Source organism: Bicyclus anynana, chromosome 21 (assembly GCF_947172395.1).
Source record: "Bicyclus anynana chromosome 21, ilBicAnyn1.1, whole genome shotgun sequence".
NCBI lineage: Eukaryota > Metazoa > Arthropoda > Insecta > Lepidoptera > Nymphalidae > Bicyclus > Bicyclus anynana.
In genome coordinates this window covers 7246831-7529335 of record NC_069103.1, presented here as the reverse complement: position 1 = coordinate 7529335, position 282505 = coordinate 7246831, and the positions used below count along the sequence as shown (strand labels likewise).

The 282505-nt window shown below is 36.7% G+C and overlaps 4 protein-coding genes across 5 annotated transcripts; 2 read left to right on the top strand and 2 right to left on the bottom strand.

Moving 5' to 3' along the window:
• The first annotated feature begins 30316 nt into the window (after nucleotides 1-30316).
• On the top strand, nucleotides 30317-33359 carry LOC112058384 (protein UXT homolog). The gene is made up of 2 exons (XM_024099177.2): nucleotides 30317-30838; nucleotides 31517-33359. The coding sequence occupies exons 1-2, from the start codon at nucleotides 30644-30646 to the stop codon at nucleotides 31769-31771; spliced, it is 450 nt and encodes a 149-aa protein (XP_023954945.1). The 5' UTR covers nucleotides 30317-30643; the 3' UTR covers nucleotides 31772-33359.
• A 7334-nt stretch (nucleotides 33360-40693) lies between these two features.
• LOC112058346 (homeobox protein prospero) lies at nucleotides 40694-198995 on the bottom strand. 2 transcript variants are annotated; one of them, XM_052888050.1, is made up of 8 exons: nucleotides 198800-198995; nucleotides 169724-169777; nucleotides 132311-132370; nucleotides 74636-76425; nucleotides 73881-74464; nucleotides 72000-72154; nucleotides 47959-48103; nucleotides 40694-47045 (listed from the first exon to the last, which is right to left on the bottom strand). In XM_052888050.1, the coding sequence occupies exons 4-8, from the start codon at nucleotides 76347-76349 to the stop codon at nucleotides 46866-46868; spliced, it is 2778 nt and encodes a 925-aa protein (XP_052744010.1). In that variant the 5' UTR covers nucleotides 76350-76425; nucleotides 132311-132370; nucleotides 169724-169777; nucleotides 198800-198995; the 3' UTR covers nucleotides 40694-46865. The 2 variants fall into 2 exon arrangements, with proteins under 2 accessions (XP_052744010.1, XP_052744009.1); XM_052888049.1 differs by having other exon boundaries at nucleotides 73881-76425.
• LOC128199286 (uncharacterized) lies at nucleotides 182356-184371 on the bottom strand. The gene has a single exon (XM_052888186.1). It carries the CDS (start codon nucleotides 184369-184371, stop codon nucleotides 182356-182358), a length of 2016 nt encoding a protein of 671 aa, XP_052744146.1.
• A 25869-nt stretch (nucleotides 198996-224864) lies between the features above and the next one.
• On the top strand, nucleotides 224865-229936 carry LOC112057519 (pneumococcal serine-rich repeat protein-like). Its single transcript, XM_052888185.1, has 10 exons — nucleotides 224865-225103; nucleotides 225196-225274; nucleotides 225333-225413; nucleotides 225816-225896; nucleotides 226299-226379; nucleotides 226776-226856; nucleotides 227016-227096; nucleotides 227490-227570; nucleotides 227997-228115; nucleotides 228304-229936. The coding sequence occupies exons 1-10, from the start codon at nucleotides 224865-224867 to the stop codon at nucleotides 229856-229858; spliced, it is 2478 nt and encodes an 825-aa protein (XP_052744145.1). The 3' UTR covers nucleotides 229859-229936.
• The last annotated feature ends 52569 nt before the right edge of the window (nucleotides 229937-282505 follow it).

The following is a 282505-nucleotide window of genomic DNA, read 5'->3' as shown; positions in this document are numbered from 1 at the left end:
ATATATCATTAGCACCCTATTTTAATCAGGCCCAACGAAGGGCAGGACATTTCTTGTAGGAAAGCCGATTTGGATTTGGACTCCTCTACACAAAAGCGGGATGGCAAGCTTGTCAATGGCTGGATTGATCGATCACTGACAGAATAATAATTAATATATTAATTATAATGATTGGGAGTGATTGCTCAATTTAATTTCTGAGATAAGGAGGTGAGGGTGTAACTAAAAACTTCCCAGCTATGGGCTGTGATTGTTAATTTATTGGAAGAAAGAAATGTTGAGTATTTCATAGTTGAGGATTCGTAAACAGGAACTCATGATCCAAAGCCACAATGGCTAACTGACCTAAGCCAAAATGTATTCATTTAAGTGGCGTGCACACAGTTTTTAACCAGAGTAGGGACTGCACCATAAATGTACAAAATGGAAAATTCCTTCTTCAAAACAGCTTCGTAATGTAGCTTCAGAGGGTAGGCAATGAATATTCGCGTCTATGAAGTGCACGACAATGTTTATAGTTTGCAAGCACTTTCGAAACGTCAGGTTCGGTGAGGTCGATTATTAGGTTTTTTTTTCTTTAAAAAAATATTATTATTAAATTGTATTAGGAATGGGTACGACAGTAGATCAATGGGGCGAGAATCGAACCTGTTGAGCTGTTGAGGCAATTAGTGATGATTAATTAGTCGAAAACTTAAAATTATAGTGACGATTATAGCGCCTTGGTCTTGCTCACTGGCTGAGTTCAGCCAGGTTTTTTCTTTTTTAGTTTATCATTGACTTACAATATTATAAGTAGCCAGTCATATCATTACGAATACAAAGCATAACTGAAACTAAAAAAAATTAAAGTGCATGATACTTTTTTACTCATAATTAATTTGGGTCTCTACATTTTTAAAAGTCAAGGATATTTGGCGACACTGTTCTGTATCTATGTTTGGCTAGGCTATAAAAAGCTGATATGTATAATAGTGGACCCTTCTACTAAAGGCCTGTGCACACCACGTTTTTTAAACGCTCCGTTGACGCGCGTTTTAGAAACGTGCGTCGATGGCACGCTTTTATTCTATACTAGCGGACGCCCGCGACTTCGTCCGCGTGAAACACTACTACTACTACTACTACCCTACCCTACTCCCACTCTAAAGCTACTCTACCAGGGGATGAGTAGGGACCCAACCCCACCCCTACCTTACCCCTAATTTTACTCCTACCCTAACCCTACCAAAGCCCTGCCCTACCCTACTCCTACCATACCCCTACCCTACCCCTACCCTAATCCTACCATACCCCTACCCTACCACGCGACGGAAGCTTAAAAAATGGAGTAACTTCTCCCGTTTTCCCAACATTTCCCTTCACTACTCTGCTCCTAGATTGTAGCGTGATGAAAAGTATACTAAAACCTGCCCAGGAGTATAAAGAATAATTGTACCTACTAAGTTTCGTTAAAATCCGTCGAGTAGTTTTTGTTTCTATAAAGAACATACAGTCAGACAGACAGACAGACAAAAGTTTTACTGATTCCATTTTTGGCATCAGTATCGATCACTAATCACCCCCTGATAGTTATTTTGGAAATATATTGCATATACAGAATTGACCACTCTACAGATTTATTATAAATATAGATAGAGTAGATTGTTGTCGTTTGTATTAATACACACGCGCTTTAGCTTCGCGTTTGTATCGCTACAAAAAGGCCTTAAGTGTTGTCTTTGACCAACTTTAAAAGTGGCAACATTTTCCGCGCGCTGTTGGCTCGCGACCGGATCGCAACATTGTTGCGGGTTGCAGTTTTTATACGGCCGGCCGGTATGATCCTGCCTCGATACATTGGCACATTGACCGACATTTTTAACCGGCTTTGCGAAAGAAAGTTATTTATTCCTATGACGTTTTATTGCATTTGTTTATTTTATATTTGTTATATTGTTGGTTGTCACCATAATCATCATCATATCAGCCGATGGACGTCCACTGCAGGTCATAGGCGTTTTGCAGGGACTTCCAAACATCACGATCCTAAGCCGCCTGTATCCAGCGAATTCTAGTGCAACCGCCGCTTTCTAGTGCGGGGTCGCCATTCCTTGGGACCGTGGGACCCCAACGTCCATCGGCTCTTCGAACTATGTACCCCGCCCATTGCCACTTCAGCATTTTTTAGGACATTTTTATTAAATCGGGTAATCTTAATGAAAGAATAAATAATTAACGTATGTAAAACCTTCGTCTACAAAACAAATAAAACATTATTTATAAAAATAGTATCATAATACAATGGTAATTTAATTCGCAATATTTTACAAAAATCAGGTCCTCAAAATATTAATTACAGCAGCATTGAAAATAAAAATAATAAAAAAATAAAAAAATATAACTAACCTAATTAAGTAGGATGTTCCTTTGTAACTTTAAGCAGATAAAATCTATTCTAATATTATATATATATATAAAGCTGAAGAGTTTTTTTGTTTGATTGAACGCGCTAATCTCAGGAACTACTGCTCCGATTTGAAAAATTCTTTCTGTATTAGATAGCCCATTTATTGAGGAAGGCTATAGGCTATCTTTTATCCCCGTATTCCTACGGGAAAGGAAACCACGCGGGTAAAACCGCGCGGCGTCAGCTAGTGTCTCATAAAGAGCTGGGGCGTAAGATTTGCACAATATTAGTCAAGTTCCTAGAGACTTAGGATGTATGTTGTTCAAGTTTTGTTTTTGTTACAATACGGTTTGACATGTCAACATGTTATATGAGTTGAGCTGAGTTTGTTGTGGTCTGTTCTCGGTCCAAGGCGATTTTGGAACCTTCGTAACTTTAATTTTAAGTTTTCGACTATTATTACCACCATTAGATTAATGCACATTTGAAAAAAGTTGACGTCGTGCGTCGTTCCCTCGCTCTAAGGTTGCCAACTTTTTTTTACAAGAAATAAAGTATATTCTGGTCTGAAGATTATTAAACAGTATTTTAGAAAAACGAACATTTTCTTTTCAAAAATGTAACCATTCCATCAGTATTTTCTTATGACGTTGTCACGCTCAACTATCGTCAGTAAACCGACTTTACAGACAACCTATTTTTTATAAAACATCAAACACCAATACACTGTGAGCGTAGTATATTGTTGTTTCGCGTGCAGCCATACCTGTTGCTATCCGTGTGTAACTGAACCACGGACGTATAGAAAACTAGAAATAATATATATTTGTTGCAACTCTACCGGCACTATTAGGAATGCTACATTATAAACGAAACGGGTCAATTAAGGATTTATCATCATCATCATCATTATCAACCCACATTCGGCTCACTGCTGAGCTCGAGTCTCCTCTCAGAATGAGAGCGGTTAGGCCGATAGTCTACCACGTTGGCCCAATGCGGATTGGCTGACTACACACACGCAGAAAATTAAGAAAATTCTCTGGTATGTAGGTTTCCTCACGATGTTTTTCCTTTACCGTTTGAGACACGTGATATTTAATTTCTTAAAATGCACACTACTAAAAAGTTGAAGGTGCATGCCCCGGACCGGATTCGAACCCACACCATCCGGAATCGGAGGCAGAGGTCATATCCACTGGGCTATCACGGCTCAAGGATTTATATTATCTATGAATTAATCGACTTGACCTTATTGAGCTGCTGAGAATCGCTTGAAGCAAACGACTTCAGGACTTGTTTGGAAGAATTCATCAAGAAAATCGGCCTCCATGGCGCAGTGGTATTGGTATAAAGTGGTGGATTTACAAGCCGAAGGTCCTGGTTTCGATCCCCGGCTAGGCCGATTGAAGTTTTCTTAATTGGTCCAGTTGTGGGTGGTGGGAGGCTACCGCGTACCACCAAGCTTTTTAGCGTACTATGTTGTGTAGAAACTTAAAGGTTCATCCTATTCTTAACAAATTAGCCCGCTTCTATCTTAAACTGCATCATCAATATTCATCGGATGTAATTGTAGTCAAAGGCTAACTTGGAAAGTAAACGTAAATCTTGATAATTTACTTTCTTAGCTAACAATTTAGAAGTTCATCAACATAATTATAAGGTCTACTTTAGTAATATTTCGACCGTGGCTTAGTAAATACGCGCCAGTAAGCAATTAGGTAATCTGTTATGATACGACTAGTCAGTCGAAAACGAAGATTTAGTTGTCTATAACAAAAAAATACAAGTAGAACTACCTAGACAGAAAATATAATAGTACAGCAAGTACTTCTGTTTAGCTAGAGCTCATGAAGTCTTAGGTTCAAGAACAGAGTCGGAGTATGAAAATAAGATTGTGTAGGTATTTGATATTGGGATCCTTTGCATATATAGGCAAGATAGTTGGAAAAAGGACACCAGGGCGACAGTGACGTAAATGGATGGACTATAAGGAGTGGACCAAGAGTAATTACAGCCAGCTGATCGCCAAAGGGAAATGCCCATTCTCGGTCCAGCCTACCCTTACCGTCCAGCAACTTGCTTATATTCAAAAAAATCTAGATAATTCTACGTTAATAATGAAATTATTACTTTATCAAAAAAGATTGCAACAATGTTTTACGACATTTCTTATAATTCTGCTTTAATTTGTCCACAACGGGGACAAGCCTGGATATTATGATATTTATTTTGAGACTTAGTATTACTTTGTTTGTTCGTTTTCTTACTTATCATAAACTTGTACCTTTTCCAAGTAAGCCCGAATTCATTTTAGATTGCATTACCATTACCATTAGATAAAATCGCAGTCAAGCGCTTATAAAAGAATGAAAAAAAAAGACAGCCCCGTAACCATGAAAAATGATAAATGATGATAAAAATCCGACACGGACATAGTGTGAAATAGATCCAGACCCTACTTTTCCATATCAGAATTCAGACTAGTCAATGATTCGGATCTTATTCCGATCAGATACAGTGCAAAAAATTCCAACTTAACAGAAACGAGAAAGAACATGCCATCAAGCCTTTACATTTTAAGATTTATTACTATTACCCCCTTTTGTAGTAATTAAGTTATGTTTTAAATATGGATGTGTCCCTTTTTTGTTTTTAGTATAAACTGTTGAAGTTTTAAACTTGTTCTAATTCATAAGTTTGTCGCGCAATGCAGGGAGAGCCGCAAGATTTATAAGAAAGACTAGCCTCTACCCAAAACTATTTTCTTAGTCTTGGTGACACTTGTTGTTCTTTATGTAAGTACTTGTATCACGAAATGAAGATTTTTTAATTGTCAAGGTACACTTGTTATAAGTATTTTCAAATTTAAAAACGACAATAAATGTGTTATTTAACATTGAGTCGTTTACGCCCAAAACAGTTAAGACATTCATTTCTCAGCTTCCGTCAATTAAAGATATTTTTAAATAACATATTTTTGGAGTTTAACTTACGAGAGTTATACAAGTAAATACCGCGTGTACACGTATGTATTGCGCAATTTTAGAAGTAGAATAAGAAATACTTTACTGCACACAAAAACACAATAATAAATAAAACATTAAAAATGATCAACTTAAATTAAACATGCAAAGGCGTCCTTATGACCAGGCAACCCTTTACGAGAGAACTTGTGAAGAGCGATACTGAAATAATTAAATTAATTGCAAAGCGAACAAGCTTCAACTCCATACTAATAATTATAATAAGGTAAAGTTTATGGTATAGTAGGTGGTAATCTTTGGATCTAATGAACCGATCTAGAAAATCACTAGTGAGCCATGTTATTTCTGAGTGTCATGGGCTATATATTATCCTCATATACGTATGTGAACGGAACTACACGGGTGAAACCGCGGTGCGTCGACTAGTTTAAATATCATCATCATCATCATCTCCTTACCCTTATCCCACTTCGGAAAAATATGTCAATCTTTTCCATTCGTGTCTGTATTACTCGTCAACTCATCATCCACTCCTTTTACACACATGTCCTCTTTCACACAATGCAACCATCTCTTCTTTGGCCTTCCTCTCCTCTTATGTCCTTCCACTATAACATTCAACATTTTTCTAGTAAAATGACTTTCCTCCCTACGCATTACATGTCCATATTACCAAGCTAACCTTCTACTCCTCAATTTTTCTGTCACTGGCGCCACCTTCAGACAGCGATTAGTTTAAATAATTTTTTAAAAGAATAATATGAAGAACAAAATCCTGTGAGTCTGCCACCAGCGGATCTTGCGGTAGTTTGCAATAAATTTTTACAGGAAGATGCTAATAGGACCGTGTAAAAACTGCTAATACCATTGTAGGATGCCCGACTATACTGGGACCTGTCGGGGTATTTACTAACTCGTTAAAAAACATTTTTTTACAGCAAATTAAATATGTTAAACACGTCTGAAAGTGACCTCATGTTGCAAAGTTATTTTGTTATAATTTTTTTTCTGTAATAAAGTACCTATATGGTATTCAATAAAATTACGATCTAGCTTACTAAATGAGTCTAATAAATTATTTAGTAATTTGACTTTTACCTGAACTTATTTTTATTGGTATTTATTAATGAAGATAATACTTAAATTAGCTAAACTTATTATAAAAATAAAATATAAGGAAATATAACTACAACTACAAAATTAAAATAAATTAAAATTAAAACTAATACCTAGAAATAATTATCGAAATTTGCCGCCCTTGGTAGGGTGCCCATCACGCAGGCAGCATTCCCGCGCTGAATTGCGATAGAAATTCTTTGCGCGAGAAAGCTGCCCGTCCAAGGGTCGCCTGTTGCCTCTCTGAGGCGTTTGCTGATCTCCTTGTGGAGAGTCTGAGCGCTCCTGCCCCACGGTCCTAGTGTCTCGACGCCAAACGGGACGAATTCAAAGCAATGTATTGAACTTATAATGTATTGAAGATATAGTAAAATAACTGAATATTACTAATTAGTTTGTCACTTTATTCATATAATCTTTTTATAAGCACCTTAACTTTTTACAGAGAGATCCAATTTCGATAACTTTTTTTTATTATTGAAAAGGGTACTTCATATTTGGTCTCACATAAATTTGGAAAAGAACGTCCAATTAAGAAAATCTCAATTGGCCCAGCCGGGGATCGAACCCAGGACCTCCGTCTTGTAAATCCACTGCGCAAATCACTGCGCCACGGAGGCCGTCAAAAACTGTTGTACTGACTCCAAACATGTTTTATATACATTTATTTTTAAGGAGGGGAAAGGGGTATGTTAGTAATCTATACTAATATTATAAAGAGGTAAAGATTGTGGTTTTTAGGAGGTAATCTACTGAACCGATTTAAAACGTTATTTTTTATATTAACCGATCTTTATTTAACCGATTTCCAACTTATGGTAAATTCGAGGTACCTAATCATAAGCGTTAGTTGAATGTTTTCTTTCGTATTTCAGATGGCGCAGTATGCAGAAACCCCATCGACCTCCACATCGAGGGACGCGGACAGTTAAGTGCGGCTTCGATTCCCGGCTCGAGTAGGAAAGTGAACTATGAACTACCAAACTAGTGTTTAGATCTGTATAGACGTCATGTATATAACGTGTTGGTAAAGCTAAAGAATACCTAATTGTTATTTTAAGACCGTGTTGGGGCTTCCAATCTTGTTACACTTACCATATACATTTTACTTGAAAAGTAAAAAAATGGCTTTCGTATGATTTGCGGGATAATTACTAAGTATCATTGGTTGATAAGTCAGAAGATTATTAAATCCTACCTACCTACTTACATCATCAAAATATATTTTTATTCAATCGCATCATCAAGTCATTCATTTCCACAAACTATGTTGATTAATGTTAAATAATGTTTAATTATTTTAATATTTTCGAAATTTATTTAATTTATGACACTAAAACTTAAACAATAACTTAGTGGAACTTAATGCCTTTCACACCAATAGCAGATTATGTCCTAAACCGCGCGTTTCTTTTCGATGTACCTCTTATATATTACTCGCATATATAGTTATCACACTTTAAAAGAGTTGAAAATGTTATTGCTCTTACATCTTCCATTAGACTTAAGTTATGATTTCCAACGACATTATCAAGCTCTAGGTACATTGTATATATGTGTATCGTCATCTGTCAAACTTTTTTTGATGTCGTTCAACCGCTTGATTTTCCTTCTTCCTTTCAATCCTTTCAGGATTGCTTGTCTTCCGATTTACGGCCGATAGTGTAGAAGCGAATAAATTCAAGATTATTAGACTTATCCCGCAAGTTTTATGGTAGCACATGCTGTACGATTGGAAGTACTGGTCCGTAAGTTAAATTTAGTTCTTAGATAAATACAATTGAGAATATTGCACCTGTAGGCTTGGGCATAGTGCGGTTCCACTCCGGCGATGTTTTATGGCAGATAAATATTTCAAGTGTCATGTATGCATACTCTATGATATGACGCGTAGTAGATTATGACGCTTTTTGTATTAAAAAAATCATTACCCTTCCTGTTGACTTCGCCGTAGTCGGGTAAAAAGGGGCAAGTTAAGTTAAGATCTGTGGTATTATTAAGAGAGGACATTATTAGACTCTCTTCCACGTTAGCATTTTGTTCAGTAGACAGTCTTGCGATTGGTTCCACAAGTGGCACTTTCGTTCGAGTATTTTAAAAAGGGAACCGTAATCCATAACCGCAGTGGAACCGTGCTTCGTGTGACCGAACCTTAATATTTCTTGCGTCCATTTGATTTTGTCCAGTGATAAATAAAATTTTATTGTATTTTCTTTTTTAATGTTACGAAAAGAAATGTTTACCGTTTCATAATGTTTGGGATATTTCGAAATATATGATATTCTAGAATAAATAAGGCATATTTGTACATCTTCGTGCTCATATTAATTAAAATTAGAAGTAGGTAACGTGTCGCAACGCTATTTTCATGTAAATTACTTATTCAGTAACGCGTCATGCCTGGTGTAACGCAATGAGGAAAGCTAACTTGCCTTGAATACGCCTATTCAATTAAAAGTGCTCATATTAAAAGTGGTAGGAAACACGGACGTCGGAAGGGCATTCCACACCTTATCTATTCAATAACTAGGCCATGCTTTTCCGTAAAAAATAAAGGCGTATATGCTCTGCTACCCATGCGGAGCTAATATTACTAATAGTAGAAATATTTCGAAGAATTCTTACCGACCTATGGGATTTGCTTATGCCGCCTGCCTTTATAAAATGTATGCAGTATATTGCTTAGCGACTTAAATAACGGAACAGTCCATTCTCTAAAGTTGCGCTGTGACAACGTTCGTTTCCATGGCAACACCGTTGTTAGGGACATTTTGATTTTGTCACCCTGTAAACATAAAGTTCAAATTCGAAGACGTGTTATAGGCGAAAAGTTCGTCGACGTCGAATCAGCGGAATTGCACCCGATACGTACCTACGTTTTATATTGCAACTTCTTAGGATGTTACAAACAATCTTTAAGTACTAATTTTATAGAGAAAAAATTTTTTGATTGTTTGATTGTTTATTTGTTGTTGTTAATTGTTTGATTGTTTATTTGTTGGCATTGAATAGACTAGGCTTTTCAAATCTTTTTTTTATATTGGTATATATTTTGTGATTAAATTCTAAAATTGGAGCATATCCTTTATGTAATACTATTAAATGTAAACGACATTGATGTCTTCCATTTACTCGTACTGAAAGCGATTTTGTTCGAGTATGGCGTCTGCCGTGAATGTGACGTCACTGCATTGAGTGGCGGAGCGGTTATAAGTTGAATATTATACAGAATAACTCTGAAAGGATGGGCTAGCACTGGCTATGGATGAGAGGTAGGTGAATGTACATTTTCACGCAAGCGCTCGGCGGGCGGGGCCTTCTCGGCGCCGCCCTGTTTCGAATCGAATTACTAACGCGGACTGTAGGCTTTACAATCAGGGCTGTCGAGTTTGTAAGAAATAGCAGACGCCGCGCGGTATCACCCGCATGGTTCCCGTTTTCTTGAGAATACGGGGATAAAATATAGACTATGACACTCGCAAATAACGTGGCTTTCTAGTGGTGGTAGAATTTTCAAAATCGTTTCAGAGATTACCCCTGCAATACCATAAACTAACTCTTTGTAATATTTTAGGCCGACGCCCCGCGTTTTCCCCGATTAGTTCCCGTTCCCGTGAGAATACAGGGATAAAATGTGCCTATGACATTCACAAATAACGTGGCTTTCTGCTGGTAAAAGAATTTTCAAAATCGGTTGAGTAGATCCAGAGATTACCCCATACGTGTATGATGGAACTGCTAGCTTTAAATTAAACCAGCAGACGTCCCGCGGTTTTATTCGCATTTTACCTCCGTTCCCGTGGGAATAAAAAAAATTGTAAGAAACAAATAGATATTTTATTCCGTTATACTCACTAGAACGGGAACTACGTGGGTGAAACCGCTGGCCATCGGCTAGTTGCTTATAAACATACGTATCTATACTAATATTATAAAGCTGAAGACTTTGTTTGCTTGAACGAACAAATCAGAAACTATTGCTCCTATTTGAAAAATTCTTTTACTGTTAGATAGCCCATTTATCAAGGAAGGCTATAGGCTATATTTTATCCCCGTATTCCTACGGGAACGGGAACCGCGCGGCGTCAACTAGTATAAACATAAATAAGAAATGTGCGTAGTTTTTGTTTTCTTTTTTATGATAGATAATTGTACTGTAGTTTGCCGTACCGATAGCCCTCTACGTAATGCAACATTGCACTTTGATTACCGATGATAAGTAGGTTGTATATTGTACGCTCGAAGAATAACACGAATGTACCCGCCTTGATTACTGGTAATTTTCTATACCCTTTCATGTACCAGTAAAGGAATATGTATGCTACATAACATCTCATTGGTTGTGTTCTGTTACGTGAAAGATTGAGGGATCGCACATGTAATTTGTGTTTGCCGACTAACATTATTTATGATTGCGTGTGCCTACATTTGTATTTTACCTTTTGCATCGTGCTTATGCCTAATTGTAGTTGCATTAAAATCATTAAAATACGGTATATGGCGGCTTCAATTTGACTTCAATGTATACCTGGTATACATGTTATGTACCTATGTCTCATGATCAACATTAACAACCCATATTCACCTCACCGTCGAGCACAAGTCTATTCTCAGCATGAGAAGATAGGCCTTAGTCCTCCACGCTGGCCCAATCCGGATTTTCAGACTTCACACACCTAGAGAATTAAGATTTCCTTCATCGTTTGAGACACGTGATATTTAATTTCTTAAAATGCACATAACTGAAAAGTTTGAGGTGCATGCCCCGGACCGGATTACCCGGACCGGATTACCGGATACATATTCCGGAATCGGATGCAGAGGTTATATCCACTGGGCTATCACGGCACCTATGTCTAGCCTAGCCTAAAATTAACCTAGTTTACAAGATTTAACTTGGAGATTGTGATAGTTCATAGTAGGTACTACTAGACGTAGTAGTAGTAGTAGACACATAGTAGCAGCAGAAAGTTTTTTTTACACATTTTTCTTTATTAGAGGCCATAGTGACGCCTCGAATGCCTCTTAGACTTAAGGGTAAAATATACAAAACGGTTTTAAGACAAGTCGTGCTGTATAGATCAGAATGTTGCGCGGTGAAAGGGACTGATAAACGAATGCATGTGAACGAAATGCGTATGTTGTGATGGATGTGTGGTGTGACAAGAATAATTAAAATAAGGAATGAATATATAAAAGGAAGTCTGAAAGTGGCGCCAGTGACAGAAAAATTAAGGAGTAGAAGGTTAGCTCGGTATGGACATGTAATGCGTAGGGAGGAATGTCATATTACTAGAAAAATGTTGAATGTGCAAGTGGAAGGACATAAGAGGAGAGGAAGCTAAAAGAAGAGATGGTTGGATTGTGTGAAAGAGGACATGTGTGTAAAAGAAGCGGATGATGAGTTGACGAGTAATAGAGGCGAATGGAAAAGATTGACATATTTATCCGACCCAACTTAAGTGGGATAAGGGTAATTAGATGATCATAGAGACCATAGTGACTGCGGGGCCCTGGGCAGAAGAATGACGCTCCGAAGTCTTTGTCTTGTAAATTATTTCAAGGGAGTAAATTTTGAGGTGGACCACCCATAAACTTAGGGGTATGAAAAATAAATGTTGGCTGATTCTCAGACCTACCCGATATCCATACAATTTTTTTTAAGTTTGGTCAGTCGAAGGGGATTGGTAACATATACAGGGTGCTTGGGACTAATTCCCATAACTTCAAGGCGTTGACAAGTCCATTTATAGGAGCCGAATTGCATAACTAATATTTTTTTAACTAAAAAATAAAAACTTTTTATGTTTTGCATACAAATTCAAATAATTCCAACTTTCCATGTAATACACGCCTTTATCTATCCTTGCATTTTAAAATACGTAAAACTTGACTTGTTATAAAAAAAATGATGCGTGTAAGGGACACATTTTAAGATCTATTTACATAAGAAATATTATTTACCCCGAAAATATTAATTTTAGAACACATGTTCCTTGAACATTTTTAATTATATTTCGGTAAAGAATATAACCCCAGAGTTTTGGGAAATACTCCCCAGCACCCTGTATATCGTATTCTCAAATAAATATTTAAAAATTTAGATTTTCATGATGATAATAAAACGATAATGATCAATTTAAGACCATTAAAAAAAGTGTCAACTAGCCTATTGTTGGAACGAAGAAAGTTCAATATTCTCGAGTGGAGATACATAATTTATTACAATAGCGTATGTTCTAATTAATTACCTTTAAGTATCTGCTAATGAGTTGGAAGATACTAAGTTTCGCTTTTATTTTTAGTTATACTTGCATGCGGGCAAGATAATGGCTCTGTTCGGTATAATTTTTCAATTTAAACGCAAAGCTTAATGGCATATGAAAAAATCCGACGAAGTTATTGCGGAACGCACTCTATAAACGCACTTTGCTGCTTTAATTTTCATATGATAATCAATTATGTTTTATAATGGCTGACGTTGATCGAATTCCAGGGCACTTTGTGCACACATTAAAGATAGGCAGCCTTAGTCCTCGTATAGATAAAAATATGAACTTTATTTTATAAAATTCAGAGCAATAACGATATTAAGCATCTAACGAGTTTTTATATCTTAAACAGAGTGAGTCTCCAATTTGTCTCTATCTAACTCCATACTATAGATAGAGATACCCAGATGTGGACTTTTTAACTCACGATCTCGGGGGCTCGGGGGCGGATTGATACACTCAGGACAAAACACTCAAAGGAGATATCTTTAGAGGGTCGTTACCTACTAGGCTTCTGCCTTCGGGCCCCATCAGGCGATGCTTCTGCGCTCGCCCAAACCCCCCGGTGAAGCTATTATAAACCCATTAAGGAGGCACTTACAAAATTGGAAAATAAAGATACAAAGATAGACGAATTCGAGAAATAAAAACATCATTACAGAATAGCGATACTGTGCGGTTATTTTGGCATACAGGTTTGTAACTACTGTATCTACCTATCCCAAAATATATAATATTGTAAGATATTTTTAATAGATCTACTGCTGAGTTTCTTGTCGGCTCTCCTCAGCAGAAACCTGCCTTCCGAACTGGTAGTGTAGTCTTTACAAATAGTCAATCTTGATGTTTCAAAAATGCTTGTTAACTACTTCAAATAAATTAAGTTTAATACGTTACAGACACTGACCATACGTAAAGCCGTCGCAAACGCATATGAGTAGCAACAGTACTCTATGAGCACGCTTTCTACCCCCTTGACATTACAGGTTCATACCAAGCTAACATTGTACTTCGCAACTTGTAGGTCACTGACGCCAGTTTCAGGCTTCTTCCTTAAATTGTAAATCGGTTAGGAGAGAGCATACGTCCGGATGCTATCCCTGGAACGTGATAGTCACGCACAAAAGCAGCTAAAAAAACGACCTGTCGTATCTTAGTAAAAGGATTGGCTAGACAACATTTTAAATTTTTTGAAGCCATGATAGCCCAGTGGATACGACCTCTGTCTCCGATTCCAGAGGGTGTGGGTTCGAATCCAGTCCGGGACATGCACCTCCAACTTTTCAGTTGTGTGCATTTTAAGAAATTAAATATCACGTGTTTCTAACGGTGAAGGAAAAACATCGTGAGTTAACCTGCATACAAAAGAATTTTCGTAATTCTTTGTGTATGTGAAGTCTGCCAATCCGCATTGGGCCAGCGTGGTGGACTATTGGCCTAACCCCTCTCATTCTGAGAGGAGACTCGAGCTCAGCAGTGACCCGATTATGGGTTGATCAAATATAAAAATAAAAATAATAGACAACATTTTTGGGCTTTCTTATTAGACCCTTACACAGAGTACTTATAATGGATAGTCATATGGGCACACTTTAATGTATAGTTGTAACAACTTTTGATTTGGATAGAAGCAGGCGTTACTTTGCGGAAGTTCATCATGAATATATAATAATTTATTTTGCTATCATCCGCGAAAAGCCGACGATCCCATGCGACAACGGCACCCAGTCACGTTACAAACAAAGCGCGTGCCTTTAATAGCTGGGTCATTCCCTTACTCATATACACTTTTGGCATTCTAAAGTGGACTCAAACCGAACTGGATTCCCTGGACTGTAAAGTCCGCAAACTGCTGACATCATACCGGATGCATCACCCCCGTTCATCTGTAATAAGGTTGTACCTGCCACGAAAGTGTGGAGGAAGTGGCTTTTTGGACGCCAAGAACCTCCATAATCGTGAGGTGTGCAAACTTAGAGATCATTTTCTCAAGATGAATGTGAGTATGTATCAGGATGTCGTTACAGTGGACAAGGGACTTACCCCGCTATCCTTAGGCAAAGAGAACTGGCGCAAGCCTATAGTAATTAGTAACTCAAATCGAGTGCAATATGGAGGAGCAAGAAGTTGCATGGACGATTCTACAAGGCCCTTACTGGGCCGGATGTAGATCGAATGATGATAGCAAAATAAATAAAGTATTAGGTTAACTTTTGATTTAGCGCTGCGACTAGTTCCTACTTAAAATACAGAAAAATTAAATGTTTTTACCCAATGATTTTATACTATAAAATAACTGTTATTACCCCTGTACGTATAATATCGACGACTCTGCCATAATTAAACGGCAAGTGTACAAAATTGGTACCTGCTAGGTACGCAAAAAAATACTAAAACTAAGTACGTTTTTTTTTCATCCATATAATGGTATAAGAATTGAAGTTTTAATCATTTACCTTTAGGCTTAGATGTAAATTGAGAATGAATCCTAATAAACTTAAGATATTCTACTAATTAAGCTAATAAAACCTTAGGATATACGCTGTCTTAATTTATGATCCCATTTTTAACGTATTAAGATATAGTTTTAAGATTTCCGCCCATCGAAACACATCACAATTTTATTTTTCAATACATTTGTTGGTAATATTTGGAATGTAAATATATACATGCTCAACAAATCATGTAAACTTTACTATCTGTATAACACACTAATTAATTATACAGGGTATAATTTACATAGAATTTGTAGGTATTAATTTGGATGGAACTTCAGTGGTAACCAGACCCTATTGTAAATAACGTGAATAGTTCAAAAAACTACAAAACACGCTTGATACCCATATCGCGGGGGTGCATTTCACATTGCCTGTCCGCCATCTTGGACGTCCGCCATATTGGATTTAAGTCACGTGACTATGTTTTCGTACTCCTGACTGCAAACACTTTCATTTCATATCCGTATCGTGGGGGTGGATTTCAAACAGCCAATCCGCCATCTTGGGGAGGCCGCCATATTGGATTTGTAACGACGTTTCTTAGCTAGTCATGTAATGTCATCTGAACTCAGAGCGTGTGCAAAATTTCATCCTAATCGAAGACCGGGAAGTGGGTCAAATTAAGATTTTCTTACTTCCATAGTTAGTCAAGTGAAACTAATATATGCGTGTTAAAAAGGCAATGGGGTATTTTCGTGCAAGCTGAAAATGCAATAATTTCTTTCATTTTTGAATTAAGAAATCGCAATACAACTATAGTCTTGACATTACATTTTAAAGTAATTCTTTTTTGATTGCCAGATTATTCGCAAAGTCGGTTTCTTTCTGATTGTATAATCAACCTAGCTTTTACGTTTTACATAGTAACTTTATTGAGAGATACTCAATATGTCCTACAGTGATTTTAAAAGATTTACGATATCTAGTATCTAGCTACGCCATTCCCTCAACGCTAAACAAAAAATACACAAAAGTACGTACTCTTTTCAATTAATTACATATAAATGTATTGAAAAATGCAGAATGATTACACCTGTGCAAATTCGGCGCAAGATTACTTATTGACCAAGTTTCTATGAGCCACGTTATATATTTATAACAGTGCACAATTGTAATCAAATATAAATATTGTGATATTCATTATATTATACGTCCTTATGTAACATTTTGTCCATTTTCAAACTAATCGTAATCAATCTTTATCTATTGTATAAAGTGAATCTGCCGTCTCTTTTATTCTAATATATGAAAAAGGGATGGCGTTATAATGTTATTTGATATACTAAATATAGCGTACGCAAAAAAGAAACCTTAACGTTCTTTAATTAAAAATAAAGGCGTCCTTATTCCCTAAGACTTTGAAGTTAGGTTCTCGGCCGAAATATCTATATACAGGGTGCTCGGGAGAACTTCCAGGTGTTGATGAGTCCATTTATAGAAGCCGAATTGCTTAGCTAATATTTTTTTTAACTAAAAAATAAAAACTTTTTATGTTTTCATACATTGTAATTCAAATAATTCTGACTTCCCATGTAAAATACACCTTTATCTATCCTTGAATTTTAAAATAAGTAAAACTTGGCTTCGTCATAACTGTAAGGATGCGTATGTGGGACATATTTCAGATCTATTTACAAAAGAAATGTTATTTACTCCGAATATTAATTTTAAAACACATGTTCCTTGAACCTTTTTAATTAATTTTCGGTAAAGAATATAACCCCAGAGTTATGGGAAATACTCCCGAGCACCCTGTATTTGGCTGTAGGTATATATAATTTGACACTAGTTCAAAAGAGTAACTGTCCATTTTAACATTACAAATACAGTTACGGTTGTCCCAGTGAATAGCGGTCCCGATTTAAATCGATTTTCAAAATTTTCGTCCAAAATTTCAGGTCTCAAAATTAGATACCATCCATTAAAAGATTAATATATTTTCATTCGAAGTACATCTCAAATTATATAGATAGGACATGTCTAGAAAACTTACTCTGTGTGAAATGTGCGAATTGTAATCTTTAAAGACTTTTTGTCATGTTATATCAATAATATTTAAGTCGTCCATGCGCTAAGGAAAATTGGGTAATCATTCACGCATGCATATTGTAAAGCTGATCGCACACTTACACGAAGGCAGTAGGTATAGTTATTCCATCTCAGGAAGACAGTTTGACATTGGATGTAGTTGTAACTTAATAGACGAAGATGTACTTAAATCGTGTGCTTAAACTAAGGAAAGTCAGCATCATAGCCTAGAATCCATTCACGAACTAATGATAATGTTAGTACAGTGTAAACTCTATATAGTAACATTAAATAAATTTTATGACGTTATAGTGAGTTGTCGTAAAATGGAAAGAAGTAAAATGTATGGTATGTTTACAGTTTGAAAGTTTGTAAGCAACTAAGAATATGATAACTTGTTAATTCCATGACTACTACTTGTTACCTGTCATGGTTAACAACTACACATGCAATCTCAATTTGTAAACAAAAAGTTTTTTTTGCATGATGCCGATAGTCGAGTCCATTACTGGCTAGGATAATAAAGCGATATAAGAACGTACACAGCTGCACGTTTTTTCACTAATTTTCGCAACTTAGAAGGAACTTTTTATTACTTAATTGTTGTCGTTATTGAGAGTGGGTGTAATGCTGTAGTGTATCATTGTATGGAAAATAAGCAAAACCAATCAAAGCCATGTAATGTCGACGCTTTAGAGAGTTTGTCGTTATATCGAGTGATGTTAAATGGAGTTTACAGTGTAATTTAAAAAATCTTTTTGCTTTACTGATGCTCCTTCAGTTTCACATACAAACGCGCATATCTACGAGTACATCCAGTGGCGTAACTAGTATGAGGCACGTGGCGACTCATTCAATAGATTACCCACTTTAATAGTCACGTATAGAACCACAAAGTTATCTGGCCCAGTGAGGGTGCCGCTGTTATCGCGCCTTTGCAAAATGGCGACCAAGAGTGTTATTTCCAGTTTTGGCCATTTGGTCAGAAAAGTTTGTGGCACTGTCATTTTTTTATATGAGAAGGTCCTTCCACTGTATATAACTATATTGTATAAACTTAGGATGAATTTCAAATATTTTGAAAATATTAAAAGTATAATTTACATAAGAAAAGTTGTGTACTGGTATTATACTGGTACTGGTACTGGTATAAGACGCAACGTTTATTACGTATTTAAATAAATAAATACGTAATAAACGTTGCGTCTTTTGACGTCAAGATTGACTGTTCTCGTATGATGACCATGTCAAATTTGACATCAACAGAACGGTTATTATATTATAAGTTATCGGATGTCAGATTGTCAATTGTGGATCGCTTAACAGGAAACGAAAAGTTTGATGATAAGATAATATTAACTGCTCGCTGTTATAAAATAACTTTTCTCTAGACATGTAAATATAACGTAATCTATAAGAAATAACGGATTATTTTAATAAGTTACACCTAAGCATAGTCCATCACAATACTTAGTTGAGCTGATATGTAGTTTTAAAAGATACTGTAAATAATTCAAAACATTTCGGTTTAAAACTGATATACCTACAATACGATTTTTAATTTTAAATGTGGTGTTATTATGCTTATTTTTTTAAACGTCCTGAAATTTTGATCTCTTTTACTTTCCGAAATACCTACTTAAAGTTACTTCAACTTGCCTTTTTATATATAAAGTTTTTGGATCGTGTTTCTAGTTTGTACTTACGTGGTGTATGCTTTTTTGAATACGTAAGTAGTACCTTATAAAATAAGTTTTAAGTAGGCCTGATTAAATAAAATGGGATCTAACGAGAGAGCAGCACACATAATTTTTATGATTTTTAAGTAAAAATATAAATCTTACTAATACTTCATAATATCTCCTCCATTCATTTTTTGTACAAAGAACAGATTAATATGAATGTGCCAGATTTCTTTATATTAAACTTATTAATATTTCTTATGTATGTATAAAAATTTAAATCTTTAATGACAATATCCTGGTCAAATTAGATACTTTTCGCGTTTTTTTATAATTTTTATAATATGTGTTACCGTTAAATTGTAAAATACGTTGTTTTATAATCTCAATCGCGATATTGTAATCTCTCGATCTAAGTGAACTGAACATACTGGTTACAATTTAACGTGTTATTTTTCGGTATATTATATATAATCTATCGAAGTGAAACCGTTAAATTGCAATCTTAAAACGTCTATTCTCCAAACTTGCCCCTGATTGGTCGGCCTTACAGCAGACTGTTCGGTGTCCGTAGAGTTAGGAATGAAACATATATGTCAGTCAAATAAAATACTTCAAGAATTGTGATTTCACGAAATTTTATATTCTGACCTAACCTACCTAACTTTAGATTTGACAAAATTATACTTATAATTAACAATAACAACATTTTACTAATGGAAGAACAGTGTTTAAAATTAAGTGTTTAAAAAAATGGAAAAACACTCTCTCCATTTGTCCATTGTAATTATTTACTATTTTTATTATGCCCGCTGTAATATTTTGTAACTCTATGGTAAATTCATCCTGATTGACAATTTAAAGGCTTAATATCCATATATTATAATATACCAAAAAATAACACGTTAAATTGTAATCAGTATGTTCAATTCACAACATATCGACAGATTACAATATCGCGAGTGAGATTGTGAACTAACCTTACTTACAATTTAACGGTGACATATGCATTGCTCTTTGCGTAACTTGAGCTTTTGCGATTTTAAGCGCTGAACCATAGTTACGTTGCTAATTATTCGATAAAAAAAAACAAGTGTAATGGCACCAAAACATTACCAGTAACCAGGAGCATAATGACAATGGAAAGGCAGAATTAACCAATCGACAACTTGGGCCAAATTCAAATATAAATAAATTAGATACCTACATCGAGACTTGTACAAAAATAAAATTACACAATTTTCATTAGTCTCATTGTCTTTGAATAACTTACAAAAAGTAAACTTGAAGTCGCTTGGTTGGTTTTCTTTTCCGCTGTCAAAGGTACAATGTTGTCTAAGACTACATTATTTTTGTTTTGTATTTATTTTGTTACAGTTGTTGTATCTATCATTTATTATATAAAATAAAGAGGCAATACGATGGATTTTTCTTTTTTTGTTAATTTGTTTTTTTTTTCATGTGTAACTATTTTAAGAATAAAAAATATAATACCTACCTGTATTATTATTAAATGTGTTTTAATTATTTTTAAATGCATGTACTTATTTCAACTGTTTAGATAGTGTCTGGTTTTTGTAGTAATGACTTTTTGTTCAAACATTGACAATTAAAGTAGGTTACAAATTGAAATGTTATTATTTCCCATTTTATATTTATCCAATTATTAAGTAAAAATGAAAGGTAAAATTAATTTATTTATTACTAGCCGACGTCCCGCGGTTTCACCCGCGTAGTTCCCGTTCCCGTGAAAATACGGGGTAAAATATGACACTCACCAAAAACGTGGCTTTCTAGAGGTCAAATAAGTTTTAAAATCGATTCAGTAGATTCAGAGATTACCTCTTCATAATACTAATACTAAGAAGATGAGTCAGTGGCGTAGCAAGTAGTTGGCCGAGGGTTGGGGGGGGGATTGCTCTGGGTAGCAGCCCGAGGCGTAGGCAAGCGCCATTTTGTCAATTGAAAAAAACAATGCATTACCAAGCGGTAATGCCAACTCGAGGCTGAGGCAAGACTATTAAGATGTAAGAAATCGAATGACACATCAGGAGATCTGCAGACGAACCAAAGTTACTGACATAGCTCAGCGAGTCGCGAACAAAGATTTCAGTGTATTATTGGTCGCGAAGCTCAAGTGACAATTGGCAGGCCACATAGTTCGAAGAGCCGATGGACGTTGGGGTCCCAAGGTGTTGGAATGACAACCCCGCACTGGAAAGCGCAATGTTGGTCGACCCGCCACTAAGTGGACCGAGGACATCGTTGCAGGGAGCCGCTGGATGCTGACGGCTCGAGACCTTTGTGCTAGTCTATGCAAGAGGCCTATGTCCAGCAGTGGACGTCTGACCAGCTAACCACGGGATACGATGGATGGATGGTGGAGGCAGCGTTGGAGTTTGATGGAAATGTATCGAGACTTCGCACCGTTACATTATATTATGTTGGGTGACCTTCCTGTGTGACTGACGACATCACAGAACTATAAAAAGTTGTAGGTACAACATCGCAGGTTGCAGGCAGAAGCGCGATCTATATAATATGATTAAAATGATTTAAATAAAACAATCTATTGAGCTTCTCTAAAACAAGCTTTAAAATCAACCGTTTGAAAATCACATGAAAAAGTGTTCAGAATGACTAGTGGAAGTTTTCAATGTTTTCATACTGTGACGATTGCGTTAAAACAGTTGTGAAGTAGTGCCAATAGATGGCGCTGTTTCAATTCTTTAGAAATTTGCGTTAACGTTTACTCGATCGTCACAGTATGAAAACATTGAAAACTCCCACTAGGCAATCAATACTTAATTTTGAAAATTTGGAAGACTTTCTCTATCTACCTTTTAAGAGTATTATGACAATTGTTATCATCATACAAACATTTTCCACTCGTGGGAATCGAACCCAAGACCTAGGAAGCAGAAACAACTACTACCCAATGCGCCATGCCGTCACATCATTTTAAACTCGGAAGATTCAAGACAAAGATATCTATTTGTACGTACCTACCCTTAATGTACCCTCCGATTCCAGAGGGTGTGGGTTCGAATCCGGTCCGGGGCATGCACCTCCAACTTTTCAGTTGTGTGCATTTTAAGAAATTAAATATCACGTGTCTCAATTGGTGAAGGAAAACATCGTGAGGAAACCTGCATACCAGAGAATTATCTCAATTCTCTGCGTGTGTGAAGTCTGCCAATCCGCATTGGGCCAGCGTGGTGGACTATTGGCCTCAGCAGTGAGCCGAATATGGGTTGATGACGACGACGATCCTTAATGTGATAATTAGCTAGGTACCAACTATAAAACGGTAAACATTATGTATACCACCAGCAGGCTTAATCACTATCTTTGACGTATGCCAGTTGACATAGGTAGCCTGTGTTATGGGTTTTAAAAGAGCGGATTTTAATAAACCCCCCCCCCCTTCTTCATTAAAAAAAAGTCGATATAGGTACATAGATACTGTAGATAATTTCAACTTCATACACACAAACATTGATATTAATTATAGATAATAATAATAGTTAGACTGGGTACAAAGTACATCGCTACATACCTTATTTCCTTCGTTAGCAGAGTTACACGTGGTTTAAAACTATAATTAATGTAATTATTCCTACTCGTATGATAATTAAATGTTAGTCATACTAAGTAACATTTTTTTCTAACAATAGACAATTCATTATTGAAGATGCCTATATATTTCATTTAAAAAATCGGTGGTCTGTAAAGTCGGTTTACTGACGATAGTTGAACGAGACAACGTCCGAAAATACTGATGGATTGATTGCATTTTTCAATAGAAAATGTTAATTAACGTATTTAAAACAATGAATAAAAAAAACTTGAGAGGTGTCAAGGGACACCCGGATGGAATGAAGTTCCTTTAGATTAATTAGTGATGGAATTGTAATATATTTTTTTAAGTGATAATATATTTTTTAAGTTGGCAACCCTAGAGCGACATATACTTTATTTCTTGTAAAAAAGTTGGCAACCCTAGAGCGAGGGAACGGCGTATGACGTCATCTTTTTTCGAGGTTGCATATTCTGGCTTCATCGAATTATAAGACGTTGTCACGTCAAAAAAACGGGCTTGGAAGAGGTAAAAGTTTATTCTACCCAACGCCCATAACTAAGGCTCTTGTCGGTTTCTACGTGACATCGTACCGAAACGCTTAGAGCACATGATGCGTTGCGGCGCCGCATCGCAAAGATTTTACCGTATCAGCGGGCACACGAGCGGAGCAGCAGCGTTGGACCACTGTAATTTTTGCGTTGGTCTGTTAAATAAAGTAGGTACCTAATGATATGACGCATAGACAACTGAGCGGTGCCACTCCGACGTCGCAACGCATTCACCCTTTCCCGCCTCGTCGCGGTGGTTGCAAGTCCGTTGCGGCGCTGGAGCACATCGTGTGATATTTCACACAGATATTTCTATGTAAGACGGCGCAGCAACACCGCTCCGGCAACGCACCGGACTTGCAACTTTGATACGGTGATTTGCCATTGGGGTGGTAACTAGCCACGTCCGGTGCCTATCACTGAAACAAACCAGTAGGTTTATTATGTATCTCAGTTTACCATTCAAATAGTGAGTAATTATAGTTGTGGTTTTTCATTTTTGCAATCATCTAATACCAGCGGACTAGGTCCGCGTGGGTAGGTAGGTATTTCACAAATCTCGCGGGAACCATAATCCGGGATGAAAGTATTAAAAGTACTAAAGCGCCATCTATAATCCTATTCAAATATTAGGTTTAAGAAGATTGTTGTCTGTCTAATGATGAACCATAAAGACAAATTTAGTACGTAGTACTAGTATGAAAATATAGGTGGCGCTAAAGATACAGAGAGAGAGAGAAAGAATCGTAGACAGAGAAAGCAAAAGTATCCTATTTGTCTGTTTTGTACGATGTATTCTGTGCTAATGTCGTTTTTTATTCACTGTCTCTGGATTTATAGCAGTATTCTGTGCTGTGGCCTGTGATTATCTTCATTTGTCGTCTGTGGTGAATTGGTGATTACACGTATTATCTATCTGTATCTTTCTTTTTAGCCGTTTGTGGTACTGGTAATGGACTACATCAGGGTGTAATCAGTCTGTACATTACGACGTCAGTACAAATTGCATATGCCTCTTTAATTCCCTATTTGCTCAATAGATGGCGCTTTAAGGCACTTTGACCAGCAGGATTCTGAGGTAATCTTAAGCCAGGTATTAAAAAAAAATTATAACCTTGTGCGGCTTGTGACATTTTGTTTAATTTTGTAGACGAAACGGTTTTATTTCTTCTGCTTTCTTCATGGTGTTTTTTTGCGTTGATCTTTCCCGACGACCTGACTTTTTTTATGGATTTTGGTGACTGTTATAAATCGTTTTGACCTGTGCTTTACTTTGGATTCCGAGAACTGTGATATATGTCTTGTCTTGAGATTTAGTAGAGTTCTTTTTTTATTTTTTCGTGCAGATTTTTTACATTTAATTGGTGTAAGTCAACAAATATATTGTTAAGGGGTACCACTAGAGGTTTTGACAAAGATGACTCTATTCAAAGAGACGGAGTTGTTTATGTTCACAAAAGGAGAAACAATAAATAATTATATGTATCCCATTTGTGTTTTTATTATTGTATCCGAATCCCTAAATAAAATAATAGAATTAAAGAACAATTAATACTAGTAGGTAAACATTATATTTATGTCTCTATAGATATAGGTTTATATACGTAATTCGACGCTCATTTTATACTTATGGGTATATATTATAATTGGTGTAGTTCTCTATCTGCTCACATGATGGCGCTAAGCGGAGATGGCATCTGAGGACTCTATACCCTATATTCAATGTACTCTATGGACTACATGAATATTGACCGTAGGTTGGATTGGAAGAATGAACATCTGCTGGGGCTTAATCTATACTTAATATTATAAAGAGGTAAAGTTTGTAAGTTTGTCACATTTTTTAAATGGGGTAATCTTCGGAACTACTGGTCCGATTTCAAAAATTCTTTCACCAGTAGAATGCTACATTATCGGGGAGTGCTATAGGCTATATTTTATATTGATATCATATATATTAGCCGAGTTAACACAAATTTTGTCATACAGGTCGGACTGAAAATCCTCTTAAGCAGACTTATTCGCATGCGCTGCCTTAACTATTGTGTAAAATTGAAATTAATGTAAAGAGACTTTATGTATCTTTGAAAGTTCTACAAAAAAGTCCGCGACGCCATATATCTATCTTCTATATATTAGCAGATATAGTACCTTTTGTGTTAAAATTATTAATTTTATATACTTAGGTTTGCGTCATTATTTATGCTACTTAACTTAAATCCTTATCAAAATAAATTATTTAATAATCACAAGGATATTATGGAGATAAGATTTGCCCTTTATAGTATGTTAATTAGTTAAAGAGTTTCGGAGATAATACAAAATTTCTAAAAGACGCAGAAATTTCGCTACGTGACGCCCCGCGATTTCAATTACGTAGTTCCCGTTCCCGTGTGAATATGGGGATCAAACATAGCCTATGACACTCGCAAATAACGTAGCTTACTACTGGTAAAAGAATTTTCTAAATCGGTCCAGTAGATCCAGAGATTACCCCACTTTAGTTTCTTGGGAAATAGTCCTTTGGTCATCGCACCACGCTCAAAGGGCAGGACCGATTTTGCTAAAGGTAGGGGAAGGGTAGGGGTAAGGTAGGGAAGGTGTAGGGTACGAGTAGGTTAGGGTAGGGTAGGGGTAGTGTAGGGGTAGGGTAAAGGTAGGGGTACGATAGGGAAGGGTAGGATAGAGATAGGGTAGGGAAGGGTTAGGGTACGAGTAGGGTATGGTACGGGTAGGGTAGAGTACGGGTAGGGAACGGGTAAGGTAGGGGTAGCGTAAGGGTAGGGTAGAATTAGGGTTAGCGGTAGGGTAAGGAAAAAGTAGGGGCAGAGTAGGGTTGGGTAGGTTTAGGTAGGGAGTAGGGTAAGGTAGGGGTAGGGAAGATGTGTACATAAGTAAAAGCGAAAGCGAAAGCATGACCGCTATCACACTAATATTTTAAAGACGAAAGTTTGTGTGTGTATGTTTGTTCCTCCTTTACGCTGCGGCTGCTAAAGCGATTTGGATGAAATTTGGAATGGAAATAGATTTTATTCTGGATTAACACATAGGCTACTTTTCATCCCGGAAAAATCCATGGTTCCCGAGGGATTTCTAAAAAAACTAATTTTACGCGGACGAAGTCGCTGGCGTCCGCTAGTAAATAGTATAAAGAAATCAGAGACGAAGATTATCACTCACATTTTTTTTAATTATCCGACTTTACGGCTCTAATACAATAATATTCAAAATAAATATAAATATAGTTTACAAATACAAAATAGGTCTCGGGAAAGTATCTATATTTTTTGTACTCATGATAAAACTGTAACAGGTAAATTGATATTTTGAAAATTTCAATTGGAGGGCGTTACCTATATAACTTGGCACGATTAGAGACCACAATAAGGAGAAGGTTATAGGATACTTTTTATTGCGAAAATAAAATAAGAAGAGGGTGAAATAGGGGTTGAAAGTTTGTATGGAAGCCCTTCATTTTTAAAGTTACAGTTTTAAAAATTTGTATATAAATCATGAAAAAAATATAATGTGATTTAAGAATTATTAAATATTAACCCCTAAAGTGGTGATATATGGGGTTAAAAGTTTCTATTCATATCCACGCGGTACGTAGTCACGGGCGTCCGCTTGTTTCAAATAAAGTCACAACTCCAGGGCAGATCCTATCCTTGCTCTTTCCAAAAATGGTTTAAGATGGTGAAGATATTTGTTGGATAAGTAATAAAATAGTAATAATGCTATTTCTTAGCTTCGACCAACATCTTAAGAAGCTTTCACTTATCTGCTGGATTAAGGGTCTGATACAGAAGGCAGTGATTCTTGAGACGGCGTGTATTGTGAGGAGGTTCCTCACTCTGGAGCCCTGACTACCGGTTGCTTGGGCACTCAAATGTCCCGCAGCGGGAGGGTTAATGTTTTTTATAAATTTTTAATAGTGTTTTATATTATATTTTTAGATTAACATTGTTGAAAATTTAAATAAAAAAGATAAATAAATAAATGAGTGAATAAAAAAAATGCTATTTCTTTACAAATAATTGGTTTTATTCTTAAAATTAATTTCTTCCATTCCTTTTCAGTGGTTACCTGTGCAAAAAGAACAGTATTAATAGGTATCCAGCTTCAAGACAGACCAAAATTTGGCTAGCCACTACCTAATTATTTGTTACACACAAATTAAATTGATAGTAATCAGTTATAAAAAATATTCTACAGTTCCCGGACCTTAAATTAAAAAAAAATCATTACACATATAAACTAATTCATTCAGTTTCGTTGCAATTCACAGTGCATCCATAGAAATAGAACAACACACAGTAAAAGCTGTGCGAGTCACTAAAAACCAGACTACATTAGGTTTTATTATTCTTTTTTACAATTTAGGGTGCGTCTTTTTGGTACTTGCTTCACTTGCTTAAGTAGGTACATATTTTGTCAAACAATCCTATAGCGCAATTAATAAAGGGTACCTAATCTTTAAAAATGAGCTAGTAAAAGTAAGCAACTGCGGTATTGAATTTTTCAAAAATTGTTAATTATTATCGATCCTTAAATATATGTACTTACTTTAAAGTTTTATATTTTAGTATTTTAAAGTTTTATATGTAAGTACTTCTCTGATTTTATTGTATCTGGTAATTAAGTACATATCTACAAGACCTTTTATTTTTGTTACCATTCATAGATACAATTAAGTATATTTTGGACACCTATTCTATACCTATATTATATCTAAGTATTTTTATTTGTTATAAAATAAATAGGTACACATTTTCTATTAAAATATCCCAAAACAACTGGTGTAAAAATATTACTTAATAGAATTTACCTACTTGTTGCCAGCAGCCATAGATGCAGCAGTCATCAAGGAAATAATGCTGCCAGCAGCTAAGTTCCCGTAGTAAGCCTGGGCAGATGCAGCCAGTGAACCAGCCAATATTCCAACGCCTTGGAAGCCAAGCCAAGGTCCCACTATACCCAACGCCAGTCCACCGGTGCCATAAATCAATGTAGCCCCAATTGCGTTCACGATCAAGGCGCTCATAAAATTACCCATGATTCTGTAAAAAAATATATTATTTACATTAATAAATAGGCGACAAAAAATACTTTAAGATTTATTTTTGAGATTGATCTTAGTAGGTAGGTAATGTTAGTTGCATACGAAAGTTACCTACTTATATAAACAAATAATATATAAATATAAATATTGTCTAAAATGTCGAGTTGTGTATTCAGTGTGTGTGCGCTCAGTGGAATATCTAAATTAGAATCACTTTTGCAGTGATTTTGTTGACAGTAACATATCTAATAGTAAAATATCGTCGAGTAAGAGTATAATAATTAAAGTCGCTGTTAAAAAAACGTAAAATTAAAATTTATATTTAGAAAAATGCTAGGCGTTCAAACATCTAATTTCCTATAGGTACCTACTTATCTAATCACTTAGTTACCTTACTTACTTACCCGGTTTGCCTAACTGGTGGTCACTTGTCTTTTTGTTAATAATGTTTGTGATTATAGTCTAAGCAAGCAGTCAGGCATCAGTGCGTCAACATCTGCAAGCACTCACAATAAAAATATATAAGGATACAAATTGGTTTCAAATTCAATAGACAATAGTGTTTAACTAGTGATGGTACAGTGATTGCTAAACTCAACTATTATAATAATATAATTATTATTAGTCGATCAATAAGATAAGATAAGATAAAGTTTATTAGATAAATTATAACACCAGAAGTGCATAAAACAAAAGAAAATCAGTTTATCATATAAGAAATTGTGTATAAGTACCATTAAATCGATAGTAATGCTATAGTGTGACACTGTGTTGCAGTTATTATCGCTTTAGGCATACAGCATACAGAATATGTAAATAAAATTAAAATAAAGATTGGATTTAGCAAAATTAAAAATATATAAATTAATAAGTAAACAACAGCATTTTTAAGCCGAAGCATTAAGGATTTACCAGCGCCTCCCCAAACTATGATGAAATAACATAGTACAGACTGCACAAAAGCAAAGTATATGAATCTGCTTCTAAGGAAGCAGAATCTTTGAGATTTCTAAAAACATACAAAACCTTTCGTACTGAAATACGGACATTTTTTTTATTTTTTAGTTAAGAATAAAAAATAAATAATTAGCTAAATAGTTATTATATATTTAATCATACGTTATGTATTACCGAATAAAAAAATAGTATTTTAGATATTTTTCCTAACATATACCCCCATCCCACACCTACCTTACCCTACTCTACACCTACCCTACCCTACTCCCACCCTACACCTACCCTACCCTACCCCTACCTTCCAACCCTAAGCCTATCCTACACCTACATGCAACAAGCATTCCCTGAACTCTACCTAACTGATGTAGTTACTGTTACTAGTGTTCCTTTATACACAAAAACTTTGCTGATCTGATTGGTATTAGCCTTCCTCTTTTACCCCTAATTCTAACATAAACATGATTAAATTAATAACATATTAAATTACATGATATTAAACAGTACAACAGAAAGAACAAAATATCATAAATTCAAATTAACTTTATTCGATTACATACTTTCAAAAAGATATGTCGATTATTAATATGTAATTAGGTACAACTCTACAATATACCTATCGGTAATCGATATGTCGGTTGGTTATTTACCAGCCAGAGACAATAGATGTAGTGTTGCTCGCCAACAAGTCCAGTTCGTACTCGTCATAGAGGAATTGTTCTAAGGTTCTCGTTAATCATAAGCATTATTTTATTCCTCTATGGCACTCATTCATCACATACGCATACGCTCCTAATTATACTAATATATTTTATTAGTAAAGTGTTATACAAAAGCTTGCAACGTGTTAACATTAATTTACAAAACTGTTTATAAATCTTTGTGAGTAATTGTTGAGATTTGGCAATCGCTTATCTTCAATAACTTTCATTCAAGTATGCTTTTTACTCTGTTCTGTTGATGATTTTTAAAAGAAAGAAGGTTAAGGTTATTTTATCTGTGAGCTTCGTAGAAAAAAGAAAATTATTACATAAAAATTAAAACAAAGAAAATTAGCTCCATCTACTGGTAGGTATATAAACTAAAGAGCCATCTATAAATTCTAGCTGTCATTGAGAGCACAGACCACAATGATTGAGAGGAGCGCCATCTTACAACCATGTTCATAGATGACGCTGCCTGGTGTCCGAGATCATGTCCAAAGATTACAATGTAGTATTGGATCATGTCTAAGAATCTGTGTTTGTGATGAATTAGTTGTCGAAACTCGAATTGAATTTTTCTTTTAAATTTAAAGTATATAATAGGCAATAGGCCAATACAATAATCTTATTACGTAGCTCAGACTTAATGTTGACTATTTACTACTTTCATTTAAATTATTATCATATAGACTCTTTAGGTTATGATTGCGACAAAAGGCAAAACTTTATCAACGGACTTTTAATGTTGTCCAATTTACTTTTATAATTTAACATAATTTACTATGTTACACGTGTTATTTAATATGCTTTTACATAAATAATGGCTGAAACAAAAATCGATGTAACTATTGGAAAGTATCAACTATTTATCGAAAATGTACTCAAAGAGGATCTACGAATATTACATTTAAAGTTGCAGCAGGTGAACGCCGAACTAACAGACTTGATACAACAGAAGCATACACTTAAAGTAATCACGAATAAATCAGTACATCCAAATGGCATCAAAACACAGGTACCTACATTCTTGCAAGTAACTTAGATTTCTATATTCTACAATCAGTGAATAATCATACATGTTTTCAAAAACTTCCCTCTCTTAGGAGAGGCTATTTTTAATTTTATAGAAAGTATGTTATTAATGAAATATCTAATTGCACTTTACATACAATAATAAAATTTAAAAGAAAATTATTCGCAAAACATTATACTCCATCTAATTGTTCACCCATGAGCAGGGTACCCAATAAGCTAGCGCAATTACTCCTCTGCATTGCAATGATTATGCTTTGGGCTAAATAAATTCTAGCTTACAAATATTAACGGTTGCCTGGAAGATATCACTTTAGAGATAAGGCCGCCGTTACACCATTGTTTGTATTTTACTTGGTTTGTTTTTGTAAAATTTTGTTATTTTGTTTTTGGTGTAATAAAGTGTTTTATTATTATTATTATTGAATATCTTAGCATCCAATTACATTCATATGTAGGATGGGTCCATATTGTGGCAGAGATAAAAATTCCAACCAGTGTCTTGGACTTATGACTATGGGTGAAGGGTTAACTTTAATACTTCTTTAAAACCAGTTCTTCCCTTTTGTGAATCTCTCTCTCACTCGTGTTGTCCTGATTGCCCATTATTAAATAGTATGGTGTCCGAGTTTTTTAATTATTTATTTTTCATTTATTACAGGTAAATATTGGTTGTAACTTCTTTATGGAAGCCTCTGTTCCAGACACTTCAGTGTTATTGATGAATATTGGCCTGAATCACTATTTAGAGTTCTCAACTGAAGAGGCGCACAAGTATTTGGATGCCAGAATAAAGGTATATGAACAGAAATCTGAAGAAATATGCAACAAAGCTGCTGAGACTAAGGCACATATAAAATTGTTGTTAATTGGTATTGGTGAATTAGAAAACCAAAATAATAGTAAAAAGAGTTAACTAGCTTAGTAAAGGTGGACAGAGTTATTGTAGAGATTGTTAATTACTCGCTCATTGGTATTTGCTGAAATAATACATTTGAAAGTGTTAACAGGCTTCCAGGATCTGAAATGTTAACATTATACATATACAATACAATTTAATTTTGATTAGACCATAGTTTCTTATTAACCTTTTTTGTTTAGTACCTTCCTTATTAGTTTATCAGGATTCACTATTTTATGACAAAAAATATGAGTTAGGAATGGGTGATGCTTCATGAATAATATTGTCTTTAGTTTACAACACTTTACTTAATTTTACATTATTTTGCAAAGTAATGCTACATAAAATATGATTAGGCAGAACGGAATGTAAATGACAAAAGGTTCCATGGAATTATTATTAACCTCCTTCGTATTGCTAGTTGTATGTTGTGTGTAGAGGACTGATGACCAATTGTTATAATTATATATTATGTGCCATATTATCTGATTTTTTTATTATAAAATACATAACTACAGTTTAAAACCTTATTTTGCTGTGCCATGACATTACACTGTATCCCCAGATTCAGAGTTTTGTGGTAACACCTATAAAAGAGTTCTCACATGGTTACATTCAGTGACATATACTTCATTTATGTTTCATAAAAACAGCTCACATAAGTTGTTTCCAATGCTAAGCGGGGAGCACGAATTTGACAAATTTTCATATAATCTGCTGTCAGTCGAGAGACTCTTCTATCTTGCATCAGTTTTTTCAATGCTGTAGCTTCTGTAATTAAAATTTTAATGATTCTGATTTTTGTTAAACATTACAGATAAATTACCAACCTACTACTATGCTATTTTTATAAATTATGTTTTATTTGTTTTGTTGAAGAAGTTTTGACTGCAATAATTATTTTTCTTTCACTAAGATGATCTGTTTTTAAAAAATCCTCTAAAAGAATGTATGGAACTATAAATCATTGCTTTGTTGGTGCTTTGTATTGAGCTAGACTGTCAATGCTGTCTGTGGATGGCCATAGGAACTTTTATACTGAACATGAACATTTGTGTAAACTGTTGGAAGTGTCAAACAAAGTCAAGCCAGGAGCTTTCATAGAAAACGTCACCTTTGCTGAAATTATAAAAAAAACCGTGCGTGATAAGGAGGTCAGTGTGAGGGCGAAGGGGAGTCTGCTAATCTTAATATATAAGCGAATGGTCATCATGCATACAAACTAAAACCGTTTGACTTACAAAGATGTGGCAGGGAGGTAGTCTATAGTTAGTAGGGGTTCTCTAAGAACAGATTTTGCGATAGGGCTGGAAATAGGGAAGTGTAAGGGCGGACGAAGTCGCAGGCGTCAGTGAAATGAAAATGAATTTTATTCGTTTTATAAACATTACATTACATAGTAGGGCTGAGACCTTTTAAGTGAAAACCTGTGTCAGAAGGTCTCGCTCTCGCTAGTAATTAATATATATTAAGGAGTGTCAGTCTCATATAAACAAGTGATAATGTAATAAGATCATGTGATTGTTTGAAATAAGATATTGTATTTGTTTGTAGGTATAAGCAAAATAAAAACAATAAATTTTACTGTTCAAATATTGTATAATATAGTTTTCTTTTTTTTAGTTTAGTTTAGTTTGACAGCCTCCGTGGCGCAGTGGTTTGCGCGGTGGATTTAATGACGGAGGTCTTGGGTTCGATCTCCGGCTGGTCCGATTGAGGTTTTCCTTAATTGGTCCAGATCTAGCTGGTGGGAGACTTCAGCCGTGGCTAGTTACCACCCTACCAACATAGACGTACCGCCAAGCAATATAGCGTTCCGGTACGATGTCGTGTAGAAACCGTAAGGAATGTGGATTTTCATCCTCCTCCTAACAAGTTAGCCCGCTTCCATCTTAGATTACATCGTCACCATCAGGTGAGTTTGTAGTCAAGGGCAAACAAACTTTCACCTTTAAAATATAAGTGTAGTGTTTTCACCGCGATGATAGAATAAATATTAGAAAAGAAACAATTACTTTACTAGTTTTGGGTCCAAGGTGTTTGTTTTACTACCCTACACTAAAAATGCAGTGTTGGTCCACCCACCACTAGGTGGTCCAACGACATTAAACGGGTTAGGCATCCTCTGTATGCTGGTGGCTCGAGACTGTGTTTAGAACTACAAACAAGAGGCCCATGTCCAACAGTAGACATTCATCGGCTGATAATGATGACTTTTCTTGGTTTTTGTGTTAAGGGGGTTTTTTTTTTATTCTGTACAAGTTAGCCCTCGACTACAATCTCACCTGATGGTAAGTGATGTAAGATGGAAGCGGGCTAACTTGTTAGGAGTAAGATGATCCACACCCCTTTCGGTTTCTACACGACATCGTACCGGAACGCTAAATCGCTTGGCGGTACGTCTTTGTCGGTAGGGTGGTAACTAGCCACGGAACATCAATCAGCCCAGCCGGGGATCGAACCCAGGACTTCGACTTAAAATTCATTTATATCAAGTAGGTTCAGTTTACAAGCACTTGGGGTCTACATTAGCTACCTACCTATAGTATTCGGTATAGCCCAAGTCTACTTTATGTAAGTATATTAGGTAATTAAGTATAATACCTACCTACCTACTTTTATGTAGGTACATTTTCTTTTGAAAACAAACCAAGAAAAAATCAAAAATGTAGGTATTACCTACTTAAGTAGGTAGGTATACCTACTCACGAAGTTCGTAAAGCAGCAAAAATTGTGCGAAAGTTTTGTAGCACCACTTTAATTTTCACTGTGAAGGGGATGCTTATATTTATGCGATCTTGTGATTATTGAGATGCACCTTTCGATTAGGTAGTTCTTAAAGATCAGCAAATGTAGGGGGAAACCTGCTGCTCTAAGCGTTGGGGACAAATTAGGGTCAATTTGCATAATTTTATTGTACACGGACTAATACTTTTAGTAAGTACCTACCTAGTATATAACTAGATACCGCCAGCTATGCGTTTCAGTAAGATGCTATGCCATTGGATCTAACCTTCCTTGAAAAATACTATACTAGCGGACGCCCGCGACCTCGTCTGTGTGAAAATCGATGTTAACTTTCAACTACCCCTACACTATCCCTACCCTACCCTACCTTTATTTTTGTAGGTACTTTTAGTTATTCTTCATTGCCGTTACACTCTTGACAGAGTGGTCGTGGTCGTCATTTGGGTGTGGTGGCAAGCCTCACTATCCGCCGCCATTCCTCTTGATCCATGGAGAGCGTTTTTTACTTGGTCAGTCCAGCGCATTGGTGACCTGCCACGCGCTCTTGTGCCCTCCATCTTTCTTTGCACCAGAAGTCTCTCTTACCTTACCTTACCTTATCAGCCGATAGACGTCCACTGCTGGACATAGGCCTCTTGCATGGACCTCCAAGCACAACGATCTCGAGCCGCCAGCATCCAGCGGCTCCCTGCAACCCGCTTGATATCCTCGGTCCACCTAGTGCCCTCGCCCTACACTGCGCTTTCCGGTGCGGGGTTGCCATTCCAGCACCTTGGGACCCCAACGTCCATCGGCTCTTCGAACTGTGTGGCCCGCCCATTGCCACTTCAGCTTCGCGACTCGCTGAGCTATGTCAGTGACTTTGGTTCGTCTGCGGATCTCCTCATTCCTGAGTTCAGTCAAGTCTCTCTATGGACATGTAATCTCTTCGTGTAATATGACCAAAGAAAGTCAGTATTCGACATTGGACTATGGAAGAAAGACGCTGTTTGATGCTCAGTTCTTGGAGGTAACTTTTAGTTACTTAATAAAAAATACCATTAGGTCATTCATTGTAAGCATAGAAAAAAGAATACAGTTTAATTCCATAATCGAATCAGCGGTATCTAGATAAATATAAGTCCGTGGGTCCTTACGTCTCAAGAAGTCAAGATACGAGAACACGGTAAGCACTTGAGTGACGAGACAACTTGAATACAATTAGCATCATAATTGATTTAGGGTTGTGGGTGCGTGATTGCTGAGTGACTAACCTGAGTGTTAAATATTGGAACGCTGTTAGATAGGTGGATATTCATTTTATGCGTATTAATTAACTATTATTAGGTATTAAGAGTCGTGGTAGCCTAGTGGTAATGACCTCTGCCTTCGATTCGGAGGCCGTGGTTTCGAATCCGGAAAAGGGCATGCACTTTTAAATTTTCAGTTAAGTAAGTATATGCATTTTAAGAAATTAATCACGTGTCTCAAACGGTGAAGGAAAAACATCGTGAGGAAACCTGCATACCTGATATTTTTCTCAATTCTCTACGTATGTGAAGTCTGGTGGTGGACTAGAGCCTAACCCCTCTCATTCTGAGAGGAGACTCGTGTTCAACAATGAGGCGAATATGGGTTGTGAATGAATGAATGAAATAATTAACAAAACAAAAAACATACAGACGAATTGAGAACCTCCTACTTTTTTGAAGTCGGTTAAAAAAGGAAGCCTGTTTGAGATATAGACGTACGAGTATCGCCGTGTTTGTGGAAGAATCTCTATCTATCTATTTATTTATCTTTGTAGTAAGTAAAAAAAAAATAAACATAAAGGCTTAGGTTTCTTTATAGTGGTCGTACGTATCTAAGTAAGGGATTGCACCCAGACAAAAAAGTTCTTTTTTTATGTATCTATTTCTATCTATACCTACTTATAATAAATGTAGCAGGTCCAATTGTGTATGTAGTTAGGTACATAGAAGATAATTTGTTTTTTTTTATAGGAGAGAACTACTACGGTGTTCATTAAGTACCTAGTGAGAATGACTAACATGCAGTTATCTTTTATTGAATGATATTTTATATTTCAACGTCACCTTTAAGGCTGCCTATCCATCAAAGCGGAGCGAGGGAGCGTAGCGGAGAAACGGACTAATGCAGAGCGGAGTTACAAATTGTGTATGTCCATCGAAGCGGAGCGAGGATGCGGAGCGGAGTTGCAGACTTAAAATAAATAAATAAATGTTAAATTTAATTTATTTAACCCCGTTCCATTTCCCCGCTCCGCATGCCGGTTTTATATGAATTTTAAACTAGCTCGCAAGTCCCTGTCCCTTAAAAATTTCTCCGTTTCTCAGCTCTCAGTGGACTGGTAGCCTTAGGAGTAGGTACCTATACAATTGGCATATCTTTTTCCTAAATATAAAATTCTTTTTCGAAAAAAGTCTTTGTCCAGATCAAACCGTGAAGGTACAGTAAGGTGACGATTTCTCAAGCTGGTCGTCACGATGAATCGATCCTGCCTTTCAGTTGTGACCCGAGATCGTGGCCTTCCTTGGCGACGAACAAAGCATTCTAGGCACCCAGCGCGTTGATACTTTTTTCATACCTAAATAATTCAATTCAATTCGTGTTATTATGGACACTCCCTGTCGAAATCTTTACTTTATCAGCTATAAAACAAACAGTAATAGGTACGACGATTTGATAACATGTTGTCTACGACCGAAACGCCTGTTTTAAATAATGGAGCAATCACGCAGTTGCACGTCAGCGTAAAGTCTCTGGACAGGGGTTATTGGTATTTTTTGCAAGTCATAAATTGATAATTTCATTCTGGCCTATTAACTGGACACTGTTAGACGCGTCTCTGTTTGTTATTTACCACCAATACAGTTGAGTCCAAGATATCGGATTTTATTTGACCATCTCGTCCTATACACATGTATTTCTTATCTATTTCTTTTGGTACCTACTGCTGGCATAGGGCGTCCCGAGCGTGGATCGACATTGGTGGAAGATCTTCCTCGCTTAAACTCATCACACCAACGTGCAATTGTAGAAAATGTAGCAGCATTAACACCTAATGTTTCCCGCTAGTCTTGATTTATCTGCTCCGTACTGAAAATTTTCATGCACAGGTACCTACGAGTATCTATTCATCGCGCGAACTTCTATTAGGTACGTAGCTACAATAGCAAACTGTATCCCCCGACTTTCGTACATTAATTTTTTTGGAATGACACCCCACTATGGAAGCAATTTTAAAGCTATACGTATAGTATTCAAGTCAAAATTTTCTTTGCAGTAGGTAAGTACAAAAAATTTAACTTTCATTATGTGGAACAACTATTCAAAAATAATTACCTATCTATTTTCTAAATTGCACCGAAGGTGAAGAAGGAAGGTAGTGATTTTTGTATTTTGTCAAACATTCAATATACTTAACATATAAACCATAAAATTTTAGCTAACATATGCATTATTTTAATGGGCCTTTAATCTCAATACGACGCCCTATACAATAAGTCGTAATAAGTATTTACGATTTTCACACATTTATGATTTTATGATTTTTACACCGTTGTGTCCCCTAACGGAGAGTATTTAAACTTCTGAGAGGTCTCTATGCAAACCCTTGAGAAAATTTATTCTGTTGATATTCATCTACGAGCTAGTTTAACTCGCTAACAAAAGATGGCGCTTTTACTACACTCGCGGAATGAGCAATTTCTTTATAAGTTTTTAAAAAATCCGCTAGGGGCAGCACCAGGGGAAAATACAAGAATGTGTTGACTTTTACATTGAAATCACCATCAATACTAATGAATTTTATCTTAACCGTTTGCAATGTATTCTTAATAATTTAATTTATTTTTGTACCTACATCATGTTTCGTTAATTCTGTTATAATTATGTACTTACGTTTGATGTTGTTGTCAATAGAGAAATGAAAATACGAGGGGCTCCATTATTATCTTATTTTAATTTGACGTTTTTACTTAATTCATTTTTAATTGGTCTATCTTAGCTATTTATAATTATATTAATGAAAATATAAAGCCAGGCATGCACCATTAACTTTGCAGTTGTGTGCATTTTAATAAATTCACGTGTCTCAAACGGTGAAGGAAAAACATCGTGAGGAAACCTGCAATTCTCTGCGAATGTGAAGTCTGCCAATCCGCGTTGGGTCAGCGTGGTGGACTATTGGCCTAACCCCTCTCATTCTGAGAGGGGACTCGAGCTCAGCAGTGAGCCGAATATGGGTTGATAATGATGACTATCATGACATTGACCAGAACTTTTGTCAGACACTTCAATGCTTCACTAAAAATACTCTCACACTTAAAGTAGGTACTCGATGACGCCTAAACCGATTTGGATATTTCTTTTTTTGTTTGAAAGGGACTCCTGAGGTGGTCCCAATATCATCATGTCAGAGTCTGATGCTGGGATATTGGAAAAATCGGGGGAAACTTTAAAAAACCGTAGATTTTTGTTTGTTCATCTTTTGTGTGGAAATCGATGTAAACTTTCAACCCCTATTTCACCACTTTAGAGGTTAAATTTTAAAAATTCTTGAATCACATTATATTTCGTATTTCATTTATGATCATATTTTTTAAACTGTAACTCTTAAAATGAAGGACTTTCTATACAAACTTTCAACCCGTATTTCACCCCCTTCTATTATTATTTCAGGGTCCAAAAGTAAACTATGTTTTGCTCCAAGGTCCCATTTACTATTATACATAAATATATATATAAAATTCATCTTGATCAGTTCAGTCGTTTAGTCGTGAAAAGGTAACAGACAGACAGACAGAGTTACTTTCGCATTTATAATATTAGTAGGGATTTTAAAGCACTATATTGTAATGAAGGTCTGTAGTCGATTCCTTACCCGAAAGAGCTAAAACACAGATAAGGAAACTCCTTTTAACTTTTCCCATAGAACAGGACGCACTGGGACCTTGCTCTATAACGAAACAAGGTCTTTTTCCTGATACCATTTCCTATCACAAGTGTTGGAGCTCGTATTCATGTTAACTAGTCACTCGAGAGAGTTATCCATATATGTATTTAGTCAGAAAGGATGACAATGATGAGGTAAAATTACAAATTGTTATAATAACTTGCTTAGTAATATAATTAAAATATGTCCTTAATTTCCCCTTACTTTTGTATTAGGTAATTGATAAGTGAATTATAATTGTAAGGAAAATTTAACATTAAACTGGTTTTATTTATACGTAGGTATTACAGGAAAATTATTGCTTTCAAAAGAGACTAGGTATATTTTCTACTGATTTAAGTCTGAGCTCTTGATTCATGAGTTGCGTTTTATTTTGAGAATATCAATAATAGGTAGATATTATATAATTTTCTAAAGTTTTCGTTCGATAAGAAACTTTTTAAGAGCCGTGATAGCCCAGTGGATATGACTTCTGCCTCCGATTCCGGAGGGTGTGAGTTCGAATCCGGTCCGAGGCATGCACCTCCAACTTTTCAGTTATGTGAATTTTAAGAAATTAAATATCACGTGTCTCAAACGGTGAATAAAAAACATCGTAAATGTACAGGAAACCCGCATACTAGAGGATTTTCTTAATTCTCTGCGTGTGTGAAGTCTGCAAATCCACGTTGGCCTAACCCTTTTCATTCTGAGAGAAGACTCGAACTCAGCAGTGAGCCGAATATGGGTTGATTATCATGATAGCTACATATATAGCTTGACAAGTTCGTTGATGACATGCCCTGATATGCGGGCGACGGGGGGTTAATAACTGAGCGGGTGTGAAGTTGTGCGCGCGGGCCATCGCGACCCCCTCCCGCGCAGACCATTGGGAGTGTTATGAACGAATTTGCAAAGCTAATTTTGTTATTATGTAAAAAGATAATCGGTAGGTATCTACTATTTATGACAAAGAGATCATTTCTGGACATTCTGATGCAGACTTTCATACAATTTTTGATTATCTATATTAATATATAAAGCTTAAGAGTTATTCGCTAATATCAGGAAATATTGGTCCGATTTGAAAAATTCTTTAAGTGTTAGATAGCCCATTTATCGAGGAAGGCTATGTATTATCCCCGTTTTCCTACGGGAACGGGAACCACGTGGGTAAAACCGCGCGGAGTCTGCATTAAATAATACATATAGTTAGAGGAATATAGGATAAGGGTATGAAATAAAAGACCTAGTTCAAATAAAAGCTTAGCTTTATTACTCGTTATATTCACGAAGAAACATCCCTCAGTGGTACCAACAAGTCTCCATGCTGATGTATGTCTACTTAACTTTTTCTTTTCATTTTCAATTTTGTATCAACATATTTTAGAACCGCCAATTTGTTTTAAATTCACTAACAGGTGTGTGAACGCAATTTGCAAGACTCTAGGGTCAGGGACCGCTAGACTCAATTTAGATTTGATTTAGATTACATTTTTTTTATCATTAAATTTTTCTTCCACAATATTCGTACTTCCACTTAATGTCTAAAACATTAATCAGTGGTTAGATCCTAAACATTCACGGACAAAGACACACGCTCGAAAATATAAGCATTATGACAATGTGATACATTATATTAGTGTTGTATTATTAAGAATCGTAATAATTAATGTAGGTTAGGTTAGTTTTGTGACATTGGGTATGATTTGTCTGAGGCCCACAGATTACAATAGTGACCCGCTAGCAGCCATTCTAAGACAAATACCAAGGAATCGTTTACATTTTAATCATTTTTTGTTTCCACTTTTTTTTTCACCTTAAAAATGCATTTTAAAGTTATCTTTTTACACCCAGAACCATATAAACATCTTTTAGTTATTTATATATTTTTTTATCTATATAACTGGTAGCCCGACCGCCGCCGCGCGCTGCGCCTCTCAACTTTTTATTTACAAATGTTTAATGTTCCTAAACGTTTAAGTATATCCGATACTATTCTTAAAATTAAATACAAAAAACGCATGACATTCTAATTTACCTAATGTCCATTTTTGTCATCGCTATAATTTATGAAATTTTGATCTTTACACCAACTTTAGAAATATTCAATACAAAAATACTCTTTTGAATAAAATTTTATACACGACTCATTATATCGCCGACGCGGCGCGAGGCGGCGGCGCTGGCGCCTCCAAAAGAAAAGCTTTGAGCCTCGTAACCTTAACATTTGAAATTTGTACTAAATATATCGAATACAAGCGGACGCGGGCCCAAGTTACTTAGCCGAAATGCGAGGATATCGAAAACAATGCCTAAACACTAGTCGAATTTTTAATTTTTTCTTAACGAACGCTTGCCCGTTTCCCGCCTACATCGCACTCAAATCGAAATTTCAGAGAAACGGCGCGGGGAACAGACAACGCGTCGCTATATAGTTAATTAATTTTGATTTTTTTTTTTTTTAATTTTGATTCTAATTTTATCACCGGCACCGCGTCCGCTCGCAGTAATTTACAAATATATTATACGAAACGGCGTCACATGGACTGCGACTCGTCAAAAAGATGATAACAACATAACACATATTTATTCGTACGTACATGTAAACACATAAGAATACGAAATGAACGTGTATCGCTGTTAAGAATGAAGACCACAAGGATATTGAAATTATCGTTTATTTTACTACTACATATATAATAATATATACTCTCATATACAAAAACGAACGCTCAGACACGGATCTTACTTGACTATATACTTTCTCAGAGATGTAAGTTTATTTGAATTTAAAATGCAACATTTTTTATTTTATTTCAACATTAATAAATGTATTATTTTATTTACTATTTAATAATGCCAAATACTATATTTTTTTTAATTTCTCCAATATCAGTGGCAATGTTGTAATTTCCAGTTATTAATATGGAAACAAATGGCCCATTGCATAGTAGGTACACGCCTTACTGTACAAACTCGGTTGGTCAGGGTTTACTCTAATCAAATTGTATTGTGCTTTATTACATTATAAAGCCTATTTAAAGCCTATTTAAGGTCAAATTTATGACGAATAAATAACTTAAAAGTTATTATTAAAGCATTACTTTCATCGGTTTTGAAAGAAAATATTTTGTATTTAATAGAGAGAAAGTATTTTGCATTTGCATTTGAAATGAAAGTTATCAAAGTGTTTGCTTTTTGTATTGGAATACTTTTATTTCATTGGTATACATCTCTGGTAGTTTTTTTACAAACCTCAATTTTCTCACACCATTGTCGAGCGTTCGAGACTTATACTTTAATACTTACTGATAAGCATCGGCAGTATTTGTTTTTGAGATCCTAATAGTACATCCGTGCTCAATTTTGTGTTTTTTTTTTTCATATAAGATAATATATAAACGAATGATACTTATTTTATAACTAACTAATTTTCAGCTTTTTTGTTACTTATTGAATTTCTTTCGTATAGAAAAGTTGATACAGCTATTTGGTACATCTAATGTTTCCTAATTCGACAAAATCAAACGCTACACAATAGAGTCTACTACAATTTCCAAAATTTAGGAACCATAATACCCAAACGCGAAACCAAATATATTATACATATATATTGTTTTTTTTTTGTCTTATAATCAATTTTGAAAATAATTAGATAATTTCATTTTATATCGATATACCAAACATTTCGTAGACGGATTCAAAAATACTACTAAAAATGTAAAGGAAAAACATTAGATACATTTTTTATGAAACTTAAATAAACTATTATCTAGATACGAACTGTCGAAACAATCGAGATGACATCGCCAAAAGGACAATTTTTTTTAAATCTACAATACATATATATATAGTTACAAACATGAGTTTTTTTTTTAAAGTCACACCGAATTTTGTACTTTTTTCTGCGGGTAGCCCCATGATCACTGTGGACTTAATATTTCGATGTTCATACGTGAGTCTTTACATTAAATAAGAACAAATTGTCAACCGATAACTTACAAGTGACACGAACACGAAAATCGGTTAAAAATCGGCTCGATCGAACAATAATATATCCATTGTGGTCTTATTACTGTTGCAGTGAATCACTCAAGTATAAAATCCGGACAAAACAATTCTTAGTTCGAGAACAAATAAGATTATTATTACTATGTCCTCTTGTGTACTCTTACCTTGCCAGAAAATATATCTATCAAAAAAACGGCTCCAAGTATCTGCAAATTACGGCATTTCGGTTGAATATTGTTGATGGGAAATCAATACATTTCTATTGTAATATGTGTGTGTAGCCTGCTTTAATCGTTAACTTGTTTAATATAGATTATTATTGAAAAATCTATGGAGAGATTGGAATAACGGATTCATTACTTACTATACAAGGAATTACATAGGTATACCGAAATTGGTAGGAGTTTCAGAGCTAAAAAATGTTTATGCTACGTTTCACTTTACGAGTGTGCTCCTAAAGGTGGCTTTACACGGTCGTATTCAATTCCATTTTCAATTCAGCGTCAATTGTGCGTTGGTGATTCGTTAGCTCTGAAACGCCACGGTTATGGCAAGAACAAAACAGGTAACATTAACAAAATACAATTTTCAACGTAACATGGAACGATTTTCGTTCACGAATAAGCCCTGCGGCGACTGCGTTTGCGTACCGTATACGATCCGACGTGAATCGAGAAAATTAACCCGGGCTATTGCTGTGAGAGATTGGCTGTGGAGATACACTTCGCGGGAAGTGTTGGGGGACGAATTTCGAACTAAAAACCGGTGCATCAAAGAGGGGGGAATCTGCGTGGTTATTCTATGTGTCGATGTCTTAAAGGTATCGTGTCATTCACACCTAACCTGAACACTACTCTAAGCATACCAGTCGACGCCTGGTCCATCCTAAACTGAGGTACTCTTATATTATTGTAATAGTTCAAACGGTTACAAATGAAACGTTAACAAAGTGTAATACCAAATGAAAAAATGCTTACACTTGCTTAGCTAGGGCCGGCCGCCCGCCCTGCGCGGGTCCATACCATAAACTGAGGATGTCTTAAGATTCTGTACAATTCCGCAAATCAATTCACAATTGCCGTTCGTCTATTGAGCCTTAATTAAATATCGTAAGCTAAGATAGTTTTACTCGTAACTCCTCTGTATTAAAATTACTGTATTTATGTACAAGTCGCTATACATCTCTGTACAACTATCTATCTTATTGTGTATTATCTATTTGAAGAAGCGTTAAATTATATACTGTTTGTTTGCCTGTCGAACTGAGGATGTGAACTGAAATTGTCTCCGCGTCGCGGGGTAGGTGGCCGGCTTCTACACGTTATAACAAATACATCAAGTTTTAGCGGCGGACTCGAGCCTGCGTCTGAACTGCCGGCGTAGAGAATCTAAAATTTCGAAATTTGCCGTCAGTTCGGCATCGTCCTTTGTGACGTCGGTCGTTCAGATTCACGCGTCGCCTCCGCCACACTACATATATCTACGAATCAAACTAAGTATTCTTCTATAGTATAATAGTAATGTGTGTATGTATATTGTTTGTTCGATACGGCGAACTGCGTGCGTGTGCGTGGACGCGCCGCGCGACGGCTTCTGGGCTAGAGGTTCTATTGAGGGCCCTTTTGTATTAATTTCTTATTTTTTCGTAAAAAATCAACATTTTTGAAGGCACTTCTGATCGGACGAGGTGGCCCAGTGCGTTTGATCTGTCGGTCTGTGAACTGTGGGTCGGTGAGTCGGTCTATTGCTGTGCTGCCTTCAACTATTGTGCCGATCTTTAGGTTATTATGTATCTCAGTGTACCATTCAAGTAATCAGTCACTACATCGTATTTCATTGTATTTTTGTTTTTTCAGGTTTTCAATGAAATGACAAAACTGTCGTCATTTTACGTAAAGTGACATTAGTATAGTAGTTGTAGTAGCAGGTAGTAATGTTATTTTAACGAAAAACTAGTATTACGTAATTTTATTGAAATAATCATTTGTTCTGGTCTAATGTCCAGGTCTCTGCTAGGAGTTTTTCTCTTTATCTGCACGGTGAATCTCATTGGATGATCGTAGAAACAAAAAATCATTAGGTACCACTTCATGTAAAATGGTGAATAAACTATTTTAGATGATCATAAAACCGAAAATAAAATGAAAAACGATGTAATGGTTAATTTTTGAATGGTACACCAAGATACATACTCGTATAAGACCGGCTGGTCGTGTATGAGAGGTTGGTAGCCGCCGCGAGACGCGCGCCTGCGAAGCGACCGCGCCGCAAATCCCTTTCAAATATTTCAACGGTTCGAAAAGGAATGCCAGTATAATACGCTGTGGTTATATGTATAGGATTATAGATATAGTTTAAAAGTTTTACGGTCGCTAAAGTCATGAGTATTGTATATTTTTAAAAATTAAATATCAAAACAGTGCGGCGGGGTCGACCGCTTCGCATTCGCACATTGGGTGTTCGCACGCATTTTTCGGAATATAATATTTTTATCTAACGAATAAACTTAACCCTATGTCCGGTGCGAGACTCGCCGATGGTCCGGACCAACTGAACGCTGCCGAAATATGCCGAAATGTGTAAAAATACAACAAAGGATGTTTACATTAATCGAAACACAAGATGCTTACTGCTGTTTTTGAATTTGGTGTCTGTTTTATCTTTATTCTATTTAAAAACCTGCACGAACTTATAACCGGCTATCAGTATAAAAATAATGTTTAAATTCTTTGTCTGTGGATCGAAAAATAACCCTGCTCTATTGTACTAATGTCTATGGTTAACGTTAATTATTCCTAAAATAATTATGACGAGGTAAAGGTTGACAATTTACGGCGGCGCTACGTGCGCCGGAAACCAAGCGGTAAGGAAGTCCAACAAATAAACTGTTCCAATGGGTCGGGAAGGGGTAAGGTAAAGGACGGTTCAAATAATAAAAAAAAACAACCAAAACATTTAAAACTTAAGCAGTTAATATATTAATCGTTTTTTTCCTTAAATAATAAATCAATAAATGATTTTAAGATATACATAACTATAAAAACCATTTACGATAATACTTAATAATAATATAATAATAATTATATATAGCGAAATATATTATGTGCAGAAATAAAATTCTAGGTGACTTAAATTTTCTCTTACTCGTTATAACCTAATGAATTTCCTAGTAGAGCGCGGGCGTGGCGTCGCCACGCCGCTCCATCGCTCGATGTCCAACGTACAAATTAAATTTTTTTTTTTTAATAATTTAATTAAACTTTTTTTATCAATAATTTTGAATCTGAAGGCCTAAATGCGAGTGTCGTAAAATTTTGGTGTGCGAAACAATCGTCCAATAGATTTCTTTTTCTTTTTTTTTTTAATTTAGTTAGCCGAAAGTTTGTGTGCGATGCCGATGCGATGTGGCGCTCACTCCAGCTGCTCGAGGAAGTTCGGTGACTTGAAGTACTCTGGCACGGGGTCGTCGAGCCGGGAGATCACCTTGTATATGGATTTCTTCCAGCTCTGCTCGTTATCCTTGCCGCCCTGGATGGCGCGGAAGAATTCTCTCAGCGTCTGTTCGACCACGTATCTGAAGTTCGGTGGAACCTAGAAATTGAAACAATACTCTGTTTAGATTATTGAATGTTTGGTAGGTATAAATTAAATTTTAAACTCATGAATTTAGTTTTTGTTTTCTTTATCGCTTATAAAGAGCTGGCAAGAACCTCTACATTAGCTCTTTTGAAAAATCTTTAAACCAAAGATTTTTATTATTAGCGTGTATGCCACAGATTGTTTATTAAGTATCGGTGTACCATTCAAATAATGAATCACTACATGGTTTTTCATCGTATTTTCGTAATCTAACAATGATATTTTCAACGAAATAACGTAAATAATAGTTTTTCGGTAAAATAATTACTACTACCACTACTGTAGGTACGGATGCCACTATAAGTAAAATGACGATAATTTTGTCAGTTCGTTGAAAACATAGTGTTGTGTTAGATCGCGAAAACAAATTAGAACGAATAGAATTGAACTATTTTCTTATTAAAAAATATGGAAATCCCAAATTAGACGACTTTGTATATAGGAATTACTATATCCGATTATGATACGTTTGAATAGATGTTTGCTACATAACCACACTACAAGAAGATTAGATCAAGATGACAAAAAACCAATGGACTGATTTAAAAAATTCTTCCACTAATAGTAAGCTACATTATCAGGGAGTAATATAGGCTATATTTTATCCCAATATTTCCACGGAAATAGTATTTACGCGGGTGAAACTGCGAGTCTCTGCTAATACTATAAAGAAATAAAGTCTACGATATTGTAGGGGTAATCTTCGGATCTAATAAAACGATTTTGAAAATTCTTTCACCAATAGAATGTCACGTTATTTGTGAGTGTGATAGGCTATATTTAATCCCAGTAATCCCACGTGAATGGGAAATAAGTGACATAAACCGCAAGGTTCTACTAGTATAGTATAAATGATCGTACTCACTTCAATGTGGTTGTTTCTGTTGTAGTGCAAGTTGAGCACTCGGTACAACTCGGAGTCGCCCGCCACGTGCAGGTCATCGGGCGTCTTCATGCCCTCGCTGATGGCCTGCCGCGCGTACTTCTCCATCTGGATGTAGTAGAACTCTCTGCAACAAAGATAGCATATACGTTAGAATATTAAATTAAAAAAAAGACATGATTGCGTAAAGGAATAGATCCTTATTTTGCCATTAAAAATAAATTAGCTAAGGAAAGAATCGAATGAATAAGGTTGGAGGAGGCTTTTGCTGATTGGCGAACAGAACTGCAGAAAAGCAAGAAACAAATATTTGACTAAATTAGGTAATTTTCTCGTTTATGTATTAATTGTTCATGATCTGAATATAGGCATTTATTTTACTACTTTGCCATTTTATTATTATTTTGCCATTAGTTGTTACAATTGTGTGAAATGTAATACAAAATCGGGTATACTTTAGACCACACGAATTAAGTAAAACTTCTTTAGGATTTCACTTTTCGTAATGCTTCACCAGCTAACTCTCCTCTATCTAGTATGCAATAAAAATCAAGAAATAATTGTCCTAAATCACTCCTACAACTGAGAAGAATCAAATGTCACCTCATGTTGTATTGGGCTTTATTGCGTACCCAAAAATATATTCATATGATCAAAGAATATGATCTTTTGTTTGTAAAGTATCCGTGAAACACAAGTAAAAACTTCAAGTGTTTGAATTTGAGTGAGACTTTGTGCTGAATAGCTGACAGAAGTAAAAACTTTGAATATTTGAGTTTGAGTCTTTGAGACTGTCAATGTTTCCCAGGCGTCTAAGACAGGTCAGGTTTCTATGGTGATTTTCGATCTTTTGTCTGTAAAGTATCTATCAAACGGAAGTAATAACTTGGAGTGTTTGAATTTGAGTGAGACTTTGTGCTGACAGAAGTAAAAACTTTGGATATTTGAGTTTGAGTCTTTGAGACTGTCAATGTTTCTCAGGCGCCTCTGACAGGTCAGGGTTCACTGTGGGGTTTCAGTTGATAGAAGTCGAACAAACCTTTCTTGCTACCCCGTGCAAAAGTATCTATGAGGACTTCCCAACGTAATAAAAAGGACTTGATGTTAACCGGTCTCAATGCGGGATAATAACTGGCAATATGTCAAGCTGTGTTTGTTAGAGTTGTCTGTGCGTCTATCGGCAGCGGATCGAGCACCTACGTTACGTGTACGCGAGCTCACCTACCGTGTGACACTTGAGGCACAATGAAAATATAAAAAGCTCTCGAAAGCCGCGGAGGGCGTAGAGGATTTGATTAGTCATTTTCGCTCAGTTCGCTTGTCGCGCCGCATCGCTTCGCTATCTTCGCTTCGCTTCGCTTACGAGGGCGGATCGAGAGTCTCGCGAGGCTAATTACTTACGAGTTTGCATTCAGACGGGCTAATTCAGTTTTTCGCGTCTCGTCGAGTGACGCGTTACTTTTGGAAAAATTGTTACCGGTTTATGGAGGGTTTTAAGTCGGGTTTTTTATTTCGACATGCAAATTTCAATTACGTGCGCGGATTGCTCTCTTTTTGAATGCACTTTGTACTTATTATTTTATTTCGCTATGCATGTTAAAAAGCAAACAAAAGGCCGCTAAAGTATATTTTTTTATGACGGTCATTTGTGAAATTTTAAATGTTTTAAAGTTTTTTTTTCTGTTAAAAAGCAACGGCTAACGTTTATAAAGAGTGACACGGTAGTAGATGAACGAAAACAAAAAAGGAAACAGTCGAGAACTGCGAGATCTGAATCACTCAATAGTGAGCTATCAATCGACGCGGATCATCTCTAAGCCACTTGCGCGAGGGAGCACACTCGAGCCTCTCGCTCGCACGCCGGGGTTTCTATTATTTTTTAATTGGCACTCGGCGAGAGATTGCAGCCTTACTAATTGAGTAAGTAAATGAAGTGTCTTAATAATTAGATGTCTTTTTAGCGGGTGTGGGTAGTAACTGCTTCTCTCCACGCCTAGCGGTATTTCCCTAATTAGGAGAGGGATGTGACGTTTCAAACTTGACTAAGGTTAGGGATATTTTGTCACTAGCATTTCGTCTTTTGCAGGCGGTATTGGAACTTTACTAGAAATCGTAATATGAAACGAAAATTATGATAGCTAATCATAGACGATTCAATTCGGATTTTTCGAAGAAAAATACTTACAGCGGATCAATGAAACAAATCTAATAATGATTTTCTTTTCAATCTTAAAGCTTAATCTATCTGTAAAAAATTGTGTGTATTTTTAAAAGTCAGGTAATGAAGTTGCAACTTAAAACGCACTAATGTCAATTGGACTCAGACTACAACCTCCGAAAGATATTGAGTTCTGAATCTGGTGAAGGATATGTAATGTACCATGGGAGTCGGTTTACTTTTGGTTTAAAGATACGCTGAAGAAGAAAGGGTTAGAAGTGTATACACGTGGTTAAAACATCGACCTTATTTATATAAACGGATTAAGATTTATTCCTCAAATTTTATCAAAGTAAATTGAACTTTAAACAGTAGTGATTAGGTCAACTTTACTTTGAATCATCAATCCATGTATAAGAATATGGGAGTTAATGTCATCAATATTCAACCATTATTGATAACCGTTTCAACAGATGTGACTATTAAACAACTCGCAAGTGGTCGCTGATCTTTTTCAAGTGTTCTTTTATAATTATCATAAGTGCCTTGAAATTAGATATCGTTTATAAGATCATTGACCCAGTGAAAATTACCTACATACAAACTTGACGTCATATCAAATCAAACATGATTGAAGTAAAAAACTAATTTTGGATTTTATTTTAAGAATTCTGTTTAAATTAAAAAAATTAATTGTACAGCTTTAGAAAAACACTTCTTAACTTATCCATATGTCAGGAGATTTGAGAAGTGGTGTTAATTTTGGCCAAAACTAACTTATCTATAGTATCTATCACTAGGCTTTGTATTTGTGCCTATTTAAAGAAGGGTTTCTTTTAGGTAAATGCTTCAGATAACTCAAAAGACCAGCTCTTCAGTTACCTGAAGCAAGGAATAATGCTTAGGCATATTGTCTTTGGGCGTAGAGCTAGATGGCGTATATTTATAGTCTTTTTTCTTTTAATTAACTAAAAATGTATTCAAAAAGGTTCTCCCGCGGCTGTATTACCGGTTTTCAGTTATTCAACTGTATATCTTGATCAGTTTGAAAGTAATTTGTAGGCCGGCAACGTATCCGTCTGTATCGACCGATGCCAATAGGCATGCGGGTGGCTTAAGTAGGTGATGCGAAAAAAGAAATTACCCCAGAAACGGTACTCGGTGTGGAAATGGAAATATCAGAGCGGTGAACATTTTTTTTACGGAATTAGTTAACGGAACAAGATTTTAGTCTTTCGGGTAACATAACAATATCATACCAAAAAATATATTGATCTTTATTTCGCCTATATTACACACTAGCTGTCACCGCGCGGTTTCACCTGCGTGGTTCCCGTTCCCGTAGGAATACGGGATAATATATAGCCTAAAGCCTTCCTCGATAAATGGGCTTTCTAATACGGAAAGAATTTTTTAAATCGGACCAGTAGTTCCTGAGATTAGCGCGTTCAATCAAACAAACAAACAGACTCTTAAGCTTTATAATATTATAGTATAGATAAGTAATATAGGTGAAAGAATGTGTGTGTGTTAAAATTTGTAGTGGAGATAGATTATACCTCGCATTAAGGTATAATCTCCTTTTCCGTTCCGAAGAAATCTGTGATTCTTGCGGGATTTATAAAAAAATGAATTTCATGCAGAGTCCAATAGTTCTTATATATACAAAAATATTTCATCGAAAAATAGTATTAAGGCATTGTAGTGCCTGTAAATTCACTGGCAATTTCTGCATCCCTTTGGCCCTTCGAACCAAAATACTAACGAACTTCCTTATTTCTGTTGTAAAAGCTCTACTACACATTCGTACGTTGTTCGTACAAATATATCACAGTGTATATTTAAAAATTTATCTTGAATTTAACAAGGTAATGTTAAGTTCGTTTTACAATAAATTCGCACTTTTCAACCCGAATCTGTTGACATCCATTCGGAATAAAAATGTGAATTAAAAACCGTTGCTGTGGGAATCAGCTGTTGCTATTGTGCACGCATTCGGGTAACGAATTTTTGGTGATGAGCCCGTTAAAGAAAATTCTACCTTTTTACCAGCCAATAAAGTGTAATATCCCTTAATCATAAAGGCCGTAACTTACGCGGAATTTTTGACGCTACAGAAAAAAAAACACGAGGATTATTATTAACATTAAACTATTTTAATCTCTAAATGGTGTAAAGTAAAGTTCATTTTGGTGTGAAGATTTTTTTTATTGTCAATGGTTTTCTTAAGATATCGCATCTTGCGCCTACCTGGGGCTACGTCTTGAATGTCATTGTTTGGTGAAGGCAGTTGGTCTTTTTTGCAAAGTTTCTAGGAGCCATGGCTTTTGTGAGCTCTGAGGAAGTAACTTGGCAGGAAATTAAATTGCATTGTTTAAGTTGAAGGTGGCTTGAAATTAAGCCGTTATTTCTATTATCTACCTGTTTTGTTTTCTATCACTCTATATGCTGTAAACTACGGCGTGAATTTCGGTTTTTTCCCTCCAAAAATACCAATGTCCGATCCAATGAACATTTTATTCTATTTAATGGGACTACAGCAGCGTCTATGCTTGGAAAGCTTTGCTGCTAGAAAACTTAGGGAAACGAAATGTCTAAGGGCGTTGAGGAACGATCGGATCAGTGACAATCAATTAAGAAGGTTGATTATGCTTAGTTTAGGAATAACTTGTGTAAGTAAAGTCTGTCTATATAAAAAATACATGATAAACAGTTTAATATAGGTAAGTCTCAAATTTTATTATAATCCACTCAGCCGTTTTAACGTAGGATAAAAAACATACATTGAAATTGTAGGATCTCGAAATTTCTCATGGTTTCAGAATTACAGTGTAGACAAGCAATATTCATTGTGCAAATATTCATGGGGCAATTTAGTTGATTTGCAACATTTTAAACCCCTTTTGTTTTGCGAGTCCCGACCGCAAGGGGGTCCGAAACGAAGGAATCTCGGCGCTAATGTCTTAAAGCTCCCCTCAAGATCATACGATTCCCGTGTGAACCAAACACTTACTGTATGTAGACTTTAGAACGAGTATAGGGGACCGCGTGTCCTTAAATTTGTAAGACGTACTTATAACTTAACATAAAAAGACGTATTTGATGGTTTGTAGGATTAATAACTTTATGACAGAACTTTTATATATAGATTGGCTTTTTAATAAACAATCATACATATATACTGAACTTGACTTAATTAAAATATGCACGCCAAAACATATTTTCGTTCTGAGAACCTACTGAATGCGAACTTTCAATCAAAAATGTGATTTATCGTATCATGTATTTGTAAGTTCCAAGTGTTGTGATGTAAAAAATAAATGATTATTACCTTTAAATTATAATTATGTTAAGATTCAACTCAACTGTGTATATCTTTTTAAAAGAGAACGAAATAACATATTTTAATAAATAAAACGAGACCTGTTGCTCAACTTTTGTGATTGAACATGATAATATGGCAATCAGCATACAATGACTTAATTCATTATTTTACGAGGCAATAATGACAAATATGTGTCGAAGAAAAAAAACATTATTGGTGCCCCTTCTAGCACTTTCTATATTCTACAGCTATAAGTCATACCTAAGATCTTTCACAGAGGGGATCACGTTATTGTTGATTCTTTTTTTTTCTTCCTTCCATTGTTGACTCACTCGCTGCGAGTCATTTTATTCTAAACTTGATTTCTTGTTGTTAACAGTTGCTAATATTTTACTTACCTATTTGTAGTTGATCACTAATAGTTTTTGGCTGCGGTTTTCCAGTGTCAATTAGTTATTACAAAACCGTTAAAAAAAACCCACTCTGATGTTCCCGAAATCTTTTCTGGTGTAATATTATTTGAACTTACCTATACTAATACTATAAAGCTAAAGAGTTTGTTTATTTAAACGCGCTAATCTCAGGAACTATAGGTCCGATTTGGAAAATTCTTCCAGTGTTAGATAGACCATTTATCGAGGAAGGCTATAAGCTATATATTATTCTCGTATTCGTACGGGAACGGGAACCACGCGGGTAAAACCACGCGGCGTCAGCTTGAGTCTCATAAAAAGCTCAGAGTCAATTCAACTCTACCAATCATAGAGTATAGCGGCAATAGATAGGGTACATAGAAGAACTCTGTTGGAATGTCAACTTCCAATCGGGAAACGCAGTGTTTGTCGACTTTTCAATACATATTTTGAAATTATAGATTACAGGTTAACAGGTTACAGGTAGGTATTAGATGTTATATGGCTGTGGTGTTTACTAATGATTATATAATATATATATATATATATATATATATATATATATATATATATATATATATATATATATATATATATATAATGTCTATTAGGTGAAGTAGTGAAAATAATAAAAGCCTAACATGATCCTATAAATTAAATGTAGATAGTCGTTCAGTCAAAGGTATTGAAGAGAGACGTTTTAACCTTAAAATGCTTTCGCTGTGCTGTTGGACCAAGGACACAGATACAAAAAGTGATTGATGATTCGGCGCGTATTATATCGCTTTGGGGGTATGGATGAACAAGAGGCCCTCGAGTCTCAACAGCGGAGGACTGGATTTTTTATTTTTTTTAATAATTTTTTTGCATATTTTTATTAAAAAAAAAAAAATATATTTATGAAGAAAGAAATTTAAAAAAAAATTACAGAAGGAAAAATATTGCGACTGTGAGCCACAACTCGTGTATATCTTAGAATGTGTCGAATATGGGTCAGAGTGATGTATGGGCTTGCAGTTATTATATGACAGCCAATGCGGGTCTGTATCTCTTGCAAGGGTTAAGAACCTTTTTCGCTCGGAATGCACGCTAATTAAGATACTTTAATGTCTCTATGTGCTAATAAGGGACATAAAAACAGTAATTGTTTGTAATTTTTATAGACTACCATCGGATGCCTGCAACTTTAATTGCATAGTGTAGAGCGTTTTTTTTGTTAACACTATTTTAAAATAAAGCATTCTCCAGGATGCACTAGGATGTTGGTTCAAAAAGACAAAGACGGGTAATTTTTTTAAACAAACAAATAAACGGATGGTATGACTTTGAACACTACAACATTCAGTTGAGATCATACTTTAAAACTAATTTCTTTTCTTTAACTCTCGATTCTATAAACGTCACACTAAAAATAAACTGTATCATTAACACGACTTCATTATATAACTATCCAATAACCATTAAAAAAGGCAAAAGCCAAAACTCAAGAACTTAAATATACAAATTGTATTGTAAACCTAAGTAAATTCTAAGTCATGTTCTAAAATCTATATAAGTGTCCTCGATATTAATTAGACACCTCAGTATTGCAACAGCTATTGGATTTTATGTCACAAAAGATATCTACATATGTCAAAACAACCCACCGTAATAAACAGAGTCCTGTCCCAAAACTGAATGCAAAAAAAAAGTAATAAAAAAAGCGCATAAAACTAAAGGGGTGCGTAATTTAGTTCGCAACTGAAAAATAGTTTCCAGACATTTCCCAGTGACTTCACCAAACACTCATTTCGATCGTTGCCAAATACAATGGTTATTAAAACCTGATGCCGGCTCAAATGATATGGGGAGGTATTACGTTATACCCACACCTATACCTGCTATACGTACATAGGTAGCTTACGCTTGTGAGAGTGGACGACCATGGTCCAGCTTTACTAGACTACGGCGGAATGAGCGCTGCAGAGTAAAAAAGCGATAGAGGCAGTAAATTTTCTTTTTTTTGTTCTTTTTTTATAAGCATAGCTTTTTTATTTTGACGCCTTCGGCTCGACGATTTCGTCGTGTTATGTATACACAACTGGTTGTGTATACATAACACGACGTGTTTTTTATTGATTGTTTCTTCCTCTACTGAGAAGTTCTTAGGAAGTATTACAGTAGACCGATTATACATGTTGATATAAGTGATTGTTTGTGTTGTTTATATAATTTTCAGTAAACACTCGTAACAAAGTAGTTGAAATTTTAATAGTTTGAAGTTAATTAAATTACAGGACACTTATGAACAAAACAATTTATGTGTATTTTTCAAACTTTAATACGAAGCATTAGAATGTTTGTTATTTGTGATAATTATATCTCATAATTACAATCACAATAAACAAATATTACCTATATTTCAAACTAATAAGACTAAAAGACGTAAGATATAAAAAATGCACTTTGAAAAATTAATTTGAGTCAGTAGGCTTAATGCAAACCACGCAACGTTCCATGTAATATCGCGTTGCAAAAAGTTGATCCTGTATATAAAGAGTGTAAAGTTGCGAGAAAAGCGCCGCGTCTGTTTATTTTGTTCTCTGTGGAAAAGTCGCACGGCGCCGCGCACACATACACACGCGCACACACAGGCGCGAGTAAAAGCGAGTAAACTAATACCGGGCCGGATTAATGCTTCAGTTAGTGAAAAAACTTTTTTTTTAGACTGCGCCGTCCGACGCAGGGCCGCACTCAGACAAAGTTCAAAGGAAAATTATTAAGTCATGCGATATTACGTAATATGAAACATAATGTTAAAGTGTTTACTCGTCGGAACAAAGCTGCGTGCGTTAGCGGCTGTCGTGAAAAATGCAATGTCCCCCGGTTACTATGAGTCGTGTCTTTTCAAAATGGCGTATTTGTAATTTGGTTAATTTTGTGGTGAAAATAACTACAGGTACACACAATTTATTTTGACAAATATTAATAACGCTTAGTTATACAATGTTCTGTTTAAAAATACCATACTTATGCAATACGGTGTGTATTGCATAAGTATCGCAAAATGTTTCTTAGTGACTTGACGTTTTGTGCTTCACAACACAACAAAGTGTTGAGGTGTCAGGCGACAATAATTTACCTATATTTACGTAAAATGAGGCAAACAAATGGTATTAGGTATACTTATAGTGTAACTTATCATAATAACAAATGTCGTAAGTCTACATCATGCGGGCTGTAGACGATAATCTATGCGTGTACGCGCAAAACGGTAACTTTCTCGCGAATAGCTCCCTTATCTTGTAACGGAAAACGTAAAATTAGCACACGCGTTTGCACAATTTAGTCAGACATTTGATTACTTTTCTTTTTTTTCTTTACTGCAGAGGTGGATCAAAAGGACCGCTGAAGCAAACTCTTTATTAAAAAACAATATTGTCTATGCTCCTCATCGACGCCACTCTAACGTTTTACGTACTTCACTTACTATTAATAGTAAACATGTGGCATTATTACATGTGTGTTACTAAATTGAGGTTAGCATTTGTCATTACTTATTTAACAATAATTACTTTATCTTTGTTAAAAACTTCAGCCATTTGACTTAGGATTTTAGACATTTGGATATTAGGGACAATTTACTGATGCTAAGACTATTTACTTTATGTAGGATATTTTTGACAATATTTCGATTCAGTTACATGAATCGGAGCTACGAATGGACTTGAACTAGGCTTGTTTATTTTAGTATTTTCAGTGTATAATCGTACGAAATTCTGTTATACGCTTATGAAACCTAGCTTTAGTTTTGAATTTGCCATTTACATTATTACTATTATATTACAATTTATTAAAAAATATGACGAAAATTTTGATGAAATTAAAATGAAAGTATGTCCTTAATGTAGAAATGAAATTTGACACGAACTTTTTGACGTTACGTCGATTTTACTTAACGTAAATCTGTCATCGGGCGGCGAGTGCGGGCCTGGCTAATGACTCCCTCGCTGACCTGCCTCTGTCTTGTACCCCACGCTTCAAAAGTTCAGCTCATTTGAGTGCTTGCGGAGATTTTATTACCCCAACTATACTCGGTATTAAAATTTTGAAAAAAAAGGGTTGAGCAGACGCGAGCCGTTTAAGGGCCGCATAAAGCTGACCGTTCGCGGTTACTTGATTTCAGGATTAGTTCGCTAATTACTGTTTTGAGACAGTTTCAAAAAGCGGGCGCTCTTCTTTATTTTTTAGCTGGGCTGCTTTGAGTACGACTGTGCCTACTGGGCGGGTAATTAATGTTATACGCGGTATGGGGTACACTGTTTTATTTATATTACATACTAGCTCAAGTAGCTGACATGCTAGACTACGTCATTATTAAAAAAAAATCAAAATCCATTTATTTCAAGTAGGCTGAGTTTAAAAGCACTTTTTGTAAAGACTACCTCTTTTAAGACCTACTGCAGGGCCTTAGTCTCGGCCTTATATTTAGACTTACAACACTGCTTATGACTTCTAGAACGCAAAGTGGTATATTGATTGATTTTAAGGCAAATATTCCCAATTAATAACAAAATCTCCATCGTAAAAAATGTTGGTTCATAGTACACGCATAGCTTTGACATACGCATAACGAATGCTTTTTACTCGTAAATTTTACGATTTGATCGACTGTAGGTAGTAGTAGTAACTTTAATAGTTACCTAATAAATAAAATCATTCCATTTCCTCTGACGTATTTGCATTAAAATATCATATCCCTGTAGCGTACGTAAATTCAAACAACTATTTTCGTATTAAAAACAAACAAGCAAACACCGTAGGTAGGTTTATAATAAACAAAATAATAATTGTAAAGCGTTATTAAATAGGCATCATCTAAAATGGCCGCTGATATGAATTTAGCAGAGAAAAAATCTCGATACAAATGTGAACCAGATGCGTGCAGATTTGTTTTATCGGGACAAAAAGTAATACTACTTTTAATGTAGTTTAAGAGACAGTCACTTTAATTATTTAGTATCTAGAGTTTATGGATCGCTGAAGTATGATAGGGCAGTGTAGTAAAATCATTTTCTAAAGCAATTAGATGAATTTTAGGATATAATTATTCAAATACCTATTAGTGACATGCGCAACCAATAAGTTTCGTAGGTCCTAGCATGCATTAACGACACTTAACTTATGAAAATAAAAATACGTAGGTATTGTCAGCCAATAGTGGCGAAATAGAAAATATTACTCTTTCCTTTTAATGGGACGAAATCTATCTCGTGGCACGCACCTTAGGCTTAAAGGGAAGTAATTTAATTTGAATATGACCTTTATTGACTCGAAAAATCTAATTTATTCGAATGTGTAATATCGAAAAGTATCTACTTAAAGAAATACCTCTATTCTCAAAGTTAATTATCGTTTATCCTTAGTGGTTAGCAGAAGGTTTAAGTAAGTTATCTTTACATTAATTGTATTAAAGCTGGAATTATCGTTGGATCCAGAATGATAACATTAAAAAATATTCAAAGTAATTTTAATCATTAATGTAATAAGTGAAATGAATATAAAGAGGATATACTCGTGCGAGTCGTATTTTAATTTTCTAATAAATCTGATATTTTATAACAATTTTGAAAGTAACATTAAAGTCATCAAACCAGTCACCGTCTCTCGGTCTATTTGTTTTATCGCGACGAACAATAGGTAACGCGAGATGTTTTAATATGAAGGGTGTTGATCACGTGTCTAACAATAATTACTTTAGTGTTGGCAGGCGTCATTACGTCAAACTGACTGCTTGCTGTCGCATTTTCAGTTTTACTCAAGTTATTTCCCCGGGGTTTTTGTCATTGCTATTTATTACTAAGATTTCCACGGCACGAATTTTCACTTGAACTTGTAATGCGTGTTTTTTATGTAACCATATATTTAGTGATATTTTTTCATTCGATTATAAATTAGCATGTAGGTATATGTTTTTTTATTATAGCATTCTGATGGTGTGTGAGCATTTAGTCTAAGCGTTCTATGACGTGATGTTGTTTGGATTGTTACATCGCTTGACAGTGTGTTTTACTAGCAGTCTGGTTAAGTTATTCACTTTAACTCTTTGTTTCCAATTATTATTAATAATTAAAAGTATACCGAATACAAAGAAAAATATTTATAAAATATTTATCGCAGTTCTATAGTATCTGATCAAATAAATGAAAAAAATATTTTCAAAGAATATTTCAAATTGACCTGAGTCGGTAATCCAAGTTCTCTAATCACAGAGAAAAGTTTGACTACCAAATGAGGAAAATTTTGCTACTACTAAGTTATATTGAGGTGCACCTACTTATGGGCATACGTAGACAAAACATTGAAGACTAGAGGCCTGTTTTGCTGTAATATACGTTATTTTTATTACTTTAAGTACGCATACCGTATATTCAGAATAATCCCCGCATAAAGTGAACAAAGGCGCAATTTTATTATATTATCACATTATTTTCTTGTTTCAAACAATGGCACGGGTATTTTTACACTGTTATCATATTTTGTCCTTGTCGTATCCTTCTGTCTTGCTGACCACTATCGGCTACAACGGAAGCCAGCAGCGCTGGCGCAGCCTTATCTCCCTTGGGAATGGAAACGAGGCGACCAATCGGCGCAGATCTCTAGCACTTCGACAATCTTACACCATTCGATTGTTCTGGCAAGTATCTATAGGTCAAGCTTCGCTGGACGTACGCAAGACTTTAGTTGTGCACACAAGTTATTATAATTTTATAATTTTAATTAGTTCTATTTTATGTCTTTTATGTTGATGTTAATTATATATGTAAGGATGTGTACATTTGTCATTCTGGAGTAAAATAACTAATTATTGCATTTCTTCGTTACATTGTTCGCGAAAAAATGTTCAGAAAAAGAAAATACTCAGTATGTTTAGAAATTTTAAAGGATTTGTTCTCCTTGTTCTATTGTTAAACAATTAGGTATCAAAGAATATTAGGTTACATGGAATAGTTTATTGTTAAAATTATTCATATATTAATTATTGTAAATCAGTGTAATCCCTCCACCTTGAGTTGGTGCTATGGGCTCTATTTCCACCGATAGAGGAAGACTGTGGCATTCACAGTTATTAATCAGGCAAGTAATTATAATGAATAGGTTTTCTTATGGAATTTTCCTCTGTATTACTTAATAGATAAATATTAAATAAATTATATTCTATTGTAAACATACTCTTATACTCATAACCACAAGAGATTGCAATAAAGTAATTGGTATTTTAATTAATCTCTGTATAAACATGTTGTCTATGATCAACGTAGCTAAGACATTTCAGATTTTCCACTATTACCTAATTAATATATTTGTACTCGATGACGATTGAAAACAGTGAACTTTCAAGGTTCAATTATGCTTTTCTGTTACATTTAGAATATTTAGACACAATGGTATAAGGAAACACAGTTAGTTTCAACATTAAGTTGAAACCAAGAGCATGATTTATAACACATTTTAAAATCTGATAATGAAGCAAATTGATAAACAAATACTTTTTACTGGAATTACTAAGTTTCAGATCCCACCTTATACAAAACCTCAATACAATTCCAAAACTCAGGATTAAGATGCAATTTTCAAAGATATAAAGATCCTAGTCAAGATTTCATGGGCTGTAAAAGCCAAAATAACACTTAAGACAAAATCCAGGATAAAGGATCAGAATCAATACTTACAAAATCTAAAATTACCAAGTCAGTTGGCGGACTCTCGACATAAACAAATTCTAAAAAAAGTCAAGACTTGAAGACAAAGTCAATACCATAAGTAAGTCTCACTTGGTAGATCGTAAGCCCCCATTCGCACGAGAGTTTTTTTAACGGACGTTTAAAAGCGTTCAAATACAACAATTGCATTCCCAAGTATATGTTCACACGACAACGTTTTTAAAACAGGACGATTTTTGCGAGCAGTCTTGCATTTTCAATTTTAGGCGTTGGAAGTAGACCTTTATTTTGACTTAATACTATATTTGAACGCTTTTTTAACGCCCGTTAAAAAAATTCTCGTGCGAATGAGGGCTAAGGAATCAGTCAGAGCGATTGTCTAAAGTAAAAAGGCGCGGCATAGGCGGTTATACACATGGGAAATTATCCAAGTGCCGCCACCAAACAGGTCTCTGACCGCACCCTAAGACGTAATTAATTAAGTGCGAAACATAGACCTACACGGTAATAACAAATGAAGGAAACAGATAAACGATATAAAATACAATAACAGCTTTAATTAAAGAACGAGGCACGTTTGCGATTAAATTGCACAAACAAGTTTTGCAGAAAATTTCAGGTATCGCTAGCAATAAGACATTAGGCAGAATGTACATAGAAACCACGTATTTATCACCATTAATTAGATATTTTAGTTATTTGTCTGTGAAAACGTAATTGATATCGATTGATATATTATTCTTTCAAATAATCGAGTCTTGAGATATTTCTTTAAAATTATTTTTACCCTAATTCGAGCAAGAGTTTCTTCTTTCTTTTAGAAATGCTTCCCGACTCAATCAAACCCTTGAAATTCATGATTATCAACCCATATTCGACTTTCTGCTGAGCTCGAGTCTCCTGTCAGATTGAGAGGGGTTAGGCCAAATAGTCCACCACATTAGTCCAATGTGCCAAACAATAGACCAAATAATAGACCAAACGCAGCGAATTAAGAAAATTCTCAGGTTTGCTCACGATGTTTTTCTTTCACCGTTTGAGACACGTGATATTTAATTTCTTAAAATGCACATAACTGTAAACTGGACCGGATTCAAATTTACCCCCTTCGGAATCGGAGGCAGAGGTCATATCCACTGGGCTATCCACGGCCTTTAACCTTATACATTACTAAATGATATAGCCCCAAAAACGAAGGGATTGTATTGGCAATTGAAGAACGCCTGTGCCTTCCTTCCATCTTTAATATAAATTCTTTGGTACTATTATATTAAGTTTTCAGTTAGTTAGTGTGTGTGTGTAGTGATACAAGACAACACACTAACACAAGATGAATGATAGTTCAATTAGAAGGTAGCAAAGGTTTTTAAAGTAAAACATACAAATACAAAAGGACAGCTAACAAAAAGGTTACAGCATTATCAGTCGCCAGCTATCTCTAAAAAAAAAGAAAATAAAATCGCGTGACATCCAAGTTCCCGCCCAAAAGTCGTGTGTCCTGTCATTAGAAGCGTATTAAGTTTTTTAAGGTAGAGACTAATGAAAGAACGCCGCGCCCGCTCCTTCGAGACTAGAGGAAGGCGTGTCGTGACCTCGCATGTTCCCATATGTAAACCGCACAGACATATTAACTCATTAAATGTTAACAATATGAATGAGTATGTTACTTGATAGTAAAGCAGTTTTGTAGAACATCTCAATATAGATGGGTATCAGCGATCATTAGTTTCGGAAGAATCAGGGATTTAAAGGGTCATATGTGTCCCTGCCGCGGATCGCTAATAAAAGCTCCATTCCAAATAGTACGAAAGGTTTCTTCTTACGTCATGATTTCTTGAGATCTTTAGATACGTACGGGCGATTAAACAACATTACAAAATTTGTTATTTGAGCTTGTGATTTATGTTTATACTTCATATAATGAAAGAAACATGTCACATTGAATATTAGGTAAGTCCTTGGGACAGGAAAATATTAATTTTTTTTACCTAAGCTACAAAAATCAAATTAAAAAAAAGCAATATAAGTGCTGATTTATATAATAAAATCATTTTAATCCCAAGAGCCGGCTTGAAAGGAAAATTATGCATTTTTTAATTTAGACGTTGATTATGGATGTCGAATAGTTAAAAGTTTTCATGATAAAATTCTTTAAATTGGAATAACAAAAGATTCCGACGAGTTGAGATTTTCCGTTTTATGAAGTCGGTTAAAAATAGCAACAAATATTAATTAAAAATGTATAGGAAGTCATGTCTTCATGTTTTTGTTTTATCGCAAAGTATTTATGATGAGTAATATGACGGCCCGAATTAATTCAGTAATAGGCGTATGTAGGGTGGGGTAATTAAAAACCTAATGCCCCATCGAAGACAAGATAAGGCAGGCGGTCGGAAGAAACCTCCACTTTTCTAATTACGCTTTCATTAGCTGATGGATGCCTTACTCATGCTTTCGTCGGTTATGTCATCGGCGCGTGTATGCCACGCTCTATATAAGGCTGCCTTTACACCATGTGCCAGACACAAACCAAATTTCATGCAGACGAAGTCGCTCGCATTTCTGATAGGTCTATTTTTTATATTTAAACATAAAAGTTCTATTGTTTCCTAAATGTAAGACTTCTCACATTGTACTGGAAATTTGAAAAGATACATCTATGCCAACGCAAGCAGCAATGAACCCCCAAGCGTTCTGTACCGTATGAGATAAGGCGAACAATTTTTTTGTTACTCAAAATAGCTGTGCATTTTCATATTTTAAGTATAAAAAATAAAGTAGGCCACTAGATAACCAGCGCATCGAGTCCCTCACATCGCGCATTTCTTGATTACAACGATAAGTACCTCGCCTTGCGTGTTTTAATTATATTATTAACGACGTGGCCGGCGAAAGGCTAATATTTTATGATGGCCAGCGTATCGCAATGATATGTAAATATTCAGCCTCGCCCCTCGCCTATTAGGAGCTTCATCGCGTGCGTGTGAACCTTAACGTTCGGAGGTAAAGACATAGTACGAAAAATTTACTACTGACGCGTGACATTTTTTTGGCCGGTCCCAAAAATTGAGAAACGCAGTGACGCTCATCTTATTTATAAAAAAAATAAATGAATAGCTGTTCTTTAAACTTGGTAATTGTTTTACAGATTTCTGTAGATATTTTTTTGTATGAAAAAGCGAAATACATAAAGGAACAGCCAAAATCTCGGCGATGTTATGTGCTATAAGATCGTCAGAACTTTACACCTGTCAAATTATTTTCTATTCCATTCCCTTTTCAACAAAACTATATTGTTAATTTAATTGTGAAACATAAATGTAACAGACGAAATATTTCGTATTAGAGTCATAGAAACTTTCGCTCGTACGAAAGCAGTCTTCGAGTTGCGAAACATTTTGAAAAATAACTTTATTTTGAGGCCATGTTTCATGCATTTATATACTCTTCAGGCGACTTCTCTTTCATAAGACGCGAGAGCTCAAGTGACGAGTAATTAGCAGCTTTTGAGAAGGAAAACTACTCATAAGCTTCCTCGAAAGGGTCGTATTAATTACTGGAGGTGCTCGTATGAGCGTGGCGCGATATAAATGGCCGGCCACTTGGCGCCCTAGCCTCGCCGGGCCTTATTAAAAATGTTAACACGTAAATTAGACTCCACGTTTGCACTGTATTAGCCAACCAATTAAATTTTAGAAGCTGCGCATACAATGCAAGACTTCACACGTCGCAACTTTGCAACGCGTAACTACGGCGGCCAAAGTCGTGCGCTTGTACTTGGTAGATACGCAATATTACCTTTACACTTGGATAACATTTCGAGCGTTTCAATATTAAATTGCGCACTTAAATTTTTTAATTACAAAAAAATTAAATATTGAACTAAATACGTACGAAGCGAGTTAGCGCGGTAAGTTAAAAAGGCATATCAAAATTGCGACGTAAGGTTGTTGGAACATTTCCGTTTCCGACCGTGAGAGTCCTTGCGTACGAGAGATTTTATTCTCAGTTGAATTAATTAAAATATTTACTTTTGATACAAGTAATTCTAATTAGTGGTGAACTTATTACTTCGTGCTATTTATCGTTTGGTTAAATAAGTTGTGATTTATGTTGGCGTACATTGTGGTTAAAACGGTCGGGGTCTGGAAAAATGTAATTAAATTGTACGATGGCTTCGCTTTAGAGGTCGCTGTAGAGTGAGGCTTTAGGACAAGTGTGAAAGGTGTTCCCTTCCGCGCTCAGTCGCCAGGTCGCTGGTGTATGTCGCGTCAAAAGGCATGAGCTCAGACTAAGTGCAGCCCCTCATCCACTAGTTGGATGTGTGTAAAGATTAATTGGAGTGTTGCCTATTCTAACAATTTACGCCTTCCCTGACGGGCCGGCCGCAGACCACTTCTGCGCAACTTAATTAAGCGAAATAACTTAAACGAGTCACCGTTGCTAATTAGTGCTATCGTCGTCGGCTAATTCTACGAGTGACTCTTTGTTTGCCTCTGGGTTTCTTTGAGTAGCGCGCCAAAAGAATTTGTCTTTGCGTCGACTTTGTGCGAGCTTGTTTGTTTTGCGGAGTCTAAAGATTGTAGGGTTAATTTCGAGAACTTCGGCGGCTTTAGCTGCAGAATATTTTGTGGTAGTCGTTAGTTGTTGACAATCTGATACAGTCAATTTATATCTTTCAGTTTTAGCGATTGCTTGCAACAAATTGATCTTAAATGTTAAGTCGTAATGTCAGTTTTTGTTATTTCAGTTATAATAAAACCAACACGAAATTGTGCAATTCAATATTTGTTTACACTTTTGAACATTATTTTTATATCTTCGGATCTTTCGATTAACTTATTTGATCTTCGTAGACAGCTTCGTAAAGTCAGCTATCTTTAAAAAAGCGTGTTCAAATGGGCCCGTCTGTTTAGCATCTACAAAGTCGCAGACAAACAAGCATTTAAACAAGAAAAACAGACATAGAGTCAAGTTAAACCACAGCTATTTAGCGTCGAAAAAACACATGCTACACAAAGTAAACCGCCGCAGTCATGTTGGTACACATGAAAAAATGTCGCGCAAAACATAAGCAGCACTACTGTTGTTCTGTCGACTTGTTTGCCACTCAAAAGGCTGGAGAAATCGGCTTAAGGTGCATGCGACAAAACGGCTAAGCGGCTGAAAGACAAGGAGCTCTCAACGTTAGTGCTCTTGTCGTATGTACGTCAACAAGTGGCCAGTTGTGCCTTCTTTGCGCCTTCAATATCAACGTGTGCCTTCAACACTGCCACTATTTTACCTAAACGTTATATTTTCAAGGTATTCTTCATACACGTAAACTAATTTAAACACGTACTATAAGCAAAGAATGACGGCCTCCGTGGCGCAGTGGAATGTGCGGTAGATTTACAAGACGGACAAGGGTTCGATCCCTAGCAGGTTTTCTTGGTCCAGGTCTGGCTGTCCCTACCAACGAAGACGTAACGTCAAGTGCTTTAGCGTTGTAGTACGAATAAAGAGCGACTGTTTACTTCCTTTAGTAAGATGAGAACATTCACATTTCGATCACAAATATACGAGATCTTCATATACTATCACCAATAACTCTCATCTGTTCCAAAAAAAAAAGTTTAGTAACAGCATTTTTACCCATAGAAATACGAGTGTAATCACCATTGTCAACTTATTTAATATTCTATGGTTAGGTTTTGTCTACAAAGCTTAATACCTATATAGACAAAACCTATTTAAATAATAACTTTTCATATACAAAGATCTAAAGCTTAGTGTAATATTACTAGTATATTCGTATTTTTTTAATCATTTACAAAGAAGATTATTTTGTTGGGTGCTACAGTATATGAACTATTTTGGGCTTATATAAACTAATCATTAATTAATAGGTACGAGTAGTTAGTCGTATCATCAATGTATGTGTAATCATAAACAACAGGTTTAATAGTTATAATTTTTCATGTTACTTCGTTAAAAGAGTTTTTAAACATTCGTTCATTATATTAATCTTAAAAGTTGTAATTAAATACCCGATAAGCATATAAAATGTAACAAATTAATTTTTCTCTTTAAACAGAACGTTGCTCGTTATTTATTTCCTTAATTAAAATAATTGCGATTGACATAGTGTACTTTGATTTTTTATAATATTATGTTGGATTATTTTTATAATCATCTTTTTAGGTGAATTAAGAAGAGTTCACCAAGTAACCGCTTAAATTATTTAAAAATAATATTTCTTGCATAATTTAAGATTTTGATTCTACGATTTTTGCACAAGATTGTCAAATAGCTTGACGATGTCTTTGCCAGTACGTCGACAAGGACTAAGCCAGATCAATCAAGGCTTCAGGCAATTTCCACTCGAAATTGATTGACACCAGAATGTATAAAGCAATGGAAGTGCCAAGGAGTTAGTTAGTTATCATAACTATAGGTAAAGAACTAGACCTTATTATATCCACGTAATAGAGTTTTAAATTTGAAGACACTCGCTACCGTGTCTGCAGCCCTGGTACTTTATTTGGAGCTTGCATTACGCTACGATTGCTACCAAGTCTAGCCACGTAAATAAACTTCGTTCTAATCACTGTTATGATAATGTTGTAATAACCTTTGGCTAAGAAATGATATATATTAGTCACATGACAAATGGCACCTTTCCTATTTTAAAACGCGAACCATCAATCCGTCTTACGGACACCTTAGTTTGTAATTACCCACTGACCCCTCACCCTTTCAGTTTTCCTTTTAGATGGTTATCGCGAGGAAATGGCCGTTTTCCGTCCACAAAGCGGCCATTAAGGGACAATACAAATGGGGCTAGTTCTGTTCCGAAGAATGTTTTAACTTTTTTTTGTGTATTTTTGAAAATATCTTCATTTGGCTGAACGACGTTCGATATTCGAATTGATCGGTATAAACTTATATGAGGTTGTTGTGTGTTGAAGAAAAAAACATTAAAGAAAATATCCCAGTTTACATGAATACTTCATTTAAAACTTCAAAGACGCAAAATTTTACTATAAATTAACTATTTCCCTTTTGCGGTTAATGTACTAGCATATCTCGCTGTACCAGGAAAACATAATTCCGAACAATCAATAATTCCATGGGCCAACAATACTCGCAATGTAAGTGTGAAATAATCTTATCAAAGCTTTTACCAAGTTCTCGTATCGGGCGATAAGAGTGGCTTGAGATACGAAAGCTCTAATATTGGTAATGTATGGTTCAAGTGGTAAGTACACACTACCACGTGCCTATTTTAATATATTGTTATAAAATTCGGTACGATACGATAATATGCGAGCATTGGTGAGGGTTTGTTCTTCTTTGTAACAGACTGACTCTATTTATAGTTGATATAGAAGATTTTTATTCTATAATATTTATATTTAGAAATTTTGAATTAATTAAAAAAAATGAGAATTAGGCTATTTAGCTCAATACGACCTTGTTCTTGTACAAGGACGTAAGCAACCAAGTAGTACTAAAAGTGTTTTACATAAAAATGTAATTAATTTGAGTTCTGTAAGAACTACATAGGTACTCGTAATAGCTTAGCGTAAATTTTCATTTACATTACGATGTATTTTAATGTAGATACCTATATCGACTTTCACATTTAAATATGCCAAATTCCTTAATGAGTTAGGAATTAAGATGAGTAATATCTATTTTTTTCAGTGTTTTTCAGGTTTGCGATGAAGACAAAAAAACCGGACCGCACTAGTGTTATATGTTATTAAAGAGTTTGTATAAGCTTATCAAGTGATTGGTATCCACACGTATCCCACTTAAGTGATAGCGCAGGCTATATCGCAGAATAGGGAGATATGCTAGAAGGGGAAGTGAGTGTTATCATATAAGCACGGGGTATGCCGGTGTCTCTTATCACGGGATTGATAAGGCGAAAATTAGCCGAGTGTAGGCACCAAGTGTAAATCAATACTGTTACTTGCGATAATAATAAACCAATGCAACTTATGGAAAAGTTTGTATTGTATTTTTTTTTAAATGCTAGATTAACTTTTTTTTATTTTAATCAATAATATTACAAAAAAGGAAATATTTGTGTGTTTGTTTGTTTTATTTTATTGAAACTACGGGGCCGATATGAAAAATTCTTTCACTATTAGAATCCTATATTATCCCTGATAAACACAGGCTATAACAATTCCTATATTACCACGGGAACAGTAAAGCTAAGTAGCGTCTTCTAGTCAATAATAATATTATTAAAATTGTATCTTTGTTGTATAAATCCAATAAATCGACAATTTATCAAAATTGTCGATTTATTGGATATTTCTAAACTTCTAATTTTACTAAAATCCGACATTAAAAAACTATCGCACTGTCCAAAAGTTAAGACATAAGAAAGTCCTTGACTATAAAATTATTGTGGCGGATAAAATTTAAAATCTTAAACTTTCGTAGCTTTTCGTAGACGATCTACAATCCGTAGATGCGCTACGACGCATCAACTTTAAATGAAGTTAATTATTATAATTATTTACTTCCTAAATGCAAAACACGTCACACACACATCTAAAATTAGTAAAATAATTATCCTCTTTCCGATAACTACAGTTTATCGTAATGCAAAATTAAAGGAAACAAATTTAAACACTCAATATTTAGGTAATAATTCCTGTTAGGTAATTATTATATGTTTATTATATTAATAGATCTGAACCGTTGACCATATTTGGAATGTATTAACAACGTTCAATTGACACTAATATAGTTATCTTACTTTTCTTCATACATTCTAGATAAATATGGGATTATGTAACCTCAAAAGTATTTATTAAAAAGAAGTTAATTAATAAAAAAAACGCACTCTCTCAATTTTTTATGTTTTGTCATTTCCATTGGAAATAAAAAATGAAATTATTTACTCGTACTACATTAAAAATAATTAATAATGTACATGTAGGTAAACTGTTTTATTATACATACTCGATATTAATTAAAATAAACTCCAAGTACAAATAATAAAAAAAAAACAATAAGTTTACACTAAATAAAATCAGTGCAAGTGAAACATATTTCCCATTCAGATCAATTTATCTGTTACATGTCACAAATTAAACGGGGGCGTAACCCTATCAAATTTGTTAATTAGGAAATAGTGAATTTAACAGCCCTTCTATAGCGTTGCGTGAGATAATCTAATGCCAGCAGTTTACTATTTATTGGGCCTTGTTGATTCTTCTCTGGTTTCCAAACTATTTTGCTTCGATTTAATTTATTATCAGCTCTTTTATAAAATATTTATTTTTGAAAGCGTTATTTTTAGTTTTCTATGCTCTGTGTGAAACATACAAGTTATTAACAATAGCATTGTTAAGGTCTTTTGATATTATTATCATTAGCAATCCATCCTCTCGGAATGAGAGGGGTTAGGCTTATTTTTAATATAATCAATGCAAATTTTATTATGCTTTAAGTGCCTAAAGCACTGCAACAATTTCGATAACATTTTAATTAGGGAACAAAGGCTAACTTTTGTCGCAGAAATTAAACTTATAGTATCAATTAAATAAATATAAAAAACAAACTAATTTTACAAATTCTTTTCTTTTGCAATAGTTAAATAAATTGACAATAGTAGAAAATTAAAATGACTGAAAATGAAATGAAAGACTAATCTCTTATGACTGGATTAAGATATCGAAAAAAGATTATCGTAACTCGATAAATTAAGGAGTGGTTTACTTATACGATTGTCCTTAATGAAATCTTTAATATATTAATTGGATTGGCGAATAAGTAGATTGTTCTTTATACGAGTTCTTTTCCAATAAATTTTATTTCTATAACAATGCATTCATGTACGTTTAATTCTTTTTTAACAATATATGAATATTCGAGAAGAAAGTTTATACGTGTAATACGTATAGCAAAAATGCATTAAATGGATTTTTGACGAAGTCGCGAGATCCCGATAGTATGCAATAAAATTAATTTTGACACAAATTCATAGACAATATAGCAACTTTAGACGATCTATATTTATTTATATTAATATCCGTTGACATACGTTAGACGTTAGGTTAGTACGTAGACGTTTTTGATTTTATTCATGTGTGTGCATTATCTATTTTATAGAAAGTAAGTAATTTGATACTTTCACCATCGTTCTCCACCTGAATCTACACTAATATTATAATGCGGAAAGATTTGTATTTTTTCATGTAACAAACTCAAAAACTACTAGACCGATTAAAAAAAATCTTTGACCAATGGAAAGCTACATTATCAGAGAGTAACATAGACTATACTTTACCCACGTATTCCCACGAGAATGGGAACTACGAGGGTGATACCGTAAGGTTCTGCTAGTATCTATACATCCTACCCGGGCGAAGTCTTTTTGTGCTGCTGTAAGTTAATAATAATGTAATGAAACTTACCTGAAGTTTGAGAACCACTTGACGAGCTGCGCTGTGTTGTTCTTGTTGAACTTGATGTCTGGGAAGTACATCTTGAGGACTGCGGAGCTCGGGTACCTCACCCAGAAGAACATCAGCTTCGCTTTGCGGAGGTGCATCGGCGTCAACGTTGAAGAGTACACCGGAGTTAAAGGTCATATTGGTGTGATAATAACGTACATAAGACATAAGATAAGACATACATAAGACAATTTAATATACGTAATAGGGATGGGCGTCATATGCACCATGAACTATCTTATCCTATGTGACTGATGACAGAAGGGCTGGCTCATTTTTTGAGCAAAGGATCAGCCTGGCTGTCCAGCGCGGAAATGTAGCCAGTATTCTTGCCACGATGAACGTGGGCATGATTTGTATAGTTATTAGGATAAGTTAGCTTAAGTTCCTTATTGTATTATTTATTCTATGTTATATATCGTATATAATATATATATAGAGTTATCTATTGAATGTTGTAAGAATTAGGAAACATTGTCGAATGGGAATTCCAAATTATGCATTGCTTAAAGAAAACAATAAACAAATCGATTTACAAAAATCCTAGACCTAGACACGTCAATGATATTTTGTGTTCAAAATTATTTAAAAATTTAAACTTTAATCTATTATTTAATCTTTAAAACATATTAAAGTTTAGTTTTAACTGAAATACAAACTCAGAAGTTAAAATTTAAATTATAAAGCTATACTGTTGTTTGAATTTTATGCAACAAAAAATGTATTCCCTCCCTCTTGGCAGTGATTGAAATAAATTCTTACTTGCCTGCCACTAATCCAAGGAATCGGGATTGAGAAAAAAAGTTGCGTAAATCTGATTATATCCCGGCATTACGTACCTAGACTGATTGAAGCACCACAAGTATTTAATCCGTTTGCATCTAATCTTATAAAGTACCTTACCAGATATCAATACCGTCGTTGTCTGTATTGTATGCGGATCAGAAAATATATGGAGCAAATGTAATTGAATGACGTAATTAATTAAAAAAATATATATATCTTTTGTTTACAAATTATACTTAAAGGATCTACTAGTAAAGGATCCTTATTTGTAAAGCATCCGTACTTGTAAAGGATCTACTAAACCGATTTTGAAAATTCTTATACCACTAGAAAGTCATTCAGGCCATTGGCTAGTTACCTTATCCCTTCAATGTTAGGCATTATAGGTGTTTTGTGACTGTAATTTCACCGGCAAAAATATCTTTCAAATTGTAACATAGCAATCTTAAATGATATTGTATGAGCCTTACTACAAAAAATATATCGCTTTTTATATAGTAACACGATAACGAGTTATAGTATCGAGTTATAAGGCAGCGTTTAATTAAGTTTACGGTTATTTCCTTCGTATCTATACATGGCCGATAGACAAGTATAGTAAAGCGTAGAAACCGCAACACTTGTGGGGTTTCAAGAGTCGTACAATATCAAGTACTGGGTAGGAAGTAAGCAGATGGGGCATTCGTAAGGTTAAACATTACAGAAATAAGATATCTGTGGGTTTTTGCCTGTACGGCTTGAACGGTGAGGACTTGTAGAATAGTTAGTACGTAGGTGCAAGTTTTGTACGTATGCATCTAATTAGTGTTTTCAAAAGTAGTTTGTTTCATTAGTTACTCTCTATGAAGTTAATGTTGAAGGTAGTCTGGCCGTAGATTTAACTTTTTACTTCATTATTTATAAGTAGCAGCAGCGGATATGTGGACACCTATCTTTAATGTCGTATGAAGTGTCGCTCTGATAGTATGTATAGTGTTTCACTTAACATCATGTGTTAAGATGGAACAACGTCAACTATTACTATGAAAAAAGCTATGTTCTATTTGAAAAGGATATAGTAGGCTGAACTCCGTCGTAAGGCAGGTCGGTGGAGTTGCAGTCGGAGTGCGGGTCCTGCATGTCCATGTGGTGCGGGTGGTGCGGGCCGGCGGCGTGGTGCGGCACGTGTGGGTGGTGCGGCCGCAGGTAGTCGGGCGAGCCGTGGTGTGCGAGCAGCACCGGGTGGAGCATCGCCGGCGCGTTGGGCAGCGGCGGTGAGTCCCGCTCTGGCGCGGGGGGAGACCGAGCTAGCCCACCCCCTGCGCCGAAGAACGGCGAGTACGGCGAGAATACTTGGCTCTCGTGCAGCGAGGGGTTCGCTATCGCCACGCTGGTGGGCAGGTTCAGCCCGCTAGGAAACGAACGCGGCGACGGCGACTCCGGGAACTTGCTCTCGGGCGAGTGTCCCACTCCTTCTCCTAAGATTCTGCTCACTGTCCGGGGGGTGATCCGCGTGTCCGTCACCTTGTGCCGTTTTTTCTTCGGCGTCACGACAAGGCTGAGGGGTTCGCTCGGATCGGGGTTCTGATCCCGGTCGAAATGTCCGTTCATCGGGCCACCGAAGTGCGGCTGCATCGGTTTGTGCGGCGCCTGGAACATGCCTGTGGGAGGTCGCATGTGAGCGCCGTGGCCGGGCCCGCCCGCCTCATGGTGCAGCGGGAACGCCGCACCACCCGGCGCTCGGGCACCGTTCATGTGGTTCATGAACATCGGGTTGTTCGTCATAAACGGGACGCCGTTCGGCGCGCCCGGGTGATGGACGGGTGCGTTACCTGACATTTGTCCGGAAGGCCGTTCGGGCACTTTTGGCGTAGTCGGCTGGTCCAGTAGTCGAGTCGCTCTCAACAAGTCCTTGTTGAACTGTTCAGCTGCAGCCGCTGCGGCTTCGGACTGCTTTCCCAGTATACGGCGTTGGTGCACAAATCGAGTCACAATAGAGTCGATCAGACTCGCCAGCGAAGCTGTGATTTCACTTTTGAGGACTTCCGCTAGTCCCTCTAGATCGGCTCCTGATACAGGGCCTACTGAGCCGGAATTGCTCCGTAATGCGTCTAAGCGTTCTGCTAGCTCTGAAGACAGCGGGGGTTTTGGCGTCGGTCCTAATTGTCTATGTTGCGGTGAATGCTGATTGGATTGTAGCCGCTGTTGTTGGTTATTCTGTTGTTGTTCATTGGCTTCTTTCATTCTGGCCTCTTGTTCTAAAAATAGCTTTTGACTTACGTTAAGGTACATGGCGGCAGCGTTATTGAGGTGTTGATGTGTGTGCGGTGGATGCATGTGATCCCCTGTCGGGAGATGGGGCATCAGAGGCAAGGCCCCGTTGAAGCCTGGGGGCAGATGACTGTGGGCTGCGGAATGTGCTTGTTGTATTTTAGCAGTCATCATTTTGGACATAACTTGTGATAATAAATTTGGTGCTACACTATTAGGTATCGAAGGCGGTGTTTCTTTGACAGGTGAAGATGGCTCCGACTTAGGAACGGGATCATCGATCTGTTCTACTTCACTAGAAGCACCATCATTGTCTACCGTCTCTGAATCCTGTCCCATTCTGTTGCATAATTGCACATACTTTTCTTGCATTTCTGCGAGCTGTTCTTGCATAGTTCTTAATTGAGATTTTAAAGCATTCTTTTCTACTAACTTTTGTTGTATGGGCGGTCGCTCACCGTCATCCTCGGATTCATCGGACACAGTCAGTCCGTTGCTGGCGTGGCTGGTCCCGTAGCGCTCCGCTGCACCATCGTGCTGCTGAGGGTGGTACAGCTTCCGTTTGTTGCTGCCGTTCACTTGTGGCTTTTGTGGGGCAGGACTAGCACGCATTGTCGACACTATATTTTCTACACGAGCACGTTTAGCGTCCAAAGGTCGCGGCGAAGAACGTTGGGCGTCACTGTCACGGTCCTCGGGCTCCGACTTGGGAGCGAGCAGCGGTTCACTGGATGGAGGCGCGGGCGGCGGCGACGTCCGGGAGTCGCCGGCGCTGTCCAGATTCATCAGAGCCTCGTCGAGATCCGGCCGGGAATCACACGAGACGGGCCGCTCTGGTGACCTTTTCTCTTCTTTGGGTTCATCGTTATTATTGTTTGCGAGTACGTTGTTGTTGTCGGGGGACAACCTCATCAATCCCTTCTTCTGGCTCTGGAGGATGTCGCGAAGCACGCGGTCGCGCAGCATGTCGCCCCCGGTGGCATCGTCGCCGGAGTCCTCCTGCCTGGGCGCTCGGCCGAGCAGTTCATTGAGCATCTCAGCCGGAGCGTAGCAGGGGCCGAAGAGTCCGAAGTGTTGGCGGCCCTCGAAGATGGCGCCGTAAAGTCCGCCACTCATGTGTGCGGCGCGCGCGGGCGCGAGTCCGTTCGTCGCGAGAGTCGAATAAGAATTGCGCGGCTCGCCGGCGTCCACGCGCTGTCTGACGCGTTTCTGTTTCTTCAGTAGTTTATCCGAGTAGGGCGCGTGTGAGTCGGCCTCCTCCTCCGATGACATCATAGGCGAGGCGGGCCCCAATTGGCCGGACGGGCGGCGGGCAGGGCCCCACCGCGCTACTCGAGGCGCATCGCCCGGTCTGGAACAGAGAGGGGAGCGATCAGCGCACCTGCCCGTGCGACGCGACGCAAGGCGCAAGCCGCACGCGCGCATTCTTACTCTAACTTTCTTAATATACACAAACTAAAATAGCGAATGTTAATATTACCAACAGCAACTTTCCAAAACGGTCCTATAATAAGTATGTTTAATATATTTTTTTATTAATCTTAAAAAATAAAATACCTAATTATTATTTATTAGAAAAGTAAATATTTCGTATATAGATAAAGAGAGAGAAAAAGTAGAGATCATAACTAAATATATACCTTCACCAGATAGACACGTAAAAGTTTACTTAAATTATCGACTAGAGGGTCTAGATTTTATATAGAAATCGATAAGAACGTATATGTTAAGCATTAGAAAGGATTAAAAGGTCGATACTTTACGAGTATCTACATTATATACCTATTACAAATAATATTTCACACAACAAAAATACAAGGATCTATTAGATCCAAACATTTCAAATCTCTAGTATCAGTAGATGTGGAATCGGTTAAATTATGATGTCGAATGAATACCTATACGTAACTACAAAGAAATACCTAATAAGTATACATCTGTAATTTGCAAATTAAAGTCCTTAAGGACTTAGTTAAGTGTAGATAAGTGTGTAGACAGCACAAGCATAATTATGTAAGGTAGTTATCGAAAAAACCGAAAGAAAACTTTCAAAGTTTAAAATACGACAAAGTTTTATAATCCACGAGTTCCTCTGCACTTAGCAATTAGCATGCATGTAAACAATAAACGTATTTAATAATATAATGTAATGTATCCGTAAGTATGTCAGAACAGAATAGGTATTTGAAAGGCAGTTACGGCAACAGCATGTGAAAATATGTGCTGCAAACACAACAAAAGGCCGAGCCGTATGTATCAACCGCATTAATTTCTTTTGGAGCGTGACACCGTATTCATGGAGGACAATGAATCTAAAAATGTCAGAAATAATTCTGTGAGACATGCGCTGGCAACACACGACTCCATTAAAACACGGCACGACATCGGTACACTTTATTATATTCCCACTTTCAGGTGTAAAAATGAAACAAAGCTTTTATATTTCATATCTCTGCGATGTTTTAAATTAATTTGCTTTGCTCTTTAGTTCCTTATAAGAAATATTAATTAACAAGGAAAAATTTAATTCTAATAAGACTGGTGATTCATTTTTACCATTTTATTAATGGTAGCAGTGTTTTGCTTTCATTATTAGATTATGTTCAGTGGCGTGTACAGGATATTTAACTAGAGTATGCAGTATAGGTACAAAATGGAAAAATTTCTTACGCAATACAGGTTCGTAATGTGTTCTCAGAGTAGGCAAGGCATTTTTGCATCTATGGTGTGCTCGCCGCTAATTATATTTAACTATACAATCAAAACTTGTGACCGTTATCAAATAATGCAGTGTTTCTGTATGATTGGTTTAAATTTTATTGTCTGAAATAAAATCTAACTTCACGCAGTCAAAGCTCAGGAATAGCCAGTACTAAATAAATACTAAAACACAACTACAAAAATAATGAAATCTAAAAGGTATTTAAAATCATTAATAAATATTTTCTCAAGATTCTGATAAGAAAGCTTCATCATAATCAACCCATATTCGACTCACTGCAGCTCACTGCTCGAGTCTTCTTTAAGAATGAGAGGGGTTAGGCCAATAGTCCACCACGCTGTTATAATAATTTGAGTTAGATTTCTTTGAACTCTTACTTTACACTTTTAGATAGATATTGTTTCTGGTTAATTTAATTTATTCAGTAATAAATTAGTCAGAAAATACTGTGTTAGAAATGGATGCGAACCTACGACCTCACAGTGATTACGACCCCTTTCCCGAGAAGTTGTTGAGGCATTGTTTTTTTATTATTTTCATAACGCATTTTCGCTAAAAACATACCTATCTAATTCCAGTTTCCGTTATTCGGCTTTCAAACTTAATTTATTATTCAGTTTTTAATTCATGAAATCCCATAAGAATTTCGTGAGGTAATTCATAACCATCCTATTATTTCTTTGCCTCCAAAAATCCCTGTCTATTTTGTTGACTTTTCTGCAGCTTATTTAATGAAAGCTGTGTATTTTTTCGTGCAGAATTTTAAGGTAAGTGGTTTATATGCGGGCGTACCATACACAAACGGGAATTGACTCTTAAGACTGCTAACGTAATGATTTTATTTTTATGCTAATTATAAACGAAACGCTCTATGCGTTCATATTCCTATAGGCACTAAACTCATTGCATTTTTACCCCACGACGAAAACTTGTTGTATTAGATTTTAGTTACTATGGAATTCAGTTTTTACTAATCCCACGGGGAAAAAAAAATCCGGGATGAAAAGTAGCATATGTGTTAATCCAGAGTAAAACCAAACATACACATTTACACAAAAACTTCCGTCTTTATGATTATTTGTGATTCATCATTATCAACTCATATTCGGCTGAGCTGAGCTCGAGTCACCTATAAGAATGAGAAGGGTTAGGCCAATAGTCCACCACGATGGCCCAATGCGGATTGGCAGATTCACACACGCAGAGAATTAAGAAAATTCCCTGGTATGCAGGTTTCCTCACATTGTTTTTCCTTCACCGTTTGAGACACGTGATATTTAATTTCTTAAAATGCACATAACTGAAAAGTTGGAGGTGCATGCCCCGGACCGGATTCGAACTCACACCCTCCGGAATCGGAGGCAGAGGTCATATCCACTGGGCTATCACGGCTATTTGTGATTACTTTGTACAAAAATATTGTTAAAGGTTATCTAGGCCGATTTGTTGTTATTCGGCGCCGTATGTATATTGGAGACGAGTCCCTCTCGCGTCTCTAGCAACATCCGGCTATTTGCGAACAATGAGATGCTATCAATAGCGGATGACTTCCGATGATGGCCGGCTTACGACCGCCGTCACGGTTGCTGCGGCCTGCGTTTAGCGGCAATTGACCACCTCTGAACTTTCCTACCTAAACATTCATTGTTCAGCCCATTTTAACTGCCCACTACAGGCTCTCGGCCTATAATCATGTGGCACGGCGATTTTCTTTCTACAAACGCTAACTTTTAGAAATATACCTACAAAAATCTATGGAAACGCCAGTTCCGATCGATCACTTGATCACGTGACCTATTGCATAATATGTTAAATTAATTTACTGTCTCCTTTATTTTTTTATCTTTATTTATTTAATATTTAACAATGTTAATATTAAAATAAATAAATACACTATTAAACATTAATAATAAAAATTAATATTCCTGGTGCGTTTGAGTGCCCAAGCAATCGGTGGTCAGGGCTCCAGAGTGAGGAACCTCCTCACAATACGATCCAACAGTTAAGTGAAAGCTTCTTAAGATGTTGGTCAAAGCTTTTCGCTATAAGACCATTGACTGAAACAACCATCGGAACAATAATAGTTGACTCAACATTCCACATGGCGTGAGCAAGGCCCAAGTATTTTGATACTTTTTCCTTTTCGGCTTTAACCAGAATTAATAATTGTTATCACATTTTAGATAGCACATCTTATCCGACCACTACACCATTTAGCTTTAATAGAAACGAGATAAATATATTTGTAGCTCATAAATACTTTTTTTTTCATAATTTTTCAACTAATTATAAATCCACTTATTATTCATACAAATGTTTTGAAATTCGTTATGGATATGAACGGAAACGCAATAATAGTTACAGTCAAGGTTCCACCCCTCGTTGAATATTTAAAAAAAAAACTTGTGTATCGTAATTCGACCGAGCGCACGGAACAATTTCGATAATTACCGACATGAATAAGCAATGTACTGTCAAACTGTGACCGCGATAGCCCCCGACTTAATATCTCCTGATTCTGGTTCTTTTAATGTTTTTTTTTTCTCCTTACTGTAATCTTTTGGACTGATAAGTTAATCTGTATTGTTTTATAAGTAATTTTAGATTATTTTAGGGTTAAATAATAGTTGACAAAATTAAATAATAGATAATAACTTGATCTTCTGCTCGCAATACTCTTTGCTAATTAAACTAAATTTCTTTATATGATAGCCTCAGAAACAACTTACTCAAATTTTTCATAGCTCTTCAATTAAAAAAAAAATGAACTCCAAGAATTTTAATTTTGAATATATTTTTTAAGATATTATGATATTTGTATGCTTAATACTTTCCATGGGAATCATGTAAGCCGACTAGCGGAAAAGAAGCATTTCCGTAAAAATTAGACGTAGGGTCGCGCCAAATTACTTTAGGGTTGAAGTAGGGTTGTGATTTGTCGATTACTGCTTTTTACATTCTAAGTATAATAAAAATATTGAAAACTTTTAAAATAATTGAAAAATAATTTTCATTTTTTCTGATTAAAAATAAACAGCTTTATAGCCTATTTTTAGCTCTATTTGAACAGACAAATTAACGTCCATATTGTCGTAAGTTCAAAAAATATATTTGAATAGGGATTTTTACATTTTGGCCAACAGAATAAAACTAACTAAATATAAAAGGGTAACTATAAGTAAAACAATGTATTATGATAGCGTTAAGGAAAAAGCTGTCCCAACTTTTAAAACGCTACTTTACTATGTGAATTATTGCGTTATGTGGAATGTTTAGTCAACCGTTATTGTTTCGATAGTCCAGAGTAAGAAGGTTCCTCTATAGGTGCATATTTTTATAAGTATTGTTAAAAATTAAAAAAAAAAATAAGGGAAAAAAATATCGATACATTTTTATCAACAAGGGTGCATTGTACAACCCTGTGTGTCTGGCGGTGCAATATGGAAAATCAACAGGTCGTATCGGCCCACATGCCTGTACATTTCGTGTTCGTACCTTTATACATACATTTCGAGTTCCCACAGAAGTATATGTGGGTACTGGCATTTAAAAATTATAACTTCGCGATATTCTAAGCTGACAAACAAAATGCACACGATTTTTTTTTCTACTGAGATTACAGCTAAAGAATGAAATAAATACCAAATTTTGTTGTGTTTTTGTTTAATTTCTATTCAAATACAATAAGTCGGGGGAAGATAGTATAGAAATCGACAATCTAGGTGTACTAAAAGAACAGCATAACACAAAACATCGTTTTAAATTATAAATAATTTAACCACCAAAATGTTAAAGTGACTGTCGAGTTTCTTATGGATTCTTAGCATCATACTGATGTTAATGGAAATTTTACAAGCAGTATTATTAAATGAATTTAGTCGAAGGTGGTTTACAGCTATTATTGTTACGTCATCAGTATTTCTTTTTCCAAGATTATAAAATATAATATTTCTAAATTCAAGCTGATGTGTGTATGTCCAAACAGTCATTGAACTTTTAATGTTCTAATCGCGCAGTAAAATAATAAGACTCCGATGCTATCGCGTGGCATATGGCAGTGCACGGTCATTTCTACCCCAGGACAGTATAGGAATGCGTGGGAATGCTTTCCACCCTCGCAATTACCTTCGCATTTATTTATTGTTCTTTACCGGTGACTTATGGTCAGTTGGACCATATGGTCGCATTCAGGGGGTTGGTAATAAGACAATTGAACACAGGTGTGTAATATTCGCAGTTCGGTTAGTATAATGGATACGGGAAGGGGTTGTATTGGTTGGGAACTCGTTTCATGCGAAAGTTATGTCCTTTTACGTGAACATGATATATTTTAATTGTCAAAATTTTCGACTCGATCACTTATCAGAAGCAACGCTTATTTCTGTCGTCAAGAGCTATTGCTGTATTATCTGAAGGGTATGTGGTTGTCATTGATATATCAGGCATATGGGTGAGTCTGGGTAGTGAATTTGTGAGTCATGTTCCTAACGCGTAAGTACATGATTATCTAAAGGTGCAAATACATCTATACTAATACTACAAAGAGGTAAATTTTGTGGTATTTTAGGGGGTAATATCTGGATCTACGGAACCGATTAAGAAAATTCTGGAAAGCCATGTTATTTGTGAGTGTCAAAGGTAAAGCCCGGTATTCTCTCGGGAACGGGAACTACGCGGCTGAAACCGCAGGGCGTCGATTAAATCGATTAAATTAAAACAATACTGGTTATTTCAACTAGAAGTTTAAAAATTGCATAGTTTGATAAGAATCTTAAGCAAGCTAGTTATAGTCACGATGAGATAATAGTCCATTTATGATATTAAATACGGAAAATACCTGCATTTGTGTTTTAAAAGGTTTCAGATGTTATGATATAACGTCACGTCAGGTGACAGTGGCGTCGCGTGATGTCATTTTCTACAATAATAGTACATTATGATATAAGTGCGGCAAGTTGAAATTTTTACTGACATTGACAAGCTCGAGCCGAAGGCGAGAGCTTTAAGGAAGGCTGTAATTATCCAAGCGCACGTATGTCATACGACGTTTTATAACACATTTGTGAGGAAACACACTTTGAACACACTTTCTGAAAATGAATTTGCATCTTTGTTATTTGCCTGTTTTCCATATGATGCATATGATGACATTTTGACACGTTTGTCATTTTTACACAGATAACGAAGTACGAGCACATCGTCTTTTGTAGGCAAATGGTCCAAAAACAGCCAGTATTACTAATAAAGTAAATTAAAATATTAATAATAAAATATTTTTGTGTTTCTACAGATAAATGGTTGTAATTTATTATCAAAATTATTAAAATGAAAGAATTAAATGTTTATTTATATACAACAAACATTACAGTATTGAAATTGATGACATAAGAGATACTTTACGAGCATGTGTTATAAATTATAATATGTATGTTTAGATATACCTATTTTGAAGAGACTGAAGCGATTTGGCTGAAATTTGGAATGGAAAAATATTTTACCCTGGATAAACACATATGCTACTTTTCATCTCGTAAAAATCCATGGTTCCCGCAGGATTTGTTGAAAACTGAATTTCACGAGGACGAAGTCGCGGGCGTCCGCTAGTTAATTATAAATGTTGTGAAACACTAATAATATTTTCTTTTTATTGTGCATATAGTAGGTTTTATTCTTGATAAACGTTTCTTTACAATCTTTTTCATCAACAATGCATTTATTTTTATTGGTAAATTAATTAAATAAATAATATTGATAGCTTGAATAATAATATCAATATTGAACTTTAGTTACTAGTTTAGTTAATTTGAAGTTTCTGACTATTTTTAACAAATAGGCGTACTATTTGTTAAAAATAGTCAGAAATTTGCGCATTATGTGAAAAAATGCAAGAAATAAATAATGGCTCCCATTATATCTTCTTTTCCTCACAGCAAAGTATCACTTTATGCAAACAGATATTTAAAAAAAAAATATCCTTTTGAGTACATTAGTTATATTGTTTACAGCTCATTTTGTTGCCAAACCATTAATTAGCAAAATTGTGGTATTGTGTAATAAAATTTTCTAATTTTAATTATGTAGGTACGTACGTGACATAACAATTCTTATCTATAAAAGCTGTGTACCTAATACATACGAGTACACGTAAATCAATACATACATACTAATAAAATTGAACTGTATGTCTGTGATTTTAAAAGAATTGCTTTCCTAAGTGCTTATATAATAGTTATTTACATGATATCAAAAGCATTTCTTCATTGCATATTTTTTTTTTGTCTGACTCTCTTTTTTTGTTGTTTGACTGTTTGTCCGGGCTAAAAGGAAAAACTGCGGGTTAGCAGGGAATTTTAATTTTTGGAATTTAACTTAAACCTCACAAGGTATTAAAACGAACTATTTTGTAGATCTAAGATTCGCGTCTTGACATATCTCGTGAAACGAAAAAGACAGACGAGCAATAGCAGTTGAACCGAAAATATCGCTTTCTCTTTCATCCCATCGTAGCAAATGAGACAGCGATATTTCCTGTTCGGCGCGATTAGTCGACAATATGTCATTTTGTATTAATGAGATACGTCATGGCCCATGACTTAGAAGTAGAACTTAGAACGAACTGAAGAAGAAGAAGAAGTAAGGTATCGAGGGTAATATATGACCAACTTAATAAATATAAACTGTTTGTATTGATATAGGAAAATAATAAGGAAAGCCTCTTACCCTTTTATATTAACCACAATTACTACACCAAAATAGTTTACGGATTTCCCCATTTAATTTGCAAAACACTTTAAGTGAAGGAAAAGATAAGCCTAAATATTCGATGATACCTACCAAATTTTATAGGAAAATGTATAAACTCTTGTAAAGGCATTAGCTATGCCCTACGGTTTCACTCGCGTAAAATTAGTGAGTGCTACCAAAATTTTAAGTTTTAAAAAGCTCGCGATAATATCACTATTATATAAATGTCTGCTGTATTGTGTTTCCATCTGAAGGATAAAATTACAGGCCTGTGAGGTTTAATAACTATGCAGTGGCGTGCATAAGGATTTTAACTAAGGTATGCTAAGTATAGACGAATATCTTAGCATTCCATCGATTCACCGTGCAGGTGCCGGGACCATCGCGTGGTAGAGAGAAACAATCCGAAAAAACCGGATTTGTTACTATAGGATGTAGGGTTAAGGAAAATTCTTTGTCCAACTAAGTATTTTGTGGTCCAACATATTGGTTTGTATTGAGTCTTGGGTGGGTGGAATTTTAACGAATTTTTTTAACCTCCTCTACCTCCTACCCAACCTAATATTTGAAATCGTGGTTTTAGATTTTTATATTGCAAACTACCTACCTACTGGCGTGAAGAGAAAAATAAACAAATATTAACCAATAGCCGGACATCCGGAAATATCGCTATCTCATTCATTGCGTTGCGACGAAAGAGATGGGACTAGAACAACTCAGCATCAGGGATGGTCAGCTAGCATTTGTATATAACACTAGATCAATGTTTCATGTTTATAAAAAATATCTTTTAGTATTTGTTTTAGTACAATATAAGATAACTAGTTTATGTATATCACAGTAAATGGCGATATTTAAAGATAGTAAAAAAGAATAATTGTGTCCAGCAAAGGGTGAAGCGGCAATCAGTATGCATAAGTTATGATTTGGATAGCGTGTCTCCTACGCCATTATGGCCTTCTATGAAAAAGGACATTTCCCTTATCGGCAGGTATCACGAAAATAAAAACTAGCGATAAGATCGAGCGTGCGGCGACTTTAATCGATATCGATAAATGCAATTGTCTAGTGTGGTACGACGCTCGCGATGGAAAATTGTTTTGTTACTTCCGATTTTGTGCTACAACATTTGCTTATCGTGAGGCGACTCTAATCGATATCGATAAACGCAATTGTTTATTATTGCGCGGAAAATGTTTTGTTAGTGTATCTTACGACTTTGTTACTACAATTTTGGGGAATTCCCCATCAATTGACAATGCTGTCAATAACATTTACGGGCCTAAGAGGTAACGATAGGGTAAATTACAATCCTATTTAATAGCGGTGGACCAATAATATTGTAAGATACGTTACATACACATACAGTTTACTACGACTTATACTATGATGACCTCTGCCTCCGATTCCGGAGGGTGTGGGTTCGAATCCGGTCCGGGCCATGCACCTCCAACTTTTCAGTTGTGTGCATTTTAAGAAATTAAATATCACGTGTCTCAATCGGTGAAGCAAAAACATCGTGAGGAAACCTGCATACCAGAGAATTATCTTAATTCTCTGCGTGTGTGAAGTCTGCCAATCCGCATTGGGCCAGCGTGGTGGACTATTGGCCTAACCCCTCTCATTCTGAGAGGAGACTCGAGCTCAGCAGTGAGCCGAATATGGGTTGATGACGAGATACTATGATGACGATGTAATGATAGTATTGTTGCATAAAACGCCCACTAACAAATAGTATGCTTTGACAGCCGAAATGTGTAGTGACCCAGCACTACATAGAAGCCCAATTTCCACAAATAGTAAGAGTTGGTGTGACAAGCATAAGTGTTCGGGACATCCTGTATTCAGTATATAAAGACTCGGTTTTTAGTTTAACCCATTATGCTATGATAGGCAGTTTTATTAGGCGATACTCACCTTTGTTGTATGATGCTAATCGTGATACAGGATGTTAAGAATATAATGGCGTAAAAAAACATGACTTATAAAAGATGGCACGACATGTAAATTTATCGACCCCCGCACACCCTAACGGTGCATGGAAGACAAGCACTTATTACTCATTATCTACCGGCAGTATCGCGGTGACATATGGCCAATATTGCACGATCATATCTCCGGTGCGAGAGACACGCCACCTAGGGCCTTAATTAGTCTTTGTTTCATATAATTCTTTAAGTACTTTTTAGAAAAGGTTATTTATCTAGTTTTTTTATCGTTAAATTAAATAAAAACCGTTGCGCATCCCTTTTTCTGACGTAGCGTAGACGATCTTTGTAACCAGCGGGTGCCCCAAAATTTCACTAACGTAGATTCCGTTCTCGGTGCAATACGAGTTTAAAATATAGCCTACGATACTCGCTGAAAATGTAGCTTTCCATTGGTGAAATAATTTTTAAAATCGGTTTAGTAGTTTTGAAGAAGTTTTGAAGAATTTGCTACAAACAAAAAGAATTTTTTTTCTTTTTATAATTTTACTATAAGTCTGTTGGTAAGATTTGACTATCTATGGCTATGCGCTGAGGAGTGCCTGATTTTATATTCCGCAAACAGAGATATGGTTATAAAAACTTTGTTTGGTTTTAATATAATACAATACTAAAATTAAATCGTAAATAGTTTTAGGATTTTTGTTATGAATTATTTTCTCGTGAATTTTTTTCAGTACTCATCTTTTGTTTAACTATTATTATTAGTAAAACAAAAGATAAGCACTGATAAAAAAACACGACGAAATATTTCTCCTTTTGGCAGTCGATTGAAAATAGGAACATTATTCCATGTTCGCAAGTATGCCTTTGCATGGAGCCACTAAGAACACAATAGAAGATAATCACGGCCTTATATATTGTAGTACTTATAAGAGAAAGAATATTTAAACATCTTTTTGGGTTATTGTTTGCCTCTCACAAGAGGTTCTTTGGTACGAAAAGTTCTTTTTGTTGGTAACAGATTATACAAAGAGGTAAAGAGAGCTATGAAATAATTAAACTGGTATAAAGCGAATACTTGCTTCCGAATTTTTGCTTTTTGCAAAACTATGTGCATCTTAGAGGATTAGAAAAAAAAAATCTAATTTATATGAGATAATATTAGAGTAAAGTGAACTTCATCATATAGGTATATAATACGAGTACATAATTTATAATAAAGATTTGCTTTTCTCTCAATTTTAGTCTTTTCTGTCAGTCTGTAGGTACATTCAATAAAATTGACAAATCTGACTCGGAGTTATAAAATAAGACTAACAAGCCTTCTTTTACCATTCTATCAATAAAAAACAAAACATTTCTAATTGACAGTTGAATCACGTTAATCACCGGATTTATTTTTACAGATAAAGCTAATTCCGGAGCAATATACTGTATGCTTCATTAGAAAATAGTCAATGACACCAGTAGCAAATCATGCATCGACAACAAAACTAAAAATATACCGTGAATCTGCAAAATTAAAAAAAAATGGGATTGAAGATAACTGTTTTCAAACTTAGTTGCAAGATTTGACCGAGAAAAGTAAATTTTTTTTAAAGTAAATATTAAACTAGGCATTACCAGAAAAAGAAGAAGAAATATTTTATTGCACATAAAAATACAAACAAAGAAACATTACATTAATAATTTAAACTACGAAATAGCATGTAAATGTAGACTTATTGCTGTAAGCAATCTCTACAACGCAACCTCTGACGAGGATTTGCGAAGAAAGATTAATTTTCATTTTCATACAGTGTAGTTTGAATCATTCATCATCATTAACAACCCATATTCGGCTCACTGTTAAACACGAGTCTCCTCTCAGGATGAGAGGGGTTAGGCCTTAATCCACCACGCTGGCCCAATGCGGATTGTCACACTTCACACACCTAGAGAATTAATAAAACTCTCAGGTATGCAGTTGTTTTCCTTCACCATTACGTGACACACAACTGAAAAGTTGGATGTGCAGATGCCATATCCACTGGGCTATCACGTCTCATGGAATTGTAATAACAATTCTAATTGGTTAATTTCATCGTATAGAGCTGGTACAGCGTACAGCCGTTCCACGAACTGAATGCACACACGATCGTATTTGATAAAGTATTAATTATTCACGATAGGTATGAGTAATAGTGGACAAAGTTGCGAAACGATGCCTCCTTATCGCGCGCGCCGGCCTGTCCTGAACAGAAAACCGATAAACATATCACGTTGTATTGAATACCGCCCAAGTCACGAGTGTTGGGCAGTTTTAATATTTATTTATAGAGCCAATAACCGGCAGGCCTTTACATTCGCCAGACATATAGGAAAGATTGATAAAAGCTTTAATAAGTAGGGTCTCACCACACTCTGTCAGTCCGTTTGTTTTTTTTTAGATAGGTAACACGACCCGGAGCATCTGTAGCGAGGAATACGCTGCGATGTTGTCAGATCAACTCTAGTTGATGGATGGATCAACTATGTGTTTTTCGATGTGGACTTTCCGCCCCAATGTCAACTTCGTTGGTGAGAAAATCTTACTAATACTATAAACGCAAAAGTTTGTATTACTCTTTAAAGCCGCAACTACTAAACCGATTTGGCTGAAATTCAAAACACAGATAGATTAACCTGAATTAACATATGACTTTTTACTTTTTATTCCGAAAAAATCCATGGCTTTTGCGAGATTTGCGAAAAACTGAATACCACGCGAAGTTCCTGCTTTAGAGAGCGAATTAAGTAGGTGGTATGCTCCTAAAATATTTTTGATCGATGCAATATTTGTACGTTGGTGTTGTTTCTACATGAAATACTAAGAAGAAGGACCCTTTTTATATGGGAACACATATGTGCACAAAAATATCAGCTACCTAGAAATCTTGTCTCCAGATGAGATTGCCCGCCATGACTGATCAATTAATTGGTTAAGTGTCATTATTATCTTGAAGACCTTATACTTGAAGGTATACGTAAATACTCTGGGATACATAATTATTTTGTATTAACTGTTATAAGAAAGCGGTTTACAATACACCCTCATTTCTTATGTCTTGTATGTTACGCATTATCTTCTGTTTGCTATACGGTTTTAAAATTATTTTTTTAGAAACTTGGTACCTAACAGAAAGCAAGACAAATTATTAATTTAACCAAGTCAATTTTTATTCGGGAACTTCCCGAATTTGGGAAGGAAGTATACTAATATTATAAACCTGAAGAGTTTGTTTGATTAAACGCGCTAATCTCAGGAACTACTGGTCCGATTCGAAAAATTCTTTCAGAGTTAGATAGCCCATTTTCGAGAAAGGATATAGGATATATTATCCTCGTATTCCTAAGGGAACGGGAACCACGTGGGTGAAACTGCGCGGCGTCAGCTAGTTTTCGTAATAAAATTTAATATCTACCATAAAAGCTCATGCCATGGACTATAAACCGATAAAGTAACTGAGCATACATCTGGTTGGTGTCTTATCAAAAACAGAAACACTGTGTATTTTATTTTGAAGGAAAACAAAGCTTTATCTCAATTACATTATTATTATTTCCGGTCTTAAGTTTTTACACTCATTAGGGGTTACGGCGTAGTTTTACGGGTTTAAGTAGAAGAACGACACTTTTTTTGTTGTTTCCTACAGATAACAAATAATGGGCAGTTTGTTTTTATTCCTATTATTGTGTTGAAAGTCGACGCGTGTGTGTGGTTTGTGTTATTTTTTTATTATCATCAACTATAACTAATATAGCCATGATTGCCCAGTGGATATCTGCCTTCGATTCCGGAGGGTGTGGGCTCAAATCTGGTCCGAAGCATGCACCTTCAACTTTTCAGTTGTGTGCATTTTAAGAAATTAAATATCACGTGTCTCAAATGGTGAAGGAAAACATCGTGAGGAAACCTCCATACCAGAGAATTTTCTTAATTCTCTGCGTGTGTAAAGACTATTGGCCTAACCCTCTAATTGACTCGAACTCAACGGTGTGCCGAATATGGGTTGATAACAAATACTAGGTAATATTATAAAGAGGTAGAGTGTGAAAGTGAGTTTGTGAGCTTGTACTCGTAGAGGGCAATTTCTGGATCAACTGAACTAATTTTGAAACTTATTTTGCCTATACAAACCTATATTGTGAGTGTATACTATACTTTATACCAAGGAAAGGGAACTGTGGAACGCGGGTGAAATTATGGGAGGAAATCTAAAGAGATAATTTGAAATAAATATATAAAAATAATATTTAGGTATTATATGAAACTTATCTGACCTTCTAATAGCATTTGGTTTTCTTAGTGTGACCAAATAGGACTAAAAGCTGAGTCATGGTCAATCAGACCCGCGCAAAAGCCCATAAAGACATTTTCCTCCCAGAACAAAAACAAACTTTTTCGGTAGGTAATAACAGTAAAATATTATTCAAATCAACAATACAAATATGTATAAAATTTGATATGTCTTTCTGTGATTTTACAATAGTTAATTAAGAAAAATTCTCTTACTTCTATCAAAAAATAAACAAGCTTTTTTAAAATTGTTGTCTATCTGTTTGTCTAGGCTAATCTTTGCAGTGACTGAATTCTAATTGGACGTTTACCGGAAGATAGTGGCGGTTTCTGAGCAACATACAGGCTGCTTTTTATCCCTGTAAACCCTTGGAATTTGTAAAAAACTGAATTTCACACTGACAAAGTTGCGGGCGTCCGCTAGTCGACAATAAATGCCTAAAGATTTTCCTTGTAATATTAAAAATGTATTAATGCATCGAGTCACTCATTAGCACTACATATTAGGTATGTTTTCTCGTATCTCACATAGGATATTTGACACCCACACAGTTGGACATTATATCCCATGTGTATTGATAAGTATTATAACGTTTGAGATTAAGGTCCTCGCTTCGAGCACACTGCAACTTTATAAATATAATTTAAAAAAAATATTAGATTTCATTGGACAATTGGATTTAAAAATTTTTAAAATATAATTTCCAAAAATGTTTAATTATTTGCTGGATAATGGTTTAGAAAGAAGATAGCCCAATTTTCTTCGTCTTACTTATTGCCATATTTTCAATGATTCCTGAATATATTGATTCAAGAGAAGATTTAGAGTTTACTCTATAGTCTATAGCATCAAAAGTACTTCTGCTTCTTTTCTTGTTAATGTAAAATACTCGTATATATAATGCGAGGAGGTCTCGCGGTTCTAACTGCGTATACCCGTTTCCGTATTAATATGGGAATAAGATATTTTTATCGCTAATAATGTAGATTTTCATAAGTAAAAGAATTATTGAAATCGATTCAGCAGTTTAGCTGTGAAGGCAAAAATACATACCGTGAAATGTGTGGAATGTCATTTGCTATGTTTTGATATTGCACAGCTCTATGTATTTGATGTTGCAATCTAAAAATATAATAGTACAATGTTTAACGAGTAGTCAATTGTTTGAATAGAGACATCCTCGAGTCGGAGACGGCTCGTCACAACATCTCGTCCATTGGCTGTGCGCGAGTTCCTTCCACTCGCAGTCGACAAATTGTCTCTTCCTCCCAAACAAACATAGGGCTATGTTCACACTACACAAAACTATTATTGTTTACTATCCATACTTTGTATTTTAAAGCTAATTAGTTCGTAAGTTTGTTTGTTTAAACGCGATAATCTTTGGGTCGAAGTCAGAGTGGTCAATTGATTGAATAGAAACATCCTCGAGTCGGAGACGGCTCGTCACAACATCTCGTCCATTGGCTGTGCGCGAGTTCCTTCCACTCGCAGTCGACAAATTGTCTCTTCCTCCCAAACAAACATAGGGCTATGTTCACACTAGTTAAAACTACTGTTGTTTACTATCTATACTTTGTATTCTAAAGCTTCATTAGTTTTTTGTTTAAATGCTATAATCTTTGGGTCGAAGTCAGAGTAGTCTATTGCTTGAATAGAGACATCCTCAAGTCGAAGACGGCTCGTCACAACATCTCGTCCATTAATTGTGCGCGAGTTCTTTCCACTCAACATAGGGCTACGTTCACACTAGTTAAAACTATTGTTGTTTACTATCTATACTTTATATTATAATTGTAGAATTCGTTTGTTTAAATACGATAATCTCTTCATCGTAGTCGCAGTAGTTAAGATATTCTCGAGTTCAGCCGGGGATCGACCCTGGACCTACGTCTTGTAAATCTACCGCGACACGGAGATCGTCAATTGTTGGTATAGATATAGATGTTCCATGGAATGAGATGTTACATTTTAATCAACCATTTTTTTACACATCTAAGAACTGGTTACTCGTAGTCCCCAATTTCGATGTAATTTTCGTCGATTAGCGTTTCTTTTTAAGAAAACAATCAGAATAGATAAATACAAATGCGTGGTTTTACTTTGTTTTGGCAACAAAGATACCCCGTCACGAGCTTAGCACTGCGGGCGGCAGATAAGTATAAGTAATTTTTGGTCAAAATTACAAAAAAAATTTTGTTTCTGACAACACTTGCTTATGTTTGTTTAGGCTCACAATATCTCTAAAACAATAATACACAATCAACCCCCAACTCCCCGATAGCTAATAAAAACTAAGCTAAGTCATAATATTGACAGCATGTTGAAAGTAGTGTTTATTTAGCGAAATTTGTGGCTTAAAGTAGGGATTCGTTTGCTGAGCTTTGTCAGTGACTTTGGTTCGTCTGCGGATCTCTTCATTTCTGATTCGAACACGCAGATAAACGCTGAGTGATTTTGAGCCTTCTAATAAGGCCCATAGGATTCTTTTAGTCCTATAGATTTGCTATAATATGTTTGACATTTGGGCTTTTTGATAAATATTCATAGGTATATTTATGGACTTAACTAAGAATAATGCGAAACGAGGTGGTGGTTAATCGACAGGACAAGCCCGACTTGCACGGACTAAAAATAACTACCCCTTTACTTCGTAATCAGCACGGAACCGCTAAGCAATTCTTCTTGCTATACGTCTATTCTCTACCGATGTTTTGTATAACTCGTAAGTGCGACTTTCGAATTCACCGCTATCTTTCTCATTCTATTGTATCGTGTTAGACAGAGAGAGATAGAGGTGAATTCGAGTCTCGCACTAGCGAGTTATAAAATATTGTTTCAGAATAGCCTAGCTGACCTGCCCAATATTATCTTTCGCTCACTCTATTTTTTTTCTCTTGCTTTTATCGTGGTTCGGAGCATATTGGCGCACTTGTGGCACTAACTAAGGTCTGTACTATAATGTACAAAATAAAAATCCTTGTCTTTTACAATGAGTTCATAGGGTAAGCGTCCGTATGCACGAGCCCTAGCGCGGGTAGGCCGCTCCGCAAGCGGTGTGCGTACAACTCGCACAAGATTGTTTCCTCGTTAGCCGACCAATTGAGCAGGAGTTCCGCAAGGAGCGGAACCCGGCCCTGCCCAACAGTTAAATAAATTTTAATCTGTGATGAGATTGTAGTTAACGTTCGCACTTACTCAATGATATTGTCAACTTGCTGACACTTGGAACGTCAATTAGGATTTCACAAATCCCGCAGGAAACATGGATATTTTCGGTATAGAAGTAGCAAGAGAAAGTCATATTAAAATTGATTGAGACATGCCTAAGATTAGCTTGGGCAAACAGAAAGACAGATAGACAAAATCTTTTTTTGGTATCGTAAAAACATAGTTATCTTGAAATCATAGACACTACAAATTTATTTATACAAATATGTACTGATAGAAAAATCCTTGTCTTTCACAATGAGTTCATAGGGTAAGCGTCCGTATGCACGAGCCCTAGCGCGGGTAGGCCGCTCCGCAAGCGGTGTGCGTACAACTCGCACAAGATTGTTTCCTCGTTAGCCGACCAATTGAGCAGGAGTTCCGCAAGGAGCGGAACCCGGCCCGGCCCTAATGGTTAAATTGATCACTCAAGTGCTCTGTACGTGTGCCCCACTCACTGATGCTCGACTATGAAGATCACTTGGTACCAATGATTTTTTGTACCAATGAGTTTGTAATTGACAAAGTAGTCCGCATGCACTCAATAATACTGACAATCTGCAAGTCAAGTGGCACATCGATTCTCTGTCTACGATCGCTAACGCTCCGAAAACTAGAAAGATGTATGGGAATGACATTTGCTATCGACAGGTCACGTGATCAAGATCTGTCATTCCCATACATTTTTCTAGTTTTCAAATCGTTAGAGATCGTAGAAAGAGAATGGACGTGCCACTTGGCTAGGGGGGCTGACCATACTGGGTCCGCGTAATTAGTATTACGCGGACCCAGTATATTTTTCAAAAAAATCGCGGATACTATGGGTTTATCCGGGATAAAAGTAGCCTTTATGTTGCTCACTAAAACACTCTAGTAAAAAAAACGTAAACCACGTTAATATCGATTAAAGCCGTTCCTGAGATTAGCCTGGATAAACAGACAGACAGATAAAAACACAAACAAACATTTTAAAAATATTTGAAATCACAGATACTTCAATTTTAATAGACTATTAAGGTAGTCTAAAGCACAGAAAACGCAGCGTAGCCCGGCCAGTATTACAGTAATATTTCTAAAAAGGTACTATTAATTATTTAAAAAAAAACTATGTAAGAAATAAAGATATGAGACTCAAGTTTCTTATTTTCATGTGAATAACTGTATGTTAACTTAAAGGTAAATTAACCTATTTGATTGTGAAATATCGGTGTCTTAAACAACTACTAGTTAGCCAGCAGGCAGGCAATAATTTTGTAAGGCATCAGTCATTAATTCACTGTCTACGATTGCCATCGACTCCTTACTTTACACCTACCTGTCATCGCTAAATGGTTTCTAAAGAAAGTAATAACGAATGGACAGTTTTATGATGCGTAATCAGCTTGTAAATAAATAAATATTGAAAAGGCTAGCTAGTTCGGCTGGCCTATTCTCTATTTTGGTCTAGATTATCACTTTATGAAAATAAATATCAAATCAATTGAGATATGTCATCTACTTACTGTGTGATATTAACCAGTAAGCACCGGATGAGATTTGTTACATAGAATCTCAATTTCGTATATATGTCAACTAGCATACGTAAAAGATAGTAAATAGGCCTGCAGGAGTGACCGTTGTGTCACTTTTTAAACGACATTAAATCCCAACTAACATTAGAAAAGGCAATGTGAGTTTATTTGTTTGTTACACTTTACACCTTAACCACCTAAACCGGAAATTATTTCACCCATGGTAAGCTACACTGTCAACGAATAACACAGGCTATATTTTCTATCCGTATTCCCACAGGAACTATAATTGAAACCACGGGTCATCCACTCGTAGCTGTATCGTCTCATTTTTGCTTAAGTATGGAATAATTATCAAACAATACTAAAAATGTATTTGTCTACAAAGACGGTTAAGCTCACAGGAGTTTGTCAGTTTAGTCGCATTGTATGAACAGACTTATGATTAGGATCCTCGAATGGGTTTATTACTAATTCAATTATTCAAGAAAACACTTTAAATTCTCAAAAACTTTATTCCCTGAACTTATACAATGACATCAGTGCGCTTACGAAACAGCTTTGCAGCAATTGTGCGAACATCTAGACAGTTATGCAATAGCTTGGTAGGAATCCGCCTGTGTTATACAAGTTGCGAATGATATCTTCAGGCCAAAAAGTCTCCTGGCTAACGTCCAAAGTATACAGAAGTGCGACTGTGATCCTGGAGAACTGGGACACATTGTCTTTAAGGTTAGCACGCCGAATTGTTCAGATACGCGACAGCGTATCGCTTTTGAGCAAACGCCACCCAGTATTCCGTTACACGAACCATTCAGAGCCACATTATTTGATTCTTCAATGAATCAAAATCTATTTTATATTTACCAAGTGCTGGAATAGCGACCCCGCACCGGAAAGCGCAGTGTTGATCGACCCCGCACTAGGTGGACCGACGACATCAATTGGATTGCAGGAAACCGCTGGATGCTGGCGGCTCGAGACCGTTGTGCTTGGAAGTCCATGCAAGAGGCAGTGGACATCCATCGGCTGATAATGATGACATAGAATTTTGGTTTATTTATTAGAACCCCAAGCTTAACTCAAATCCCAAATATTGGTCAAACCAATATTGAGATATTAACACCCTGAAATCATCTATAAAAATATAAGGCTTATAACTTATATAATAAAGCAGTGCAAGAAATCGTATTCGTCCCTCAATTATTATATAAGACGAACAATTTTCTTGGCAGTGTGTCTCACAGACTTTGGTTATGAATGACCCCAGTACAAACTGGGCTTGGAACTGCATGCATATGTAACGGGATAAGTTTCCTTGCAGTTTTAATGGCGGTTGTTCATAAGTGTAATATCTGGCAATAATGCTGAGCTTCGGGCTCGGCGCCTACGTAGCTTTACGACATTACAAATTGTTAGATGCAAATACTACGTGGATTATGTCCTGAACTATTAGAAAATGGAGCTTAATCATCATATCAGCTGATGGAGCCGCTGCATCCAGCGAATCCCTGCGATTCGCTTGATGTCGTCAGCCCACCTGGTGAGTGGGTCGACTAACACTGCGTTATCTAGTGTGGGGTCGCTAACCCTAACGTCCATCGGCTCTTGGAACTATGTGCCGCGCCCATTGCCACTTCAGCTTCGCGACTCATAAGAAGGCGGCATCACACAGTGGGTAATGGAACGAGCTATGCTCGGAGTATCTCTGCGTGATCGAATCAGCAGAGGAGATGAAATGAGGAGATCCGTAGAAGAGCCAAAGTCGCCGACATTGCTAATCGAGTCGCGAAGTTAAAGTGGAGCTCAATGTGATTATTAATAGACGCGTGAAATTTGTTTTTTTACAAATAACCATCGGAAACCATGGGGTTTTCCGGGAAAAGAAGCCTTTGTTCTGCTTTAAAGTACAGTTTATCTCTACACCGAATTTCATCCAAATCGGTTCAGTGGTTTAGCCGTGAAAAGGTAAGATACATTTACTTTCGCATTTCTAATAACAATGATCGTAGCAGAGCATTACTGTGTGTGGCGGCATCTGGGTCCTAGCTGAAAATCAGTGCTGCATACTTTTTATATAGGAGGTCGGTATAGGGTGGGGGGGTTAATGCCAAAGTTAGTGAATTCCTCTCTCCCTTAGAGGACACTTTAATAATATAATATCAACCTATACTCGGCTCACTGCTGAGCTCGAGTCTCCTCGCAGAATGAGAGGGGTTAGGCCAAATAGTCCACCACGCTGGCCCAATGCGGATTGGCAGACTTCACACACGCAGAGGATTAGGAAAATTCTCTGGTATGCATGTATGTATGGTATGCTCTCTGGTAAATGAAAAAGAAATGCCTAATTTATACCACCGTGGTATAATGTCACAGTTCTTATGAATTGTTTTTATAGATAATAATATAACCAAAATAGCAGTCACAGAAAAGTTCATTTACACCGAACGCAAGATAAATACGAAACAACGTTTGAAGCAACGAAGCGAAATGGCCGCAATTAGTCGTAATGCGTTGAATTGTTTCTTGCTGAAAATGGAAAACATGTGCTAATTAATTTACACGCCGCACCTAGAGTTTATTTATAGCTCAAGAGGAAGTGACCAGTCGGCCAACCGGTCGCTAGATTAGTTGGATTGCCCAAGCAATTATAGTATAATCTTAATATATGTGACCTCGTCATAATTAGCTCTACCTGTTGTCTAACAATAGACGAGACAAATTAATGTTACGAGTATGAATATCTATTGCGTTTATGTATCTCTATTTCGCTACGGTACGCTTTTTCATTAAAAATTGTGTTTTATCTATACTATAATTTTATAAAAAGGTTAAGTTTATGAGATTGTAAGGATCTTTGGATATACTGGACCAATTTTGAAAATTCTTTTACCAGTAGAACTCTATGTTATTTGTGAGTGGCATAGATTATAGAATATCTCCACATTCTCACAGTGGGGCTTCGGCTAGTATAAAAATAATAGAAGTTTTATTTGATCTAATTGAGAAACGATGGCGGTATAAAAATATTCCTTCTTTGATATATGTGTCTTCGAATCACAAAATCCTAAGATTGGAGACGTAATAAGCTTTTTTCGCAAAATATTTTTACCCTACTTTGGTTTTTGGTTTTTGTAGGAACAAAAACCAATCTAAAAATAAAAGATAGCAGTAATAAAAGTTCCTATTACAGCAAAGATTTTATACTAGATATGTTACTAACGCGTCAGAACTGAGGCGAACAAAAAGTGGCTCATTGTCTTAATATTTAATTTAGTCGCATAGTAAACAACAAAAGTTATTTAAACAAATAATACTTAGATACTGTCCACAATAGCCGTGCTGAGCCGTGATAGCCCAGTGGATATGACCTCTGCCTCCGTTTCCGGAGGGTGTGGGTTCGAATCCGGTCCGGGGCATGCACCTCCAACTTTTCAGTTGTGTGCATTTTGAAAAAATTAAATATCACGTGTCTCAATCGGTGGAGGAAAACATCGTGAGGAAACCTGAGAATTTTCCTAATTATTCCCTGCGTGTGTGAAGTCTGCCAATCCGCATTGGGCCAGCGTGGTGGACTATTGGCCTAACCCCTCTCATTCTGAGAGGAGACTCGAGCTCAGCAGTGAGCCGAATACGGGTTGATAACGCGTCAAAACTGAGGTGAACAAAAGTGGCTAAATGTCTTAATTTCATTTAGTCGCATAGAAACGAAAGTTATTTAAACAAATAATACCTAAATATTGTCCACAATGTCAGGTTGTTTGTTCAGGAAGTGTAAAAATTATATAAACATAAATATATAATGTAAGTAAACACAAAATTGTGCATATGGGCGCTATGCAGTAGCTAAATTCGGATCACTTTTTTGTAGGCACGTTACATATCTAATAGTATAAAATATCTTTGATCTACAGACAAAAACATGAGTCTTAATGACCTCTAAACTGTTAATCCGGATTTGGTGTCAATTGTCATACACAACAAACAAGTCGGCTCGTCTTGATTAGTCACTCATTGAGGATGTTTCCTTTTTAGCAATTAGTATGCGGACTCATTTCACACTTGACGAGTATAGTTTTGCGTCACACAGGGCAATCTAAATGAACTGTCTTATTTTTTTTTATAAAACAGTGTAAAAAAGACTTGGCTAGGTTTTACTATTTTTAGGATCGCTTTCCTCAATTTTGAGGGTTCCAATAGTGATCCAATAAACATCATTTCATGCAAAATGTCTAACCATTAATAATAATAAAAGGATTCCCGCAAATTGAAAAATATTTGTGTGATGAGCATGTTTTCCAGAGTCTAGGTGTGTTTGTTTATACATTATATTAGTATAGTACCCATAACACAAGCTAAGCATACTTTGGGGCTAGATAGTGATGTGTGTATCATCATCATCATCATCAGCCGATGGACGTCCACTGCTGGACATAGGTCTTTTGCATGGACTTCCAAGCATCCAAGCAAGGTCTCGAGCCGCCAGCATCCAGCGGGTACCTGCAACCCGCTTGATATCCTCGGTCCATCTAGTTGGGAGTCGACCAACACTACGCTTTCCGGTGTGCGCCGATGTCGACACAAGCCAACGAGGTATTCTATGAGGATATATCAAAAGCTATACATGCCTCTTACTACAATATTGCGATGGGGCATTTCAATGCAAAACTGGGTGTGAGGAACGGTTCAGAGTTGAGAGTGGGCCAATTTGGTTATGGGCGACGGAACCAGAGGGGCCAAATGTTGGCTGACTTAGAAGAACTCTTTACGATTAACTCCTTCTTCAGGAATCCCTGCCCTGAGCCTGGAGCTAAGCCCAGAAGGTTGCACGAAAAACGAGATAGACTTCGACGTCTCTATTCACAGGGTGAAAACCGGATGTGTGTGTATTCTATAAGTTTATTTATTTATAAACACAACGACGTTGCTTGGAAGTGTGCGAAACCAGTACAAATAAACTAGTTGTTGCACTAATTAGAAGCACAATATGAACGCGAGCGAACAATTAACACGAATTAAGCAGGAAGCGTGCGAGGATGTGACGATATGGATTTAACCTTTGGCACATCCTACATCTTAGTTTTGACGCCATGGCGCAATTGGCTGAGTCACTTATTGAGATGGCCTACATGCAATTGTATGGCGAATGCAATGTCCTTGACTGTACAGTTTGTGTCTACGGGATGACTGGACCGGCCACTCAGTTCATTCACTATTTTGTTTTTGTATGTACTTGTTGACATAACAAGTCAGCTCCCTAACTATCTAACAGGATATACGTGTATGTATAAGATAAAAAATTAAATAAATAATATTTTTTCACATAAAAAAAGAACCGACTTCAAAGACGAATTTCAGTTATTTTGATTTAAACAGAAAGTTACTAAACCGATTTTCATGAAAATTAAATGTAACCAATCTGTACCACCTACCACAGAGCGCATACATGCACAATTTTGTGTTTACTTACATTAAGTATATATCTATGCATAATTAGTATCTATACTTCCTGAACACACAACAAGACATTGTCAACAATATTTAGGTAGGTATTATTTGTTTAAATAACTTTCGTTGCTTACTATGACACTAAATGAAATTATGTCAGTTAGTCACATTTGTTTCGACGCGCTAGTAACATATCTAATAGTATTCAATCTTTGCCTATGATATACAATAAGTTTAGAAGCCTCGATACTTCAACGGTGAAGCGGTCGGACTCATCACCGAAAGGTGGTGGTTCTATCCCCACCATTAGAATATTGTCGTACCCACTCCTAATACAATCTTTTCCGACTAGTTGGAGGGGAATAGGAATATTAGTCAAATGTAAATAGAAGATATGGGAAATATTCATTTATAAATAAAAATACCTGTTTACATTTTACTGAAATAATTTTACTATTATAACTAATTTTACTGAAAAAAGATTAATATTTGACAAATTATGAACTCAGGACCTCTTGGTCGAAAGCTAGTAGGCTAAGCACTAGACTAACGAAGCTCATCACCGTGATTGGTCTGATCGTCGCCTAATAGTCTAATTTCGTATCCACTCCTAACACAGTCTTTTCCGACTATTTCAAAGGTAAGAATAATATCTTTAAACTCAAAAAAAAACTAAATATTTTTTTTTAGGGAAAATCTATTTAATAAATAGATTTTCCCTAAAAAAAAATAGATATTACCCATCAAACGTGGTCGTTGCAATCCCACAAGTCAATTCGCTCTATTTATTCGCTCTATTTTCACCTCGCCGGACGAACGCTGTGAACTTTAAAGTGGCGCAGTGTCAGGCCCAATAACACAGTAGCCACAAACTAAAGGCAATTCCTAAACACAAACTGCCGTACAACGTAAGCTGGATAACTTATAAGACACGGATCTTGCTTTAATCCGTTCGAAGTCTAAGTGTATTGGATAAGTTTGTACGAGATAAGCTGACTCGACTATCACCAGTATTCAGTAAAATAACAGTCAAGTCTCTTAGACTAAATACGTTGTTTAGGTTGTATTGTTTACCTCCAAGAATCAATAAAATGATCTCATCTTAGACAAACGCACTATAATTATGACCTGCTGGCCTAGGAAATATCCTTTTTTGGTCTTTATTGTCGACCTATTAAAATAAATAACAAATCAATTGACAAAATGATCTACATACTATACAAAACTACCGGACGCCCGCGACTTCGTCCGCGTCCGTCAAAATATCTTCAATGTACAGATTGTACAAAATGTACAGAATTCGTATTATAAGTGTAGATGCTAGATGGAATAAAATCTCAAATTGCGAATAAATGTTTAGAATTCGACCAGTTTTATTATAAGTATAGATACAAATGTCATCTGGTATTCCTGGTGGATATGATATAGCATGTAGATGGCATTTTGTCAATTGATTTGTTGTTAATTTTAATATGTTGATAATAAAGACCAAAATAATGAATAGTCCAGCACATCACTGCTTTCCATCATTATTGTAGTCAAGTGACTGTTGTCATCTTTCATAACATAATAGGCCATCAGTTGATTGATTGTTAAGGTCACGTTTAACTAAGCAGTAAATTTTGGTGGCAAAGGTCTGCTTGCATTGACCATTGCTACTATCCAAATCCATGGTCTCTAACATACAGACAATGACGCATACATACTTATATATATTTATTTATTATTTATAGAGGGGTGGGTGATCTGAAGAAGCCAGACGAGTGATTAGTCCCAACTAGAGACTATTCCACCCAATTCCTGTACGAACGTACATGCTCATGTAAATGGAGTATTTTACAGAACCAACTAGCTATTGCCGGCGGCCTTGTTCATGTGCTCACGTTTTTGACGAATTTTCGGGAACAGTTTTCCAATGAAACCCTACGTTCTATAGGTACTCCTGCGTGTGTGAGAATTTTTGGTACGTCTTTATGTCGTGAAAGTGTAACAAACAAATTAACAATGTTATCAAATAAAAAATAATCCGTTTATAATTGTACTGTGAAGCGATCGTTTCATCATCATTGTCAACCTATATTCGGCTCACTGTTGAACACGAGTCTCCTCTTAGAACGGTTGGCAAACTTCACACACGTAGAGAACTAAGAAAATTCTCAGGTACCTACGTAGGTTTCCTCACGATGTTTTTGCTTCACCGTTTGAGACATGTGCTATTTAATTTCTTAAAATGCACATAACTGAAAAGAGGTGCATACTGACCGGATTCGAACCTACGCCCTTCAGCTCCTCCTTCCTCCTCCTTCCTCTGAGCTATCACGTCTCTCGGACGTTTACTAAAACCTATTATATACGTAGACATACTGTATAGATAGGCTGTGGATAGTTTCCAGAATAAGTGTTTTGTTACCTTAATCGTCTACAGACGGTAATTAAGGCGAAGTTGGTCGGTAGCGAGCAAGCACTTGGAGTCAAAAGTTCGTCGATTATCTGCGATCGACGGCCTAGCACTTGCCGACTCGCAAGATAACATCCTTGCAAACTTTGTGTACTAACATTTTAATCGCTTTGTTTCCTTGAAAATTTTCCAAAGCAAAGATTATTGAACTAGATTGTAAGCATACTTTAAGCACCTAGGATATAAAATCTCTCAGGATACAATGTCTCTCAAAAAGTTAAAGGTTTTGTTAAATGCAAGCATAATTATAAAATGTAAACTGTTTAGAGTTACCCTAGAGTTACCTAATATCAATAAAATAATAAAAATGTTTGGAAGCGAATTTATGTGAGTACCTACTTAGTTCTTTGAACTAAATATCACGTCATATCATGGAAGAAAAAAATTTTGAGGAAACATGCATACCTGAGAATTTTTTACTTGTGATTATTAAATAATTACAAGAATGTTAATTTTGATAAGAATTTAAGTTTAGTTGTATAAATAATGACGTACCTAGACCTAAGTATACAAAAATAATTAATTAAACACAGAAGGTACTATATCTGCTATATAGACGATGGTGTCGCAAACCTTTTTGTAGAACTTTTAAATTATACGCAATATTTAAGTATATATAAGTATATAGTGCGAATAAGTCTGTCTAAGAGGAGTTTCGACTTGTAAAAACACACATCCGTGCCCCCCGATATTTAACAGCCCGATCTATGTTTTGAACTTAGGATCTCTTGGCCTAAAGCTACATAGGCTAACCACTAGACTAACGAAGCAGTCTTTCAGTATATGAATAAAAGTAGGAAAAATTAATTCATACACGCTCTAGAGTTTCGCACTTAGTTTGTTGGAAAAATGAAGTATTTCTGCAGTATAATTATGCGGTCTAATAAAAATGTGCATCTCAAGACAGTGTTAAGGTGTCGAGTGGAGGCGCGAGTCGAGACGGGTTTCAAAGGGTTTCAGTTCATTACTGTCTTACCAACATTCTTAAGTGTTAGGGATGTGCTATTTCTTTTTGGTTGGCATCGATGTATCGATGTTTTAGTCTTTATTTTTTATACAAGTCCAAAGTTCAAGAAAACGTTTCAGCCACTACCCAAGTGGCACGTCACCTTTTTCAAGATGTGGTTTTTCATTTTGGTTAGAATTGATTTATCGAAGTTTTTAGTCTTAAAATGATTTATTTTTAATCAAGTTTGAAATTTAAGGGTTTTGTCAAACAAAAGCGCATAGAATCATAGTACAGTTGTATTTTTTTTTATGTAGAAGAATAAACGATAAATGCTGGCAGTGGACGAATATTGACGACTAACTGTATGTATAAAACGTAGTTAACATCCTGGCAAGACTGATTACACTATGATTTTAAGTAAGTTACAAGAAGCGGCTGGATTTAAAACCCATTAATAGACCACAACTGATTTAATATACAGTACTAAAAATAAACGTAAATGTTTCATTATTTTTTGGTTCAGTCTCTCAAAACTTTCGATTTACGTTAGGTTTAAAAACACAATCCATTCATCAATGTTTTATATTAAAATAGAATACAGATGACCTATATAAGAAATCAATAGCATCTTTGCAATCATTAGAAGGTTTATACGAGTCATCAAACGACAAAGAGGAGCGGAATGAGTGAAGGAAAGAAGAAAAAAAAAATTAATTACTACACAAAAAAAATATCCACCGCTCGCAATCCAAGTCACTCGAACTATCATCGCCGAGCGGAACAAACTACCGCCAAGTGTGTCGATTCCAACGTCCTCGAGAAAAAAATATTCTCAGTCGCAAGTTCAGGGGGGTGGGTGGAACCCCCCTTCCTCTGGACCTCCTTAACTGCTCCAAGCGGACAAAAAGAATGAATGGATCCGCCCCTTAACGAATACACCGAGCGGGATAATTCATACTTAGGAAAATGCAAGGAGTTGACATGGACTCTTGTTGTTTTCTTTTTAATTACATCGATATCCATTGACAAAAATTAAAAAATAAATAATGCACTTGCACTTGATTTGCACCTGCTTACGATAATGTAAATTTTGTCAATCAATTTCATGGTTAACTGTTTTTGATGATCAGTTGATTTGTTTAAGCGTAACATGCAAACAGATTGACCTTCGAATTTAGTAGTTACATTAGCAAAATAATGGAGATTTTATTTTTAACGGTGTTTTTGAATTATTTGGCTTTTATCTAGATACTTTAATATGTTAACGAAACGTTTTATTTGTCTTCCATGTACAACTATCATTTCATTATTATTTATCAGGTATAATAATTTAATAGATTCTTGTATTTATAATATTTTTCCATTTTTCTACGTTCAATACTATGTAGCTACCGTGCAATATTTTTTTTATTTTTTGTGTAGTATTATTGCTAAGTAACCACATTCAAACCTCTCGCCAAATAGGCCAATCGTTTGTTGATATGCGTGAAAAATTGTTTAATCTAATTTATATTTAATAGTAAAATAAATTAAAACATATGGCCATCTCTATGCCTTTCGTTAACAATAATTAATAACGTAAAACGGTATGAAAGAAGTTTGAGTCAAACAAACGAATAGTCGGGTTAGTTTAGCATTGTCCTGTAAGACGATAGTTCTGCCGGAGCGTTTTAGTGCTTGCGAAAGTTAATTATTCAATGTTTCGACCAATGTAAATTGTACATTTAATAATACTTAAGGTACAATAATTCGTATACTTATGACGGTGTTTCTTATCTCTTGAAAAATATTAATAATATATTTATTTTATAGGTTCTTTAAAAATAGACGTTTATTTAATGAAAAAAAAAAGAAAATTATTGGAAACCAGTTTTACTTTTGTTTAGATTATGTTGCTAAGAATGAGTTACACGGGATTAGTAGATTCCAGTTAGGTAGGTACTACTTTTCTTCATTATCATTAATTATTTATTTTCGTATTTACTGGACCAATGCGTGTGGCGACGAAGTAGGAGTTTCCTCAATATACAAAAGTTAACTAGAAAACATTCGTTTGCAATACGATACGAAACTTGTGTAAAGACGACTATGCTTAAACGATTTTTCACGGTAAATAATAAATGTTTTTTTTGTTTTTAATCATTATTCAATAATAATATCTATTATTTATTTTTTTGTCTAATTTTATTAAAATTTTAAATTTTCATAAATTATTTAATCCATTTCATAATTTTTGCGATTAGACATTACCGAAGTGTTTTTACAAAATCTTATGATGAAACTAAACAAATTCAATTTGTAATCGCGCAATTTGCGCAAAGGATCAGCCTGGCTGTCCAGCGCGGAAATGCAGCCAGTATTCTTGCCACCATTCCACGTGGGCATGATTTGTATAGTTATTAGGATAAGTTAGCTTAAGTTCCCTATTGTATTCTTTCTCAATAAAAAAAAAAATTGGTAATTAAATTCGACTTGCTGCCTAAAACTAACTAAACAGTCCACACTACGTCTCGAACAAGTAGTTGCTATCATTCGAGCGCACTCGCCCAGCAGGACGCGGCTCGGAAGGCTGCTCGGAAGTTAAGATGCGTCGGTTGCCACGTATAATTTTTTCCACTCTCTTTCAATTCCTCCCTATCGCCCCCACCTCAACCCTTCCGTCTGTCAATCTTAACTACAAGGCGGGAACGCAGGGTTCAGTAGTGGGCACAATTTATTTTTTTTATTTTTAATAGGACTGCCATTACTGAATCGATGATTCAAAGTGAACGGCATAGTTTTCAGTTTTGTGCGTTATGCGGTATTAATAAGTGTAATATTCGTGTGGTAGCCGTTTCTCTGATTGAGGACTTATTGCTTAATTGGTAAATTTGATTTTATGATTTGGTCGCTGCGGCCTTCTGGTCGATGTTCGGGGAAATATGTGTACCTATTGATGACTAGATTTTATATTGTATATCAGTTTTATAATGTATAAGGTGTGTGTGTGAGAGAGAATTTGTTCGCATGGTAATCGATTTTTTTGGTCCTTGATGGGATGGGTTTTAGATTTTTTGTAATTTTCATGCCATGTTTCACTCCTATTAAATTCATTTTAAAACCGTTTATTCTTGATGAATTTTTCCAAGATATAATGGAAATTTTTATTTTTTACGAATTGTTTATGTGAAGGATTTAAAATGTAACATATTGACAAAGTGATTTTCACATTTTTCTATATTGCTTTACGCAGTGAAATTCCTTATTTTTTATAACTAAGAAACTAGTAGGAAATATTTTAAAATAATATATAAATCATATTATAAAATGTTCATTATTATTTAAAAATAAAAACTATACAATTTACACCTCTAAAATTGTACAGTATTTTTATAATTGAAATAAAAAAAATATAATGTAAAGTTACGTTTGAGCTTTTTTTTAAATGGCATATTATACTTTACAACCAGTTTTAAAATTGTACAATTATTTACTCTAAATAAAACAATAAATATTAAAGTAAATTAACTACCTAAACCTATTATACAAATAAAATAAAAGGAAAAATAAAATATGTTCTAGCTATCTATGGTAATCATAGAGACGTCTGTGAAAAAAAAATCGAAGAAACCCATTAGACGTCCAAGAGCACGTTAATCACAGCATTGTGGTGGCTTTGAAGGCGAAAATGGGAAGACCAGACAGGCCGGGGGAAGAATAAAAAAAATAACCTCAACTTGCATACACGCATAAGTAGGCGGCGTTGCAGCCAATGTGCGAACGGATGCGTGAAATTATTCTCGTTACATTATTACTTATAGTTTTTTATTTTTAATAAGTATTTCCCATAATTTCAAGATGTTGACGAGTCCACTTATAGGTGCCGAACTGCTTAATACATAAACTTTTTTTATATATTAAGCCTTATAATATTAAACAATATTTTTTAACTAAAAAATAAAAAAAAAAATTATGTTTTCATACAGCGATGTGACATCGCTTATTTTCATGGCAACTTCGTTTTATTTTTTTATTTTATTTTTTAACTAAAAAATAAAAAAAAAATTATGTTTTCATACAGCGATGTGACATCGCTTATTTTCATGGCAACTTCGTTTTATTTTTTTATTTTATTTTATTGAGGGCTTACAAACAACATCATAGTACACAATCATATTATCATATTAGTAATATAAATAAAAATTATAACTATGACACCAGCTTCGGAAACCACAGATTACAATACTATAAAGTAGACTACTACGTACCTAAATACTTTATATAAAATTATTACAAACAAATTAAAAAAAAATTAAATTGAAAAGTGAATAAAAAAAAATGGATGAAAGAAAAGACTAAAGACTAAGACTAAATTATTAATTAACTAATAGCTAAAAACTCTGTAAGCGTTTTATAACCAACCTCTTGAAGGTACCTTCGTTGTTAGTATCTATTTATTTTCGACATGCCATAGAAATAAAGTTTAAATTCTAATAAAATTTGTTACACTGCCCAGGATAGTAGATAGATAGATATCTTGTAACTAGTGAAATCCCAAAAAGATTTTTTTATCTAGTTAGGTAAACTACCTAAAATTTGACACATAAAACCATCACACAAACATCTAAAATTTGTATAAAAATTGGCGTGTACTATTTATATTATATTCCATTATGTTTCTTTTTAAGCCAATGAAACGGTGCCTCCATCGAAATTGATATTTTTGTAACTCATATACATAGTCCAATACAAGTTAAATGGCAGTTAAACTCATATAAGCTCGTACGTTTTATCAGAGTTTAATCTACAAGATAACAGGTTTGCAATACTTCTGTTCGACTGTTTTACATTTCTGAAAGTGCTCTGTTTTTTTCGTTTAAAAATCTGGTATTCATGTTTAAAATCTTAACTTGCAAGGATATAATAATATAGACTAAGAAAAGATTATAATTAAAAATAACTAAAATAAAAATAAATTTGTCAATACCAGAAAAAAAATTTAGTGACCTTAACTGAAATGTAAATAATATTTAAAAATACTATAAAATATATGAGTAATATAAAAAAGTATACATTCAATACAGACGATACTACTTTGCAAAAATTAATTGCTGATTGTGATTGTTACATATTCAAAAAACTGGTAAAATTATAAAACGCCCAGTTGCATCTTTCATTTGGGCAGTGGCATGCGACTCAAGATGCATCAGCAAAGGGGTCCCCTACGATCCACTACGCTGTACAAACTTACAACAGATAAGGGCCTCAAGTACCCCCCAAAAGGGGTAAGACAGACTCCCCAAGTCTGTGCCTAGACTTTAGTGGAAGAAAAAATAATGGGGGAAAAGGACAGCGAGCACCGATATACCGATTCAACGGTGCAGTTCTTATATCGTTTTCGCTACGCCGAATGTTTTAAACGTTTACTGCAGCATTTGCTTCAGAAACAATCGACCAAGTCCAATTTAAACGCTTTATTTTGAAACTGCCGTCTTTAAGGTTTTGATCTTTATAATATTTTGATAACAAACTTAGGCAATATATTAGTAAGACAACAAGTACTGTTCAATAACCGACTTTATGAAGGAAGATGTTCAATAATTGCGTATATGTATTTTATTTAATAATAATTAGTATTTATTAGTTTTTTTAGCTAGTCGATCGGTTAGTGTACCGTGCAATAATTGTTGATAACACTGTTCCACATGACGATAATCTGGTTAAAGCCGAAAAGGAAAAAGTATCAAAATATTTGGACCTCCGTCACGTGATTACCGCCATCTGAAATATTGAATCAACTATTATTGATCCTATAGTTGTTTCAGTCAACGGTCTTATAGCGAAAAGTTTCGACCAACACCTTAAGAAGCTTTCACTTAACTGGATCAAGAGAGGGATTCAGAAGGCAGTGATTCTTGAGACTGCGCGTATTGTGAGGTTCCTCACTCTGGAGCCCTGAACACTCAGTTACTTTAATGATTAAATACAACCAATTTGAAAATACATTGATTTAGACCTTAAAACTGAAACTGTTTATTCCACCTTGAAAAAACTGGCACCTGACACCTTTCACGACAATATTGTACCTGTTTAATTTTCAAAACAACCAAGCACAACGGAGCGATTGTGGCGAAACTTGTTTTTGATCTTTGGAAAAATCCCCGAAAAAGTGTGCGTGTGTTTTTTTTTTATAATGGTAACAAAATCCTCATTGTCTCAAGCCAAGGGTCTGAGGCGCTCTGATTATTCCCACGTATAAAGTTACGGTGTATTGTGATAGGCTAGTTGGCAAGTCTTTCTATATCTTGTCTCTACGTAAAGTAATCGTTTTTGTACAGTTAGTCACATTTTATTTTTATTTTTTTGGTTAAGCTAGACTAAAATCATACCTCATGAAGTCTAAGTTTGGTTTTTGCGTACATACGAATTTATTCTCCTTAAAAGAATTTATTTTATAGATGGCAGAAAACACCCACCTAAAATTATCTTTTTAAGTTCATATAAGCTATATTTCTATTATATTATATTTATTAACTATTATTCTACTTTATTCATTCATTGAATAAATGGATATATTCTTAATTTACCTGCCTACATTAAAAATAGTCATCTAATTGTTGTGAATATCATTTTTTTCTATACTTCTTCAATTAGATAATTGCTATACATTATTTTTGCTCCTTTTCAAAACTAGGTTCATGTAAATTCCAAATACAGTTTGAGTACTAATTGAATTTAACTTATGTTGTAAATTAAAAATGAAGAAAAATAATTTCGTCACATCGCAATGTCAAATTAAACAACTCCGACAAAAGAAAAAGAAAACCGTCCTTTCATTCAAAAAATGGAAAAATAATTATCCGTCCCGTTAACGTTATCCAATACCTACAATCCTATATTTTCCATTTAATGAATACGTCATAGACTATTCAGATTGCTGGTATATTTTAGTTAGATTATACGAGTATTGAAATTAGCAATATTTAGTAAAATATATTCGCCATATTTCAAAGAAAACCACCTACAAACAAGTAGGATTTGTTAAGTTGAATTAACACCAGAGGCTTTGTTCAAAGGCGTACTTACGTAGGTACTATGTGTACTACAAGACCTTCCCCCTACTAATCTGCATGTAAAAAAAGTCTTGTTTTCTCGACGACTGTACGCGGCGGTTGGTTAACCTCGCATGAACTTGATACATGACATTGTCTGCCCTTTCACGCACCTCGCAAGTCCTTTGTACGCGTCTGTACTAGCTTTCTTTGGAGTTACGCTACTTGCGCATCTAAGCTGTTCTATTTTTAGAATTATTTTTACGCACTTTTTTTTTGATGAAAAAAAATATGGATACTTTTATGTAAGGTCAGAGCTACTTGCTTTCCTTGATATCTGTCTTGAGCACAAACTAAATTTGGACTTATTTAGAAAAGACACAAAATATTTAAAAAATATACCCAATTATTATCAACGTCTATCTATGTACAATGTACATGCGTGTAACATTTTTCAAACGGATAATTTTTTTATAAATATGTAAAAAAACAAACAATATGTTTTTGAATTGAAACAAAACTAACGGAGAGCAATTTGTCTTTATATGATTAATCATAACATTTCGAAGTATCTTTAGACTAAGCTACAATAGCCATATTCGATGTGCACTGTTTACCAACAAACAAATTAAAAATGAAAATGAAAATTGCTAGTCATTTCACACCTAATAATATAAATGTCGTTCTAATGAAACTAAAATGATTTATAAGTTTAGAACAATTAGAGATATCGTTAATATATTTTGAAGAATACTTTATAAAAAAAAAAATACAAAATTTAACATTAATAAGTTAAAAACACTTTGAATACGGCTTTAGTATAGATATGTGGTTACACCAGTAAAGCATTTTTGAATATTGCTCTCAAAAAAAAACGAAAAAAATTATCAAATCACCTTTCTTGCAGACAAAGTCACGGAAACATCTTAGTGATGAAAATATTTCTTTTCTAAATAAAACCAGTACCAAGCTTCTGAATAAAGATTGCAGCGAAAGTGTTGACACAAGATTTTCTTTTCTTCCGTAAATGCTGAGGTGTGGAGTTTCCTTTTCTTTTTAAAGTAACAAAACAGTTTTTACGGGGCACACCCTGAGAGCTGGGGTGGTCAAGTGTTTCCGTCCTTGAGCCTGAATGTTAACGTAGCTTAGTAGAAACCTATCTTTATTCATGTGGTTACGCTGTCGAGTTATAATTAAATTATTTTCACACCTTCCCACTCTTGAAACTGTGCGGTTATATAGAAAATGCCATATACAGGCGACTGTTTTTAAATTAGGGTGGACGCGGATAGGTTTCAGAGTTCCGCAAACTGGTGGCGTGCACTGCTATTAGTAAGGGCAAGTAATATCTCGTAAAATGGAAAATCTTTTCCCAATATTTTATGGTAAACTGTTATACTCTAAAAATCGTTTTTTAGAGTAATAAATCTTTTCTGTTTTTAGGAACCGAAAGTGCCACAGTATTTTTTTTTCATGAAAGGATTTTCATGAAAATTAAATGGGACCAATCTGGTAGTATACTCTTTCAAACAAAATATTTCAAAATCTGTTGATAAATGCAAAGTTGAAAGTTGCCAAAATGAGGTAACAAACACTAAAAAAACCTTCGCGTCGTGAGGATCCCTTTTTATTTAGAAGTCGACTAAAAAGTAGTCTAACCTAATTTTGTTTTGCAAGTATATTGTGTAAAATCATTAATTAAACATACAAATTTTAAATCCATTGAGCGGCTGTCTCAAGTCATCGGTTCAATACCTTTTTCTTTATCGAACTACTTGTAATGTACTTTATTTTATTATTTTTACTTTATTGTACTCACTCCTAACACAGTCCTTAGGACATTTATCGTAAAGTAACGAATTTATGAAAAAAAAATACGTAAGATACGTCACTTAAAATTATGATTACCAGAAAAAGTAGTAGGTGATGTATTTTTCCTCTTAATATTCAACCTTTTACTTGATAATTACTCTGAATTTAAATCAACGGAACCTTTTTGAGTATTACATACCTGAAATTCGTATTGAAGCCTTTTATATTATTAAAATCTTCTTATAATATTGCTCATTAATTATACTTTACAATGAACGTGCCTACTTGAATAACTTGACGTTATTTTTAATTTATGAAGCATTTTTGGTACTGAGATGAAATGATATTGTAAGGAAATGTTTGTATAATGCTTGGATGAATGAATGATTGGCTTGTAAAGCCTTACAAACTAATCATCCATCCATCCATCGTATATGGATAATCGCAGCTTAGTAAGTTAACCTTATATCGTCTAAAATATAAATTGTAGGGCAAAAAAAAATACTTGTAGAATTTTTCGTTCGTGGAATTCTTAGTAGAACCCTAGAGCTGAAAATGATCTTCCTCCGATTTTGTTGATTGAATATCTATCTCATCCGACTATAACAACAAGATAGATTATAGAGTGTGCAGTGTGCCTAGTGGGAGTTTTCAATATTTTCATACTGTTGCTATCGCGTTGACGTAAACGCGAATTTTAGGTTTTTTGACGTCCTCCGTGGCGCAGTGGTATGCGCGGTGGATTTACAAGACGGAGGTCCTGGGTTCGATGTTGTGTAGAAACCGAAAGGAGTGTGGTTTTCATCCTACTCCTAACAAGTTAGCCCGCTTCCATCTAAGATTGCATCATCACTTACCATCAGATGAGATTGTAGTCAAGTGCTAACTTGTAGAGAATAAAAAAAAGGTAGGTACAATAGAGCTTATTTTATAGTTCGAGTTAAAGGTTCCACAGTGTTAAACTCTGATAAATTTCAATATAAGGCTATTTCCACATTTATGGAAATAGCAGCAATACTGACATACATAGATAAGCGTAACAATACTAACATACAATGGTTTGCTGAGAACTATTTCGCATGGGCGATTAAAAGGCCGACTCAGCCGTCTATAGATTTGCCAAGACTCCTGCTGTATGGAAGAATGCGCTCGAACGGACTGATAAATGGTCCGGTAATTCCGACTGGTAAGACCGTCAGGTCTATGTTAAGAAACATAAAGAAAATTAAAAAAAAATTAAAGATTTGATGACAATAATAAGTTTGGTGAGAAAAAAAGTGGAATAATTTTTTGGTCATATAAATTCCCTTATATCAAAATTTCAAATTAGTGCAGGTAGTGCCGATTCGCTTTGCATTTTCCCACCTCATTATCAGAAGGATTAGGAAATAAATAAATAATCAATCATATTAACGTAAAAATTATTGGGAAATCGATAAATTATGGATTTTGACAAAAATAGTGGCACTTATTTGCTTAACTGGCGTATCTCAAGCCAGCAAATGAGGGGAGGGTAGATTGATGAATAATTAATGTGCACACTTTTCTCGCCAATTATAATTATGTAAGGAAAGCAATTACCACGGCACTGGCTAGGCGGCGCATAAGTGAAAATTTGCATACAACCTCGGTTAGAGGCAAAATTCATATAACACATAATTAAGAATAATGAACTACTTATCGAAAACATCTGGTCATATAGCTTGCATATACCTCGCGTAATACGAAATATAGCAGTATACCTATGTATGAATTGGCTTACGGTCGCAAATAATAGAACTGAATGGTATCAGCTGGAGGAGGCCTATACCCAATGAGGGGTCCTTACTACATAGTTAAATATATTTAATTAATCAATTAGAAATAAGACTAACATATTAACATGGAAAAAAAAACTATTTGAAAGTGTTACTCTTCTTAGTTGTAAACATTGTTAAATTTTAGAAATGTAAGGAATAATAAAGGCTTTGAAACTTGAAACTTGAAACCTGTGTATGAAATCTTTATCCCTTGCATTTTGCATACTACGAAATATAGCAGCATACCTATGTATGAAATCTTTATCGATGTTATGTCATACACGTTAAACGCTCTAATAAGATTTCTATGTTCTAATAAAACTATGTTTTCATATCAATCAATGTTCATATCAATGTACACGGTTGTAGAATACTTTTCACAACTGTGGAAAATTAACTTTGACAAATAAATCCAAGAAAAAGATGGATGTCTATTAATGAAGAGCTTAAAGTTATAGGTATAATAGAATTTGTCAATTCCTACTAAAACTCCTGGGCTATAGTCTACAAAAGTGACTCTGGATGGCAAAGTAGTTTGAAATGCAAGAAAAACTACATTTTAAAGATTAAAAAAAAACGAGCGCTTTAAGACAAAAAACGGGCTTTTTTCCCAACATTAATTGCTGCAATTTCAGTTAATTACGACAAAGCACCAACCTTATATAACCCCTGAAAGAAAAAGAAAATTCTTTTTTACAATGGAAACATTTTCACCATGAGAAAGTAAAACAACTTGCTGTAGAACTTTAAGCGGGAAAATGTTTTTCAAGTAATGAAGCCGGATCTTAAAACAAATGGCTCTTTAAAAGAACAATACGGTAAACGCATAAAACTTAAGTGCAAGCAAAGTGAAAGAAATATGAAAGAATGAAATAACACCTTTCCTGTAGAGTGTACATTAAGTTGCAGCAGAAGGAAGGAATTTTATTATATGCGTAAAACTGAAACTGCACAATTCTGAAATTGTATAATTTTGCGAATTGAATATTTTTGAAAACACTCATCGAATAACAGGACATGCAGTCACCTAAATTATGATTTAATTTCCCTATTACATGTTTATTGTTTATCCTACATATACATGTTTCCTGAAAATTCATGACTTCGTGATGCAACTTTAATTAGTTACTATATTATACCTATAGATCGTCACTTTCATCTATACTTCAGGTAAAGTTTGTAAGTCTCTGGATCTACTAAACCGATTTTGAAAACGCTTTGACCAATAGATAGCCACATTTAAAACTTGAAACTCGATTTTAATGCTCGACCCATGACTTGAAATCAGAACTTCGTGATCTGAAGTCACACAAGCTTCCTTTACTGGACCAAAGTCTATTTATTACCTATCGTTTTTAACTTAACATAATCAGAAAGAGGAGATCCGCCGAAGAACCGAAGTCGCCGACATAGCTCAACGAGTCGCGAAGCTGAAGTGGCAATGGGCGGGGCACATAGTTCGAAGAACTGATGGACGTTGGGATCGAAGGTGCTGGAATGGCGACCCTGCACTATAAAATGCAGTTTTGATCGACCAGGTGAACTGACGGCATCAAGCGAGGTATCGCAGGGCTTCACTGGATACAGGCGGCAGAATCGTAATGTTTGAAAGTCCCTACAAAAAGCCTATGTGCTGCATTAGATCTCCATCGGCTGATATGATGAATCATGATGATATGATGAATTATGGTGAATCATCATCATCATAAATGGTGATGATTAACATAACATTCCATTGACACATTTCATAAATATTTTGCACGACCTTAAAGGCAAGACATGTTCGGATCGAATAATTGTATATTTAATTTTATAACCCATATAAATGTAACCCATGTTTAAAGCAAATAAATAAATTATTATTATTAACCCTGACTACACATGAGTTAAGTGCTAAGGTCGCCTTTTACTTGTATATTTTAATGTGCTTTTATATTTGTTATGTATATCTTCATGATAATCACTCTAATCACACTAATATTATAAAGGTGAAAGTTTGTGCGTAAGTATGTTTGTTCCTCTTTTACGCTGCGGCTACTGAAGCGATTTGGCTAAAATTTGGAATGGAAATAGATTTTACTCTGAATTAATACATAGGCTACTTTTTATCCCGAATAAATCCATGGTCCCCGCGGGATTTCTGAAAAACTTAATTCCACGCGGACGAAGTCGCGGGTGACCGCTAGTGTTTAATAAATTATAAAAAATGAGTATTAAACATGTAATAATATTTGGAAGTCACTTTATTTACAAGATCATGTAAATAAAAAAGACAAATTTAATCCAGGTATTTATGTTTCACTCCCGCGTCTTCCGAATTGAGACTTCGCGGGGGCTGCTTAGGATCAAAAAATATCCACCTGACGAACATCCATATAAAAGAGGAGCTTATTGTCTTTGCTTCATTTGTACTGGTATCCTTTCTAGAGATCAGTTATTAGTTAAATGTTACAGTAACTTTGAACTTTAACTTTTATTTGTGTGATAGTTATGGAAGTTACATTGAACGAAGTTAAATGCTTTGCTCAGAAGATTTTTTATACAGGTATACGTTTTATTATTATTTTTGCATTCAGTTTCATTGATGGTGTAATTAATTCCTTTTTTGATGGACCTCCTATAGATGTAGGTGATTTGTAATTTTGACCTATTATACTGGTTCGATGGAGAAAAACTTATAATAAATATATTATTGGTACTAGAGTATTAAAAAGTGTTATTCTAATATTTAAAATTGAAATTTCGATTATATGAAACTGTACGAGTAGGTACAGTTAAAACTGCGTAGTTAAAACTAAACGTCAGCACATAGACTGCTTTTTACACCTAAAGCAACAATCAACTGCCACACTTTTAGCAATTACATATGTGGGTAATCAAACATTTTTTTAAAATCACACCTTATCGGATCCATCTTCCGTTCCATATAGCACAAAATCTCCCTAACATCGGCTAATTAACAATGGCGCGTGCGCAGGTCACAGGCGGAACGTCACGCCTTGCCGGAAGCCGGCACCGGCACCGGCCTGCACCGGACGCCGAGATTGTGCCCCGAGCCCCTGATTCCTTCCGGTGACTCCTATGGTCGCGCAATGTGAACGCGCCGCAAATTACAAACGACCACGGTGAGGAATATCTGATCCAATTATACAAAATTTAAAGGAGATGGTCCATTTCAGGTCCACTCTTGTACCCCGTATCATTAAAATTAAAAAAATACAAAGATCTTATTAAAGTGAATAAATGTAACTAAATAAAAAGAAGTAAATAAAATTAAAACCCAAGTTTTTGAGTTATATCAAGATGGCGCCCCTATAGCAACTGACAGCAAACATGACAATTGACAGCAAACGTCAAATCGATTACTGCATTGAAAACGTCATTAATCTGCCATTATTACCCTTAATAGTGTTGCATTTATTTCATTCGAAAGAATTAAAGTAAATTCGTAGATTTGTATAATCAAAAATAGTTTAAAAAAATATTTTCTTTTATTTCCGCTAGGGTACAATGACTGGACCTGGGCTCCATACAATTTTGGACCATCTCCTTTAGACAAAAAAAAATCGGTTGTCTGCACAAGCATTTTCTTTTACGATTTAAAGAATTTCCAATACAAAAATCGCTGTTCTGATGATTGTCAGTGGTTAATAAACTAAAATATTATAAAAAAAATTTTGATTTGCTAATAAAAGCATTTATCAACAGCATGCTAGTATAAAAAAATATTGAAGATCACCTAATTATTTTCAGTAACAACTCATCATCTCCTTATGCTTGCTTATTTAGACATGATTCTATTTTGAAGATCAATATTATAGAGAGAGCAATATGATAATCACAAACTGTACAACATCTAATAACGTCTATTAGTTTAGTTGTAGTGTCATTATACACGTAGTAATTTTTTTTTATATTCTTTTAAGTTAGCCCTTGACTACAATCTCTCCTGATGGTAAGTGATGATGTAGTCTTAGATGGAAGCGGGCTAACTTGGAGGAGGAGGATGAAAATCCACACCCCTTTCGGTTTCTACACGGCATCGTACCGGAACACGAAATCGCTTGGCGGTACGTCTTTGCCGGTAGGGTGGTAACTAGCCACGGTCGAAGCCTCCCACCAGCCAGACCTGGACCAATTAAGAAAATCTTAATCTGCCCAGCCAGGGATCGAACCCCAGGAGCTCCGTTTTGTAAATCCACCGCGCATACCACTGCGCCACGGAGGCCGTCAAAATTACAAGCAGTACAACAACTTATGAAGTCTTTATGTTGTAGTGCCATTTATTATTACCGAATACAGTATGTGTCGCATCCTTAAAATATCCTTATAGTATACGCTACAAGCTTTTATTTTGCCCCACACTTGAAGGTCGACGCTCCCTGATCTTTAGCACGGAACGATTGGCGGTGATCTTTTTTTTATTGAGCTCGTCATGTAGCCCGATGTCTGACTCAGAGATTGATTTATTGTCGGCAAACGAGATGATATCTTTGTAAAAATTGAATGAGTACAACTTGGCTACTGATTTGTCGTGTGAACTTTTTTGTGCTGTGAAATCAGGAAACATAACATGAATTACGTTATGCGGTGTAACTGAAATGAGTCAGAATTTAAATTTCAGTAAATAATTTCCGGGAATTACTGACTTTCCAAGAACTTGTCGCGAATATAAGGATAATAAGTACTTTTTGAACGCAATAATTTAAGTAATTTACCTATATCTTTAAATTTCGAAACTGTCCAACTGACTGAAAGTTAATAAGAGGAAAAAGATAGTGTACACATATTATTGAAATTATACAACTATTTTTTAGTTAAAAATGGGTTTTATTTATATAAACCTAAAACTCAAGTATGTAATAGAAATGGAATAAATGACTATGAATTTAACTCATTTAACTCAAAAACTACTCAACCGTTTCAAAAATAACCCTCCACTGTATGCATATCTTTTGTTTCATCGACAATAAAAGCAAAGACAACCGCGCGGTTTCTTACAAACCGCACTGGGTGTAATATCAATTACATTCACTAAAGCTTCGGTAAAGTGGCGGCCAATAAGTTGCGTTTCTCACGGCGCGGGCGTCCTTCTCACGCGCTCGCCTTACACTTCCTTCCTGTTGGCTGTTGGCCCGCCGCGCTTTTCGCTCGATACAGTGCGTCTACGCATACTGCGTTCGGATACACGTAATATATTTCATGAAAGCTTTAATACAAAAACCTGTACATGAGATTGTTAATGCTTTTTTGTTAATTATTTAGTTTTGTGTATAACGAATAGGTTACATCAGATTTTAAAGTGATAACTTCTTATGGGAGGGTAAACCGCTTTCTAACGTAATGCGTTACGGCGCCAAGCTGTTTAGCATCCATTGCTGTCACACTAAGTATTTTATAATGACTATTTTTTACTTTAATTTTTCTCGAATGTCTGATTAGTTTTTGAATGAAATATGCTGACGTTGAAATTAAGGTAAAATTTCTCATCATTAAAAGAGATATTTTTTTATTATTAACTTCCGATAAAACAAATAATACGTGTTGAATATCCGACCGCATTACCGTCAAGGGTCATCCAGCGGTTGTAAGCGATACTTAAGGGCGATAATCGTTTGTCGGCCGCCTGGGAACCTCTCCTTCCGGAATGGGTACTTAAGTGACAAATCTTTTTTTGATTGTGAGAACTATGGCCAGGATGCGCTATTGACGGGTTAAGGGAAATAGCCTTTCGGAAACCAGCGTTAGAAGGGAAACTGCGGGGTGCTAAGTCAATTAGCTAATTTTGATGGCAAATATTGCTTAATATGCTTGCCTATTTATGTGATTAATCTTTTTTAAATTGTGGGAACTAGCAATGTGCTATTAACGGGTTAAGGATATGAAATACTATTTCTGGCACATAAATGATATTCCGATCTTACTAAATTGAATCTTTATGTTTTATTATACAATTTAGTATTGATTTTCCTGTAGTGTCTTTAATTGGGTCAAATTCTTCCTTTCCTTCCTTCCTTAAATTGTTACTTTATGTGCTTTAATATTAATATATCCTTATATATTAATATTGTAGTAATAAATTATACAAATAACGGATTTTGTGTATTTGTGATATCCCATATAATTCCTGTATAGTTGGGGAAACTATCTATGAATGTCTGCTATTTATGTTCGAAATTTTCGAAGACATGGGCATACCATGAGGTGCTGTGTATAGCTTTCGTACCTCCTAGCTAGATACCTTCCCACGTCACACTTATGGAGCTATTCGAAGTTCTATAACAGTTAATTAAACCGATTCACAGATACAATAAAATCACAGAATGTCCCCCGTAATGAATACAAGAATTCATTGTACACGCAGAACAAAAGAAAAAAAAAGTAGCACAAAAATGAAAGAAAGAAAGAGTGAGTTCAAGAACTGTATCAATTAACCCGTGCAAAGCGTTTGAGCAAACATGAATATTATATCGCGAGTCTTTCGTTTTGTCTTGCGCGATTTCTTCCCGTTTCACATCCTTTGTGGTTGGCTAAGGACTATTGTTCGAGCCTCACGGGCGAGTCTTGAGAGCAAACAGGTCAGGCTTTGTCTCAACGCCATTGTTCACTAGGCCAATATTCCCATGAGACCGCCCCATCTGTGGTGAACGTTATTTTATTCTAGAAACCTTCTTACCTTATCATTATCATTTAAAACTACGGCTAACTAAAAAAAACCTTCGATCTTTGAAGCTGCTTGAATATTGAGTCACCGTTCTGATAGTCTTAAGTTGATAGTCAACGGACTTAAGAAGATTTCGCTTAGCTGTTGGATCATGGATAGTATTCACGAGGTGAAGCAAATTGAAACGGTGCGTATTGTGATATTGAGAGGGTTCCTCATTCAGGAGCTCTGACTAGCAGATTGCTTGTGCTCTGAAACTGCACAGCTTATATGTATATTCTAAGTACCTAAGCTTTATTAGAAATAAAAAACAATACAATAAATTAATGCCAATGAAATATTAAGAAAAAGGTTTAACACCTCTGCGTTTATTTAAAATGCGCAGGGTAGCCCTTTGTAGGATGTGTTGCTAAATTGAGTATTTAGCGGTAATGTTTTGATTTATGCGATAGGTGCCTCATTTGCTTTAACTACATATAAAATTATGCATATAAAATACACTCAGAAGTACAGGCAGTCGTCTATGTGAACATAGGTAACTAAGAGATTAGTTCATGTTTCTTATGTAAGCCGCAGATAGGCATCTCATAATCGGATTGACATGCATGCGAGTCGTTAGGGTCCCCACAAGCGTCATATTGCATAGATAAGTAGACTCGGTGTATTAGTTGGTAGAGTTTGGCTAATGAATGTAGAGACTGAAATTGCCCGGCAAATTTAAAAAAATATCTACTCATCCTGATTAAAAAAAAGTATATATTGTGTATTAATTAAATTGCAATCATTAAAATTAAGGTATTTAAATATTTGCACGAATGTTTTGGGAACGCCCTCCATTTTGTTTTAAATTTGCCGGTCGATTTCAGCCTACTTTAATTAGCCAAACTGTACTTTGAAAAGGCCAGAGACAACCAATTTGTTTTTAACCATAAATGCAATAGAAGAATGTAATAAGTCGATCGTATGCATTTGTGTATCTGTGTCCATGATTTCGCAGCTTCCAAATAGTGGGACTTATGGTGCTCCGCGGTTTCATCAGTGTAGTTCCCGTTCCTGTGAGAATACGGAGCTAAAATATACCTACTCTATGACACTCATAAATAACGTGCCTTTCTAGTAGTAAAAGAGTTTTCAAAATTAGTTCTGTATCCAGAGATTAACCCCTACAATACCACATACATTAACTGTTTAAAATATTAGAAAAACTCTTGTTTCGTCTTTAGTTTATTAACAATTCCTATCAGCATTATCATCATTATCAACCCATATTCGGCTGAGCTCGAGTCTCCTCTCAGAATGAGAGGGGTTAGGCCGATAGTCCACCACGCTGGCCCAATGCGGATTGGCAAACTTCACACACGCAGAGAACTAACAAAATTCTCAGGTAGGTATGCAGGTTTCCTCAGGATGTTTTACCAAAACCGCTTTAATTATTACTTATTAACATAATTTATACTCATTGTGGTAACATTCTATTTTTTACTTTAATTTGTAACTGCTATAATGTGAAAAAAAAATGGATTTTTCACTCAATTGTAAAAGAGTGAGTATCAAGTCACAGTGAGTGCCTTACCAAGCATATAATGATATCTTTTAACGGTCAGGCAAGCTGTCGCGTGGTGTACCGGCCGCTACGCATCTGTCACTGTATACTGTTCTAACTTCTCATTAGGTAAATATGAAAAAGTATGTTATTATATTAATGATATGGCCTACTTGTGGCTAGTTTTGAAGTTGTAAGAGTCATTTTAGCGATATAACCGCCTTGCTAAAAATACTTTTGTTTTTGTGTTTATTTTTTTTACTTTTATATCTCGTGCAGATACTTTGTCTATCTAGTTTTCGGCTGTCTAGGATTGAAGTCAGGTAAAAAAATACATTTTTTCTGCGATCAGTCGGCAGATTATGAGCAGAGGTGTTGTAGGAAAATTTTGACAAAAAGAGATTTAGATTTAATTGAAATTAGAATGTGTTTATTGGAATTTTATAGTAAATCTTCATCAATAATTTGTTTTTTAACCTTAACTTAATAAACGTAAGTTTTGACATAATTATGACTACTGTACTAAAAAATACTTAAGCTCGCTTTAAACATAACGCGTTTTACATATTTAATTTTTGGGTAGGTATACCGTTTTTCATACAAAAACTATATCACGGGGCATGGATAGGATGGCGACTTGGTGTTTACACAACGTCCTGTCAGTTGTAGTTATGCAGCGATCCTTAGTGTATAAGTTTTTAACCGACATCAAAAAAAGGAGGTGGTTCTCAATTTGACGCATCTGTTTTTTTTAATGTAACAAACATTAAAAAAACCTCATAACATCGTCTTTTATTAACCAATTTTTCATATACCTCTTAACTAAATAATAATTTTTATTACATTTTATAAGACAAAACAACGTTTGCCGGGTCAGCTAGTATTATTTATAAATATAATTTAAACTGCGTGTAAGTAACAATTTTATTTAGAAACATTATTTCCTCATAGCTACAGAAATTCGTAAAATCCAATATTACAAGTTTCCTTATAGTGATTCTATTTCTAAATTTACCCGACTTATGCAGAGGAGTTTGAAAAGAGGAAACTCCAAACGCCTTGGAAACGGTCAAACATGTCAAATCACACGTATCTCACTCTATACTAATATATAAAGCTGAAGAGTTTGTTTGTTTGTTTGATTTAACGCGCTAATCTCAGGAACTACTGGTCCGATTTGAAAAATTCTTTCAGTGTTAGATAGCCCACTTATCGAGGAAGGCTATAGGCTATATATTATCCCCGTTTTCATACGGGAACGGAAACCACGCGGGTAAAACCGCGCGGCGTCAGCTAGTTTGTCAAATAATTTGATACTTTGTGGCTTTTTTTGAAGCATTTGTGAACATTGCTTGATAGAAAGGCAAGAGTAACAAGCAAATTTGTCAAACGTGTTTGGTCTTTTGTCATGCCCAAAGCATTTTCTACACGATGGAGCTATGTTTCTCATGTATGATCAATAACATACTTAAAAATATTGATTTACGCATTTTCGTTGATAGTTTAGTTTTGCATTTCGGCTATCTACGAGTATATAGGCTCGACTTTAGATGTTCTCCTGTCTTCGGTAAACTGGTATGTTTAATAGAACTTAACACGCTCTGCAATGTTCATAAAACTAGGCTAACCACTAGTTCAATAAAATGGACAAACATGCTTAAAGTAACTTATAACATTTCTAACCCTTTACATGAGTAAGCATCTCTACAAATGAAATTCAATCGATTCGTATTCCGAATTAGGACCGATGGCCGAATAATTAAAATATCTGTTTCTTCGTTTCTTTATGTCTATCTAAATCCAAATGTGCATTTGAACATGTGTGACATGACTTTGTGGTTTTGAATTTTTTGGAATCTATTGTTCCTACTTGAATGAGTCTTATGTCTAAAATGAATTTGTTTACGGTAATGGGCTTTGAGTTGGTCGCACACTGTTGCAATAGCCGCAGGTGTAGCAAGACGAATAAATAATACTCACTGCATTACACACATTTTTAATGAAAAAAATTGGAAAACAAGATCAATGCATTTGTAAGTTCGTAGAAATGCAACTACCCTAGACGTGTTCAATGTAAAGTTTCTACGTCAGATTTTAGTCAAAGGTGCACTCTGCGATCTCGTTGTTCTTTCTTAAGTGAATAGGAAGTCAATGAAGGTAAGAAGAAGAAAAAAAGGGGTTACGCGTTTTTGCGGTATTCCTTTAGTCCAGTCCAGTAACCAGGTGCCAAAGTGGAATACCTACTATGTTTTTAGAGTATGAGTCTAACGATATCTGTATTTTATGGACTGATAAACACGGCGTTATTGAATACGAGTACTTTGTGTGCGGCGTTAGCAGCTATCTACAACGAACTTTACAGAGGATAAAGGTTAAATTGTCGACGTCACTGCGTATTCTTACGTATCCAATTAAACAAAGCGTCTTAAAGGAAACCAATTCGATTCCGTATTTCCGAAAGAACCCCGTCATGCTGGCGAAAGGAATGATTAGACAAGTTCCAATTTCTTGAGTTGATTAGTTTTGAGTTTTTGTGGCGCACTTCCGGGTGAGTGACGTCGCACGCACGACCAGTTTTCTAGAAATTGATATTCGGGGCTCTTAGGTGGGCATTAGAGCGACTGTCTTCCGGTTATCGGTGGCTACCGGCGCGTGCGCTCCTAATAGCTTCATTTGTGACGATAATTCGTGATGATTGAAGTATATCGGGTGATAGATGGAATTTTAGACGCGACCCGTTCAGCGCGATCGCTAATAGAAATATATTATGCACCAAATGAGTGATTACAAATAGTTAGCCCTGCGTAACGCAAACAAGCGGTAATGCGTCCCAATCACGGTGCAGCATCGCGCCGGCCGCGTAAACAAAATCAGATAAAACTCATCATTTTCCGCCTAAACGAGTTATCTAGCGAATTTTGGGTCGCGCCGCGTCCCGGTGCGTCCGCTTGTTCAAACAAAATACCGACCAATCACGATTTTGTGAATTTGAAATTTGTTAAAGCCCAGTACAGAAAACCAATACTGCGTACATTGTAGGTGCACGTAGGTACGTAAAACTACGCACAGGCTAAGCAAACTCGCGCCTGTGTTGCACACCCACACGCGCGCGGCTCGTGCACACAGACACTCACACAATGCAATACTGCAAATGGGCTAGTCGAATGTATTCGTTCGCCCGCGCGCCGGCCGCTGGGGTGGGGAAGGGGGAAGATGCGTTTTTGTGCACAACTCTCCGCTTTAGCTACATTTACAGGCAAAATATAAGTGCGTAACCGATATATCCTTAATAAGGTGCGTCTGTGTGGGTGCGTCCTGCGTCACGCGACATCTAGCCTCGAATCCAAATTTTAATGGTCCTTGTTCGAATGAAAAAAAAATACAGAATATTCGCCTTTTTTTTGTGAGCGTACGAAATAGTGGTGTAGGTTATACGTGTGCATTTTCGGGTGGAACAAATGCCGGTAGGTATAGGTAGGCGTTGATTGGCTGGTATTGTCCGGAGCGCCGCGGGGGCTACGGTCGGCAAAACAAAAGGAGTGTTTTATTAGTGACAGCAGCAGACTAAGTAGGTAAGTCCACCGGCCCGAGTTGAGCACACCTGACCGGAGACGATCACAGGCTCACACTTCTGGCAGGGCCCCGACCCGGCCGAATGGAAAGTTACATGAAAGGACCCGTTTACTTCGTAACTAAGAAAAAAAGCGAAATAGACCGCTCGCGCCGTACGCTCTCGGCTTTTGTCAACTTCACTCGCTCCAACTAAAATACCTACAACGTTATCGGACTTAAAAGCTGTAACACCTACATCTATTCTTCTGTTTCAACCCGACAATGTTCAACTAAGAACAATTATTAGGTAGGTACTATACATATTTTTTTTTGTTTGATACGCACTCACTGGAAGCTACGAGTAAGACAGCCGTTTTCTTGTTCTAGAAATAAAAAAACCCATGAGACAATTTCTATGAAAATGGTTTAAACTTTTAAAGTAAACCAATAACCAAATCTTAATCAAAACCAAACACGTGTTTTGTATCTTTAACTAATAAAACAAACCAAAACCATTTTACTTTCGTAGAAAGATTATTAGATACCTTTTGTACAAGATTTAGGTACACGTATTCTTACACTAATAAGAAAACTATTCACAGTTCATATTGTGTCAAAGAGTAAAAAAAGCAATCAAACACAATATATATACATTTTTAAATATTCACCAATCAATGTAAACGCAACTAATCAACAATTTAGATACAACAATCCATAGAGTCAGTGCAACCATCGCGATCTAACTTGACAGGCCGACCACCGAATTCATTATACGACGCGTCGAACACTCTTTAATTAGCTAACTAACCTCACGTCAATAGCACCGATTTATTTAGATTAGCTTTCCTACCATAATACCATTTCCTAGGGCAACGAACACAAAGAGAAGCGGGCGATGTCCACTCCTCTTACGCCACGAATTTTCACGCACACTACCAAAGGTTTTACCGTACATCGGGGCTTGTATAAAATTTATGGTGCACACTTTTGCAGCTATAGCATAGATCTGTGGGGGTACTGACTACTGGTCAGCCATTTCGCGTCGACTAGATTTACAACCTCGTGCGTACAGACACCAAGATTGGATAAGTCTGTCAAATGTGTTCATGCTATTGTGGTCCGTAGATTTAATTATTACGGCATGTATTTGTGCAAATTATACAAAACGTTTGTTCGGCGTGCGGGGCCGTGCGTGTGACGGCTTTAATTGATGGCCGTGTCACCGGATGGCTCATGTATTTTATAAACTGTTTCTATTGCTGGTCCACGTGATACTCTTTAGGTTCTGTCACAATAGATACTAAGTAGACCCTTGTTAGTGGAAACTCCCTGTCATGAAAATGATGTTCCTGATTCAATCATTAAGATCCATTCAAATACGAAGCCTCAATAGCTCTTTCGTACCCATGCTTCTCACTGCTGAAGGTCGTGTCTACATTTTATTGTATTCGTTAGGTTCTTAAATATTTTCTTCCACTCATTTCGGTCCTCTACTTTTCTTGCCCCATGCTTAACACGGTATTAAAGAGGAGGGGAAAGGCTAGTCATATTTTCAAGATATGACAAATATTTTTTTAATGCAAGTCACACCTTTATCAGTCATACGAAAAGGGTAGGTACGAGTAAAATGATTGTTTCTATAGTCACTATAAATAAAACCTGAATTTAAAAAAAAATATTAAAGTGTGCTAATTTGAAGAAAAATATGAATTAGATTCTTTTGGGTAAATAAAAAACTTCATACAGAATAAGAATATTTATAAGATTCTACCATTCACAAAAGACTTGTGCACTTTGGTCACGATAATGAGTTTACCTAATCTAATTAATAGTACATCTTATTATAGTAAAATGTAATGGATTGACGGATATATGGATGGATGATTGGTACTCAATAAAGCCCTAAAGACTTAACGGATGTCGATGTAATTTAGCACATAGATAGATTAAAGTCTGGAATAGCATGAACTTTTTTAGCCTGTTTTTCCTAGATTAAAGTCTGGTATAGCACAAAACGTTTTTAGGCTGTATTACCCACAGACATGGGATCTACACGAGAGAGATACGCAGAGCACTACTAGTGAATTTTTTGAAATTGTTTAATGGATATTTTTATATACAAAAATAAACGATATACTTGTACGTAAATAGGATGATATTTCGTACATTAAAACATATAAGAACTGTATTACATCATAGTTTTCCATGATGTAGCTCGACGGTGCAAAAGTACACAGGTGCAAAGTAATATCTGCACGAAAAAAAAAACTACTCTGTATGTAGCGAGAGGGTCAATAATATCTCTCTTAAGCATCGGTTAAAAACTCCTCCCGCACTTGGGGGGCATTATTTCAAAATGTACGTTAGGTGGGGGTGGGTAGACCGGGGTCAGTCGGCTGTTTGTCTATTGCCGCGTTTTCCCATTCACCGGGTGAATTTTCCGAAGCCCATTGCGCTTACCCCCTACTCCCCCTTTCAGCAGCCTCTCTGTATTTTTATTAAAGGAATTATACCGTCTGAATAAGTGCTTATATACTTATATTGATTAGTATGCAATCAGGAGTGAGTTGCGAAATGTTGGAATTATTTTTCATAGAAAATTTTGTAGAAATTATGTAAATAGCCGTTGATGTTAGTTTAGCTCTAATTCTATTCACTTCCGTTTAATACCTATTTTTTATACTTATCTTAGTGCTATATTTATAATTTCGAAAAAAAAAAAATTTAGCTTTACTTAGGTACTTATTATTTTTATTTCAACAAATAATCTAGGAACTATATAATAAACAATAAACTGGTTCGCTAAATTAGATCTACCAAGAGACAATTAGCCCGCAAACCTGCATTAGAGCAGTATGGTGGGTCTAAGCTCCATATCCCCTCTCCTATAAGAAGGGAGGTCTGGCCTTGTGGGCCGTTAAAATAGGCTGAGAATGAAATATGTTATATTACGTAATGTATTAAATTTTGCAATTAAAGAAGAGGCAAAAGGCATAATTAGACTTAACAGTTCTGAAATTAACTATATCATATCAATCAACGTATTATAAAAATAAGATAACAATATCCTAACTAAAACAACAAGATACCTACTACGTAGACGTAGGTAAAGCTCTAAACTGAATAAAAGTAAAGTCAAAATAATTTGTACCGAACTTCAACCTTTTCATACAGCGTTATTATGTCAATATCGATAACAAAATAGGTATTCTAAAAAGCATTTAGAAATTGGTTACTGACTAACACCTCCGAATACAAATAGATAAAGAAAATTCGCATTTCCTTTTGTATAATACCGGATCGGATTCACTCACGTAACGGCTATGCATGGGTATCTGATAACATTGCTTTTGGCGTTCGATATTCAAAACTGCGTTGTTCTTGATTAATGTTCCGCTTTATAGCTTTGTTTGTATTTCGAACACTGTGTTTAGAAATTATCTTTAGTCAATCGATTTTTGAATTTCGAACAGTCTGCCTTTAAAAGTTAGCTTTTAGAACGTTGATTATAATTTTCTGTGCTATTATGAATCTTTTTTTGACTCGGCCAAATATATTTACAGCTGTTTTCAATCAGGTACTAGATATAATATATAAATCTGAAGAGTTTGTTTGTTTGTTTGATTTAACGCGCTAATGTACCTACTGGTCCGATTTGAAAAATTCTTTCAGTGTTAGATAACCCATTTATCGAGGAAGGCTATAGGCTATATATTATCCGTATTCCTACGATAACGGAAACCACGCGAGTAAAACCGCGCAACGTCAGCTAGCTAGAATTTGCTTCTAAGTAACCTAACGATCGATTGCAGTTATCTACAATAGGTAGAATATCGAATATAAATCATGTTTAATCCGTAAATCATAAAACAAAATATATAAAAGAACGCAGCCGTAAATAGTAAGTAGACAGTACAGGCAGAATATAAAGAACACCTTTTTAGCACGGAGTTCCGCGAATAGTTTATAAAATTGAATTGTCAACCCTTTTATAACTTCGATGCAGGTCCGTCTGATCATTTGAAAATTCATGCGATGTCCACCCCTGTCAGCCGGCAGACAAAATACGGTTGTGCAAAATCCTGCCGGTTTTATTCCGGCGGCACTGGCGTGCATAAGATAGGGCTGGCACCTGTTATTTGCTTGTGAAATATATATTTATTTTTACGTGAATTTTTGCTTCTTTTTAGTTATTAGTTTACTAATAATAATATTTTTATTTCAGGCTTTACCTTTACCTTTTTAGACACATAATATTGTATTAAAGTATTTTTGAAATTCCTGAAAGTGGTGATAACAAAAACGGGAACCAAAGTTCGATTATGTAGTTTTACAAATCAATATTGATCGCTGTATGCCGATATTAATAAAATTTATTGAGTGTAATGTGCATTTATATAGATTTAAAATGTTCGAGTAATTGTAACGATTGTGCTTTTCTTTTATTTTTTTACTAAATATTTCATTTTTAATTTAGAGATTTTTCTCACATATATGTTATATCCAAAAAACATCTGCATCAATGTCCAAGAAAATGTTAAAAAAAGGATTATTAAAACATAAGCCAATTTTCAAGTGGTTAAGCATACCTCTGAGTCAGCTAGCTTAAAAAATAAATGATTTATTGAAATAAACTTTACGAACTTACTTTACGTGAAAAGGAACTAACAAAATTAATTTTCACCAAAACAAAGTGGCAGCCCTACTTGGTACATAGCAAATATGGACTGTAGATAGCTGTATAGCTTACAGGCGAGGCATGTGTTAAAACTAGATAGTGTTATGATAATAAATAACATTTTTCGCGAAAAACGTCATTTTTAGGGCACTAAATTAATGTGTATTTTTTTACTTGCTTTACGTATTACATGTATTTACACAATGAAATGTATTAGAAATTTTATATTTTGGAAAGTTGCTCTAAATGTACAAATTATATTTCAGTTGACATTTTTTTAATGTTATATTTTATTTATTTTAGAATTTAAACTATCGTGAGTGTTATTCATATTAACACATTAGATTATGAAACACGGCTAAAACTCACGTGAAATTACGTCGGAGTATGCCCGATCCAAACTGATAGTTTGGATCGTGCCGCGATGCAAGAACCAGCTCATGACTAAGGGCCCCGTATGGGTTCGAAATTAGTCGGGCTAATCTTATTATAATATCTTATTAAAATAAAAGTCGGGAAAATTACTCCGACGTAATTTCACGTGAGTTTTAGCCGTGTTTCATAATCAATTAATATTTTATTTAGTTTAATTGTAGTTATACTTTATTATTCATTCTTGATTTTTTTTGTAATATACTTATCTAACTACATTTGTTTCAAAATATTAAAGATATAATTTATATAGGTAACCATTTTGAAGGTCAATTATTCTCACGTTTCTGAAAAGCAAACGGCAGTACCCACGCGGCATACTATACAAGTCATGTACGTAGTGACCAACACACGATCAGTTATAGTCGTGGGTGCTACAGAAACGTGAGAATAATTGACCGTTTGTGGCTAGCATTAAATGTAAAATTCTTACCATTAATATGATTTTGAGATACTATCCAACGTGAAAAATGCCCGCGGCCTTTTGGTGGATCTGAAACAAAGATACGTATTATAAGTATTAGACAAAAGATTGAGGAGGTACGATTTCTAGCGCCTGTGGAATTTTATCGACACAAAGAACTAGTGTTGTGGTTCTTTGTATCGATAGAAGTTAGTCTTTCGTTAGTCAATAAACGAAACTCTTCTAAACAAATCAATCAATCAATCAATTTATTTATTTGCAGATACATGCATTATATATATATACAGGTGGTCGGTAGATGTAAATGTATTTTGCCAATTTGGCATGCAAATTATTTATTAAGTATTTAAAGATTCAAATGACAATTTCACCATTTAAAATTTACATCTTTACAATAATTTTATAAGTAAACGTTTTATAATTATATTACTAAAAATAGTGAGTGTGTACATTTTAAATATGTAATATTCAATTATAATAGGAAAAGATTAAACATGTGACAAATCAGCAGGGTTATTATGTAACTCGGTGTACCATTCAAGCAATCAGTCACTACATAGTTTTTCATCGTATTTCCGTTTTTGCAATTACCTAACTGTGTGTTTTCAACGAAATGACACAATAATTTTACGTAAAGTAACATTAGTCTAGTATTGGTAGTAGTAGGTACGTTATTTTAACGAAAAACTGATATTTACATTATTTTGTTGAAATAATCATGCCAGACGATTGTTAAAACAAAACATCATTGCCAGTTGATGTGAAATGGCGTAGTCAAGATAATTTCGTAGAAATAACTATATTAGATGATCATAAAAACGAAAATACGACGAAAATCGATGTAGTGACTCATTGGTTGAATGGTACACTGAGATACATAATAAGGTCGCAGAACTTATAGGATAAGCTATTGGGAATAGGTTATTTTGAACATACACCCGCGTGGAAGCCTTCTGCAAAGCGGAATATGCTATGCATTATTTGATGTTTTATCGTATCTCAAAGGTAATCAATCTCTTTGACATATAACAAAGTAACAGGCAGAGTTTTCTATGAAAACTGTAATAAAATAAACAATCAATAGTAATATTGATATATAATAATATTGATTGATTGATTTTTATTTTAATTAATAATATCTTGGCCAGGATTTTTTTAGACAATTTCGCAATACATTTTTAACATACCAAAAAAAAGCTTTCAATTGAACAGATGAGTGTTTATAATTCGGATCTTAGAGTAATCGTTGACATTAAGAACAGTGGCGTAGCTTGACTTGGAGGTGCCCTGTATCAAAATTAGTTGGGGGGCCAATAGAATAAAAAAAATAGGGGGTCAAATACCGCAAATCTCTTTAGCAGTACCTACTTTATGTTTTTTTTCTCCGGAATTCTCAAGATTAAGAGAGATAGGTGAATTGACACAGCTGATTCGGTGGTAGCTATCTATGCCTCTGATTAAGAAATTAATCAATCGTAAAGTAACTGCAACTTAATAATCCCATAAAAATATAAAATACTAAAATATACTTAAATAAACACACATCACCATCTAGCCCCAAAGTAAGCATACAGCGTAGCCTGAGTTATAGGTAGGTACTGAGATAGCCAACTTGATTATATAATTTATATACTACATATAATGTATAAATACACAGAGACACTTGATGAGTAATGTTTACCAACAAAGAAATTAGAAATGAAGGTAGAAAACGCATGTCATTTCATAACTTATTTATTTTAAATAGTGTATGGTTTGTTTATAAAATGTTATATAAAATATTTTAAACATATCTAATTGTTCTAAGCTTATTAATCAAATTTATTTTCATTAACTTAGACCAAGTTAATTATAATTATTATTAGGTGTGAAATGACTACTGAATTATACCCTCAGTTTTAATTTGTTTATTGGTAAACAGTACTCATATAGGCTTAATACACAAATATTTTCCAGTTATAGAAATTGAACCCAAGGCCGTGGATGCAGAAAGCAGAGACCATACCGCAAGAAAAAAAAAATAACTGTCAAAGAAGCACCGTTTAATATCGATTGTCGATTCGATCGCCATACGGGTGCACGATGCTTGTAAAAAACACTAGTCGCACGCGCTCTCACCGGGTGGTCCCGTACTCCGCACGTGGACCCGTATAGATGCTATCGATATCTAGTGACGTCTTATCGATAAGTGTTTTAAGGAAGAGTTATATTGTTTTGTCTAATATAGTAAAGGTTTTGGTGTTAGCTGTTGGGCGGTAAGGTTAGGCACGTGTTACTTGTTAGATACATATCCTCTTGTTTTTTCTGTTTTTTTTTATAGTAAAAAGGCTCGCGCTTCGTGCATTATGGGTAGCAATGATGAGGTGTAGTATTTATTACATAAAATTCAGTTTGCTACTTAATTTTACTTCATTATTATATCATAATGTTCAAAAATAATAACAAATATATCATCGACCATCCAAAGGCGCCGTGGTTTCACCCGCGGAGTTCCCGTTCCCGTGAGAATACGAGGATAAAATATAATCTATGACACTCACAAATAACGTGGCTATCTAGTGAAAAAAAATTTTCAAAATCAGTTCAGTGCATCTAGAGATTACTCCCTACAATACCGCAAACTTTGCCCCTTTATAATATTAGTATAGATTCCAAAATAACGAATTGTATTGTTAATAGAAAAAATCTTAATTTTGTAAATTTTTTGTATCTATACTAATATTATAAAGCTGAAGAGTTTGTTTGTTTGCTTGAACGCGCTAAGCTCAGGAACTACTGGTCCGATTTCAAAAATTCTTTCAGTGTTAGATAGCCCATTTATCGAGGAAGGCTATAAGCTATATATTATCCCCGTATTCCTACGGAAACGGGAACCACGTGGGTGAAACCGCGCGGCGTCAGCTAGTTTGTAATAAGTTGGCACTGAAAGCTATAGTTTCTTAATGTTAATTATTAATAAATTTATGTGAAGATATAAAATCAATTACAAGTAGTACGCAAAATGCGTCTAGCTATTCCCTCGCTTGCTGATTTCAAAGCCCCTTAATAAATCACTTTAGTAAAATGTTAGTAACATTTGTAAACATGTTAATAATTACGAACCTATAAAGATACATTAGAAGAGAGGCCAGGTGTTGGAGGCGTGTATTTATTGCCTCATTCAAGAGTCCAAATCGGTCATAATAGTGGTAGCCCTTAAAAACCGGAAGCGTTAAGTTAGGAACCGATTTATTAGTAGTTATTGTCAAACTTTGATAACGCATCTGCTGAAGCTTCTTACAAATAAGGTTGTTGTAATCTATACTTTAATATTGCAAAGAAGAAAAACATACTATACCTATTATATTTTCTAAACATTATTTGACTATATAAGAGGAAGTCTGAAGGTGGCGCCAGTGACAGAAAAATTGAGGAGTAAAGGTTAGCTTGGTATGGACATGTAATGCGTAGAGAGGAAAGTCATATTACTAGAAAAATGTTGAATGTGCAAGTGGAAGGTCATAAGAGGAGAGGAAGGCCAAAGAAGAGATGGTTGGATTGTGTGAAAGAGGACATGTGTGTAAAAGGAGTGGATGATGAGTTGACGAGTAATAGAGACGAATGGAAAAGATTGACATATTTTTCCGACCCCACTTAAGTGGGATAAGGGTAAGGAGATGATGATAATTTGAAATGTATACACATTTTAAATTAAAGAATGATGGAAAATTAATTGATTCTCGTCTGTACTTTTATACTAATACTAACAAACGCCCGCGACTGGCCCTCTCACAAAATCCATTCAGTGAACCTATACTAAACATAAACTACCTCCCTGCCAAATTTCATCTTTGTACATCAAGCGGTTTGTGAGATTTCATCACCAGAAACAGGTTAGTTTTTATGCGACATGATGCAGAAATAGTAAATCGCTTGTTGTCTGTAGGTACCTCTCTCTACACTATACTATAGAGAGAGATAAAGATTCAGAAAAAAATTGAAAATATATAACCTAAAAATACTCAAGCTGGGAATTGAATTAAAAACATCTCGATTATAAAGTAAAGCATTATCAACGTTTGTTAAAGTCGTATAAATACAAATATTATAAAGTTTAGTTTAGTTTACGTGTTATCCTTGGTACACTTTGGATTATCTTAAGTTGCACAAATGCAGAAAACTTTTGACTAGCAGGCAGATGTGTTAATTCGACCTTTATTGGTTTGGTTCGTAGCCAATAGGATTACAAGAATTGGTCTTTTGAAGTAATATGATCGACTTTACTGATCTTATTATATGTATTGTCTATTATGAATGTTATTTTGAAGTAGGCATGAATGGCGGTACTGTGATTTGTTTTAAAATTGCCTATTTTCAGTCTGACATCTTTTAACGAGAATATTGGCCATATTAATAACACAAAATTGAAAATTTTGAAAAATGCCCCGATAGTCATGATGTTATTAATAACAGTCTCGATCAAGTCATCAATATTCTATTTCATTGTGCTTTCATTTGAGACCCCACTCGGGTATATTTGCAGATTTTTTTATCTTTAATAAAAAAAAAATCGAAATTGAAATCGCTTCATCCGACTGACAGACATACAGACACTTCAAATTATAACACCCTTCCTCTTGCGTCGAGGGTTAAAAAAAAGAAATCAACAAATCCGTTTATACCATATATTCTATGCTTATAAGTATTTAAATAATAAAATGTTTGCTTAACAAATCGTCCTAGCATAGCTAGAAGATCTAAAAACTGTGACAACGAACTCCAAAGGCGGTGTCCTTTTATATTAATATTTATTTGCAATAATGCGGGCGGTACAAAGAAGTAGCCGTTCTTGCTTGCACAATAGACTGGAATTGGTTTACTTGGCCCAAATTACCACCATGCATAGTGTCCCGCATCCTTAGGACTGACACTCGAAATAAATAAAACCTTTTCGCAGAATACCGGATGCTGTTTCTTTATGTGTGTCAACTGAGATGTGGTGCTCTTGATTCTAAATTTGAATACAAATATCTTATTTTGTAAGTCAAATTGGGCTGGATGCATATTTATGAAATTGATCTCAAATCTTTCTTTATTATAGGGGTAGTATAGCTAAGATGCTAAAAGATGTATGTAAATTGCTCCCACCTTATAACGAAAACATTCTTTTGATAAAAAATGATATAAAGCTTTCAACCAATAAACGTCATACAATATTTTGATTCTTTTTAATGCACATTCTTTTGAAATCGTGACAAAATTACACGTTATCGAATTCCCGATGAACCCTTTACTTATCTCGTCACAGACAAGTATCAGGCCGCGACCTGTCAATATAAAAAGCTTGGTAAGGCCTCGCTCACACGCCCACTTGTAAGACGGGTGACGTCAACGGAAGTGACGTAAGGAGACCGTCTCACCGCGTCTTGAATGGGCCACGCACACCTTGACAACGCAGTCCCTACAACGTCTTGTGCGTGTGCGTGTGTGAATGAACGTACGCTGCGCGTTCACGTAGTGATTGTGTTGTGGAACACTGCTATTGAGATTGACGTGCGAGCGTCTAGTGGACAAACATTGCTCGCTAGATGCGACATCCGACTAATTGAACGACGCCAGTCACATCGACGGACGGGAAGCGAATTAAAAGTTTTAGTCGCCGCACGGAACTAGCGACTTCTAATGAGCAAACATACGAATCATTTACCGTCATAAAGTCTCGCTTGACCGCATCTAGAACAATTGGACTCGAAAAACTGTTCGTCATTTCCGAATTTTAATGAGCGTACACGTTACGATGAATGACAGGGGCATTGGACCTTGTGCCAAAACCATAATACACCGGTAACTTGCTCGCATTTTTTAATTTCAAACCGAGTTGCATTTTGAACTTTATTCGTTTGGTTAACAAGCCACAATTTCGAGCTGAAAATTGGTTCAGAATTTTCGAACAGTAACTATCGGTATGGAGTGCGTGCGAGGGGCGCGGGCAGGTGTGAGGCCAGATGTCTTGAACAAATTGCTATGCCATAAGGTACCGCGGTGTGGACACACCCTTACCTTTGTTGGGCGCTTGGCGTGTGCCAAGGTTTAATTTTATGCTTGATTACGAAGCGATCGGGGGACTACTAATTAATAGTTGCGAGATGAACGCTCCAGACTTCCAACTTTTGAAGTATCGGATGCATTGTTTTTAGTTCTGTAAATTTAAATAGCGAGGCAAAAAAATACTGAGATCATTAAAAGTTTAAAACGCAAGTACCAAGGTATATTTTACTAGGCATATTTTGTGATGATATTGTACAAGACATTTTTCGGAAACTAAGCTCGGAATGTTTCTACGTTTAGTTAGTTTTGAGCGATTTTCTGAGGGTGACACACAGTCAATTATATTGTCAATATTGACTATGTCTATCATATCATATCGTCTGAATACCCCGGGAAAATGACAATATTAGTTTTAACAAGCTTGACAAGCTGGATATTGTCAATAATATTGATATGGTCTTAATGACATACATCGCTGTAAATCAATTACACGTCATGGTTTTAATTCAAACTATAACATAAGCCTAAAATACAGTTTACAAATATGTAAGTATGTATGTAAAAGATGCGAACTCCATTGCACAGTCACTTAGAACCAATAAAGAATATTTTTTACCCATCTTACTGGTTACCTATGCAATCAACTGGTCTATATCCACGAACTGTTTAAATTGAAAAAAAAAACAAAGAATGCATTCTACTAGATAAAATATGAAACGCCTTAAAAGTCAAGAACAATACATAATCTTCGCCGCAATGTTTTGAGGCAGCTACTTGTTTAACGTTATATAAAAGAATCGCATTCGCGTCTACAAAAGCGAAATGGAAACAAAACTAGCATTTTATTCATTTCTATCTGTATATTGTCTTTTACCCTGTCCGGCCGGGGCAAGGTAATCAAAGGTGCACGACAAAGCCCGTCTATGGCTTTTTGAATCCTTTGCCCTCCTGCTTCAACTCTCAGTAATTGGCTTTCGACTTTTCGCTTGTTTTTCAGTTTGTGCTCCTCAACCGATAAGCGGTGTGCACAAATCGATTGTTTTGTTATTTGATTTCATGACATTGAAAAAATAAAATTAAAAATCATCATCATTATTAGCCGATGGACGTCCACTGCTTGCTGTAGGTACATAGACTGTCTCAGGCCGCCAGTATCTAGCAACTCACTGCAACCCGCTTGATGTCGGTCCATCTTGTGGGGGGGGGGGGCGACCAACACTGCGCTTTCCGCGGGTCGCCTTTCCAGCTCCTTGGGACTCCAACGTCCATCGGTTCTTCGAATTATGTACCATTTTGCCACTCCAACTTTGCGTCTGAGCTACGGTGACTTCGGTTCTTTTGGTAAAAATCATACATTGAGAAAACCAATGGAGTTTCATCGCTACGTTAACTTTAATACAATCCTTGAAGAATCATAATTAAAATTACTCAATTGATAATATTCGGTATAAGGATTCAAAAGTTCAAAAGGACAACCCACACATTATGATTATAGAGTTAAGAGGTAAGAAAAGATAGAGTTAGAGATAGGTAAAGGCTACATGCCCTTGCGTGTTGCTGAGTTAGGAGCTTGGCTCTCAATAAGATCTGATTTACTATGCAAGGAATATTCATTCATCTTGGCGTTACTGTACATGAAAATATTTTTGGAGAATTACAAATCAAATTCATTTATTGCAATTAGGTTTAGTTTACAAGCACTTTCGAAACGTCAGGTAACAATATTATCAGATAATGACAACAATAATGAATTAGTCAAAAACTTAAAATTAAAATTACGAGGGTTCCAATAGTGCCTTGGTCCGAGAAGAGCCCGCAACAAACTCAGCCAGGTTTTTTTCTTTTTCAATATTTATCAAACTGTAAGAGTTAATCTAAAGCAGCTAAATGATTTTTCCACTCATTCTTTGGTGTATTCGCTAGTTGTAAAACTTTGCAGCAACTTTCTAGCACCATGTTATTTATTTATATTTCAACTCACAACATTTAGATGTGTTATTTTATTACATTGATACTTATACTAAACCGATAGCAGTGCACCCTCAGGAACATCGATTGTTGCTAAGGACAGTGTATCGATCGGTCCTCCCCTGCGGTAGCCATCTTAGCTGCAGCTGCGCCGGCGCAGGGTCAAAGGTGGCGAGGGGCACGCGCAAGTAACCGTAAGCGTACTAGTGGGCGCTGAGTACCGAGACTGTAGGATTAGACGCCATGTTGGATCGATATTCGATTTTTGAACGCATGTTTACCCGACTACCCGCAACTGTTAAGTGGGATAGTGTATGAGCACACCCGACTGACGAAGTAGGATTATGGTTTTTACGTTATTATATAGTAGAGCAAATAGCTCACTTGATTTACGTATATCACAGTCCTTACCTTACGTCTGTCAATCTGAGACATAGAGTTGAAGTCTCAAGTGTTGTGAGCAGTCCTTACATTTCTCTCAATTATAGGAGAGGCATTTTATAATCTAAGAGACTGATGATCAGTCTCAGTGCATTTATAAAAGCAGTTATAATATCACAGGCTCGCACACTAATAGGTTTTTATTTTTATTTAATGTAATGTTTGTTTGTTTCATTTAATTCATTATTACGTTACAAACCGTTACAATTTTTTTATTAATTTTTATTTTATACAATTTATTTTGAGCAGTTTTTTGATTCACGAAACGAAATTCGGATTAATGACTGTAAAACTTGTTGTTTCTGTACACTTGATATTTCTGTAAAACTTTTAAAAATCTTCAACCATATTTTGTTTATTTGTACGAAATACACAATACACAATACAAGAAAGATATTTAGAGTGCGTTCAGTTTAAATCACAATTATTTACTATTTACTAATATTATAAAGCTGAACAGTTTGTTTTTGGTTGAACGCGCTTATCTCAGGAACTACTGCTCCGATTTCAACAATTTTTTCAGTGTTAGATAGCCCATTTATCGAGGAAGGCTATAAGCTATATATTATTCTTGTATACCTGCGGGAAAGGGAACCACACGGGTGAAACCGCGTGGCGTCAGCTAGTTATACTTATAAAACATAGCAAGCAAATAAGGAAACGCTTTCTACCGAGTGACCGCCGAAGCACCTGGGTTCTATTGTCTTAGGCGCCATGCCTTGAAAGCAGGACATTTGATACGCCCACAAAACACATTAATACCGGATCAAACAGCATGTGCATAGATATTATCTTCAAACACGTGCCTTTAGAGACAATCCAAGCAAAAACACACCCTATTTCGTTAGATTTATGTCTTAAAATCGATCGTACTTTATGAACACCTTAAGGGGTTCAAGAACCTTACAAGTTATAATGGCTGTTATTTTTAAATAACGACTCCATTGATAAGAAAATAAGATATGTTTTCGAATAGATTTTTTTACGTCGAGGAGCAAACGTAAAATCAGCTGTTTAGAGTATTTTTTCACTTGTAAAAGTTTGTATAGAATCAAAATGAGCTTTAATCCTTAGAAACAAGGTTGATTACGTATAAACTGAAATAATTTCTTATAGTGAGTCCAACAAATATCTTAAAGAAATGTTTATGAAATTTTCAAACTTAATTCTATGCTAATAGAATTCATTTTCAATTATTGTTATGAATGTTCAGTACACTAAGATTCAGGTATCACAAAAGATGTCTAGTGAAACCAGATGTGTAATTTTATTGAATGAAATGAATTGAAAAGGTTTTGCAAGGTGTACTTTTCAAATAGGAGATAATTTAAGATCAACTATCCGGTCTAATTACACTACTAAATATAAATTATAATTTTAAATTATATTACAACCTTGAAAGTTCTAACTGTGACTATGTATTTTAAGATAAATTCTACTAATAACTCAACAAAATCCTATTTTCTATTGAATCTGAAAGTTGCAAAAGATGAGTAGGTAATTATTTTTAGCATAAGACTACCATTGTAGTAAATTATTGCTTTATTACTTGGTCAATGTCTCTATTCGTTCCTAAAGCGCATTGGCAAGACTAGCTAGCCTATTCACTATTTTGGTCTTTATTATCAACCCATTAAAATAAACATCAAATCAATTGACAAAATGTTATCTACGTAATACGTAATTAATGATAAGTACCACCAGTAAGACATTTGATAAATAGAAGCTCAATTTTAAATATATGTCAACTAGCATATATCAAAGACAATGCATTAGCCTGTTGGATTGCCGTAAAAAAAGGATCTCTTTAAAGCACTTTGAGATCCCAACGTTCATCGGCTCGTCTATCTATGGTCCCGCTTTTGCTTCTTCAGCGCCGCGTCTTATTGAGCTATGTCGGTGAATTCAGTTCTGACAACGCAGAGACACTCCGAGATAGCTCAAAAGAGGCTGAGGCTCAAGAGAGGGGACCAAGGCGCGTTTGGAAGTCTCGTAACTTTAATATTAAGTTTTCTATCAATTATTATCACCATTATCTAAGAATATTATTACCTGGGGATTCGAAAGTGCTTGTAAACTACGTTCAATTGAAATAAATGAACTTTGACTTTGATAGCTCGTTCTCTTGTTATTTGAGTAACTCTGACTTCCTATTAAGGCTAGCGCCAGTCCATAAATATAAAAACTAAAAACAATTAAATGCATAATACAACTAAGAATTGCCAAAGTAACCTACAATAATCCACGAACAATAGAGGAAAGTAAATACAAAAACGCGTAAGAGCATTACAACATGGGGTAGTGGGACATGTGCGCACGCGCCGATCCAACAATCACAGTAATAATATCTAAAAAATAATAATAAATCCGGGTGAAGAATAAAGAAAAATCACCCCCCGGCTCCCTTTGCCTTTATCTTGCAAACAGACTTCAAAATGTTAAAGATAATAGGGGTGGTGGTCCCCCTGTGTAAGCGGCAGCGCACCTTTCGCGGGGGTTGCGCTGCGCGTACGAGTACGTAGGGAGAGGTGACGCGCATTCAATTGGCGGTTTATTTCAAATTTCGAATGCGTCTTGCTCTTGAGTTTACCGCTCATATACAAAAATTACCATTAATTTTATTATTTAATTTACAGGTTGGTTATAATTTATTCTGACACAGTAATATCGTGGCATCCTTACGTTGTGGATGTCATGATGTCACAGCAAAATCTGGAATGCCCTTCCGGAGTTTGTGTTTCCTGACTCTTATAATTTAAACAAGCAAGAGCAAGGCATCTTCTGGGTAAGCGCGCTCCAACTAAGACCGCATTAATGCCTTCCATCAGGCTTATTTCTTGTCAAGCACAAGCCTATATTGTGCCTAAGCCTATCAGAAAAATATGTATATATTTTTATTAGGTACGCCAGAAAAGAATTGATTTTTGTAATGTAATGTAAAATAGTAATGAAAATAGGTTACGTATGAACGTATGACGACTCTTTGATCAGAGATAGTATTGACATGCTGTCTCTATAGCTTAAAGAAAACTATGAAATCAATAACCAACTCGGAATTCGTATAGAATTGTTTACACGAGTAAATCTAGCATACTTGATTAACATGGTTTAGTGATAAACGAAAGTTGCCTTATATAAGATTCATTAATTTTCAAAATAATTAGGGCTAGTAAGGATGTATAGTAGGGTTATATCACAGAATACATATATAAAAGTTACTATAACTTGTTCAGTAAAAAAATATTTAGAAACAAATATAAAAAAAACGAAATTTATTTGTTTTTATAACCGTTTTGAAGTGATTTAATTATCCAAATAACAGACTATTAATTATAACCATTTAGATGTTAAATGTGAGCAGATCAACGTAACATAATATGTCAATAAAAAAAAACATTCATCTATCATACACAAAACATCTTTCCGATCGTATGCAGAAGCTAGAATCGCGTGCGCACGACAGATGCGAACGAAATTGCAAATGAAAAGCATCTTCATCTATTTCTATTGTATTTGTTCAATAGATGAATTGCGAATCTTTGGAGAAGCCTGATGTTTTTGTTCATTTATTTAAATAGACTATCCACTTTCGGCATATCAAGAGACCAGACGGACGCGATTGCAACAATTCTCTCAAAAATCTTTGTTCAAAAATGCAATTTTTTTTTTACTAGTGTACGCCGGCGATTTCGTCCGCGTGGAATTCAGTTTTTCACAAATCCCGCGGGAACCATGATTTTTTCCGAAATGAAAAGTAGTTTATTCGGAGTAAAATTTATTCCAAGTTTTAGCCAAGTCACTTTAGTAGCCGCTGCACAAAGAAGGAATAAACATACACATTTACACACAAACTTAGTGCGAGTGTGATTAGTGTGATGTGATAAACACACACAGTCCTTTATTTTTAATTTTTAACTCTGATATGTGTGTGTATGTCTGACCCCCACCAGGTGGACTGACGATATCAAGCGAGTCGCAGGATGCAGGCGAATCAGGATCGTGATGTTTGGAAGTCCCTACAAAAGGCATATGTCCTGCAGTGGATGTCCATGGGCCGATATGATGATGATGTTTTATAGATTACACAATCAAACAGGCTCAATTGACTTTATCATCCGAAACTTACCGAGTTTGCGAATAACCTGAGCATGGTTAAGTAATTAACATCATACCATTAGTGATATTTAGTGTTCCGTAACGTAGCAGTAAAATTAGGCGTAGGGGACGGGATTTATAAGTCGTTTTTATATAAGTAAAAAAAAATATTCGCTCAAATTCATCTTAATGTCCTTTTTTGTGATAAATCGAAACCCATGCGGGTTAAAGGCCTGCCATGTGCTAGCAAGGTGGTGGCAATCAAAGGAACTCTTTCTCTGAGAAAGGTGCGAATTTTGAAGTAGGTCAGCTTTTTTCACCATCTCATGATATTGAAAGACGACTACCTGAGACGTGGTATTGATCATTTTGGCAAATTGAGATTTAAGAATGGAGGAACATGAATTTCCTTATCTATCAAGATTGTATTGTGTAAGTAACGTTTATAGTATTCCAAAATTATGGTAGATTTTTTTTAATACAGACTATAAATACTTAATAATCTTTTTAACCGACTTCAAAGACTTCTTTCAGTTATTTTGATTTTAACACAAATTTACTAAACTGATTTAAATTTATGTCTGTCAGTCTGTCTGTTAGCCCGGATTAATCTCTAGAACGGCTGAACTGAATTCACTAGGATTTTCACTGTACTACTATATGTACCATGTAGCCTACACATTACTATCATATTTACTTATGCCAGTTTGCAGTCAATGGCTAACTTGTAAAGAATAAATGTAGATATTTAGATTTTTATTACTAATCCTCCTGATCCTGGCACTGATAAAATCTTTGAATGTTCTTCCAGCATCCATTTTTTCCCATCTATAACATGAGTATCTTAAAATTTTGAATGAATAACAACCAGTGATACGTTTGTTATAATTTTACATTTTAGCAAAAAAAACATAACGTGCCCTTATCAAATTATGTGTTTCGATAAAATACATGTAAGAGTTGCTTTTTGTAAAATTTTGCAGTCCATTCACACATATTTATTATTAGGAATCTACATATAACTGTTTAAAATTCATAAGTCTCTTTAATCGGTCCATTGCAATATCAAGGGCGATCACTATTTATGTCAGTATGCCACAATCGGCATGCTATTATGATCGATAATCAAAATTGCACAGACCCTTCCGATGGCTTGTCATTCAAAATACAACTTTACACCACATCCAATATAGACTAATTTTATTTGCAATGTAGAGCAAGTATTTAACTATATCCGTCCAGTTATGTAATGATGCATCTAAATTAAACTCTATTCATATTGTAATAAGATGTAGTTGAAGGTCAAGTTATATTGGTCAACTATAATGTTCCCATAGCCATCTGTTTGCATAGTCTTGAGGGTTGCAAAGCGTGACATTTGCTGTTACCCTTAAACGACCGTTGAAGGTTTTCTAATTGGACGTTTTGGTTGCAAAATAAATAAGTAGTTCCTAATTATTTTTTGAAGCTGGATCACGAGTTTTTAATGATCAAAGCTCACTTTTTCCTCTAAATTAGCAGAATTTGCATCACCTTTCTAAACTGTAAGTTTAAGCGACTTTTATGTCGAAAATACTTATGTTAATTTTATTTTATTAAGCTTAAAATAAATAAATTTATTATTAAGTTATGCCATATCAGAATAAAATTATAAACACCAAAGTTAAGTGTGTAAGTTAGTCTATCATGCAAAAACTGAGCAATTTTGATAAGGCACAGGGCGTTTTGGGTTTCAGATATGTAATAGCATAATGGCTATTTTTTATTTTTGAAAACTAAAGAGTTCTCGCGGGGTTGTAAAAGTTCTATACTTATATTCTAAGTTCAAGCAGTAGAAACTGCTGGCATCAGCTAATCTTAATAAATTACAAGTTAAAGACATAAAACTACTCTCAAGTAAGTACGATTTTAACTTAAGTTTCCCTACAAGTATATGTTCTTAAATAAGCTAAACTAAGCAAGGCTTAAAGCATAGATGTTTCAACAAAAATCGCGGAAAGAAATTATTAACCAATAGAGTAACACAAATCACATCTCCCCTTTCAATATAACTGCATACATTTAATAATCTACCGTACAAGTCACGAGCTATCAGCGATTCTTGTTCCACGCTTTGTTGAAATCGCTTCCTTTTATTAGATAGGTGCTTTAAAAATATGTAAATATTAAATATTTTTATGCACAGTAAAACCACTTGTGGTTTATGTTGCACTATGGTTAGACTTAATTTCAATACGTATTTTCTAGAATAAAGTAAGAAAGACTAAGATTTACTATAGTTAACATTTGTGTTTTGCAACCCAGGTTTTTTTCCAGTGCTAGCTCAAGTCGCCACTTTAATTATAACCTAACACAATTATATTGTATAAAATATAATAATGTGGAGAAAATTTAATAAAATTTAATTTAATATCATTTAATGCGCGTAAATTATTTAGATTTTTATTTTTTTTGTGAATATTTTCAACAGTTATGTTAATTTTCATAATATGAATTTGTTTTACACTGAGATACAATTACTATTAATTAAGTCTTGTAGATGTAAGGGTCCAATTCTAAATAGACCCTCAAGTTTTTGCGTGTACATGTACTACAAGTATCTTTAGGATTATCGGTTTTGCAGTAAAAACCGCGAAACAATAATACAACAAACATAACAAAAACATACTTTCGCGATTATATCAACGAAAGGAAACAATATACGCTTATCCCGTAACTTGAACCACAACACAGCTCACACAAGACAGGAAGCAGTGAGTATACAAGCCCTCCACAAAAGAGATGAGCGGAAAACATATAATTACGCTATCACATAACGGAACTAGGCGCAGATACGACGCGATACAAGAAAAGAACGGCACGTGATTCAACTTGTTGTTTCCTTTACTTATTCAATGGTTTTTGATACACCAGGTTAGTGTCGTATGTCATGTTTGGTAATTTAGATCAGCTTTTTACGTTCTTTATTCATATTAAAATTACTAGCACCTGAATCACTTGTTGTTTCCTTTACTTATTCAATGGTTTTTAATACATCAGGTTAGTATCATATGTCATGTTTGGTAATTTAGATCGGCTTTTTACTTTTTTTTTGTTCATATTAAAATTACTAGCACCTGATTCACTTGTTGTTTCCTTTACTTATTCAATGTAATACATCAGGTTAGTGTCGTATTTACTGTTTGGTAATTGAGGTCAGCTTTTTACGTTTTTTATTCATATTAAAATTATAATTATTAGCATCTGATTCACTTGTTGTTTTCTTTACTTGTTCAATGGTTTTTAAGTTAGAGTCGTATGTCATGTTTGGTAATTTAAATCAGCTTTTTACGTTTTTTATTCATATTAAAATTACTAGCACCTGAATCATTTGCTGTTTCCTTTACGTATTCAATGGTTTTTAATACATCAGGTTAGTGTCGTATGTCATGTTTGGTAATTTAGATCAGCTTTTTACGTTTTTTATTCATTTTGTAATTACTAGCACCTAAACTTGTTGTGTTCTTTACTTATTCAATGGTTTTAAATACATCAGGTTAGTATCATATGTCATGTTTGGTAATTTAGATTTTCTTTTTAAATTTTTCATTCATTTTGAAATTAAAAGCACTTAACTCATTTGTTGTTTCCGTAACGTCTCCTCTCAGAGATGGGAAGGGTTAGGCTAATAGTCCACTGGCGGGTCCAATGCAGATTGGCAGGCTTGGCATACGTGGAGAATTAAGAAAATTCTTAGGTAGGTATGCAGTTTCATCGTTTGAGAGACGTGATATTTAATTTCTTATATTCAGATAAATAAACATAAGCATTTAAACAATCATACGAACTCTTTTAATACTTTAGGTTTATACACGCAAATTATTCACAAGACTAACATAGGAAGGTGGGAATATTCTACTGTGACAGTAATTTCATGTAACCAACAAGTTGCTTTTATAACATTTCCGGAGGGTGCTTTGTTATGGCCAATAAAATTATTACACCTGTTAAGAGTAGGGTTAGCATATATTTTTACATAATTTATTTTTGCATTTGATTTCCCAAGATAAAAAATAATATGGTTAAATTGATTTCTAATAGTTTTGATAATTATATTATTATTAAACTGTACTTATTGGATGAAGCTTGTACATACATCATCGTAATGATTTTAAACTTATTTCGTGGTTGTTCATTATGAATGTTGTTTAAATGTGTACATACCTGAAGATGGTTTCAAACTAGCCAGCGAGTGGAACCCGGTGGTAGAATTGTGCAAACCAAGAGAGCGCCGCGATACGCATAATAACAAAAGCGATGTCGTAAGTGTGGTTTGCCTAAACAGCCAAAAACGCGAGGTTGTTGAAAAAAGAAAAAGAACAAGAAAGAGGGTAGATCGATTCTGCCCCTAACAGCTGACTTCACTTCTCATCTCGCAACTTCAGTCCCGTCGTGACCACGATCCATGCAACTGGGTCGAAATATCGACAATAAAAATCTCGTCGTTTTATCGTGGTATGTACCCGTTTAAATAACATACATCATCGTATTATCATATTAATCTTCATCTCGTATTTTCATATTTTATTTTTTTAATTATATTTAATTTTTAAAAACCCTTAAATAAATAACTAATATACCTCCGTTTCTTTAACTAGTATTTATTAAATGTTTTGGTATTCAAGCATTACTATAACACTATATATACTTTTCTGATTAATGACTTCTCTTATAAGAAAGAGAGTTTCATAAATAAGTTGGAACATATTTATTTGCTATAATTTGCAAATTAAACAGCTGTAGATATCTACGAGTAATACTCGCATTAATTTATTGTTAATTTAGCAAATATCATATTACTAATGTTTACATTTTTGAATATAATCATCTTTATTTGCGAACGTTACCAGTACCGCGGCGTTCCTTCGCGCGTGACATAAAGGATCCGGAACTGGTCACGTCATCGCGTCTGTGCGCTATGCTTGTCCACTTCCGCTGGCTCTTATCGCTTGAGTATCTTTTATTTAAGTTTACCAAATAAATACCTCTGTGTTCTTTATAATTTTAAACCCTAAATTATTTTTACCTGCAGTCTTAAGCTCATAGCTCATCAGACCCACCCGGGACCCGACCACGCTCTGGGTCTAATGAGCTACGACCCTTAGACTCATTTTATGAAGGCTAAAAATTCATCAGCTTATGCTTCTAATAGTACGATAATCAGTTATGGTGCTACAGTAGTGGTAGCTTAGAAAAATAGAAAGTTTCAAGGGTTTCAAAGTTCCTTTCCTCATCTAAGTTACCTTCTAGTTGGTAAATCCTCTGCGGAAGGAATTTTATGAAGGCTTTCGCAGAGGATTTACTTCTGTAGCTTGTCCCTGTAGCCAAACAAAGGCTTCTTGATATTTATCATTTCTAACTCTCAAAATATGTAAATAAAAATTTTCTTGAAAGAATAATTACATTTTAAAACTTAACATAAATGTTTAAAGTTCTTTTTATTGCTTTGCCCACAACTTTCAAGATAGATGAAATGTAAATACATTTCCGATAATCCAACCACAAATAAAATACCTCTGCTAGCATTAAGTACCCAGTACTCAGTAATACCAACCTATAAAATCGTTTGGTACTCCACCAACAGTTAAAATATGAACAACAAAAGTATACATCCGTTTAATGAGTCCCATTGTCAATTAGACAATCATACCTAATTCTTTAATAGCAAGGATTTTAATCATACGTCGAGCACCAGCGCAACAATAAATACAATTGTAATAGCACTCAGACAGAAAAAACAAGCGATCATTCAGATTGTATCAAATTGAGAACAAAAGAAATATCGCATGGAATGAACGCAAAACGAGCCCGAAACAGATCTCCAAAGTGCATCGATTGGTCTAAATTCAAGTATTTTTGTCGCTAATATGGTAACAAAACATGAACTGGATTAAACAGTAGGGCTTGTTTTCGTATTGGTTTTAACAAGGCAACCTTTTTATGAGCTCTCTGGTATGAGTAGGTACTGTTGGAAATGCTTTGCTATAAATAGGTTGTGGGTTCGATTTTCATACATTTTTGGAGATATATCTAATTCAAATGCTTATACAAAGACACTTATATGTGACACAATAGTTGTTCCATTGACATAATATCACACAAAATCTCTAATTTTTCAAATCTTTAATTACGTAGGTAGAAGAAGTTTTATACGACAAAACCAAACTTCGGAGATAATTCAGAAGGATAATATTAAATGAACAAAAAAAAACAATAATCAATAAAATTAAACTTAAGAATAAATAAGCCTCAAATGGTTCGTGTAAAGATACTTTGTCGCTTTGTTGTCAGCAGTTCTCTCGAATTTCGTTGACGCTCTCTGCGCATCTCGATAATAATAAAGAGAGGTAAATAAGGAAACTTTTTCTAAAATATATCAAACTACAGATAGACAAAGTCACATGCCTACAAATATAATACCAAGAGAAAAGAAAAATAAATTATCACTCGTTAAAAAGTATTTACATGAACCTGCTTTTTAATAATGTACTCTTACGGTAGTGGATGGATACTTTTTTCATTTCATTTTCTTTTGGATCAAACGAACTGCAGTCACCTGACGTCTTTGTAGAGACCGCCGCATTCCGATATCACTTTCCACATCAAAAAATACCAGCAAATTTTATTTGAAAAAGTAGCGGAATAGTCATTATTTTTAATTAATTAAAGCAACATCATCACATGAAAGCGTAATCTAAACCGAAATAGGTTAAACAAAGACCTAAGTAAGGCTGCCTTTCCACTGGCGACGTTGCGTACGTGAGACATGTGTCCAGCGATCTCGTTTCACTTTTATAGCTTAGCAACAATGAACAAAAACATAACGAAGCTCGATATTTTTATATCGGTAGCAGTTTAATGAAGCCCGAATACCAATCGATAACGACACCTGACACGTGTCTGCTGTAAATAGTACTCCACATTCATATATTGCACAGAAATGTAAAGCTATTTTTATTCTTTCCAATGCTCTTCTTCAAGGCGCAAACATGGGCGAGCAGCTTAACGTCTCATAGCATTTATGCGACGGCAACAGTATGCAAGGCTCGGCTACTTCGCGTACGTACACGTGGACGGGAAGCCTAACGACTCACCGACGGTGCGCGGGCGGCAGTCTAAACGAAGACATTTAGCGTTCCAACTAACATCAGCAGTAGCATGTCTGCGTTTATTAAAGTAAAAGGTACGAGTTGGTAGTTCCGCTTATACGCACGGCTACTTCGCGTTCGCACACGTGGGCGGGTATCCTAACGTCTCTCGGCGTTTATGGGCGGCAGTGAATACAAAGACATTCATCGACTCAAATAACGTCAGCAGCAGCATGTCTGCTCTTATTAAAGTAAAGATACGAGTGGATAGTTCCGGTTATACGCACGGCTCAGCTACTACGCGTTGGCACACATGGGCGGGCAGCCTAACGTCTCTCCGGCGGTGCGCGGGCGGCAGTAAATATGAAGACATTCATCGACTCAAATAACGTCAGCAACAGCATGTCTGCTCTTATTTAATTAAAGGTACGAGCTGGTAGTTCCGGTTATACGCACGGCTCAGCTACTACGCGTTCGCACACATGGGCGGGCAGCCTAACGTCTCTCCGGCGGTGCGCGGGCGGCAGTGAATACGAAGACATTCAGCGACCCAACTAACATCAGGAGCATCATGTCTGCTCTTAGTAAAGTTACGAGTTAGTAGTTCCGCTTATACGCACGGCTCAGCTACTACGCGTTCGCACACATGGGCGGGCAGCCTAACGTCTCTCGGGCGGTGCGCGGGCGGCAGTGATCCGTGGGCCCGCAGCGAGCTAATGCCGCATCTGCTCGTAATGAGCTACTCAAGTACACACTAACTTGTTTACATTGTTTCTTTATTGTGTTTTTTACCCATCTCCTCCTTCCCTATGGCACGGGTAACGAAATGATTTTTTTCCCCGCAATAAAACGAAATCTCGCGTCTGTCGTCCCTTTGTCTTTTACGCGATTTATTTTTAATTAGACGATGCGAATAGTCGCGTGTGTTCTGGCGTGACGATGTGCGAAGATTTTTTTTTTTTGAAGTCTTTTTTACGCTTTTTTTTAAGAGTCCGTGTTAGTGACACGTCTCTTTCAGTTTTCGTTGTTTCAAGAAATGCGCTTTGTTTTGTTACACGAAAATTTTGCTACAGTATTTTTTTTTATTCAGTTAAATTCAAAATATTTAAAATCTGTCATATGTTACGAATGTATCCTGATATTAAACACATTACATATTACTCTCTCATTTGTCAAAGAATACTAATAACTTACCTATTATTAAAAATGACAAATATGCTTGGAGTCAATTGGATCGACTTTCATCTTCACACAAGAAGTAGAATTAATAATTTTATGTAATGATAATTAAATATACATAGAATGTTAATTTTAAAAGAGAAATAATTGATTTATTCTGCATTTCTCAACAGAACCCATCTTTCTAAACGTTTACGTTTAAACGGCCATTACTTTATGTAAAGACGTGGTAGTCTTTAAATATAGTCAAACATGGTGTTTCAAAAGTGCTTGTAATCTAAGCCTAATTGAAATAAACGAATTTTAATTTTGGATTTATGGCTTAGAAGAAATTAACACATACTTCCATTTTCATCACTTCATCATTCATTAGATCCTCGTAAACCGGGCATCGGACCAAATAGACGGTAAGCACTTTCAAATAGAAAAAACAAACTTCAAAATCAATTTAGATTTCAAAGAGATGGAGCAGCGTCGTCAAAACGTTTAAAAATATCATTTCATAAGTTTTGGAAGTTGATTAAAAATTGATTAACATTCCTGCTGCTTTTGGAGATAATCAATTATTTTTGTAGAATATTTTTTTAGAAAATTGCGTTATAAGTAAGTGTGTATAACTGTATAGATATCTTGCATTGATACAGGATAAAATGAACTGCTACTGGATATGTGCTACTGCAATTTAAATAACGTTAATAATCTTTATATTTTTATTTTCTTATATTGTATTAAAAGATAATGGATTCATAGGTAATATGAGATAGTCCAAATTATGAGGGTAGCACCATATTGCATACAAACAGTAGGTTGACTAAGGATGGATTTTAACTATACGAAAGGAAATATCCATCGTAGCGAATAATGAGGTAATATTTTATTTACTTGAATAAATGATCATGTTAAAAATTACATTAAATACTACACATAGTGTTAATACTGCAGACAGCCTATAGTAACTAGTGTCTACAATTCCCAAGTGGCCAAAACAAGTTGTATCTACAACTTTACGATATTAATACTCACTAACGTTTTTTAATAAAGCGAAGCAATTACGGCCTCGTAGCGTCACAATCCATATGAGCTAAAGTTCCGGGCGGGTACAGTTGGTAACAAAAGTGCGGTACACTCGCCAACAAAGCGGCTAATCATTCTCGTATGTGCGTGGCCCGGTTTCCATTGTCTGTTCCGTGATTAAGAGGATTGTCTCCAGCCTTCCTCGGATATTAAAAGCGTGTCTTCTCGATGCGATAGTCTAGGAATTGTGCACTCGGCTGTACGTGAGCTAGATATTGCGTAAAATGTGCCGCTACAGAAACTTTCGCGGGACGTTTTTTTTTTTGTTTCTATTATTATCTGCCTTTTTGTGCTACGCTTTGCCTTTTTTTACGGCGATCTTGATATAGATGTGACGTCATGGATATTTTCGCTTTATTTTCTATATGCGGTGGTAATGAGGCACCCTTTGCGAACGTGGACTGTTGGCGGTTCTATTATCTATGACTAATTTTTTTTTAATATTCAAATGATGGGAATAATGTCTGAAATACATGCTTATTTTGTAGCAACTACGAAATAAGACAAGTATATCATTATGAACATATAATATGGAATAGTTACCTTATAACAAGAGGATAAGATAATTGTTTGTAAGTTTAATTAATCACAATATTTACATAAAGAAAGTATACTTATTAGTTTCTCAGTTTTTGAAGGTCGAGTGTTGTAAAGTTAGTTAAAATCCGAAATATCTGGATTGAACCCCGACCTTTTTGTTAGAATAACAAGAGAGAGTACGAAGTTGATGTGTCAGGTAGAGAAAAAACTATAATAATTTATATAGTTAAGATTACATCTGTGATAATATGGTCCTAAGTGATAGTGTAAAGGGAAAGAGGATAGTGTAAAGGGAAGGGACAGAGAGGGACTGAGCCCTTTTAATAGAGTAGAAAGTTAAGAGGAAATTAATATTCAAGAGAAAGCTACTTTCTCTACACTTTTTCATGCATTTTTTAAACAATTAAATTGTTTTATTAAAGTATGCAATAAAAATATTGGTATTTTTTTTTGTAACAACACGTTATATGTCACATTCAATTTTACTTTTGTCATTCTAATAAGAATTATAAGTCTTAAAAACTTTGAGTACAATAAATTCTTATAAGATTTTTTATTCGGAAGTTTATATTTTATAATTTGTTGTATGTATGTATAAATGAACCATAATTTTATTCGCAATTATTTGATTAATTAAAAAATTAATAATAAAAAAAAACCTTTTTACGTTGTATGTTGCGTACATTCTTAACAATTGTTTGTTGACTGTTACATTACAAAATAAGTACTCAGTAATATTTTTCACGTGTAGTTATAGAAAATGAAATTAAAAAAAAACAAATGAAAAACTTAAATGTGTAAGTGATGTAATTGAGTGAGAAACATCGGGCACTCAAGAGCCCCTTGAGAGAGGAAATCTCAAGCGAGTTATAAAGATAAACGTCTTGTAAAATATGTCTAGGGTTGTACTTTGCTCCACGATTTTTTTATAATTGAATGATTTTTTTTTGTAAATAAAATAACATCTTTTACAATCTTTAAAAATTTATTATTTTTTTTTTACTTTAATAAAGTAAGTAAGAATTATAAAGGCAGAAGAATATACCTAACTCAAATAAATCTGTATCTGTGTGAGCTATGATAGCCCAATTGATATGACCTCTGCCTCTGATTCCGGAGTGTGGGTTCGAATCCGATCCGATTTTAAGAAATTAAATATCACGACTCAAACGGTGAAGGAAAAACATCGTGAGGAAACCTGCATACCAGAGAATTTTCTCAATTCTCTGCGTGTGTGAAGTCTGCCAATCCGCATTGGGTCAGCGTGGTGGACTATTGCCCTAATCCCTCTAATTGTGAGAGGAGACTCGAGCTCAGCAGTGAGCCGAATATGGGTTGAAAATGAGATAAATCTGTAATCTGCGTTATAAAAATCTAGTCAATAGGCAGTGCTTGCATAGATCTATAAAACACATGCCACAATTTATAATTAAACCGCATAAATTAAGTATCACAGAACAATTTGTACACAAAAACAACCCCAAAGATGCTCATAACCGTGCATAATAAACAAGTAAAACACGAACAAATTGCGTGTTTACTCTGTCCCGCACAAATAATCGGGAAAACGTAAACAAATAGACCGCAAAGTGTTTGCGTGAACCCCAGCCCTACGTCTTGGCCCTCGCTTGCAAGACGCCGCGCGGGTAAACACTCTTAATCGTCACACACAGTTCACATTACCTAAGAAAGCGGTAAGCGGAGCGGGAAGCTATTTTAGTTTTGCGAATTTGACGTGTGAAATCGATGAAGTTTTATGGAAATAATCTCCTATGCATTTTTTTGCAAACAAGACACCGTGTTTATTGTAAATTATTTTGTATTGTAACATTTATTTTAGGAAAAGAAAAATTGCCGCTTTTCTCTATTTCTTTTAGAGAAAATCGGTTGCCAGTTCTTCCCAGTAGAATCTATTTTCTAAGCCGATAGTAAAACCGATGTCCTACTACGATAATGGCCTCCTATTGAAAATCATTTTTTGAAGTAAAATGAATGTATTGACCAATTGACATATTTTTTTAATATTCACATTGTGTTTTGTATTTTCTACAAAAAATAATGGAAGATGTCATTTTCAGACAATTTTTAAAGAATAGCGACATATTATTTCCTTCATAGGTACCACACAAATAAGTTACATTTAGCTACACTATTAATTCATTATTATTTTTATATGATAAAGAAACTTTCCGCGTTGTATATTTATAAGAAGTAGAAAATATCAGTAATTTATTTTTACCATTTAACAGTTAATGTCATCCTGATATGCGAAGAAAAAAGCATAACGAATTACTTCCATAAAATGTTATATTACGTTTTAAATTTATAATAACTCGCTTCACGTTCTACACTGTGATCACATCTTAATCCTTAAATAGCCATGTCTGAAGGGGTCGACATGTGTTTCTTAAGCGATGAACGAACTTGTTCGCGAGGGTGGTTATTGGAGCGTCTGATTTTGTACTTACCTTTGTGTTAAAATCCGGTTAATCTTTATCCAATCAATAACTATGAAATAGTAAAAAAACAACAAACATAAACGTCTGTTTGCTGATAAAAATTGAATGCAATGTAAGACTTATTATAAGAAATACTAAAATAGTTAGGCATCATCATCATTATCAGCCGATGGACGTCCACTGCTGGACATAGGCCTCTTGCATGGACCTCCAAGTACAACGGCCGAGCCGCCAGCATCCAGCGGCTCCCTGCAACCTGCTTGATGTCTTCGGTCCACCTAGTGGGGGGTCGACCAACACTGCGCTTAGTTTTTTTAGTAGAATTAGGTTAATTAGGCATAATAAACCGAAATAAAAAAATAATAAGTGGTGACCAATATTTTTTGAAAAGTTCAATAAACTGAAATAAAATGGAAAGTTTAATAAACTAAAAACGGATAGAAATAACTTCCAAACAAACCAAATAAAAAAAATCTAATAGTTTTCAAGCACATTCTTCTAAACTCGATAGTACCAAAAGTTCAACTACGTATTTTATTAGATAGCAATATCAAAAAAATACATGTATCCATCAATTCTGGTTATAAAATAAAGTGGTCTTTTTTAAGTGATCTAAAACTGTGCACAAATATCTGACACACACACGTAAAGTCGTTACATGTTTCTATCGGAAGTAAAAGGGTTAACTGGCAAAAAGTTGAATCAAATTTGCGGTTCGGAAGTTATTAAAGTAAACAAACGGTGGTCGTGGTTAAAAAAAGCACACAACCAAACGAAAAAAAGCACTTGGCAAAAACACGCGAAAGCTGTTTAATCTGTGGCAGATAGATAAAACACCTTGACTCCAGATAATCTTTTTTTGCGACGACAGAAAAAATTTAAATTTAGAATGAAAACATATGTCAGTTTCGGGCGCGTGCGCTCTGCACACCTTTCGGCAACTTTGCGAATGCATCTTTGTGTATTTCGGTATAATAAAAATTTCTTTTACTAAACGTTCATATTCATAACTGCCTCATATCTGGTTAACCTATTTTCAAAATGAGTGGTTTTCGCCTATACTTCCGCGCAAATATGTTATAAAACGCCTAATGGCATACGTGCAGTATATAAATTTTGTTTTATCAGAAGACCATTAGACTTGTTATACGATAACTGTGTTCTAGGATTTACCTAAAGGTTCTAGGATTTACCTACACAGCAATGCATCGGATCGGCGGAATATCGGATAGATTCCCAGAAATACGTGTTGACAAATCTAAAGAAAGTTCAAGATTTGAAATTATTGAAATATTTAACAGATAGAATAAAATGTTTTAAACTACTATAGATAATGTTTAATAGAGTTTGGCTAGTGAAAGAAGAGACTGAAATCTCCCGCCAAATTACAAAAAAAACTGAGTAAATGCTCAAAATAATTGTGCAAATATTGGAATACCGGAGTTTAGTAGGTAGCAATGTATTTACGAACAAAAAAAAATAATTTAAACAAATTATGAAAACGCATGCTTTTTTAAATTTGTTTAAATGTTTTTTTTTTAATTGGCGGGCGATTTCAGTCTCTACTTTCATTAGCCAAACTCTATCTCCTATCTTAAATACCCTCTATTACATATGTTTTATCATTTGTCTCATATTACGTTACTTTTTAATACTATTGGTATAGCAAACAGGAACACATTGCGTTGTGGCCAACAGGAGGCACTTTTGAGGGCAATGAACTTGTTTTTTTTTGTGTCACCGATTCATACATTATCTGTATTCTTGTTTAGAATCCGATGGTTGTGTTAATTTCTTTATTTACACAGAGAACAGTAAGCCTTCACGTTGGTCTTCGATCAAATCAAAATCCTCAAAGTCAAGTTGGTTAGTAGTGATTCTTCTTCTGATTTTGAGATGAGATGAGAAGATTAGCCAAGAATAAACTCTGCAGTTACTCTTTTTAAATAATTATCATTTACAACATTACCATTTACAATGTCACCTCCAAGCATCTTTGTCATTAAGAAAATTCATCAATGGTTTAGGTTAGGTCTTAATAAATCTTTTTAAAAACATTGGCAGATCTAAAACTTCCCGAGGTCTTGTTATAGTAAAGTACACCCAACACTATTTTTTCTGTAAAATATAAACTTATGGTAATGCCGCTAATTTTAACTATTTATAAAGCTTTAAAGTTAGCCACAGAACAGATAGTAATTGCCACATATGAACCCCTTGATGAATGTAGGCTGTAGTTACGTATAAATCTTTGCTCACAAGTTCCAGAATCAATTACAAGTTGGTGGGAAAAGCCACCTTGTCAATGGAGATACGGCGGGCGTGCGGTGGTGTTGGTATGTGCTAATCTAACTTAGCTAACTCGAAATCTTGGAATGCGTGAACGTATAGAGTCGTTGGGTTTGAATTCCAGGGGTTGTGAACATTTAACGCTGCAGGATATTATTGTTTTCTTATTTCTTTTTTTTATTATTAAGTATTATGAATGTCTAGAGTCGTGTTCAAATTGCAGAGGTAGTGAACCTTGAATGTTTTACAAGAAAATTGCTGTTTTAATACGGTCTTGTTGTTACTAATCTAACTTAGATGTCTGTGACTCGCAGTCTTGGGATTTTTTTAGACAGTAGGCGAATATATACGTGATAATTTTACGCAACTGAGGTAAGAATAAGTATAAGAAATGTTTCTTTGAAATGAATAAATGTAAGTTTGGTTTGATACTCTATAGGATAGATCTTTACTTAAAAGCTGAGCAAGAACTACTGAACGGATACGTATATGGACATCGAAATTTTAATTATAAAAAATATTCAAAAAATAATTTGAATGCATAACAAGGAAAGTTCGCAGAACAATGAAAGGGTCACGAAAACGAGGCTAAGGATAATATAACCATTATTCTTAAAACCATTTCGCCAAAAACGTAATTAACAATTAAGTACTTCCCAACTAGGTTCGCAGTCGTCTTTAAAAAAGGACTTCGCAAAAATTTTTAAAATTGCCTTTGAAAAATCTTGCAGACGCAGCCGGCTCGCTCACGCATTTAAAAAAAAATACAAAACAATAAACACCATTAAACTCGAACAAAAGGAGTAAAAGGCAAGTCGGGGAACAATTAAAACAAGAAATAATAAGGAGTTTGTAATAATAAGTATTATTATAGAGACAGGGGGGCGAACACCTGGCGGCACGCGACCAGCTCCCCCATCAAAGCTTCTGCCGATTATTATTTTTTTTTTATAAGTTCCAGCTTTGGCTTGTGTGCTTTACTTGTACGACAGTTTGCGAGTGTGGTTTAATTAGGGAGTTATATTACCCGAAAATTTTCTTCTTTATTATCAGTCAAATTTTATAAATGGTGTGACTAACCTGATATAATAACATCTTGTATAGGACAGATTTTTATGATCATGAAGAAAATTATTTTCTCATCCTGATTCTGTATGAAAATGTCCTCTTAGACGATTTATCTTCAGAGCTTTTGTAATTTATAGTCTTGTTAAAACTTGAAAACGGATTGATTGAATTGAATAATTTTGTTTTTGTTTTGTTTTCTTGGGGATGGCTTGACACACATAATGCACAATTTTGTAATTACTTGGGAACATCATGTATTTATATATAGTTTTAACACTTCAAGAACACAAAATTCGATTTTGTAGATAATATAATAGGTATACTTTGTTTTAATAAATTTCGTTGCGACTAAAAGAAATTAAGACAATTAACCACTTTTTTTCATCTCGGTTTCGACGCGCAAGTGACATATATAATAAAATCTTTAGACGGAGCCACTATACGAATAAGCTTATCGCCACGTGGCGTTCCCAATTTTCCTCACCGATAGCCCAAACAACAATGCATTGTCGCCCAAAAGAGTGTAACTTCAACCCCATCGAGTGCATTCCTGCATAAATACTCGTAATATAATAAGAATTACACCCTACACGCGCCGAGTAAGCTCCAGCCATCTGTCTTTGCTCGCACCTGGACGACTTGACAAGCAAGCAGAATTTGTATAACGGGGTTTTTATCTTGTAAATTAAAAATGTATATTAATGAAAATATGACTTAATTTATAAACCTGATTAAGATAATCTTATATTATAATAGGCAAATAACATTTTGTTTACTCAATTTCTTTTAAAATAATATTTTCCTACCTTAATTTTTATCTGTATTAATACGCCTACAAAACCTTTAATATTAGTGTTTATTTATGAAATTATAATAATTAATTATAGTTACAAAAAAGGAACGCGAAGTTGTGTGTGTCTTGTTTAGCTTTAAACCATTAATTTTATAAGTTGTTTGCGGACGTCACGCAGTTTCTCCTGGGTAGTTCCCGTTTCCGTGGGAATAAGTGAATAAAATATAGTATATGTTACTCATTGATAATGTAGCTTTTCACTAGTGGAAGAATTCTTAAAATCGGTTTAGTGGCTTGGCGTGGATGCGTATCAAACAAACTCACACTTACCTACTTACCTATTTGTAATAGAATGAACTTACATAAATTAAAAGTACAGCTACTGATACTTATTTGTTCGACATGTGCACACACAGAAACATATCACAAACACTGTGTTCTTTTGTGTGTGTAAAAAAATACATACGGGAACTAATTATAATGATTGTAGGTAGACATCCTTATGTACGAATGGACAATGGCTCAATGATTGTGACTTCAGGAAACGGAAGTGCCCAATGGCGGTCCGTCACGGCTTCTGCGCCGTGCCTCAATCACACACACATACGTGTAATAGTATCTAAAGATACTATTCACTTTTATGTACAGTCATTTTTGCAATGTTCCATGCTGTAGTTAAATAGGGACAGGAAAAACCACGGGATAAAATTATTATAATTAAAAAAATAGACATGAAATAATTACAATCAAATCGATATACAAATTGTCTCTATCTTATCTTATTAATATTATAAATGCGAAAGTTTGTATGATTGCTGCTCTTTAACGCCGCAACTACTGAACCGATTTGGCTGAAAATGTAAATAGATTTTACTCTGGATTAACACATGGACTACTTTGTCACGAAAAATCCATGGTTTCCCGAGAATTTCAATAAGCTTATGATTTTGATGGTATGAATGTTTGTTACTCTACAAGTTAATAGGTATAGATTATAGCCTGGATTAACACATATACTAGTTTTTATCCCAAAAGATTCATAGTTCCCGCGGGATTTGAGAAAAAATTAATTTCACGAAGTCGCGGGCGTCCGCTAGTAATTAGGTACATACATTTAATGAACTAGTACGTAAACTGTATAAAATACGTTTATAGTCAGGTATTATATTTTATAGAAAAATCCATTAACTCGAGAATTGAACTGATTCTCGAATATTGAGAATTTCTTTGAAGAAATGCTAATAATATCACAGCTAATCCAGGACTCTAACCCAGGATAACTTTAAACAAAAGTACGTGGACTAACCGCTGTATCAACCAGGCTGCTAATTAAAAGGCACCATACGACCACAGAATCACAATCTTGGCTACAACACCTTCCATATTTAAATAATTATATAGATAGCTACTTAAATGAGTGAGTTCTACGCTCGCGTGTAATTTTCGAGGGTAAAACTACTAAAAGACATTCCAAGGGAGTCCGCGACGCGTTAAAATCTCGTGACACGGCATTTTTGCACAAAGAAGTGTTCGCGACAAGTCACGCCACTATGAAGTTGCTGGAGAAACGTGTCGCAAATTGAATAGACACCCAGAAAAGGGGAATATACGGATACATAACATGGACGTAGACGCGCGGTTCAATCTATTCCCGTGTAGTAAAGGACAGTCTAATTCATATTATTGTTATTCCAAATAGTATATTAATAAATTTAAATCGTTAACAAATTAATTTACAATTTTTTAACTATAATTCTGTTATCTACATATTAGGATAATTGATAACTAAAAATTGGTAATAACTAGTCTGTCAAAATAGCCTGAGTTCAAGCTGTTTTCTAATCAGTTTCCAAATACTTTAAATTACATACTTGAGAAAGAAGATGTATTAAAAGAAAGCCTTAAATTTGATTTTCTACCATTTAAATATTATAATCATTGTTGGTTAACTATAGCATTAAAATAAATTCTATTGTAGAATTGAACTTTTTGTCCAAACAAAAACAGACAAATGTGGATTTTGTTCAATAACCATTAATTTGTGTATTGTATACATTTTCTTTAATTTATTCGCTTTTATATTGAATTCACTCATGATTTTTATTTATAAAAATATAATATACAGCCTATGCAAATAAAAGCCGATTACAGATTATTTTTTTTATCCCATGCATAGTTATATATAAATCAGAATACTTTGAAGATATCTCTAATACAGAAAGTTTTCTTTTAAGGACCTATTCACGTGCTGTAATTAAAATATTTGAGTCTGCGTTTCGCCCGTAATACCGATCCGTATGTTTCCAAATTAAGTGTACATACGTTTACACGGCAACTTGGGCGCTCGCAGTGAACGCTCCGTCACTTGCGTTGTAAAGGCCAAGTCTAAAGTTTTCACATTATGAGGATCACGTAAAGTAATTATAAGTCTTTGAGCTATTTTAGAACGATTTTCAAAATACAAGAGAGTAATGTTCTATGGAAATTAGCTTGTAATTAACATGTCTATAGCCGAAGATCCCATTACTATGTATAGAACGTTTGATGAGGCGAGATAGAATACGTAAATAACCTGGGCCTCTAGCCATGTGGTACGGCGATTCTTTTTCTACAAACGCTAACGCTTTGAAAACTAACAAAATGTATGGGAATAACAGATCCGATCGACTGAATGTCATTCCCACACATTTTTTTAATTTTCGAAGAGTTAGCGTTTGTAGAAATAGAATCGACGTACCACAGAGCTTCAGGCTCTGACTGTTACTAAGTTACATTCGAAGAATAAAAGCGAGCAATATCTGTGTCCTTGTCTGTCCATAGCAACATTTGTTTACATTAATTATCTCGCCCTGCCCAGTGGATATGACTTCTGCCTTCGATTCCAGAGGGTGTGGGTTCGAATCCGGTCCGGGGAAGAAATTAAATATCACTTGTCTCAAACGGTGAAGGAAAAACATCGTGAGGAAACCTGCATACCAGAGAATTTTCTTAAATCTCTGCGTTTGTGAAGTCTACCATTCCGCATTGGGCCAGCGTGGTGGACTATTGGCCTAACTCCTCTCATTCTGAGAGGAGACTTGAGCATCAGTGAGACAAATATGAGTTGATAATGACAAAAATGGTTATTTTTAACCATATTTTTTGGCCTAACCCCTCTCATTCTGAGAGGAGACTTGAGCATCAGTGAGACAAATATGAGTTGATAATGACAAAAATGGTTATTTTGTTTGACGCCACCTGCTGATGTCCTTAAGTTTTCCTAAACGGGAGGTTGCCTTGTTTGCCGTGGTCTCACGCGTCCGTCTGTTACGTGATAACCTCAAAAATGACTCAACATATTTTCGTATGTTTCATTCATAGATACAATGATTCATGACGAAGGTATAATTATATATCTTTGATGAATTATAATTAAACCTTCCTCATGATGATTTCGTATGCGTAGGATGAAATATGACAATAAACGTTCAGTATGTCAGAAAACATACTAATTGAAGCTCTAATGACTTTTGTCACGTAAACCAGCAGTAGGTGTATCATCATTAATTTTATCTCTCATTTATTTATCTGCCTTTTTCTATTATTTTTTTAACAATGTTAATAAAATACAAAATATAATACAAAACACTATTAAAAATTTATAAAAAAAATACACCCTCCCGCTGCGGGACATTTGAGTGCCCAAGCAACCGGTGGTCAGGGTTCCAGAGTGAGGAACCTCCTTACAATACGCACCGTCTCAAGAATAACTTATGTATCCGACCCTTGATCCAGCAGTAAAGCGAAAGCTTCACATGGTGTGGGTCAAAGCTTTTCGCTATAAGACCATTGACTGAAACAACTATCGGAACAATAATAGTTGACTCAACGTTTCACAACGGTAATCTCGTGAGCAAGGTCCAAGTATTTTTCATTAATTATTGTTTGTCCACATTGGATCTGGATTAGATTTGTAGGTCTAAAAACCTTTCTTATATAGGGATGAAAGACGTCTTCTATTCTGGCTACTGTGGATTATTAAATTAGGTCGATGATAATATAAAATTAACTAGGTATACTATAGCCTTTCTTGATGAGTACTGTTTTCCAACAAAGAAATTAGAAATGGAGGTAGAAAACGTGTGTCATTTCATAACTTATTTATTTTAAATGATGTGTGGTTTGTTTATAAAATGTTATATAAAATATAATAACCATATCTAAATTGTTCTAAGCTTATTAATCAAATTTATTTTCATTAATTTAAGAACAAATTAATTATAATTATTATTAGGTGTGAAATAACTAGTGATTTATTATCACTAGTCATTTAAATTACTAGTCCCATTTTTAAATTGTGTGTTGGTAAACAGTACTCTTCAAGAAAGGCTGTAGTATAGATTAAAACTGTTTTTATATAGTCTTTTTAAGTTTTTATTATAGTTTGTACGAACTACTTTTCCTTTAGTGATATCTACTTCTAAAGCCATTAATCTTTTCTAATGTACCAATGTATCTAAATGTTATAGAGAAGGCATCATTAACAACTCATATTCGGCTTACTGTTGAGCACAAATGTTCTCCTCTCAGGATAAGAGGGATAATGCTAATAGAACTCTAAAGAGTTTTTCAAATAGCAAGGGTACGGTGAAAGTTGCCTTATGACGTTCTTAATACGTAGTATTATCGTGAATCGCGGAAACTTTCAAGAGTCAAACGAACTGTCACCGTTCCCATGCTATCTGAAAAACACTATAGCTGGCACAATACGGATTGGCAGACTTTACACACGTATATAGGCAAATTCTCATTCTTCTCATATGTAGGTTTCTTCAATATGTTTTTCCTTCACCGTTTGAGGCAATTGATATTTAATTTCATAAAATGCAGGTAACTGAAAATTTGGGGGTGCCCCAGACCGGATTCGTACCCGCCTTCAAATCGAGAGCCTCGACGTATTTACTGGGCCATCACTGTAGAGAAGCTAACAAAATTAAATTTAGGCATCTACCTAGATAAAAACTACAATAATTACAAACTTGAGGGTAGGTAGACACAATTTTCACATAAAAGAAAAGAAAGAATGCTTGATGAAGCTTCAAAATGAAAAACTTCGCATATAAAACGAACTCCGAATAACATTCACTTTGACTCTACAAAAGGTACATTTCTAAAACCAAGTGAAAAAATATAGAAAAAAAATATATTTCATAAAGCATAAAGGCGGTGACACGGCCGCGTTCCGTTCTACGTAATGATCGCTAAGATTCCCGCTCCATCAAGCCGAGTTCTTAATTCCAAACCCTTAATGAGATCTACCTTCGTGTCTGCGTACAATGGAACGGTACGCGTGAGTTCTCTTTTTTTTTTCTAAACCGATTCAAGGATCGAGCCCATTCAGACTTAGCGTTTAAAAAGATGCAGTTTAAGTAATGATTCTACATGGAGGTTCTAGAAAATGAGGTTGCAACTGTTTTTAATTTCGTTAGTGGGTTATTGTTGGCGTAAACCTAGGCAGGTTCAATTTATCTTAGTGCATAGGTATCTGCTTCCTTTTCTTTGCATTTTACTTCAGTTTGCGGCCTATTTTGTGTTCAGACATTTAATCTATTCAAATTTTTCTTTTATTTTCTGGATTACTGTGAAATTACGTAATAAATCTGTTGAAATAAAAATATAGGTAAATGACATGAAAATGAATGTTAGGTACATTTATGAATCTACTTCTGTATTAGTTAGTTACTTTTGCCTTACTGTTATCACAAAAATAAACTTACTTATTTAGGTATCTACAGCTTTAATAAGTAATTAAGTAATATTTTCATTCTTTCATGTTTTAATATACTTAGTTTTCAGTAGATTGTTCTCTGTAATAGGGTTTTTGTGAAATTGTAATAGGAGTTAAAGTTATGTCTTTGTTTAAGTGAGACAAAGAATAACATATAAAGTATGGGTATATATTTTTATATATTTTCAATGTCACCAAGGCAAAGTTCCATTACGAACAGATTACAAAATGTAGCAGGAAACATTAAGCGCGGATAAAAAAGTCTTTTAAAAGGCCCACAAACGGCAAAGACTGTAAACGGCTCGAAGAGGCAACTCTCCATTAAACGGAGAGCCGGAGAGATGCGACTCTGCGATTACCGGCTTAAGATAGCGTTTGTAATTACGCGTTACACTGAGCGAAATGTGACGTCATATTACCGTCTACAAATTTCTGGAAATCACGTTTCACTATTCCGTGCATATTTTTTTCAGATTTCAGTCAACTATACATAAGTAGTTTTAGATAGCACAAAATATTTATTTATTACCTGCTCATCATTTGTGTTAGAATGTATCTAAGTGGCATTCATAACGACTCGACAAAATTTTGCAAACCATGATAATGGGAAACGTTCGCATAATGAAACTTATTTATTAAATCATCAAATCAAATGAACATCGAGCCGATTTTTGAGACGAATATCTTAGCAATTCATGAATTCACCGTGCGTGAGAAACAATAGTTAAAGAAATGTAATGTAAAATCAAGTCGTAAAGTAAGTCCTTATCGGACAATTTTCAGGGGTGTAATATTTTGTTAAGGAAGAACCAAAGCCTGTAAGATGGCTTGGAAGGAAAACGTCCCACTCCGAAAACTGGTTTTTCCGACCTGCCATGAATATCACTTATAAAAACTATATGAGTAGTATCATCAATAACAACCCATGTCCGGCTCACTGCTGAGCTCGAGTCTTCTATCAGAAAACGTAATAAATATTTGGACCATGAACAATTATTTATAACGTTTTGCTGAGATTTGCCTATTGAATACGAGAATGCAATATTTGCCAAAGCTATTGTTTCTTCGGTAATCCAGATTATTTGAATGATTTGACAAAGAATACTGAATTTTAACAAGCGAAGTTGACAGTTTGTTGCCGGTATTTCTTGGAACTGGATGTCAAAGCTAAACCACAGGTTTGTCAGGCTTTTGCGGAAAACAACAAATTTTAGTAAGTGCCTACGTCAAATTAGTGAGGTATAAGCAGGTAATTTATTGCAGGTACCTATGTATTACCACGTACCTATTACATATTCATAATGATACAATATTTTTTTATGTATCGTATTAGTAAATTATCTACGTACATAATTCCACGATCGTGTGTTTGTCGCACACGATCGTGGAATGGGGATGATGACTAGGTTTGAATATATTGATTTTTATGATACATTCGGGTAAATAAGGTCAATGTTAACTAATTTATATATAAAAAGCAAAGATTGACTGGATATTTGCAAAATAAATAAGATTATAAAATTTCAAAATCTACTAAAAATATTTTATCGTAATTAGATGATAATTCATACAGTTTTAGCTTCCTTACATTAAATGTGACATTTTTTAATATATGAACTGTAAACATAAACGCAGAAATAACAAAGATATTAGTAATTTTGTTAAAACGCCCATACAAATCTAACGATCATTAATTGCCTACGACGTCATAAGTTCGTACCATTTTGTATGGGGCGTTTATCAGGGATCCGCGGCAGCGCCGCAAATCTGACCCTTTAAATCCCTGTAGCTCCGAAAGTAATGATCGCAGATACCTTGTTACTTTTACAAAATTGCTTTACTATTAGCGTACTCTTAATTTATATACAATTTAAAAATCTGTCATCATCCCTATTATGGACGTTCAGATCGCGACCAACACACGATCAGTTTTATCGGCTGTCAAGCCGTAAACGCTGCAGGCACGTGGACTTATTGGATGGTAAGTGGTCAGCATAACTATATTTGTGGTTTGGGGACTCATTTTAGTAACTGCACTACTACACACAAAATGGTTGTTTAAGGAAGTGCGATAGACCACCTCTATAAGCCAATTGTGATAACCTTTTGATTGATTGATTTGATTTACCTTTTATCTAAACTAATATTATAAAGATGTAAGCGTTGATTTATTGTTCGTTACGAATAGGAACTATTTTACTGTTTCTGTTACCAACTGAAAGCGGCATTATCAGTGAATAACATAGGCCATATTTTAACCCCGTTTTCCTGCTGTACTGGAAACATGGTTGAAACAGCGGTGGGTCTGCTACTTTTGCTATAATTTCCACGGGTATGTGCAATAATATACCTATCTATAGGTACTAATATTATATAGAGAAACGATGTGATTGTTTTTTGTTTGCATTGCATAGGCTCCGAAACCGCTAAACCTATTTTAAACTTCTTTCATTGTTGGAAAGCTACACTATCCCCGAGTGCTATAGGCTATATTATATCCCCGTATTCTTACGAGAACGATAATAACGTGTGTGAAACCGCGTAGCGACTGCTAATTTGACATAAATCAATAGAAACTTGTAAGTCTGTACTTACCTATGGGTGGGGTGACGTCACACGCGAACTCGTCTGTTGTAGTTTGGTGATGCTCTGAAAATTTATAAAAAAAATCAATTTTATTTATGATTGAGGTTTTGGTCAAGGTGAATGGTTAATGGATGAGAAAAAAAATTACACGTTTACTCTATGAGACTTACAAAAGCGTAACCAAATCTAAATGAAAACAAAAAAAAAACAATCGATCTAACGGAAAAAACCATCGACTACCTACAAGAGAATAACAAATGGCGGAGCACATTTGCTTGAAACTTGCTCTATAATGCTCTATAGAGCCCGTCCTCGTGATCTAAAGCCTAGCCTAGACTACCACTAAATTGACAAATTAAGCCTCTTTTGCCAAAAAACCCACAGGAAACTCAGCCGAGTATAATGAAAGGCAGAAGGCTCATGTCATTTGAGACAAGACTGAATAGGCATCTTCTAGACAAGTATAGGCATTCCATATTAGGCCATAATATCTAGATTATATAATGGCCTAAGATGAAATACCTACACCTGATGACCCCACCAGATGATAGAAAGCCTGAACAGGTAAGACCGTCGTCAAGCGTGAAACTATTCCATATAAAAAAATGTAATTTAATTTCTGTAGCTACATTTTTATATATGGAATAGTTACTGCTGTGGGTTTTATGGTTTAACTTGTTTAGCCTAAAAACCCTCAGAAGTCAGCAGAGTATGAAGAATTATACGTTTTATCTATACTAATATTATAAAGCTGAAGAGTTTGTTTGTTTGAACGCGTTAATCTCAGGAACTTTCCGATTTGGAAAATTCATTCAGTGTTAGATAGCCCATTTATCGAGGAAGGCTATAGGCTATATATTATGTCCGTATTCCAACGGGAACGGGAACCACGCGGGTGAAACCGCGCGGCGTCATCTAGTAGTCATCTCACATCACATCAACAAAGCCGAATGGCATTCAACGGCATAGTACGAGTAGGTCAAATGAAAGGCGGGCGAAGGAAATGGGCGTGCTAAGATGCAGGCGTGGCTTCGACCATGGGCGCCTATTGTGAAGGCTGTTCGTGTAACGCATCTACGTATACTTATAATACGTAACTATTTTTTTTAATATAACACTATTCATGACGGCCTCCGTGGCGCAGATTTCCAAGACGGATGTCCTTTCGATCCCCGGCTGAGATTGAGGTTTTCTTAATTGGTCCAGGTCTGACTGGGGGCTTCGGCCGTGGCTATTTACCACCCTACCGACAAAGACGTACCGCCAAGCGATTTAGCGTTACTGTACGATGTCGTGTAGTAACCAAAAAGGGTGTGGATTTTCACCTTACTCCGAACAATTTAGCCCGCTTCCATCCAAGATTGCAGCAACACTTCCCATCAGGTGAGATTTTGGTCAAGTGCTAACTAATTGTAGGTAGATACAGAAAAAAAAAACTATATAGCAAAATCTATATAGTACTGGTAGCAGGCATGACAACTATATATTGTCTGCTCAATAGGCACCTGAAGATAATGAAAATTAAAAAAAAATCTATCATGTCCAGGTTGACGTGAGGAGGAGACCAGCTACCACTTTATAATCACGCTGGTGAAACGCGAGTTACTAGGTAAGGATACATTAGGATACTGCCACGGAAATTGGGTGAAATAGTCCTTACATTAGGATACTAACATGGAAATTTGGAGGAATAGTCCTTAGTTTATGATATTAACACGGAAATTGGGTGGTATAGTCCGTTCTAGGACTGATTGCCCGTCTGGTCTCATCAGGGGTCCCTCTTGGAATATATTTAACTATTTCTAACCCACTTCACAAAAAAGAGGAGGTTCTAAATTCGATGAGTCTTTTTTATGTTTGTTATCTCAAAACTTTGTCATTTTAATTACAAATTTTGTATATAATTATTTTGTTTGACTGTATATACTTACTTTCAAATTGATCCAATTTATTTCATGGAAATCGGTTTAGTAATTTTGTGTTAAAATCAAAATAACTGAAATACGTCTTTGAAGTCGGTTCCATTTTTATGTTAAAAAGAATCTATGATGAGTTAGCCCTTGTATGTATTCTCACCTAATGGTAAAATGCAGTCTAAAATAGCGGCCTTACATGTCATAGGTACAAGTTAGGCCTTGACAGCAATGTCACTTGATACTAAATGACAATGCAGTCTATTATGGTATTGACGTCAAAAGGTATAGGTAATACCTAGTATCACAAGTAGGTACTTAATTTGCCCTATCGCAGGGCGAAAGTAGCCAATTATAGTCCATCGTCAGTCGTTGAATGTAAGGCGAAAGCCACCTTACTAAAACTTTTGCTAGACTATATTAGTCCGACTAGCGACTATATTGAAGAGTTTAAATGTTACAACATTAAAAAATTGGCGAAAACGGGCAAAAATAATCCTTTTAATTAAAGTTCCGCCAAAATAACGTACAAAAGATGGTATTGTAGGGGGTAATCTATACTGATCTGATTTTGAAAATTCTTTTACCAGTAAAAAGCCACGTTATTTGCGAGTGTCATAGGCTATATTTTATCCACGTATTCTCACGAGAACGGAGGGTTATTTACATTTAAAAACTATTGGCCTGCTTACTAGATATGTTCAGTATCTTAGGTAGCTACAACTAAACATTTATAAGGAGGAAGCATCCTAAGTATCTAGTACAAAGAATTGTTAAGGAGGCAATACATTTCCCAACAAAGCCTGTGCCAATAGTCCGCGAGTCCGCCGCCCTCGCACGCCTCCTTTCTTAGAAGATTAGCCTCTTTGTGTCCCGCCCACATCTTAGAAGTTCTCTATACGCCCCTTTACTTGAGCGGTACGCCTACTTTCTTCATACATGTTGAGAATGATGTTTTTAGAGTTATGGACCTTATCCATAACCACAACTAAACAATGTATTCCAACACATTTATTACATCAAGCTATAATAATTGATGATTTTGTATTTTTTTTTAATTTGTCATGTATTTTAACTAGGAATAATCATTCCGTTCCCCTCCAATTAGTATTAGTCCCCCAGCATAGATTGTGTTAAGAGAGGCACGACCATAGTTCAGCGGGCAGCCGGCAGGATCGAACCCACGTCTTTCTCGGTGTGAGTCTCTTACCGTAGTATTAAGACTAAGAATGACAAAACCTTTGGTCATTAGTTAAGACTTTCTTATTTACGCAAGTATCTAATATTGATTTATATTTTATGTACTGATAACAATAAACATTGTAAGAATGATTATTTTAAAAGATCTGTTGAGCTTATTGCCGGATTTGCTCAGAACTTGCCTTCGAAATCGTTGTTAGTTTCTCTATATAGTAATAATATCAAGATAAATATCTGTCGTTATATTCTGTTCGAGACTATAATATCATTATCGGTGAACTATTAAATAATAGATATCTTTTCAAAATAGCATTTTTAATAAATTATTTAAGTTGTAAAATGTATGCCCATAGCGCCACCTATGTAATAATAGTAAAACTAGCAACATGCGCATGAGTTTTTCATGCAGCGCCATCTATAAGAAGTCTAACAAACTACATAGTAAGCTGCAAAGTTATATACTAAGTTTCTCCGTTCACCGCTAGATGTCGCTATACTAAATAAATTAAAACTGATAAATTTATGTCATTTTAAATTATTAGTAATAAAATATAATTTTAATGAAATTGATGCTTTACATCAAAAAACATTTAATACAAATTTCTGCATTTTAATAGAAATCTAATAAAAATTGGTTTAGTAGTTTTTGGTAGGTAGGGTAACCAAAAATATATATTTGAAAATTCTGATTATAGTTTTGTTTTACCAGAGAGTTACCAGAGTCTTTACATGCAAAAGCTTAAAAAAAACAAACTTCGCGTCTCCTTGACAAACGCTACAAACTTTTTTCAGAATCTGTATTTCAAAATTTAACACTAACAATTATTACGTAAATTAATTTAATAATCAATAATTATTAATAAAAAAATACTCAATCTTATTTCTTTAGCTTTTGTGAACAGTTTTTAAAAGATTTAAAAAGTTAATACGCCATTTTTTCTTGAATAATATTGAAAATTACTGATGCGACGGTTCGTATCGTACCGACTCGAGAATATATGACTTTTTGAACTTTGTATTTGGAGCGGCTACGACATCGTCGTGTACCGTACGCTCCATCTGTATATTATTGATTAATATGTGTGACAGCGTAGCTCTTTGAAAGATATGATCCCTCATATCTTTCAAAGACCTACACTGTCAAATTATTTTCGATTTAGGGATCCATTTGTAAAATATTAAGCTTTCATGAGCTTATTTTTGTAAGAGTCAAGTGTCTCCACCCTCTATCGGCTAAACGGTTATTTATGGTTACGTGAAAAAACCACAAAAGTAGCATATACAACGAAATTACAAGGAAAACTTTAACAGATACTTAAGTACAATTTTAATTTAAAAGATAAAAGTGGACCAACTTAAAAAACTCAAAAATTGCATATTAACTCTGTTGTTAAGTAAAAGTTGCCAGACATATTACTCAGAGTCTGTTAAAACTAGAATGTTGAAATTTAGTATGGGTATCTGTATTAATTATGTCTATAAAGTAGTAGGATGAAAAATTAAAAAAAAATTGGGGTTCTTTTCCTACATACAAAGTGAGGATGAATTTTATGTTAGTCTAGTCTATCCCATGGTGTGGGGTATCGTTATCGATATTTTTGTGCATTACAAAAGGGATTCAAGTGCTAACTTTATTTACGGAACCCTACACTGCGCGGTGCGCGTGGCCCGATACGCACTTGGCCGGTCTTTTACCTTATAAATTATTCACTTTGGATTCTAAATATTTCGATATGCACACAAAATATCATTAAAATCGGTCTAGCCGTTTAGGAGGAGATTAGTAACAAACGCCGCGATTATATATTAGATAAGTAGGTACGAAGAAGACTTACAGTACCTAGTTTAAATAAACCAGTAAAGTTCTTAAATGTTTGTGTACTTTCGATATCGACATGAATTTTCATTGTCTTTATTTACATCATTGTCACTCATATAGATTTACTCCGCAATCTGATTTACCAGTACTCTATAATTTATATGCATATACGGGTATAAAAATATCACGTTTATGTACATTCCGTTTTTTTATATTTTGAATATTCTACACGAGACACAGACTTCATTTATGTGAAATTCTGTTTTTTTACAAATCCCGCGGAAACCATTGATTTTTACGTGATAAGAGTAGGCTATGTTCTGCTTCAAGTTCTAATTTATTTCTTTACTACATACAAATTGGTTCAATAATTTAGTCGTATAAATTAGAAAAATTAGTTTATTGATGATTATTCTTTTTTATATGTTTGCATCGTAGTTTGATATTTAAAAATGCATAACTTATTGTTACAAAAATGGAATAATAATTAAGTTACTTATTCGTAGAAACTTTCATTCTACTACTAAAAGATATGAGGCTTATAGTAAAATGGATCATAATTTACGAATATGCATTCTAAGTTAACGCGTTTCCAGTCAAGTTACGATTACTTTGAAACTAGTGAGTATATTTGAAAAAAAAAAAATAAAACGGAGATCTTTATGCACGAGAGCTTATTGTGTGTATTGCTGTGCTTACACAGGTTAGATGGATATTGTACTTATTTGTCTTACGACGTTATTTTTGGTTGTACATCATGTTTTATAACAAGTAGTTAAACCACCTGGTATACCTACAATGAACTATTTACATATAAACCCCAAGCCTACCCGCATCATAAAATAAGAAAACAATGCTTCCTTTGTTAAACAAAACAGTAATAACTTGGTTTTATCTTACTTTATATCAAGTAATATAAGAGTAGACTAACTTCATAGATTTTTATTCGTATATTTTATTTTTTATCATTTGCAATCAATTTAAAAAGAAATTATTTCTCAAACAAGCTTTCTGTCTTAAAACGTACAAAATGATTTGTAAAAAAAATCCTAATACCTGATTTTCAAAGTTGAAAGAATGTAAATAAATATAAATAAATCCAACCAAAATAAAATAAATATATTGTTTTGAATTATACATAACATTTCTGTGGTCATATACATAGGAGAAATGCCTGATTCCATGGATTACAAATACCAATATTATAAAGAGGTTGTGGTGTTATACTTAGGGGGTAACCTCTGGATCTACTGAACTGAACTGAACCGAGCCACGTTATTTGTGAGTGTCGTGACGATGTATTTTATCCCCGTATTCTCACAGACACGGGAACTACGCGGATGAAACCGCACCGGGGCACCGGCTAGTATTATTATAAAAAGACTGTAATTGTCCGTAAAATAAAATGGTAAATGATTCAATTACTGGTGTTAATATGAAAAAGTATAAAGAGACTTTATGGGGTCTGACAAAAAGAACATCTTATTTTTTGTATATATATTCATGCTGAATTAATCTAATGTGGACATTTTTTCTGTAAGTCTTTTCAGTATCTCAAAAAAATTAATGTTACAATAGTAGTTATAGAATGATTTTTAAATTTATGTGCAATAATGATTTAGACAATGCCCTAAAAAAGAAATAAGTTGATAAACAGAAAATGTCCATTGTCTTGACTGGGGAATTGTCTTGGGTAAGACTGAGACGGAGTTCTTAAAATAATAACAGGTGATGGTTTACCAAGTTTGAATTCTACTTATTATTTTAAGGTGGCGTGATACATGAATTTAAATAGATAAAATCAAATATAACTAGAAAACAAAGCAATCAAATGTCTACTCCGTAAAAAGAGAGCAGAGACTAGCCGTCGGTCTGACATTTTGAAATTGCATAACATCGTTTGTCTTCCAATATATCAATTTCTACATAGTAAAATGTTTTATTTTAATGCCAAAAATGATTTAATAATGTTTTTATAATTTCAAAATAATAAGATACTTTAATTAAACTGAAAATTCTTCAAGTTAAATTGTAATAAAAACTCAGAATGTTACAACACATTGAAAGCAGTATATCTAATACCGAAAAAAAATTGCTACACTTAAAAATAAAAATTGAGAAAAAATAAAAACACAAACAAAAGAACATAATTTATTAGGGTAAATCATAAACAATAATAACGAACATACATACTTTTAAAAATAAAATACAATTTCTACAAAGCTTTGAATATTTATATAAATTAAAACGCAAATACAAGTATAACAAAAAAAAAATAACAAAACTATAAAGAAAATTATAACGTATCCGACGGTTTACACTTCTACAGTAAAAACAAATCAAGCAAATTTTGTTTAAATGAGGAGGAAAAATAAAAAAGATGAACTTTTAGTTAATTCCAATACAGTTAATTATTAAATGATTTAAAATGAAACAAATGTAATTTATAACAATCACAAAAAAAACAAAGTGCATACCTACTATTTTAATACTACTATTATAACAATTCTTATCACCGTTTTTGGTCCTTCGAATAAGAATCTTCTTGATTGAAGCACAGAAGTTATTATTGTCCTTATTTAACCACAAGAGTTCCAGTAGCCAGTAGTTAATCTAATTATAAGTAATCGTGGCAGTCTGTTATTATTGACTTTGTATCTTAAACCTTAACATTACTTTAACGCTTAATATTATTTTTTACTTAATATGAATTATTTGCTCACTCAAGGTGTCGCTCGTTAGTTAAGAAAAATAAATTTTGAAATAAAGATATTATCAATAACGGCCAAACGTTTAATCTCTTTACAAATGTAACCGACATAAATATTAAAAATTTCGCAAAACTTTTTCACTGCCAACAGTTTAGGTTAAAAAAGTGAGGGTAGGGAAATTTTAGCCTAAAAATATCTTTGGTAAGACGCGGTTAGAATTTTAAAATTTAGATTTTTTTGAAATTTTGTATTATTAAAATTTATAATCACAAGAGCACGAGGAACGTGTATTGCGCCGCGCGGCCCGGCCGGCCGCCGCGACTCCAGACGGACGACTGAGATTGTCCGCGGCCCGCCGCGCTACCACCCCGAGCTTGCCTCCCCCTACCCCACCCCCTCACCACCGCACCTCTCTCGCCGCGGGGCCGACTTCGTTACGAGCCACTTGTAATCGCCGCGCGATTTTTCCGCCTAAGACAAATTAGGCGGGCCCGCGCCCACTACCCTCCTCGGCCTTGCTTTTGGGCGGCTTCTTACGTTCCGAAGACGTTTTGTTCACGCCTTAGCACTTTCTTTACAATATATACGAACAAACGCTGAGAATTTAAGCCTTTGTTATTTTTATCATCAAAAAAATAATTTATTTTTAGAGGTCCATAATATATTATACATCTAATAGTATATTTGTTAATATATTCCTATCAACGGTGAACTGTTTACTTACTAATTGTTACAGAGATCCGAGCATAAATTATCCACATTTCAATGTTATGGCGGCGAACTGTTTTATTTTTAAATGGCATTTAATCGTCACTCTCACTTTCGACGATGCCGAGGCCGGGTTAATTGTAAATAAAATTCAATCATTCGCAAAAAATCCCCGTAATCGGCATCGACAATATCAATGAGAGATACGTATTTAAAGCACATTTTATGCATAATAATGGGCTCGGGTGAGAGAGTATTTTTATTGGTAAATTCTGGTGGTTTTTTAAAAATTGTAAGCATTTTATCTGTGAATCGGATTGAATCAGACACATATTTAAAGTATTATTTTTATATTGATGTTTACACTTTACATTTACGTAATAAAAATTATTTATAAAATATTAAAGAAAGTAAATTACGCGTCATCGGATGGTGTTGTGTATACCTTGTGTGATTGTCAATTTCACTTTTTTATTGCATTTTTAATCTCAAATTTGCTATTAAAATGTATGTATTTTTAAAAGTATAAAACAGAGACAAGGGGGAAAAATATTTTTACTTTTGGTTATAATATTTATTTCATTCAACCAATGTCAATTAGAACAGAAATTTGAAAATTTTCGTATAGGTAATTAGTTTGGATAAAAATTTAGCGATTTCAATTATTCGTCAATGATAAAGAACTTATGCTAAGTCTATTTACGAGTAACTCATTTAATAGTGTTAGTAGTTATGTTTATAGGAAAAGAAAAATATCTACCGTCCCACGTTTTAACACCAAATTTATAAAATAACTTTATTTTTTATATTTATAGATTTAAATACTCTTCTTAAAATACATAGATTCGAATAATATAAAAATTTTGGTGTTTTGTCAAAACAAAGATACTCAAATTAATAAAATATATATTTGGGCATGGAACGTTGTGTACCAAAATAACTGTTTTTAATGCTTTGTAATAATTTTTGGACAATATTTGGGATATTAAATGCACCGATCGTAATATAAAGTGGTAATTTTCTACAGACATGGTGCACTGCCGAAACCGTGCACGATTGAGTTGGGGATGAATTGATAATATGATTCTTTTTCAGACAGCGATCCAGCTATAGTGGGGTCAATAAACTCGCAGTGATTTTAACGAAGCATCGATTACAGAGACCATAATAGAAAAAATATAAGGCAAAAACCTTTCATTTATTTTATACTGTGATTTAATTAACAGATATGCAGAATTTAAAATATAATTAGCGACTTACTTATTCATAAATTTTAGGTTGAATTTAAATACTTTTTATATCCTACATAATTAAATTTGCAATACGGCGGTTTTATTTTATTATTATTAAGTACTTTTATTTTACAGCATTGTCCAAATGCATCTTTAAACGAAAACTTTGATGAACAAAATTTTATAAATACAAAATTCTAGTTCCTAATTTTTTCATTTACGAATTCGTTTCATTAGATTAACTACTGTTACCATTACTATTAATCTTTCAAATCCAAAAATGGTTTACATTTTACATATAATTTATTATATCTACCTACTCTCTATTAAAAAAAAATAATCTTATAAAAACAAAAATAAAACTAATTAACAAATTACAGAAACTAAAACCAAATGCTAAATCAAATAAAACACTAAAACGTGTAACACTTTCATACAAATTACCTGTATATGGCGATAAATACAAATCTTCTCAAATCTTCTTCTAAGTTTGGAATCACGGAACTTTGTTAATTTTTGTAGTTTCAATTTCAGAAATTACCGAGCACCACAAAAAATAACAACGACGTCTTAAAATCTTACTAGATAACTTAATCTACAAAGTTTCTAAATATTAACACAGTTCAAAATTTAAGTTCCTATCACATAAAAATTTTGTCTTCAATAAAAAGTCCTGAACACTCGAAGTTAATTTTGAAAGTCTTTAATTTAATGAAAAATAACAAAATAAAAAATTAAACGCGGTGGAGGAACTTAATACCACTTATAGACTATGCGGCAAAACGAGCCGAATATTTACATTGAAGAAAAAAAATGAGGTCAATCGGAGGTTACGGGCAACGCAGCCGGACGGCGCGGGCCGCGACGGGATGTGGCATTCGCATCCTCGAGCATCCCGCGCCCCGCCGCCCGCTCGCGCCCGGACCGGGCCCGCCGAAAACCACGTGCGCGCACTCGCGAGCGAGAAGCAATAGCGGACTTCACTCGAGCCAGACAGAGACGGAGCTATTCTTTTTTCAATTTACTATATTTGCCGATTTTTATTATTTTTTCGCATTTCGATATTTTATTTTTTAGTTGATGTGCTCCGCAACTCACCTGTTGTGCTTGACCCCTTTCGATCTGTCGACCGATCACATGATCGACAATTTTCGATACTTTGTATCGTCCGAGGAAAAGATAAGTTAAAATCAAGTTCATTTCAAGTAGATACTTTAAAAAAATGTTATATTTAATTAGGTACAAACATAATAACTAATTTTTATCCAACATTGTTGAATTGCGTGGACACCTCTTACACAAAGAAATAATAACCATGTTATTTATTTGTTTCAAAAATAAAAATAAAAATTGTAAAAAGTTTGCATTTTTAATTAAATTAAAAGAAAGACTATTTCTTAAAACTTTAAATAACATTTTTTTTATTAAATTAAAACATATATAAAATAATTTGCGTAATATCAGATATCTAGATATTATTTTAGGTAACGGCTTTGACTAGAGAATGTAGTGCTGCTATACAAAATAGCGTCGGGTAGCGGAACTAAACATAAACAGACGCGACCGTAGCGCCATGACACCTCACGCCGTCAATGGAAACTATAAACCGATGGTTCATTTCTAACGTGTTATTTTACTTTTTATTTTTTAATTGTGAAAGTGCAACGTTCACTTCGCCTGGCATTCAACGGCCATTTTCGTTTGGAGTTTCTTTTTCGTTTTCATTGGTTTTTCACAGACGTTTTGATCATGTCGTACAATTGGCGTATACGTTACGTAGGTTGTAACTTTTTCAGTATTTGACCCGTTATTCACGCGGATAACCAATATTCATTTACACACTTGTAAATACAATTCCATTAAAGTATTAATATAGTAAGTTACTTACATAAATGACCAAAAATATTGTTTTGTAATTTTATTCATTCGTTTAATTATTTAATTTATTATAATATTTAGGCTTATTATAATAGATGGCGTTAGAAGTTTTGAAATCTACTTCTAATGGATATTATTCTAATATTCCTATTAGAAAAGTAATTTAATTTACCTTTCATTTTCTTGTCTAATAGTAATATAATAGTTTAACAATAATTTGAACTTAGCGAATACTTTTACCTTCCGAAGAATTTATTATGAACTAATTACTTAATTTTTAATAGGTAGTATTTTACTTAAATAACTATTTTCTGGAAGGTTCGTTTAAATTTAGTTTTGTCCTTTACCCATGATTGTATAAGATCTTATTAATTAATTAGGTATATTTTTAGGATATTTATTTTATCACTCCTGGGTATAATTCTGAAAATCTTGAACTTTTCGTAGACATTCTATTTTGTGATTTAATTATAATTTTCAAAAACTAAATTACATTTCCTGAAAATAACTAAGAATTTTGTTATATTGAAATACGTGCTTAGTCTAATTTCTAATAAGACTATAATGCTTCTTTTTAATCTTAATAGATGTCGCTACTAATATTTTTACTAAGCTCTCGCTTGCTTTGATCAAAGGGTGGATTCAAAAGGCAGCTATACGTTGAGACGGCGCGTAATACGATGAAGTTCCTCGCTCTGGAGCCCTGATTGCTTCAGGACATTTGCTGACAGTCTAAGCCCTAAGTGGTGATGAAAAGCTGAAGAAAAAAGGTTTTTATTTCAATTTTATAATTTATTTTGATCTATATGAACTGTTTCAGGGTATTTATTTAAATTGCATTGCATTAAAAAACGAAAAGGAAATTAAATGATGTAGTTACATACTTTTTATCGACGCAAGTGTTTCTTGATGACAAAAAACTCACGTAGCGTGTATTTTTCCGATCTGTATATAATTCTAACTAGTAGGTCCGGCGATGTCCTGCCTGAAACGTTGACTTGATATTAGGTATGCAATATAAGCTATCGAGATTTTTGCTGCTCACTGCTGAGCTCGAATCTCCTCTCACAATGAGAAGGGTTACATATACTTATAGAGGGGACGTCTGACGAGGCCAGACGGGTGATCAGTCCTAATAAGGGACCATTCCACCCAATTCCCGTGGTAAAAGGACACAGGTTCACTGGTGTCTCGACAGTGTTCCCCCCTCAAATCTTCCTGTAGCCTTCGTGAACCTAACAATATCCCCTATACTGAGATTTGTCAGGTCTACTTCATTTAATGTATCCTTACCTAGTAACTCCCATCTTACCAGCGCGAACATGGGACACTCAGCTATAAAGTGATAGCTGGTCTCCTCCTCACCACAACCTGGACATGATGAATCTTCTATGATTTTCATTATCTTCAAGTGTCTATTGAGCAGACAATGTCCAGTTGTCATGCCTGCTACCAGTGCTATGTTGAGTCTGCTTTGTAACAGTAGTTGTGTTGTTTTCTTCTTGTCGAATGACTTCAGGAACATTTTTGACTGTCTGCATTTAGTCGAGCTATTCCATCGTGTATTCGATTCTCTTTCTATGATTCCTTCAATAACCCTCTTTATTATTGAGTATGGGATGGGTAGGCAGGGCTCCGGCCCTAGGAACTCGAGACCTGCTCCCATCCTAGCTAGTTCGTCTGCTTTTTCATTGCCGTAGTTCCCTTGATGTCCAGGAACCCAGGCAATGGTCACTTTAGTCTTTTCAGCCAGAGAGTTCAATATGTTCTTACATTCTCTTACTAGGGCTGATGTGGTATCATTTCTTTTAAGCGCTTTTAGTGCAGCTTGACTATCACTATATATAACAATTTCTTTGGTTTCTATATCTGCTAAGTCCATCAAATCGAAGGCACAAACCATAATGGCGTATGTCTCTGCTTGGAAGACGCTTGCAAATTTGCCTAGACTGATTGCCTGGTCCTTGTTTGGAATGGTGCTGTAGAAAACTCCAGCACCACTGAGCTTTGTGGATTCCCGCCTTGATCCATCTGTGTAACACACTATGCTGCATTCATGGGCGGTTTCTAACTGCCATGTATCTTTTGATCCTATATGTACTCTATATTTCTTATCGAAGATGCGCTGTCTCTTGATAAGGTCATTGTTGTTGATTATCATTGACAGTTTATCTCCGTACACTTTATCTATATCTGTGTGTCCTTTGTCCATGAAATTACCTTTCCACTGTTTGGACACTTTCATTCTATACCATTGTTCTAATGCATTCTTTTTAGCTCTTAGGTCCAAGGGATATAGTCCCAAAAGGACCTCCAGCGCTGCAGAGGGTGTTGTCCTAATAGCACCTGAGATCATCAAGGACGCCAACCTTTGTACCTTAGTTAGTTCTTTGCTGTTTGACTTTATTGCAGCTCTATGCCACCAAACAGTAGCTCCATACAGAACTCTAGGAAGAATGATAGCTGTATATATCCATTTTATTACTTTTGGCTTTATACCCCAGGTTCTGCCCACAGCCCTTCTACATTGCATTAGAGTTAGTTTGGCTTTGGCACACTGCACTTGGATATGAGTTCTAAATCTTAGGGTATGGTCTAAAATAACCCCCAGATATTTGATTTCTTTTGTAATTTCTAGCTTGACACCTTCAATTGTAATAGGTATCAGGTGTGCCTTTCTGCGTCTAGTAAACAGCACTAGTTTGGTCTTAAAGGGGTTGAGGTTAAGACCTTTTTCTCGACACCAAGCCAGTGTATTTTTTATGCCTTTGCACATTATGTTCCTTACGGTATGCAGATCTCTGCCCGTGACTAGGAGTACGCCATCGTCAGAGTAGGCCTGCATATAAATTCTCATATCATTGATCTTAACTATTAATGAATCTAATAGGAGGCACCATAGCAAAGGCGATAGACAGCCTCCTTGAGGAAATCCTCTAGTAGATCTTACAGTTTGAGTCTCTCCTCCTAAATCTGCTGAAATCAGTCGATGTGTTAGCATGTTCATGATCCAGCTTTTTACTATATCGTCTATCCCGTCGCGGTTTAGTGCGAACTCTATTGCTCTTCGGTTTGCTCTATCGAATGCCCCTTCTACATCGAAGAAACATCCCAGTGCAAATTCTTTGTAGTTGATAGACCTTTCTATCCTAACCACTAGATTGTGTAAGGCCGTTTCTGTTGATTTGCCCGCCATGTAGGCATGTTGATTGTTGTGTAGTGGCCAGGTGCTCAAGGTAACTTTTGATCTAATGTACCCATCGATGATTTTTTCCAGTGCTTTTAATAAGAAAGACGACAGGCTTATGCATCGATGGGATTTCGTCTCTTGGTATGTTGTCTTTGCTGGTTTCGGAATGAATACCGCTTTAACTTTGCGCCAGTTTAACGGCAGATAACCGCTAGCCAGACTTGCTCTAAATAACGCTATTAATGTGTCTCGTATGTACTTAAGTGCTACCTGCAGCATTTTCGGGAAGATACCATCCGGTCCTGCTGCTTTATAAGGAGCAAATGAGTTGATGCTCCATTCTAGATGTTCTGTGGTGATGATATCTTCAGCTTCCGACCAGTTTAAATTAGTATTTGGAAGCGTATTTTCTTCGTGATCTGTTATCTGGCAGTCTGGATGAGAAGGGTTAGGCCAATAGTCCACCACGCTTACCCAATGCGGATTGGCAGACTTCACACTCGTAGAGAATTAAGAAATTTCTCTGGTATGCAGATTTCCTCACGATGTTTTTAATTCATCATTTGAGACACGTGATACTTAATTTCTTAAAATGCACACAATACATATACCTAGGGTCACGGTTAGCATAATTATGAACGTTATAATGTAAAAATCTTTTTAACAAATAAAATTGAACCGACTTCAAAATCACACAAATAAGCTAAAAAGCGAAAAATAACATCGTATTTACTATCGTAATCGTATATCGTATTGCTACCTTCTGATCACTTTGAAGGCGGTGCCAAGCCAGTGGCGTATTAATTAAGGCCGTTTCTAAAAGAACCACGGTCTTTAAATCCTAAAAGTTTATGATTTAATCGGCTTTACTGTTAATACATCACTGTGTTGGCACCGCCTTCAAAGTGATCAGAAGGTAGCACATACGATTTTTCGCTTTTTAGTTTATTTGTGTGATATTAAAGTCGGTTAAATTTTTTTGTTAAAAAGATTTAATTTTTCTGTTTTTAGCGTGTCCTAGCATTTAACTTTCATAAAAATCGGTTCAGTAATTTTGTGTCAAAGTGAAAATAACAAGATGGCCCGTACCTACTGTGGTGCTTTCGTTCAATGTACAAAAGCGTTGGTTTCGAAGGGTGTAAGGACCAATGAATGAATCCTTAACAGTTTAAAAACTATTTAACATTACCTAACACATGAAATATGTTTTATTTTATCATGTGCTTGTTTCATCGACTGTTGGTATTACAAAAAACTTTAATAATTTATATTAATTGATTATGAAACACGGCTAAAACTCACTTGATATTACGTCGGAGTATGCCCGACTAGTTTCGAACCCATACGGGGCCCGTATGGGTTCTCTCCGACGGTTCATTAATCATGGATGGTTGCTGCCCACAGCGTGGAAACCGCTATTTCTTTCATTGTCACATACAACAAACTTGGAACAAGATAGCATTAGTTCGGTTTACTTACAAGAAGACGAGTCTAATGAAGATGACATTAATGAACCGTCGGAGAGTGTAACGGAACCTTCACTCCCCACCACTCAACCCTTCTCCGCGCGCGCAATGCGTGCAGCAGCGCGTCGCGCAGCCGCTTCGCAGTTTGGATCGTGCCGCGATGCAAGAACCAGCTCATGACTAAGGGCCCCGTATGGGTTCGAAACTAGTCGGACATACTCCGACGTAATATCACGTGAGTTTTAGCCGTGTTTCATAATCAATTAATATGAATAACACTCACGATAGTTTAATAATTTATGTCGCACTATAGTAATTGATGTTTCTAAGGTAGGTATGAGTGTAACTATAACATCTACCAGTTCACAAATGTTATGTTTTTTTTGTATTCTTTACAAGTTAGCCCTTGACTACAATCTCACCTGATGGTAAGTGATGATGCAGTCTAAGATGGAAGCGGGCTAACTTGTTAGGAGGATCGTACCGGAACGCTAAATCGTTTGTTTTTTAAGAAAAACAATAATAATATTATGATGCATGATCACATTGGAAACTCTAGGAATAATAATATCATCTTACTGGTACACTGTTTTCAGTGCCGCAAATAGCCTTTTCCGCGCCCTGTGCGAGCTATAACTGCGCCCTATTTAAGTAGACCCTTTGCCTATCAACCACCCACTGTGTCTCACTTACTAAAACTCAAACGCAGGTTCACTATTGCAAATGCGTTGCCCATTCTGATGCTTAATTCTGTCTATTCTTGCGCCCACGAGAGTATAGGTACCTACGTCCTCTGCCTGGGCACCGGTGGCACCGCCCTATTTACGCCACTGATTGTTTTCAAGTACAGTCAAAATAAAAAAAAATCAAAAGTCATTTATTTCAAGTAGGCTCAGTTTACAAGCACTTTTGACACGTCAGTTGACTATTTGTAAAGTTTCTACCACCGGTTCGGAAGGCAGGTTCTAAGAAGATACCGGCAAGAAACTCAACAGTTGCTCTTTTGAAAAAGTCATACAGTATTATAATTTACAGTTGATAACAATTTCTTATAGTTTTATTTCCTGTGTGCAGGTGGAAGCTGATCCAATGGCCTCCAAGAGCTTTTATACATATAAGTCGTTATATAAACTCTTATATAAAATTCCTAAAAAGAAGAAGTCTACTTTATTTAAAACACAACATTACAATTCTTGAGTCACATTGCGACGTTGCAGTGGCATATTTTTACATTTAAAAAAATTAAAATATAAAACTATAACCTGAGTGAGTACGTAAAAATGGGTTCTAAAAAGGATCGAGGAATAATACACAGTGAATACACAGGTGAATACACAGTGAATACACAGTGAATACACAGATATTAAAATAGCCAAGGTAGAGCCGTGGTCGCATCTATTATACAGGGTGTCCCGTAATTAATGGATAAAACACAAATGGTACATACAACATCTAATTATCTGAAGCTAATTTTATAGTTTTCAAAAAATCCCTAGGGTAACCAATTTTTCGAATTTTTAAATTATTTTGACAAAAAAGTAACTAGCGAGTCAGGTCCTTATGTAATTACTCTGAGGTAAATAACCGATAAGTATACAGTATTGTAGTAAGTCTCATGTGCTTTTAATAACACCACTGTGTTTGGCGGTAGAATTTCCTTTATTTTTCAAAGAATATTTCTCATATTATAAGACCAATGACCGTTCAAATCCAATTAGTCAGAAAATAACTGTTAGGAGTGGGTATAACAATAGTCCAGTGGGCGACGATCGAACCCAGGAACTTTTACCGTTGAGCTTTTGAGGCTGTATTTTGTTTTTTTATAGGTAATAATATCAGCGTTTTCAAAGAAAACGATTTTGTTTATTCAATCATCTTAAATACGTCATGGTATCAATATACAATAGCCGTGATAACCCAGTGGATATGATCTCTGCCTCCGATTCCGGAGGGTGTGGGTTCGAATCCAGTCCGGGGCATGCACCTCCAACTTTTCAGTTATGTACATTTTAAGAAATTGAATATCACGTGTCTCAAACGGTGAAGGAAAAACAATGTGATGAAACCATGCATACCGGAGATTTTTCTTAAATATCTGCGTATGTGGACTATAATTGGCCTAAACCCTTTCATTCTGAGAGGAGACTCGACCTCAGCAGTGAGCCAAATATGGGTTGATAATGATGATCAAAATACAATTGACGTCAGAGTAATAATTTTAGCCATTGTTATTTGCTATTTTTAATAAAGGCTCGCGCATATTTCTGCAGGCTGCACCGAGTTCAGTGGCGTAACTGTAAGGTGGCAAGATCTGGCAATATGGCAGCCTATGGCTTGAAGACAGACTTGTTTGAGTTTATTACTATCATTATCATCACCACCACTTCATCATATTTTTTTTTTATTCTTTACATGTTAGCCCTTGACTACAATCTCACCTGATGGTAAGTGATGGTGTAATCTAAGATGGAAGCGGGCTAACTTGTTAGGAGGTTAATGAAAATCTACACTCCTTTCGTTTTCTACACGACATTGTACCGGAACGCTAAATCGCTTGGCGGTACGTCTTTGTCGGTAGGGTATTAACTAGCCACGGCCAAAGCCTCCCACTAGCCAAAAAAGAAACATAATTATTAACCCTTAATCGGCTAACTGTTGAGCACGAATTTCCATGAGAAGGGTTAACTGATAGTCCGCTACGCTGGCACAATGCGCATTGGCAGACTTCACACTCAAAGCATTAACAAATTCTCAGTATGCAGGTCTCTTCACTTGTTCTGTTTGAAGCACGATATATTTAACTTTTTAAAATGCACATAACCTACGCCCTTCGAATCAAATGCAGAGGTCATAATATATGACCTCTGACTATATGACTATATGACTTAGAGGTTATAATATATGACCTCTGCTTTTGATTCGATAGGATAGGTTTTGATTCGATCCACTAGGCTAACACAGTTTCCTGACAGTCCAGATGATTATAACTTTACTTAATCTAAGATTTAAATAAGCGTCCGTTTTTTTGGGGCCCATCCCATAAATTCGCCACATCCCTTAGATGATTGAGTTGCTTTACTGAGTTCTAGAAATAATATTTCGAAAATGAAAAAAAATATATTACATAACATATTTTGCAACGCTCCGTCGCATGGCCCGCCCTCATGTACGGTGGACTTTACAACGAAATTCTTTTGTTGTTTCAAGTGCCACCTGAAAAATACAATGTGTATTTGTTTAATATTCAAATATTGTAGATGTCATTACAATAATAATATCAACTTTAATGCATCTTTAATTTGAATATTACAATAACTTTGTAATTAACTTTGTAATAAATAAAGAGTATTATTAATAGTCTTATTAGAACGCTACCTTTCTATCGATGATCTGCAACGTGGCTGAGTTTGTTGTGGACTCTTCTCGGACCAAAGCGAACCCTCGTAACATTAATTTATCTATTAAGTTAATTATCATAATTATCTAATAATATTGCCTGTCTTTTTTTTTAATTCTTTACAAGTTAGCCCTTGACTACAATCTCACCTGGTAGTAAGTGATGATGTTATCTAAAATGGAAGCGGACTAACTTATAAGGAGAAGGATGAAAATCCACATCCCTTTCGGTTTCTACACGGCATCGTCCCGGAACGCTAAATCGCTTGGCAGTAAGTCTTTGCAGGTAGGGTTGTAACTAGCCACGGCCGAAGGCTCCCACCAGCCAAAGTGCTTCTTCTCGCGACCGTTTTACATACCAATAGGCCACAGGTGGTCCCGCTGGGTTTTAGTGGATACTCTGGTCAGTCAGCGAGTCCCACATACCCACACGACTGCACAAATTTGCAGTCTTTATGTCCATTTTAATAAAAAAACAGAGCATCGGAAAAATATACTAAATTTATAAGTCACTAACTCTTTGAAAAATCAAAGAAAAAGCCTTTTTTATTCACGGCAGTTGCTTTTATCTTCAAATTATTCCATATTTTTATCAGGTTTTTTGATTGATATTTAGTACTCGAAAAAATAAAAATATCTGAGTCGTACCTAGCGCCAACATGCCCATTTTTCAGCGGCTGGCAGAAGCCTATTTTCAGCGCAATATTCAGTTTAATATATATTTTGAATCTTCTGTCAAATTGGAAATATCTTAAATAGATTTAAGAAAAACCAAACCCCTTTTTTATTTTTAGTTATTGCTTATAGGGCCGCTTGCTTTTGAATTTTTGCAAGCGGTCTTTAAATTTTTTCAAAAACTATCTACATGCGATTCCGAATCGAATAACCTCGAATAACCTCAAGCATAGTTCTAGGAAAAGGAGATAAAGTTTCGATCTAAATAACTTTGTTAACTTAGAATATCTTTACTTATTAACTTGTCATTGAATAAAAAAAAGTCGGTATCTAATCATGTGACATTAACTCGATTACAAAAACATCGCGTAAAGAGTCGCGAGGGCGCGTTACATCGTAAAGCGACACCCCTTGTAATTTTAACACTAAAGTGCGTCGTAAACGTGTTCTCGATTCCTCCTTAACTCAACCCAGATTGGTTTTGCGAGATGAGAGCCGTATAAAGCGTAGTTAGACTGCTGAAAGCTTCTGGTTACAAACAACTTTTTTTTAAATTTAAACGTTAGTATAATCTCAAACAATGCAACTACAACTTAATATTTATGACTAGTGGACGTCTGGGGCTTTCGAAATCAGTTCAGCCGTTCCAGAGATTAGATCGGAGAAACAGACAGGCAGACAAAAAATTCAAAACCTTTTTTGATTTTTAGTATCGATATATGTAGATATATTATATATTCATATTGAGAAAACACAGTTACTTCGTATTGACTCACAGAGAATCACAGACACTTCAATGCTATTTATATCAGTACTGATGATTTTTGATGTAATTATATATATGAAGATATATTTGAGGTAAAATATTATTGAACCTTTTAAGATGATACCTAAAGAAACAAACAAGCAGATAACCTCTTGATTTTAATTGAGAAAACATCACATATATATATTTTATTATAAATCTAAGGCATAATCTACATGTGCTTCTTATTTCGTCATTGTAATTATATACTGAGTATTTCAAATAAACAGTTCTTATTTCACCGATAACTATACTTTTATGGTCAAAACTTAACCTTCGTGGCAGAAATAACCATAGTGTTACTTTCAGAAACGAGCTTTGTTCTGGCTGGATTCCAGCTAATAAATAATTAAATCATGGGAAAAATATATTAAAAACCAACATCTATTAAAATCTCCACTAATTAACACCTTAGTGTACAATATATTCCCCAGTTATGGACTAGCATATATTTATCAACACCTAGATATCAATATTGTTGTGGACAAATCTGGATGAGTGTCAGAATTTTAGTTTCCACCTATTTTGCTTTTATTTGTTTATGTTAATGGGATGGTCGCTCGCTTTCGGTCGATTTATTTTACTTATATCAACATTATCCACTCGTTGAATATTTTTACTATTTAATGTTGAACAAAACCTGTTTGTTTCGCTGTACAGTACCTTTTTAAAATGGCTTAGACATAATGTGTAAAACAAAATAAATCACCACCTTCGGGCCCATATTGTCACCTTGTAACAGCGCGTTACGTAAGGAGCTAACTTCTTTTTTATTGACGCACCTTTAATGTTTTCGCGTTCCCAACAACTTTGAATATGGCACTTTTTATTAGGGGCTCCAAATTTACTTACACAAAATTCAACTCTATTGCTGCACAGTAAGGTAATTTTTTGAATGATGTTCAATAATATTTGAATGTCACCGATAGATAAAAACTTTTACAGTCACTTCATGAGATAAGATATTAACTTGAAATGCGTAACCTGCAAATATCAATCTAAACGCGTTGGAGTAAAGTTGAATTCCAAATAAACCTAATCTGGTTAATATGACATGTGTAAATCGACAGTCATCAGTCTCGCGTATTTTGTTTTAGAGTCATGCTATGTCCTTTTTGATGTGTCGGTTTGCAAAGCATTGTGCTCTTATAATGTTGGGATGAATCTAAAGTCCGTTTATGACATCTATGCGACCACTGTTGGCATGAAAACGTATCCAAGTTTTTTTATCACTCGTTTTATTTTAAAGAGCTGGCAATAAAAGCGTCGTATACGAAGACGTTAACGGGATTACCGTACTTAAGTACGACAGGAACGAAAATAAGATTATGTTATTTAAGTCGAAAATTTTCACAAGAAAAAGGTGGGTCATAAAATTAATCTACCTACTACGTATCTAGAACATCTCACAGTATTTTTGTCTGTGACTTGGTAAGATCACATAATATGTATTCTGTGGCAAGATGCTGTCGCTTTAATGTCGACATCGTGACTTCTGACCACAGAAATCTTAACATCAGTGTCTAGTTATTTAAGATTTCTGTTCTTCTGAAAGACGTTTATATATTATCCTATAAACTAAAAACAAACCAATAATAGATATACTCAAAGCCACGAAACAAGTCCCATAGACACGGCGCTAATGTCATAATGGAGCTCATTGTCTTTCAAAGAGGCGGTCATAGTGTCATTTGTGTAAGGAACGCGCTGTCAATTTTAGCTTAAGCCGCGGGACTTCTTACGTGGCGCGGAGTCTAGTTTGCTTGTCGCTCTATCGATTTATATCTCCCGCCAACTCATTTTGACGATGAATCGCATGCGAAAGTCCCTCTCTATCTTTAATATTGCATTAGATAGAGAGATATAGCGATGAATTCGAAATTCAAACTGTTTTGCTGTCAAAACATCGTTACAGAATAACGATACAACCAATGTAGCCGCGTTACATATAGATTCTCCTAAATTGGCTAATGCTTCGAAAAATAAAAAATGTATGGAATGCCATTTTTTATCGACGGGTCATGCGATGATTATCATATCAATCAGAATATGTAATTCCCATACATATTTTTAATTTTGAAAACGTTAGAGATTGTAGAAAGGGCAGCGACATAGACAGTGGCTGATCGGCCTATCCATTACAAATACGAAGCTACAGACTGATGCAAAGACACAAATATACATAACTATTTACGTCCCGCGATTTCACCCGCGTAGTTTATGTTCCCGTAAGAATAGTGGTAAAAGAATTTTCAAAATCGGGTCAGTAGATAAAGAGATTACCCATTACAATAACTTCATCTCACCTTTATCTATATACTAGCTGACGTCGCGCGGTTTCACCCGCGTGGTTCCCGTTCCCGAAGGAATATGGGGATAATATATAGCCTTCCTCGATAAATGGGTTATTTAACACTGAAAGAATTTTTCAAATCGGACTAGTAGTTCCTGAGATTAGCGCGTTCAATCAAACAAACTCTTCAGCTTTATAATATTAGTATAGATATATATTATTTTTTATTCTTTACAAGTTTTAATAGGTATTAAGTATAGATTAAACGTAAAAACGCCCGTCTTTTAAGTTGGTTAAAAACACATAAGTATCTTTACTTTGTTCGAAAGTTTTATAACGAGTGCGCCTGATAACGATTCCAACACTAGACGCGAAGGAGGGAAGACAAAGGAAACGCGAATAAAAGGGTAATAATCCTCGAAATAAGTATTGCAAGTCCACTTTGTAACGAAATAAGTTTACAAAGAACTCAGAAAGGATTGCGGCTTGCTCCTTTTGCTCTGCCTTCCAAATCGGTTTGTTGAAAGCGAAAATAGTAATGAGCGGGGGTCTTAAAAAGTTGTGTACTTTCATCGGATGCTGTATATTGATTGACTAGCGGTTGTGCCCGTATTTGTCCGGTTCTTTAGAGTCTGTTTTTTGTCTATGGCTTTTAAATTATCATGCCAATATGTCGTCTAAAACGTTTTGACGTCTTTGGTGTAGATGGTAATGTTTTTATGAAGGTTCGATATCCAGCTTATTTTTGGATTTTTTATTTCCTCAATTGAAGTTCGGCCGCTCAGAGATTGCGTTTCTTACACCTGTCAATGTCAACTTTTTATATTTGTTAATTTATTAATTGTTAAGAATTTTAGCCCAAAATTGATACGTTCATGGTAAGTTGGCATACATTTTTACTGTTATTTCTCGTTATTAAGGTTAATAAAAGAAATTTTAAATATCTAATCTTTTTTTTTATCAAAACGCCATACACTTTGCCATTGTTTAATTTCTAAATCGATCACGCAGAGAAACCCCTAGCATAGCTCGCCCCATCGCCCGCTGAGTGATTTTGAGCCTTTTTATGAGGACCACAGTTAGCAACTGGTCTCGGATCCTTATGTCATCACTGGCAACATGCACTGTTCGAAGCTTATAGTACTCAGGGGTAATGTAACTTCCCAACAGTGAACGTATTTTTCAAATCGGTTTAGTAGTTTCGGAGTCTATTAAATCGAAATAAACAAACTATACATCTTTCCTCTTTGAAATTTTATATTAGTATACTGGTAGATGGCCTCTTAACCTAAGATGACGTCACAGCCACAGGCTAGTTGGTGGCAGAAATACGCATCCTATACTTCCTAAGACAAACCCGGTCACAAAAAGCTGTAATAGGTTCACCTCTATTCTCCATGGTCAAGCGGTTAAACATCTTACACTAAAACCGTCAACAGATAAACAATACGATTTCAAGTTCCATTGGCAATTAACAGAATCGTAGCCGGACTGTGGTTGACCACAAGGAGCAGTCTAATTGAGGAGATTTATTGCGAGGGATGTGTTGCCCGAATAGAAAGTCGGCTATAAATTAGCCAGCCCTAGCCGCCGACATCCTGACTATCGCGCTACCCTCAGTATAAACTATGCATTCGCTAACACGGGCGCAGTACTTGTTAGTACTTATCGCTTATTGACACGTTCTTTCAACGATATTTTATACTATAGATATGTTACGTGCCTACTGAACCACTGCAAAAAGTGTTCCGAATTTAGCTATACTACTGAGCACACACATGCACAATTTTTGTGTTTAATTCCATTATATATTTATGAAACGAGGAGATCCGCAGAAAAACCAAAGTCACCGACATAGCTCAACGAGTTGCGAAGCTGAAGTGGCAATGGGCGGGGCACATAGTTAGCCGATGGACGTTGGGATCCCAAAGTACTGGAATGGCGACCCCGCACTAGTAAGCGCAGTGTTGGCTGACCCCCCACCAGGTGGATTGACGACATCAAGCGAGTCGCAAGGGATTCGCTGGATGCAAGCGGCTCAGTATCGTGATGTTTGGAAGTCCCTACAAAAGGCCTATGTCCTGCAGTGGACTGACATGATGATGATGATGATATATTTACGTATATATAGTTTTTATGAACACATAATTCGACATTGTGGACAATATTTAGGTATTATTTGTTTAAATAACTTTCGTTGTTTACTATGCGACTCAATGGAATTAAGACAATTAGCCGCTTTTGTTCGCCTCAGTTTTGAAACGCTAGTGACATGTCCGTAGTATAAAATCGTTGTATTCTTAATAAAGTTAGAAGTAAGTAATTACTTAATAAAGTAAGTTCTTTTCTTATAAGAGAATATATCTCTTGTGCATATTATAAAACAAAGTCGTCGGCAGCGTCTGTCTGTCTGTCTGTTCGGATGGTCGGTAACTGCTGAACATTGCATTTTCATGACGTTATCATCAGTACGTGATTCATAAAGAAAATTTCGGTTAATGATTTGTCAAATTTTTATGTATCGGAAAAAGTCTATTACAGTTGATATATATTTTTTAAGTTCTTATAGTAAATAGACCGTATATAAAAATGTTATAAATTTCATTAGCCTTTAGACTTTGAAACCTTTTGTCTGGTGGGGGCTTCGGCCGTGGTTAGTGGCAAAGACGTATTGACGTATTGACGTACGATGTCCAAAAGAGGTGTAGATTTTCACCCTACTCCTAACAAGTTAGCCCGCTTCCATCTTAGATTGCATCAACACTTACTATCTTACCTACGTCCTATCTTACGTACGTCTAGGTCACAACCAGTTTTATCGGATGTCAAGCCGTTAGTGCTGCAGGCATGTTGGCTTATTGGATGGTGGGCGGCTAGCATAATAATAAAAATAATAATTGGGACCGGTCCATCATCACGGATAGGACTATTCTTGCGAATAAGCCTGACATCGTGGTACTGGACCGGGCACAGTCGAGGGTGTTTTTGATGGACATCACAATTCCATATGACGAGAACCTTGTGAGTTCGTGGCAGTTCGCTCGCATCCAAGATGCAAAAAGCGGTCTTGCTGGACTCTGCTAGGATAGTCCGCCGGTTTCTTCACCTGTCGCCCTGACCCCTGGCGGTCTCTCTGCCGGGGTGAATCCTCCGCCCGGTGCTTACATATATTTATGTAGCGTATATTTATATTTATTTATTTTGCGTACTTAAGTAAGTTTATTTATCTTCCTTTGGGCCTTGTATATTTATTTATTTTGTACCGGGCGTGAGAGTAAAATATGTGTATAATAATAATAATTTTATTTATTCACCAGAAAGCAGGTTTACAAAGATAGCATAAATGTGGCTTGTTTGTGTTTGTTTGTTGTTGTGGTTTAATGGTCATAGGGTTGCACTTATTAAACGTGTGATGTGTTGCTTTATTTATAAGCTTTTGTTTTCCACTTACCATCAGGTGAGCCATCTGCTTGGTCTGTCAATTATTTTATTACTTTAAGAAATAGTATTGTCTTCTCTGTGTGTGTGGGTGTGGGTGTTTTTTTTTTATTCTTTACAAGTTAGCCCTTGATTACAATCTCACCTGATGGTAAGTGATGATGCAATCTAAAATGGAAGCGGGCTAACTTGTTAGGATGAGGATGAAAATCCACACCCCTATCGGTTTTTACACGACATCGTACCGGAACGCTAAATCGCTGGGCGGTACGTCTTTATCGGTAGGGTGGTAACTAGCCACGGCCGAAGCCTTCCACCGGTCAGACCTGGACCAATTAAGAAAAAATCAATCGGCCCAGCCGGGGATCGAACCCAGGACCTCCGTCTTGTAAATCCACCGCGCATTCCACTGCGCCACAGAGGCCGACAAAATAAAATAATTTTCTTTCTTTCTTTCAAATACTTTTAATTAATAGGTAGTTTCTTGTGTGCATTAAATTGTTTGATATCTTTAGAATATTAATTGCACACCGCCATGTCGAAGTTCAGGGCAGGACACAATTTTTCGGGTCCGCTAGTTATGATTAAAAACGATACCACAGATTCGGCCAGCTCGATTTCACTGCCCCAGCGATGCATCACGGGGTCAATAAACTTATTGCGCGATCCGAAAAACTCTCATTGCGTGCGAAATAAATAAAAATACATTAACACGTAATACGGGCGCTACGTCACGCGGCGTGACGTCATAATTGGCTCCGTACAACCTTGCCCCAATAATTGGGGCGGGCGACGGACGAAAAAACGCGTTATTTTTAAACGTTAAACGAAATAAAAGAGTAATGAGTTATTGATTCGGCCCGGGGTTAATGGTCGACGTAATAACGTTATGGAATTCAATGTCAAGGCCGCCGGTACAGATTAATGGATGTTTTAATTCGTATTTATAAATAACGAGCGGTTCCCGATTGCACCTGGCACTGGAACTTTTTAAGTTGTTTAACTTTGCTACCATACGAGTACACTGTCGTCAATTTCATAAAGGTACTACTTGCTTATGTATCGACCAAAACAATAATTAGATATTTATTAATCTATACTTCAAATAAATCTGTAGAGAGGTCAATTCTGTACATGAAATATATTTCCAAAATAACTATCAGAAGGTGATTAGTGATCGATAGTGATGCCAAAAATGCAATTAGTAAAGTTTTTGTCTGTCTGTCTGTCTATGTTCGTTATAGTAACAAAAACTACTCGACGAATTTTAACGAAACTTGGTACAATTATTTTTCATACTCCTGGGCAGGTTTTAGTGTACTTTCAGCACACTAAGATTAATAGGAGCAAAGCAGTGGGAAATGTTGGGAAAATGGGAGAAGTTACTCCATTTATACAGCGATACTACTGTAAGGGCTGGATTAAAGAGATCTAAGGGCGGACAAAGTCGCGGGCGTCCGCTAGTTTCAAAATAAAATACCTATATAGAGGAGTATTGTCAAAATACCTACTTGATTATCGTTTGACAACCATTACTTCCCATGATGTTTGAATGGTGGCTACGCACCGAGAACAGTGTAATGTCAGCCGCTGACTATCAAGTAGTCTCACATGCTTGCAGCGCTAACGGCTTGACAGCAGATAAAACTGGTCGTGTGTTGGTCTCAATTTGCATGACATCATGCCGAACGCGACCAATACCCACATGATGAATTTTATCGAACGTCAAGCCGTTAGCGCTGCAGGCATGTGAGGTTACTTGATCGTCAGTGGCTGACATTAGTAGGCATACAGGTGGACTGACGACATCAAGCGAGTCGCGGTAGTCTCAGGATGTAGGCGGCTCAGGGCCGTGGAGTTTGGAAGTCTCTACATAAGGCTTATGTCCAGGACGTCTATCGGCTGTGTTTTTTTTTTCTTTACAAGTTAGCCCTTATAAAAAATGACATTTATAAACTGGTGTCTAGAAATATATAATTCTTACCTTTTTTGATTGATAATTTTCCATGAAGAACGCAAAACAACGAACCCAGGACTGTGTGATCCGAGGCTAACAATCGAAGCTAACCAGACAGTTTCTGACAGCCTCCGTGGCGCAGTGGTGTGCGCGGTGGATTTACAAAATGGTCTTGGGTTAGATCCCCGGCTCAGCCGTTTGAGGTTTTACTTAATTGATCAATTGATCAGCTGATTCCCGTAAATGCTCGTTTCGGGATGGCATACAATCACTGTAGAACATAATCTAACCCTACTAACTTACCACCTTACCTATTTACGATTTTGAATTCTAACTTTCTAAGTCTCCAATCAAAACAATTTATCGTTGTGTAGGTACATTATAACTATAAATAAGTAACTTACCCTTAGATTAAGAGCTAAGCAGAATCTTGAATAAATTCCAATATTAAAAATACACTTTAAAGCACCTAATCAGACCACTTGTTACACTATTGCACAACACTTATCTTTATTTAAAAAAAGAACCTAGCTAAAAAATAATAACGAGAGCACTTATAAAACCTAATAAAAAATAAATTATAATTTCGGCGGGAAAACAAGGCTCGGCCCGCGCATTCGGCGGTCGGCAAGGAACTCGACGTCTTGAGGGCCGAAAGACGTTACGTGGGTCCCTTCGATCCCCTTCGTTGAGTTTGTATTGTGATAACGACTTGGTGCTTTTTAGTGGCGGTTTAAAAATTCTCACTAGTTGCAGCTTTCATTTTTATAATATTTCTAGTGATTTTTGTAATAACGTTATTTGAAATATTTTTAAACAAAATGAAAAACTTATTTGAAATATGTCATAGCATATTTTTATAGTGCAGTTCAAATTGTTTCTAAAATAAACTAAGTTTATTTATAAACTAAGTAAACCCTTTTTATATAGTGGCTAGGTTTGCAGCTATGAATTTATTTCTATTAGATATTTCAATATTTTTATTACAATTGGTTGTATATTTAAGAAATAAAATTTAGCCCAATTTTATTTGTAACTCCACCTTAGTTTAAAAGAGGCGACGGTTACAATTTTTGTGTGTAGTCAATTTTAAATACACGCGTACATTTTATGGTTGATGTAAAAACGCCTTTATGTAGATAAACTTAGGGCGACGCTTTATTAGGGCAGGTAAGGGTGTAAAAAATGTTTGTTTTGAAGGGCACGCTTTCCTCGCGAACACTACTGTTGTTCGTATTCGTATGAAAGGCGACAATGGCAACAGAGGCGGATTTCATTTACATATTTACTCCAAATAAGCAAATAAGCCTGTCCTAAGAATGGGAGTCAAACGTGTGTGGTACGAACATTTTCATAAGGGAATTCAAATAGAGTACTTAATTTAAAAAAAATGCGTACACACAGTAGGTAATAGGTATCAATACATACAGTTCTAATACTTCTTCCTTTTTTATTAGTTCGGTTAACAATCATATTTTTAGATTACATTGGATTTGACTTTATTCCCTTTTTGAGTGGTTGGCGGACACCGGGTTGCAAATTTAAAGAAAGTGTCTCTTAATTAAGAAGCATGTATGCTACTTAAATGTTACTGTCTGTTGAATAGACTGATGTTTTTTCACATACTATCAGACGAATCATCTGATTGTTCAATTAAATATATATTATTATTTTGTAAAAAATAACTCAATAGCTTCACCGTTAAGTGGCCGGACTCAACGCCAAAAAGTCCTAAGTTTCATCACCAGCTAATATTATGCTACTTGTTTAATTGGAAGGGAAAGAGGTCATGTTTAAAAACATAGTTATTATTATTTTTTTATTCGTCAGAGTCCGTCCCTGCGTTAGGAAGTAACGCACGGTGGTTTATTTTTAACGGTCATATTATTGAGGAGTTACTGCGACCTTTGGCGCAGCTGTGTGTTTTGCTTCCAAAAGTTCCGGATTCGATTTTGGTTGCGTATCCATACCTATTAATATGATAAATCTGAACAGTTTGATTGTTTACACACATTATTAATTAGTTTTTATTTCTTTATTTTTTAAAGTAGATATATGTCATCATTTATCATTATCAACCCATATTCGGCTCACTGCTGAGCTCGAGTCTTTTCCCAGAATGAGAGGGGTTAGGCCAATAGTCCACTACGCTGGCCCAATGCGGATTGGCAGACTTTACACACACAAATAATTAAGAAATTCTCTCGTGTGCCGGTTTCCTCATGATGTTTTCTTTCACCTGTTCGAGATACGTGATGTTTAATTTCTTAAAATGCACACAACTGAAAAGTTGAAGGTGTATGCCCCAGACCGGATTCGAACCCACACCCTCCGGAATCGGAGGCAGAGGTCATATCCACTGGGTTATCACGGAATATCAAAGTCATACTTACATACAATCCTGAGATAAAAGTAGTCTTTGTGTTAATCTAGGGAACCATATTGGATCCAGGGGTTGTGAACCATATACTTAATAATCTGGTTCAACTGTTGCGACTTGAAGTAGCACTTTCCCTTTTATAGTGTAATTAATTGGCAACAGGTAGTATTTGGATGCAATAATTGGCGGTATTAGGTACTGTTTCGCACTTTGGTAGAATGCATGCGAGGGAGCGCACGGGAATCTCGGTCATTTTAGTACTATACCTACCGTAATAGCAATCGTACTATATTAGATATGACGTATCGTTGGCCCAGCCCCCCTAGCCAAGTGATACTTCGATTCTCTTTCTACGATCGCTAACGCTTCGAAAACTAGAAAGATGTATGGGGAATGACATTTGCTATCGACATATCACGTTGTTAGTACGTTGTAGTTGCCTTTCTGTACGTTGCATTTCAAATGTCAAATGAAATGAAAAGAAATGAAATTTATTGTTAAAATACCTAGGTCCTTTTACAATGGTGTTGAGGACCTGATTTAAGTTTGATAAACCTGTATCTCAGGATCCTCGCTCTTCCTGCTTATAATAAAAATAATTTTAACAATTGAAATTAAAACTAACATGCAAAATAATTGTGTGTGTGTGTGTGTGTGTATGTGCGTGTGTCTGTGGTTTGTGTGTGCATCTGTGTTTTGTGTGTGTGTGTGTGTGTGTGTGTGTTTTAGTGTGATTCTAATTAGCTTTGTACCAGATAATCTACTAACTCAACATACGTAAATGTGTTTGTTAAAGTTCTTGTTTAATTTTTTTGATTTTTCGTCATCAACCCATATTCGGCTCACTGCTGAGCTCGAGGCTCCTCTCAGAATGAGAGGGGTTAGGCCAATAGTCCACCACGCTGGCCCAATGCGGATTGGCAGACTTCACACACGCAGAGAATTAGGATAATTCTCTGGTATGCAGGTTTGTTCACGATGTTTTCCTTCGCCGACTGAGACACGTGATATTTAATTTCTTAAAATGCACACAACGGAAAAGTTTTAAGATGCATGCCTCGGACCGGATTCAAACCCACACCCTCCGGAATCGGTGGCAGATGTCGTATCCACTGAGTTATCACGGCTCATTATAAATATGACACAACATTGGTGTTGCGAAGTCTGCAATTTCGCCTGAACCAACGGTTCATTACCAATGATCCTCCGGTCGAACGTTACAATTTTCAAACGCAACGGTCACTCCAGATGCGTGCCCGTGCATAGAGCACGCGCCGCCGCGCGTCGACACACGACCGGATGTTACTTATTTCCATAAACGCGCCAACGGGTTTATTTTAAATTGCAAACACATTGATTTTCAACCATAACATTGTAGTAATAGAGTTCAAAATTGATTGAATGCCGTGGCATATGTAACGCACGCGCCGTCTTGGTTTGTGATCACAAGACAGGATGACTTAACGCAAGGGTGACAACCCTATTCCTTAAGACGTTTAGCCGACTTTCGAAAAAAGAGGGTTCTTAATTAGATGTTGAAAGAGGTTTTGTATTTAAATTCATACAAATGTATGTGCGTAACTTTCTCATTTTAATCCGATTTTAATGATGATGGTGTTTTTTCAAGAGAAAACTTTATTTTCGTTTTGGTTGAAAAATATTTATATTAGTCACAGAATAAAGAATGATACAGAATGAATGAGTCTATACACGTCGTGAAATAAGGCCGGTGAAACCCATAAAAAAAAACTTCACGCGTCTCCTTGATTAATTATATTTATTTCAAGATTTAACACTAACAACAATTACGTAAATTGATATCTTATTAGATAAAAAAAGATTCCGACGAATTGATAACCTCCTCCTTTTTTTGAAGTCGGTTAATAACATCAATAAATACCTATAAAAAAATACTCCATCCTTTTTTTGTTAGTTTTTATAATATTCAAAAATGCATATTTTTTTAAATATAGTATTGATGTTGATGTAGGTACTTAGATACCTATTGACATTATCATCAATATGTTACGTTCTTGTTGTTGCTTATTAAAGTCCTCTATCATTTAGTGAAACTCCCAGTAAAATCGGTTCAGCCGTTCCATATATCTGGAACAACTTAGACAAATAGACAGAAAAACATTTTAAAATAGTTTCTTTTGTGTTTTAGTGTCGTGTAAACAATTAATATACACTTCGATTATATTTATAGGTACCTGCTGAATGACAGATCTTGATCACGTGAGCTGTCGATAGCAAATGTCATTCCCATACATTGTTCTAGTTTTCGAAGCGTTTGCGATCGTAGAAAGAGAATCGACGTGCCACTTGGCTACAGGCTTTTTTTTATTCTCGACAAGTTAGCCCTTGACTACAATCTCACCTGATGTTAAGTGATGATGCAGTCTAAGATGGAAGCGGGCTAACTTATTAGGAGGAGGAAAATCCACACTCCTTTCGGTTTCTACACGACATCGTACCGGAACGCTAAATCGCTTGGCGGTACGTCTTTGCCGGTAGGGTGGTAACTAGCCACGGCCGAAGCCTCCCACCAGCCAGACCTGGACCAATTTAGATAATTAAGATAATCTCAATCTGCCCAGCTGGGGATCGAACCCAGGACCTCCGTTTTGTAAATCCACCGCGCATACCACTGCGCCACGGAGGCCGTCAAAATTGCTGTATTGATTAATTTAGAATGTTTTTTTATGTGGAAGAGGTTAAACAAATTGATTGGTACGACAGACTGTCGACAGTTGTTGGATTGAGATGTCTCCATTGTTAGCTCGGGAGTCAGGTGCTGGGTCATTAGAGCTACCATTTTAATGATCCAAACAAAAAACGTGCTGTAAACTAGCTTAATTTACTAACGGACTTCTAAGAGTCTTCAATAGAAATGTCATTTTTTGTCGATAATAAATTAAAGTATTGAAGAGTTTTTTTTGCTCGTAATTTTTTTTAATAATTACTAGTGGACGCCCGCGACTTCGCTCGCGTGAAATTGGTATTACAAACCCCGCGGGAACCTTGGACTTTTCCGGGATAAAAAGTATCCTATGTTCTGCTCCAAAGTAGGCTTTTTTTTCTTTTTTCTTTGCAAGTTAACCCTTGACTACAATTTCACCTGATGGTAAGTGATGATGCAGTCTAAAATGGAAGCGGGCTAACTTGTTAGGAGGAGAATGAAAATCCACACATTGGTGAGTTTCATCCTACTCCGAACAAGTTAGCCCGCTTCCATCTTAGATTGCATCATCACTAACTATTAGGTGAGATTGTAGTCAAGGGCTAACTTGTATAGAAAAAAAAAGTCTTTCTGCATTGGGCCAGCGTGGTGGATTATTAACCTAAACTCTCTCATTCCGATTCAATAGTGACCATAAAAACACCGTGCACCGAGAATCACTCAGTCATCCGAAACAGATCCAGCTTCGTTTAGATAAAAGGGAAAAAGTCATATCTTATTTATGCACACTTAAAAGAATTACCTACTAATTTTTTGTAACCTAGTGTAGGTTACAAAAAAATAGTAGGTATTTTTTTTATAATAAACTGCCACATTAAACCATGTCTCTCAATAAGTTCAAAGTTTTTATTAAACGTATGCATAGGTACAGAAAAGTCGTATTTCAATGATTACGTAAACGACAAAATTGCATGGAAATAAAATGTATCACATGACAGGTTACATATATATCTAAATGGTGATAAACTAAAAAAGGATAAACCTGGCTAAGTTTGTTGTGTGCTCTTCTCGGACCAAGGCGCTTTGGAACCCTCGTAACTTTAATTTTAAGTTTTCAAATAATTATTATCACCATTATCTTAAGTTTAATATTTAACCTGACGTTTCGAAAGAGCTTGTAAACTAAGCCTATTTGAAATAAATTAATTTTGACTTGACTTGACTATGTTCAAACATATAACCATTTTTTTAATGATCATACCTATACAATACGCTGTATTTAGGCACTTACTGATGTTTTGCAATAAATTACAACGAAACTTAATTAAGGTACAGTCAAGGCGAGCGAGGGTCAGTTTACGAGCGAAGAACAACGTAACGATATTTGGTGACCTCTTCAAACATTGGAGAAATTGAGACAAATCTTTGCTTGCACTTGGAAAATATTTGGGTGACTCTTGTGACCCCATAGTCTTATAAGGTCTTTTTACCCGACGGCTGTTATGTTTTTCAGACGAATGTACGTATGCAATATGACAATATATGTTGAATGTATGCAAGCAACAATCAATAGATATATATAAAACCCCGCGTTCGACGGCCGCGTGGCGCAGTGGGTAGGGACCCTGCTTCTTGCATCCACGGCCGTGGGTTCGATTCCCACAGCTGGAAAATATTTGTGTGATGAGCATGGGTTTTTTCCAGTGTCTGTGTGTTTTTATACATTATATAAGTATCTATGGCTCATATATAAGTATCTATCGCTCATTATATAAGTATCTATATAGTCGCTCATCGCTGCAACCACGACCACTCTGCCAAGAGTGTACGATTAAGAAGAAGAAGAATAAGTATCTATATGTAGTATATAATTGTATATTAATATTATAATATCAACTATCTCAGCACCCATGACACAAGCTACTCTGTATGCTTACTAGATAATGATGTGTAAAAAAACCCCGGTGACGCCGCTTATGCCCCAATAAGGAGCCTACGACATTTACGCAATCAGAAAAATAAAGTTTCATATACCTAAATAAAATTTTAGTAGGTACTGTAGGCACCTACTCGGTTTCATCAAGTACTTACTATACAAACTGACTAGCCTTTGTAGGTAGGGTGGTGATAACTAGCCACGGCCGATGCCACTAGATCAGACTCAAACCGATTTTGAAAATATAAAATTCTAAATCCTCTCTGTGGAGATCTACCTACATTACCAACTAGGTATGCCAGAGAGGGAGTCAAAATCGTCGTAAATAAAAAATAAAATAAAAACACAATTTTTAATCACAAATAGTAGGTAGGTAAAGTTATATTACACAGTAGGAGTTGTAGATTCTTAAATCAATTTAATTTCTCTTATATTTTTTTTTATTCTGTATAAGTTAGCCCTTGATTACAATCTCACCTGATGGTAAGGGATGATGCAATCTAAGATGGAAGCGGGCTAACTTTTTAGGAGGAGGATGAAAAATCCACACCCCTTTCGGTTTCTACACGACATCGTACCGGAACGCTAAATCACTTGGCGGTACGTCTTTTTCGGTAGGGTGGTAACGGCCGAAGCCTCCCACCTGCAAGACCTGGACCAATTAAGAAAACCTCAATTGGCCCAGCCGGGGATCGAACCCAGGACCTCCGTCTTATAAATCCACCGCCCAAACCACTGCGCCACGGAGACCGTCAAATTAAATAGCAAATTCGCTTGACTTGTCTCCCAACTGACACCGTCTATTTATTTATTATACCAACAACATAAAACTAGTAGGTTTTTAGCCTATAACCCTGTTGTTATTGTTGTATCAGCGTGGTGGGTTAAAGCTCCAAATCTCCTAACCTGCAATTGTTAGTTAATTTTCCACTGTACAAAATCTTCGACGATCGTAGGCCGGCGCGTAGCAAATGTACTATTTCGCTTTTGCTATTAAATACCATCAGGCGTTTCGAAAATTACGAATAAAATGTAGAAAAACTTGACGGCCTCCGTGGCTCAGTGGCATGCGCGGTGGATTTACAAGACGGAGGTCCTGGGTTCGATCCCTGCCAGGCCGATTGAGGTTTTTTTAATTAGTTTAGGTTTGGCTGGTGGGAGGCTTCAGCCGTGGCAAGTTACCACCCTACCGGCAAAGACGTACCGCCAATCGATCTAGCGTTCCGGTATGATGTCGTGTAGAAACCGAAAGGGGTATGGATTTTTTCCTTCTCCTAGCAAGTTAGCCTGCTTCCATCTTAGATTGCAATATTATCATCAGATAAGATTTAACGGATTGTCTATTACCTCAGTGGGTATGATAGTCCTGCGGGAGGGGTTTCGAACCACCACCTCTCGGTGATGAGTCCAACCGCTTTACCGTTGAGCTATTGAGGCTCTGTATTGTCTGTCAGTCGGCCCTGTTAAGTCATGTGATGCTTTATAGCTTGGCAACTTCGTTCGTAACACTACCGATGGTTCGCGCGGGCCGGGGGGCGTGGAGCGATGAATGAAAAACCCACGACTGATGCACCTCACTTCTCCGCACGTACGATCTCCGAACTTGCCAGACAATGGGGATGATGACTAGGTTTGAATATATTGATTTTTATGATACGTTCGGGTAAATAAGGTCAATGTTAACTAATTTGTACATGAAAAGCAAAGATTGACTGGATATTTGCAAAATAAATAAGATTATAAAATTTCAAAATCTATTAAAAATATTTTATCGTGATTAGATGAAAATTCATACAGTTTTAGCTTCCTTACATTAAATGTGACATTTTTTATATATGAACTATATGCATAAACGCACAAATAACAAAGATATTAGTAATTTTGTTTGAACGCACATACAAATCTGACGATCATTACATTGCCTACGACTTCATATTTAGTTCGTGCCATTTTGTATGGGGCGTTTTTCAGGGAAGGGAGGGAGGGTTTTTTGACGGCCTCCGTGGCGCAGTGGTATGCGCGTTGGATTTACAAGACGGAGGTCCTGGGTTCGATCCCCGGCTAGGCAGATTGAGATTTTCTTAATTTGTCCAGGTCTGGCTGGTGGGAGGCTTTGGCCGTGGCTAGTTACCACCCTACCGGCAAAGACGTACCGCCAAGCGATTTAGCGTTCCGGTACGATGCCGTGTAGAAACCGAAAGGGGTGTGGATTTTCATCCTCCTCCTAACAAGTTAGCCCGCTTCCATCTTAGACTGCATCATCACTTACCATCAGGTGAGATTGTAGTCAAGGGCTAACTTGTAAAGAATAAAAAAAAAAAAAAAAAAAAGGATCCGCGGCAGCGCCGCAAATCTGACTCTTTAAATCCCTGTAGCTCCGAAAGTAATGATCGCAGATACCCTGTTCCTTTTACAAAATTGCTTTACTATTAGTATACTCTTAATTTATATACAATTTAAAAAACTGTCATCATCCCTATTGTACATCTGACAGTCGATACAAACAGGATGCTGGATTTTTATTACCAGATACGGTTGAGCCACGACATGCAAGCTATCGCTTTAAGTCCCGGACAAGATGGTCTTGCACTTCTGTAAATTTTAATTTCGCTCCAGGTACATCATCTTCCGTTGATTCCATTATAATTTATCGCAATATTTATTTATTCTATAGACGTATGTTTGCCGTTGTTGTCAATAGAGAATTCAATACATGTCAGCTATCTATAGACCTTTTTTAAATCCAATATTAACTAATGCAGCTTGCGTTAAAAAATATAAAATTCTTTTACACTTACGTTATAAATGTTTTTGTCGGTTCACTGAAATTTTATCGATAGTAAAACTAATTACAAATTTTACCCCATGAAAAATTGTGTAGTAAAATAAAAAACCCATGTTACGTGTACTAAAATTGACACAATTGATAAAATATATGATAAAAATGTCACTTACTATAATTTCTCAATCATTATGTCTATTTGTACCTTGTACCTTCCCCCGGTGCCGTTCCTAGCGGATTTTTTTCAACACCTTTAGAGGAAAATGGCTCATTAGCTACCTCTGTGTGCCTCAGGTTCGACGCGCTAGATACAGTGACTTTAAAAGCAAATAATATTACTCTTACATATTATGCAAGAGTAAGTCTGTTTATCTGCCAGCATGTCTATCAATTTGTCCGTTACCTTTTCCCGGCTAAACCGCTTTATGAATTTGATAAATTTTGGTAAAGAGATAAATTCGACCTTGGTACAAAACATCGGCTTCTTTTAATCCCGGAAAATTCATGGTTTCCGCGGGATTTGTGAAAAACAAAAATAAAATTCACGCGAAGTGAGTTACGGGCGTCCAGTCACTTATAATAGACAAAGGTATTAACATGTAACGTTACTAATGTGGAGTAAAAAGAATGAAATCGTTTAATGAAAAATCACCAGCTTAAATACTCAATTCAGCCAAGAACAGACATCGACAATCATTCTTTGTACTTATTTGTACATTGTCTACATAACAATAGAAGTAATAAAATTAAAGGCATAATTGTTTTCGTTTAACTACGTACAATATCTAGTAAACAAAGTATGATATAATGACATCTCAATAGTTATGATTACTTGTTTGAACAGATGTCAGTATTTGTAAAATACGAGTGCGTAGGCATTATAAATATATTAACTATGCAAAACCGCCATTTTTACTTACTTGAAAAATATTATTTTCTCAAACATGCTTGGAAATTAGAGTATTATCTTGACAACCTTCTTCGAGATAAATCGAAATTGCTGTATGAAAATCCATATCTGTCGTGTTTAGCGGCCAAATAAATTACTATGTAAAATTAATATCTGTCCTCAGACCAATTATAGAAGGACCTGTATCGCACTCATAGTCACGAACAAAATTGTCTGTAATTTCCTGAGGAAAACGAGCTTAGATTATGTATATATCTTATACTAAACTAGAAGTTTTTGCCCGTTTTTTACACCATTCAACTACACAAAAAGGTATTTTTACGGAGCTCTTTAACCGACGGACACGATTACAACTATTTAACATCGATTCTATAGAGACAGTTTTTATAATCGCATTAGATCGTTGATCATATACTTTGACAGAAAAGTAACGTCTGGCGAGGCAGGTCCTATACAATAATTGGTCTGAGTATCTGTCGTGTAATTTAAAAGTGAAACGACTCTTCTTCTCCACAACATGGAGACCAAAGAGGTAACTGTCATAGGTTTAATTTAAATTTCGAACTGGCTGGCACATAGAAAGCTGTTTAGTGAAAAAACATACTTTGGAGCGTAAAAAACTATTGTTATTAGCTGTTCGTCAAGTTCATAAATAAAAGTTCTGAATGCTTATTGATGGTCTCCGTGGCGCACTGGTATGTGCGGTAGATTTACAAAACGGAGGTCCTGGGTTCCATCTCCGGATGGGCAAATTGAGATTCTTAATTGATCCAGGTCTGGCTGGTGGGACTTCGGCCTAGTTACCACCCTCACCAGAAAAGACGTACCGCCAAGCGATTTAGCGTTCCGGAACGATGCCGTGTAGAATCCGAAAGGGTTGTGGATTTTCATCCTCCTCCTCAAGTTAGCCCGCTTCCATCTTAGACTGCATCATTACTTACGATCAGGTGAGATGGTAGAAAAGGGCTAACGTGTAAAGAATAAAAAAAAAACTTAGTTTAATTTGCGTGCATTATTTGAGAAAAGTACTATACAAGCCTTGGCCGCAACTAAGCAATGATGTACTTGTATGCCTCGGCTTCGCGTCGGCCTACATTCACACCTTCGTACTATTATATTATCCCTTGTCTGCCTTTACGAATTACACAGGTCACTTGCTGTATAAAGGCTGACTGGCTGACACAAGTTGTAGTAACCAGAAAAATTACATTATTTCATTTTTCCGGTCATAAATAATTAATATTAAAACCGTATGAATATAATAAATCATGTATGAATGGTCACTTCATACTTTAATGGTAGAAAAATCAATAAGTATGTATGTAGTAATAAATATATTTTCTTTCTTTCTTCTTTCTTTCTAAGTTGCCTTACATGGATTTGCTTCAACCTTCTACATCTATCAACTCGTACCTATACTTAAAATAAAACTGTAGCCGGTTCAATTCTGTACATTGAAGGGGGCATTTATAATCGATACTGAAGCCAAAAATATTTTATTTTTATTTCTGAGCTCGAGTCTCCTCTCAGAATTAGAGAGGTTTGGTCAATAGTTCACCACGCTGGCCCAATGCGAATTGGAAGACTTCAAACACGGAGAGAATTAAGAAAATTCTCTGGTGTGCAGGTTTCCTCACGATCTTTTCCCTCACCGTTTGAGACACGTGATATTTAATTTCTTAAAATGCACACAACTGAAAAGGTGCATGTCTCGGACCGGATTCGAACCCACACCCTCCGGAGTCGGAAGGAGAGGTAACTGGACTATTACGTATCATATGAATAACTCAATCAATATTAATTGTTATGCATTGTTTAAGAACTCGAAATAATTTGCGCTTTGTTAATATTAATACCTAGCTTAATTTAACAGTAGAAAAATTCAATATTTGAACAAGTTGTACGTCAAGGTTTTCAAAGAATTTCTAGTATAAAAATGCTTGACAATTGGGACTCCTCATCAGTTTGGTCCAAACTCTCATAACAATGAGAGTAGCAGCCTTTGTGATCTTGTGCTGTGCACTACAGGTGAGTTTCACATTTTATTTTTCTTCAAAATCAAAATTGATTCTTCTGAATATGAATTCTTTGTATAATCTTACTTTCAAGTGGAGATGATCCCAGAGCCCAGGATCAGTCATTGTACCCTGGCGGAAATAAAAGAAAATATATTTATTAACAATTTTTGATTATACAAATCTACGAATTCACTTTAATTCTTTCGAAATAATATTCATTATCTCCCTAGAATATCATTCAGAAACTTGGGTTTTTATTTTATTTATTTCTTTTTATTAAGATAGATTTGATCTGATCAGGGGCATGCACCTATAACTTTTCAGTTGTGTAAATTTTAAGAAATCCCCATTTGGTTAGCGTGGTGGACTAAAGCCTACCTTCTCTCATTCTAAGAGGAGACTTGTGCTCAACAGTGAGCCGATATGGGTACAATTTCAAATTATCGACTTCAATTACAACCTTTATTTCTTATCATAACTTGATGCTCCAAAATTACTAGTAAAGTAAGCCTAATTTTTTCGACGGCCTCCATGGCGCAGTGGTATGCGCGGTGGATTTACATGACGGAGGTCCTGGGTTCGATCCCTTGTACTAACTTGTAAAGAATAAAAACTAAATTAAAAAAATAAAGGAAATAAATGAATTTTGGCTTTGACTGACTAACATGACTACGTAAGTAACGATTACCTACTTACGGCCGTTTTCAATAACCTACCCGAGATTACGGATAGATAGCTATCCTCGATTATCAGTAACAGTTAAACTATATGCATAGTCAAACTATCTGTCAGTAGGTTATTGAAGCAGATAAGAACAGAAAGACTTTCTTAACTTTAGTAAGCGAAATGGCGGATAGGTTATTGAAAACGGCCGTTAGTCAATTATCAACATTACCACCCGCATTGCAGCAGAGTGGTAAATCCAAGCTCCATGTTCCCTCTTTTATAAGGATGTGGGCCTAACCCTGCTGTGGGCCTGGCCCTTTTAGCAGGGGCGTAGATACTGCCGTGTTAGCCCTATCAATGATACGCCTGATGCTGTACAGGGCCGCTTACGTGTGAAAGCAAAAATTTGCGAAGAGTTATCTACAAAAGTGGTTAAAAAACATAAAAAAAAACTACAGAAATGTAAATGTATGTAGTAATAAAAAAACAATTCTTTGTGGTGAAAGATTTAGGGTAGAGTAAATCAAAAACTAAAGAGCGGGATTTTCCGCTCGTCTATTGGGCCTCCAAACTAATTTTGATACAGGGCTCTTTTAAAGCACGCTACGCCACTGCCTTTCAGATTATTATTTTATTAGACTGCATATATTATAGTATGTAACATTTAGAGTCGTCCCATTATGCACCAGACGACAATGTTTCGCCGAATATTCGGTGTCCGACTAAATTGCTACCTGCTCTTCTAAATTGTAGTTAGTAGTTGGGGACGGCGGACGGCTATGGAGTTAACACCTCCGAGAGCATGATAAGCAGTCAGTTTCGGTTGTTGATGATTATATCTAATGAAGTTAGTTATCAGTTAAACACGACACTATCTATTCTCATTTTTTTCAAGAACATTTGCCATACTTTCCATTATTATGACCAATAATCCCATTTCCATCCAACTAGTCGGAAAATAGTGTACTAGGAGTAGGTAAGAGAATTGTCCAGCGGGGCGGGGATCGAATCAGTTTTAACTATTGAGGCTCTAAATCTTTGAAACCGTTTGTTTCAGAATGTATCGTCTGATAATATAGACGAATCGATTCAAAAATATTTACATAACAATTCAAAATATCACCAAAACAATGTAAGCACTAAAGATGTATTTGATGTAGACAATGCTACTGGTACCACTGTAGAAAAATCGTCAACTAGAGCGGAGTACGACGTTAACGACAATTGCAGCGATGATTTACAAGACGGTGACATGAAAGTGATAAAAATCATAATCAAAAAAGAACATGGTCATGAAAAAATCATTGAAGAGATTGAAAATACTCACTATGTACATGAACCTCAAATAACAAATGATGCACACACCGTAAGCACTGCAACTTCTTCCTCTGCAGAAGCTACCGCCCATGCTACATCACAAACACTACCTAATAAAAACAATTATGCGTATTATCAAAATAACGGTCAGTATAAGTATGCCAATGAACCATCAATTATTTTAATAAACGAAGAAAACAATACTAAAGAAAGAGGATTAAATGGGGCAAGCTCAGCAGCATCATCCGCAGCAGTAGCCGCAGCTTCAGACTACGGTAATGTTCAAAACCGGCGTAGAAATTACGGATCAGGCGTAGGATCTGGAAATGGGGCAAGCTCAGCAGCATCAGCCGCAACAGCAACTTCAAACTCTGGTGTCAGTGACAACTGGGGCGGAAACCGTGCACCATACGTAGGATCTGGAAATGGTGCAGGTGCAGGAGGAGCAGCCTCAGCAGGAGCATCCGCAACAGCAACTGCAGCAGCAGCTGGAGCTTCACAAGCAGCAGACTACGGTTATGTTCAAAACGGGCGTAGATACTCTGGACCAAACGTACAATACGGAAATGGGGCAAGCTCAGCAGCATCATCCGCAGCAGCAGCCGCAGCTTCAGACGCAGCAGCAGTCGCAGCTTCAGATGCAGCAGCAGCCGCAGCTTCAGACGCAGCAGCAGCCGCAGCTTCAGACGCAGCAGCAGCCGCAGCTTCAGACGCAGCAGCAGCCGCAGCAGCCGCAGCTTCACAATCAGCAGACTACGGTTATGTTCAAAACGGGCGTAGAAATTACGGATCAGGCGTAGGATCTGGAAATGGAGCAAGCTCAGCAGCATCAGCCGCAGCAGCAACTTCAAGCCGTGCACCATACGTAGGATCTAGAAATGGTGCAGGTGCAGGAGGAGCAGCCTCAGCAGGAACATCCGCAACAGCAACTGCAGCAGCAGCTGGAGCTTCACAAGCAGCAGACTACGGTTATGTTCAAAACGGGCGTAGATACTCTGGACCAAACGTACAATACGGAAATGAGGCAAGCTCAGCAGCATCATCCGCAGCAGCAGCCGCAGCTTCAGACGCAGCAGCAGTTGCAGCTTCAGACGCAGCAGCAGCCGCAGCTTCAGACGCAGCAGCAGCCGCAGCCGCCGCAGCAGCCGCAGCTTCACAATCAGCAGACTACGGTTATGTTCAAAACGGGCGTAGAAATTACGGATCAGACGTAGGATCTGGAAATGGAGCAAGCTCAGCAGCATCAGCCGCAGCAGCAACTTCAAACTCTGGTGTCAGTGACAACTGGGGCGGAAACCGTGCACCATACGTAGGATCTGGAAATGGTGCAGGTGCAGGAGGAGCAGCCTCAGCAGGAGCATCCGCAACAGCAACTGCAGCAGCAGCAGGAGCTTCACAAGCAGCAGACTACGGTTATGTTCAAAACGGGCGTAGAAATTACGGATCAGGCGTAGGATCTGGAAATGGAGCAAGCTCAGCAGCATCAGCCGCAGCAGCAACTTCAAGCTCTGGTGTCAGTGACAACTGGGGCGGAAACCGTGCACCATACGTAGGATCTGGAAATGGTGCAGGTGCAGGAGGAGCAGCCTCAGCAGGAGCATCCGCAACAGCAACTGCAGCAGCAGCTGGAGCTTCACAAGCAGCAGACTACGGTTATGTTCAAAATGGGCGTAGAAATTACGGATCAGGCGTAGGATCTGGAAATGGGGCAAGCTCAGCAGCATCAGCCGCAACAGCAACTTCAAACTCTGGTGTCAGTGACAACTGGGGCGGAAACCGTGCACCATACGTAGGATCTGGAAATGGTGCAGGTGCAGGAGGAGCAGCCTCAGCAGGAGCATCCGCAACAGCAACTGCAGCAGCAGCTGGAGCTTCACAAGCAGCAGACTACGGTTATGTTCAAAACGGGCGTAGATACTCTGGACCAAACGTACAATACGGAAATGGGGCAAGCTCAGCAGCATCATCCGCAGCAGTAGCCGCAGCTTCAGACGCAGCAGCAGTCGCAGCTTCAGATGCAGCAGCAGCCGCAGCTTCAGACGCAGCAGCAGCCGCAGCTTCAGACGCAGCAGCAGCCGCAGCTTCAGACGCAGCAGCAGCCGCAGCTTCAGACGCAGCAGCAGCCGCAGCAGCCGCAGCTTCACAATCAGCAGACTACGGTTATGTTCAAAACGGGCGTAGAAATTACGGATCAGGCGTAGGATCTGGAAATGGAGCAAGCTCAGCAGCATCAGCCGCAGCAGCAACTTCAAGCTCTGGTGTCAGTGACAACTGGAGCGGAAACCGTGCACCATACGTAGGATCTGAAAATGGTGCAGGTGCAGGAGGAGCAGCCTCAGCAGAAGCATCCGCAACAGCAACTGCAGCAGCAGCTGGAGCTTCACAAGCAGCAGACGACGGTTATGTTCAAAACGGGCGTAGATACTCTGGACCAAACGTACAATACGGAAATGGGGCAAGCTCAGCAGCATCATCCGCAGCAGCAGCCGCAGCTTCAGACGCAGCAGCAGTCACAGCTTCAGACGCAGCAGCAGCCGCAGCTTCAGACGCAGCAGCAGCCGCAGCTTCGGACGCAGCAGCAGCCGCAGCAGCCGCAGCAGCCGCAGCTTCACAATCAGCAAACTACGGTTATGTTCAAAACGGGCGTAGAAATTACGGATCAGGCGTAGGATCTGGAAATGGAGCAAGCTCAGCAGCATCAGCTGCAGCAGCAACTTCAAACTCTGGTGTCAGTGACAACTGGGGCGGAAACCGTGCACCATACGTAGGATCTAGAAATGGTGCAGGTGCAGGAGGAGCAGCCTCAGCAGGAGCATCCGCAACAGCAACTGCAGCAGCAGCTGGAGCTTCACAAGCAGCAGACTACGGTTATGTTCAAAACGGGCGTAGAAATTACGGATCAGGCGTAGGATCTGGAAATGGAGCAAGCTCAGCAGCATCAGCCGCAGCAGCAACTTCAAGCTCTGGTGTCAGTGACAACTGGGGCGGAAACCGTGCACCATACGTAGGATCTGGAAATGGTGCAGGTGCAGGAGGAGCAGCCTCAGCAGGAACATCCGCAACAGCAACTGCAGCAGCAGCTGGAGCTTCACAAGCAGCAGACTACGGTTATGTTCAAAACGGGCGAAGATACTCTGGACCAAACGTACAATACGGAAATGAGGCAAGCTCAGCAGCATCATCCGCAGCAGCAGCCGCAGCTTCAGACGCATCAGCAGTCGCAGCTTCAGACGCAGCAGCAGCCGCAGCTTCAGACGCAGCAGCAGCCGCAGCTTCGGACGCAGCAGCAGCCGCAGCAGCCGCAGCTTCACAATCAGCAGACTACGGTTATGTTCAAAACGGGCGTAGAAATTACGGATCAGGCGTAGGATCTGGAAATGGAGCAAGCTCAGCAGCATCAGCCGCAGCAGCAACTTCAAGCTCTGGTGTCAGTGACAACTGGGGCGGAAACCGTGCACCATACGTAGGATCTGGAAATGGTGCAGGTGCAGGAGGAGCAGCCTCAGCAGGAGCATCCGCAACAGCAACTGCAGCAGCAGCTGGAGCTTCACAAGCAGCAGACTACGGTTATGTTCAAAACGGGCGTAGATACTCTGGACCAAACGTAAAATACGGAAATGGGGCAAGCTCAGCAGCATCATCCGCAGCAGCAGCCGCAGCTTCAGACGCAGCAGCAGTCGCAGCTTCAGACGCAGCAGCAGCCGCAGCTTCAGACGCAGCAGCAGCCGCAGCTTCGGACGCAGCAGCAGCCGCAGCAGCCGCAGCAGCCGCAGCTTCACAATCAGCAGACTACGGTTATGTTCAAAACGGGCGTAGAAATTACGGATCAGGCGTAGGATCTGGAAATGGAGCAAGCTCAGCAGCATCAGCCGCAGCAGCAACTTCAAACTCTGGTGTCAGTGACAACTGGGGCGGAAACCGTGCACCATACGTAGGATCTAGAAATGGTGCAGGTGCAGGAGGAGCAGCCTCAGCAGGAACATCCGCAACAGCAACTGCAGCAGCAGCTGGAGCTTCACAAGCAGCAGACTACGGTTATGTTCAAAACGGGCGTAGATACTCTGGACCAAACGTACAATACGGAAATGGGGCAAGCTCAGCAGCATCATCCGCAGCAGCAGCCGCAGCTTCAAACGCAGCAGCAGTCGCAGCTTCAGATGCAGCAGCAGCCGCAGCTTCAGACGCAGAAGCAGCCGCAGCTTCGGACGCAGCAGCAGCCGCAGCAGCCGCAGCAACCGCAGCAGCCGCAGCTTCACAATCAGCAGACTACGGTTATGTTCAAAACGGGCGTAGAAATTACGGATCAGGCGTAGGATCTGGAAATGGAGCAAGCTCAGCAGCATCAGCCGCAGCGGCAACTTCAAACTCTGGTGTCAGTGACAACTGGGGCGGAAACCGTGCACCATACGTAGGATCTGGAAATGGTGCAGGTGCAGGAGGAGCAGCCTCAGCAGGAGCATCCGCAAGTGCAACTGCAGCAGCAGCTGGAGCTTCACAAGCAGCAGACTACGGTTATGTTCAAAACGGGCGTAGATACTCTGGACCAAACGTACAATACGGAAATGGGGCAAGCTCAGCAGCATCATCCGCAGCAGCAGCCGCAGCTTCAGACGCAGCAGCAGTCGCAGCTTCAGACGCAGCAGCAGCCGCAGCTTCAGACGCAGAAGCAGCCGCAGCTTCGGACGCAGCAGCAGTTGCAGCAGCCGCAGCAGCCGCAGCAGCCGCAGCTTCACAATCAGCAGACTACGGTTATGTTCAAAACGGGCGTAGAAATTACGGATCAGGCGTAGGATCTGGAAATGGAGCAAGCTCAGCAGCATCAGCCGCAGCAGCAACTTCAAGCTCTGGTGTCAGTGACAACTGGGGCGGAAACCGTGCACCATACGTAGGATCTGGAAATGGTGCAGGTGCAGGAGGAGCAGCCTCAGCAGGAGCATCCGCAACAGCAACTGCAGCAGCAGCTGGAGCTTCACAAGCAGCAGACTACGGTTATGTTCAAAACGGGCGTAGAAATTACGGATCAGGCGTAGGATCTGGAAATGGAGCAAGCTCAGCAGCATCAGCCGCAGCGGCAACTTCAAACTCTGGTGTCAGTGACAACTGGGGCGGAAACCGTGCACCATACGTAGGATCTGGAAATGGTGCAGGTGCAGGAGGAGCAGCCTCAGCAGGAGCATCCGCAACAGCAACTGCAGCAGCAGCTGGAGCTTCACAAGCAGCAGACTACGGTTATGTTCAAAACGGGCGTAGATACTCTGGACCAAACGTACAATACGGAAATGGGGCAAGCTCAGCAGCATCATCCGCAGCAGCAGCCGCAGCTTCAGACGCAGCAGCAGTCGCAGCTTCAGACGCAGCAGCAGCCGCAGCTTCAGACGCAGAAGCAGCCGCAGCTTCGGACGCAGCAGCAGCCGCAGCAGCCGCAGCAACCGCAGCAGCCGCAGCTTCACAATCAGCAGACTACGGTTATGTTCAAAACGGGCGTAGAAATTACGGATCAGGCGTAGGATCTGGAAATGGAGCAAGCTCAGCAGCATCAGCCGCAGCAGCAACTTCAAGCTCTGGTGTCAGTGACAACTGGGGCGGAAACCGTGCACCATACGTAGGATCTGGAAATGGTGCAGGTGCAGGAGGAGCAACCTCAGCAGGAGCATCCGCAACAGCAACTGCAGCAGCAGCTGGAGCTTCACAAGCAGCAGACTACGGTTATGTTCAAAACGGGCGTAGAAATTACGGATCAGGCGTAGGATCTGGAAATGGAGCAAGCTCAGCAGCATCAGCCGCAGCAGCAACTTCAAACTCTGGTGTCAGTGACAACTGGGGCGGAAACCGTGCACCATACGTAGGATCTGGATATGGTGCAGGTGCAGGAGGAGCAGCCTCAGCAGGAACATCCGCAACAGCAACTGCAGCAGCAGCTGGAGCTTCACAAGCAGCAGACTACGGTTATGTTCAAAACGGGCGTAGATACTCTGGACCAAACGTACAATACGGAAATGGGGCAAGCTCAGCAGCATCATCCGCAGCAGCAGCCGCAGCTTCAGACGCAGCAGCAGTCGCAGCTTCAGACGCAGCAGCAGCCGCAGCTTCAGACGCAGAAGCAGCCGCAGCTTCGGACGCAGCAGCAGTTGCAGCAGCCGCAGCAGCCGCAGCAGCCGCAGCTTCACAATCAGCAGACTACGGTTATGTTCAAAACGGGCGTAGAAATTACGGATCAGGCGTAGGATCTGGAAATGGAGCAAGCTCAGCAGCATCAGCCGCAGCAGCAACTTCAAACTCTGGTGTCAGTGACAACTGGGGCGGAAACCGTGCACCATACGTAGGATCTGGAAATGGTGCAGGTGCAGGAGGAGCAGCCTCAGCAGGAGCATCCGCAACAGCAACTGCAGCAGCAACTGGAGCTTCACAAGCAGCAGACTACGGTTATGTTCAAAACGGGCGTAGAAATTACGGATCAGGCGTAGGATCTGGAAATGGAGCAAGCTCAGCAGCATCAGCCGCAGCGGCAACTTCAAACTCTGGTGTCAGTGACAACTGGGGCGGAAACCGTGCACCATACGTAGGATCTGGAAATGGTGCAGGTGCAGGAGGAGCAGCCTCAGCAGGAGCATCCGCAACAGCAACTGCAGCAGCAGCTGGAGCTTCACAAGCAGCAGACTACGGTTATGTTCAAAACGGGCGTAGATACTCTGGACCAAACGTACAATACGGAAATGGGGCAAGCTCAGCAGCATCACCCGCAGCAGCAGCCGCAGCTTCAGACGCAGCAGCAGTCGCAGCTTCAGACGCAGCAGCAGCCGCAGCTTCAGACGCAGAAGCAGCCGCAGCTTCGGACGCAGCAGCAGCCGCAGCAGCCGCAGCAGCCGCAGCAGCCGCAGCTTCACAATCAGCAGACTACGGTTATGTTCAAAACGGGCGTAGAAATTACGGATCAGGCGTAGGATCTGGAAATGGAGCAAGCTCAGCAGCATCAGCCGCAGCCGCAACTTCAAGCTCTGGTGTCAGTGACAACTGGGGCGGAAACCGTGCACCATACGTAGGATCTGGAAATGGTGCAGGTGCAGGAGGAGCAGCCTCAGCAGGAGCATCCGCTACAGCAACTGCAGCAGCAGCTGGAGCTTCACAAGCAGCAGACTACGGTTATGTTCAAAACGGGCGTAGAAATTACGGATCAGGCGTAGGATCTGGAAATGGAGCAAGCTCAGCAGCATCAGCCGCAGCAGCAACTTCAAACTCTGGTGTCAGTGACAACTGGGGCGGAAACCGTGCACCATACGTAGGATCTGGATATGGTGCAGGTGCAGGAGGAGCAGCCTCAGCAGGAACATCCGCAACAGCAACTGCAGCAGCAGCTGGAGCTTCACAAGCAGCAGACTACGGTTATGTTCAAAACGGGCGTAGATACTCTGGACCAAACGTACAATACGGAAATGGGGCAAGCTCAGCAGCATCATCCGCAGCAGCAGCCGCAGCTTCAGACGCAGCAGCAGTCGCAGCTTCAGACGCAGCAGCAGCCGCAGCTTCAGACGCAGAAGCAGCCGCAGCTTCGGACGCAGCAGCAGCCGCAGCAGCCGCAGCAGCCGCAGCAACCGCAGCAGCCGCAGCTTCACAATCAGCAGACTACGGTTATGTTCAAAACGGGCGTAGAAATTACGGATCAGGCGTAGGATCTGGAAATGGAGCAAGCTCAGCAGCATCAGCCGCAGCGGCAACTTCAAACTCTGGTGTCAGTGACAACTGGGGCGGAAACCGTGCACCATACGTAGGATCTGGAAATGGTGCAGGTGCAGGAGGAGCAGCCTCAGCAGGAGCATCCGCAACAGCAACTGCAGCAGCAGCTGGAGCTTCACAAGCAGCAGACTACGGTTATGTTCAAAACGGGCGTAGATACTCTGGACCAAACGTACAATACGGAAATGGGGCAAGCTCAGCAGCATCATCCGCAGCAGCAGCCGCAGCTTCAGACGCAGCAGTAGTCGCAGCTTCAGATGCAGCAGCAGCCGCAGCTTCAGACGCAGCAGCAGCCGCAGCTTCAGACGCAGCAGCAGCCGCAGCAGCCGCAGCTTCACAATCAGCAGACTACGGTTATATTCAAAACGGGCGTAGAAATTACGGATCAGGCGTAGGATCTGGAAATGGAGCAAGCTCAGCAGCATCAGCCGCAGCAGCAACTTCAAACTCTGGTGTCAGTGACAACTGGGGCGGAAACCGTGCACCATACGTAGGATCTGGAAATGGTGCAGGTGCAGGAGGAGCAGCCTCAGCAGGAGCATCCGCAACAGCAACTGCAGCAGCAGCTGGAGCTTCACAAGCAGCAGACTACGGTTATGTTCAAAACGGGCGTAGATACTCTGGACCAAACGTACAATACGGAAATGGGGCAAGCTCAGCAGCATCATCCGCAGCAGCAGCCGCAGCTTCAGACGCAGCAGTAGTCGCAGCTTCAGATGCAGCAGCAGCCGCAGCTTCAGACGCAGCAGCAGCCGCAGCTTCAGACGCAGCAGCAGCCGCAGCAGCCGCAGCTTCACAATCAGCAGACTACGGTTATATTCAAAACGGGCGTAGAAATTACGGATCAGGCGTAGGATCTGGAAATGGAGCAAGCTCAGCAGCATCAGCCGCAGCAGCAACTTCAAACTCTGGTGTCAGTGACAACTGGGGCGGAAACCGTGCACCATACGTAGGATCTGGAAATGGTGCAGGTGCAGGAGGAGCAGCCTCAGCAGGAGCATCCGCAACAGCAACTGCAGCAGCAGCTGGAGCTTCACAAGCAGCAGACTACGGTTATGTTCAAAACGGGCGCAGATACTCTGGACCAAACGTACAATACGGAAATGGGGCAAGCTCAGCAGCATCATCCGAAGCAGCAGCCGCAGCTTCAGACGCAGCAGCAGTCGCAGCTTCAGACGCAGCAGCAGCCGCAGCTTCAGACGCAGAAGCAGCCGCAGCTTCGGACGCAGCAGCAGCCGCAGCAGCCGCAGCAACCGCAGCAGCCGCAGCTTCACAATCAGCAGACTACGGTTATGTTCAAAACGGGCGTAGAAATTACGGATCAGGCGTAGGATCTGGAAATGGAGCAAGCTCAGCAGCATCAGCCGCAGCGGCAACTTCAAACTCTGGTGTCAGTGACAACTGGGGCGGAAACCGTGCACCATACGTAGGATCTGGAAATGGTGCAGGTGCAGGAGGAGCAGCCTCAGCAGGAGCATCCGCAACAGCAACTGCAGCAGCAGCTGGAGCTTCACAAGCAGCAGACTACGGTTATGTTCAAAACGGGCGTAGATACTCTGGACCAAACGTACAATACGGAAATGGGGCAAGCTCAGCAGCATCATCCGCAGCAGCAGCCGCAGCTTCAGACGCAGCAGTAGTCGCAGCTTCAGATGCAGCAGCAGCCGCAGCTTCAGACGCAGCAGCAGCCGCAGCTTCAGACGCAGCAGCAGCCGCAGCAGCCGCAGCTTCACAATCAGCAGACTACGGTTATATTCAAAACGGGCGTAGAAATTACGGATCAGGCGTAGGATCTGGAAATGGAGCAAGCTCAGCAGCATCAGCCGCAGCAGCAACTTCAAACTCTGGTGTCAGTGACAACTGGGGCGGAAACCGTGCACCATACGTAGGATCTGGAAGTGCAGGTGCAGGAGGAGCAGCCTCAGCAGGAGCATCCGCAACAGCAACTGCAGCAGCAGCTGGAGCTTCACAAGCAGCAGACTACGGTTATGTTCAAAACGGGCGCAGATACTCTGGACCAAACGTACAATACGGAAATGGGGCAAGCTCAGCAGCATCATCCGAAGCAGCAGCCGCAGCTTCAGACGCAGCAGCAGTCGCAGCTTCAGACGCAGCAGCAGCCGCAGCTTCAGACGCAGAAGCAGCCGCAGCTTCGGACGCAGCAGCAGCCGCAGCAGCCGCAGCAACCGCAGCAGCCGCAGCTTCACAATCAGCAGACTACGGTTATATTCAAAACGGGCGTAGAAATTACGGATCAGGCGTAGGATCTGGAAATGGAGCAAGCTCAGCAGCATCAGCCGCAGCGGCAACTTCAAACTCTGGTGTCAGTGACAACTGGGGCGGAAACCGTGCACCATACGTAGGATCTGGAAATGGTGCAGGTGCAGGAGGAGCAGCCTCAACAGGAGCATCCGCAACAGCAACTGCAGCAGCAGCTGGAGCTTCACAAGCAGCAGACTACGGTTATGTTCAAAACGGGCGTAGATACTCTGGACCAAACGTACAATACGGAAATGGGGCAAGCTCAGCAGCATCATCCGCAGCAGCAGCCGCAGCTTCAAACGCAGCAGCAGTCGCAGCTTCAGATGCAGCAGCAGCCGCAGCTTCAGACGCAGCAGCAGCCGCAGCTTCAGACGCAGCAGCAGCCGCAGCTTCAGACGCAGCAGCAGCCGCAGCAGCCGCAGCTTCACAATCAGCAGACTACGGTTATATTCAAAACGGGCGTAGAAATTACGGATCAGGCGTAGGATCTGGAAATGGAGCAAGCTCAGCAGCATCAGCCGCAGCAGCAACTTCAAACTCTGGTGTCAGTGACAACTGGGGCGGAAACCGTGCACCATACGTAGGATCTGGAAGTGCAGGTGCAGGAGGAGCAGCCTCAGCAGGAGCATCCGCAACAGCAACTGCAGCAGCAGCTGGAGCTTCACAAGCAGCAGACTACGGTTATGTTCAAAACGGGCGCAGATACTCTGGACCAAACGTACAATACGGAAATGGGGCAAGCTCAGCAGCATCATCCGAAGCAGCAGCCGCAGCTTCAGACGCAGCAGCAGTCGCAGCTTCAGACGCAGCAGCAGCCGCAGCTTCAGACGCAGAAGCAGCCGCAGCTTCGGACGCAGCAGCAGCCGCAGCAGCCGCAGCAACCGCAGCAGCCGCAGCTTCACAATCAGCAGACTACGGTTATATTCAAAACGGGCGTAGAAATTACGGATCAGGCGTAGGATCTGGAAATGGAGCAAGCTCAGCAGCATCAGCCGCAGCAGCAACTTCAAGCTCTGGTGTCAGTGACAACTGGGGCGGAAACCGTGCACCATACGTAGGATCTGGAAATGGTGCAGGTGCAGGAGGAGCAGCCTCAGCAGAAGCATCCGCAACAGCAACTGCAGCAGCAGCTGGAGCTTCACAAGCAGCAGACTACGGTTATGTTCAAAACGGGCGTAGATACTCTGGACCAAACGTACAATACGAAAATGGGGCAAGCTCAGCAGCATCATCCGCAGCAGCAGCCGCAGCTTCAGACGCAGCAGCAGTCGCAGCTTCAGACGCAGCAGCAGCCGCAGCTTCAGACGCAGCAGCAGCCGCAGCTTCGGACGCAGCAGCAGCCGCAGCAGCCGCAGCAACCGCAGCAGCCGCAGCCTCACAATCAGCAGACTACGGTTATGTTCAAAACGGGCGTAGAAATTACGGATCAGGCGTAGGATCTGGAAATAGAGCAAGCTCAGCAGCATCAGCCGCAGCAGCAACTTCAAACTCTGGTGTCAGTGACAACTGGGGCGGAAACCGTGCACCATACGTAGGATCTGGATATGGTGCAGGTGCAGGAGGAGCAGCCTCAGCAGGAGCATCCGCAACAGCAACTGCAGCAGCAGCTGGAGCTTCACAAGCAGCAGACTACGGTTATGTTCAAAACGGGCGTAGAAATTACGGATCAGGCGTAGGATCTGGAAATGGAGCAAGCTCAGCAGCATCAGCCGCAGCAGCAACTTCAAGCTCTGGTGTCAGTGACAACTGGGGCGGAAACCGTGCACCATACGTAGGATCTGGAAATGGTGCAGGTGCAGGAGGAGCAGCCTCAGCAGGAACATCCGCAACAGCAACTGCAGCAGCAGCTGGAGCTTCACAAGCAGCAGACTACGGTTATGTTCAAAACGGGCGTAGATACTCTGGACCAAACGTACAATACGGAAATGGGGCAAGCTCAGCAGCAACATCCGCAGCAGCAGTCGCAGCTTCAGATGCAGCAGCAGCTGCAGCTTCAGATGCAGCAGCAGCCGCAGCTTCAGACGCAGCAGCTGCCGCAGCTTCAGACGCAGCAGCAGCCGCAGCAGCCGCAGCTTCACAATCAGCAGACTACGGTTATGTTCAAAACGGGCGTAGAAATTACGGATCAGGCGTAGGATCTGGAAATGGAGCAAGCTCAGCAGCATCAGCCGCAGCAGCAACTTCAAGCTCTGGTGTCAGTGACAACTGGGGCGGAAACCGTGCACCATACGTAGGATCTGGAAATGGTGCAGGTGCAGGAGGAGCAGCCTCAACAGGAGCATCCGCAACAGCAACTGCAGCAGCAGCTGGAGCTTCACAAGCAGCAGACTACGGTTATGTTCAAAACGGGCGTAGATACTCTGGACCAAACGTACAATACGGAAATGGGGCAAGCTCAGCAGCATCATCCGCAGCAGCAGCCGCAGCTTCAAACGCAGCAGCAGTCGCAGCTTCAGATGCAGCAGCAGCCGCAGCTTCAGACGCAGCAGCAGCCGCAGCTTCAGACGCAGCAGCTGCCGCAGCTTCAGACGCAGCAGCAGCCGCAGCAGCCGCAGCTTCACAATCAGCAGACTACGGTTATGTTCAAAACGGGCGTAGAAATTACGGATCAGGCGTAGGATCTGGAAATGGAGCAAGCTCAGCAGCATCAGCCGCAGCAGCAACTTCAAGCTCTGGTGTCAGTGACAACTGGGGCGGAAACCGTGCACCATACGTAGGATCTGGAAATGGTGCAGGTGCAGGAGGAGCAGCCTCAGCAGGAGCATCCGCAACAGCAACTGCAGCAGCAGCTGGAGCTTCACAAGCAGCAGACTACGGTTATGTTCAAAACGGGCGTAGATACTCTGGACCAAACGTACAATACGGAAATGGGGCAAGCTCAGCAGCATCATCCGCAGCAGCAGCCGCAGCTTCAAACGCAGCAGCAGTCGCAGCTTCAGACGCAGCAGCAGTCGCAGCTTCAGACGCAGCAGTAGCCGCAGCTTCAGACGCAGCAGCTGCCGCAGCTTCAGACGCAGCAGCAGCCGCAGCAGCCGCAGCTTCACAATCAGCAGACTACGGTTATGTTCAAAACGGGCGTAGAAATTACGGATCAGGCGTAGGATCTGGAAATGGAGCAAGCTCAGCAGCATCAGCCGCAGCAGCAACTTCAAGCTCTGGTGTCAGTGACAACTGGGGCGGAAACCGTGCACCATACGTAGGATCTGGAAATGGTGCAGGTGCAGGAGGAGCAGCCTCAGCAGAAGCATCCGCAACAGCAACTGCAGCAGCAGCTGGAGCTTCACAAGCAGCAGACTACGGTTATGTTCAAAACGGGCGTAGATACTCTGGACCAAACGTACAATACGAAAATGGGGCAAGCTCAGCAGCATCATCCGCAGCAGCAGCCGCAGCTTCAGACGCAGCAGCAGTCGCAGCTTCAGACGCAGCAGCAGCCGCAGCTTCAGACGCAGCAGCAGCCGCAGCTTCGGACGCAGCAGCAGCCGCAGCAGCCGCAGCAACCGCAGCAGCCGCAGCTTCACAATCAGCAGACTACGGTTATGTTCAAAACGGGCGTAGAAATTACGGATCAGGCGTAGGATCTGGAAATGGAGCAAGCTCAGCAGCATCAGCCGCAGCAGCAACTTCAAACTCTGGTGTCAGTGACAACTGGGGCGGAAACCGTGCACCATACGTAGGATCTGGATATGGTGCAGGTGCAGGAGGAGCAGCCTCAGCAGGAGCATCCGCAACAGCAACTGCAGCAGCAGCTGGAGCTTCACAAGCAGCAGACTACGGTTATGTTCAAAACGGGCGTAGAAATTACGGATCAGGCGTAGGATCTGGAAATGGAGCAAGCTCAGCAGCATCAGCCGCAGCAGCAACTTCAAGCTCTGGTGTCAGTGACAACTGGGGCGGAAACCGTGCACCATACGTAGGATCTGGAAATGGTGCAGGTGCAGGAGGAGCAGCCTCAGCAGGAACATCCGCAACAGCAACTGCAGCAGCAGCTGGAGCTTCACAAGCAGCAGACTACGGTTATGTTCAAAACGGGCGTAGATACTCTGGACCAAACGTACAATACGGAAATGGGGCAAGCTCAGCAGCATCATCCGCAGCAGCAGCCGCAGCTTCAAACGCAGCAGCAGTCGCAGCTTCAGATGCAGCAGCAGCCGCAGCTTCAGACGCAGCAGCAGCCGCAGCTTCAGACGCAGCAGCTGCCGCAGCTTCAGACGCAGCAGCAGCCGCAGCTTCACAATCAGCAGACTACGGTTATGTTCAAAACGGGCGTAGAAATAACGGATCAGGCGTAGGATCTGGAGATGGAGCAAGCTCAGCAGCATCAGCCGCAGCAGCAACTTCAAGCTCTGGTGTCAGTGACAACTGGGGCGGAAACCGTGCACCATACGTAGGATCTGGAAATGGTGCAGGTGCAGGAGGAGCAGCCTCAGCAGGAGCATCCGCAACAGCAACTGCAGCAGCAGCTGGAGCTTCACAAGCAGCAGACTACGGTTATGTTCAAAACGGGCGTAGATACTCTGGACCAAACGTACAATACGGAAATGGGGCAAGCTCAGCAGCATCATCCGCAGCAGCAGCCGCAGCTTCAAACGCAGCAGCAGTCGCAGCTTCAGATGCAGCAGCAGCTGCAGCTTCAGACGCAGCAGCAGCTTCAGCTTCAGACGCAGCAGCTGCCGCAGCTTCAGACGCAGCAGCTGCCGCAGCTTCAGACGCAGCAGCAGCCGCAGCAGCTGCAGCTTCACAATCAGCAGACTACGGTTATGTTCAAAACGGGCGTAGAAATTACGGATCAGGCGTAGGATCTGGAAATGGAGCAAGCTCAGCAGCATCAGCCGCAGCAGCAACTTCAAGCTCTGGTGTCAGTGACAACTGGGGCGGAAACCGTGCACCATACGTAGGATCTGGAAATGGTGCAGGTGCAGGAGGAGCAGCCTCAGCAGGAGCATCCGCAACAGCAACTGCAGCAGCAGCTGGAGCTTCACAAGCAGCAGACTACGGTTATGTTCAAAACGGGCGTAGATACTCTGGACCAAACGTACAATACGAAAATGGGGCAAGCTCAGCAGCATCATCCGCAGCAGCAGCCGCAGCTTCAGACGCAGCAGCAGCCGCAGCTTCAGACGCAGCAGCAGCCGCAGCTTCGGACGCAGCAGCAGCCGCAGCAGCCGCAGCAGCCGCAGCTTCACAATCAGCAGACTACGGTTATGTTCAAAACGGGCGTAGAAATTACGGATCAGGCGTAGGATCTGGAAATGGAGCAAGCTCAGCAGCATCAGCCGCAGCAGCAACTTCAAGCTCTGGTGTCAGTGACAACTGGGGCGGAAACCGTGCACCATACGTAGGATCTGGAAATGGTGCAGGTGCAGGAGGAGCAGCCTCAGCAGGAACATCCGCAACAGCAACTGCAGCAGCAGCTGGAGCTTCACAAGCAGCAGACTACGGTTATGTTCAAAACGGGCGTAGATACTCTGGACCAAACGTACAATACGGAAATGGGGCAAGCTCAGCAGTATCATCCGCAGCAGCAGCCGCAGCTTCAGACGCAGCAGCAGTCGTAGCTTCAGACGCAGCAGCAACCACAGCTTCATCATCATCAAGCACAACAGCTAGCTCGGTCACAGCTGTCGAAAACTCAGAGTCAGAAAAGAGTTGGATTGATCATTATAAAACGTACATAAGATCAGAAAATGAGTCAAAATCTTCAGCAACAACTTCAACAGCAAGTGCAACAACATCAGCAACAAATAATGAAGCTTATAATAGGTGGCTTAAATATAATAGACCTTACTTTGAATCTGGTACTAATCCAGAAGCTACAGCTGCAGCAATAGCAGCTGCTGTAGCTGCTGCTAAAGCAGCAGCTTTGGCAGCAGGTGCTGCAACTACTGCAGCAAATTCTATAGCTGAAAACAACTGGCCTAAATTCTACAGACCTTACGATTATTCAGGAGTTCAGTCGGAAGCTGCAGCTACAACCACAGCAACTAGCACCGCAACCAGCACATCAAAATCTGTTTCTGACAAGATTTTGTCCGAACATTATAGAACATACATAAAATCAGGCACTGAATCAAAATCCGCGTCATCAGCTTCAGCTGCATCTTCAGCAACGAGCGTAGCAAAATCTGCTACAGGTAAGAGCTCTCTGGGATACTCAGGATCTAACGTCGTTTCAGGAGCAACCGCAGCAAGCTCTAGTATTGGTAATAACTGGGGCGGAAACCGTGGATCCCACGCAGGATCAGTTGATGCAACAAGTGGGGCAGCAGCAGTTGCAGGAGCGACCGCGACAAACTCTGGCTTTAGTCAAAACTGGGGCGATAAACTGGGACCATACGTAGGTACAAGAGAAGCAACTAGCTCAACAGCTGCAGCAGCAGAGGCAAATGCAGGATCAGGAGATGGTGCAAGCGCAACAGCAGCAGCCGTAGCTGCAGCTGCAGGAGATACCACATCATCCACATCTGCAGCAGCACCAGTTTCTTACACTTACTCCGCAGGATCGGTATACTCGCCTGCTCCAGCATCAGCCTCCGCAGTAGCTAATGTTGATACTTCAGTTAATTATGGATTTGGACCTCAAATTAGATATATACCACAATCGTCAATTACAACTATAAATGAGGACGACACGAGGTCAGCAGCAACGTCAACTAGTTCATCTCTCTCATATGCTTCGGGTCTAGGACGAAACAGAGTTCGTCAAGCTTGCAAACTAAGACGCAGCCAGTATGCGGTTAGAATTGGCAGGAAAGGTCAACCATGTACTACATGTTAATAATCGATTAATGGTGTAATATTATTTGTTTTTATTATCGGATACATCTTTATTTTAGTAGTCAAATAAATATTCAAGATGCATTTTAAAAGCGTGTTTCAATGATAACCTCCATTCTCTATACCTTTTCATGACAGTGTAGTCGTGGATTTGAATAATCTTAGTTAAAGATAAAGGATATTTAATTAACTCGTACTAGTGGGTGCCCGCTAAATTGACGTATATTTTGAACTGCTATTTCACCTACTTATATTGTCGCATGTTTCATATTATAATAAACTAGCTGACGCCACGCGGTTTCACCCGCGTGGTTCCCATTAACTTTGACTTTTAGAGCTCATAGTAGTAACTTTGACATTTAGAGCTCCTCCAACCTAACCTAAACTTATTATAAAAATAAAATAAAAGGAAATATAAAATAAAAATTATGTATCAGTCTTATAATTAAACAAACATACTTTTATGCAAACAAATTCACAAACTCCTTGATTTTTAATATTAGTTTATACATCATTAAATTCATAAACAACTAGTGGTCATAGTAATAAAAAAAATACAAACAAACAAACTCTTCAGCTTTATAATATTAGTAAATAATTGTTTACCCGTGGTGAATTGAAATGACCGTGGTGTCCGCTACAACGTTACCGTATTCAGGTGGTTAAGAATATGTAAATTAATACAAATATATGTGTGAATAAGATTTGACCGTTGCCCCCAAGACTTTTATCATTTTGAAACTGACTGCCGATTGAATAGCATCATACGTGTTTCTGTGTTTTGGAGTATTTTTTTATATTGCTGTTGATAAATACAGATAAATGTGTGAACGAACTTTTACTTCTGTCGCAATTCAAGTGTTAAAATTGTAAGTAGAGTTATATTCCTACATTTTATATCTATTTTTTTGTTCCTTATGCGTTTCTTTACACGAAAGCAAACATATATTACTTACATACTAGATAAACTTAATATAAACAATTCGCAAAGTCAGTGTTATCGCTTAAGGTGCCGCGATCTCTTTAAGGTAGGAATTTCTTTTTAACCGACTTAAAAAAAGGAGGAGGTTCTCAATTCAATGCGTAGGTTTTTTATGTTTGTTACCGCATAACTTCGTCATTTCTTAACCAAGTTTAAAAAAATCTTTTTTGTTTGAAAGAGTATACTTGCAGATTGGTTTTCATATTTTCATGAAAATCGGTTGAGTGATTTTGTGTTGAAATGAAAATAATGAAATTTCCTTATTTTCATTTTGAAACAAAACTAACGAACTGTTTTTTTATGAAAATTAAATGCTAGGACGCACTAAAAACAGTAAAAAGTTAAAATAGATGTTAACCATAACGTTTACTTAATGGTACCTACCTATACAATGAAAGTTTTGAGATACCATCAAAATGTTCAAAATATTTTAATCAGATGAATATCTTTACATGATTACTATACTATACTTGTTAATAAAGAGCCGTGATAGCCCAGTGGATATGACATCTGCCTCTGATTCCGGTCCGGGGCATGCACCTCCAACTTTTCAATTGTGTGCATTTTAAGAAATTAATTAATTAATATCACGTGTCTCAATCGGTGAAGGAAAACATCGTGAGGAAACCTGCATACCAGAGAATTATCTTGATTCTCTGCGTGTGTGAAGTCTGCCAATCCGCATTTGGCCAGCGTGGTGGACTATTGGCCTAACCCCTCTCATTCTGAGAGGAGACTCGAGCTCAGCAGTGAGCCGAATATGGGTTGATGACGACTAAAAACAGAAAAATAAAATCTTTTTACAAATAATTTAACCGACTTCTAAATCACAGAAATAAACTAAAAAGCGAAAAATAACAGCGTATGTGCTACGTTCTGATCACTTTGAAGGCGGTGCAAACACAGTGATACATTAACTAAAGCCGATTAAATCATAATTTTTTAGAATTTAAAGACCGTGGTTCTTTCCCGTGGTTCTTCCAGAAACGGCTTTAATTAATACGTCACTGGCTAGACTAGCTAGACGACTGAAAATTGAGAAATATGCAGGTTTATTCACTACTAGCTGACGCCGCGCGGTTTCACCCGCGTGGTTCTCGTTTCCGTAGGAATACGGGGATAATATATAGCCTTTTTCATTAAATAAGTTATCTAACCTGAAATAATTTTTCTAATCGGACCAGTAGTTCCTGAGATTAGCGCGTTCAATCAAACAAACAAACTCTTCAGCTTTATAATATTAGTATAGATGCATCTTTTACTATTTAATTTCTTATCATTATATCCGGATCCGGAGTTATGTTATAAATCTACAATCACATTAGAAAGGACGGAAGTTCTAGACTAAAGTGTTAGAATCAAATACTTAAATATTCTACAAGACCGTCGCAAGATCGATGCCCTGGAGATGTGTTGTTAAGGATTTCTTGGAACGTTCAGAACCTATATTTCCATCCTCAAGGAACTAAAGATAAAAGAAAGACTTTCGTCGACTGTGCGTGCCTTTACGGTTTTTAAACTGTAGTATATATTATATAATGCATGTATCTGCAAATAAATAAATTGATTGATTGATTGATAAAGTTCTTTGGCGACTCTCCAGAAATTATAATTAAACGGTTGGTAGTAAGTACCTACAGGGCCAAGTCGATGGCAAAAAATCCAGAGGCCGATCTCCAACCCGCTGGATGGATTTAGTCAAGGCTACTAATTCATGGTGGAACATTGCACACAAAGCGTCGCTCATCGCTGCAATCACGACCACTCTGCCAAGAGTGAACGATTAAGAAGAAGATACTTTAGATATGGTACTTAACGAATGTTACATTTATATACACTGATTTTCATAAATATAAATTAAAATCTTGGTTATTAGATAGGACGGTACGCAAAAAATCATGATGCGCAAAAAAACTAAAATGGCCGCGCAGTGATCGTCATGGGGTGGGCATTTTAAATGTTCATTCTCTAACACAGGCGCAATAGTCAACGATGACGCGTCGGGGGTGGCCCCCTTACTATCGCTTAACTACACGCACACAAGCGAAAGGCATCCACCAGTGTACGTCGACCCCTACGCTTCGCTCGCCGCTGACGGAGCTGCGTGTCGAAGCCTCAAATTGGTTCTGCAGCGACGTCGCATTTAAAGTTGGTCGTCCTTAACTATACAACACATAGGCGCGGAGGGCGCGCACCGTGTGAATACGTGGTAGGCATAAAATTCGGAAATATAGGTACATACGAGTAGGCACACCACTCCTCCTCTGAGAACCGCAAATGCGATCGCAGGCGATGTGGAACGAGTGCACAAATTCGTTGCACTATTTATTTTAGTTGTTTCCGCGCTTATCCACGCAATCGATTTATTATTTATTGACAGAGCTCACGATAGATGATAGAGCTACTTAATGGTCTAAAAGTCTGTACTTAATGGTCAAATAATCATCAGTTATCCTAAATCCTGTAATAAATTCATCATTATTAATCCATATTCATCTCAATGCTCAGCTCGAGTTACCTTTCAGAATGAGAGGGGTTAGGCCAATAGTCCACCAACCTTGCCCAATGCGATGCGAAAATTCTCTGGTATGCAGGTTTCCTCACGATGTTTTCCTTCACCGATTCAGACACGTGATATTTAATTTCTTAAAATGCACACAATTGAAAAGTTGGAGGTGCATGCCCCGGACCGGATTCGAATCCACACCCTCCGGAATCGGAGGCAGAGGTCATATCCACTGGACTATCACGGCTCTTTTTTAACAAGTATAGTATAGTAATCATGTAATGATTTTCATCTAATTAAAGTATTTTGACCACTTTGATGATACCTAACTCTAAACTTTCATTGCATAGGTAGGTACCATTAAGTGAACGTTATAGTAAACATCTATCGGATCCGCTAGTCTTTAGTATTATAAAGTAAAGTTTGTGGTATTTTTAGGTTATCTCTAGATCTACTCAACCGAGTTTTGAAAATTCTTTTACCACTGAAAGCCACAGTGTTTGTGAGTGTCATAGGCTATATTTTAACCCCGTATTTTCTCGGGAATTACGAGGGTGGTGCCGCGGGACGTCGGTTAGCTACAAATAGGTAAATGCCCTGAGCTTGTAGCCAAGTGGCACTTCGATTCTCTTTCTACGATCGCAAACGCGTCGAAATAAAAAAATGTATGGGAATGACATTTGCTATAGACAGGTCACGTGATCAAGTTATCGATTGGATCTGTTATTCCTATACATTTTTCTAGTTTTCGAAGCGTTAGCGTTTGTAGAAAGAGGTTCAACGTGCCATTTGACTACAGGCCCTGAAAGGTTTCAACGCCGTCGAAATAGGGATGATGTCTAGGTTCAAATATATCGATTTTTATGATACATTCGAGTAAATAAGGTCAACGATAACTAATTTATACCTACATAAACAACAATGATTGACTGGATATTTGCGAAATAAATAAGATCATAAAAGTTCAAAATCTATTAAAAATCTTTTATCGTAATTAGATGAAAATTCATACAGTTTTATCTTCCTTACATTAAATGTGAATTTTTTTAATACATGAATTACGAACATAAACGCACAAATAACAAAGATATTAGTAATTTTGTTTGAACACCCATACAAATCTAACGATTATTATGTAGCTACCTACCTACGACCTCATTAGTTCGTACCATTTTGTATGAGGCGTTTTTCAGGGATCCGCGGCAGCGCCGCAAATCTGACCTTTTAAATCCCTGTAACTCCGAAAGTAATGATCGCAGATACCCTGTTACTTTTACAATATTGCTTTACTATTAGCATACTCCTAATTTATATAGATATAATTTAACAAAACTGTCATCATCCCCACTGATGCCATTCGCCGGATTAAAGATATTTGTAACCTAATAACCCTCCAAAACCAAAACCGCAGGAACAACGGAAAACAAAACGTGAAATGTTACGTTACATAAACTAGTAGCGATTTTTGGTGCAGTTCTCAATATATCACGTCGCTCGCAGAACGTCACGCGTAGCGCGCCACACACCGATGTTTGCGCGCACACACGCTACGGCGTCATCGTCATGGCGTGACGTAGGGTCAGAAAAAAAAACAATAAAACACTTTTTTATGATAAATAAAAAAAAGTACGTGTCAGCTCCGACGCACGAATGGAGTTTACTCTTTCAGATCGATTTTCTAAATAGGTGTATGTTGCCCCGCAGCATACACTATATATAGGTATTGAGACGTCCCAATACCTACGCCGGAACTGTGAAAGGTGCGCAACCGAGGAGCAGCAGGCCTCGGCATGCGCCACATGCGTGCAGGCGCACCCTAGCGCACGGTGAAAGGTGCGCAGAATAGGTTGCGTACAAAAACGTAGCGCTGTCATTCGTTCATCGAATTTTATTGCCCATATTTTGTTCATTCGTTATCAACCCATATACGGCTCACTGCTGAGCTCGAGTCTCCTCTTAGAATGAGGGGGGTTAGGCAAATAGTCCACCACGCTGGCCCCATGCGGATTGGCAGACTTCACACACACAGAGAATTAAGAAAATTCTCTGGTATGCAGGTTTCCACACGATGTTAACAATTTTATTCACTTTATTACGATAAAACTAAATTAATTATCAAATTAAAATAACTAAAACTAAGACTTTAAAAAACAAAATGAAAAAAAAAATAGCAATATAAATACATCGACACTAATAGAAACAAACAAGCCCAATAACATATAGTATATAGGTATAGTCGCCTATACAGCATACCCTATGTACGTCTCAATACACTCACAGCTAAATTAGAAAGTTGCGCACTAAAGGCGCGCACCAAAAACGTGACACTTTTTCGTTAGTTCAGTTGGTTTTACCCCTCGGATTTTTCGCATACCGGGCGCCTTATATATAAAAAATCGATTCTTAAGGAGTAAACTCCAAAAAAAACAAGAAGACTCAATAGTTAAGAGACAGGACTAAAATAGGGATGATGACAGTTTTTTAAATTGTATATAAATTAAGAGTATACTAATAGCAAAGCAATTTTGTAAAAGTAACAGGGTATCTGCGATCATTACTTTCGGAGCTACAGGGATTTAAAGGGTCAGATTTGCGGCGCTGCCGCGGATCCCTGAAAAACGCTCCATACAAAATGGCACGATTTAGTGACGTCATTAGCTCGCTGATCGTTAGATTTGTATGGGCGTTCAAACAAAATTACCAATATCTTTGTTATTTGTGCGTTTATGTTTATAGTTAATTTATTGAAAAATGTCACATTTAATGTAAGGAAGCTAAAACTGTATGAATTTTCATCTAATTACGATAAGAAAAATTTAATAGATTTTGAAATTTTATAATCTTATTTATTTTGCAAATATCCTGACAATCTTTGCTTTTAATGTATAAATTAGTTAACATTGACCTTATTTACCCGAATGTATCATAAAAATCAATATATTCAAACCTAGTCATCATCCCCATTAGAGATAGGTTATACGCGGAACGCAAGTGGCACGTTAAAACTATGCTAATTAGCAAACCTGAGCTCAGTTGCGTTGTAAACATCGAATGTGTGTGTGATTCTACCTCTTTACAAAGTTTAAGGTGCATAACCCGGACGGGATTCGAACCGACGCCCTCTGGAATCGGAGGCAGAGGTCATATTCACTAGGCTATCACGGATCTTTAAGTATTTATTTTGCAACAAATAATGATATTCGCGATTTAATTTATTAAAAGCTTGACATTGTAAAAGTTTAAAATTAAAAAAAAAATACATACTTTTTTTAAGGGGAAGTTTTTCGTCGACAGTACCCCCCGGCGGGTATTTTCCGAAGTGTGAGCGCGTTATTAGTTCGCCGGCGAGCGGCGGGATAGGTTTTCACAATTTTGAGTCGACTCGCACAATGCTACGTCATTTTCTATGATTAATAGTGGCGCGTCACTGTGTATGGATATAGTTCAATGCAGATGAAGTACCGGTTCAATTTTATCTGTGCTCATTTCGCATTGTGACTAGACAAGGAGGATTTTCGAAGTCAAACCTCTAGGAACGTTTCATATTTTGAGATGGGGAACAAGCACTCTCGTGATCGTTACTCTCTCATTCATCTATGCATATGTTACCAGCAATGTTTATGTCGGAAAACAGGTTGACATTAGAAGCGGATTTAAAAGGGCAATTTCATTAGTGAATGAAAGTCTCTCAGGTCTAACATTTCTCACCAAGAATGTTGCCAATAAACCTTCGAATGACAGAGAATAACCTTCAGTGAAGTCCCGGACTTGTGACCGAAGGATGTAGGGTTAAAGACGTATTTTAAAACTAGTTAACACTCCCCTTCTCCACTCAAGTCATTCTCCCCGCGTATACTAAAATAATCCATGAAGGATTATCCAACCAAAAGTGTAGACGTCCACTGCAGAACATAGGCCTATTGTAGGGACTTCCAAACATCATGATACTGAGCCACCTGCACCCAGCGAATCCCTGCGACTCGCTTGATGACGCCAGTCCACCTGGTGAGCGGTCGACCAACACTGCGCTTACTAGTGCGGGGTCGCCATTCCAGCACTTTGGGACTCCAACATCCATCGGCTGTATGTGCCCCGCCCATTGCCACTGCAGCTTCGCAACTTTGGGTCTTCTGCGGATCTCCTCATTTCTGATTCGATCACGCAGAGATACTCTTAACATAGCTCGTTCCATCGCCCGTTGTGTGACTCTGAGCTTTCTTATGAGGCCCATAGTTAGCGACCAAGTCTCGGAACCATAGGTCATCACTGGCAACACGCACTCTTCGAACACTTTTGTCTTCAGCCACTGAGGCATTTTAAACGAAAAGATGTCGCGAAGTTTCCCGAGGCGGTTCAACTTTTTCTCAAAATTGGACCTACCTAACTGGATCATATGTCCTAGGTATATGTATTGGTCTACAATTTCGAGTGCAGCGTTCTCAACTATACTAACTGGGTGGAGCGATACATGAGCATTACACATTATTTTCGTTTTGGCCATGTTCATTTTCAGGCCCACCTGTTGAGAAACTCTGCTGAGGTCATTGAGCATGGTACTAATTTTAAACAAGAAAAAGTACCATTTTTAAATAAGCCACGATAATTTGATTTTTCATTAGGGGCTTTTGGGACTTCGAAATCGCATTAATATTATAAAGGCGAAAGTTTGAGTGTTAGTATGTATGTTTGTTCCTCCTTTACGCTGCGACTACTAAACCAATTTGGCTGAAATTTGAACTTTTCATCCCAGAAAAAGTCATGGTTCTCGTGGGATTTGTGATAGACAGAATTGGACGCGGACGGAATCTAGTGTGTCTGCTAAGTTGTTTAAATTAGTTGCTAATTTGTGTAACTTTGAGAATAGTTTAATCCTAGAAAATGATAGTCTCTATGGGATAATGCATGAAAAATTGAGTCGGAAAAATAAATTTACATTATTACATAACGTTATACTAATCACACTAATTTATAAAAAGTATCAAAATATTTGGACCTCGCTCACGAGATTACCGCCATGTGGAATGTTGAGTCAACTATTATTGTTCCGATAGTTGTTTCAGTCAATGGTCTTATACCGAAAAGCTTTGACCAACCCTTAAAAAGCTTTCAAATAGCTGTTGGATCAAGAGTCGGATACAGAAGGCAGTGATTCTTGAGACGGCGCGTATTGTGAGGAAGTTTCTCACTCTGATGCCCTGACCACCAATTATAATAGGAAATGATTAAACATATCGTGACGAAAAAAGCAATATTGTATATGTACCTAACCTATATAAAAGAAAAAATTAAAATATGTATGAAAATAACAATAACATCAATCAATCAATCAATCAATTTATTTCTTTGCAGATACATGCATTATTTATACAGGTGGTCGGTAGATGTAGATGGTAAATGTATCTTGCCAATTAGGCAAATCATTTATTAAGTATTTAATGATTCAAACGACAATTTCACCATTTAAAATTTACATCTTTACAATTAAAATATGTATGAAAATAACAATAATATTAACTTAAATACTCATTTACACTGTAGAAAGCCTGTTGAGTTAGGTATTTATATAAATTATTTTTAAAGTAGTTTATATTCTTTACTTTCCTAATTTCTTTTGGTAACTTATTATTAATTCTTACTGCCGCAATGAATAAACTATTACGGTACAGAGTAGTTTTATGTTGTTCGCATCTAAACATCAACATTAAGAGCAAATAACGTGATCAAACAAACGAAGTGGGAAGTAAAAACTAGTATGTGCATTAAAATTTTCACCAAGCGCATGTGAACGCCATGCTAAAAAGCCTGATAGGCCTAAAAACGTGGATTTCAGCCATCATTCCGCGGCCCCCTTTTTGCTGAAGGGTGGGACACCTGCACTATCCCCCCTCCACCGACACTTGCCGACCGCGATACTAGAATATTAATATTTGAACTTAATTGAATATTTTTGAATTGTACATTATCAATTTCGTATTTTTATTAATTAACATTCTATTTATTTTATTTGAATACGATTGCCGGAATAAACGACTATTTTATTTTAATCAATCATAAATGTCTCTATTCATATTACTGTCTCTTTTTGTGTCTTTTTATTACATTTTTATGTAATGTTTAAAATATTCCGTTAGTAGTCCGCGGCGTAAATAAGCATTGCTCTAGTAATCGATTTGCGTTACACAAAAGTGACATTGTGTATCATCATTAGTTTTTTTTATTTAATAACGTATTATAAAGCAATCGTGATAAATGTATAACCACGTCTTCTTTAAGATGAAATAAAAATCTACAAGTAACTACTACTACTTAAAGTCAGTGGTAAGATAGGCGCGTATTTTTTTTTTTTTTTTTAATACTCTTTATTTGTACATCACAAAAAATAAAAGAAAACATGCAAAACAGAAATATCAGAAAATCATTTATTGAGGTTATAGGGATACCTTTTTTGTAATTTTGTATACCTCGTAAGGACAATACCAAAAAATTGAATTCATTTGATTTGATATTCATTAGTAGAAAAACTATAAATTAAACTATAACTAAAAACTATAACTTTAAATTTAATATACTATGTAATTCTTAGTTTTAATTTATATACTTTATTCGTCATTCTATTGTACGGAATATAAGATTATCTTTAGTAGAAAAACCACGATTACAAATATATATTTTTTATTTATTTTTTATAATAATATTAACCATATCTTTTTAAATATATCCAAATAGTCAGAAAAGACTGACGTGTATACTACGGAGTGTGTACGACAATAGACCAACGGGGCGGGGATCGAACCACCCCTCGTGATGAGTCTGGCCGCTCTTACCGTTGAGCTATTGAGGCTATAAATTAGGTATTTAAATTAACCTTACATTACTTTAGAGCTATGGTTCACACGGAGGATTTACATAACTTAATATTTAATGTAACTTCTAACGTTTATCAATCTAATAATATCTCCAAAGCTATCCGTCCAATATCCGAAGTGTAATTACTATCCTTTACATTAATCCCCCAATTGTAAAGCGAGCAGAACCGAGTTCACAACAATGTTATCTCAACAAATTGCAGCCCCGGTTAGAGAGAGACAAAAGGCGGGCATGTCGAAATTTAACAATTTTGCGCGCCAGTTTTTAGTACTGTTTATAGAGGGTGGGAGGTATAGTGGCGAAAGGGGGGGAGAGGATAAGGTGTCCCCTACTCTTGGATATATTTGTGTGGACCCTCAAGATACGGATCGGTGAACGGGGGGCTCCCTCGGGGCGCTGACGATGTTTAGAAAGCTTTTGTGAAATAATTGCGCGGATGCCTAGCTACACTGCCTTTGCGTATTTTCCCGGGAAAATCTAAATTTATACTCTTTATCTAAAATGTAATACGCTGTAATATACTGTGACCTAAACTATACTTTATATAGTTTTTTGTTAAATTGGGTAATATTTAGTAGTGACTGTCAACATTAGTCTAGTTTCAACAACAACAGCCTTAACAAGAGCCTTAAATACTATACAAGCTTCTTCAGGAACTTTTCGATATAATTCCTTCTTCACCTTTTTACCATAGAACTACAAGCATTGTATTAATCTACATCCTTACACTCTTTTGGTTCTTTATTCCTGATGCAGGAAATGCCCTTTCAGCTCTCGTTTGCCCTATACGTGGCAGCAGCGAGGAGTCTACACAACCCGATTCCTAACGGCTTACCTCTTTAAAATCCATGCATACCTACGTGCATATTCATAATTATAATTTATTTTATACTATCGAATTAGGTATATAATATTACCTTTTAGTGGTGCCTGTTATTATTAATTTCTCTAAGCTGGCCTATACCTACCTAAAGGTAAAAACAAAACATGTATATGAGACGCACAATTGATTCCCTCAAAGCGATAATTCTGACGAAATTACGCAAATTGCTCCAGTCGATTCGGGGTGTTAAGACATTCTTTGTCCTGTCAAATCGAATGTGTTTATCCCGGACCGGGCGTTTAGTACGGTCCGCTCGGCGACAGCCCGATTTAATATTCTATTTCACTCCAATGATAAGATTAAAGTATGTAATTTCTTGTCGGGATGGGGGGATTTTGTTTACGAACTAGATGTGGGTAGGGTTGCTATTGTTTCGTTCGCTTATTAAAATTTCAGCGTTAATTAATGTCATCGTGAATTGGTTTTGGAGTTTTAACTTCTTGAATAGATTTCATTTTACTAAAGAGATACAAAATATCCCAACCGAAGCCGTGACAGCCCACTGGATATGACCTCGATTCTGAGAGCGTAGGTTGGAATCTGATCTGAACTTTTCAGTTATGTGCATGTTAAGAAATTAAATATTACATGCTTCAAACAGTGAAGGAAAGACATTGTGAGGAAACCTTTAGTGAGGTGAATTTTCTTAATTCTCTATTTTCTCGGGTGTGAAGTCTGCCAATCCGATTTGGGCCAGCTTGCGGACTATTAGCCGCATATTTTCATCATTAGATATCATAATATCATCATCATCACATGAGCCGAGAAATGTATGTCTAGCCGTGGATATTTCTCGTGATAGCCCAGTGGATATGGCATGGGTTTGAATCCGGTCCGGGGCTTGCACCTCCAACTTTTCAGTTGTGTGCATTTTAAGAAATTAAATATCAAGTGTCTCAAACGGTGAGGGAAAAACATCGTGAGGAAACCGGCATACCAGAGAATTTTCTTAATTCTCTGCACGTATGTAATCTGCCAATCCGCATTGGGCCATCGTGGTGAACTATTGGCCTAACCCCTGAAAGGAGATTCGATCTCATCAGTGAGCCGAATATGTGTTGTCTTGTAAATTCACCGCGAATACCACTAGTACCTACTACTATACTCCGACAATAATTACCTATACTTCACATTTCTTACAGTACTAGCTGACGCCGCGCGGTGTCACCCGCGTGGTTCTCGTTCCCGTAAGAATACGAGGATATTATATAGCCTACAATAATATACAGCCTTCCTCGATACATGGGCTATATAGTTTAAATTCTAAAACATAATATTCTCTAAATTAATCTATACGGTCAGAAACTCAAAATGGCAGCCCTTGCGTCAATCGTAATAAGAAGTGCGCCCCCCACGCCGCAAACCGCCCGGTCCTATAATAAAACCCTCCCAAACCCTCCCGAATAAGATGACGCCCCTGTATATTGGACAATTTTCGTACGGAATTCGTGACTCGTTTAGCAATTCATTGTCGTCTATTCCGTTCTGCGCGTTCCGTTATACGGGTATATGTTAAAGTTAAATTTGTGTTTATTGCTTTGCTTTGGTCGTCTATTTTTTTTTTTAATTAATTGAATTTTATGGATATTTTTCGATAGGTTAAAAGGATTGATTGGAAGGCCTTACTTTATCGTTCGTTTTTACATGTTAATATTATTATCCTAACAACGACGCCCCACGGTTTCACCCGTTACAGTTACTTTATAGTTAAGTAGGTACTGTTATCGCGAGACGGAGATAGTCTATGACACTTACAAATAACGTGGCTCTCTAATGAAATTTCAAATCAAAGAAATTTCAAAATCGGTGCAGAAGATTCAGAGGCTACCCAACAATAACAATACAAACTTTACCTCTTTGTAATATAAATATAGATTTGGTGAGAAAATTATAAGTGACATTGCGGTATCAAATCAAAGTCCAGTTTACTTAACCATAATTCGCAATACTAATAGCTAGGGTAAAGATAAGTAAATAATCATTTTTCTTCTTTTAAACATAGGTACTTTTATATTTAACTGTATGTACCTATTTGTATACTGGTAAATTTAGGGCTTTGCGTTGTTAGTCGATCAAAAATTATTATAACACTACCTATCTGATGCCCGCAACATCTTTTTCTTTCTCCCTTGAACTCTTTAGATCTAAATAAATCAATCTTTTAAACTGGTTGTGAAGTTACTGTTTCAAAATTTAACCTGAATCGGTGCCGAACTTTTGAGTTTTTGACGTGTACAAAAACCAACTTAATATTTTTATATAGCTAGGCTTAGATTATAATATAACTATCTACTTAAATTATAAATTTAAAATATAGGTTTTAATATATTAATTTGCTTATATTTCATATCTATATTCTGTTATGTGCTCTCCATTCTAATTCCGTAAATTCACGACCGAAAGTCCAAACCCCGGGAAATTATTATTTCGGCATGACAAACGAAAACTAACCCCACATAATCTTGCTAAGCAACGGACCCGCGCGTCCCCTCGTGATTTTCTTTTCCACCCCAAGGGGGGTTAAGTCACCCTTAAGATCAATGGTGGGGAGATCAGACTTTGCGATAACGGAGGGACCGAATTAAGGGCACCCTTTGTCTCAGATGGGTCGAACTTTGGGCCTTGTTTTGACGTGTTTTATAATTAATTTGCTAGTTTCGGGGCCTTAGTTTAACGAGGGAGCGAAATTTGTTTTAATGAATTTCTCGACTGTGAATTTTTGATGTGTTGTAGGTACATACTGTAGTTGTTTATTTACCTACTAGGACCGCTATTTGGTGTTAATAATTAAATTGCGTTTCTACTTTTAAGGACGGCACGGTCAGTTTGGATGATTCCTGACTGACCTAAAGATTTTTCGTATTTGGAAAATAGTATACAGGCTTCCTACTACAATTTCATTATATTAAAAAAATTCAGTTGTCTGTAAAGACGGTTTACTGACGATAGTTGAACGTTGAAGTTGAAAATACTGATGGTATGATTGCATTTTTCAAATGAGTGGTCGTTTTCCTAATATATTGGTTAATAATGTTCATAGACCAGAATATAAATAATTTCTTGTAATAAAAGTTGGAAAACCTAGAGCGAGATATACCTACTTTATTTCTTGTAAAAAAGTTAGCAACCCTACAGCGAGGGAACGACTCATGACGTCATCTTTTTTCGAGTGTGCAGGCTTTATCGAATTATAAGACGTTGTCACGTCAAAAAAATTGTGATGACGCCTTGGTGGTAAAACTTAGTAACTTTTGACACCTCATTTATTAAAATCGGACCAGTAGTTTAGGCGCTACGGTGTAACAAACATACATACATACATACATACATACATGAATAGTCTGCCAAAATCATTACACTTCCTTTTGGCTTCGCCATAGTCGGGTAAAAAGACAATGGAAATGTTTCGATTACGATTTGCCTAAATTGAATGGAAATTTTTGAATAGGTCAGCCAACAGTCCAATTTTTCCCCCACAACTAAGCAATTACAAGCTTGTGCTATGTATGGGTACGAAAACAGTCTTACACGGGGAACGAACCTAGGACATTTTCTACTAAAACTGAACTATTTAAAGTTAAATAGAAAGCAAATACAATGTGTATTTGTTAGAAAACAGATTCTACTACATTTCTTCGAGTAAATTATTTATCTACTATTGAAATGAATAACCTATTATTCTAAACAGTCGTAAGTTTGTTTGTACGTAATTATTCTGTGGAAAGATCAGCTATTTTACATAGAACGACGATGCGATGGTAGCATAGATATGTTTGATCCTCCAGAGATTCACACGTTGAAAATAAACACTAACTTATCTAAATAATCACGGTGAGCTTGCTTTTCTTGTTTGTCATCTCGTTTAGTAAATACTCACTCGTGAAAGTCACAAAGGAGATGACGTAATTGGGAAACGTTACATTATTACGTGTAACATATAAAAACATCACAATTAAAACTAGGATAGTTATTAAATAAATAGCATATACCCTTTAGGGAGTAGGTTTTTTTATTCTTGACAACAATCTCACCTGGTGGTGGATGATGCAATCTAAGATGGAAGCGGCCGCGGGCTTGTTAGGAGGAGGATGAAAATCCACACCCCTTTTGTTTCTACCTGACATCGTACCGGAACGCTAAATCGCTTAGCGGTACGTCTTTGCCGGTAGGTTGGTAACTAGCCACGGAGTCCCAACAGCTTAAGGTACTAAAACTGTAGGGGTTGTACCTACGTACATCTTTAATTGAAAATGAGCCATGTCTTCAGCAACTATTTATTTAATATAGGTATTCCAATTTTTTAATAAGAATCATAAACGCCGAAACAACTGGACAGGTTTTATTACTTTTTTTTCTATATATCTTTAGGTACCTGCTCGAAGTACGGAACGGATTTACGGATGCTAAAATATTTTACACCCTGTTACCTCCCTCTGCCCTTCTTTTTAAGGTTGTTTTATAAGTTATGAAAAAAAATCAATTAACTTCTAACAGTCAAACATGAATTGTAGGTAATAAGAGTCTTTTAATAATGCTTCCTTTACCTACAAAGGAAAGAGGGCGTATCTAGTAGATGCAGTTATCTCAAAGGCAGTACAGAACAAATAGACTATTCACCAGGTATTTAATTATTATGGCCATTGAGTCCATCGTCTTTGTCTCTATGCCTGCCGCTGAGTGGTCATTGTCTTACGCTTCTACGCCACACCCACTATCACGATAGGTGCGATATCAATACATACAATAACCATTGTCTTCTTAAATGTATTCAAGCAGTCTTACAAGACTATTGTATAGACGGCTACTAGCCGGAGATATTATAGAGACATACAGGTGCATATTATCTGAAACTATCGGACACTCGCGACTTCGTCTGTGTGGAATTCAGTTTTTCAGTCCGCGGGAACCGTGATTTTGTTTGGGATGGAAATTAGCCTTAATACAGAGTAATCTATTTCCATTACAAATTTCAGCCAAACCGAATATGATGAATAACATACAATACACACACAAACTTTCACCTTTATAATATTAGTGTGATTACATGTAGGTACTTAGGTAATAGGTATTCATATAAATACGAGGCTTCACATCATTCCCTCAGATAGACGGGCGCTGAACCGCGTTTTGTAGGACGGGTGTTTTACTTGATTTCTATATGCAGTAGTGTGGATCACCTAATGCTTATTCCATTAATAGGAATCGTAGGCAGATATACGTAGGTAGGTCTCGCTCTTAGGTTTGACGACTTCCAGCCTCCCGCACAAGCTGGTTTCTGAGCAGGCTTCTGCGATATTTAATGAACTAAAATTAATTTAATCACCTCAACTTGTTAAATTTTAAACAAAGCTAAACTCTTACTTATGACAAATCGTCTGGTTTTCTTGATAAATAATTTTTACGTAGGTATTTATATCATTATGTATTTTTAGTTATAAAATTGAAAATTACTTTCTACGAAGAATATTGTAAGCAATTAGAGGTATTTAAGAAAGATTAACAATTACTGAAAATTTATCCTTTTCCCAAGCGGAAATTATAATTTTAAGTATGTACCTACGTATATAAGCATTACAAGCTCGATAAAACAGACATGTGCTAATTTAACTTTGGTGTTTAGATTTTTTTTAAGTATTTCACAGTAAACGATTAAAAAACCAGAATCTACTTCTACCTCTTTCGGTACTATTTAATGAATCACATGACGAAAGATCAGTTTTATTATAAGTTTCAAACAGTTCTCTAATAATAAATCAGCTCGCCTACATAATAAGGTGTACTTTGACAAAAGTAACCTTTATCACTGCTTGCTAGTCGGAGGAACTTTTCCAATTACGGAGTCCGTCAAGTGACCGCCTGGCGTCCCCCAGGACCGCCGCACAAAGAAGTTTTAATTGCTAGCCTACGTTTTAGCGATCTACCGAATGGACACTATTTAGAACGTTATTCATTACGTTGTGCTTAAATTTTATGTTATTTATTGTTAGATCTTATGTAATAGGTAGGTATTAGGTAATTTTGCCTTTTTAATTTTGGGATGAGTTACTCTTATATTTAGGGGTATAAAAATAGATGCTGGCCAATTCTTAGACGCGCAATTTTATTCTGTGCCTACGTTTTAGCGATCTAACGAATTGACACTATTTAGAACGTTATTCATTACGTTGTGCTCAAATTTTATGTTATTTAATGTTATATCTTAGGTAAAAGGTACTTGCTAGTTCTGTCTTCTAAATTTTGGGGTGAGTCACTCTTATATTTAGGGGTATAAAAATAGATGCTGGCCAATTCTTCGAGGCGCAATTTTATTCTGTGCCTACGTTTTACCAATCTACCAAATGGACACTATTTAGAACGTTATTCATTACGTTGTGCTTAAATTTTATGTTATTTAATGTTATACCTTATGTAAAAGGTACTTGCTAGTTTTGTCTTTTAAATTTTGGGGTGAGTCACTATTATATTTAGGGGTATAAACATAGGTGCTGGCCAATTCTTAGACGCGCGATTTTTTAATTGCTAGCCTACGTTTTAGCGATCTACCAAATGGACACTATTTAGAACGTTATTCATTACGTAGTGCTTAAATTTTATGTTATTTAATGTTACATCTTATGTAGTAGGTAGGTATTAGGTAATTTTGCCTTTTTAATTTTGGGGTGAGTCACTCTTTTATTTAGGGGTAAAAAAATAGATGCTGGCCAATTCTTAGACGCGCGACTTATAGATTTTATATATCCTCTCTCCAAATAAGAATGGGTATATGAAGCATAGACCCACCATACTCCTGTAATGCGGGTTGGATTGATACTTAGTGGTACTTTTCACGTATGTAGGTATATATCTTTATTTTATTGTCACTGTTATCTAAATGAGACGGTAGGTACATAGGTATTATGGTATGGTTCATTATTTACATAGCTGGGCACCGTTAATCAAATAGTTAACTTCGTTAATTGTTAATCCGCTACAAAAAAAGTTAGCTTCGTTAAACGTTAAAGCGTTACATTCCGGGAGCAATAACGCAAGTTAACGTTAATCGTTAATCCGTTAATATGACTGGTTAATATTGCATTTTTATATCATTGTGTGAGATCCCCATTAGGAAAAATAAGGGTGAGCACTGGGGAAAAGTGCCATAATTTGTTTTAGTTGATTTTATCTATAATTTTAACATACCTAATTAAAGTAATTTTAATTTGATTTCTTTGAAAAAAAAAATCTTTCATAATTTCTTACTTGTCTAAACCTGTAAATCGCGTCGCGTATTAGGCATTGTATTAACGATTAACGGACTTCTGCATATTAACGGAAGTTAACGGGTCCGATAACATTTTTCAAAGTTAACTTAAAAGTTAATTCGTTAATCAAAATGTTAACTTCGTTAATTAACGATAAACGGATTAACGAGTTAATGCCCAGCTATGATTATTTATTAACAAAAGTGTTATAAAGAAACGAATTGTTTCTGAACAGTATGAAGAGTTAAAACTCCGTGACCAGGCCACGCCCATAACCTATTTTAAGTACCCGTTAAGCAAAATCAAATAATAGTTATATACCCGTAATACATATGAATTCTGTATGTGCTAGATTATATTTTATGTACCAAGTCCACATAACCTGGGGGATGTCTAATTTCATTCTGAGGAGGGTCGACGAAAACTCGAAAACTAATTTTAGTTACAAAAGCAAATATCCTGATAGTAAGGGAGAGCCTTTGTTTCCCTCGCAAATAACAACTGGCAATGAAAAGGTATTTGGAGTTTGAAATTTAATTATTACCGTCTGTGTGCTCGGTCCCTGTTTCATATTAGTATTTCTGGATTTAAAGATGTTGTTATGTACTAGTTACATACAGATAACGACAGACAAAACTGAAAAACAATATAGATATCTATTATAAAGCTTCTAACTTTTTTAATAACAGAATCCGTGGATTTATCCATTCGATGCGATCTGTACGATGCCGTCCAGTGTACGCACTTGTCTTTCTATACAAAGGATACTAAAATCCGTTTGATGCGATGCGTTCGATGCGATCTGTGGACGCCTGCCTTTATTGTGCAATAGGATAAAATGTTTTTTCTTAGTTGTAATCTAAATAATAAATAAATTTATCTCTTAAAGAGCATCTGTCGAATTTTTGCCAGCCTAGCTCGGTAGAATCTACTTTCCGAATCGGTGGTAGTCACTACTCTAACAGTGAGTGAGAGTGACTTGAATTTTCAAATGAGGTAGTGGTATTACAGGGGATAATCTAATAAAGGTCTACTAAACCGATTTTGAAATTTCTTTTACCATTAAAAATCCACGTTATTTGTGAATATCATAGGATATATTTTGTCCCCATATTCTCACGGAAACGGGAACTTTGCGGATGAAACCGCGGGCGGCTCCTTTTGATATTTATAAATTAAAACGCAAGTTTTTGGAATTTCAATCTGCTTGATCTATCATTTACTTAAAAAATACCTACGGATATTTTACGCGGTTCATTATTAAGTTGATGCAATAATAATCTTTTCACATACTCTATTAAAAAATAATTCATTTAATTTTCATAATGCGTTTGAAACTGTACCTACTCACTCTCTTTTTCGTCTCTATACTATAAAAAAAATAAATGTAAGTTACATAAGGCGCAATTTTGGTACGTACAGTCGTTAAGAAAATTACCATTAACATTCGTCCCGTTCTTCTAAAGGGGGTAAAGGGGGGCATTCATAGATGGCGGAGGGTCTTAATTTCACTGTATTAGCAAGTCTTGCTCCCTTGGCCATTAATCGCGAAGGGTCCAAGGGGTCGCTGACCCCGAATTAAGATGAGAAGATAGGGTGAAGGCGATCGTTACGATCCGCATCTCGTGAGTCCGGTTTGACTTGGCTATGAGGTCCCCTTTAAATTTTCTATAAAAATAATTGTCTTTTAATCATTTATCGTATTTAGAACGGTACTTGGAGTTTTATTGATAAGCTGATGCGGTAAACTTAATTACCTCCTAATTTCCAAACAAATTTTCGGCTGTACTTTTAGAGTTTCCTTATTACTTTAAAGTTTAAATTTTAAATGCTTCCTTGTAGATTAAGACAATTAAAAGGAAAATAATCAAGTTGCCTCGATTGGTGACAGAAGGCTCAATTTTCAACCAGGATTTTCAACGCGGAAATGCAGCCAGTATTCTTGCCACCATTTCACGTGGACATGATTAAGTTTCCTATTGTATACATTTGGTTTGGGTTTTTTTTTTAATTATTAACTTTTGGTATTATATAAACTAAAAGCAATATTATAAAGTACCTCTCGTACCCTACAGTGAATAAACAACGCTCGAGCGAAGTTACGAGTAGCTATAATGCGGGCAAGATAAATAACACGGGGTATCGTCGAGCTATCCAACTTTATAAATTACTTTCTCAGGCTCCTCCTACATACACTACTATATACTCCTACAACTCCTGTATACTCCTACGCTCCTAGTACCTAACTTCAATAAACTCGTAATAAGTATTGGATAATGTGGAATATTATTTTTGAATTTACTTACCGTCGTATTTATATTTTTAACTAATAAAGGTAAAGTAATTAGTTGGATGCGGAATTACATAATTATAGCCTCATTCGGCTAGATAGTCGCGTCAATGAAAACCTACAAGCCTAATACGGAAGTCCTAAGAAACATCTCCGATTTTGATGGTTTTTTTTTAATCATGTTTTTTGATATTATTTGAAATGAAATGTTTTATATTTTAAAATAATATTTATGCTAAAAAAATGTATTATTTTATCAAGTGGTTTTCGAGATTTCGCGATAAGTGACATTTTCTCTTTAATATACTTAGATTAATAGTGGACGCCCACGACTTCGTCTGTTCCTAGATCTCCTTAATCCAGCCACATCGCAAAATCCGTTCTTAGCATACGACATATAGTTAGCTATAAACTACCTCCCTACCAAATTTCATCTTTGTACGTCAAGCGGTTTACGATATATCGTGGTGTGACCTTTCGCATTTATACAGGGTGCTTGGGAGTATTTCCCATAACTTCAAGGTGTTGACGAGTCCACTTATAGGAGCTGAACTGCATATCTAATATTTTTTTTAATAAAAAAATGATAACTTTTTATGTTTTCATACAAAGTAATTCAAATAATGTCGTCTATCCATGTAACACACACAATCTTTGCATTTTAAAAAACGTAAAACTTGGCTACGTTATTATAATAAGGATGCGTTATGGGATACATTTTAAGATCTAAGTATTTACAAAAGAAATATTATTTTAGAACACGTGTTCCTTGAACATTTTTAATAAAGAATACAACCTCAGAACTATAAGAAATACTCCCCAGCACCCTGTATATTAGGTTTAGATATGTAATATAGTGTGTTCGTTTCAACAAAATATACTTACTCCTTTATGACATGCGCAGCTGTAGTAGACGATGAGTTTGAAACATTTATATTACAAAATCTCTCGTGCGGACGAAATTGCGAGAAACTACAACTAGAAAATAAACTGTGAAACGTACTGTGTTGTATAATACTCGTGCAGTGTTGCCAATACTTACCTATTTTCCTAATTCCCCTCAAATCGTAACAAATTTGGGGAAGTCAACCAATCTGCACTTTCCATCTGAAAATGCATAACTAATGTTTTAACTAAACTTAGTGCTTTTGCCAATTATTTTTTCTGGATATATTGACAATCACCTTGATTTTACTAAGTATTTTTAAAAATAGATGCTATGTTAAAGCGTTTAAAAAATCAATCAATCAATTCATTTATTTCAAATACAATATTTACAAGCTCTTTCGAAACGTCAGGTTATATTATACTTAAGATAATGTTGATAATAATAAGTCGAAAACTTAAAATTAAAGTTACGAGAATCCAACATATCATAATATAATCGAACATAGAACCCTTCCTGACAATAGGGGGATGGTCTATAACTGTGTTGGAAATTACCCGCATTTTGGGGAAGTCCCCACAAACTGGCAACACTGCACTCGTAGGTAGGTGCTGCGTAGCGTGCACTATCGCATGTAGCCGGCACTAGTTTCTTACAGCGCCGGAGTTTTCCAACTCATTTGCATTCAAAAGCAGATAACGTTGATGCGCTGATACCGAGCGAGCATACCTTTGTGGTTTCTATATAGTCTACAAAGTTCTAGAGCTCTAGTTCCGCTAGAGTGGCAGCAGTTGCCAACTTTTACTACAAGTTGGCGTAATGCTGCGGCAAAAAGCGCTCACGCTAGGTTTAACAATTACCTAAGCAGCGCAAAGTTTCGAGTTTGTTTATTCCGTTTTTGTGCGCGTATGTACATTGTTGTTTCACACTGTTATGTAACGACTTATTTATATATTTAGTATTTACCTTGTTATATACAAGATGCCATGACACCATATAACCTGCTGAATAAGAACAATTAAGTAAATTAATTAAGACTATAGAGGGAGAGCATTCGTGTCGGGGAGGCATTTTGAACAAAAACGGTTCTAATCTTATACCAATTATTATTACATATCTTGTAATAATAAGAGAATCAAAAATGTATAGCTATAGTAATTTCGTGTCAAGTTTTTATAATAGTATTGGCACTCCTCCGAAATAGCTCCATCGATCTTATTGAATTTTGTGTGTAGGTAAGTATTACAAAATACACATTTTAAATAAGCCTTACCATAGTGCAATACAAACCATTGCACAGTATTAATATTTGTAGTACAGTACCTATTATAAACTAAAAAAAAATCATTAGCGGGTAGTAAAACATATTACACAAAATATTCGAAGGTATCAGGTATTTCATATTAACTATTAATATACATATGATATACTGATGAAATGTAATTTTTTACACCGTTAACTTACTTTAAATACTTATAAGTTTACGTACTAAAAATATTTTGCAATAGAATTTAGATTACATTAAGATATTTGAGATAAATAAATAAAATAACATTGCATCCAGAACACTAATAAAAGTAGGGGTAACTATGGTATAATTGTGAATTCTGTATTTAAACTAGCTCTATTTCGCCTATGCCTAAACGTGGCTTGCAAATAAATCGGTTGTCGGCGTTGCATTAGGCAGGGACGATTAAAACTGCCGGAACACACTATGTTTTCAATTACGGAAGGCTCGCGAGATATTCGCTTCCCGTAGGGTTGCCACGCAAATTAATTACTGCACAGATATTACTCAAAATAAACTTGTATTGGAAAACAAAGTTATCGCTTAAAGCTTTGATAGCATAAGGAAAAGGTTGCTCGAATTCGTATAACAGGTATGACTAAATGTATAAAAGTCCTGAATTACCGCGATTAGTGAAGATGTCTTGGGTGATGTCTAAGGTGTCCATGTCGACCAATAGCGAAGGATATATTGCTTTTTCTTTCGTCCCATCGCAATGAAAGAAAAAACAGTATTCTCGATTGCGTTTAGGTCTTTATCTCATCCTGAGATATGTCGCGCATACGCATTCTATATAGGTATATTGAACCTTTTCCGAGTGTCTCTAATATAAATATTACATAAATAAATATTACCTGTATTTAGGTATTAATGAGTTACGAGAATTGTAATAAATACTGAAATTACATTTTAATTCCATTTACAGAATGAGACATTTCTCAGAATAATTAGCCTCACAAGATGAAAACGCCATGGACCACCAAATCACACTCGTCTCTCGCCAGCGCCTTCTTTCATTCACCATTACCAATCAACTCCTTACAAGGTCAGTAAATAACTTCATTAAATTTTATTTCCGAAAATTATAATTCGTTTTTTTAATATATTATCACAAATAAAAAAGCTCGTTGTACACAGCACAAACATGTTGTATTTATTAGGGTTCCACATAGTAATTTATGTCAATATTATTGACAATAGGTAAAAAGGCAAGGTAAAAACTGGTCCCTTAATAACCGAGGTACTTTAAAATGGGAATAAAAAAATTACGCTAGTTGCAGGCTCATTTCAAACTTTAGTAGCTTTAATTTTAAGTTTTCGCCCTTTTTTATCAACAACATTTTATAATAAGGTAAAAATATAGGTAATTTTTTTTATTGACTCCGTTCACAGCAGCGGACGTTTACTAACTATAAACTGCCTGTCTGTCAATTTTCAACTTTGTACATCAAGCGATTTTCCATAATAATAAGTGATGACCTTTTGACGTGACAATGTTTTATAATTCGAAGAAGCCAGATGCAAACTCTCTTCTTCGTCTTTCCCTCGCTCTAGGGTTGCCAACCTTTTTTAAAATATATTCTGGTCTATGAAGATTATTAAACAGTATTTTATTTATTTATTGTTTTAAATACGTTAATTGGAATTTTCTTTTGAAAAACGCAACCATTCCATCAGTATTTTCTGACGTTGTCATGTTCAACTATCGTCAGTAAACCGTTTTTACAGACAACCGATTTTATTTTTATTGATCTATATGAATAGAGAAAATCAAAATATATAATGAACATATCAAAATCGTTTATCGCAATTGGCAGCCCTGGTTATAGGGCGGCACGTTTCTCGCATGCCTTTGTCACCATTCCATCAGAGCTCCGCGCCGTCCAACACCATGGCGCGCTTTTGGCTGCCAATCCTTCCCAGCCACAGACTAAATATACGACTAGCTTGTCTGAGTCTTTGGCGGAATCGTAAATGAGTATTTAACCTTTATTTTAAAAATAGAATATTGGAAAGCATTTCAGCCGGTCTATTCAATAACTTTGAGTAGGTAACTTTAGTGGATATACGCGAATTTATCAACTAGCTGTTGTCAGTAGTCCATAAGTAATTCACGTGATTTTGAATTCACTATTTATTTAATGCTAACTGATCGTAGTTGAGATTAGAAGTAATAATGTCACCAGATGACTATAATAATCGACAACTCTTCGTGGATATCATATAAAGAAATTAGGTAGTAAATATTGCACAGTTGACATTTTTTGAGATTTTCGTTAACGGCTTTACGGAATATGAAAGAATGCGGTTTGGTCTAAGATCCGGCATTAGAAATATGTATCCCTCATCTGTTATTCATTAGTGCTATGAAATAAATGATAGATAATGTTGACAGTGATACATTGCAAATAGGTCGCCTAGTTAAATTCCAGCCAAACACATTTTTCATACAAAATCTAGGAAACCATGAACTAGATCAAAAGCAATTTACCTATTACAGTTAAATTAGTTTTCATTTGACATATTATACGACTAAATAACTTAGGGAGGGTATATAAATAACATTACCTAACTGTTTCTACAATAAATTGTAGTGCGAAGTAGTAGCAGGCAACCTTTACGTTTTAATTTTTTTTTGGGTATTCACATATTTTTTTTTATTCCAAGCTTATTTTCTGTTTGACGAACATGATATGCTCAACGTACGTTTCGCTGTAACATAGAAACTTCTAGAGAGCCTCAAAATCAATGGTAGACTTGAAAATTTACCATCGTATATTCAACGTAGGTATACATCTAAAAATTCGTAGGGTCCATATAGATGAATCAGCCAAAACTACAACTAAGGGCCGCAGGGGTGACTCCACAAAAGGCGAATTACGTAAATTAGGCAAACACACACACTAGCACCAACACATGCGTCTTTACCACACCATTCACTTCGCTGGCGTTACCTCGAGATAGACGTTCTAGATGAAACCATAATTTATCTACAAATAAAAACCGGACAAGAGCGAGTCGGGTTACGTATAGGTAGGATCATCACAGTATTAATAATAAAAAGGCGACAGTTTGTGTGTAAGTGTGTATGTTTGTTCTTCCTTTGGTAATAGATTTTACTCCGGATTAACACACAGGCTACTAACTACTTTCAACCCAAAAAATTCTATGGTTCCCGCGGGATTTGTGAAAATCTGAATTACACTCGGACGAAGTCGCAGGCGTCCGCTGGTCCTAAATTACTAAACGGATTAAACATGTATTTATAACCCGATTTTTCCATAATATTTTTTTTGAGGGGATTTCAAATTAGGAAAAATTCGAGCTCTGCTGCTGAATGATTTTCGTCACTTAACCTTTTTAGGGTCCACTTTCTTGTTAACACCGTCACTTAATTTCAAGTTATGTTAGGTGCAATTTATTATTGAAAATGTCACTTCTAGAACTAAAGTAATTATCGTAATCTTTGTATTGAAGCCCACACACACATGGCAAGTCCAAAGATAAGAGTAAAGGGTCGAGCAAGGATACGGCAATAATGAATCCGGGAGTCACAATTAAATAGGGGAAGTGCGTACGGACGATCTTGGAGGAGTAATCTAAGGGATGAAAAGAGGGTTGCGAGGGTGGGCCCTGTATACATCTAAATACCTATTAGGGCGTTGAAAATGTTGGAAATGGTACATTGGGTTTTGGATTTAGATTATTTACTTTCTTTAATAAATCCTCAAGCTTATACGATTATGCTTAGGCATGCTTATGATCTGAAGTAGTGTGTTTAAAAAGTTATTTTGACTAAACTACATTTTGCGTGATTCCATTTTTTCTAATAGTTAGGTAAATTTTAGTAAAGTAGACATTGTTATAAAAAAAGTACTAAGTCACACACAGTACCAATTCAACCCAGACTATGTTTCGGCTGTCCACATGTAAATTATTGAACGTTTACGATTTTATACTAAAGCCAAACACGATGTAGAATGTTTATCAACAAACAAACTTTAAAATGAGGATATAAATCGGTCATTTTGCACCTTAAAATAATTATAAACAACTTTTTCATAAATTAATGACAATAAATTAGATTAATAAGCTTAGAACAATTATTACATATAGTTAATATATTTTGAATAACATTTTATAAAATAACAATACATAATTTAAAATAAATTAGGCACGAAATGGCATGCGTTTCATTTTTATTTTTTCATGATTTGGCTGGTGGGAGGTTTTGGCCGTGGCTAGTTACCACCCTACCAGCAAAGACGTACCAAGCGATTTAGCGTTCCGGTAGGATGCCGTGTAGAAACCGAAGGGAGTGTCAATTATCATCCTCCTGCTAACAAGTTAGCCTGCTTCCATATTAGATTGCATCATCACTTACCATCAGGAGAGATTGTATTCAAGGGCTAACTTGTAAAGAATAAAAAAAAAAACTTTCCAAATCAAGTTTATCTTTAGTATAGATTCTTTGCGTTTATCATATCCGTATCCGAAGTAGCCGTGCAATGTCTTTCTGAGTAATCTGAGGGTACTTGTTAAAAATACTAATTATATTTGGAAAATATTTTTAAAAAAGTGTTTTTATTGGGGGAAGCCTCCAATACGGAGCGTTGTTCACGAGTAGAATTAGCCACAGTATTGTATGAACGTCAATAAAAATACGCACGCAATATCCGTTGAATCGGATGCAGTACGAAATCAACATCCGGATTCGATCCGAGGTTTCTGCATCTGAATTTTCTCGGATTCTAATCTAAAGCAGTGCGGAAAGCGCTCATATAGAATTCTCGACATGTCTGGTTCTAATAAAATTATATTTCAGCCTCTTACTTTAAGCGCTAAGCTATCTCGAGTAACGTTTTGGATTCCGTCCAAATCACAGTATCTTGAAGTTTTCCCGTGTAAATGATTTAAAACCATACCATATGTATGTTGTTTTCATTAATTACCTACATTTTATGTTATCGCCGCGTTGCAACGATTTGCGGTACGGACGGTTTCAGTGTGCTCGTGGCGTTCGAGTCGTACACATCTCTTGTTGCGTAATTTTTTATGGGTTACTTGGGATAGGCGGGGAGAGTGACTTGAGTGGAAAAGGGGAATGTTAGATATCTGTAAAAGGCACCTTTAACCCTACACACAACTTTAACAAGTGCGTGACTTCACTCAAGGTCATTCTCTGCCATTCTAGGGTCTTATTTTGGTTACCTTTGTTCGACATTAGTTTTCTAATATTTGTAATCACTTTTGAGTCTGCTAAAATTTATAGATACAACATTTACTATACCTACCTACTTTACAATATATTCTTTTTATTTTCCATGTTTACTCGGTTTCTATTTCTTATTATATCATGTTAAGTATTAAAAAAAATAAATTAACTTTCAAAATTGTACCAAACTTTGTTGTAATTCAAAAACAAGCAATTTAAGACCTCTACATATTATCTTTAGGTGTCAGTATAGGAACTCTAGCTTCATTGGCAGCGCATTGAAGTGAACCGATCGTTCCGAGATCAAAAGAAAGTAATAGCGTAGGTATTAAAAAATTGACAAATGTCATAAATTCTGGTAATTTAATGCATGTTGATATGTTCTCAAGTTTACATTTTTATTTTTTTTTAATAAATTATATTTGTGACCTGGATTTTCACAATTAAATATGTGACTTACTTAAGCTAAGATTCGTAAGATCGTAAAATGACTTATTTCTCATTCGTCCCAGATAACACTTATTGTGAAAAGAATACAAAATTAAATAGGTAGTTAAAATTACACGTAAAACTGGTAAAAAGTACAACAAGGCATTAAAATCTTGCCAGTGTATTTACCGATTGTAAATATCGAATGTATTCCGTTCAGTATCGATATCGTAATTGAGTAATTTGAATAAAGTAATTTTTTCATAGCGCTGTTTAGTTAGTTACGTACTTATATGTTAAAAAAAGATAATGCGTTAACAAGTACTGCCTTAATTTTTTAGTACTCTTTTAATTTATAACAAACAGATACAAGTGAAAAAAATGTTATTTGATAGGTATTAATTAATATGCAACAGAAAGAGGTAGATAGTTAATATCGCGCGTATTTTGACTGTGTGATTAGTGTTGCCAACTTAGAAGTGAGTTTTTAAGTAAAGTGTTTTTTTTACAATTGATATAAAATTCGATTAGTAGTAGTTAATTCTCGATATAGTTCATCAACGGCCCATCCCTAGGATGACGTCACAACTAATGTCAGTGATGAATACGGCCATATTTGTTTACATAATTTTGCAATTCTAAAAAAATGAAGTTTAGGTACATTAATTTCAAGGAATAAAGTTGTAGAAATGTTATTAATAGAATAATAATATTTTTTTATTTATTTTGATTACAAATAAAACAGATACATACAAGTAAATCAAAAACATAAAACGAAGTACTACAATACATAAAATACAATACAAAAGGCGTATTAAAATAGAAATAAACTATAATTCCTTAATATAATAAATTAAATTTTAAAGTCTAAACTCTAAAGTCTAAAACTCTTTATCCTACTCATAAATGTGGTTATGAAACTATACCAGAAAACACAATGGCTTTCAGTAAGGATTTACGCCCTTTCAGTCTCACACAAATTATTATTTATTGGAAATATACCTACTACTATTTTCTGATTCGGAAATAATATATATTTGAAAACAACCACTTAATCAGATATTCCGTTTGGCAGCTACGATCAAAGATAGCAAAGATATCAAAGATAGCATTTGAAAAATTACTTGTACATAAAATATTTAAATTAAAAGTATAGTTTAATTTTTGTTAAGTATCTTTTTTATTTATCTAAGTTGTAACCTAGTAAAGTTATATTAAAACCTTACTATATACCTACCCATTACAAAATTATAACTTGTTGGATAGTTCATTCAGGATTAGCCTATATGCTGTTTCAGAAATTGCTTAGGGCATCTCTCTAGGGGGAAACGAGAGACGACCAAGAAAAAAACGAGCACACGAAATAAAGCAACAAAAAAAATTAATAAACTTTTTGTAGTTCACTTAATAGGGGAACACAGGGCATCATTGCTTAGGACATTAAGTTATCTTAATCAAAATTCAAAATTCATTTATTTCAAGTAGGCTCAGTTTACAAGCACTTTCGATACACAGTTGACTATTTGTAAAGATTCTACCACCGGTTCGGAAGGCAGGTTCTGCGGAGACGAAACCGGAAAGAAACTCAACAGTTGCTCTTTAAAAAAATCATACAATATTATAGCTTACAATTGATGACAACATTACAATTTCTTATAGTTTTACTTCCTGTGCTAAGGTGGAAGCTGATCCAATGGCCTCCAAGCATCTTTATCATTAAGAAAATCATCAATGGTGTAGTAATCCGGCTCTGTGGATAGTTGTCTAAAGAATGAATAAAATGAAAACAATGCAAGTTTACAGGCGAAGTATATTCCGATCCAAATCAACACATGAGCAGCGATACAAGGGATTTGTTACGAGTAGGTGTTAGGAACTCTCGCTTCATTGGTCCCGCTTTGAACCACTGAACCGCGCGCTCTGAGATCAAAAGACGCGAACGCGTGCTCTGAGTGTCAGATGCATTGATGACGTATTGCTCTGTATCTTTTTATTGATTGACTGAATGAATAATTGATTCATTTTTAATTTTTTTTTACTTTCCTTTTGTCCAGACAAATAAAGCGAATAGTACTTGTAGAGCTTACTGTGCCGTGGGAGACTAACATTCCCAAGCACCACAGTTTAAAAGTTAATAAGTATAATGACCTAACAAATGAACTAACTAAAAATGGCTATGTAGTTAGTCTGTACGCCGTAGGAGTAGGTGCGAGAGGATTACAAGCAAAATCTCTCTATAACTTGCTTAAATACCTTGGCCTCTCTAGAGGTGCAGCTAGTTATATATTAGAACAAGTAGGTATCCAAAGCTGCTCTAATAGGATCTTACCAAATTTGGATAGGTAGGAAGAACAACACGAGCAGAGAAGGGGAGTGTTGATCGATCGTCAAAGAATTTCTTAACCCTACATCCAGTAGTCACAAGTCTTGGACTTTCCTCGGTGTTTTTCTCTCTACAACGCGATGGACCCGGCACCTGCGCGGTGAATCCATGGAATATTATGTTCGTCTAAATATTAAGTAGGTACATGTCTAAATATTAATACTCAATAGATCAGCTTAAAAATAAATGATATAGTAATTTTACAGTATCTTTTATTTTTATAGGAAAAACTCTAATTTGAATAAAAAATTAAATGATCTACTCAGTTACATTTACATACATAGGTATTAAGTATCTTTAACAAAAATCCTCTTTTGTCTTTTTGACGTTTTAAAAATTATTAAAGGATATTGTAAATATAAACTTGTATAGGTAGTAACGCTTATTTTTCCACGGGCTACCTAAAAAAAAATAAATTAGTTCAGTTAAATTTACATAGGATAGCTGTGTATATGGTATATATTACGAAAATCCTCTTTTGTCGTCTACTTAAATTTTTAAATAACAAGCAAAAGACTGATTGAAAATCATTTATATAATTTCAATAATGCAGAGTTTATTTAATTTATGTATAAGTTGGTATTAACAGAAGTTCCTCTAACAATAAAAAAGTCAATGCTACAAGTAGTGACATAATATTAATTTTCTTCACAATTCATTTTTTGAAAAGAAATTGTAAAAAAAAATACAATTTTCATTTTGTTTAGCTGTCTTGTACAGCAATTTACGAGAAACTTAGAAAACGTTTTAAAAAAATGTTAGCAAAGCAATTTGACCCCCCCTCTCCATTTAGAAGAATTAATTAAAAGTGGCAACATCGAGATGGGAATCGCTTCCACTTGCCGCCGTCCTTTTGGATCATTTCCTCTTCACTGAGATCCAATCAATTTTATCCGACAAGACGTCATGTGCTGTTTACATTTTCAAGCCCATTGCGTAGTAGCTTGTTCACTAATCAATGTCATAATAATCATCTATACTAATATTATAAAGAGATGAAGTTTGTAAGTTTGTAACATTCTTTAAATGGAGTAATGTAATCTTCGGAACTACTGGTCCGATTTCAAAAATTCACCAGTAGAATGCTACATTATCGGGGAGTGCTATAGGCTATATTTTATATTGGTATCATATATATTAACACAGTTTTTGTCATACAGGTCTGACCGAAAATCCTCTTAAGCAGACTTATTCGCATGCGCTGCCTTAACCATTGTGTAACATTTAAATTAATGTATGGAGGTTTTATGTATCTTTAAAAGTTCTACAAAACAGTCCGCGACACAATATATCTATCTTATATATATTAGAAGATTAGAAGTAGGGGTAGAAAGTTTGTACGGAAAGTCCATACTTTTTTTAAGTACATTTGTAAATGTAAAATGATAAGTGGACTATTTATTAGGTATGAGTTATAAAACTTGCAAAATAGAATGTGAAATAGGGGTTAAAAGTTGACATCGATTCTTACGCGGACGAAGTCGCGGGCGTCCGCTAGTCCATTTATATTACTAGCTAATGTAATCTATCTATGCCAATACTAGCGAGATTAAAAGCTAATAAAAGCGAGAAGAATCTGAAAGAATATTCCACACATTTTTTTTAATATCAATAATATGCACTCGTATTATTATTTAAATGATTAACTATACTAATACTAGGATGCCCACGACTTCGTCCGCCTTTAAGCCTCTTTAATCCGGCCCTGTCGCAAAATCCTTTCTTAGCGGACTACTATCTATATTATGTAATCTACCTCCTTGTCAAATTTTGTTTTTGTACGTCAAGCGGTTTTCGACCTTTCCCATTCATATATTATAATATCAAGAGGTAAAGTTTGTGGTGTTTTAGGGGGTAATCTCAGGATCTAAAGAACCGATTTTGAAAATTTTTTTACCACTAGAAAGCCATGTTATTTATGAGTGTCATAGGCTATATTTTATCACTGTATTCTCACGGGAACAGGAACTCCACGGGTGAAACTGCTCGGCATCGGCTGGTTAGTTAAATTAAAAAAAAAATGTACGTGTTTGTTTGTAAAAGTAAATTAAAACATTACTATTGCAGCAGTCAAAAATATAAATCACTCTAAATTGGTAATTTTGTACATAATGTTTGGTTTTTTGTTTGTAGAACTTCATTGCGTCAGCCATTTGTAAATAAGTGATAAAAATAATTATATTTAGTAAGTATAATTCTAATAATAGTAGTTTTAAATTTCTTAAACGTGCTTTATTTAGCTTAATATTAAATAATGAGAAAAATGTTTCTCAGAGAAAGAATAATTAATAGAATAGACTAGGAAATAATAGAAAAATTAAAATATTTATTATCTATTTTTTTTAACTGCTTTAATTTTTAACAATACCTAAGCATCAACTTGTTTAAGTAATAATAAATAGTTTATAAGGTCGTTAAGGTATTATGTATTAAGCAAACCTGATTAAAACATTTAATGATTATAATATATCATATTTAATGAGATTACGTTAATGTTTGTTAATAAACAAAAACAAGATGGCGCAAGCTTGACGGATAACGTTAAGCCATGCATCATTACACTAGCGAAAACCGTCCGGATCAATACACGGCGCAAAACTTAAATTCGTCCCCCCTCAAGAAGAAGGCTGGCCAAATTCGTATGTTAATACACCCCCAACCCCTCTCTTTACTTGCACCCTACACCCTCCGCCCGAGGGAACGGACCGAACTATTATAAAGGGTAGCACGAAAGTTAGATTAATGATGTTAGAAGCTGACCAGAGTACACCCGCAGGGGGTGTTCAATTTTTAGATTCTAATCAACTTAATAAATTAAAAAAATGTTTTTAGTTGGTGATCTCAAGTTCAAGAATAATCAACTTCCATCCACACTTTACAGGGTTATATCGTACAAAATTGTTTGGGTAATTATTGTGAATTACGCATAAAACCGACCAAATTAAAAAAAATTGCGAAATCGACAGAAATTTAAATAAACGCGAAAGTTTTGTTACTCTTTAACGCCGCTACTACTGAAGCGATTTGGCTGGAATTTGGAATGGAAATAGACTTTACTGTGGATTGATACATAGGCACTTTTCATCCCGGAAAAATCCATGGTTCCTGCAGGATTTGTGAAAAGCTGAATTCCACGCTGACGAAGTCGCGGGCATCCGCGGCATTATTATAATAATATGACATCATATTAAAAAAAATGTAGCAATAAATACAAAATTTTGTTTATTTTACGAAAACAGTAGGAACAACAATGTAAATGTATCATTTGATGGTCGATGGTCGTATTAACAAGGTTGAATATTAACGCACGGGTTACGGTAGGATTTCAATTTTGAGTTATTAGGAGAAAAACTCGGTCATATACATTTTTTTGGAAATTAATAATTGGGGTCGAATGGCTCCTGCGTCTGTACAGTTTCTATCGAGGCTCGGCGGTAAAGTGTGGACGATCTAACTTCGCCTTACACACACGCGCAGCCCAACAACGCCCACACATGCACGCTCATATACACGTCAGAATGACGCCGCGAGCTGTAATGTTGAGTTCACATGGGATTATACGTTAAGTCTTCGCACACACAAGGCCACTGTGTCGTGAATTTGTAGAACCAACGGAAAAGTCGACACAGTGTTCACTGTTGGAAAATTAGATATTATTTGTGTTACGCTTTGACAATAATTCACATTTTCCCGTTTTACATAAATACGAAATGTATGAATATATTTAGTGCAAACATCCAACAGTACTATATACGAGCTTTAGGTATATATAATCATTGCACTTACAAAACCTAATAATAGTAAAACATTAAATAATTTACCTAAATAAAAATAATACTTAGAGCTTTTGTTTCATTTAAAAATTGTTTAATTGTAAGAACAAATCAACAAAGGTACTTTTATTAATTTAAAACAAGGTAAAATATATAGTACGTCAATAAATATGAATACAGTTGGCGTATGTGTGCAGCACCCACACATAGCTCCTCAAGTGAGCCACCTTCACTACAAACAAAATGTGAATTCAAGCAGTCCAATGTGGAATATGTAAAATGTTTAGATTAAAATGTCACACCGGATAGGAGTAATAAAAGTATATGAAACTCATACTGTTTAAGAAAATGTATTTTTTGGCATTTACTCCGCGTAGTTTTAATAATTAGTATATGTATGTAATGGTAAATTTTTTTATGTTAAACGTTACATTTCATAGCAAGATTGGCAAATAAAATAAAATTAATAAAATTACCTTTTTTATAAAATTAACATTTCCTTCTTTATTTTGAACTGTTTGCGGCATTCTTACATAATCTTTTTAATTTTGTGGTAGGTACCGCAAAAAATCCTTGAAAAGTTCGATAGTTAAAAACAATGTAAAATGTTACTTCATCTTTTAAAATTGCAATAAGTGATAAACTAAAAATAAGCAGCAATAATCTAACGCTTTATTGAATATTTAAGAAACCAGTATCTAGGATCAACGGTCAAGTCATAGGGTAACCCTGTCACAAGGTCGGCGCATGCGTAATTGTGAGAACGTCGCTCGCATTATAATTTGAATTGATCTTTGACCAGGTCTCACGATGACCGGTTAGATGTTCAAAGGATTCTGTATCTCCCCAAAATTAATTCACCTCTTTTGTACTATTTTTTAATTTATGAAATTTTAACGGCGTACTAGTTATAAATTTGTATTTTAAAGGATTTTGAAAGACTATTTCTCACGCTAGTGTAGATATCTTTTTCTTATATAAAGGGTTATTTTGAGATTTTTTTTTATTTTCTTAAGCTATTTTTTACATTGAGAAACTATTTTTGTACGAACTATGACGGCGTACAACTTAATTCTCAAAATATTTTTTTATAGTATCTGTTTTTTTAATAAATGTTTCGCCAGTCAAAAATCGCTAAGCTAAGGTATACTGATAGTTCGGATGATCGAATGGCGTTGTGGTTTCTAGGTATTGGACTAACACTTCTACATGATTGTAATATTCTTGACGAATATTGTAAAAATAATCGTAAATATGCACTTTTTTACTTTTATATTCTAACATGATGCAGTGGTATGTTCTAAAATTTTCGCATGTACTGTCTCGTCCACGTCCGCCCACATTTCGCGAATTTCTAAACTATACTCACACTGATATATTTACACCAAATCCTAAACTTGTCCTCTTCTATACCGTCAGCACCTCCCTCGAGTGTCCCCGGACTTCTCTATACGTTGTATAGAGATGACATTTCTACAATGAGATACTATTTGGTTTTAATGTACAAAGCTATCTAAAATATTGGAATATAGGTAAATTAAAGATGTCCCTTGTATTCTACATAGTTTGTTATGATTGAACTAGCCCCTCATCAAAATATTATTTTTAACTAGCGAACCCAGTCAAGCTTCGCCTTGACTTTTGTGCACTTCTTCACTATCCCTACTCTACACTACTCAGCTACTCTACCCCTACCCTAGCCTTTGTCTTTTAATCGTATGTATGGGAAATAGAAAAGGGCAGTTTTTAGGGTTTTCCCGGAAATTATTTGATTTTTTCTCACCTTTTAAACCTTCCCTATACCTCCACGAACATTTCAAGACCAAGATAAGATAAATCCGTTAAGCCATTCTCGAGTTTTAGCGAGACTAACGAACAGCAATTCATTTATATATATATATATAGATTATTACCGCTGTTTGTTGCAATGTACAACTTATTATTGGCGGCTTGGTAATTTACATAAATGATTTTTTATTATTAAAAGTACTGACTGGCTGATCTTTGTTTCACGTACCTATTAAGACGAACGTTTTCATAATTAATTATTATCAATATATTAATCAGTATCATTTAGCTATTGTTTTGCAGTATACCCTATTTTTTATATTTAAACCCTGTCTGTATAATTTAGGATGTCCGTGATAGCCCAGTGGATATACCTCTGCCTCCGATTCCGGAGGGTGTGGGTTCGAATCCGGTCCGGGGCATGCACCTCCAACTTTTCAGTTGTGTGCATTTTATGAAATTAAATATCAATTGTCTCAATCGGTGATGGCAAAACATCGTGAGAAAACCTGCATACCAGAGAATTATCTTAATTCTCTGCGTATGTGAAATATGCCAATCCGCATTGGGCCAGCGTGGTAGACTATTGGCCTTACCGCTCTCATTCTGAGAGGAGACTCAACCTCAGCAGTGAGCCGAATATGGGTTCATGACGACGATAATTGAGGATTAACAGACTTCACGCAGAGAATTAAAGAAATTCTCTGGCATGCAGGTTTCCTCACCTAAATAGTCTATCAGACGTTAAATGAAAAGCCTTAACAGTGCAATAGGTACAGAGTATATTAAAGGAAGAGGTGTTAGAGGCATATGTAAGCTCCTAAGCGTCACGTATCTGTTATTTCAACGACAACCTTTAGATCGCATCGCAGATACCCTGTTTTGTGGCAGAAATAACCATGACAGTAGTACTTTATAGAATGTGCTTGTTATGTTAGTAGCAATAGAGCTTTTTGTGACAACACTACTAGGTATACCTACTATTATACAGTATTTTAGAATTTAAACTATCGTGAGTGTTATTCGAGTGAGTCGCGCAGCCGCTTCGCAGTTTGGATCGTGCCGCGATGCAAGAACCAGCTCATGACTAAGGGCCCCGTATGGGTTCGAAACTAGTCGGGCATACTCCGACGTAATATCACGTGAGTTTTAGCCGTATTTCATAATCAATTAATATTATACAGTACTTTATTCGTGCATATTTGCAAGTGCGTAGTAGGTATATAACCTATTCCTGATCACTTTAGGGCTTAACGCGGTTTAACTAACTATTGATGGTATATCTAATGCTTCCTAAGTACTTACCTAACTTGAAAAAATATACACTTAACTAGCTGACGCCGCGCGGTTTCACCAGCGTGGTTCCCGTTCCCGTAAGAATATGGGGACAATATATAGCCTATAGTCTTCCTCGATAATTGGGCTATCTAACTCTGAAAGTATTTTTCAAATCGGACTAGTAGGTAGTTCCTGAGGTTAGCGTGTTCAATCAAACAAACAAACAAACTCTTCAGCTTTATAATTTAATATAGATTATTATGACCAATAGACATTATTCCAATTCCCCTCCAACTTGTCGGAAAAGACTGGTCAATAGTCCATCAAGCGGGGATCGTACCTATGACTTCTCGGTGTACGGCTCCTTTACCATTGAGATACTAAGGCTTACTTAGATTAGATATTGGTGAAGAAGCTATACTAGTCATTAATTAAAAGTCCTATCAAAGTACATAATACGAGTCATTACATAATAAGAAAAGTAAGATAGACAAATATTGAAGCCAATTACTCCCTACTTTATAATCTCATCCCCGTCTTGGTGGTTATGGAGGTTGTTAATTGTACGAAAAGTTATCCCCCAGCAATAACATCTTCTATGGCTTGGAAATAAGATTGAATTTAGCTTGATTATTCTTTATTTAGGTACTTATATAAGTATCTAGTTTAATTTTAGCCAAACGATAATCTAATCGGAAAGGGACCTTAATCGATTTATCCCCGATTTCGTCAATTACGACTGATTAGGTAACTGAGTTTTTAGAAGACATTTATTTGAAAACGGTTGTTCATAACCATTATAGGACCGCGATGGAAAATGCGTTTAGGGTAAGTAGGGAAAGAAGGGTGACAAAATTGAGGATAGGTACATACAAAATAAAAGATGTTTTGTATTTTGCGTAGGTAGGTATGTATTTTTTTTATTTGCGTACTCTGATTCCGTTCAGATTTAATAGACCGAATTTCACTTTTTTGCTGGCTTATACTAGCCGTGATAGCCCAGTGGAATGACCTCTGCCTCCGATTCCGGAAAGTGTGGGTTCGAAACCGGTCCGGGGCATGCACCTCCAATTTTTCAGTTGTGTGCATTTTAAGAAATTAAATATCACGTGTCTCAAACGGTGAAGGAAAACATCGTGAGGAAACCTGCATACCAGAGAATTTTCTGAATTCTCTGCGTGTGTGAAGTCTGCCAATCCGCATTGGGTCAGCGTGGTGGACTATTGTCCTTTCATTCAGAGAGGAGACTGGAGCTTAGCAGTGAGCCGAATATGGGTTAATAATGATGATGATGATGATGTATTTTTATATTTGCGTACACTGATTCCGTTCAGATTTAATAGACCTATTTGAGTTTTTTTTGCTGGCTTATAAAATGAGGAAGTACGCAGTAAGAATGTACCAACAGTCCATTCTGATTCTGTAAAATCAGATGAGATCGTAGTACCTTCATCATCATCATCATCATCATATTAGCCGATGGACGTCCACTGCAGGACATAGGCCTTTTGTAGGGACTTCCAAACATCACGATACTGAGCCACTACTAGCCGTAGTACTTTAGTGAAACAAAAACGTCTAGACTGTCATTGCTAAACTAATAGGTACGAGTACATTTTATTAATAAGTATAAAAACTAATTCCATAAAACAGTAAATAGAGCTACTTTAGCTTGAAACCATATTAGTTCGTGTCGTAAAAGTACAAGTTTTAATTGCAACTTCGAATATGAAACTATTTATGGTACCCTCGAGGTTTCTAATGACTATAGTTTTAGAAAATGTAGGTACCATGATATATTTGTTATTAGAATAGCTTAGCTGGAATTTCTCTCTCTCTCAAGTCGGTCCCTCGTGACTGAGGATCGTGACCACCTTGGGGAGTCATCGTTTGGTTTATATTGCTCCTCCATCGAGTACAGTCGCTGGCCATTTGGACGGCACTGTAAAAGTTGCGGGCTCCTGTCTCTTTTAGAAGATCGAACCATCGGGTTGGAGATCTACCTCGTTTGCCCTCCACATTTCCCACCATAATAATTTTTTCCAAGTTTTCGTTACCACGGCGTGTGATATGTCCAAAATAACTGAGGATGTAGACAGATGGTTAAGAATTTAATGAAAACGAAACTATTTTTTTTTCTTGTAATGGGGAAAGATCCTCACAGCCCTGTACTTTACTATCCTTAGTAGGATAGTAGATACTAGGACAACATCTCCTATCATCAATGTGTACTTGGTATGCGTGCCCTGTTCACTAAATAAACACCTTTCGGTTCTAGGTATAGACAGTCGTCTGTGCAGAGCATGCTTGGAGGAAGGAGAAACACCGATACATGTTACGCTTATATGCAATGGTATCTGAACGCGCAGCACACATTAGCTCCCTACACTTCATGAGGGGTTCGGTGACCTGGGCGTCTACTAAGCTTCTGGAGCGAGCTCAGTTGGCTGGAGTGACTCCAGTAAGGACCGACGTACAACAGCCAACCCCTAGTGTCCAAGGGCGGAAAAAGGCTAGAAGAAGAAGTGTACTTGGTATGCATCACTCTCTTCCTTCTCTTTCATTTTCCACCTTAACCAATTATGCTATCCAGGTATTTTGTTAGTATGATACAGCCCCCTAGCCAAGTGGCACGTCGATTCTCTTTCTACGATCGCTAACGCTTCGAAAACTGGAAAGATGTATGGGAATGACATTTGCTATCGACAGGTCACGTGATCAAGATCTGACATTCCCATAAATTTTTCTAGTTTTCGAAGCGTTAGCGATCGTAGAAAGAGAAACGACGTGCCACTTGGCTAGGGGGGCTGGTCTCGTAAAACTCCATCATTATACTTTTCATATGATCTCGCGTCTTAAACCATTAACAGTAAAACATAGTGTTTGTTCTGCAAAATCTTTGGAATCACACAATAGACAAACATTTAATTTAATCTTTCTAGTTCTTGAAAGAAAAAACTTTAATGATAAATTATGCCACACACCATCAATTCCTAAAAGCGATTATTACACCGGCGCTTGGCATTTAGTACAATTTAAAAAGCCTTAGCCAAGTAGCAATGGAACCGGAATAATAGATATATCCTGAGATATATGCGATGTGTGGACACAGCTCAGTATTATAAAGCTACAATAATATTATGTTGCTAATACGAAAGGGCTTCAATGCTGATGCTGCAATCAAGTCTAGTCAGTAATTATACTGACTAGACTTGATTGCCACGAACAACAAATTTATACTAATATTATAAAGAGTAAAGATTTGTTTGTTTTTTTGCATTGAATAGGCTCCGAAATTAATGAACCGATTTGAAAAATTCTTTCACTGTTTGGTAGCTACACTATTCTGGAGCGCTATAGGCTTTATTTGATCCCCTTATTCCAACGGGAACGGAAACTACGCGGGTGAAACCGCGAGGTTCTGCTAGTTAATATATTATAAGTTACGACAAAGACCTATAACTAACACGGATTTTTTGCACATACGTTTGATAATAATCATTCATCCGGCACAAACGTTTGTCAAACGTAGAGAAACGCCGATAAAAAGGGCCTAAAAATAAACTCAAAATATGCAATTCCAGATATTCGCTGTCCCGGAATCCGGTCTTCTGAAAACTATATCCAGAAAATATTTTCATGTTGAAAACACGCGGACGGAAAACAAAAGAGATCGCAGTCATCTATAGCAGTATTTGTGTAAGTGTGAAATTCTAATTGAATATGCGATTTCGAAAAGGGCATATGTCTAAAAATTTTAAATATCCAAGAATTAAAAATAAAACTATTTATTTTCTAAGCCAGTGTATACTTTTTAAAAGTAACTATTGTGTTACATTTTGGTGTTAATTAACCTTCAAAAATTACTAAAATCATTTATTTTAAAATTAATCTAAATATGTAATTAGATATTTTATATTGGTGAGATGTATTTACAGAATATCCAACATGTGCCCTTTTCGAAATCTTTAAAATAATTGAATATTATTTTAAAGATGATTTGAACACATTGACACATTGTGTAGTTTCTATTTACACGGACTTACACAAAGTGTAAGTTTTCATCCATCGAAGAGAATGGACGGCAAGAAAATATGTAGTGGTTCATTTTGAAAAGTGATTCGTTTACTTTAATATCCCTTTTCAAATTATTAAAATTTCTTGCAAGACGCTGAAAGTCGATCAGCCGGCCACTAACTTTGAGGTATCAATATAATTAACATCAAAACATAACAACCATATCATTCTTAGTCTTTAAAATAGTCTTCAAAGCCCATTGTTTTAACAAAAATCACAATAACAAATTGAGAAAATATGTCATTTACTTATTACCTATATTATCCGGATGATATTTTGTTCCTATAATCTCGAATTAATCGAAGGTTTGATTAGTTAGCATTCAATAAATGGTGAATACGAAATTACTGACAATAGCTAGTCGGTAAATTCCGTATATGTTCATTGTGAACTTACATACGTCAAAGTCGAAATAATTGGCCTGCTGATAAATCCGATTTGACTTCTTTCATCATAGACACTCATCAATAGTATAACGTCGATTAATAACGTTTTAACGCGATGTTTAAACTTTTGTTCCAAAATAGTACGTTTGGGATTGACTTTTAAAGCCAAATTAATGGTTATTACTCTTTAGTAGGTATAATTATTCTGTAGAGTTAGCCTATTTCAATCCCTGCTGTGAAGTGCACAGGGTTAGAGACAAGGATAAACAGAACGTAAAGTTGACGAAAAATTATTGCATAACTTAACAAAATTGTAACAGAATAAAATACTGAATAATTGATCTCCGCGAAAATATGACGAATCCTAGCGTCAATTTGTCATTGCTAACTTAACGTGTCTTACCAATAAAATGACGTCATTAATAATGATGCGAAAGCAAAAATAAAAATAAATTGGCATTCGAAAATTTCGGAAAATCACCAATCATGTAATAACTCCAAAGGTGTACAATGCCTAAAAATACATTAATTTTCAGTTAAGTTAACCGATCGATATAAAATACTGGAGAGATTTATAAAATATTTGTTTCTTTTAAGCAGGCTTAGTTTTGAAACGTAATGTTTGACTGTTTGTAGAGACACTACCACGGTTTTTGAAAAGCAGGTCCTACAGGGAAAAAGCCGGCAATAAACTCTTATGTTGCTCTTTTTAAATAACCGTTCTAAACAACATATTATTGTACTTTAAGTAGTAAAGTGATTTTTTTTTATGCTTTCAGAACCAAGATAATGTGAAGGCGGTACCAACAAGTTGATTCGAGCGACAACAGAGTAAGCACCTTCGGTTCATCTTTGCTTCCGGTGCTACGCGGGCCTTATGCATTCTGACGCTTATGCATTTGCGCTTACTTAATCGTATAAGGGTGTGTCTACACAAATAGACTACAAGCCCTTGATCAAAAATTACCTGTGAAATGACCCAACGTGAATAACGCTTAGAAGGCTGTTACTATATCAGAAAATAACTCTGAACACTATGCCGTTATTTCTGAGCGGTACAGTGGTGAGTACGCGAGTGAATGGAATTTCTCAGGTACAAATGATGAATTACTAACTATTAATGTACGGCTTTGTTATAGTGTTAAACATGATTAAAAATAAATGTCGAAAATTTTAGTGCCGTACTAAAATGGTGGTGCCGGAAGTCAGAACAAACTTTTAATTTTCGACAATTGCAGAAACAAAATAGGTCATTTATTACTGTACGGCATTTGTGCAATTCGTTTTGTACACATATACAGATACTTTACCCGAAAACGCCGTACATTTTTCCAGCGCAGGAGTCGAAATATAAGGGTCGCAAGCCTTACTCTTCACTCGCGTACTCACCTGTACCGCTCAGAAATGACAGCATAGTGCTCAGAGTTATTTTCTGATATAGTAACAGTCTTCTAAGCATTATTCACGTTGGGTCATTTAACATGTAATTTTTGTTCAAGGGCTTGTAGTCTAAAAGAGAAAGTAAACCGCGCGTTTACGCTTGCCCAGGATATGAAATTCCCACGTACGTACGGAAATAACATTCATACGTAACACGTAGTATTCAAACTCAGAGTATGAAGAATGATCGACATCACTCAAAAGGCCATCACTAGTGATAAGTTCACATGCTCAGATGATCCATAAAAGCGAAAAGAATCTGAAAGAAAACTCCACATATTACTTTGTTTTCTTTTTTTAGTACCAATAATATGCCCTCGTATTATTATTTAAATGCTTATCTATATATTATCTAATAATAGCGGATGCGCGCGACATTTTCCGCCCTTAGACCTCCGTAATCTGGCCCTCTCGCAAAATCCGTTCTCAGTGGAAGTCTACTACCTACGAACTACCTCCCTGCCAAATTTCAACTTTGTACGTTAAGCTATTTTCGAGATATAGTTATCTATACTAATATTATAAAGAGGTAAAGTTTGTAAGTTTGTAAGTTTGTCACATTTTTTAAATGGGGTAATCTTTGGAACTTCTGGTCCGATTTTAGAAATTCTTTCACCAGTAGATTGCTACATTATCGGGGAGTGCCATAGGCTATATTTTATAGTGGTATCATATATATTAGCCGAGTTATCACAGTTCTTGTCATACAGGTCGGACTGAAAATCCTCTTAAACAGACTTATTCGCATGCGCTGCCTTAACTCTCGCTCACGTCCGTGCGCTCGATCCGTTCGGTGGTGTGCGTTGCAATACGATATTATATGAGCGGAGCTCCGTACGCGGCGCCGGCGTACGCGCAATGCTTCTGACATTTGCGTGTGGCCCAATAAGAAAGTAATGGCGGGAAGCATTGTAATTAATGAGTTCTTGACGTTCATCCAAAACAAGATAGATGTTCTGGATGAACTTAGCATAATACAAATATGTGCCTCTAACTTTAATGACGACGAAATAGAAACAGGAAAAACTACAGTTTTTAAGACATGTACTACGGACACTAGATGTATACAACGGAAAGGAGAAGATAGAAAAAAGAAAAATATTAAGGACGTTATTAAGATTCTTAAAGAAACGGACCCAGCTACTCAGCCTACTTTTGTAGCTCGCGATTTAAACCGTCTACCACCTGTAAGCTTCGATCATGTGGACGTCTGCAGGTTACTCAAGGATATTGTGACCATGAAATCGGAGCTATCTACATTACGTAGTGAAGTGGCCTCTAAAGGAGAATTATTTGACTTTCAGACAAATGTTCGGACAGAACTAAGTGGTATACAAGCATCCTTAACTACGGTTTTGACGAAATCTTCATCAGATACAAAGAAAACGAAAGGCGAAAATTCGCCTGAAAGCCACTCGGCAACCCCGAGAAAACGAACACAAAATACACCTCGCCAGGCGCCTTTAATTAGACCAACTGACAACTGCGCCGTACCTGCCGCGGCGCACACACCGACTTACCGTGATATCGTGCACAACACAAGTAAGACGCAGACGATATTGAACCGTACGCCTCATGCTACGAAGGTTCAGAATGTAATGCATGACGATTCGGACTTTACACTAGTCGAAAAGAAAAAACGTAAGCCACGGAGTAACTTGTGCGGTACTGCGCAGCGCGTGTCTACAATTCTAGTAGCCGATATACCCGCATTTGTGTATGTCTCGAGGTTGGCGAAGACGACCACTGCTCAAGATATGCTGACTCACATACGTGACATGGGTCAAGATTGCGTTGATGTTCAACTGTTAAATCAAAAGTATGAAACGTCCTTCAACTCATTTAAGGTGGAAATATCCCGCAGTAAACTAGAACATTTTCTTAAAAATGACTTTTGGCCGGAAGGTATTAAGTATCGAGTTTTTAGAGAAAGAAACAATGTAAAGAAAGTGTCTATAAACAAACTATGAACAGTACGCCTACAATTAAAACAACAATGATTTCTTTTAACTGCAAATCGATTAAAAGGTCGATTCAATGTATACGTGATTTATGTCGTGAGGCAGATATACTAGCCTTGCAGGAGACATGGTTGTTGCCCCACGACTTAGACTACGTACACAGCATAGACGACGACTTTGCTTGTGCCGCGACATCCTCGGTGGACCTTTCCACGGGTGTATTACGCGGGCGGCCGTATGGCGGTCTTGCTATCTTGTGGAAAAAAAGTAAATTCTCTGACGTCTCTGTAATTAATTGTTTTTCAGACAGAATTATGGCTATTCGGGTCACTTTAAACTTAAGATCCTTTTTAGTGTTTAATGTGTACATGCCAAACGATGAGTTTATTAACTTACCTGACTTTACAAACTGCTTGGCGAGGATTAGTGCTATCGCGGAGGAGTGTGACGTAGCAGCAGTCTATGCATTAGGGGACTTCAATGCACACCCGAGTGCTGCTTTTGGTACGGAATTAGGAAATTTCTGCGAAGAGCAGAAGTGGATATGGGCAGACGTAGTTAAGTTAGGCATTACCTCAGACACATACACCTACTTAAGTGAGGCACATGGAAGTCGTCGGTGGTTGGACCACTGCATCACGACCGAAGCGGCCTGGTCAACTATACTAACTGCAAACGTTCTTTATGACGTCTCTTGGTCGGACCACTTTCCACTGCGCGTGACTTGCAACCTCAACGAAGTCACAGAAGGTCTTACAACCGACGACATCCAAGTCAACAAAACGGGTATTCGTTGGGGTATAAAAAATAATAATCAAATTGAAAAGTACTTCAATTATTGTGATACGCATTTAGTTAAAGTAAAAGATAGTTTTATATGTAAATATTGTGATAATTATAAAGTCTGTGATAGTATTAAGGATCATTATATCTTAATAGACAAATTATACAGTGACATTATTAATGTTATGCAATTAGGTTCAATAAATTCATCTTATCGGTATTATGTACGTGACAATAAACGTAAACAAGTAGTTGGTTGGAATCTTCATGTACAGGAAAGCCATCAAATGTATAGACAACACTTTGAAACGTGGGTATTAGCGGGGAAGCCCTCCTCGGGTCATATATACATAGAAATGACAAAGTCTCGAACTTTTTTTAAAAATAGACTGCGTTGGTGTCAAAAACATGAAGAATCCATAAGACTAGACATTCTAGCCCTCTACCGTAGACAATCAAATTTTTCAAAATTTTGGAAAGAAACCAAAAAATTTAATTTTAAGCCACGTCTGCCCATTAAAGTTGATGGTCTGCAAAATCCGGTACAGATAGCTAATATGTTTAGTAATAGGTTCAGGGTACATCCGCGTCCTGTAGACTCGAGTTTAGGAGTTAACACACAGTTAAACTGTCGTTCCTCAGGTACATTCGACCACCCGCCTATACAGTTTACTCCTGATCAGGTCACGAAAGTGGTCCGTGAGATGAAAAGAGGTAAATCGCCGGGTCATGATGAGCTTAGTATAGAGCATGTCTTATATGGAGGTCATAGATTGCACAGTAAATTGTGTAGTTTTTATAATCTATGCTTAAGGTTTTCTTACCTCCCGCAAGACCTAATGAAGACTATAGTTGTACCAATTGCTAAGAATAAGACTGGAGATCTAGGCTCAGCAGATAACTACCGTCCAATCTCGTTGGGAACTATTACAGGTAAAATTCTAGAACGTTTGATACAACCCGAACTGCTGAAGAATGTAGTCATTGAAGATGCACAGTTTGGTTTTCGTCCTGGTCTTTCAACGGACTCGGCTATTGTTGCTTTAAAGCACGCTGTAAGCTATTACACGAGTCGTGAAACATCGGTATACGCGTGTTTTCTGGATTTAAGCAAGGCATTCGATCTAGTGAATTATGAAATTCTCTGGGCGAAGATGTACGAATCCCGTGTACCCAATGAATTAGTGGGTCTGTTGAGATTCTGGTATGGAAATCAAATTAATAGCGTAAAATGGGGCGACGCGACGTCTAATAATTATAAATTAGAATGCGGTGTTCGCCAGGGTGGTATAACCTCTCCGGATCTTTTTAATATTTACATCAACTGTTTGATACAGGAGCTGAGGGCTGCCAAAGTCGGATGTCACGTTGGAGGTACTTGTTTTAACAGCCTTAGTTATGCGGATGACATGGTAGTTCTCAGCCCCTCTATCAACGGCCTAAGGAGACTAATTTCAGTGTGTGAGCATTATTCTAATGGCCATGGACTGAAATATAATGTTAAAAAGTCGGAAATGATGGTATTTCGCGCAGGTAAAGGTCCGGAGAGGATACCTGAAGTAAGACTGAATGCAACAGCGGTTAGGGTTGTATCAAAATTTAAATATCTGGGACACATACTCGATGAACGTCTGAGGGATGACTATGACATTGAGAGGGAAAGGAGGGCACTTTCGATTCGATGTAATATGCTAGCACGCAGATTTGGCAAAAGTAGCAGACCCGTCAAGCAAACATTGTTTAACGCGTATTGCCAGTGTTTTTATACCTGTCAACTGTGGACAAACTTCCGCAGAAAGTCCTACACAGCAATACGCGTGCAATACAATGATGCATTTCGCATCTTGATGGGTCTGCCTAGGTATTGCAGTGCCTCAGGCATGTTTGCAGAATCGGGAGTGCCTGACTTTTATGCTATTATAAGAACACGCGTAGCCTCCTTCTGGGAGAGACTTAGAACAGCGCGTAATAGCATTCTACAGACTGTTTGTGACGGGATGCCCAGCCCTTTGTTTACATATTGGCTATCTGTGCATCAAGACCATAATAGAAAATAGTCTTTACTCCGGACTAGGATGACGCCTGGGAAGAGTCTTTTAACCTTCCCAGTTAGCACGTAAGTTTTTAATTGTAAAAATTAAATTGTATTATATATTATTTTTTGCACTATTTTATTTTATAATTTTCATGTAATATGTATATTGTATATTGGGTGTTTTTGCCTTTATTAAAAATCATTATTATTATTATTATTATTATTAACTATTGTGTAAAATTGAAATTAATGTATGGAGGCTTTATGTATCTTTTAAAGTTGTACAAAAAAGTCCGCGACACCATATATCTATCTTCTATATATTAGCAGATATAGTACCTTTTGTGTTTTAAAAATTATAAATTTAATATACTTAGGTTTACGTTATAGGGTAGATGTAGGGGTTGGGTAGGGTTGGGGTAGTGGTAGGGTAGGGTAGGGGTAGTAGTAAAGTTGACATCGACGCGGACGAAGTCGCGGGCGTCCGCTAGTTATAGTATATGTCAACAGCCTAGACTGTCAATAGATTAGTCTATAAATACAAGCCTTGGACAAGAGAGGGGCAGTTGCACTTGGGTTATACAGTAGTGCGGGTAACTAAGTAGATATAGTGTTCAACTCAGAGGAAGTAATTAACAGAGTAATCATCAGAGAGTACGCAAACATTACAGTGATGACTTTTCACGTTTATTCAAGAATTAAGATTATAAAAGGCAACGTCTGTGGTATTGTAGGGGTAATCTCTGTATCTACTGAACTGATTACTAAAATTCTATTACCACTAGAAAGCCACGTTATTTGTGAGTGTCATAGGCATATATACTATGTCCCCGTTTTCTCACGCGAACGGGAACTACACGGCTGAAATCGCAGGGCGTCGGCTTGTGTAATTACGATTGTACTTGTAGCAATAAATATTACGCATGTATCTACTGTCTTCAGCTTACGATTTTTTTAGGGTTCCGTATTTTTAATATAACAGTTCCTATTTAGGTAATTACATAAACTATATCAATTGTAGATACCGCTTAACTATGAAAGAAATGAAAAAAAAGAAAGTACGATTAAAGAGTTTTAAAACCGAAAAAACTGTTGTTTCATTTGCTAACTCCCGCAACGAGCGCGCTTACAAAGCTTAGCTTAAGCTTAATTTCTATGAATAACTTTAATTTTCGTTTTATTTACATATTTTTTAGCAAAGAACTTAAGTTAAATATTTTTTTGAGAATAAGGAGATCGCTTCTCTATTACTTAGCAATCAACATCAGATTCTTTACAAGTTAGCCCATGACTACAATCTCACCTGATGGTAAGTGATGATGCAATCTAAGATGGAAGCGTGCTAACTTGTTAGGAGGAGGATGAAAATCCACACCGTTTTCGGTTTCTATACGGCATCGTACCGGAACGCTAAATCGCGTGGCGGTACGTCTTTGCCGGTAGGGTGGTAACTAGCCACGGCCGAGGCATCCCACCACCCAAAAAAGATTTCAGAAAGTATAAAAAAATATCTACCTAAATGTAGAATAACACTTCTCATTTTTATTAATATTCATCATTATCAGTCTATTCCAACGGCCCACTTCAGGGCCAGGGCTTTATAGCAGACTGTATATGGAGCTAAGACCCGCCATGCTGCCCCAATCCGGATTGGCAGGATGATAATGTAATAACTCTTTAACGACCATTAGTAGAATATGTTAATGGTATAATTACTATTTTTAGTCCTTAGGTAATACTTGGTCGAACTTGCGTAGGTATAGATCGACAGTAAGTAAATTTTGTATTTGCGTAAAAAAAATATATTTAAATTTAATGTGATATTTCTTGTTAAAATGATTTACTTAGTTTTTAAAGCATTCATAACAAAATGTATGTTATAAATCGTTACGCTCGTTAAGTAATTTGTTCAATATTTTGTTTAAATAAATTACCATAACTACTGCATGATAATATCACAATAATATGCAAAAACCATTAGTTTCTGCTTGTACTTCAATAATTCCATCCTGTTTTTCATTATTTGTTTAACTGCATAATTAATCTAAATTATATTCAGTAATGATGTTCGGCGCACTCATTAGCGTCAACATTCAGCGCTAAGCGCGTCGAAGCTGCAACTCCAAGCTCGCGATTGGAGCGCCACCGTACTAATTTTTTCATAACTAAATTGCTCGGGAAAAAAATAGCGCCAGCAACGGCATCTCTTAGCGGGAGGGGGAATTTTTCCCGCGTCGGTCATAACACCCGGCCACGTGCATTTGTTTTGGTTGGCTTTTTTCTCAAAAAAAGATAGCATACATAAACCTCACCTAGCCGCGTCGTAGGTGCGCCAAGCAAAATGGTTGTCGTTTTTTTCTTCTCTTTTCAGCCATCTGTCCGTCCTTTTCGGTCAAAAATGCGATCGTTATTTTCTGTTCCGGTGCGAGTGTGTGCGTTTCGCGACCGACGCTGAAGATATACGCCACGCGGGCGCGCTCTAAAATACTCGCTATCCGCGAGCAGCAAAGCGGACATTCGCGTGTGCAAAAATCCGTCTTACGTCTAATGGTCGGCGGAGAAAAAATAGAAATATAGGAGGCACGGCGTGCACGATAAAGAGAGCGGGAGTCGTTAACGATTCTGCGCCGGAAAGTTGCGCAGATTGCGTTTTTGGTGCTTTTTTTGGGGGCAGCACCTCACACCAACGGGTGTTTTTTGTGCCTGTCTTTTTCTCGCACGCAGTCTCACTCCTTGGCTGCGCGTGTGTGGGTGTACGCGGGTGGCGACGCGTCTGTGTGCAGTGTCGGGGGCAAGCACCTAGTACTAGATTTTTGCGTGCAAACGTCCTAGATAGCTGATCGCCCGCGTATACATAGACACGGTATATAATGAGATGTCACCGCTATAGAGCGCGTACATAGAGCTATGCAATAACGCGGGCAGGTTGCTATTCACGTTGATTAATCACAGGCTTACATAATTGTTCTATATAAAAATATATTCGCCGGCAAATAGCAACTGCATTTTGGTAAAATAAAATGAAGCTGGAACTGTTTACAGCGTTTAGATCATTTTGTTTGACTAATTGATTGCATTCCGTTTGCCGTATTGAAATTATTGTGAAAAGCTTTGAAAAGCTCTCTGATTGAAGGTTTGTTTACATATTTGGAAAGATACATTCGCAAGATTAATTTGTTTGTATAAGAATATTATTTGAATAGGTATATATTTATCTACCTAAAAAGAAAATTTTGCTGCAGAGAACGTTGCAGTCGGAAATATGAAATAGATACTTAACCATCTAATTTTATAGGAAAATATATCACTTAGGGAGCTTAATTAAAAAAAAGAAATTACCTGTGCTGATAAAATAAATATAATTTTTAATCTTTTATTAATTATTTATTATTAAATATTTGCATACTTATAAACAGTGATCCTTACGACATAACAACATCTACTCGTATGTATAACAAAATGTAATGTTTCTTGCGATTATATGACTCCGATTCTGATTCTGACCAATGTTTATATTTATGATAAACTCAGACCAATTACCATAGGACCTGACTTGCCAAACGTTACCCCTTTGTCAAAAGTATATGATTACGATCTAACACTGATCTTCATATGATCACATATGATTTTTTATTATCCCTGCGACTCGCTTGATGTCGTCAGTCCCTTGATGGGGGATCGATAAACACTGCGCTTTCTTACACCGTGTGTGTATTACAATTTAAAGGAGATGGTCCAAAATTGTATGGAGCCAAGGATCAGTCATTGTACCCTAGCGGAAATAAAATATTTATTTTAACTATTTTTGATTATACAAATCTACGAATTTACTTTAATTCTTTCGAAATAATATACATTATCTCCCAAGAAATGCGACACTATTAAGGGTAATAATGGCGGATTGATGACGTTTTCAATGCAGTAATCGATTTGACGTTGGCTGTCAATTGTCATGTCATAGTTGCTTTAAGGGCGCCATCTTGATAAAACTCAAAAACTTAGGTTTTTTTTTATTATTTACAAGTTAGTCCTTGACGGCAATCTCATTTGATGGTAAGTGAGGATGCAATCTATGATGGAAGCGGGCTAACTTGTTAAGAGGAGGATGAAAATCCATACCCCTTTCGGTTTCTACACGACATCGTAACGGAACGCTA

Excerpts from the sequence above, each read along its gene's own strand:
- LOC112058384 (XM_024099177.2), top strand. The coding sequence starts at position 30,644 with ATGGCTGAAACAAAAATCGATGTAACTATTGGAAAGTATCAACTATTT. Across the intron at positions 30,839-31,516 it reads CAAATGGCATCAAAACACAG|GTAAATATTGGTTGTAACTT; the intron begins GTACCTACATTC and ends CATTTATTACAG.
- LOC112058346 (XM_052888049.1), bottom strand. The coding sequence starts at position 76,349 with ATGATGTCATCGGAGGAGGAGGCCGACTCACACGCGCCCTACTCGGAT. Across the intron at positions 72,155-73,880 it reads ACGACGGAGTTCAGCCTACT|TCTTCAACGTTGACGCCGAT; the intron begins ATATCCTTTTCA and ends ACTCCGGTGTAC. Across the intron at positions 47,046-47,958 it reads ACAGAAACAACCACATTGAA|GTTCCACCGAACTTCAGATA; the intron begins GTGAGTACGATC and ends TTCAATTTCTAG.
- LOC128199286 (XM_052888186.1), bottom strand. The coding sequence starts at position 184,371 with ATGGCGGGCAAATCAACAGAAACGGCCTTACACAATCTAGTGGTTAGG.
- LOC112057519 (XM_052888185.1), top strand. The coding sequence starts at position 224,865 with ATGGTGCAGGTGCAGGAGGAGCAGCCTCAGCAGGAACATCCGCAACAG. Across the intron at positions 226,857-227,015 it reads TTCACAAGCAGCAGACTACG|GTGCAGGAGGAGCAGCCTCA; the intron begins GTTATGTTCAAA and ends GAAATGGTGCAG. Across the intron at positions 228,116-228,303 it reads GTAGATACTCTGGACCAAAC|AAATTACGGATCAGGCGTAG; the intron begins GTACAATACGAA and ends AAACGGGCGTAG.